Source organism: Bacillus rossius, chromosome 1 (assembly GCF_032445375.1).
Source record: "Bacillus rossius redtenbacheri isolate Brsri chromosome 1, Brsri_v3, whole genome shotgun sequence".
NCBI lineage: Eukaryota > Metazoa > Arthropoda > Insecta > Phasmatodea > Bacillidae > Bacillus > Bacillus rossius.
In genome coordinates, this window is record NC_086330.1 from 274,922,381 (window position 1) to 275,210,738 (window position 288,358).

A 288,358-nucleotide genomic window follows, 5' to 3' on the forward strand; every position below is an offset into this window, starting at 1 on the left:
CTTCAAAAAATGACATTTCCATTGAGCCAGGACCTTCAAGAAATTCTACTCCCGTTGAGCCAGGACTTTCAAGAAATGCTACTCTCATTAAGATAGGGCTTATAAGAAATGCTACTCCTGTTGAGCCAAAACTGTGCCAAGGTGTTTTCGATTTCAAACCATTCCCTAAAGAAAGACCATATGTGAGAAAAAGGATAAGTCATAAGCAATGTGCAAGTGTCATCACAAGCTCACCCATGAAAGCGATGCTGGTTCAGAGAAAAGCTCAGAGGATAGAACAAGAACGTTTGAAGCAACAAAGACAAGAGTCTCGAGATGCCAAAAAAAAAAAAAACTGTTACTAAGAAACTGAAGTTCGATTCTCGAGAAAAATCCAAGAAGCTCCAACTTTCGACAGGCATGACTTCAGCTCAAATATCCGAAGTGCAGTGTCCTGTGTGTGATGAGATTTATGTCGACCCTGCATCAGAAGACTGGATCGAGTGTTGCAAATGCCACACATGGTGGCACGAGGACTGCTCGAACTTTGAAGGAGGGAAATTTGTGTGCGATTATTGTTCATAAAAACACCAACTCTGAATTAGTTATGTAAGTTAACTATTAATTGTAGTTTTAAACAAACTAAGCCTTTAATAACATGCCATATATGTAAAAAAGCATGTAACAATGTTAAATAAGTTTGTTTACAGTAGTTTGCATTCTAACAATAAATATGTTTAAACTTGTGTCAAAAATGTCATCTTATCCCGTAGTCAAAGTCATCTTTAAAAGGGCAGAATTTTTGAGATGATATAGAAATATAGATTTTTCCATGTGGTTACACCACAACAAAAGACTATTCTAATCGTGTCTGGAAAGAAGGAAATCGTATTTCCCAAATTAAAATTATAAAAAATGGCGAACTCTTAACATGGCCAACTTGCCCCGTCCTCCCCTTTATATATTTTTTTCTTTTGTTTTAAGGTTATTGAAAACCTTTGAAGCAATTCTTCTTAGGTAAGAAATGAAAGATGGAGGCGTGGAAGGACGGTCGCATGTGAAATTCTTTGGAATTTACATTAGTGAATTTAAGTTACTGGAGTCAATGTAACGTCACACAAATTGGTTTCCATGATCTCACCCAAATGGGGTACGGTGATCCTGATTTTTTGTGTCTAGAATAATTTATTCGTTACTTTAGACAAAATAATACAACCATACAACTAAACTGAAACAATTAATTATTTTTTTAATATATTAAATTTTGCATACATCAAAGATAAAGCAGGAAAAATATACAACAAATATCGTCAAATTGTAAGAGGTTTGATGGTTCAGAATGTATTGAGCACACACGCAAGTCCCGGGAGGACACCAGTCGACGGCAGCTAAGTTGGCGTCAGACGACGACCGCCGGAGACGCCAGCAGCAGCGCCGTCAGTAGCAGCGGCGGCGGCAGCGCGCGACGCACCCCGCGGGACCCGTACGTGGTCATGACGGCGTCCATCCACTGGAGGAAGGGGTCGACGCGCGTGTAGACGGTCGGGTGCTCGTACTCGGGACGACAGTCCACGCCCCAGGACAGGAGGCCCACCTGCGTGTCGGAGCAGATCAGCGGGCTGCCCTGGAAGCCCTGCGCACGTCACGACGGGGAAAAACCTGCTGTTAGCTGGAGAGGAGGCCACGCCATTAGATCGTGAAGAAACGAGAGACCACAAAACTCATTGGTGAGGGCAACCAGCACGCTCATTCACACAGTCGAAACACAACTGAAATGAATAATAAAAGCCCCGGAATATAATACATTAAATAATTTGTTCATCGCTGATTTAGTTTATTTCTTTAAATTAGAAAAAATAATTTGTGTCTATCACCAAAATGTTCATACATAAATATACAATACACTCCTACAATAAAATTATCCCCCCCCCCCCCAAATCCACACACTATTAAAAATAATGATAAAAGTCTAACCGGTTTATTTTAAATCTGTTAGATGTGTGCTAATTTTAAATTTTTTAATATTATTTTTTACTAAAATAAATATTTCAATAATGGTTTCTGTTCTGATATTTTTTCGTATTGAAACATAAATTTTTTATACCAAATAATTGTAAACCAGATAAGTTATGATTTAAGCTATGAATACTGTTAATAAAAAAAAGTATAATATACAAATGTTTAAAAGTAAATTTGCTTATTTTTGTGCTAGTTGCATTCTCTCGCCATCACCGGTCCACATGAGATTCGCGGAACCGTTAGTTAAAATATAACCACCAGATCGATGCTTTCTAGCGGTTGAAAAATTAACAGTGATTAATTCATACAAGGCGCAGAAACGGAAATATATATAAACGATACCTAGGAGGTCAAATATACCCTTCAATTTTAGGGTTTACAAGTATAACATTTAGAGCCATAACTAGTTGCATAAAGATTTCGTGTATTTATTCGGTATTTAAATAGACTTGAAACACACTTATATCTATTAAGCTTGAGTTTTATATTGTCGTTTTGTTCTTGAGACACACATTGGAACACTTTGAGTCAGTTAGAATTGTTTAGCAGCCATTCCCTATCAAATTGAATGATAATAATTGCAATCATTTCCTGTGACAATATCTCAAAATTAACTTGTTTGCACTCTTTGTATGGTTATGAATAATACTACAGAACAAAGAGCTTACTAACAATTAAGGGACAAGTTTATATAGTATTTTGTAGCTACACAAATGTTCATGAAGCGTGTTGAGACGTTATATGGCTATTTTTAAGCATTATTTATTGCTGTTACGCGTAAACTAAAAGAGAAATTTTATGTTGTTCTATTACTCCTTTTTTTTCTGCAATATGTTGTATAATATTCAACAGATTATTTTTTTTATTTGTTAGCCATCTGCAGGAATATGCATTGCCTTACTTGGCCAGTCCATTCAGTATAACAGAACGTCTTTAATTCGTGAACCAACATTATGCATGTTATCAATAAAACTTAATAAACATCGAGAAACGATACTGCTGTGATTTAAAACACATATGTTGTCTTTAAAACTTTGGGTGCAAAGCATATACCATCAGTGGTAATGAAAGAGCACATTCCAGTAGCGTAAAAATGTGCAGGAGATCTGAACCAGCCTGGATCATCCAACAACAGCATGTGACGTCATCACGAAATTACTTGTTAGTGAAATAGCTCTAGTTCCCGGTGGAGTCCAGACTCAATACACATTGAAGGGGATACTGTTTGTCTGAACTTATATAGTAAAATAAATACACCTGCTGAGTTAAAAATATATTGATTTTACTTTTGAAATTTTGGTTTTTAAAGCTTCCGGAACACCCATTGGGAGCTAATGTTCAGGAAACCTTGTTATATGTTGATTCCTACGAAATGTCAGGCACAACCCTAGCGATATTCAAGTCTGTACGACATACACTTAAAAAACCGGAAAATTATTATTTTTATATACTTTTGTATGGAAATTTTGGAGCTAGAAACAAATATTTATTTCTCTCGTGTTAATAAATAAACTAAATCAAGTTTTATCAGTTTATTTAAAATATATTCAAGAGATTATTTTGTGTATTATTCATTTCAATTGTGGTTGGACTGTGTAGGTTTTACCTGGTTGTTGCGTACACCTAGGAATTTTATGGTCTCTCGTTTCTGGTTTATATCTGATTAATATCTAAAGTGAATACAGCATTAAAGTATAATAACCGCCAATAGGGGCTCGATTCTGAAATGTACACAGCGAGCAGGCGGTAGGCGTGAGCGTTTTCGGGTTTCCCGCCTGCGGGCCGTGCTAATGGCATTCTCAAACACCTACGACAAGCCACGGGTGCTCTCTAAAAACCAATTAGTCATTTTACCAGCTACCTATATGCGAGGCTAAGCCCATTAATGATATTGCCCGCGCATTGTTCCACTTTACTAGATCATTTATTTCGCCAGTGATGTAGCCTCATGCAAAGTAAAATGGAAACTGACGTAATGTTGTCGTGAGCGACGAGGCGCGGTCAAACTACCGCCTGTGGCTTGTCGTTAGTATTTCAGCATACCTCAATGAGGCCATCAGACGGGAGAACCCGTCATCACCTATCGCTGATCCCAAGTCGTCAAGATGGTGGATCATAAACACACACACACATATATATATATATATATACATCCCAATTCATAAACATTGGGGACGCTCCATTCGTATTAATATGCCAAATGAAAAATTTTTAGTAACAGAACTATTATATAATACAATTTGTAAACTTAGATTATCAAAGAAATGAGTAATCATAAATGTAAAATTCTTTAGAAATTAATTAACATTAATTTCTTTTTTAATGAATTTTGTGCCTTCATAACGCAGTGGCAAAACGTGCGCCACTTAAATAAAAGCTTTATTATTGAATAGGTTCAAATCACGTCACCGAAAAAAATTTTTTTTTAAGTTATACTTCTCTAGGCGCGATATGAAAATATGATGAGAGTGAAGTTTTTAGATGCACGCGCATCACTGTAATACAAAATTAACAGGTTGAGGCAGCGCGCGCACCATGTGACGACATTTTCACAGGAAGATGGCGGACCCACGTGTAAGAACATAAACCCACGTTAGGGGACATACCAAACGGTTTGGTGTGCCAAATGAAACTTTATGGTAGTGAAATTACCATGGAATTTATTTTGGTAAACTAAAATAGTCATAGTAAAGTGTAAATTCCAAGGTTTAAAAAAAACCACACTGTTTTGGTATTACATAAAAAAATAATACACAACTTCCTCGTAACATTTTGTCAGAGCAGTGGTTATACTGCGCGGTTAATATGCTGAAAGACCGTGGTTCAAAACTCGGCGGTAGGTATTTTTTTAATACTTTTTTGAAGTTATACTTCTTTAGGCGCGTTATGAAAAAATTATGAGTGTGAAAATTTAAGATGCGCGCGCATTACTGTAACACACAATTAACAGGTTTAAGCTGCCCGCTAAACCGCTCATTATGTCTCGAAAAAAAGCTACCAACAAAATAGAAATAGAACCTCTATTAGTCACGCATGATGGCACGATCGTCGCATCTGATCACTGTTTTCATATTTATAATATTTATCCACACGGTTCTAGTTTCTACATTCACAACACGTGTTTTAGTTTCATACAAGTGCGTATTATATATGTGCTAATAAATTATATTCAGTAGTGATTTAAATTGACTATTTTGATTAATATTATTTACTTTTCGTAAATATTAGTAAAAAAATTGTGCTTATATACTTTTTCAAGTGCTCCGATATAATTGAGGTTAACTATCCGTATGTATTATTTGTTAATATAAACTAAAATATTATTTAATATAATTAATACTAAATATGATTAAGTTATTAATGTTAAATATTTATTATTGGTATTTGATATTTACAAAATAAAGAAATAAATTTAATAAAACATTGAATAAATAATTTGTGATAAAAAATAAAATCGAACATCAAATTAAAATATTAATTTTTAATAATTATTATTAAATACAATAAATAATAATTATTTATAAAAATAAATGAACAAATTTAATGAAAATTTTTGATAAAAACTAAAAGTGAATATTAAATTTAAAATGTAATAAATGTTTAAAAAATGATTAAACTTAAATTAAATGTTTAGATTTAATATTTATTTTTTATTTTCTTTTAAAATATTAAATAATCAATAATAAATATAAAAAATTAAGAATGTTATCATATTTAGTTTAAATTATGTCATATATATTTATTATTCTCTAATTTTATTTATCTAATTTTTTAACATTAAAATGAATTTTATTGACTGTGTTGACTATCTTTTTCCAGCCCTTTTATTATTTTATTGTAATTATTATTTGCATACAACAATACACTATTTTTTATGATGCCAAATAAGCATAATTTCTCACGTGCGTTCTTAAGTACACGCACCCATTTTTTTTATATAAATGAATAATAACATGCAAATTGCATTTTTTTTTTAAAAATATTAATTTATATTTCCATGTTTTACTTTGTTGGTTCAGTTATGTCATACATTGTAGCCTTCATTTGTAACTTAAAGTAAATTTAAATAATAAAAGCACAACAAAGATGAACAAAAGACTTAAACTCTATAACTAAACAAATTAAAGTTTGTAAGTAAATTAGTTTCCAAATAATATTCATAAATAAACGAAATATTTATAGTAACTACACCACTGTTAAATGGAAAAGTGAGCTGGTCTTATTTCGCTAAGTGTTTAACAATGATGAGATATTACTATTTACGTTAAAATGTACGTGTTCCTTTGACTAAATTGGTAAGATAATTTTTTTAACAATGTATTTAACTGGTTTATTAAATAAGTAATTAATATTTTTTATAATTATAAGTGCGCAGAATTTTGATTTCGTAAAGTTATATGAGCACAATTAATGCTGTGAATTATCTCGTTTAAATGACTAATAGCATGTAGATATGTAATGTTACAGCTGAATTTTAAAAACCTACATTAATTCAGACCCCATTTCCATTATGTATATTTTTTACTTAATTATACTGTATTTTCACAATAGGATAACAGAAAAATTCAATTTCATAAACTAAAAAATTGCACAAAAATATAATAACATATAATAAGACACATTTGTTGCATTTTATGCAAGTGAGGTATAGAAGAAAAACTAGCAAATATCCATTCCCCGGATTACATAATTTTACATTCCACTGCTGAAATGTTCGGGCCCTTTCAGTATTTGGTCAAAATACGGCCATCTGTTTATTTCTACTTAGATATTTAGATGCCTTGGTCGGCCACTATGGAATTCTCTTTCTCTTGGCACACTATGAATCGTGTTTATGAAGAACACAATTTATTCTTCTTCACTGATATACAAGTTGCCATGACCTCTTTTATACCTATGGGTATGACAGATGATATGACCGAAAATAAACATCGTGTAAAACAGGCTTAGTTAGTAACAATATAAAGATTCTCTTCTGGTCGATAAGTCACAAAACCTATTCAAATACAAATATTATTTTGTAAACTGAGATTATTAAATATTGAAGGTAATTTAAATTAACTGACACATGTTAATTTGTGTAAATATTGTTTGCATAAGCTGCAGAGAACGGATGAATGAATTTGTGAAATAATATATCTAATAAGTTTAATTTTCAAAATATTTTCTTTGGTAAGATTTACTTTGATCTTAAGTGTTCTTAAAACCATGAAGATATCCTGCTAAAGTATGCACTGCAACATTTCATTCATTTGTGGTGTACCAAGTGTAGTGCTTCAGAAGGATAAAGCTTGACAAGTATTTTTTTTTTACTTAAACTCTAACGTTTAACATTGCAATTATTATTTAACATACACAAGCAATTTATTTTGCTACTAAATCCAAAGCAAGAAAACGTATATTTTAATGTTTATAAATATTAATTTTTTCTTGGTATTTTTATGTTGTATAGTGGATGTATATCTGGGTAGAAATTGTTGTCTTTTTAATCTAATACTAAAATACACAAAAAAATGTAAGCCATTGATTCTAAAAGATCGTTACCGCGGAATTGATTTTTTTTTTAATTTATAAGAGATGTCACTTGCATAAATAGGCAATTTTAGTTTCATCGATTGAAAAAATTATATTCAGCTCTCTACCAAATAAGATGAACTTTTTCTTCTTGATACGCAACTTAAAAATGTATTCATATAATATTATTTTGAGAAATATACCAGAAAACTTGCATCATATTTTACGTAGGAAACTTATTATATATAGCCACCTAATCGTTATGAATTTTTGAAATAACGACCTAAAATCAAGAAAATCAAAAATAAGTGAATTCCTCATCATTAATGTCCTAAGTGCAATGAAACCATATCAACATCCTTTCAATTTTTTGTTTAAACATCGATAATTTATGGACGTTCACTTTCTTGTAAATTTCTTTCAATTACAAAGATAATTTACATTATTAATATTTTAAATTACTATTGTTTCTTGTAAATTAAAGCTCTAAAACTTTTTGGGCCTTACTAGTATGAAATAACAGAACAAATGGTCAAAATATGTATTAATATTATGACAGCAATTAGAGAAATAATAATAATTATTAAATTTTCTGCATAATATATAATGCAACAATGCTACAATATAATTTCAGAATAATTAATAATGCAACAATGGAGAATTAAAAAATAAATACTGAATTAAAAAATAAGAAAAATAGAATTTAAAAAAACGAATTAAAAAATGAGAACTAAAAAATAATACATGAAATGCAATAATAGGATTTGACACAGTGTAAGACAGGCGTGCAAGTTTCGTTTCGTTGTGCTAGAGACACACATAACCTAAATAATTTAGATGTTACATCATATATGAAATAAAACTATTTTAATCACGAATTCTTAAAGAAGAAATTATTTCATTTCAAATTGATAGTTTCATTATGACAAGGTTTCATTTGACAACCCAATATTTTTGGCAGGTACGTATCCCAATGTCCACAGACGCATACATATACGGATGCATGCTGTTTCACACGCAAGTCCACCATCTTGACAACTTCGCCTCATAGGTAGAGCAAAACAGAAACCTATTTCCCGGCATTCAACAGTAATCGTTCCTCCTTAGTCGGCAGTGCTCAGAGGTTACAAGAATGTGGGAGTCTCTATGTCTGTTACCCGTGTTTTGGGCGATTGAGAATACGGATACCGCCGGAAGACGGGTTTTCGTGAGCGGGAGTCACGACAAGGCGAGGCTATTGCATTTCAGAATCGAGCCCCTGGAAAACCATAACGCAAAAAACAATGCAATAGCAGTTGCCATGGACCCGAATAAAGCACCAAGAATATTATTGAAAATAAATTGATTCTTAACGCCCCTGAAAACCCCTTTGGAAGATGATTTTCGTAAAATCCATTTTTAACGTATGCATGTGTAGCAAAAGGAATATACTTGCTCAATTACAAGACTGAAATTCTTCTTGTAGTTCCTGAGAAATCGTGAAGAGTGAGTCAGTGAATAGTATTTCGTTTATATATGTACATAGATTAACGTGTTGATTTACGTGAACAATTCGAAGGTTCATATCCTTAAAGATAACGTTCATATCCTTAAAGATAACGTTCATATCCTAGTTCAGTGGTCTGATGACTCACATTTACCACTTAGGCAATACGGGTTCGAGTGCCTGCCGGGCTAAAAACAATATTATTTTCGCTAGTAGTAAACGTGCCGTGAGCCGGTATCGGTATTCTCGGAGAACTCCAATTTCCCCTTATCTATCGTCCCCTCGATGATGTATTCACACCTCATCGCTCTTCATCGTGTGACTATGAGACGTTTATTCGTACATTTATTCGTTGTGCTCCGAACATCTCACGGATTAATTTCACTCTAGGCTACACTCAATTTGCCTTTACACAATCAAGAATTTTTAGAGAGCTCATTGTTCGATAACAAGGTCATATCTTGTTTGGGGTTACACATGATCGGTTAACTACTTCATCTCCTTGTTTACAACTGGTAAAGAGTAGTTAATTACTTGTTAAGTGCACTGTAGACCAATCATTAACTTGAAGTAATATTTTTATTTTGTATACCCAATCAGCTCAACTGATTTCAAGTTTCTAATTTTTTTTCCCTCGAAGCGCTAGTTTGGTGGTAGCTCATTGTACTTACATCGCATGTTTCGGACTGTTTTTTGGTGGTGCAGAGGTTGTACAATGGTGACACGACGGAATGCCCTTCTTCGAACATGGCGGCGCAATCAGCCACGTCCAACAGTTCAGCGGTCGGACTATTCAAGATGTGATCTTCCTCCTTTGGCACCATTATTTTAGCCTGCCGGAAAAAAGCATGAATTATTTTAAAAATTATAACATAAATTATGTGCATATTTCCCCCCAAAACGATAACATTTCATACTATGAGATTATTAGAAGGAATTTTGTATTTTTAGATGTAAAGTTATGAAACTAAAGCAACCATGATGCTTTAGATAATTTTTTAGGCCTCATTATTTATAAACCGTTTAGTTCTCAATATTTGGGTTCGATAGAACACAGTGTAAAATATTATAGTAGAGTGTTTTAATTTAAAAGGGACTGGCTGCTGCAAATATATTATCATTTAATGTGATTGGAGTTTGAAATTCAATTAATATAGGGGACGATTTCATACTGGACCTTACGTGGTCTTATTTTGTGATCTTAGCCTAAATAAAAAAAAATATTTTAATATTTAAACGTTTAAATTGTTACATCATAAAATATTTAAACCAATATTGCAGCTATCGATATCTGTCTCACATTTAAAGGCATTTAATCCTTTTTTACTTGCCATGTATATTTGTTTGTTTGATATTTTCCAATTTTCATAAGAAACACACGCAAGTATATATATGACTTTTTCAGGTGGAGAAAAATTTCAGCTTACAGTGAGACATCTTTTATCAAAAATTTAAGCCAAAATTTTAAGAATTAAATTAGATTAGACTTAAAAAATAAGCAAAAAATAGCATGTAGCATATAGCTGAACTATCAAAATGAAACTGTTGAAAATAGTAAAATTCTAAAGGTTACAAAGATATAATTTACTATACAATTAAAAATTAAATACTTGTACAGTGAAATTCCACTAAGTTGCAGAATCAAACAGTTTCATTTTTAGATGGTTTGGACATAGTTTTCCACAAAATATAAAATTTAATGTTTTAACTAGCTGTCTCAGTTCTCAATGCAAATCTCGGAAAATCAATTGTACATTACAAAGACAAAACAAAAATGGTTTTACCAATTTTTAATCGTTTCTCCGGGTATATATTTTTATATTAGTTTTTATCGATTTTTCTAATACATTACCCTATAGCAACGCGATATTAATTATATTCTTAAAATAAAGAAATATATGACAAATATTACAAACAAACAGGTTAATCAGAAAAGTATACCACGTGAGGATCATGCAATTTAAAAATATATTCAAACAAAATTTTAATTGATGTTTGTAATACCCCAAGTGTCTTAAAGAATTATTAAGTAATTAGATAAAAAGATTTGTAAACTCTAAATACTGGGGCCCTCAATTAATAGCTATCAAAGTTCAACATCAGAGGCGACACTAGGAGTAAATCAAAGAAAATTTAGAGACTCCCTACGAACACTTGGGAGAAAAAGGATCGTTATTATATATAAAATAAATAAAAACAACTGTTACGTCTATAGACTTCCTTATTTTATTAAACATTGTTATTTCTTTTTTTTAATATAGATTAAATTTTCCTTAGTAACATCTGTTTTTCATTGATAAGTGATCTTACTTAAATTCCTCAAAATTACTCTTATTATATTATATTCTTTGAACTTATTTACCATCGGGCCAGCCCTGAATGTTTATCAAAAATAACAATACTTAAGAACATTAATGAAATCAACATTGGTAACTTTAAGGGTTGTACATATAGTCCTTGCAAAACATAATATAAATTTCTTCTCCTCGACTTGCTTTTACTGTCCGCTGTCTTAACTGGGTTACAATATTTTTTTTTGAGTTCGTGAATAGAATAATAGAATTATGCGGGTATCACCCGGGGCTGTAGGTAGACGGTAATAGAGGTAGTAGGTCTAAAGATGGTGGATTCTGCTCAGGAACCGACTCCAGTGGGTCCTGGCAGAGGATTTTGGCTGCCCCAAACTTGGAACCCTGTCTGAAACAGAGGTCCAAATTCCAAAGAATTAGACCTGTTTCCAGACAGTATACTTAAATGGCGCAAAAGGCCAATAGAAGGAAAATTATAGGGGGGGATGACGTCAAGACTTACCAAAACAGGGTGTTGGTCCTGGCGCTCAGGAGAGGGCGTCTCGTCTCCGAAAACCCGAACCACGATGCGCGGTAGACAAGGAAGTCATGAGTAAAAAAATATGTATATATATAATTTAAAAAAAACAAAGGTTCTCTACTTTCAACTAAACTACTGACTGGTTAATATTAATTTTAGATAGGGAATTCATCCCTCTAGTCTGAGAAGACTACATAATATACGATGCGATGCCGATGATTCGCCGAAGATCGCAGTTATTAACGGTACCAGTCAGTCAGGAGGCGTGCACCGAAGTAAGTCCAGAGCTGGATATCACCAGAATATCATAAGCGCGGGGTCTCTAGAGAATGGGAGGGGGGGGGGGGGGGTAGGCTCTGAACCGAAAATTACCGAGTCCACCCGAAGGTGTCCGGCATAAAAAAATTAGATCTTACTGGAGTGACTGCGCGACTGAGGCACTATCTTTTGGTGGCGAGAAGAAGTACTAATAAATCGACTAGTGACCGACGAGAGTGTCAAGCTAGGGGATAATGGAGTAACCAGTGGTGCCACCTAGCGGCCTGAGACATAAGGGGGAGAGAGGTTGTCGTTACCTCCGCGCGAGCACTGGTGTCGACGCTGCCGACGCCCACAAGTGGCGTTAGTGACCACAGCCGTCGCTAGATGTCGTTAAAGTCCAGAATCGTAACTGCGGCTGTCAAGCCTGAGATGGCCTTGACTTCGGTTAACGTACCCGAGCGGTCGTCGCTCCTAGCTTCACTTCTGAGAAGAAAGGGTGGGTGAGCAGGAGGGGGGTGGCTTCAAAAAACGCATGGTCTGTGGGACGCAAGGCCCACGGGATCCTCCTGTCGTGTCTTGCTGCTAGTGAACCTTATACCGATTCGTGACAGAGTTAGCAGGGCTCAGCACTGCTTCACAAGCTGCTCTAGGCAAAATTGGTCACGCGAAGAAATAAAGTTGCCAGCCCTCGACGTGCCTGGAGGCGGGAGAAATATTAGCCAGAATGCTAGCCTAGCATGAGGCTGGGAAAGAAAATCAGCTCGCCTCTGAGAACAGAGGCTGAGGGCCTGGCCGTAAAGAAAATAAGATGAGAGAAAAAAAATATTTCCATAAATATTTAGGAATACAAAATTTTAAATAAAACGTGCCTAAATCCCTTATACACGGCACATACTCCCCCGCGTTAAAGCGGAGCTTAGGGGAAAGCAAAAAGAAAAAACCAAAAACTTCAGTAGGATGAGTTACCAGGTTCGCCTGTATCCTACTACTAACATTTGACGCACGGCTGCGGCGCGTCGGCACCTGCAGTCGCGTTGAGTTAAGAGAGGGAGTCGGGTCGAGATAGAGGCAAATGAATAAACGTTTTTGTTAATGTAGGTGGTAATACCTTACAGATATTCTCAATTACTAGTTGGGTCACTTTAAACTAAATTATTTGAAAAACACTTATTCTTAAAGAAAATAAATAATTATAGATAATTATTTTGGGTGTAATATTATTAAAGTAAGTTTAAAATATTGTTAGGTCAAGAGACTCAAAATGGACTTTTTTAATATTTAGCATATGATAAATCTAAATTTATATATAATGATCACACATAATTAGTTAATAAAGTAAATATTGAATCACGTTGATCTCAGATGATGGACATCGTGTAGCTTCACAAAGTGGGCACTGTGAGGGAAAGCCGAAATTACTGAGGCCAAAACAAGGGAAATGCGTCCTTGAGCACTCAGCGATATATGGGGATTGGAACCCCTGTATATGGGTATGGTGACCCGTAACTTACAAACTAAATGGGAATGAAAACCCCTGTACATATTCGTTTGCCCATAAGAAGTCGAAGGCATGGGTCCAAGCCCTGCACACTCTGACGATGGATCAAACTAAATTATATAATTTTATACTTGCTCAAAAAGCTAAGTACACCTCAGTCCCGAAAACTGCATTTATTAACTTACATAGGATAAATATGTTCAAGCTCTGATGGTTGATCAGACCAACAGGCTGAAGCAAAGATACCTACGAGGGAATTTAACCCTAAGTTAGATCGGGTTCGAAACCCGAAAAATCAACCAATTTAGATGAATTTAGAAAACGGATTAAAAAAACACAGACTGTGTAAAAACCATAATATTTAGATTCTGAAAAATATTTTATTTGATAAACTGTAAGTTCAGTTATCTAGTTATTAATTGTAGTTATAATAAAATATAAATTAATATTAATTCTCGCACTTAAATTTAATTAATACAAATATATATAAAATCGTAACATATAATATCATAATCCTAATAAATATAACTAAATTTAAATTAATTAAATTCGCCGTCGGATCTTCCATGGCGGGCACAAAAGTTCACACTGCCTGAGAGGGGGTTTGAACATAGGCCGTCCAAAGATGAGTGGTGGGAATGGAACCCCAAAGAACACTCGAAAACGGTCATGAGATATTTCACTCAGAGGACCAGGTCTTGGCTCATTGGCTCAGAGGACCTCTCGCGATTTAACGCCTGAATATAGTGCTGCACTGTGGCTAGCGTGACCTAGTTCGACTTTAGAAATACACAAAAACTAAACCTTAATGCTACCGTGGAAGTCACAGTTGCAAAGTAAAGTATAATAATATTATCACAATGATGTAAAATAACTACAAATTTTAGAGTGAGTGAGAAAGACAATTAATATAATTTAAAAAAAAAAAAACTTTAAATATCTAGATGCACAAAGGTATCAGCTACTGTGCTCAAATTCCATTTACGTAGCTGTAAAGTGAAAGAAAAAAATTTAATTCTTCATGAAAATAAAACAAATTAGAAATCTTATTGAAACAATAACACAAAATTAGTTAACACTCAATACAGTCTGAGAAATTATGAATATGCAGTTCAGTTACTGGTTAAAATAATCAATGTAAACCAATGGACTTGACGTCCTAGGCAATCATCATCTCCGTACTAGCTTATAAAAAAATATGGTTAGTTAACATACACCATAATAACTTAATTTAGGAACCTTTCGTCGAAGGCTAAAATGAATACACCTCTCATTGGGTAATCACGAAATAAATCTAAACAAAAGCTAGGCACATGAATGGATGCATATCATGAAAAAGTAATAAACAATAATCAATAGCATCAATGCATACATTACTTTTAGAATTAAATTTACTGTAAACCTGTATGTATAGAATACGATAAATTCTTATTTCTTTTTATAGTCATTAAAATTGTCTCTGACCTTAGATAAATTTGCAAAATAACTTCTTGTAAAATTTAAATATTAATACATGGATTACATCTAGTAAATATTAAGTACCTACTTGGGACAATAGTAAATAGAATAATTATGCTTACATTAGTTCTAATATTAAATAATCGGCTTAAAGTTATATTATGATTATTGTATTAAGAATGATTATAAAATTAATTTCTAGACCCCATTTAAATTTTATGAATTTTAACTGGATATAATTCTTATAAAGTTGAATATAATTATGTATAGATATATATAACACAGCATTTAAATATTATATGCTCAAAAAAATGAAGATACACTTAAATATAGCTTATGATTAAAACAATTGCTTTATTGCGTGGGAAGTGTGTGCCTTTATAAATTATTATTATTATTATGCGCGTCGGGATATAAACAGTGTACTCGGGTGTAACAAGCTGTCAGGTTAGCTTGCTAAACAATAAACGTCACGTCAGCCGGCAGGACTGACCTTGGCGCGCAGCGCCTTTAACTAGGGGTGTTGGGGGGGAGGGTGTATCTTGTCCAGTGGACACTTCTCTGTTGATAAGCCAAGCGCGTGGCCCGAGTTGCGTGGGCGGGCAGCAAGCTGCCTCTCCGCGCGCGCTCAAATGTAAACACAGAGACCAAAGTGCAGCAAAACTTATGATAATTTTAAAATTCAAGGGTCAATTTAGCTACTACGTGTATCAGCGGACAGTTCACAAATTACTTACTACAAAAAGATTCTAAGTCACAAAAAAAAAAAATTATTCAATTTTTTTAAATTTTAATTTTAGGTATGACCTTTCAACTTAGGTATGCCTATAGATGTAACCACGCTCTGCTACCATTTTGTAATACCCCAAGTGTCTTAAAGAATAATTAAGTAATTAGATAAAAAGATTTGGAAACTCTGAATACTGGGGCCCTCAATTAATAGCTATCAAAGTTCAACATCAGAGGCGACACTAGGAGTAAACAAAGAAAATTTAGAGACTCCCTATGAACACTTGGGAGAAAAAGGATCGTTATTATATATTAAAATAAAAACAACTGTTACGTCTATAGACTTCCTTATTTTATTAAACATTGTTATTTCTTTTTTTATATAGATTAAATTTTCCTTAGTAACATCTTTTTTCATTGATAAGTGATCTTACTTAAATTCCTCACAATTACTCTTATTATATTATATTCTTTGAACTTATTTACTATCGGGCCGGCCCTGAATGTTTATCAAAAATAACAATACTTATACATTAATGAAATCAACATTGGTAACTTTAAGGGTTGTACATATAGTCCTTGCAAAACATAATATAAATTTCTTCTCCTCGACTTGCATTTACTGTTTTTGAGTTCGTGAATAGAATAATAGAATTATGCGGGTATCACCCGGGGCTGTAGGTAGACGGTGATCGAGGTAGTAGGTCTAAAGATGGTGGATTCTGCTCAGGAACCGACTCCAGTGGGTCCTGGCAGAGGATTTTGGCTGCCCCAAACTTAGAACCCTGTCTGAAACAGAGGTCCAAATTCCAAAGAATAAGACCTGTTTCCAGACAGTATACTTAAATGGCGCAAAAGGCCAATAGAAGGAAAATTATAGGGGGGGATGATGTCAAGACTTACCAAAACAGGGTTTTGGTCCTGGCGCTCAGGAGAGGGCGTCTCGTCTCCGAAAACCCGAACCACGATGCGCGGTAGACACGGAAGTCATCATGAGTAAAAAAATATGTATATATATAATTTAAAAAAAAAACAAAGGTTCTCTACTTTCAACTAAACTACTGACTTGTTAATATTAATTTTAGATAGGGACTTCATCCCTCTAGTCTGAGAAGACTACATAATATACGATGCGATGCCGATGATTCGCCGAAGATCGCAGTTATTAACGGTACCAGTCAGTCAGGAGGCGTGCACCGAAGTAAGTCCAGAGCTGGATATCACCAGAATATCATAAGCGCGGGGTCTCTAGATAATGGGAGAGGGGGGGGGGTAGGCTCTGAGCCGAAAATTACCGAGTCCACCCGAAGGTGTCTGGCATAAAAAAATTAGATCTTACTGGAGTGACTGCGCGACTGAGGCACTATCTTTTGGTGGCGAGAAGAAGTACTAATAAATCGACTAGTGACCGACGAGAGTGTCAAGCTAGGGGATAATGGAGTAACCAGTGGTGCCACCTAGCGGCCTGAGACATAAGGGGGAGAGAGGTTGTCGTTACCTCCGTGCGAGCACTGGTGTCGGCGCTGCCGACGCCCACAAGTGGCGTTAGTGACCACAGCCGTCGCTAGATGTCGTTAAAGTCCAGAATCGTAACTGCGGCTGTCAAGCCTGAGATGGCCTTGACTTCGGTTAACGTACCCGAGCGGTCGTCGCTCCTAGCTTCACTTCTGAGAAGAAAGGGTGGGTGAGCAGGAGGGGGGTGGCTTCAAAAAACGCATGGTCTGTGGGACGCAAGGCCCACGGGATCCTCCTGTCGTGTCTTGCTGCTAGTGAACCTTATACCGATTCGTGACAGAGTTAGCAGGGCTCAGCACTGCTTCACAAGCTGCTCTAGGCAAAAGTGGTCACGCGAAGAAAAAAAATTACCAGCCCTCGACGTGCCTGGAGGCGGGAGAAATATTAGCCAGAATGCTAGCCTAGCATGAGGCTGGGAAAGAAAATCAGCTCGCCTCTGAGAACAGAGGCTGAGGGCCTGGCTGTAAAGAAAATAAGATGAGAGAAAAAAAATATTTCAAAAAATATTTAAGATTACAAAATTTTAAATAAAACGTGCCTAAATCCCTAATACACGGCACATGTTCATTGTACTTAAAAATAATTACTTATAATAAATTAAATATAAAATATATCATCAATTTCCGTAGTTATATATCTCGTATATTTACGATTATGGTAAAAAGTACAAAATTGAAAATACATAAGTATAATTCAACATGAAGATTTAAAACCCAATTAAGTATATTAGTTATTGGATTATATTATTATTACATTTATATTTAATACAATTGGTTAGGATGTTCTGCAATGGGAATGTTGTTTTTATAGTATTGCATAAAATTTTTATCCTTAGATATATATCTACTATTAGTTGACTATCATTTTTTTTATATCCAGGCAAAAAATAATAATTGGACGTTATTTACTTATATATTGCGTTATTTTTCCTCACTAGAAGTAAATGTATTGTTCGTTCACACTTAAAGTATTTTTTTTTCATAATCTTGTTTCAAAAAAATTGTAAGACAGTATATTCGCGATTAGGAAACGTGGCGGACTTTTTATTGAGTCGGAGGTTTTCTCCGAGTACTCCCATTCCCCTGTCCATTCAATCCGTCACCGCTCTGTACATACCAACATGAGCACTAATCCCCTATAAGTGATGACTTAGTTCACTCTTTTCGAAGGCCAGATATCATCATTAAAATTACTTTATATGTAATTTTTACAAAAGTTTCTCATTTTTATAAATTGACTGAAAATAAAATGTGTAGCATGTGTTGATGAGACTAAAACTAAGTATTTTAATATAAGTTTGTACAAAAAATAAAAAAAATTGAGGGTCGGGTTTAACGCGAAACTTCTTGCGTAATATATTAATAGGCAAAAGAAACATAACTCTCTTTTGCTGCGGTCGCAGATTAAAAAAATTATATATGCAAGTATGCGAGAGTAAAAGTATGCAAGTACTCAATTGGGCAAGTATGTAAGAGTGCATATATGCAAGTATGCCAGAGTGCAAGTATGATATTATTCTAGTGTGCAAATATGCCTGTATGCATATGTGTGCATGTACAAGTTTGAAAGTATGCGATAATGCATTTTGCAATTATGCCAGTATGCAAGTATGCTAATGTGAAAGTATGCGAGTGTGGAATTATCCAAACATACCTACAAGTATGCAAGTATGTCAGTACGCAAGTGTGCAAGTATGCTGCATAATTTATTTCCCCCCCCTCCTGCCCCAGCCGAATCCTCATCTACTGGTTCCCCCACCCCTACGTTACTTTTTCCTCCTCACTCGGTATTCCCGCCATGTAAGTAACTATTTACCACGTGCGATCGAAATTTTCGTAAAGCTCGAAAATTGTTGCCCTCTCAAAAAGAAGTTTCACTTCAAAAATTTTGAAATCAATTACAATCAAACTAAATGTATATTATGAGTATCAAATAAAAATATTTTTTTTGAGTATTTATGTGTGACTGCTGTGGCTTCTAAACAATTATAAACACTTTATTGAACATAACTAAATAAAAACGCTATATAATAATTACTTATCTAAAGATGCTGAATCTAAATGACTTAACAAAATGAAAACTCTAAATAATAATTATAGCTAAAATAAATAAAAACACTAAATAATAATGGATTTCTAAAAGAAGAGTCTAAATAACAATTGTTTAACGGAATGACTACTCTAAATAATCATGTCTTAACTAAAATAAAATGCAAAGTAATGGTGGATTGGCTAACTGAAGACGCTAAAAAACAGTGTCTTAAACAAATGAAAATGCTAACTATAAGCAGTTTAAATAAATGATTTAACCGGCGGATGGGACTGCGGGAAGGCGGCGCTACATGCACGAGGAGAGTGCGCGCGGCGATGAGGGCCGGCCGCGTGCTCCGGCGGCTGTCCTGGTGGGAGTAGCCCCAGCCGGGAACCTCGCAGTTGGAGTGGACCCGCAGAGCGCCGCGCTTATCATCCAGCCTCACTAACACTCATACCTGCACGAGGAGAGTGCGCGCGGCGATGAGGGCCGGCCGCGCGCCCAAGCGGCTGTCCTGGTGGGAGTAGCCCCAGCCGGGCACCTCGCAGTTGGAGTGGACCCGCAGAGCGCCGCGCTTATCATCCAGCCTCACTAACACACATACCTGCACGAGGAGAGTGCGCGCGGCGATGAGGGCCGGCCGCGCGCTCCGGCGGCTGTCCTGGTGGGAGTAGCCCCAGCCGGGCACCTCGCAGTTGGAGTGGACCCGCAGAGTGCCGCGCTTATCATCCAGCCTCACTAACACACATACCTGCACGAGGAGAGTGCGCGCGGCGATGAGGGCCGGCCGCGCGCTCAAGCGGCTGTCCTGGTGGGAGTAGCCCCAGCCGGGCACCTCGCAGTTGGAGTGGACCCGCAGAGTGCCGCGCTTATCATCCAGCCTCACTAACACACATACCTGCAGGAGGAGAGTGCGCGCGGCGATGAGGGCCGGCCGCGCGCTCCGGCGGCTGTCCTGGTGGGAGTAGCCCCAGCCGGGCACCTCGCAGTTGGAGTGGACCCGCAGAGTGCCGCGCTTATCATCCAGCCTCACTAACACACATACCTGCACGAGGAGAGTGCGCGCGGCGATGAGGGCCGGCCGCGCGCTCCGGCGGCTGTCCTGGTGGGAGTAGCCCCAGCCGGGCACCTCGCAGTTGGAGTGGACCCGCAGAGTGCCGCGCTTATCATCCAGCCTCACTAACACACATACCTGCAGGAGGAGAGTGCGCGCGGCGATGAGGGCCGGCCGCGCGCTCCGGCGGCTGTCCTGGTGGGAGTAGCCCCAGCCGGGCACCTCGCAGTTGGAGTGGACCCGCAGAGTGCCGCGCTTATCATCCAGCCTCACTAAAGGCCCTGTCACACTGTCAAATTTTAGCTTCCAACACCTTCCAATATGTTGGATCCAATATCTTTAAGGGTTGTGACGTCACGTTAAACGTCACTATCGCAGCCATGTTTATTTGAGAGATTGAATGTCTAGAGTTTCCTTCAAATATTTTACGTATAGGAGACTGGTTCTAAAATATGTTGGATGTTGGATGGGATCAGCCAATCAGAGTTATCTAAAATAAAGCGGCCGCTTTTGTTTCCGTTTCCGAAGTGTAAAAATCAGCAATGGCGAATGGGAAATATATGCAGTAATTGAATTAATACTATTTTATTTCCTGCTGAAATATGTAATTGTTATTGTATATTTTCCTCCAATTGAATCTGTATGTACGGAAGTGCAAGTTAATATATTTGACTAAAAGAAGTTACTGTAGTTTTGGAATATTATGGTCCTTAAACCAGAAAACATTTTCTATTCAGCTTACGATCATTATTTGACTGCTATACCAGTTTTGCTTATGTTCAGGTATTGTTGATACACTAAATTAAAACAGCAAGCATTGCGTACAAAATGTGCCATCAGGAATGATGTATCAAAACTAGGATATGCATTTCGGAACTTTTACCTACAAATCCAAATTAATAACACCTAAAATAAATTTTAAAATATTTCAATTCAGAGACTTAATGTAAGTAACTAAAATGATTTTGGCTTACCCAATCAATCTTTCTTATAAGTCATTGTTCTCCTAATTTCACAATAGCTGCTACTCTGTAAGTATTGTCTGGAATTTTCTGGAATATAGACTCATAATTTCCTGACAATAGATGGTACTGACTTATGTTAAAGCAGCATCTCTGAGTAAGCAAGTAGCTCTGGTGATTTGCAAGAAAGGCCTAGAAATATTAAAATTCTGCCTACGTGTTCAATTATTATTATTCAAGTTTTGAAAGTAATACCATTTTTCGTGAATGTAAATATTTGTGTAGCAGATCCTTGTCAGTAAGCCTATACTTCCCAGGCTGTACGAAACAAGCATACCTGGTCTAATATCTCGTTAAAAAATTATTTTAAAGAGATAATGTGACTGAGGTGAAGTTAGCTTAAAGGCTCAGGTTGAGGTTTGTAACAGTAAATACACTTAATTCAAAATAAAACAAAATTGCCCATTTCTAAACACAGCAAAAATTAACACATTCACTTTAAAGTATAGGAACAATTTTGATGAAATACAAGTGAAAGTGTCCATACAACAGCAGCTAGTTGGGTGAGAAAATAAGCGGGAATGAGAAGGGATATGCCTACTTGCAGATTTACATTTAATTATATGTTTTATTCTTACTAAACATACCTTTAAATATTGTTTTTGAAGAGCACTATAAATTGCACTACAAATTTCAGGTAAAAATTTTGAGATGGTGTTGTGTGGAATACTTGTAGAGAACATAAGGGACTTAAATGTTTCCCCTGTCGCCAAAAATCTTAATGTAACTGCCAGCCTCTGCTTTGCTGGTATAGACTGGCACAAATGAGTATCCTTCTTTGCAATGCGAGACTCCACAATTGAAAGAAGATCAAAACTTTCAGAATCCATTATTACATAGTTCGGAAATGAATCGGCGTCTTCGGATCGAAGTTCATGACAAAAAGGGGTAAAACACCATTTGTTTGCCGGGAAAGTATCCACTGGCTCGTTCACCATCTGCGGTTCCTTTTCTTAGATTACTGAGACTTGCTACAATTGCAATTACAGCTACAGCTTTTGAAACACTTTGATGCTCTTAATGCAGGCATTGCAAACACCTGGAAAACGTAAATTTTAAACTGTGTATGATCACAATATACCTAAATTGGAATATAACCTACTTAAAAAAGCCAGCGTTCCTTGACCCAAAATTTGTTTTTGATTCTAAATACTGTCATTTACAGTTCTCTACAGAATGTTTGGTAAAACGAGCTCACTCAAAGAAAATTGATAGTGTGAAATGACTTCAAATATATTTTACATTGCTCGTCAAATAATATTGAATACAATATATTTGAAGACGTATTTCATCCAAAATCACCCTTCAAATTTTGTTGTCCAATTTATTGGATACAATATATTTGACAGTGTGACAGGGCCTTAACACACATACCTGCACGAGGAGAGTGCGCGCGGCGATGAGGGCCGGCCGCGCGCTCCGGCGGCTGTCCTGGTGGGAGTAGCCCCAGCCGGGCACCTCGCAGTTGGAGTGGACCCGCAGAGTGCCGCGCTTATCATCCAGCCTCACTAACACACATACCTGCAGGAGGAGAGTGCGCGCGGCGATGAGGGCCGGCCGCGCGCTCCGGCGGCTGTCCTGGTGGGAGTAGCCCCAGCCGGGCACCTCGCAGTTGGAGTGGACCCGCAGAGTGCCGCGCTTATCATCCAGCCTCACTAACACACATACCTGCAGGAGGAGAGTGCGCGCGGCGATGAGGGCCGGCCGCGCGCTCCGGCGGCTGTCCTGGTGGGAGTAGCCCCAGCCGGGCACCTCGCAGTTGGAGTGGACCCGCAGAGTGCCGCGCTTATCATACAGCCTCACTAACACACATACCTGCACGAGGAGAGTGCGCGCGGCGATGAGGGCCGGCCGCGCGCTCCGGCGGCTGTCCTGGTGGGAGTAGCCCCAGCCGGGCACCTCGCAGTTGGAGTAGACTTGCAGAGCGTCGCTCGTCACGGTGAAGGGCAGAATCGGGACCGCCTCCGCGCGCTCGTCCCACGGCTCGGCGATCTGCGGCTCAGTCGGACAACATCTGTTACATCTGTTCCGAGACCACCTCACAGTTATTTAGAGTTTTGTGCCATATCACTTTTTATGATCTATCAATCTAAGTATCTTGTATCTGGCTTTTGAAAAAAAATATCTGGGCTTTTTGATTTAAAAAAAACTTTTTTTTTTGTATGGGTCGTCGATTCCCCCTCCATCACTCTTCACATCACGCTGCTATCTATCGCCGAGTGGCCTTGTGAATGTCGCGGGCCGCCGCGTGAAGTGGCGTGTGCAAGCGACGCTATCGTCGATGCTTCGGTCGTCGGGTCTCGCCGGGGTGACGCGACTCTTCACTGCAGCTCTCGTCGGTTCGAGAATGCCGCCACAGTACTTCAGCAGAGGCGCCGGCCTCCGCGGGGGACGGTGAGTTCCGAGTGAGAGTTCGGCGACGGGTGCCGCGTGAGTGCCGAGTTCCGAAATTTCCGCGAGTGAAGGTAAGTACGACATCGGTGAAGAGAGTGAGAGACCTTCTCGAGAGTGGTATGACGCAGGGCGACACGATCGAGAGGGTGCGGCGACTGAGTGGGGCGAGACTGAGTGTATGGACAGGCTTTGGTGAGGGGCGATCCACGGTTGAGCCTAGCTCCAGTGAGGAGTGCGTACTACAACACATTACAGACATTGCGTGACTTGAAAATAAACATTTTTAAGTGCCAGTGATTTTTGATAGTACGTTTTTAAGTACATATAATTATTTATTATTAATGTAAATATTAGTAATTAATAAAACTCTAATAAATCATAATTGGGCTATCCCTTACGAACCCAGTTCTCCACCCCACTATAAATCATAACAATATATATCCCGCACTATTTACACTATTTAATACGTTCTGTTTTTTTTTGTAAAACCTTAAAATAATCTACAACTTTCGTCCGCAATAATTTTTTATACGACCAACCAACATTACAAGGGATGTAATAAACAATGTTTGGAGAACAAAAAAAACATTACTTCTTTTTTAGGCACACCATCAAATTATAACAATTTTGGTTGATAATATAATTTTTTTCTCAAATTTTGTCTAAATTTTTTTTGATTAGACAAAAGAATGCTGCATCAGGTTGAAAAACTAATGGGTAGAATTTAAAAGTAAAACATAACTCCCTTAGTTTGTTGTTTGTAAATCTTATAATTGTTACAGAAATTTTTTCAGAAACAATTTTTAATAATACAAACCATTACTGCAAGAGGTTGAAAAAACCTGGGCTTTAAATAAGAAAATAAATAAAACTTCCCTACTATGTTAACTATCGAATTGATTCTTTTTGAACTTTTAAAAATTTTGATAAATTTATTTGGAGGAAATTTTATGTAACAATCATTACTGCAAGGGGTTTAAATACAAAGGGTAGAACATCACAAAAGAAGTTATTAATTTTATTATTATAAATGCTATAAAATCCATTATAATTTATTGTAAAACTGCTACACTTTATCTGAATCTTTTAGCTCAAGCAATTTTCGATGAAACTAACTATTACCGTTAAAACTGTAGTTGAAATTTAAAAAAAATTTCTTCCTTAGTATCAAATTCGTCAGAATATATTAATAATCAAATTAATATTACCTTACATCTTTGTCAAACAAGTTTAAACGATCATGCAAGGGATAAAAAATCGTGTTTGAAGATCAAAAATAATTGCATGACTGCCTTAATAGTCATATTATGAAATTCGTTAAGACATTCAATGATGTATGTATTAAGTTAAAAACATTCAAAATATTTTCGCTGCATGGAATATAAGAAAATGTTATATAGTTTTTTTTTTTTAATATTGACGAACATATACGAGTAGTTTGTTTTGTACAATAAGTTCTTAAAAAAAGGAACCGGCAGATTATAGAAGTTTCCAAAACATTCCCAGAAGAAAAATAGGTACTTTAAAATCTATCTGCACCTGTAGGCTGTGCCGAAAGGGATTTTTAAATTCCATCCCTCATTTTTTCAACCCCTTGCAAAAATGGTTCGTCTTATCACGAATTGTTTCAAATAAAAATTTTAGATTAAAAATATAATATTTACTAAAAATTTTAACGAATTTTGTGGTGTGCCTACGAAGAGAGATACCAATAGTTTTGTCATTCAAACCCTGTTTATTCCACTATTTACCTAACGTATCTAACAGTGTATATGTAATATAATATATATATATATTTTTTAATTCTACCCTTTAATTTTTTAAGCCCCTTTAACAATGGTTCGTCTTATCAAAAATGGTTTCAGTAAACGTTTTAGATAAATATTATAACCTTTACAAACAATCCGAACAGATACGATGGTAAGCCTTCCAACCCTTGTTTTTTTCCACCCCTTGAAGTTATGGTTGGTCATATCAATAACTTAATCAGACAAAACATTTTGGCATTACTCATACGAGTTTTAAAAAGTTCAATCGGATGTGATATTCACCATATTAATGGAGTTATAGCAATTTTTCTGTTTTTCAAAAAACCTTCCCCATTTCTACCTTTTTATTCGGATATTGCCTATTAACGAACATGACTGAAATTATCCCCTAATAGATTTTATGTATTACTTTGGAAGTGAAAAATTTGGACAGTTATCGTGTCCACAAAATTATATATATAGGTATACTACTTTATACAGATATACTTTTGAGTTGACGATGGTTTTGGTGTCTATAGACCAAGAAACGAAAAACTATATAAACATTTTCTGGAAGTTGCACCATAGTAACGGCTACAATATGAAGTGATTCTTCGAAATCCACCCAAAAGAACTTCGGAATGAATCATAAACACAAATACCGGACATGGCCATTCTATATTACCAGTAAGCAAATAATATTAACACACATAGTTATGCTTTTGTTTCTTTAAATGCACTTGTCATATTTATTATTTTATTAGCATTTTATTACATGTATAAAAAATCAGTATTTACATTTATTGAGGTTTAAGGATGTATAACTCCACTAATAAAATATATTCTCAAAAACTTTGGTTAAGTGGTATACAGTCCTACGGCAAAAAAATCTAAAGAACATTGCTGATAATTTATTTGAGATAGAATTAAAATTAATCTAAATGCAGTTTAGTTACTCTTATATCAGAGTTTAATAATAAACTAGATACATTTTCACACTATGATGTGTAACATCTTAAATCTCGGTATACAGCATCTGTTAAAAGTAATTTCCCGAATTGCCAAACTGTGGAAGTCTCCAAAATCTCGAAAAGTTGGTAGACCGACGTGATTCATCCGTATATGTTTATTTCGTGAACATCGAAGAATTTACAGCCTGCATATGTGTTAAAAACTGAAAATTGATAATAGTACAACATTAAATTTGTTAAAATTTGGAGGCATGAAAAAGAAATAATGACAATTCAAAAATATGTTAGAATTTTGGCATTACAACCCTCAGTAAATATTGAAATGTATAGATACCGTAGCGTTCAACATACAGTAGATACAAAACAAATTAATACCATATATACTATATTCGACGCCATGATAAAATAATATTATTTTGTAATAAAATTCTACTGTTAAATCTCAAAAGTTGAACCAGCTCAACAAGTTTAAGGTTTGTTTTATAGGGAGTGTTTACAGATTGATTTCAAACGTTTAAGCAAAAAAAATATATACAATCATTTTTTAAGTGTTTTAATACGCGTTTTAAAATGTTGAAAATAATTTTTTATAACTGCTATAAAACTTATTTTATATAATTAAAATTTATCGTCTGACTTTTGTAGTAGGCTATAAGTGTCTTTTCAACTTTAAATCACACGCATTTGCTCGTTACCGAGGTTGGGTGTTACTCATCTCTGGCGAGAACTGAAAGACAAGCTCACATATTTTCTTCGTATTATATATGTATTAAAACAGCACACAGAATTCTTTCGCAGTTTGTTAAAAATCTACAGGTCCTATGGTAACCTGGAGAGAAGGTGTTGTGGTTACGCGCTAGACTCGCATTTCATAAGACCTGCGTAAGAGTTCCTGTACATCTATCCCTAAATACTGTTCTAAATAATGTCTCTGCAGTAGCTTCAGTTAGATGTTCTATGTTTACTAACTAGGGACATGAACTTCTCGCAAACCGATTTTCCAGACTAGCTGTTTTTAAAACAGTGAAACATTTTCTTTGTCTCATGTTTGGCTGGGTTTATTTGTTCTGTCAGCATACCAATCATAACCATCCAGTGCGGAATCAAATGCGTCCTAAATGGCCCGCACAAATAGAGCAAAGGTTTCTCTTGCAGACGACCGCTAATTAAAAGCAAACAATTGCTAATGAAGGCATACCTTATTGCAGACTAATGGGCGCTTAGTGTATTTCGCAAAAATAAAAAATAAACATGTGCTCATATTTATTACTTTAGGTCATGGGAGATTCCTTTCCTTATATCCGTGGTCCATGTATCTGTGCGTTAAAAAGGGTGTGTAAAACTCATATAGAATGGGAATGGTTACATAAAATAAAAACCAATGTTAGTAATTCTTTCAGTCCTTGCTGATGATGTGTAAATATCTAACCTCAGTAACGAGCAAATTCATAAGTTCTCATATTGTTCATGTTGCAAATAAACTTTAAATACGAAACTTGGTCACGAAATTCAACGTATAATTCTTTAAAATAATGTCAAGCGTAATAAATAATCTGATACATAAAATTTTATTTCAAATAAAAAAAGTTCTGGATGCGAATCACACACATAGGCTACATTCTGCGCCCGCCGCTGGAATTCGCTGCTTAAATCGTAAAAGTGTCTTGTCACCATTAATGCAGATAGCGTAGCAGCACAAAACAACCGGAAATTTTGAACTATTAGAAACGACTCGGATAAAACCCCGGCTTTCTTTTTGATTTTTGACAAGAAATAATATTAAAATAACGTACATCTTGTTAAATTTATTAAAACGTTAATACTATATGTTTTCCGCACCCTTTTGCAAGTTATGCTTAAATTCATCACTTAGATAATAACCTGAAACATTAAAAAAAATATTACTACACAAAGTGTACATATACTTTTTTTTTACCAAACCACTGAAATCAGGCTGTAAATACTTTTTACAGATAAACCTTAATCTAATTGTGCTTATTTAAAATTATTTTACAAAATTTTCATATCATAATGGTATTAAAAAGTAAAATAAAATTCTTTATCAGAGATTGGAACCATGTCCGTGAGGTTATTATAGCGCGCGTTCTACCAATCTTTCTCGGTAATTAGAAGGGGAATATATATATTATTAACTTGTAATGAGTTTTCTTCCCTCTTTAAATTTTTTTGATTATTTATTGCTATGACTATTTAAGTTTACCAAATACATTCCAGGTTAGATTCATTATCATAAATTTTCATTCAGCACACCGTAAAGTTTGGCATGTACCGTGTTGTTTAACGAAAGTGACTAGATACGGGTTTGTGAAACTTGGGTCCGCTATCGTTTTTTGTCAAATTTCCGTTCATAAACTACCATTTCATTTGCACAAAATTACTTCTACCAAATACCGTATACAGAAAGCTAAAATGTTTACACATCAACAACAGTAATACAAATATATTATTTGTAAAAAGAAAATATTTACCATAATTTTAAGGTAAAGTTAAAATTTTTCTCTAATTACAAGGCCTTCCTTTTTAGTTTTAATTATTTTAGTCACATTGGAATTGGGGGAGGGGGGGGGGCAGCTGCCTCCTTTCTCCCGCGCCGTAGCCATCCTTGTAAAATACAATGTGTGTTAATCGTCGCTAATGACTTCGCTGTCGACCAAGAGGAAGCATACGATTCGCTAATGACGAACGTATGTTTTATAAAAAAAACTACAGTTTTATTTATAAAATGCCATTAAAAACGGTAGTAATTTATAATAATATGAAATAAGACTTTCTTTTTCAAAGAAATAACAACTGTGTAAGCCTATTCTCCCACAATTTTTGCGTTACTTTATATTCGCGAGAAATTTTTCTAGAATCAAAAATACAAAACCAAGCAAGAAATCCTTTCTGCAATTACGGTTGTTTGCTTGAGTTGTAGTCAAAATATTTGATTAATTCGGCCACTATTTGTTAGCATTGCCATGGACATCAAACATATGAAATTCCTAATTTTTGACACGCAGTCATATAACCTTTCATAATACCTTAAAACCTGAATTTTAAACAACAAAACAACTTTTTTATTTATTTATAGATTAAATGTTACAATTAGAGCATTTGACCAAAAAAGATAAATAGAAATATTTAATTCAAAACAGTGTACAACTCGTTTTTATACTCTAAGTTAGGCTTATATTAAATATTATGTGTCCTTAAACACTTATACACCAATTAGATTAAAACTTGTTAATATAAACATTATAAAACCATTAATGTATATCAAATCATTATAACTCACTCAATATAAGAAGCAATATAACTTACGATGCTACCATCAACACTATAAAATGAATTTCTTTACCAGAAAAATTTGGTTTAATAGGACAATACAATGAAAATTAGTTTGCAAAGTCATTAAAAAAGCGTTATAAAGTTTTTTCAAATGAAAATTATGTTACAAATGATGTAAGGAATTTTTTTTTTGTTTCTGATATCTCTTAGAAGTATTAATGTTCAAACAAACCAAAAATATAAAACTATATTTACTGTCTATATAAATTATGTTCTATAATATTATCCTTCATTAAATGAACTATACATCATATAAGAACGATATATTAAATGTTGTTCTTCGGGTAGCTAGGGCTTTTCTTAGACAGTTATAAAGCCGACCCTTTCTTAGGTCCTCATTAGGTAGCCCTTCTCAGACAATTATGATCCAGCCTTATCCAACCATTTAGCGTGTGACTCGTTATATAATCGAAGGGCTCAGTATTTATATGTTTCTTGTGAAGGGGTTTTTGATTAAATTTGTTGTCTGTTCAAATGATTTATTTTTAATATCATATGTATGTGTTGCGTCGAACACGTCCTGAATGCCCTGGCCTAAAAAGCCCATGGGCTTCCCTTGCAGACGGCGGCCAACTCTCTCGGGCATACATTGTTGCAGTCCACCCGGTGGGAAAAAAGTGGGGGGGGGGGGGTTTCGACACTCACCCTGAGCAGCCCTATGTCGTACAATTTTTTCTCCGTGTCGTACTTCGGGTGCGGGTACACGCCGGTGGGGAAGCGCACCGCCGCACACGGGCTGGTGAAGTAGTCCCTTTTCCAATCCAACACCCGACAGCCGAACACCAGTCGGAAGTCGTCCGACGTCAGGAACCTCCTGCCCCAACACACGCGAGTCTGCATTGCACCGGTCAATGCCAACTGCTGGCTCATCACCAGGGGAAGGGGGGGGGGGATGGTTAGTGGGAAAAATACTAACAACTGGAGAGCGAAAAAATTTGCTTTTTCATTTTGTGATAGGTTAAAATTCAAATACTTATACCAGTTGGCTCACGGTTCATCTAGAGAACTATGAGAGACCGCGGGCCAAAGAATGATCGAATCACACGCAACCCAGTCTCGAAACCTCTCAAGTCAGCACTCAACGAGCAGTATGTAGAGCTCGAGTGTGTAGATAACTGCGGAGTCTATCCTAGAGGCCAGGGAAACCGTAAAATATTTCCGGTCCCTTTTAACGACTCATAGTTATGGACTTGCAAATAACTATTTTTTTTTTGCTACCCGGTTGAAATCTACACACTCGTGCACAAACATGGCTGCGTATATTCTCTAATGGCTGCTCTCACATTTCACCTAGAGGTCAGATTGCATGGGATTGTGTAATTTAAGGACCTCTTATAGTGATACAATTGTTATTGTCTTTCGAGTGTATAGGAGTAGGCATTAAATCCTCTTACCTTTAAAGTTTAATATTTACATGTTTTTGCGGAAAATATCAAATATATTATTTTTTATTGCAGATCATCTTGCTAATATTTAGTTGGCAAAACATTCTTCATCATACAAAAAAGTGCTGTATTCTTTAGATTATATCATTGTAATAATTGGTGGAAACACAGTTAATACTAAAGCTATGAATATTTCCCTGATTCATTGGGTAGCAAAGTAGGTGTGGATAACATAAGCATCTGCTTCATACTTGATGATGATTGGCTACAATATTTTTGATAAGCCCATGGCAATCCTGAGCTAGATAGCAAATTGTACTTCTGCATCGCTAATCGCCTTTTTCTCGCATAACGTATTGTGTTTTATACAGGATTTATGATTTCGCTTAGTTTTCTTTGTTTATTTCAATATTCAAGATAATCTTTTGTACAGTTTGTAATTAAACTTTAATGACATTGATTTAGTTGAAATGAAGCACAAATAATACATATCGCAAAGCAATATTGTAAAATATTAAATTAGAATAGAACGTGGTGTTCAGGCAGTACACCATTATCTTCTGAGTAAAGTTTGTTTGTGAACTTTTAAACATGGTAAAAGTTATATTTTTTACTTAAAAACATTTGTTCGAAAACATGTAAGGAAGACAGGCGAACAGTAATATTCATCAGAATCCATGAATGTTGTTATTACAACAGTAATTTCCGATATAAAGTGTTAAAACAAATATGCAATACATTTTTATGTCGAGTTTGAAAAGGTATGTTTCAAAACCATTCAACTGATAAAGACAGTGTAATAGTTACGTCCTTGATAAAACATGAGCTTGTTTTTCCCATAACGAACGTGAATAATTAAAGCTGGTATGTTATTTAAAAGGCATAGGAAAAATCCTATTAGGTTTAACCTTGAAAGAACTCCGTATGTTTGCCTAAGAGCTATTTGTACATAATGGTTGCAGCAATAGTCTCAATGGCTTAGACGCTATTGTAAGCCTGGACCGGGTGAGAGGATTTCTGTAATGGCAACCTAAATTAAGGCAAGAATCTTCGGGACACATTCAGGAGCTAGTGATATGGAATTTAATAATATTAGTTTCAAGGAAATCCTGCAATAATATTTATATGCTATTGATAAGCTCATGATAACATCTTGCCGAAAGTTTGTAATGAGACAGGCATTACTATCAATCAAAAAGAAAAATCGAAGATTTTTGCTAATAGAGGCGAGCGGAAAGTGGAGATAATTACCTCTCAGTACATGAGGAAAAAGTAAACGCAGAAAGAGGTTTTCCTGCATGTTATATTAACATAACCCCAATGTTATTTTTCCAAGGAAAAGAAACCCAAACGAATTTCAAGCCGGCTTGCCATCTGGTTCATGGGCCCAGGTAGGTAATTCAGGCTGGAAATGTTTTGGTATGGTTCATGAAGTTTGTAAAATTATCAAATGCCAGTAAAGAGAGTCTTCTGCTCTCAATTTTTTCCAGACGGCCACTCAGCTCACACAAAAACAAATTAAGTCATAGACAGACAACGAAAACTTGTGTAGATCTACTGTGTTTACCTCCACATATGTCACATAAGCTCCAACCGTTAGCTGTTGCTTTGGTGTAATTTTTGACTATTGTTGAGGGATTAGAAGTTGGCTACGATGAAATTCAGCTTATAACTAACGCTGGTAAATTTCCTCCCTGTTCGGTGTTGCTTATGTTAATGCAGATTCAATGAATACAGTCAGCAAGGGGTTCTAAAGGACACGAATTTGGCCTCAAAATATGAGTATTTTCACAGGGGACGACTCTTTGCAACTGCAACTATGGTCGTACCGATACAAGAGATCCACAATCTTTGAGAAAACCTAAGCGGAAATAACATGCTTATAATGAAAGTTGCGATATTAAACAACTCAACTGTTGAAGACGTATCTGTTGAACAACAATATGCATGAATACCAGACACTTCCTCATAGCTGTTAGTAAATTTCTGCATTTATTTCCGTACCACCAATGATGTGGAGCAAAATACAAGGAGGAAGAATCGCAAAAGAAAAAAATATGCAATTTTAATATCTTCTAAATACAAATCAGATTTTAAAGTTATATTAATCAATCAAAGACTTAAAAAAAAAATGGACTAGAATACATTCCAAACTCGAAAGTAACTCTAACAAATTTTTTTTTAAAAGACGAGGTATGTTAAGAGTAAGAAGAAAAACAACAATAAATCGTGCAAGTAAACAAACAAGGCAAAAAAGGAAACTAAACGTTCATCATTATCAGTAGTATAGGATAGTATTTCTTGCGCCTGGCTTCTGGCTGTGGAGCCGGGAGCCCGTCCGCCATTTTGGATTGTGACGTCACGGCGGCCATTTTAGACTCAAAATTCCTCAAAATTCCTCAAAATTGACTCAAAATGACTAAAAATTTCCCGTTTTCGAGGGAAAATAAGGATTTCAAAAAACAACAAAAGTCGTTTTGCCTTAAAAACCACGAAATGTCCATATGTAGGCTTAAGCATCCATGTCTACAGCCTCCGATAAGCCTATGACGTCATCATGGATTATGACGTCACCGTCGCAATTTTCGTTACACCCGCCATCTTTAAAATCCGCAATTTTTATGTTAGAAAATCGGGATAAATTTTAAAAATCATTAAAAATTTTAAATAATTGAATTAAATAAAAATCTTAAAAACCACTGTTGCAGTTATCGTTACGGTCGCCAACTTGGATTATATAAATGTTGCATATTTCGTTACACCTGCCATCTTGGTTGAGTACCATGTCATTCTTACACTTTATTTTATGACCGTCATATTGGATCCTATTAATGTAGCAATTAGCGTTATGGTCGCCATCTAGAAATTTAGACGCCATCTTGAAATTTAGACGCCATCTTGGAAATCCGTAATTTTTAAGTTAGAAAATCGGGAAAAATTACAAAATTGATCAAAAAATTAACTTAATAGAATTCTGATTGATTATATCGATTCCCGTCCTTGGTTCGAAACCAGTCATGGCAAAAAATAAAAAAAAAAACATCAGATCCTCCCTCCATAGAAGCCACCTACCGACTAACCTACCACCACCAATAACAAGGTATTTACCATCAGCTGGTATGATGTCATGTCCGCCATATTGTCTTTGTCCGCTGGAGGCCGCCATCTTGTTTTCGTCTGCTAGAGTGTGCTAGCGACAAGTTAGTATAATGTTCTGTTCACCATAACTTTACCTCGTATATTGACATTGAACTTTGTCATTAACCTTGAACTTTGACTTTGACCTTGAACTTTGACCATTACCTTAAACTTTGACATTGACCATGAACTTTGACCTTGACTTTGAACTTTGACCTTGACCTTTAACTTTGACCTTGAACTTGACCTTGAAATTTGACCTTGACTTTGAAATTTGACCTTGGCATTGATCTTTGACTTTGACCTTGACGACCATCATGGATCCGTCATTTTATGTTCAGTACATGCTACCAGGAGCTACCACATTCTAGTGGTCATTGCTACCATCATGTTTTCGTCTGCTGGTAGACACCATCGTGTGTGTACTCATCTTACCATCATGCTAGTTTTATTCTAACCTGCTACAGTGCAGTAATCATTTATTATTCCTGAGGTGCCCACCATCTTAAAATCATGTAATTATTTAGCTAGAAATGCGGGAAAAATTCCAAAAGTCACCACAAAAATCAATTATTAATTTACAAATTGAATCGTTGGATTCCTTTCCACGGTTCGATTCTTGACCAGTGACATTTGTAACTAATTAATAAATAAATTTTAGATTCTGTTTTCCATTACCTTTCGAGGAGTTTAATTATCCGAAAAACAACTCAAGTCAATATATCTGACCAACGAATTAAATACAGTTCCGATTAGCCTATTATGAAAGTATAATTTTTCAATAATCTGAATAACCTATATTAATCGGCTCCAATATTTATCAGGTCCAATATTCATTGGCTCCAATATCAATTGACTCCAATATTCATTGTCTCCAATATCAATTGACTCCAATATCAATTGGCTCCAATTGCTCCAAATGCTCCAATATTCATTGGCTCCATTAATTCGCTCGCTCCAATATTCATTGGCTCAAATATATCATTGGCTCCAATATAAATTGGCTCCAATTGCTCCAAATGCTCCAACAGGCTTTAAAAGGCTCCATCAGTCTTTTGACTCCAACAGTCTTTTGGCTCCTATATTCATTAGCTCCAATATTAATTTACTCCAATATTCATTGGCTCCAATATTCATTGGCTCCAATATTCATTGGCTACAATATTCATTGGCTCCATCAGTCATTGACACCAACAGCTGCTAGATTGTAAACTTATCATTGTTGAGCAATGATAAAGTTCTACTTCAAGCCAGAATTGAATGTATTTTTTTAATTTTTTTTTTAAATTTTTTATCATTTTTTAATTTTAATTATATTTTTTCCCTGTAATTTTATGATATCAAAGAACACGTTAGTCGTTTTTCTCCGTGTGCTTCTGATTATTTTTGTTAATATTATGGTGGTTTTCTCCGTGTGCTCCTGATTATTCTTGCCAATATTATGATGGTTTTCTCCGTGTGCTCCTGATTATTCTTATCAATATTTTGATGGTTAATCCGTGTGCTTGCGATCATTCCTGCGGTTTTGGTCAAAGATCAAGGTCAAGGTTATCCAGGATGGCTGCCGTGATGTCACAATCCAAGATGGCGGACCGTGAGAAATCTGAGAAGCACTAGCAGGAAGGAGGAACTTTTTTCTCCTTGGAGACTATCGAAGCCATCCTTCTTATGCGTTCGATTGTGAGCATCCCGCATCCCGCATAAAAGAAATAAATATTATTTACCTGCAAGCAACACATGACGTCATCTGATGTTGAAAAGCGGAACTACTTGCAGCAAGTACCTTTGCATGAGATAAATTAACTCTCACCACTGAATAGTGCTATTGTAGTCAGTTAGAGACATGAAGTTTCGTAGCCATGCGGCCAATTAGTCATGCAATCTCGTAACCATGCGTTCTGGAAGCTTCGTAGTCCTATAGCCTCGCGATCACGTAACCTTGAAGACTTGCAATCGCATAGTCTCGTAACCTCATGGCTCGTAGTCTCGTAGTCATGAAGCATTGGAGCCTCGTAGACTTGAAGCTACGTAAGCAAGTAGTCTTGTAATCTTATAACATAATGCTAATGGTGCAGATGTAGCAAAAGAGAAAATTTGTCGAAGACAGATGTGGCAATTGGCGCCTTGTACACGAGTAGCTTCGTAGTCAAGAACTCATGCAGACTTATATTTCTGTATCCACGCAGTCACGTAAACTTGTGTTCTAGAAGCTTCGTAGCTCTGTAGCCTCGCAGTCTGGTAAACTTGAAGATTTGTAGTCACGTAATCCTGTAACCTCATAGCTCGAAGTCGCGTAGTCATGAAGTCTTGGGACCTCGTAGAATTGTAGCTACATATCCAAGTAGCCTCGTAGACCTGCAGCTACGTAAGCAAGTAGCCATGTAATCTTATAACATAATTTTGTTTGTACAGTTGGAGCAAAATAGAAAATTCCGACGAAGACAGATGCGGCACTTGGAGCCTTGTTGACGATTAGCTTCGTAGTCAAGAACTCATGCACACTTGTAGACCTCTATCCTCACAGTCACGTAAACTCGTTTTCTAGAGGCTTCGTAGCCCTGTAGCATCGTAATCTCGTAAACATGAAGATTCGCAGGCACGTAGTATCGTAACCTCATGGCTCGTAGTCGTGTAGATATGATGTCTTGGGACCTCGTTGAATTGTATCCTCGCAGTCTCAGTACCATGCGTTCTGGAAGCTTCGTAGTCCTATAGCCTCGCAATCACGTAACTTTGAAGACTCGCAATCACATAGACTCGTAACCTCATGGCTCGTAGTCTCTTAAACTCGAAGAATTCTAGCCAAATATATTTGGAGTCAAAAGACTTTTGGAACCAAAAGGCTGTTGGTGTCAATGACTGATGGAGCTAATAAATATTGTAGCCAATGAATATTGGAGCCAATGAATATTGGAGTCAATTAATATTGGAGCTAATGAATATAGGAGCCAAAAGACTGTTGGAGTCAAAAGACGGATGAAGCCTTTTGGAGCCTGTTGGAGCATTTGGAGCAATTGGAGCCAATTTATATTGGAGCCAATGATATATTTGAGCCAATGAATATTGGAGCGAGCGAATTAATGGAGCCAATGAATATTGGAGCCAATGAATATTGGAGCCAATGAAAATTGGAGCATTTGGAGCAATTGTAACCAATTGATATTGGAGTCAATTGATATTGGAGCCAATGAATACTGGAGCTGATGAATATTTGAGCCGATGAATATTGGAGCCAATGAATATTGGAGCCAATGAATATTGGAGCCAATGAATATTGTAGCCAATGGATATTGGAGCATTTGGAGCAATTGGAGCCCATGAATATTGTAGCCGATGAATATTTGAGCCGATGAATATTGGAGCCAATGAATATTGGAGCCAATGAATATTGGAGCCAATGAATATTGTAGCCAATCGATATTGGAGAATTTGGAGCAATTGGAGCCAATTGATATTGGAGCCCATGAATATTGGAGCCAATGAATATTGGAGCTGCTGAGTATTGGAGACAATGAATATTGTAGTCAATGAATATTGGAGCCCATGAATATTGAAGCCAATGAATATTCGAGCCAATTAATATTGGAGCCAATGAATAATGGAGCCAATGAATATTGGAGTCAATGAATATTGGAGACAATGAATATAGGAGCGAGCGAATTCATGGAGCCAGTGAATATTGGAGCCAATGAATATTGGAGTCAATGACAAATATGCTGCCTTTTCGATGATGGTGCTGCCTTTTCGATGTCGATGCTTCCAAATGTGTCATCTTTTCGATGGCGGTGCTTCCAAATGTGCTGCCTTTTCGTTGATGGTGCTGCCTTTACGTTGTCGGTGCTTCCAAATGATCTGTCTTTTTGTTGGCGGTGCTGCCTTTTCGTTGTTGGTGCTTCCAAATGTGCTTCCTTTTCGTTGGCGGTGCTGCCTTTTCGTTGTCGGCGCTTCCAAATGTGCTGCCATTTCGTTGGCAGTACTGCCTTTTCGTTGTCGGTGCTTCCAAATGTGCTGCCTTTTCATTGGCGGTGCTGCCTTTTCGTTGACGGTGCTTCCAAATGTGCTGCCTTTTCGTTGGCGGAGCTGCCTTTTCGTTGACGGTGCTTCCAAATGTGCTGCCTTTTCGTTGGCGGTGCTGCCTTTTCGTTACCGGTGCTTCCAAATGTGCTGCCTTTTCGTTGTCGGTGCTTCCAAATGAGCTGTCTTTTCGTTGGTGGTGCTGCCTATTCGTTGTCGGTGCTTCCAAATGTGCTGTCTTTTCGGTCGTGGTGCTGCCTTTTCGTTGTCGGTGCTTCCAAATGTGCTGCGTTTTCGTTGTCGTGCTTCCTTTTTGTTGATTGTGCGTAGTACAAAATGTGGTGATTGAATAATTACTAGTTTAAAACCTCTTGGTGTTACTAAAATATTTTTCAAGGTCACTTGGTCCTTTAGTATGTATAAAAAATGTCACGATGGATTAATTGAATATAATTAGCTAACGACGAAAGTCATGCGGTCCTGAAATGACTAGCCTATACGTCTGATATTGACATGACTCGGTCTTATGATCTGAAGACAATTGGCCTGTATGTGTGGCTTTGTACATGAACGGCTTATAGGTTATTCAGATTATTGAAAAATTATACTTTCATAATAGGCTAATCGGTACTGTATTTAATTCGTTGATCAGGTATATTGACTTGAGTTCTTTTTCGTAGAGTGAATGATTATTAAACTCCTCGAAAGGTAATGGAAAACAGAATCTAAAATTTATTTAATAATTAGTTACAAATGTCACTGGTCAAGAATCGAACCGTGGACAGGAATCAAACGATTCAATTTGTAAATTATTTATTGATTTTTGTGATGACTTGTGGAATTTTTCCCGTATTTCTAGCTAAATATTTACATGATTTCACGATGGCGGCCAAATTTCAAGATGGTGGGCACCTCAGTAATAATAAATGATTACTGCACTGTAGCAGGTTAGAATAAAACTAGCATGATGGTAAGATCAGTACACATAAGATGGTGTCCTCCAGCAGACGAAAATATGATGGTAGCAATGACCACTAGCATGTGGTAGCTCCTGGTAGCATGTACTGAACATAAAATGACGGATCCATGATGGGCGTCTAGGTCAAAGTCAAAGATCAATGTCAAGGTAAAATTTCTTGGTCAAGGTCGAAGTTCAAGGTCAAAGTTCAAGGTCATTGTCAAAGTTCAAGGTAAAGCTCAAAGTTCAAAGTCAAGGTCAAGGTCAAAGTTCAAGGTCAAGGTCAAAGTTCAAGGTCAATGACAAAGTTCAATGTCAATATACGAGGTCAAAGTTATGGTGAACAGAACATTATACTAACATGTCGCTAGCACACTCTATAGCCCGTCCCACTCTTAGATTGCAGTACACGGCTTATGGCGCGCGCTATTGCCAAATCTCTAACACATTACGAATTTCAGGAGATGCGTGTCTTTGTAATTTGGATAGAACAAGAAGCATTTTAAGAAAACATTTCGTAATTTATAATATTTTATACTATTACACATATAAATTTGTAATAATGCCACTTTTATGTAAATTTCAAATAAAAACTACCTATTGTAGACGAAATATTCTTATAGTTTTCTTTTCTGTTCTATTAATACCATATATATATATACCTATATAATTATATATATATATCACATTTTCATGGGCCCGATAAATGCCGTATTTTTGGACAAGTCATGTCCAAAATGATAAATAAAATACGGTAATGGAAATTCTCGGTCGAGTAAGTTATGGGAAAAATCCGAACAATTGGTTCGAAATGGGGAAGATTTTTTGAAAAACAGAAAAATCGCAACAACTCCCATAATATGAATAATATCGAATCCGTTTTAACGTATGATAACTCGGATTACCTAATGCCGAAATATGTTCTAAATACATTTTTGATACGACCAGCCATAACTGCATGGGTTCGAAAAAAATTTTCACCGGACAAAAAAACGTAACTGCCTTAGTAGACACATTATCAAATCTGTTTAAATTGTTTGTAATAATATCATAATTATTATCCAAAACTTTGTCTAAAACAATGTTTGATAAGATGCTTGGTGAGAAGGATAGAAAAATAATTCAAAATTTTGTACCATGATCGCTATTAAATTCCTTCGTATTTATTTCATACATTTTAAATATTATGTTCAAGAATCGATTATAATATTTTTTGTTGACTAAGGAAGCCATGTATTTGAAATTGCTTGTAGGACAGAACCCCACTTATCTAAACACACGGCCCTGTTTCCTCTTACGACGGCAGCGCGCGCTCTTGTACTGATAAGACACATCTTTAACAGCTATTTCCACGGAAACTGTAGAAGCAATTGAGATGGCGCTGCTTTTAAAAACTAATTCAATTCATTGTGAACATTTTTCTCGCTTTCGTCCCCCATCTATCTTTAATAGAAAAAAATTTTCCGCGGGTCAACTTTTTGATGTGTCAGTTTGTGAGAAAATGCATTTCAATATATTAAAAAAATTATTTCAGTGAAACCTGTACAGTTTTTGTCTTAACATTTGTTCGGTGGCGTCCTAAGGCATTAATTTACTATTAAAAAAAATCTGAATGAAATACACATGTAGGTTTTTTTTTTATGTGAAACATATCGGAATACTTCAAAACAGTTCGCAGCGAATAAGTTATGTTTTTTAATTTTTTCGGACACTTAAAATATTGTAAAATATTCAAAATAAGCATTGCCTGATGCGTATTTTGATTCTATACAATATGAAAAAAGCTTGGCCCAAAAATTAAAATTTTAAATTTCGTTTGATATTTGGCAACAACGCATGAAGAAACAAGGACACTGCTAACGGCAATCGGCGTGTGTTAGAGAGAGAATGCGCCCATTTACTTCCATACTGCAATCTAAGAGTGGGATGCTCTATAGCAGACGAAAAGAAGATGGCGGCCTTTAGCGGACAAAGACAATATGGCGGACATGACGTCATACCAGCTGATGGTAAATACCTTGTTATTGGTGGTGGTAGGTTAGTTGGTAGGTGGCTTCTGTGGAGGAAGGATCTGATGTTTATTTTTTATTTTTTGCCCTCACCGGTTTTGAACCAAGGACGGGAATTGATATAATCAATCAGAATTATATTATGTTAATTTTTTGATGAATTTTGGAATTTTTCCCGATTTTCTAACTTAAAAATTACGGATTTCCAAGATGGCATCTAAATTTTATGATGGCGTCTAAATTTCAAGATGGCGACCATAACGCTAATTGCTACATTAATAGGATCCAATATGACGGCCATAACATAAAGTGTAAGAATGACATGGTACTCAACCAAGATGGCGGGTGTAACACAATATGCAACATTTATATAATCCAAGTTGGCAACCGTAACGATAACTGCAACAGTGGTTTTTAAGATTTTTATTTAATTCAATTATTTAAAATTTTTAATGATTTTTAAAATTCATCCCGCTTTTCTAACATAAAAATTGCGGATTTTAAAGATGGCGGCCGTAACGAAAATTGCAACGGTGACGTCATAATCCATGATGACGTCAGAGGCTTATCGGAGGCTGTAGACATGGATGCGTAAGCTTACATATGGACATTTCGTGGTTTTTAAGGCAAAACGACTTTTGTGGTTTTTCGAAATCCTAATTTTCCCTCGAAACGGGAATTTTTCCCTCGAAAACGGGAACTTTTCCTTCGAAAACGGGAAATTTTGAGTAATTTTGAGTCAATTTTGAGTAATTTTGAAGAATTTTTAGTCAAAAATGGCCGCCGTGACGTCACAATCCAATATGGCGGACCGGCTCCCGGCTCCACAGCCAGAAGCCAGGCGCAGGAAATACTATCCTATACTACAATTATCCCTTGAAAACATATTAAAACATATCTGAAGAAAAGTAAGACACTATGGGTACTTATACTTAATATAAAAAAGAGGGGTTACATGTGCAAATTTCACCAATCCTAAATGTAGGCGGGAAATACATATTTATTATTAATATCTAGACATGAAAGGTATTTCGGGAATACACGTGTACGTTAAAATCTTGTCATTTTTCCCGATCATCAGTCAAGACTTCACAATCCTATTCATACGAGTAGGATGGTAGACTGTACTAAACGGACGACTAGTCCGTTTTTCGCTGATCCATTTGAATATTATTAACTTTCACGTTATACTAGGTTGAGTATTTTAAAAAAGTATTGAAATACATATTTATAACACGTAAACAATGTTTGCTATAAAAATTTTAATACTTTTTTTTATCAAACAGAGCAGAAGCCATTTAATTTCCTGTTCAGTTGAATGGGTATAATAAAATCCGTGGTGGGATACGATTTTTTATTTCCTGCCAATCATAGTAATAGCAATTGATATTTTTGTTTATAATTATATGTAACTTCGTACACAGTAGTACATTAATGATGATAGAAATAATTTTATTGTAAGGCTATAGAAGATGATATTTGTAAATTTTGTACATTTACATGAACGCACTTTTATCGCTACAAAAAATGTTCGCAGCAACACTGGGTTAGGATTCCTGTCAGGGAATTAATGTTTTGTGTTGTTCTAGTACATACTTTAGACTACCTAATCGCATACTAATAATAAGTGCACACATTCAGTTCAATTGTTGAACATTCAATTATCTTTTAGATGGGATCAAATATTTATGCCTGTACAAAATATTCCGGTCGCATGAGGGAAATAGTTATTTACGTGGTGAGGGAATCGGGATAGGAGGGGAATAGTTAGGTACAGGGTGGGGGGAACCGAGAGAGGTGGAGACGGCAGGGGAGAGGTAGAAATGATGCAGCATACTTGCACAATGGCATTCTTGCAAAATTGCATACGTTCTTGCACACTTTAAAACTTGCATATTTTCACTCTTTCATTCTTTCACACTTGTATACTTTCACAATAGCACACTTGTATTTTTGCTAATTGTATACTTGCATACTTGCACCCTTGTAAACTTGTAACCTTGCACACTTGCACAATTAACATTTACATACTTCCATAATTTACACTTGCATCTTTGCATATTTTCACATTTATATACTTGCGCAAAAAACATAATTTAGCTCTCGCATACTTGCATATATAGGCCCTATATATTTTTATAAGCTACCTTAGCCAAAGATAATTCTGTTTCCCATACCTAATAATATAAAGAACAAGAAGTTTCACTTCTGTCACGCGTTCCTCAACGCACACGTTAAATTTTTTAAGAAACGAGTTTGTACGTAAAACTGACTCCACTTAAACTTTAGCATTTGGATCAATCTTGTGCGGTAGTCACTTGAAAGTATTTAATCTTGTTGTGTTTAGACTCGGGACTTGGCATTCTAAGTAATTATTGGTCAGAACTTTTGATGTTGGGGTAGCTTTAACCAAAACACGCTGGATTATAATATGGTTAGGTCTAAGTGTAGCGGGAGCTTATGTGTGAAAATATTAATCTTACTTACTATTAAACACCTGCAGCTATATTTTGCCTTATTCACTTTCGTTTATGTAACAGTGCACAATATTTACAATTCATTGATTTTTGAGATAATTTGTTAAAACCTATGTTTATTATACACGTTGAAACATGATACTAATATTAAGTATGGTATTTACTTGATGTTTACACTGTTCCATAAGCTTAACTTAATCATAAATTGTAACTACGTGCTCAAATGTTTGTATTTGCAAGATAAGGTTGCGACGAGTGCAAGTGTTGTAATCTTGTTGCTTGAAGAACAAATAAAAAATTTACCGTTTACCTTTTCTTTAATTGCATTAACTATTCTAAGGCTTTAGGGGTGCGTGTTGCATGTGGCACCTACGCAAGGCTATAATATTTTTTGGAGCACCCGGAGACGAATCAGTGCGTGGTTTTATAATCTCATGACCATGGTTCAATATATTATCACTGTGAATCTAGTCAGAAAGATTAAGTTTGGTTTGCAGGAGGTATTTAGAGACTGATTCCAGTATTTAAAACCAAATCAAATATACAAATAAATAAATATAAATATATATATATACAGTGTTATAATATGTGTTTTAAAAAAATGTTTCATGTTAATATTTAAGTAATGCCACAGACGTATAACTTGTAAGTTTTATGTGAACGTTGTAGTTTTAACGGTTCAGTGAATTTTAAAATAATGACCAGTATTTTAATATAATTCCTTGTCGAAATTCAAGTCTGAAACATGGTTTTAGGAAATTTTTTCTGGTAAATATTAAATGTCTAATCAGCTCAATAAGGTTAAGGTTATGTTGCAGAAAATATGTTTAGACTGATTTCTGTCGTATAAGCCAAAACAAATATACATACATACTTAGTGCTATAAAATGTGTTTTTAATATGTTTCAAATTAATTATCTCTTAATGTATCGATCGTACTTACACTTGAAGTTTACAAAATACCTTGAAAATAGCGCCCGTTAATAATGCTATAGAGAACCAACAAAATGTTAAATATATTTGACGCCATATTCGACCCAACACAATTTACCTGGATAGTAAATTATAAATATTTTAATTTTATCATCATTTTGTTATGACTATTCAACTAAACAAAATATATATCGGGATAGCTTCATTACCATAAAGTAAGCTTTAATACACTTACACTTAGTTAATATCCCGATGTTCGCAAAACATGCACGGGTGCATGTTGCCACACGTGGGTCACCATATTGACGATTTTGGTTTGTGGATATAACAGTTTCTGCATGATTGCGCATTGGACATTTAACCTGTCAGTTTTTCGTTTAGTAATGGGAGCTTATTTCATTACATTCCTGGTGAATACTAAAATTTCACCCTCAATGCTCTTAAGAAGTTTTACCTATAAAACGCAGGCAATGATAATTCCGTTATAGGGGGAAATGTCATATGTTCAGCGTTGAGGCATTTACATGCAACGTGCCAATATTTTAGTGAGTTAATATAGGAAAGTCACCAAAAATCTGCGAGACAAGTGATGCTCAGTCACCCTGGCGGCATGAGCTGTACCTAGCGTTGTAAAACATGTTGTTAGTATTTAAGTTTTGAGATTTTATTTTACTTTAATTGCTTTTTAATACTGTAATGTGTTACAAACAAATGCATTAGAATTGTATGGAATTTCTCTTATAATAATTGTCGTTCTTTAAGACTTCTACTACAATTTTTTGTGAAGTGTGAACGTCTAGAATTCCAGCTGAATTCTATAGCGATGGCAATGGGTATATATATGCCATGAAGTGAAAGTACTAAAACGTACTATTTACGTTTTTAGAAAAGAGCGTTTGTTCTAGAAAATTACATAATTATTCTTAATATTGTATCCTATTATCGAAAACTGGGGTGCCTGTATCCATCAGTTACATAAGCAAAATATGTAAAATTATTAAAAATAAAGTCAATTTTGATAACCAAGATTATTAAATACTGCTCAAAATTTCGTATTATGAATCATTTCTTTTTTCAGATCTTTGAAGTAATACTAAAGTAAAAAATAATAGCTAATAGCTCTTTTTTCAGTACAAGAACAGCTTTTAATCAGAATTGAGAGAAAAACTGTGTGTAAGTCACCCATTACAGGGTACAAAAATTTTAATTTCGCGTGTATTCTTACAGTTTACGCCGCTAGGATTGCTGTAGTAAAGTTTTTCATGCCTCGCCCATATTAACGGACCTGAGATTTCTATACCGTCTTCTACAATGTTTGTAACGTGACAATGTATCAGCACTCCTGTTGTTCATCTAGCCTGAGAAATCAATAGTACCATATTGTTAAACAGAATTATAGTTAGATTTTAAAAAGGTATACATTTTTACCATTTTTCCCTTAAAATGCATACCTACTTATCGCATATTTATCACACTCGGCATTATTTTAAAGAATTTAAATTTAATTTTGGTGTCTGGTTTTTGTATCGTAAGTTTATTTGTAACAAGAGAACACATTAATAAGCTCGTTACCAAGGTTAAATGTTTACACATCACTAGCGAGTACTGAAAGACTAGCTCAATTTTTTTTTTGTAAATGAAACAAAAATAAATTCTCATATAATAATTTATAATATATATTCGAAATTTTTGTAATATTTGAGTAATATTTGATTCGTATTTCTACCGGGGCATTTATGATTTGTGTTGTCCCAGTACCTTCAATAGTTAACATTATTTGTAATTCGTTCCCCGAATAGCTTTCCAGTATTGACTGCACGCAATAATAAGCATAATTAAACCAATTAATATCCAATTATTGAAAATGCTTTAATTTTATCCATAGTTTTAAATATTATTTTTGAATGTAACACCAATTAAAATTAAATGTATGCAGATGTTTTCGTAATAATTTCTCAGTATTATCTCAAAAACCAAATTCATACATGCAAAAGCAGCCATAGGTATTATAGGTGTTGCACAACAATACAATATCTTACTTGTAGCATTCAAAAAATTTTATTCCACTGGTTTCTAAAGGAATCTTTTGTAAAAAAAAAGTTTTTCCCGTGTAAACTACTTACTTGCGTTCGTTGTCGTACAAACAGTGAGCGGCCGTCATCACCCATAACTTGGAGACAATCGTACCCCCGCAAAGATGGCGACCGCGCTTAAGGTGTACTGAAACCTGCAACACACAGAAAATACATGTACAGTATATGGTGTTTCGTCTTTTTAAGTATGTCAGGTGGTAATGCAACTGCTGAAGTGACATGTAAAACAAAAAATGAATGTGGTGTATCAGTCTCATTTAATATTGTAATGCAGTTGTGCACCAAGTGTAGTGACAACTACAACACATGGAACACAGCTAAACATGATTTCGTTTTCCTAAAGGTTGTAAGGGGAGTGTGTTCCAAGTGTAAATACACCTGCAACACAGAATACAGCAAAATATATATTCGATTTACTAAGGCTGCCAACCATATTGTGACACTTGCAACAACAGCAATTAAAGGTATTTTAGGTATTTGTCACGTTTAATGTCGTGAGGTGGTCGCACGCTAAGTGTAGTGACATATGCAAAATACAAAATACGTAAAATGGGGTCGTCGGTCCCTTCATGCTCTAAGACGATTGTTGACTTGGTGTAGGGACAATTATAAACTTAAGAACATTTTTATGTATGGTAACTTGGTTATCTTAATGTCGAAAAGTGGACGTGCACTAGTAGTAGGTATAGAAATGTATTTTCTGGGACCGGCTTAAGACTGTGGTGCGTTGTGCCAGTCAATGACCCCGACTACCATCTTGGATTATGATGTCACGGCGGCCATCTTGGATGCTGATGTCACCGTTGCACTTTTCGTTATGGTAACCACATTTAATATGGACAATCTTGGATGACATTGACCTTAACGATGACCTTGACCTCAGTCGCTATCTTGAACTTAGCCATCTTAAGAACAAATGCCCCACTATATAATGTTGCACTTTTCGTTTCGGTCGCCATATTGAATTCTGATGTCACGGCAACCATTTTTAATGAAGACATCACCGTTGCACTTTTCAATACGGTTGCCATCTTGAAAATCCTCAAATATTAAGCTAGAATATAGGGAAAATTTTAAGTCTTATAAAAATTATGTAAATATGATTTTATTGATTTTGAAACATGACATTTGACCTTTGATATTTGACCTGTGACATTGAACATGACCTTTGATATTGAACATGACCTTTGGCCTTGACTAATAGGTATCTTTAATCTTTGACCATGACCTTGTTCTTTACCTTGACCTCGACCGCCATATTGTATTGTTATGTAATTATCGACATTTTGAAACTAAACTGTTACTCTTGCAATTTTCGTAATGGCCGCCAACTTGAAATACTGTAATTTTTAGCTAGATCGTGGAAATACCTAAAATTAATAAAATTTAATAATGATTTATTCAATCGATTACAGTGTTTTGTTAGACAATTGACCGATGAAAAAAGAGGATAAAAACACTTATTTAATAAATCATCCTAAAATCGGCTTAGGTTCGTCATCTACCAGCCTCCAGAAAGCCGATGATGACATAATGAACGCCATCGGGGAAGTTCGTTTATCATCAGCCCAAAAATTAGAAAAGATTTCCAAATTAATTACTTTTAATTACAATTAATTTACTGAATATTCTATTAATTCGTGTCCGCGGTTCGAGACCAAGCAGTATAGAGTTAATTAAATATATTAATTATATATTGAACAGTCTAAGGTCCGGGATACAATAACTAAAGACATCAATACAACTTTTTCCTTGCATAAACAAATAGCTTCCAATATATTTTAAGATAAACGTATTCAGGTACGACTAGTTAATGTACCTGAATACAAGCACGTTACCCACAAATGTTTTAAAAATATTCATGAGACTGGACGAAGAGAAAGTCAAGTGAAAGTTCCGTTGGTTGGCATCTGCAAGTTAACGTTGACCAATCACGCCCAAGAGATTCAAGCAAGCAAAAGCGTCGGGTGGCTGCCCGCTCGAGCCACGCAGGCCTCGCATTTAGATATATGCTCACTTATTTCATATTATATGCCTATCATAGCAGTATACATATGCATACAAATGTAACAAATATATGCTAGGCATATTATTATGCAAAACATGATATATTTTAATCGTATGAATGTAACATTCACTGATCTGGTTTTTCAAGAATTCTGTTGGTTTTCTTGTTCCGTGTACTTCTGATTATTCCGTTCATATTTGGCTGGTTTTCTCCGTGTGCTCTTGGTCATTGCTTGCGACAATTATTTTGGTTTTCTCCGTTTTCTCCTGGTTATTTCTGGCGAGATTTCTGCTGATGTTCTCCGAGTTTTCTGGTCATTTAGGATAAAACGATCTCTGCATTAATTTTTTTTTTTACTTAATGATACATTCAATTTTATTCAGAGTTTCGTTTGATTAGTTAATTTCTGTTTCTAAAATTTTTATCAGGTGGAATTAAAAAAAAAATCATATTCACTACCCATTCAAATAATATGCCATGAGACAGCTGAGAAACACTAGCATGCAAAACGGATTTATTTCTCCTTGATGTCTAGCAAAGCCTCCTTCCCTTGCGATCGTGAAGGAGCATAGCTCATCCCACATGAACAATAATAATATTTACCTCAACATAACACACGGCGACATCTGTTGGTAAGAATAGGAAATATTTGGGATCAGTTTTTTGGATGAGATAATTTAACTTCGCTGACGAAATATTAAATAATCTCTTTAAGTAATTTTAATTTTAAAACTCTTAGTTTGCGTCTGGCATTAGTTGCAGAAGCTAATATGGATCCTGGTTCGTTGTCTTTAACTGTATCGGCAGGGCACTGCCGTAGATGCTGTAGTAGCTAAGGAATTTGTCCTGAGAAGGAAAAGTAGACGTTACTCAAAGAATGATTGAGTTATACACCTACTAAAAAAAATGTATAGTTGTGATCAGTGTAGCAGGTGGTTGTTTACACGAATTGATAGCTTAAAAAGACATGGCAGAACTTGTTAAACAAAACCCACTTACGAGATAATGGACATCGATAAAGACACTACATTAAAAAAGAGTGTACTTCATGATGTAAATAATTTTCTTTTGTCTTGAACGTGATTAAGTTCATAGCTCTCCTGATCTCGGCAAAGATATTAACTTGGAGGATGCTGGTGTTTTAAGGAAGACTGAAACCAATGGAACTATTATCACCGTGAAAAGTGTGAATACATTCAAGTCCATCTTAAGTAAATTCTCCATACTTTGGAAACAATAATGGACACTTAAAAAAGAAGATTTTAGGTAATAAAGAAGCTTCGACGCCATCGATTTAGAATTCTTAGAGTACTCCATGTGAAGACCCTGCCTTCTACGATGAAATCGACAGTGGCTCGGAAGCTGGTGACAAGACCAAACACTGTAACGAAGCACAGAAACCTGACAAAATCTTAAAAATTAATGAAGCCCTGAGACCAAAACTATGAAAATGGCATGATTAAATAAATTATTATTATCAAATTTACAATGATAACGGGAACAATAGTGGTCTCAAAAAATTTATAATAAATATGCAAGGAAAATGGCACCAGCAAAAGATATTAATAATTCGTCATGGGAAGATCCTAACATATTAGATGTTAGTAGTATATAAATGGGGCTCCGAGATCAGGCGCCAGGCGGTGGTGTCTGTGTGTTGTCCGCCATCTTGGATTGTGAAGTCACGGCGGCCATCTTGGATGGCTGTGACCTTGACCTTTGACCTTGACCTTGACCCCGGCGGCCATTATTGATCCGCCATCTTGGATCCGCCATTTTGGATGACATCATTGTGTGTTCTCGAAAATTCCGGCGATGTGTTATCCGCCATTTTGAATTATGACGTCACCTTTGCAATTTTCGTTATGGCCGCCATCTTTAACTTTTTTATTTTCATCCGATTAAAACGATTTTTTTTAAATTTATAAAAAAAATTTAATTAATAAAATTTTAATAAAATATTAATAAAAATCATACATTATCGACACGGAGTTCGGAGTCCACGGTTCGACACCGGTGAGGGCAAAAAAATTAAAATGGCGACCGATCCTTCCCTCGCAGTGGACGCATGCAGAATGACCCCCACCACTTTTACCAACGCACATATACCATCAGGTAGTATGACGTCATGTCCGCCATCTTGAAAATCCGTAATTTTAATGCTAGAGATTCGGGAAAATTTTTAAAAATCAATAAAAAAATTAAATAATAGAGTTAAATAATAAAAATCTTAAAATCCACTGTTGCATGTATCGTAAGGTCGCCATATTGGATTATATAATTGTAGCATGTTTCGTTACGCCCACCATCTTGTCTTCGTCTGCTGGAGACCGCCATCTTGTTATCGTCGGCGAGAGTGCGCTGATGCCATGTTAGTTTAATTCTTACCCGCTAGAGTGCAGTAATCATTTATTACTGTGACACACGCCATCTTGAAATTTGGACGCCATCTTGAAAATCCGTAATTTTTATGCCAGAAATTCGGGAAAAAGTTCAAAATTCATTAAATAAATTGACAATAAATATAATGATTGATTATATCGATTCCCGTCCTTGGTTCGAAACCGGTGAGGGCAAAAATAAAAAATAAAAATCCTTCCTCCACAGAAGCCACCTACAGACCGATCTACCGAAACCAATACCAAGGTTCATATATCGTCAGCTGGTATGACGTCATGTACGCCAACTTGTCTTCATCCGCTGGAGACCACCATCTTGTTTTCGTCTGCTAGAGTGTGCAGACATGTTAGTATAACTATATGATCACCACACCTTTGACCTTGACCTTGACCTTGAACTTTGACCTTGAAATTTGACCTTGACCTTTAACTTCGACCTTGACCTTGAACTTTGGATTTGACCTTGACCTTGAAAATTGCCCTTGACCTTGAAATTTACCTTGGCCTGGAAATTTGAATTTGTCCTTGAAATTTGACTTTGTCCTTGTCGCCCATCATGGATCCGACATTTTATGTTCAGTACATGCTACCAGGAGCTACCACCTGCTGGAGTACACCATCTTGTGTGTGTACTCGTATTATAGAGTACATTTCCATCTGGATAATTTTATTCTAACCCGCTACAGTGCAGTAATCATTTATTACCGAGGTGCCTCCACCATCTTGAAATTTGGGCGCCATCTTGGAAATCATGTAATAATGTAGCTATAAAAGCGGGAAAAAAAATCCAAAATTCATCAAAAAAAAGTCACCCATTAACTTACATACTGAGTCAATCCGCTCCAGTCCTTGGTTCGATACTCGATCGATGCAAAAATGTTTAATTTTATGAAAAAAAATAATAATTTCCATAAACCACGTTCAACATTCTTAAAGAGACTTTAAATCCTCTACTACCATCATCCAATCAGACATCAAGACCAACATCTTGAAATATTCGTAATAATTAACCTAGAAATTCAGGAAAAACTTAAAAATTCATTAAATAAATTTGCAAACAATAAACTGATTAGTAAGGTCGACTGAGGTCCTTCGCACGATCCTGGACGAAGATAAAAAAAATTTAATTTAAATACCAGAAAAGTGTAAGGTTCGAGAAATAAAACACCACAAAGTCTTTTACAAACATAATATTTATTACACAATTTCTATCCTACTACAGGACCACTTGCGAAAGCCAGCAATCTTATAAACATTTAGCCCTGCATAGACGTGCAACGACTACTTCTTAGCTCCAACAGTTCCAAATGCTCCAACAGCTCCAAATACTCCAACAGCTCCAACAGCTCCAAATGCTCCAACTGCCTTTTCTTTCAACAGCTCCAATGATATTGGGCTACAATGCTACGAGTCTAAGAGACTACGATGCTACAAGGCTAAGTGTCTAAAAGGATCTAGCTGGTTCCGAGTTATACATGGCTGCGAGACTGCATGACTAAAAGACAGCATGGCTACGAAACTATATGTCAATGAAGCTACTCGGCTCCAACACGCAATGTACACACAGTACACACAGGAAACGGAACGTACACACAGTACACACAGGAAACGGAACGTACACACAGTACACACAGGAAAAGGAACGTACATACAGTACACACAGGAAACGGAACGTACACACAGTACACACAGGAGACGGAACGTACACACAGGAAAACGGAATGTACACACAGGAAAACGAAATGCACACACAGGAAAACGGAATTTACACACAGGAAAACGGAAATTACACAGAGGAAAACGGAAATTACACAGGAAAACGGAAATTACACAGGAAAACGGAATTTACACACAGGAAAACGGAATTTACACACAGGAAAACCGAATGTACACACAGGAAATCGGAACGTACACATGGTACACACAGGAAAAAACGGAATGATCACACATGGAGTAGCGGAAACACATGCTTAGTTGGAAATCAGAATACAATAAATAAACCATACTTTTTTTTTAAATATAAAACTTCATTTATTTTTCAATAGTACACACATGACAGTTAAACAAATGATTATTGTATGTATCCAGCTTCCCTCAGTTCTTTGACTATGAAGGATATTTCTTTAATGTTCGAATAGTTTCCTCTACGAACAGTCTTAGCCGGTCAACCAATATGTTCGGATCTTTCAATGATGTGTAATCAATCTCTTCTGCCACCATCTTCCTTGCACGTTTATTATAAATATTATGATCCCTGCTGTCCTCCGTTTTAACACCTACCACAAGGTCACATTCGTCATCGAGCCAGTGACCATCACAAGCTTGATCAGATTTATTTAATATATCACGACGTTTCCATCTTTTTGATCTCAGGACACCGCCACAGCCTTCGGTCTTGTCCGCTTTAGCTGCCTCAGCACAGTCTTGGATCACGTCGCCAGCTTCAGAGTCACTGTAGCAATCACCGTAGAAGGCATCGTCTTCACCCAGATTACCGTAAGAACTCGTTATCGTTGATGGCGAAGTGTCTGCATCGCCTTCATGCTTCCTTTTTTAGGAGTCCATTATTTTTACAAAGTATGGACGATCTACTGAATATAGGCTTGAGTGTATTCTCACTTTTCACGGTTTTGATACTTTCATTCGTTTCAGTCTTCCCGAAACCATCAGCTTCCTTCAATATTTGTTTCTCGTCACGATCGACGTGCTACGGCTTCCATCTTTTCTATATTAATAATATTATTTGTCTTAAAATCTCCGCATCCGTGTCACTATCACAGATTCAAATCATCATCATCATAGCTGTCATCAATATTGTCATGAGCTGCATCAATATCACACATTTTATTATATAGTTTCCTCATTTCAGTTGTCAGAGATTAACCCCAATCTATGATCTTGTGAGCTCCATTCTCATCATCTGTAAAAGCCTATGTGTCCAGTTTTATTATTTAATCTGTCAACCCATCATCACAAACTCAATTAAATCATCTTAGTATATAGAAAATAAAATCATCAAAGTTCCTTTCATTTAATCTTAGGAACCGCATCATCCTTTTCACCTATGGTTTAGTTTCTTGAGCCCAAGAGTTTTTCATTATATATACCATGCAGTGTTCTTAAAGAGATGTGGTATACCACCATTTCTACATACAAATCCTTCCTATCAATGATTTGTTTACACATAAAAAAACCTTCACGTTATTTTTACATGTTTTATTAAATTATCTCTTCGACTAAAATAATTACCACACATAGTAATTTCTACAAAGGACACTTTGTACAAGACATTTTAACCATCATCTGTCTGAAAACAACCATGTCTCATCTACATCACAAAGTAAACGAGGGTTAGAGGAGATAGGTCAAACAAGTGCTAGTCACTCATAGGGTAAGGAACAGGTGTTCGATACCTATCTCAGACATTGTAGCATCTATGTATTTTTCTTAACTCATGTAGAAAAATATGTTCCAATGCATACGAATTTAAACTTATTCACGCGCGACTAGTCAAAAGTACCTAAATTTAAGCACGTTAACCTAAAAAAAATGCTCAAGGATAGTGGCAGAGACTACACGATCGAGACACGCCTACCGTCACCAGAAAATGAACATTGACCCCTCGCGCGGGAATTACAAGCTAGCAAAATGATGCGACACTCATATGTTTTGCTCGAGACATGCATACATCACGCCGCTAGCCTTCCAACTCATTTCACGTAAAACACCAGTGAAATCATAATCCAGCATACGTAAAGTACTTGCTGGATCCACTTCAAAGTATACATCACGGGTCCATAGCAGAAAATCAGCCTACGAATGTATATCTTGCTACCTACAGAAATAAATGTGTAGCACAATACGAGAGGAGTCGAACTCCACATGCCATACTCAATACTCTGATAATTATAAGCAGCAAAATATTTCAAATCAAGACCCCGGCCAGTATACATTCATTTTACCATGTTGTAAAAATTCATGTTAGTAATCAGCAACGAAGGAGTGAGTAACTTGGACGAAGAACCGCTTTCCAAGTATCCAGAATCTTACTGATACAGCCCATCCAGTGCACCAGCATACTCCGAAGTGTGGTCAATTGATAAACATTCTCTAATTTTTTAATATCACCTCCGTAGTGTACACCAATATATGACAGGTGACGATTTAAAACCATAAATTTTCCACAAGGCTGTTAGTTTTATTTCGGGAAGTAATAAATTATTTCTCAAAAATAATAAATCAAGTTCCTATCAGATTTGCTCTAATGTTACGGCATTACCTGTACCTGCACTTTACCAAAACATCTCCCATAAAAATCTTAAGAATGCAGATGGCATACTCAGACAAAAATAATTTTAGCATTATTGGAAAAAAAAAATACACACAAACAAGACAAAACGGACATTACAAATCCGACCTAAATTACGTGTCACATGTAGTTTATTACATTAAGATGAATGAAGTAGGTTATGAAAAATATATAAAAAATTCTTTAATTCTATAATTTATTTAAAATTGTACATTTATACAGAATAAAATCTAACATGGTATATATATATCGTATACATTTCTCAGTTCATGCGATATTCATTTTTTTTAAATACATTATTATATTTCTTTTTTTACATTGACAAAATACAAATAATTCATACAGATCAAGATACATCAATTCAGGAGTGTAGCACCTTAGAGGACCAGAGATGTTGATGCTAGAAACCTTCCTGTACAAAATTTATAATTATTTTTTCAAGTATAATTTTCATGTAACCTGTACACCGCACTTCTCACACAGAAATTTTACATGGTCAGGATTTCTTCTGCAGCCATGCTTTTCATGGTTGCGTGTACTTCGTAGTCGTTCAAATCGTCTACCACAGTAGCAGCACTGATACAGATATTCATCGCAATTACCATCGCTTCCCCGCTGTACAACTTGCAAATGAACTTTGCTTTTACAATGCCTAATCAAATTACTTATGTTTGTGAAATGTACACCACACGGGTCACACGGAAATGTCACACGATTAGCGTTTCTTCTACAGACATGATTTTCATGCCTTCTTGCATGTTGACGTTATTTAAAACTTTTGTCACAGGACGTACACAGATGTCTCGTTGTTAGACCTTGGGTCACCGACGGCTCAGAAAGTATCTTACTTTCAATGTACACTGCTGTTGTAGGCGACGAAGTCCCGTATGTTGCATGAGCTGGAGATTTCCCAGTCGACATTGACAGATCATCTGTACTGGTTGCCAAAGAATCAGATGTATACACGACTGATGCAGAAGCTGGGAATTGCTCACAAAATGTTGTATTTACCAAATTCGGTGTAGTTGCAGGTATCGGAGTCTCCTCTGCGTTCGATAATGCACACATTGAAGTCTCTTGGAGTGAAGAGACAGTAGATACAGCCATCATCGGGTTCTCTGGAGCTGATCCCATCGTTGTCATCGGGATCTCTGGAGCTGCCCACATCGTTGTCATCGGGATCTGCTTCGTCATCATCACCTCCGTCGTCAGGGACCCCGGTGAAGACGCGAGACCCTCCGTCAAGATCTCTACAGTCGTTGACCCCCCCACCATTGGGATTTGTACCGATGTCGACTGTGCCGTGTATTAGGGATTTAGGTACGTTTTATTTAAAATTTTGTAATCTTAAATATTTTTGAAAATATATTTTTTTTCTTTTCTTTTTCTCTCATCTTATTTTCTTTACGGCCAGGCCCTCAGCCTCTGTTCTCAGAGGCGAGCTGATTCTCTTTCCCAGCCTCATGCTAGGCTAGCATTCTGGCTAATATTTCTCCCGCCTCCAGGCACGTCGGGGCCGGTAACTTTATTTCTTCGCGTGACTACCTTTTGCCTACAGCAGCTTGTGAAGCAGTGCTGAGCCCTGCTAACTCTGTCACGAATCGGTATAAGGTTCACTAGCAGCAAGACACGACAGGAGGATCCCGTGGGCCTTGTGTCCGACAGACTATGCATTTTTTGAAGCCATCCTCCTCCTCCTGCTCACCCACCACTTTCTTCTCAGAAGTGTGGCTAGGGGCGACGACCGCACGGGTACGTTAACCGAAGTCAAGGCCATCTCAGGCTTGACAGCCGCAGTTACGATTCTGGACTTTAGCGACACCTAGCGACGGCTGTGGTAACTAATGCCACTTGTGAGGCGTCGGCAGCGACGACACTACCGCGCTCACGCGGAGGTAACGACAACCTCTCTCCCCTCCTTATGTCTCAGGCCGCTAGGTGGCTCCACTGGTTACTCCATTTACCTCCTAGCTTGACACACTCGTCGGCCACAAGTCGATTTATTAGTACTTCTGTTCGCCACCAAAAGATAGCGCCTCAGTCGCGCAGTCACTCCAGTAAGATCTAATTTTTTTATGCCGGACACCTTCGGTTGGACTCGGTAATTTTCAGCTTAGAGCCTAACCCCCCTCCCATTCTCTAGAGACCCCGCGCTTATGATATTCTGGTGATATCCCGCTCTGAACTTACTTCGGTGCGCGCCTCCTGACTGACTGGTACCGTTTGTATCTGCGATCTTCGGCGAATCATCGACATCGTATATTATGTAGTCTTTTTAGACTAGAGGGATGGAGTCCCTAGCTAAAATTATTAACCAGTCAGTAGTTTAGTTGAAAGTAGAGAAACTTAGTATTTCTAATATAAATTATTTTCTAATTAATCATGATGACTTCCGTGGCTACCGCGAAACGTGGTTCGAGTCTTCGGAGACGAGACACCCTCTCCTGAGCGCCAGGACCAACACCCTGTTTTGGTAAGTCTTGACATCATCCCCCCCTTTAATTTCCCTCTATTGGCCTTTTGCGCCATTTAAGTATACTGTCTGGAAACAGGTCTAATTCTTTGGAATTTGGACATCTGTTTCAGACAGGGTTCCAAGTTTGGGGCAACCAAAATCCTCTGCCAGAACCTCTGGAGTCGGTTCCTGCGCAGAATCCAACATCATTAGGCCTACTACCTCGATCACCGTCTACCTACAGCCCCGGGTGATACCCGCATAATTCTATCTTTTTATTCACGAACTTAGAAATAGTGTAACCCAGTTAAGACAGCGGACAGTAAAAGCAGTTTCAGGAGAAGAAATTTATATTGTGTTTTGCAAGGAATATATGTACAACCTTTAGAGTTACAGTAGTATATGATAGCCGGTCCGGAAACAGGCTTTAAGGCTGTGGATTGATGATTGTCGTCCGCCATCTTGGATTGTGACGTCACGGCGGCCATCTTGAATGGTTGTGACCTTGACCTTTGACCTTGACCTTCAATTTGATCCTCAAAAATCGCCAAAATCCGCCAAAATTGGGCAAAATTTGCCCAAAATTCCTCAAAAATCGCCAAAATTTCCATTTCTGTGGAAAAAAGTTCCGCCAAAAAATCTCAAAAAATTCCACAAATTAAAAATTTCTCATTTCGAGGGAAAAATTTCCCGTTTCGAGGGAAAAATTCCCGTTTTTAGTCCTTGAAAATCCCAGCGGCTGAAAATTCCTAAAACTGGCTTAAGCATCCTTAACTCAAGCTTCAGTTAAGCCATTTCTAGGAATAAGGATACCATGACCGCCATCTTGGATTATGTCGTCACCGTTGCAATTTTCGTTACGGTCGCCATCTTTAACTTTTTTATTATCCGATTTTAATAAAAAAATTAAAATTTTTTAAAAAATTTAATAAAAATAATTAAAAAGCATACTTTTTCGACACGGAGCTCGGAGTCCTCGGTTCAAACCCGACGAATGCAAAAAAATAAAAATGACGACCGATCCTTCCCTCGTGGGGGGTGCTGGCAGACTGACTCCCACCACTTTTTATCATCATCTAGTATGACGTCATGGCCACCATCTTGTCTTCGATGCTGGAAGCCATCATCATTGTATCGTCGGCTAGAGTGAGCCGATGACATGTTAGTTTAATTCGTATCCGATAGAGTGCAGTAATCATATTATTACTGTGACACCCGCCATCTTGAAATTTGGCCGCCATCTTGAAAATCCGTAATTATTTCGCTAGAAATTCGGGAAAAGTTCCAAATTTCATTAAATAAATCACTCATTAATTTACATATTGATTCGATCCGCTCCTTACCCTGGTTCGATACCCGATCGATGCAATAATGTTTAATTTTATGTAAAAAATAATAATTTCAATATACCATCTTCAACATTCGTAAAGAGTCTCTAAATCCTCTACGACCATCATTCTATCAGACATCAAGACCACCATATTGGAAATTCGTAATTTTTATGCTATAGATTCGGGAAAAAGTTCAAAATTCATGAAATAAATTAGTAATCCATATACTGATTGAATAGATCGACTAAGGTCCTTGGTTCGATCCCTGATCGATACAAAACAACTTTAATTTTAAAAAAAATACTAAAAAAGTGGTAGGTTTGAGAAAATAAAAACACCGCAAATTCTTTTAAAAAAATTTATTACATAAATTCAATACACTACTACAAGTACAAAAAAACACTGACAAATTACTAAAGCCTTTTTGGATTCCTCGATTCAAACAGTCTTCTTAATGGACGAAGTAAGCCTTTTACATGACTTTAAATATCTATCCGATCAGTTCATCACCACAGCCAGAGACGGACTGAAGTTCATATCACTTATCTAGTCTCATTAGACGGTACAACACATGAGTCAAATCGAAAACCATGTTCATTATACTTCTCGGAGCATTTTTTATAATGTCGATGTAAGCTATCGAGACGTGAAATTAGTTTATTGCACTTATTGCACTTCAATTGTATTCTTTGAACATTATTAGAACAACTGCTTCTTTCATGTCTGCGAGCATTTGAGGTGATAGTAAATGATGCGTCACAGTATTTGCACTGACGCAATGTACGCTCTTCATTAGTTGAAGAATCCATTGCTGACGATGAAACTTCGGATGATGGTGGTATCACGTCTGTTGAAATCTCCTCCAATGTTGACATCGTCGGTGCACACGGGATCTGCTCCTTCTCCGTCGTAGCTGTCGTCAAGGTTCCCGTAGTCGATGGTACAACCTCCAAGTTCAACGTTAAAGACGGTAAAGATGCCATCGAGGTCTCAAGAACAGCTAATTGACACGACTTATGCGCCAGAAGAACCAAACTAGGTGATCCTTACACCGCCGTCGTCAGAAACAAACTGAGCGTCCTGCTGTCTAGGACTCGCTTATATACATGCACCGTATGGAATAATACGCTAGTCAAATCAAGAACCATGTACAATAATACTAGAGTCAAATCTACAAATTAAAAAAGAGGATCATTTGTTCGAAAAAAATTTCGATCTCTCCAATATACACCAGGCTCCAAGAGCTACAATTCACGTCACCAGATCCATCTACATTTTGCTCCTATGCTTCAATTGACCATTAGCTGCAAGTGCTCCAACAGCTCCATCAGCTCCAACACGTAATGTACGCAATGTACGCGCAATACATGCAATTTACACGCAATAAATGTAATGATTACACAGTACACACAGGAAACGGAACGTACACACAGTACACACAGGAAACGGAATGTACACACAGTACACACACACACAGGAAACGGAACGTACACACAGTACACACAGGAAACTAAACGGACACACAGTACACACAGGAAACGGAATGTACACACAGTACCTACACACACAGTACACACAGGAAACGGAACGTACACACAGTACACACAGGAAACGGAACGTACACACAGTACACACAGGAAACTAAACGTACACACAGTACACACAGGAAACTAAACGTACACACAGTACACACAGGAAACTGAACCTACACACAGTACACACAGGAAACTGAACGTACACACAGTACACACACACACAGGAAACGGAACGTACACACAGGAAACTGAACATACACACAGTACACACAGGAAACGGAACGTACACACAGTACACACAGGAAACTAAACGCACACACAGTACACACACAGGAAACGGAACGTAAACACAGTACACACAGGAAACGGAATGTACACACAGTACACACACAGGAAACGGAACGTACACACATTACACACTGGTAACGGAACGTACACACAGTACACACAGGAAACGGAATGTACACACAGTACACAGGAAACGGAATGTACACACAGTACACACAGGAAACGGAACGTACACACAGTACACACACACACAGGAAACGGAATGTACACACAGTACACACACACAGGAAACGGAACGTACACACAGTACACACAGGAAACTGAACGTACACACAGTACACACAGGAAACGGAACGTACACACAGTACACACAGGAAACGGAACGTACACACAGTACACACAGGAAACGGAATGTACACACAGTACACACAGAAAACGGAACGTACACACAGTACACACAGGAAACGTAATGATCACACATACAGTACCGGAAACACACACAGGCTTAGTTGAAAATCAGAATACAAGAAATAAAAACATTAAATTTTTACTTTCAATATTTTATTACTTCTCAACATTACACAAATACAAGTAAAAGAAGCCATTATTGTATGAAGCCAGCTTTCCTCAGTTCTTTGAGTATGAAGGATATTTCTTTGATGCACGGATAGTTTCCTGCACAAAGCGAGCCATGTAGAAGTCTTAGTCGGTCAACCAATATGTTTGGATCTTTCCATGATGTATAATCAATCTCGTCTACCACCATCTTACTTGCTTGTTTGTTATAAATACTTTTAATATCAATCGTCCCAGTGATCATAATAAGCATTATCAGATTTATTTATTATAACCCGACGTTTCCATCGTTTCGGTCTCAGGACATCGCCACATTCTTCGATCTTGTCAGCTCTAGGTGCTTAATCACAGTCTATGCCTTTGTCAACAGCCTCAGAGTCACTGTAACAATCACTGTAGAAGACATCCTCTTCACCCAGATTACCGTATGAATTCGCTATCGATGATGTCGAAGTGTCTTCATCGTCTTCATGCTTCCTTTTTAGGAGTCCATCATTTTTACAAAGAATGGAGGATCTACTGAATATAGGCTTGAATGTATTCTCACTTTTCACGGTGTTGATACTTCCATTAGTTTCAGTCTTCCCGAAGCCATTAGCATCCTTCAATTTATGTTCTTCCTCACGATCGGGTGAGCTAATACCATCACGCTCAGGACAAGGAAAATTATTGTCATAATGCAGATCACTCTTCTTTAGTCTAGTGGATCCATCGGTGTCCTCTATGCCGTAAGTAGTCTTCACTTTACATGTTCTACCATGTCTTTTTAAGCTGTCAATTTGTGTTAACAACCTGCTACAACGATTACAGCTTAACATGTTGCGTAGTGGGTTTCTAGCACAATCATTCTTCTCATGACGTCTAGCATTCCTTCTCATGACAAAATCCTTGCCACAGTATCTACAGCGGCTTCCTTCCGATTCAGCTATATATAACAAACCACGATTCATGGTAGCTTCTGTGACTAATGTTAGATACAAACTGTCAGTTTTCTCCAATTGGAACCATTACTTAAATAGAGTTTTTGAAATATTTCATCAGCAGGAGTTAACTTATCTAATGTTAAGCAAATTGATGCAAGTAGTTCCGGCTGTCGTCAACAGATGGCGCCACGTGTTGCTTGCAGGTAAATAAAATATATTTCATTAATGTGGAATGCGGAACGCTCACTATCGATCGCAAAGGGAGGTTGGCTTCGATAGTCTCCAAGGAGAAAAAAGTTCATCCTTCCTGCTGGTGCTTCTCAGATTTCTCACGGTCCGCCATCTTGGATTGCGACGTCACGGCGCCCATCTTGGATGGGTGTGACCTTGACCTTTGACCGAAACCGCAGGAATGATCGCAAGCACACGGATTAACCATCAAAATATTTATAAGAATAATCAGGAGCACACGGAGAAAACCATCATAATATTGGCAAGAATAATCAGGAGCACACGGAGAAAACCACCACAAGTTTTCTTTGATATCATAAAAATACAAAAAAAATTAATAAAAAAAATAAAAACGAAAAAAATCCAAACATTCTGGCTTGTACTAAAACTCTATCTTTGCTCAACAATGAGAAGTTCACAAGCTAGCAGAATGTTTGGATTTTTTTCGTTTTTATTTTTTTTTATTAATTTTTTTTTGTATTTTTATGATATCAAAGAAAACTTGTGGTGGTTTTCTCCGTGTGCTCCTGATTATTCTTGCCAATATTATGATGGTTTTCTCCGTGTGCTCCTGATTATTCTTATCAATATTTTGATGGTTAATCCGTGTGCTTGCAATCATTCCTGCGGTTTCGGTCAAAGGTCAAGGTCACACCCATCCAAGATGGGCGCCGTGACGTCGCAATCCAAGATGGTGGACCGTGAGAAATCTGAGAAGCACCAGCAGGAAGGATGAACTTTTTTCTCCTTGGAGACTATCGAAGCCAACCTCCCTTTGCGATCGATAGTGAGCGTTCCGCATCACACATTAATGACATATATATTATTTACCTGCAAGCAACACGTGGCGCCATCTGTTGACGACAGCCGGAACTACTTGCATCAATTTGCTTAACATTAGATAAGTTAACTCCTGCTGATGAAATATTTCAAAAACTCTATTTAAGTAATGGTTCCAATTGGAGAAAACTGACAGTTTGTATCTAACATTAGTCACAGAAGCTACCATGAATCGTGGTTTGTTATATATAGCTGAATCGGAAGGAAGCCGCTGTAGATACTGTGGCAAGGATTTTGTCATGAGAAGGAATGCTAGACGTCATGAGAAGAATGATTGTGCTAGAAACCCACTACGCAACATGTTAAGCTGTAATCGTTGTAGCAGGTTGTTAACACAAATTGACAGCTTAAAAAGACATGGTAGAACATGTAAAGTGAAGACTACTTACGGCATAGAGGACACCGATGGATCCACTAGACTAAAGAAGAGTGATCTGCATTATGACAATAATTTTCCTTGTCCTGAGCGTGATGGTATTAGCTCACCCGATCGTGAGGAAGAACATAAATTGAAGGATGCTAATGGCTTCGGGAAGACTGAAACTAATGGAAGTATCAACACCGTGAAAAGTGAGAATACATTCAAGCCTATATTCAGTAGATCCTCCATTCTTTGTAAAAATGATGGACTCCTAAAAAGGAAGCATGAAGACGATGAAGACACTTCGACATCATCGATAGCGAATTCATACGGTAATCTGGGTGAAGAGGATGTCTTCTACAGTGATTGTTACAGTGACTCTGAGGCTGTTGACAAAGGCATAGACTGTGATTAAGCACCTAGAGCTGACAAGATCGAAGAATGTGGCGATGTCCTGAGACCGAAACGATGGAAACGTCGGGTTATAATAAATAAATCTGATAATGCTTATTATGATCACTGGGACGATTGATATTAAAAGTATTTATAACAAACAAGCAAGTAAGATGGTGGTAGACGAGATTGATTATACATCATGGAAAGATCCAAACATATTGGTTGACCGACTAAGACTTCTACATGGCTCGCTTTGTGCAGGAAACTATCCGTGCATCAAAGAAATATCCTTCATACTCAAAGAACTGAGGAAAGCTGGCTTCATACAATAATGGCTTCTTTTACTTGTATTTGTGTAATGTTGAGAAGTAATAAAATATTGAAAGTAAAAATTTAATGTTTTTATTTCTTGTATTCTGATTTCCAACTAAGCCTGTGTGTGTTTCCGGTACTGTATGTGTGATCATTACGTTTCCTGTGTGTACTGTGTGTACGTTCCGTTTCCTGTGTGTACTGTGTGTACGTTCCGTTTTCTGTGTGTACTGTGTGTACATTCCGTTTCCTGTGTGTACTGTGTGTACGTTCCGTTTCCTGTGTGTACTGTGTGTACGTTCAGTTTCCTGTGTGTACTGTGTGTACGTTCCGTTTCCTGTGTGTGTGTACTGTGTGTACATTCCGTTTCCTGTGTGTGTGTACTGTGTGTACGTTCCGTTTCCTGTGTGTACTGTGTGTACATTCCGTTTCCTGTGTGTACTGTGTGTACATTCCGTTTCCTGTGTGTACTGTGTTTACGTTCCGTTACCTGTGTGTACTGTGTGTACGTTCCGTTTCCTGTGTGTGTACTGTGTGTACATTCCGTTTCCTGTGTGTACTGTGTGTACGTTCCGTTTCCTGTGTGTGTACTGTGTGTGCGTTTAGTTTCCTGTGTGTACTGTGTGTACGTTCCGTTTCCTGTGTGTACTGTGTGTACGTTCAGTTTCCTGTGTGTACGTTCCGTTTCCTGTGTGTGTGTACTGTGTGTACGTTCAGTTTCCTGTGTGTACTGTGTGTACGTTCAGTTTCCTGTGTGTACTGTGTGTACGTTTAGTTTCCTGTGTGTACTGTGTGTACGTTTAGTTTCCTGTGTGTACTGTGTGTACGTTCCGTTTCCTGTGTGTACTGTGTGTACGTTCCGTTTCCTGTGTGTACTGTGTGTGTGTGTACTGTGTGTACATTCCGTTTCCTGTGTGTACTGTGTGTCCGTTTAGTTTCCTGTGTGTACTGTGTGTACGTTCCGTTTCCTGTGTGTACTGTGTGTACGTTCCGTTTCCTGTGTGTACTGTGTGTACGTTCAGTTTCCTGTGTGTACTGTGTGTACGTTCCGTTTCCTGTGTGTGTGTACTGTGTGTACATTCCGTTTCCTGTGTGTGTGTGTACTGTGTGTACGTTCCGTTTCCTGTGTGTACTGTGTGTACATTCCGTTTCCTGTGTGTACTGTGTGTACGTTCCGTTTCCTGTGTGTACTGTGTAATCATTACATTTTTGCGTGTAAATTGCATGTATTGCGCGTACATTGCGTACATTACGTGTTGGAGCTGATGGAGCTGTTGGAGCACTTGCAGCTAATGGTCAATTGAAGCATAGGAGCAAAATGTAGATGGATCTGGTGACGTGAATTGTAGCTCTTGGAGCCTGGCGTATATTGGAGAGATCGAAATTTTTTTTCGAACAAATGATCCTCTTTTTTAATTTGTAGATTTGACTCTAATATTATTGTACATGGTTCTTGATTTGACTAGCGTATTATTCCATACGGTGCATGTATATAAGCGAGTCCTAGACAGCAGGACGCTCAGTTTGTTTCTGACGACGGTGGTGTAAGGATCACCTAGTTTGTTTCTTCTGGCGCATAAGTCGTGTCAATTAGCTGTTCTTGAGACCTCGATGGCATCTTTACCGTCTTTAACGTTGAACTTGGAGGTTGTACCATCGACTACGGGAACCTTGACGACAGCTACGACGGAGAAGGAGCAGATCCCGTGTGCACCGACGATGTCAACATTGGAGGAGATTTCAACAGACGTGATACCACCATCATCCGAAGTTTCATCGTCAGCAATGGATTCTTCAACTAATGAAGAGCGTACATTGCGTCAGTGCAAATACTGTGACGCATCATTTACTATCACCTCAAATGCTCGCAGACATGAAAGAAGCAGTTGTTCTAATAATGTTCAAAGAATACAATTGAAGTGCAATAAGTGCAATAAACTAATTTCACGTCTCGATAGCTTACATCGACATTATAAAAAATGCTCCGAGAAGTATAATGAACATGGTTTTCGATTTGACTCATGTGTTGTACCGTCTAATGAGACTAGATAAGTGATATGAACTTCAGTCCGTCTCTGGCTGTGGTGATGAACTGATCGGATAGATATTTAAAGTCATGTAAAAGGCTTACTTCGTCCATTAAGAAGACTGTTTGAATCGAGGAATCCAAAAAGGCTTTAGTAATTTGTCAGTGTTTTTTTGTACTTGTAGTAGTGTATTGAATTTATGTAATAAATTTTTTTAAAAGAATTTGCGGTGTTTTTATTTTCTCAAACCTACCACTTTTTTAGTATTTTTTTAAAATTAAAGTTGTTTTGTATCGATCAGGGATCGAACCAAGGACCTTAGTCGATCTTTTCAATCAGTATATGGATTACTAATTTATTTCATGAATTTTGAACTTTTTCCCGAATCTATAGCATAAAAATTACGAATTTCCAATATGGTGGTCTTGATGTCTGATAGAATGATGGTCGCAGAGGATTTAGAGACTCTCTACGAATGTTGAAGATGGTATATTGAAATTATTATTTTTTACATAAAATTAAACATTATTGCATCGATCGGGTATCGAACCAGGGTAAGGAGCGGATCGAATCAATATGTAAATTAATGAGTGATTTATTTAATGAATTTTGGAACTTTTCCCGAATTTCTAGCGAAATAATTACGGATTTTCAAGATGGCGGCCAAATTTCAAGATGGCGGGTGTCACAGTAATAAATGATTACTGCACTCTATCGGATACGAATTAAACTAACATGTCATCGGCTCACTCTAGCCGACGATACAATGATGATGGCTTCCAGCATCGAAGACAAGATGGCGGCCATGACGTCATACTAGATGATGATAAAAAGTGGTGGGAGTCAGTCTGCCAGCACCCCCCACGAGGGAAGGATCGGTCGTCATTTTTATTTTTTTGCATTCGTCGGGTTCGAACCGAGGACTCCGAGCTCCGTGTCGAAAAAGTATGCTTTTTAATTATTTTTATTAAATTTTTATTATTTGGATTTTTTAAAAAAATTTAATTTTTTTTTTATTAAAATCGGATAATAAAAAAGTTAAAGATGGCGACCGTAACGAAAATTGCAACGGTGACGACATAATCCAAGATGGCGGTCATGGTATCCTTATTCCTAGAAATGGCTTAACTGAAGCTTGAGTTAAGGATGCTTAAGCCAGTTTTAGGAATTTTCAGCCGCTGGGATTTTTAAGGACTAAAAACGGGAATTTTTCCCTCGAAACGGGAAATTTTTCCCTCGAAATGAGAAATTTTTAATTTGTGGAATTTTTTGAGATTTTTTGGCGGAACTTTTTTCCACAGAAATTGAAATTTTGGCGATTTTTGAGGAATTTTGGGCAAATTTTGCCCAATTTTGGCAGATTTTGGCGATTTTTGAGGATCAAATTGAAGGTCAAGGTCAAAGGTCAAGGTCACAACCATTCAAGATGGCCGCCGTGACGTCACAATCCAAGATGGCGGACGACAATCATCAATCCACAGCCTTAAAGCCTGTTTCCGGACCGGCTATCATATACTACTAGTTACCAATTTTAATTTTATTCTTGTTTTTAAATATTTTAATTTTTGTTATACATTCAGGGCCAGCCCTATCGTATATAACGTTAAGGAATATCATATAATAAGTGTAATTGTGAGTTATGTAAATAAGATCACTTATCAATGAAAAACAGACTTTACTAAGGAAAATTTAATCTATAAAAAAGAAAGAACAATGATTAATAAAATAAGGAAGTCTATAGACGTAACAGTTGTTTTTATTTATTTAATATATAATAACGATCCTTTTACTCCCAAGTATTTGTAGGGAGTCCCTAAATTTTCTTTGTTTACTCCTAGTGTCGCCTCTGTTGTTGACTTTTATAGTTATTAATTGAGGGCCCCAGTAATCAAAGCTTCCAAATCTTTTAACCTTATTATTTAATAATTCTTTAAGACACTTGGGGTATTACAAAATGGTAGCAGAGCGTGGTTACGTCTATAGGCATACCTAAGTTAAAAGGTCATACCTAAAATTAAAATTTAAAAAAAAAATTGAATAAAAAATTTTTTTTTATATTTTTTTTTGTCACTTAAAATCTTTTTGTAGTAAGTAATTTGTGAACTGTCCGCTGATACACATAGTAGCTAAATTGACCTTTGAATTTTAAAGTTATCATAAGTTTTGCTGCACTTCAGTCTCTGTGTTTACATTTGAGCGCTCGCTGTGAGCCGCTGGCTGGCTGCCGCCCACGCAACTCAGCCCGCGCGCTTGGCTTATCAACAGAGACGTTGGACAAGATACTCCCTCCCCCCCACACAAATAGTTAAAGGCGCTGCGCGCCAAGGTCAGTCCTGCCGGCTGACGTGACGTTCATTGTAGGTACCGTGTTGTGCAAGCTAACCTGACAGCTTGTTACACCCGAGTACACTGTTAATTTCCCGACGCGCGTAGTAATAATAATAATAAATTATGAAGGCACACGACGTTGCTACCATTGAGTTCGGATACACATCAATATTCATATACAAGACTTATATGCAGACGAGCCAATCCATCAGATCTGCACTGTACCACTACAAGAGGTGGACTGAGGGACCTGCTGTCTAAGACTCGCTTAAATAACCATGTTCGCTTGTATAATACGCAAGTCAATACATCATCCATTGTTATTACTTAAAAAAATTAGGAATTTCAAGGAATGAGAATTTAAATTATGTATACAAACAACTAATCGCACAACCTACATACACGGTTAATTTAGACTTAATAGAGGAGCAAGAGTCTGTAATAAATGGAACTTTCACAACCCCAACAAAATTTAAAGTGGGTACCCAAATTTAAATATTATTATGTACAGCTACACATATCATCCAACTGACTCCAAATTACTACAACACATGACTAAAATAATTTATACGATACCAGGCTAGGTCCAAAGTCAATTTTTTGTACCTCTCATCTACAGTTCAGAGGACCTTCAGTGTTGATATAGCTACAGCCAAGACATGTCCAGTACCATACATCATCAAAGCTTTAAAGTCGATCCTTGTTAAGCCTTACGACAAAAGTCTACGAAACAAGAGACCTACTCTATAAGTTTACTAGACATTTTAAGCTTGTCATAGCACACATCGATAAATATTTTCGTAAATAACCCAAAATATTATCAGACCACTAGCATTCGATTTATGCGCATACAGTAGGTCACCAACATGTTCATCAACACATGTCCATTCTACATTAAGCTCCTCACTTACTTATATCAGCCTACTCGACTACACTCAGCACACATAAACTAAAAGAAGTCAAATAACATCCTATTATTTATTTACATTCGAATATTTAACAGCATGCCGACTGCTAATTAAATAAGCCTGACAGTGAACATGTTAGCAAAGTTTACTTTTATATAGGACCAGGAATCCATTGAACCTTCAGAACCTAGCTACACATACACAGTGCTGGATGCAAGGAATTCTACACTCATTAGCCATCACTGACACTCATATTACATCATAGGCACTTGAGTCAACACTCATTTTCCAACATTAACATGCACACGAATACAAATTAACCATCATCGACACTCAATTCAACACTCACATTCCATAATCTAACCACAATTCGGCACTCATTTTCCATCATCGACAATCAATTCAACACTCACTTTCCATAATCTAATCTCAATTCGGCACTCATTTTACATAATCGACACTCAATTCAACACTCACTTTCCATCATCGACACTCAATTTAACACTCACTTTCCATCATCGACACTCAGTTTCCATATTCGACACTCAATTCAACACTCATTTTCCATAGTCGACACTCAGTTTCCATCATCGTCACTCATTTTCCATAATCGACACTCAATTCTACACTCATTTTCCATAATCGACACTCAATTCGACACTCATTTTCCATAATCGACACTGAATTCGACACTCATTTTCCATCATCGACACCCAATTCGACACTCATTTTCCATCAACAACACTCAATTCAACACTCATTTTCCATCATATACATACAGTAAAATGGAAACTTTCCATCATCCACACACACACACACACAGATACATATATAAATATATTCATACTGAACTCAATTCTTTAAAGTAACAAACACATGAACTTTATTAGGGCATGAATAACGACACATTTTAATAACAATTTTAAAATTATATTTATATCAAAAATACAAACGTATAAAATTTCATCAGTCAATACACATTACTAACTTATTATATATACCCTAAAATTCTAAGTTCATCAAGAATAGTTCCCGTTTCTTTGATAACTGATACAATTTCGTCATCTTGCGAAACAAGTAAAAGTCGCAACCTGTTCGTTAACACGTTCGGGTCTTTCCACGATATATAATCAATTTCACTTGATGCCACCATCTTCTTCGAATGTTTGCTGAACATATTCCGAAAATCGTTGTAATAATGATTATGATAATTTGTATCATCATCATCATCGGTGCTGTTCACATCTTTATCAAACACACTGACATCTTCATCTTGCACATCCCAGTATTTCGAATTTTTTGACATTGGAGTACCATCATTGTTATCAAGCTTACTTGCTAATTTTCCAAAAAAAAAATTCCAAAGTCCTTAGAAGTCTACTATAAGACGACTTGTCACTTTTTCTGGAGTTGTTACTTTCATTATCTTCTACCTTACTTATATCTTCAACACCAGTTAAGCTATTTCCTTCCTCAAGACCTGGAGATTTTTTAACACAGTCGCTTTTAAGACTAGATGGATCAATTTCATTGTAAGACATACTGTCCCCGAGCATAGCGTCTCCATCTACGTACTTTTATTTCCTGCGCGAGCTTGGCTTTACAAGTTTTATCGTGTCTTTTTAAATTATCTCTTCGTGTCAACCGTCTTCCACACTTGCCACAAATTAGTATTTGACGGTATGGGCTTTTAACACATTCGTTCTTTTTATGTCTACGAGCATTATAGATGTTATCAAAGTATTTGCTACAGTATGTACAATGTCCTTCAGATCGAGATCTATATTTGTGTATCGTACCTTCACTAGTCTGTACGTACGCCATAATGGTTTGAATAGCAACTAAAAGTATTTCTTAGGTACTTCGTATTTTTTATGTATGAACATTCATCAATTATTTACGAAAAAAGATTTTTTTTTCTCATTTTGAAAAAAGATCATGTTCCACGTAGTTTTACTACCCACCTTCATATTTCCTCATATGTTATGTTGTAAAAGCAAACAAAGTTGGTTGTAGGTTATGGAATGCCCACCACGATCTCTTGAAAATGGTGTACCTCCCTAGATCTCAATAGAAAGAACATTGACCTTATTTAAAAATTAGTGAATAATATCATGGTCTAGCAAGAATCACAAGATAATCTATTCTCATATTAGCAACCATTATGTATCAGTTGTCTGTATAAGCAGTCAATGTTTTGTGTGGGATGCAGGATTCTCCCTTACGATCGCAACAGAAGGAGGGCTTCGCTAGAACTCAAGGGGAAGGGAAATTTTCGTGTGTGATAGCGTTTCTCAGTTGTTTCATGACGTAGTAATCGTCTTATTAATGAACTTTTGTTTTTGCCTGATTTCCACCTGCTAAAATTCTTTTTTAAGTGTTGATTTGATAATATGACTTCGGAAATTTATACGAAACTCTAAATAAAATTACCTGTCTTAGACACCAAGAACAATCAAGTTTGTCCTTCATGTTAATGCTTATCAGCTGTCTCAAAGAATATTATTTCTGAGTAAGGTTATTATTTTTTAAATCCATCTGATAAAAATATTGTAAGTGGTGATTTATTGACAGAATTTCACTAATTAAATGTAACTCTGAATAGAAATGACATGACTCATTAAGTAAAAAAAAATTCTTCATGCAGAGATAGATTCTTCACAAATAATCAGGAGCACTCGGAGAAAACCATCAGATGTCTAGCCAGGAATAATCAGAAACACTTGGAGAAAGCCATCAATATATTAACAAGAATAATCAGAAGCACTCGGAGAAAACCATAAGATGTCTAGTCAGGTATAATCAGGAGCACACGGAGAAAATCACCATAATATTGTCAAGAATAATCGGAAGCACACGGAGAAAACCACCATAATATTAACAATAATAATAGGAAGCACACGGAGAAAATCACCATAATATTGACAAGAATAATCGGAAGCACACGGAGAAAACCACCAAGTTTTCTTTGATATCATAAAAATACAGAAAAAAATATTTAATAAATAACAAAAAAAATAATAAAAAAAATTAAATGACAAAATAAAATACGAAAAATACATAAAATTCTGGCTTGTACTAGAACTATATCTTTGCTCAACAATGAGAAGTTAACAAGCTAGCAGAATCTGTTTATGTATTTTTAAAATAAATTAACTTTAAGACAATAAATAAATATGGTGCCCATATTTACACCTTTTCCTCTAACATGAAGGACAAACTGTATTGTTCTTGGTGTCTAAGACAGGTAATTTTATTTAGAGTTTCGTATAAATTTCCGAAGTCATATTATCAAATCAAAACTTAAAAAAGAATTTTAACAGGTGGAAATCAGGCAAAAACAAAAGTTCATTAATCAGACGATTACTACGTCATGAAACAACTGAGAAACGCTATCACACACGAAGATTTCCCTTACCCTTGAGTTCTAGCGAAGCCCTCCTTCTGTTGCGATCGTAAGGGAGCATCCTGCATCCCACACAAAACATTGACTGCCTATACAGACAACTGATACATAATGGTTGCTAATATGAGAATAGATTATCTTGTGATTCTTGCTAGACCATGATATTATTCACTAATTTTTAAATAAGGTCAAAGTTCTTTCTATTGAGATCTAGGGAGGTACACCTATCAAGAGATCGTGAGTGAGCATTCCATAACCTACAACCAACTTTGTTTGCTTTTACAACATAACATATCAGGAAATATGAAGGTGGGTAGTAAAACTACGTGGAACATAATTTTTTTTCAAAATGTGAAAAAAAAAGTTTTTTTTTTTCGTAAATAATTGATGAATGTTCATACATAAAAAATACGAAGTACCTAAGAAATACTTTTAGTTGCTATTCAACCATTATGGCGTACGTACAGACTAGTCAAGGTACGATACACAAATATCGATCTCGATCTGGAGGACATTGTACATACTGTAGCAAATACTTTGATAACATCTATAATGCTCGTAGACATGAAAAGAACGAATGTGTTAAAAGCCCATACCGTCAAATACTAATTTGTGGCAAGTGTGGAAGACGGTTGACACGAAGAGATAATTTAAAAAGACACGATAAAACTTGTAAAGCCAAGCTCGCGCAGGAAATAAAAGTACGTAGATGGATACGCTATGCTCGGGGACAGTATGTCTTACAATGAAATTGATCTACCTAGTCTTAAAAGCGATTGTGTTAAAAAATCTCCAGGTCTTGAGGAAGGAAATAGCTTAACTGGTGTTGAAGATATAAGTAAGGTAGAAGATAATGAAAGTAACACCTCCAGAAAAAGTGACAAGTCGTCTTATAGTAGAATTCTACGGACTTTGGAATTTTTTTTGGAAAATTAGCAAGTAAGCTTGATACCAATGATGGTACTCCAATGTCAAAAAATTCGAAATACTGGGATGTGCAAGATGAAGATGTCAGTGTGTTTGATAAAGATGTGAACAGCACCGATGATGATGATACAAATTATCATAATCATTATTACAACGATTTTTGGAATATGTTCAGCAAACATTCGAAGAAGATGGTGGCATCAAGTGAAATTGATTATATATCGTGGAAAGACCCGAACGTGTTAACGAACAGGTTGCGACTTTTACTTGTTTCGCAAGATGACAAAATTGTATCAGTTATCAAAGAAACGGGAACTATTCTTGATGAACTTAGAATTTCAGGGTATATATAATAAGTTAGTAATGTGTATTGACTGATGAAATTTTATACTTTTGTATTTTTGATATAAATATAATTTTAAAAATTGTTATTAAAATGTGTCGTTATTCATGCCCTAATAAAGTTCATGTGTTTGCTACTTTAAAGAATTGAGTTGAGTATGAATATATTTATATATGTATCTGTGTGTGTGTGTGTGAGGATGATGGAAAGTTTCCATTTTACTGTATGTATATGATGGAAAATGAGTGTTGAATTGAGTGTCGTTGATGGAAAATGTGTGTCGAATTGGGTGTCGATGATGGAAATTGAGTGTCGAATTGGGTGTCGATGATGGAAATTGAGTGTCGAATTGAGTGTCGATGATGGAAAATGAGTGTCGAATTGAGTGACGATTATGGAAAATGAGTGTCGAATTCAGTGTCGATTATGGAAAATGAGTGTCGAATTGAGTGTCGATTATGGAAAATGAGTGTAGAATTGAGTGTCGATTATGGAAAATGAGTGACGATGATGGAAACTGAGTGTCGACTATGGAAAATGAGTGTTGAATTGAGTGTCGAATATGGAAACTGAGTGTCGATGATGGAAAGTGAGTGTTGAATTGAGTGTCGATGATGGAAAGTGAGTGTTGAATTGAGTGTCGATGATGGAAAATGAGTGCCGAATTGAGATTATATTATGGAAAGTGAGTGTTGATATTGTGTCGATGATGGAAAATGAGTGCCGAATTGAGATTAGATTATGGAATGTGAGTGTTGAATTGAGTGTCGATGATGGTTAATTTGCATTTGTGTGCATGTTAATGTTGGAAAATGAGTGTTGACTCAAGTGCCTAAGTAGTATATAATAGGGGCTCCGGAAACAGGATGCAGGATGTGGATTGATGATTGTCGTCCGCCATTTTTGATTGTGACGTCACAGCGGCCATCTTGGATGACCTTGACCTTGGCCTTTGACCTTGACCTGGAATTTGATCCTCAAAAATCGCCAAAAATGACCAAAATTGGGCAAAAATTGCCCAAAATTCCTCAAAAATCGCCAAAATTTCAATTTTTTTGAAAATAATTTCCGCCAAAAAATCTCAAATAATTCCACAGTTCAAAAATTAGGATTTCGAAAATCCTCAAAAGTCGCTTTGCCCTAGAAAAAACGAAAACTCCTAAAAGCGGCTTAAAACTCCTAAGAGCTAGCCGCTTATAAGCCGCCGACCTTGAAAATAAGGATGTCATGGCAGCCATATTGGATGATGATGTCACCGTTGCAAATTTTGTTACGGCCGCCATCTTTAACTTTTTTATTTATTATCCGATTTTAATGAAAAAAAATTTAAAAATTATAAAAAATCCATTTAATAAAAATTTAATAAAATATTTATAATAAATGTACTTTACGACACGGAGCTCAGAGTCCTCGGTTCGAACCCGGTGAGGGCAAAAAAAACTAAAAATGACATCCGATCCTTCCCTCGTGGAGGGCGCTGGCATACTGACTCCCACCACTTTTTTCAAAGCATATATATCGACAGTGAGCATGACATCATGTCCGCCATCTTGTCTTCGTCCGCTGGAGTCCACCATCTTGTTTTCGTCTGCTAGAGTGTGCTGACGTCATGTTAATATATTGTTCTGTTCTCCATACCTTTAACCTTGTATATTAACATTAAACTTTGACCTTGACCTTGAACTTTGACCTTGACCTTGAACGTTGACCTTGACTTTGAACTTTGACCTTGACCTTTGACCTTGACCTTGAAATTTGACCTTGACCTTGGCCTTTGACCTTGAGCTTGAACTTTGACCTTGACCTTAAAATTTGACTTTGACCTTGACGTCCATCATGGATTCGACATTTTATGTTCAGTACATGCTACCAGGAACTACCACATGCTAGTGGTCATTGCCATCATCTTGTTTTCGTCTGCTGGAGGGGTATCCATATTGTGTGTACTCGTCTTACCAAAATGTTAGTTTTATTCTAACCTGTTACAGTGCAGTAATCATTTATTATTACCGAGGTGCCCGCCATCTTGAAATTTGGCCGCCATCTTGAAATCATGTAATTATTTAGCTAGAAATGCGGGAAAAATTCCAAAATTCATCAAAAAAATCACTCATTAATTTACATATTGAATCGATGGATCCCTATCCACGGTTCGATTCTTGACCAGTGACAGTTGTAACTAAATATTAAATAAATTTTAGATTCTCTTTTCCATTACCTTTCACAGAGTTTATTAATCATTCGCTCTACGAAAATCAATTCAAGTCAATATTCCTCACCAACGAATTAATACAGTACCGCTATGCATTACATGAAAGTCTAATTGTTCAATAATCGGAATAACCTATAAGCCGTTCATGTACAAAGCCACACATATAGATCAATTGTCTTCAGTCCATGAGACCGAGTCATGTAATTATCAGTCGTATAGGCTAGAAATTTCAGGACCGCATGACCTTCGTCGTTATCTAATTATATACAATTAATCCATCGTGACATTTTTTTATACATACTAAGTGACTAAGTGACCTTGAAAAATATTTTAGTAACACCAAGAGGTTTTAAACTAGTAAATATTCAATCACTACATTTTGTACTACGCGCAATCAACGAAAAGGTAGCACCGCCAACGAAAAGGCAGCTCATTTATCATTGGCTCCAATATTCATTGGCTCCAATATTCATCGGCTCCAATATTCATCGCCTCCAATATTCATTGGCTACAATATTCATCGGCTCCAATATTCATCGGCTACAATATTCATCGGATCCAATATTCATCGACTCCAATATTCATTGGCTCCAATATTCATGGGCTCCTATGCTCCAAATGCTCCAATATTCAACGACTCCAATATTCATCGGCTCCAATATTCATCGGCTCCAATATTCATCGGCTCCAATATTCATCGGCTCCAATATTCATCGGCTCCAATATTCATTGGCTCCAATATTTATCGTCTCCAATATTCATTGACTCCAATATTCATCGGCTCCAATATTCATCGACTCCAATATTCATTGGCTCCAATATTCATGGGCTCCAATTGCTCCAAATGCTCCAATATTCAACGACTCCAATATTCATCGGCTCCAATATTCATCGGCTCCAATATTCATCGACTCCAATATTCATTGGCTCCAATATTCATGGGCTCCAATTGCTCAAAATGCTCCAATATTCAACGACTCCAATATTCATCGGCTCCAATATTCATCGGCTCCAATATTCATCGACTCCAATATTCATTGGCTCCAATATTCATGGGCTCCTATGCTCCAAATGCTCCAATATTCAACGACTCCAATATTCATCGGCTCCAATATTTATCGGCTCCAATATTCATCGGCTCCAATATTCATCGGCTCCAATATTCATCGGCTCCAATATTCATTGGCTCCAATATTTATCGTCTCCAATATTCATTGACTCCAATATTCATCGGCTCCAATATTCATCGACTCCAATATTCATTGGCTCCAATATTCATGGGCTCCAATTGCTCCAAATGCTCTAATATTCATTGACTCCAATATTCATTGGCTCCAATATTCATTGGTTCCAATACTCTTCGGCTCCAATATTCATTGGCTCCAATATTCATCGGCTTCAATATTCATTGGCTCCAATTGCTCCAAATGCTACAATATTCAACGGCTCCAATATTCATCGGCTACAATATTAGTAGAATAGGAATGGGGCTTCTGGGACTGGCTTCTGGCTGTGGTGCCTGTGGTGCCGACCGCCATCTTGGATTGTGACGTCACGGCGGCCATCTTGGATGACCTTGACCTTGACCTTTGACCTTGACCTTGACCCCGGCGGCCATTTTGGATCCGCCATCTTGGATCCGCCATCTTGGATGCATCGTAACAGGACACAACGTAACGGGACACAATGTAACGGGACACAACGTAACGGGACAAGTAGATCACGGAGGCCATCTTGGATCCGACATATTTAAATCGAGCGCCCCACTCATTATGATGAAATTTTCATCTCTGTCGCCATATTGATTTTTTTATGTTCCACTGGAGGCAGCCATCTTGGATACCGACGACTCTGTTTCAGCTGTTTGTTCCTAGATAGCGCCAGCGTCGCTTTTGATTTTTTTTATGTTCCACTGGAGGCCGCCATCTTGGATACCGACGACTCTGTTTCAGCTGTTTGTTCCTAGATAGCGCCAGCGTCGCTCTTGATTTTTTTCTGTTCCACTGGAGGCCGCCATCTTGGATACCGACGACTCTGTTTCAGCTGTTTGTTCCTAGATAGCACCATCGTCGCTCTTGATTTTTTTCTGTTCCACTGGAGGCCGCCATCTTGGATACAGTCGACTTTGTTTCAGTTGTTTGTTCCTAGATAGCACCATCGTCGCTCTTGATTTTTTTTCTGTTCCACTGGAGGTCGCCATCTTGGATACCGACAACTTTGTTTCCGTCGTTTGTTCCTAGAGAGCGCCAGCGTCGCTCTGTCTCATCACATAAGGTCGATGTTCCATTACCTACCAGAGCTATTATGATCCTTATCGACATATTAAATTTATTTTTTTCTGAAAAATATATTGGAAACGCTGTGATTCGAACCATCACAGCTCTGATATCTAGGTTGGAAAACATACGCCTTTAACCGCTCGGCTATCGAGACATTTACCAGACTGAAAATTAAATAAGGTATATAAAAAAAAATAACATGCATATTTGGACTTGTAATTTTTTTAATTTAAAGTAATAATAGCACCACCTGTTCGAGACAGAACCACCATCTTGTATTAAGACGTAACTGTTGCAATTATCGTTATGGTCGCCATCTTGAAAATCCGTAATTCTTATGTTAGAAAATCGGGAAAAATTTCAAAAATCATTAAAAAAATTAATCAACCTAATTAAATAATAAAAAAATCCTTTAAACCACCGTTGCACTTTTCGTGACGACCGCCATCTTAAAATCACCCGCTGGAGATCATCATCTTGTTTTCGTCCGCTAGAGTGTGCTGATACCATGTTAGTATAAGTATCTAGTCACCACACATTTGTCCTTGACCTTGAACTTTGTCCTTGACCTTGAACTTTGACCTTGACTTTGACCTTGAAATTTGACCTTCACCTTGTAATATGACCTTGACCTTAACCTTGAAATTTGACCTTGACCTTGAAATTTGCCCTTGACCTTGAAATTTGCCCTTGACCTTGAAATTTGACCTTGACCTTGAAATTTGACATTGTCCTTGTCGTCCATCATGGATCCGACATTTAATGTTCAGTACATGCTACCAGGAGCTACCACCTGTCGGAGTACACCATCTTGTGTGTGTACTTGTATTATAGAGTACATTTCCATCTGGATGATTTTATTCTAACCCGCAACAGTGCAGTAATCATTTATTACCGAGGTGCCCCCGCCATCTTGAAATTCGGCAGCCATCTTGAAATCATGTAATAATGTAGCTAGAAAAGCGGGAAAAAATCCAAAATTCATTAATTAAATCACTCATTAACTTACATATTGATTCGATCCGCTCCAGTCCTTGGTTCGATCCCTGAATGATGCAATAATGTTTAATTTTATGAAAAAAAAATAATAATAATTTCAATAAACCATGTTCAAAATTCTTAAGAGACTTTAAATCATCTACTACCATCATCCTATCCGTCATCAAGACCAACATCTTGGAATTTTCGTAATAATTAAACTAAAAATTCAGGAAAAAGTTAAAAATTTATAAAATAAATTTGCAAACAATATACTGATTAATTAGGTCGTCTAGGGTCCTTGGCACGATTCTGGACGAAGCTAAAATAAATTTAATTTAAATACCAGAAAAGCGTTCGGTTAGAGAAATAAAACACCACAAAGTCTTTTACAAACATAATATTTATTACACAATTTCTATCCTACTACAGATTCACTTGCGAAAGCCAGCAAACTTATAAACATTTAGCTTTGCATAGACGTGCAACGACTACTTCTTAGCTCCAAATGCTCCAGCAGCTTTAAATGCTCCAACAGCCTCCAAATGCTCCAACAGCCTCCAAATGGCTCCAACAGCTCCAAATGCTCCAACTACCTTTTCTTTCAACAGCTCCAATGATATTGGGCTACAATGCTACGAGTCTAAGAGACTACGAGGCTTCAAGGCTACGAGTCTAAAAGGATCTAGCTGGTTCCGAGTTATACATGGCTGAGAGACTGCATGACTAAAAGACCGCATGACTACGAAACTACATGTCTATGAAGCTACATGGATACAAGTCTACTCGGCTCCAACACGCAATGTACACACAGTACACACAGGAAACTGAACGTACACACAGTACACACAGGAAACGGAACGTACACACAGTACACACAGGAAATCGGAACGTAAACACAGGAAACGGAACGTACACACAGTACACACAGGAGACGGAACGTACACACAGGAAACGGAACGTACACACAGTACACACAGGAAACGTAACGTACACACAGGAAAACGAAATGTACAAACAGGAAAACGAAATGTACAAACAGGAAAACGAAATGTACAAACAGGAAAACGAAATGTACAAACATGAAAACGAAATGTACAAACAGGAAAACGAAATGCACAAACAGGAAAACGAAATGTACAAACAGGAAAACGAAATGTACACACAGGAAAACGAAATGTACACACAGGAAAACGAAATGTACAAACAGGAAAACGAAATGTACAAACAGGAAAACGAAATGTACAAACAGGAAAACGAAATGTACACACAGTAAAACGAAATGTACAAACAGGAAAACGAAATGTACAAACAGGAAAACGAAATGTACAAACAGGGAAACGAAATGTACAAACAGGAAAACGAAATGTACACACAGGAAAACGGAATGTACACACAGGAAATCGGAACGTACACACAGTACACACAGGAAACGGAATGATCACACATACAGTAGAGGAAACACAGGTTTATTTGGAAATCAGGATACAAGAAATAAATCGTACTTTTTTAAAATATAAATAATTCATTTTATTTTTCATTAGTACACACATGACAGTTAATCAAATGATTATTGTATGTAGCCAGCGTTCCGAAGTTCTTTAAGTATGGTCGATACTTCCACGATATGCGAGTAGTTCCCTCTACGAACAGATGCCACCATCACTCTTAGCCGGACAACCAATATTTTTGGATCTTTCCATGATGTGGAATCAATCTCTTCTGCCACCATCTTCATTGTATGTTTATTATAAATATTATGATCTCTGGTGTCTTCCGTTTTAACACCATCCTCACGGTTACTTTCATCATCTAGCCAGCGATCATCACAAGCTTGATCAGATTTATTTATTATAACACGACGTTTCCATCGCTTCGGTCTCAGGGCACCACCACATTCTTCGATCTTGTCAGCTTTAGGTTCTGCATCACAGTCTATGCCTTGTAAACAGCCTCAGAGTCACTGTAGCAATCACCGTAGAAGACAACGTCTTCACCCAGATTACTGCAAGAACTCAATATCGTTGATGTCGAAGTGTCTTCATCGTCTGTATGCTTCCTTTTCAGGAGTCCACCATTTATACAAAGTATGGAGGATCTGCTAAATATAGGCTTGAATGTATTCTCACTTTTCACAGTGTTGATACCTTCATTAGTTTCAGTCTTCCCGATACCATCAACATCCTTCAATATTTTTTTCTCGTCACGATCGGCGTGCTAAGGCTTCCATCTTTTCTATATTAATAATATTATTTGTCTTAAAATCTCCGCGTCCATGTCACTATCACAGATGTAAATCATCATCATAGCTGTCATCAATATTATCATGAGTTGCATCAATATCACTCATTTTATGATATCGTTTCCACATTTCAGTTGTCAGAGATGTACCACAATCTATGATCTTGTGAGCTCCATTCTCATTTTCTGTAAAAGCCTATCAGTCCAGTTTTATTATTTAATCCTTCAACCCATCATCACAAACTCAATTAAATCATCATAGTATATAGAAAAAAAATCATCAAAGTTCCTTTCATTTAATCATAGGAACAGCATCATCCTTTCCACCTATAGTTTAGTTTCTTGACCCCAAGAGTCTTTCATTATATATACCATGCAGTGTTCTTCAAGAGATGTGGTATACTAACAGTTCTACATACAAAACCATCCTATCAATAATTTGTTTACACATAAAAAAAAACCTTCACGCTATTTTTTCGTGTTTTACTAAATTATCTCTTCGTCTAAAATAATTACCACACATAGTAATTTCTACAAAGGACACTTTGTCCAAGTCATTTTAACCATCATCTGTCTGAAAACAACCATGTCCCATCTATATCACAAAGTAAACGAGGGTTAGTGGAGATAGGTCAAACAAGTGCTAGTCACTCATAGGGTAAGAACCATGTGTTCGATACATATCTCAGTCAATGTAGCATCTATGTATTTTTCTTACCTCATGTAGAAAAATATCTTACAATGCATACGAATTTAAACTTATTCACGTGCGACCAGTCAAAAGTACATAAATTCAAGCACGTCAACCTCAAAAAAAAAAAAAATTCTCAAGGATAGAGACAGAGACTACACGATCGAGACACGCCTACCGTCACCCGCAAATGAACATTGACCCCTCGCGCGGGAGTTGCAAGCTAGCAGAATACTGCGGCAGTCATATTTTTGCTCAAGACATGCATACATCACGTCGCTAGCCTTCCAACCCATTTCACGTAAAACTCCAGTGAAATCGTAATCCAGCATACGTAAAGTACTTGCTGGAACCACTTCAAAGTATACATCACTGAACCAGAGCAGAAAATCAGCCTACGAATGTATATCTTGCTACCTACAAAAATAAATGTAAAGCACATATACGAGAGGAGTCGATTCCTACATACCATACTCAATACTCTGATAATTATAAGCAGCAAAATATTTTAAATCAAGACCTTAGCCAGTATACATTCATTTTCCCATGTTGTAAAAATTCATGTTAGTAATCAGCAACGGAGTGAGTTACTTGGACGAAGAACAGCTTTCCAAGTATCCAGAATCTTACTGATACAGACCATCCAGTGCACCAGCATACCCCGAAGTGTGGTCAATTGATAAACATTCTTTAATTTTTTAATATCACCTCCGTAGTGTACACCAATATATGACAGGTTACGATTTAAGACCATAAATTTCCCACAAGTCTGTTAGTTTTATTTCGGGGAGTAATAAATTATTTCTCAAACATAATAAATCAAGTTCCTATCAGATTTGCTCTAATGTTACGGCATTACCTGTACCAGCACATTACCAAAACATCTCCCATAAAAATCTTAAGAATGCAGATGACATACACAGTCAAAAATAATTTTAACAAAAAAAAACAGTCTTCAGCATTATTGATAAAAAAAGAATACACACAAACATGTCAAAACGGACATTTCAAATCCAACCTAAATTACGTGACACATGTAGTTTATTGAATTAAGATAAACGATGCAGGTTAGGGAAAAATATATAAAAAATTCTTTAATTCTATAATTTATTTAAATTTTTACATTTATACACATTAAAATCTGACACTGTATATATTTTTTACATTTCTCAGTCCATGCGACATTCAATATTATTAAAATAAATTATTATAGTTCGTATTAAGAGTGAAAAAATACAAATAATTCATACAGATCACGTTACATCAGATCAGGAGTGTAACACCTTAGAGGGCCAGAAATTATGCTAGAAACCCGTATTTACAAAATTGTTAATGTTTTTTCAAGTAAAATTTTCGTGTAACCTGTACACCGCACTTCTCACACAGAAATTTTACACGGTCAAGATTTCTTCTGCAGCCATGCCTTTCATGGATGCGTGTACTTCGTAGTCGTTCAAAACGTTTACCACAGTAGCGGCACTGATAGAGATACTCATCACAATTACCATCGCTTCCCCGATGTACAACTTGCAAATTAACTTTGCTTTTACAATGCCTAATCAAATTACTTTTGTTTGTGAAATGTACACCACATGGCTCACACGGAAATGTCAACGATTAACGTTTCTTCTACAGACATGATTTTCATGTCTTCTTGCATGTTGTCGGTATTTAAAACTTTTGCTACAGTACGTACACAGATGTCTCGTCGTTAGACCGTTAGTCACCGACGGCTCGGAAAGTATATTACTTTCAATGTGCACTGCTGTTGTAGGCGACGAAGTCCCGTATGTTGCATGAGCTGGAGATTTCCCAGTCGACATTAACAGATCATCTGTACTGGATGCCAAAGAATCTGAAGTATACACGACTGATGCAGAAGCTGGGAATTGCTCACAAAATGTTTTATTTACGAAATGCGGTGTATTTGCAGGTATCGGAGTCTCCTCTGCGTTCGATAATGAACACATTGAAGTCTCTTGTAGTGAAGAGACAGTAGATACAGCCATACATCGGGATCTCTGGAGATGGTAGCTTCGTTACTATCGGAATCTCTGGAGCTTCCCTCATCGTTGTCATAGGGATCTGCTTCGTCATCATCGCCTCCGTCGTCAGGGACCCCGGTGAAGACGTGAGACCCTCCGTCAAGATCTCTGCAGTCGTTGACCCCGCCACCATTGGGATTTGTACCGATTTCAACGTTGCTACAATTGAGTTCGGATACACATCAATATTCATATACCAGACTTATATGCAGCCAAAGACTCGCTTAAATAACAGTGTCCGCTTGTATAATACACAAGGCAATACATTAACCATTGTTATTACTTAAAAAAAAATTAGGAATTTCAAGGAATAAGAATTTAAATTATATATTCAATCAACTAATCACACATCATACATACAAGGTTCATTTAGACCTACAAGAGGAGCAAGAGTCTGTAATCAATGGAACTTTCAGAATCCAAACAAAATTTAAACTACTCAAATGTAAATTTTATTATGTACAGCTACACATAACCTCCAACTGACTACAAATTTCTACAACACATGACTAATTTATTTTATCCGATACCAGGCTAGGTCCAAAGTCAATTTTTTTTGTACCTCTCATCTACAGTTCAGGGGAGCTTCAGTGCTGATATAGCTACAGCCAAGACATGCTCAGTACCACACATCTTCAAAATCCTATCCCTTCAAAGTCGATCCTTGTTAAGCCTTACGACAAAAGTCTCCGAAACAAGAGACCTACTCTATAATTTTACTAGACATTTTTAACCTTTCATAGCACACATCGATAAATATCTTCGTAAATATCCCAAAATATTATCAGACCACTAGCATTTGATTTATGCACATACTGTGGGTCACCAGCGTATTCATCAACACATGACCATTCAACATTAAGCTCCCCACTTACTTCCATCAGTCTACTAGGCTCCACGCAGCACACATAAACTAAAAGAAGTCAATTAACAACCTATTATTTATTTACATTCGAATATTTAACAGCATACCGTCGACTAGTAAAATAATCCTGTCAGTGAACATGTCAGCAAAGTCTACATTTATATAGAACCAGGAATCCATTGAACATTCAGAACCTAGATACACATACACAGTGCTGGATGCAAGTTAATTCTACACTTATTTATCATCACTGACACTCATATTACATCATAGGCACTTGAGTCAACACTCATTTTCCATCATTAACATGCACACAAATGCAAATTAACCACCATCGACACTCAATGCAACCAACCACTTTCCATAATCTAATCTCAATTCGGCACTCATTTTCCAACATCAACACTCAATTCAACACTCACTTTTCATCATCGACACTCAATTCAACACTCACTTTCCATCATCAACACGCATTTTCCATAGTCGACACTCAATTCGACACTCTTTTTCCATAATCAACACTCAATTCGACACTCATTTTCCTTAATCGACACTCAATTCTACACTCATTTTCCAACAACTACACTCAATTCAACACTCATTTTCCATCATAGACACTCAATTCGACACTCAATTTCCATCATCGACACTCAATTTGACACTCAATTTCCATCATCGACACTCAATTCGACACTCATTTTCTATCGATGACACTCAATTCAACACTCATTTTCCGTCATCGATACTTAATTCTACATACTCTTTCCTTCTTCGACACTAATTTTCCATCATCTACATACAGTAAAATGGAAACTTTCCACACACACACACACACACAGATACATATATAAATATATTCATACTCAACTCAATTCTTTAAAGTAGCATACACATGAACTTTATTAGGACATGAATATCGACACATTTTAATAACAATTTTTAAAATTATATTTATATCAAAAATACAAAAGTATAAAAATCCGTCAGTCAATACACATTACTAACTTATTATATATACCCTGAAATTCTAAGTTCATCAAGAATAGCCCACGTTTCTTTGATAACTGATACAATTTCGTCATCTTGCGAAACAAGTAAAAGTCGCAACCTGTTCGTTAACACGTTCGGGTCTTTCCACGATATATAATCAATTTCACTTGATGACACCATCTTCTTCGAATGTTTGCTGAACATATTCTGAAAATCGTTGTAATAATGATTATGATAATTTGTATCATCATCATCATCGATGCTGTCCACATCTTTATCAAACACACTGACATCTTCATCTTGCATATCCCAGTATTTCGAATTTTTTGACATTGGAGTGCCATCATTGGCAACAAGCTTGCTTGCTAATTTTCCAAAAAAATATTCCAAAGTCCGTAGAAGTCTACTTTAGGACGCCTTGTCACTTTTTCTGGAGATGTTACTTTCATTATCTTCTACCTTACTTATATCTCCAACACCATTTAAGCTATATACTTTCTCAAGACCTGGAGAGATTTTAACACAATCGCTTTTAAGACTAGGTCGATCAATTTCATTGTAAGACATACTGTCCCCGAGCATATCGTCTCCATCTTCGTACTTTATCTCCTGAACGAGCTTGGCTTTACAAGTTTTATAGTGTCTTTTTAAATTCTCTCTTCGTGTCATCCGCCTACCACACTTGTCACAACTTAGTATTTGACGGAATGGACTTTTAAAACAATCGGTCTTTTCATGTCTACGAGCATTATAGCTTTTATCAAAGTATTTGCTACAGTATGTACAATGTCCTTCAGATCGAGATCGATATTTGAGTATCGTACCTTCACTAGACTGTATGTACTCCATAATCGTTGAATAGCCACTAAAAGTATTATTTAGGTACTTCGTATTTTTATGTATGAACATTCATTAATTATTTACGAAAAAAGATTTTTTTTTTCCTCATTTTGACTAAAAAAACTCATGTTCCACGTAGTTTTACTACCCACCTTCATATTTCCTCATATATTATGTTGTAAAAGCATCCAAAGTTGGTTGTAGGTTACGGAATGCTCACTCACGATCTCTTGAAAAAGGTGTGCCTCCCTAGATCTCAAGAGGAAGAACATTGACCTTATTTAAAAATTAGTGAATAATATCATGACCTAGCAAGAATCACAAGATAATCTATTCACATATTAGCAACCATCATGTATCAGTTGTCTGTATATGCAGTCTCTGTTGTCTGTATAAGTAGACAATGTTTTGTGTGGGATGCGCGATGCTCCCTAACGATCGCAACAGAAGGAGGACTTCGCTAGAACTCAAGGGGAAGGGAAATCTTCGTGTGTGTGATAGCTTTTTCCATTTGTTTCAAGGCATAGTAATCGTCTGATTAATGAACTTTGGTTTTTGTGTGATTTCCACCTGTTAAAATTATTTTTTAAGTGTTGATTTGATAATATGACTTCGGAAATTTACACGAAACTCTGAATAAAATTACCTGTCTTAGACACCAAGGACAGTACAGTTTGTCTTTCATGTTAATGCTTCTCAGATGTCTCAACGCATATTATTTGTCTGAGTAAAGTTATTATTTTTTTTAATCCACCTGATAACAATATTGTAAGTGCTGATTTATTGACAGAATTTCACTGATTAAATTTAACTCTGAATAGAAATAACATGAGTCAGTAAGTAAAAAATTCTTCATGCAGAGATAGATCTCTCGCAAATAATCAGGAGCACTCGGCGAAATCCATCAGATGTCTAGCCAGGAATAATCAGAAACACTTGGAGAAAGCCATCAATATAATATCAAGATTAATCAGAAGCACTCGGAGAAATCCATCTGATGTCTTGTTAGGTATAATCAGAAGCACACGGAGAAAACCACCATAATATTGTCAAGAATAATCGGAAGCTAACGGAGAAAACCATCAGGGAGGATGTCGTTTATAAACATCATAAATTACCAATTTTTTTAAAAAGTCCAAATTTAATCCTGCTTAAGCAAAGAGTTCACAAGCCCGCTTGTGAACTCTTTGCTTAAGCAACATGAGAGTTCTAGCACAAGCCAGCTTGTGAACTCTTTGCTTAAGCAACATGAGAGTTCTAGCACAAGCCCGCTTGTGAACTCTTTGCTTAAGCAACATGAGAGTTCTAGCACAAGCCAGCTTGTGAACTCTTTGCTTAAGCAACATGAGAGTTCTAGCACAAGCCCGCTTGTGAACTCTTTGCTTAAGCAACATGAGAGTTCTAGCACAAGCCAGCTTGTGAACTCTTTGCTTAAGCAACATGAGAGTTCTAGCACAAGCCCGCTTGTGAACTCTTTGCTTAAGCAACATGAGAGTTCTAGCACAAGCCGGCTTGTGAACTCTTTGCTTAAGCAACATGAGAGTTCTAGCACAAACCCGCTTGTGAACTCTTTGCTTAAGCAACATGAGAGTTCTAGCACAAGCCCGCTTGTGAACTCTTTGCTTAAGCAGGATTAAATTTGGACTTTTTAAAAAAATTGGTAATTTATGATGTTTATAAACGACATCCTCCCTGATGGTTTTCTCCGTTAGCTTCCGATTATTCTTGACAATATTATGGTGGTTTTCTCCGTGTGCTTCTGATTATACCTAACAAGACATCAGATGGATTTCTCCGAGTGCTTCTGATTAATCTTGATATTATATTGATGGCTTTCTCCAAGTGTTTCTGATTATTCCTGGCTAGACATCTGATGGATTTCGCCGAGTGCTCCTGATTATTTGCGAGAGATCTATCTCTGCATGAAGAATTTTTTACTTACTGACTCATGTTATTTCTATTCAGAGTTAAATTTAATCAGTGAAATTCTGTCAATAAATCAGCACTTACAATATTGTTATCAGGTGGATTAAAAAAAATAATAACTTTACTCAGACAAATAATATGCGTTGAGACATCTGAGAAGCATTAACATGAAAGACAAACTGTACTGTCCTTGGTGTCTAAGACAGGTAATTTTATTCAGAGTTTCGTGTAAATTTCCGAAGTCATATTATCAAATCAACACTTAAAAAATAATTTTAACAGGTGGAAATCACACAAAAACCAAAGTTCATTAATCAGACGATTACTATGCCTTGAAACAAATGGAAAAAGCTATCACACACACGAAGATTTCCCTTCCCCTTGAGTTCTAGCGAAGTCCTCCTTCTGTTGCGATCGTTAGGGAGCATCGCGCATCCCACACAAAACATTGTCTACTTATACAGACAACAGAGACTGCATATACAGACAACTGATACATGATGGTTGCTAATATGTGAATAGATTATCTTGTGATTCTTGCTAGGTCATGATATTATTCACTAATTTTTAAATAAGGTCAATGTTCTTCCTCTTGAGATCTAGGGAGGCACACCTTTTTCAAGAGATCGTGAGTGAGCATTCCGTAACCTACAACCAACTTTGGATGCTTTTACAACATAATATATGAGGAAATATGAAGGTGGGTAGTAAAACTACGTGGAAAATGAGTTTTTTAGTCAAAATGAGGAAAAAAAAAATCTTTTTTCGTAAATAATTAATGAATGTTCATACATAAAAATACGAAGTACCTAAATAATACTTTTAGTGGCTATTCAACCATTATGGAGTACATACAGTCTAGTGAAGGTACGATACTCAAATATCGATCTCGATCTGAAGGACATTGTACATACTGTAGCAAATACTTTGATAAAAGCTATAATGCTCGTAGACATGAAAAGACCGATTGTTTTAAAAGTCCATTCCGTCAAATACTAAGTTGTGACAAGTGTGGTAGGCGGATGACACGAAGAGAGAATTTAAAAAGACACTATAAAACTTGTAAAGCCAAGCTCGTTCAGGAGATAAAGTACGAAGATGGAGACGATATGCACGGGGACAGTATGTCTTAAAATGAAATTGATCGACCTAGTCTTAAAAGCGATTGTGTTAAAATCTCTCCAGGTCTTGAGAAAGTATATAGCTTAAATGGTGTTGGAGATATAAGTAAGGTAGAAGATAATGAAAGTAACATCTCCAGAAAAAGTGACAAGGCGTCCTAAAGTAGACTTCTACGGACTTTGGAATATTTTTTTGGAAAATTAGCAAGCAAGCTTGTTGCCAATGATGGCACTCCAATGTCAAAAAATTCGAAATACTGGGATATGCAAGATGAAGATGTCAGTGTGTTTGATAAAGATGTGGACAGCATCGATGATGATGATGATACAAATTATCATAATCATTATTACAACGATTTTCAGAATATGTTCAGCAAACATTCGAAGAAGATGGTGTCATCAAGTGAAATTGATTATATATCGTGGAAAGACCCGAACGTGTTAACGAACAGGTTGCGACTTTTACTTGTTTCGCAAGATGACGAAATTGTATCAGTTATCAAAGAAACGTGGGCTATTCTTGATGAACTTAGAATTTCAGGGTATATATAATAAGTTAGTAATGTGTATTGACTGACGGATTTTTATACTTTTGTATTTTTGATATAAATATAATTTTAAAAATTGTTATTAAAATGTGTCGATATTCATGTCCTATTAAAGTTCATGTGTATGCTACTTTAAAGAATTGAGTTGAGTATGAATATATTTATATATGTATCTGTGTGTGTGTGTGTGTGTGTGTGTGTGTGGAAAGTTTCCATTTTACTGTATGTAGATGATGGAAAATTAGTGTCGAAGAAGGAAAGAGTATGTAGAATTAAGTATCGATGACGGAAAATGAGTGTTGAATTGAGTGTCATCGATAGAAAATGAGTGTCGAATTGAGTGTCGATGATGGAAATTGAGTGTCAAATTGAGTGTCGATGATGGAAATTGAGTGTCGAATTGAGTGTCTATGATGGAAAATGAGTGTTGAATTGAGTGTAGTTGTTGGAAAATGAGTGTAGAATTGAGTGTCGATTAAGGAAAATGAGTGTCGAATTGAGTGTTGATTATGGAAAAAGAGTGTCGAATTGAGTGTCGACTATGGAAAATGCGTGTTGATGATGGAAAGTGAGTGTTGAATTGAGTGTCGATGATGAAAAGTGAGTGTTGAATTGAGTGTTGATGTTGGAAAATGAGTGCCGAATTGAGATTAGATTATGGAAAGTGGTTGGTTGCATTGAGTGTCGATGGTGGTTAATTTGCATTTGTGTGCATGTTAATGATGGAAAATGAGTGTTGACTCAAGTGCCTATGATGTAATATGAGTGTCAGTGATGATAAATAAGTGTAGAATTAACTTGCATCCAGCACTGTGTATGTGTATCTAGGTTCTGAATGTTCAATGGATTCCTGGTTCTATATAAATGTAGACTTTGCTGACATGTTCACTGACAGGATTATTTTACTAGTCGACGGTATGCTGTTAAATATTCGAATGTAAATAAATAATAGGTTGTTAATTGACTTCTTTTAGTTTATGTGTGCTGCGTGGAGCCTAGTAGACTGATGGAAGTAAGTGGGGAGCTTAATGTTGAATGGTCATGTGTTGATGAATACGCTGGTGACCCACAGTATGTGCATAAATCAAATGCTAGTGGTCTGATAATATTTTGGGATATTTACGAAGATATTTATCGATGTGTGCTATGAAAGGTTAAAAATGTCTAGTAAAATTATAGAGTAGGTCTCTTGTTTCGGAGACTTTTGTCGTAAGGCTTAACAAGGATCGACTTTGAAGGGATAGGATTTTGAAGATGTGTGGTACTGAGCATGTCTTGGCTGTAGCTATATCAGCACTGAAGCTCCCCTGAACTGTAGATGAGAGGTACAAAAAAAATTGACTTTGGACCTAGCCTGGTATCGGATAAAATAAATTAGTCATGTGTTGTAGAAATTTGTAGTCAGTTGGAGGTTATGTGTAGCTGTACATAATAAAATTTACATTTGAGTAGTTTAAATTTTGTTTGGATTCTGAAAGTTCCATTGATTACAGACTCTTGCTCCTCTTGTAGGTCTAAATGAACCTTGTATGTATGATGTGTGATTAGTTGATTGAATATATAATTTAAATTCTTATTCCTTGAAATTCCTAATTTTTTTTTAAGTAATAACAATGGTTAATGTATTGCCTTGTGTATTATACAAGCGGACACTGTTATTTAAGCGAGTCTTTGGCTGCATATAAGTCTGGTATATGAATATTGATGTGTATCCGAACTCAATTGTAGCAACGTTGAAATCGGTACAAATCCCAATGGTGGCGGGGTCAACGACTGCAGAGATCTTGACGGAGGGTCTCACGTCTTCACCGGGGTCCCTGACGACGGAGGCGATGATGACGAAGCAGATCCCTATGACAACGATGAGGGAAGCTCCAGAGATTCCGATAGTAACGAAGCTACCATCTCCAGAGATCCCGATGTATGGCTGTATCTACTGTCTCTTCACTACAAGAGACTTCAATGTGTTCATTATCGAACGCAGAGGAGACTCCGATACCTGCAAATACACCGCATTTCGTAAATAAAACATTTTGTGAGCAATTCCCAGCTTCTGCATCAGTCGTGTATACTTCAGATTCTTTGGCATCCAGTACAGATGATCTGTTAATGTCGACTGGGAAATCTCCAGCTCATGCAACATACGGGACTTCGTCGCCTACAACAGCAGTGCACATTGAAAGTAATATACTTTCCGAGCCGTCGGTGACTAACGGTCTAACGACGAGACATCTGTGTACGTACTGTAGCAAAAGTTTTAAATACCGACAACATGCAAGAAGACATGAAAATCATGTCTGTAGAAGAAACGTTAATCGTTGACATTTCCGTGTGAGCCATGTGGTGTACATTTCACAAACAAAAGTAATTTGATTAGGCATTGTAAAAGCAAAGTTAATTTGCAAGTTGTACATCGGGGAAGCGATGGTAATTGTGATGAGTATCTCTATCAGTGCCGCTACTGTGGTAAACGTTTTGAACGACTACGAAGTACACGCATCCATGAAAGGCATGGCTGCAGAAGAAATCTTGACCGTGTAAAATTTCTGTGTGAGAAGTGCGGTGTACAGGTTACACGAAAATTTTACTTGAAAAAACATTAACAATTTTGTAAATACGGGTTTCTAGCATAATTTCTGGCCCTCTAAGGTGTTACACTCCTGATCTGATGTAACGTGATCTGTATGAATTATTTGTATTTTTTCACTCTTAATACGAACTATAATAATTTATTTTAATAATATTGAATGTCGCATGGACTGAGAAATGTAAAAAATATATACAGTGTCAGATTTTAATGTGTATAAATGTAAAAATTTAAATAAATTATAGAATTAAAGAATTTTTTATATATTTTTCCCTAACCTGCATCGTTTATCTTAATTCAATAAACTACATGTGTCACGTAATTTAGGTTGGATTTGAAATGTCCGTTTTGACATGTTTGTGTGTATTCTTTTTTTATCAATAATGCTGAAGACTGTTTTTTTTTTGTTAAAATTATTTTTGACTGTGTATGTCATCTGCATTCTTAAGATTTTTATGGGAGATGTTTTGGTAATGTGCTGGTACAGGTAATGCCGTAACATTAGAGCAAATCTGATAGGAACTTGATTTATTATGTTTGAGAAATAATTTATTACTCCCCGAAATAAAACTAACAGACTTGTGGGAAATTTATGGTCTTAAATCGTAACCTGTCATATATTGGTGTACACTACGGAGGTGATATTAAAAAATTAAAGAATGTTTATCAATTGACCACACTTCGGGGTATGCTGGTGCACTGGATGGTCTGTATCAGTAAGATTCTGGATACTTGGAAAGCTGTTCTTCGTCCAAGTAACTCACTCCGTTGCTGATTACTAACATGAATTTTTACAACATGGGAAAATGAATGTATACTGGCTAAGGTCTTGATTTAAAATATTTTGCTGCTTATAATTATCAGAGTATTGAGTATGGTATGTAGGAATCGACTCCTCTCGTATATGTGCTTTACATTTATTTTTGTAGGTAGCAAGATATACATTCGTAGGCTGATTTTCTGCTCTGGTTCAGTGATGTATACTTTGAAGTGGTTCCAGCAAGTACTTTACGTATGCTGGATTACGATTTCACTGGAGTTTTACGTGAAATGGGTTGGAAGGCTAGCGACGTGATGTATGCATGTCTTGAGCAAAAATATGACTGCCGCAGTATTCTGCTAGCTTGCAACTCCCGCGCGAGGGGTCAATGTTCATTTGCGGGTGACGGTAGGCGTGTCTCGATCGTGTAGTCTCTGTCTCTATCCTTGAGAATTTTTTTTTTTTTTTTTGAGGTTGACGTGCTTGAATTTATGTACTTTTGACTGGTCGCACGTGAATAAGTTTAAATTCGTATGCATTGTAAGATATTTTTCTACATGAGGTAAGAAAAATACATAGATGCTACATTGACTGAGATATGTATCGAACACATGGTTCTTACCCTATGAGTGACTAGCACTTGTTTGACCTATCTCCACTAACCCTCGTTTACTTTGTGATATAGATGGGACATGGTTGTTTTCAGACAGATGATGGTTAAAATGACTTGGACAAAGTGTCCTTTGTAGAAATTACTATGTGTGGTAATTATTTTAGACGAAGAGATAATTTAGTAAAACACGAAAAAATAGCGTGAAGGTTTTTTTTTATGTGTAAACAAATTATTGATAGGATGGTTTTGTATGTAGAACTGTTAGTATACCACATCTCTTGAAGAACACTGCATGGTATATATAATGAAAGACTCTTGGGGTCAAGAAACTAAACTATAGGTGGAAAGGATGATGCTGTTCCTATGATTAAATGAAAGGAACTTTGATGATTTTTTTTCTATATACTATGATGATTTAATTGAGTTTGTGATGATGGGTTGAAGGATTAAATAATAAAACTGGACTGATAGGCTTTTACAGAAAATGAGAATGGAGCTCACAAGATCATAGATTGTGGTACATCTCTGACAACTGAAATGTGGAAACGATATCATAAAATGAGTGATATTGATGCAACTCATGATAATATTGATGACAGCTATGATGATGATTTACATCTGTGATAGTGACATGGACGCGGAGATTTTAAGACAAATAATATTATTAATATAGAAAAGATGGAAGCCTTAGCACGCCGATCGTGACGAGAAAAAAATATTGAAGGATGTTGATGGTATCGGGAAGACTGAAACTAATGAAGGTATCAACACTGTGAAAAGTGAGAATACATTCAAGCCTATATTTAGCAGATCCTCCATACTTTGTATAAATGGTGGACTCCTGAAAAGGAAGCATACAGACGATGAAGACACTTCGACATCAACGATATTGAGTTCTTGCAGTAATCTGGGTGAAGACGTTGTCTTCTACGGTGATTGCTACAGTGACTCTGAGGCTGTTTACAAGGCATAGACTGTGATGCAGAACCTAAAGCTGACAAGATCGAAGAATGTGGTGGTGCCCTGAGACCGAAGCGATGGAAACGTCGTGTTATAATAAATAAATCTGATCAAGCTTGTGATGATCGCTGGCTAGATGATGAAAGTAACCGTGAGGATGGTGTTAAAACGGAAGACACCAGAGATCATAATATTTATAATAAACATACAATGAAGATGGTGGCAGAAGAGATTGATTCCACATCATGGAAAGATCCAAAAATATTGGTTGTCCGGCTAAGAGTGATGGTGGCATCTGTTCGTAGAGGGAACTACTCGCATATCGTGGAAGTATCGGCCATACTTAAAGAACTTCGGAACGCTGGCTACATACAATAATCATTTGATTAACTGTCATGTGTGTACTAATGAAAAATAAAATGAATTATTTATATTTTAAAAAAGTACGATTTATTTCTTGTATCCTGATTTCCAAATAAACCTGTGTTTCCTCTACTGTATGTGTGATCATTCCGTTTCCTGTGTGTACTGTGTGTACGTTCCGATTTCCTGTGTGTACATTTCGTTTTCCTGTGTGTACATTTCGTTTTCCTGTTTGTACATTTCGTTTCCCTGTTTGTACATTTCGTTTTCCTGTTTGTACATTTCGTTTTCCTGTTTGTACATTTCGTTTTACTGTGTGCACATTTCGTTTTCCTGTTTGTACATTTCGTTTTCCTGTTTGTACATTTCGTTTTCCTGTTTGTACATTTCGTTTTCCTGTGTGTACATTTCGTTTTCCTGTGTGTACATTTCGTTTTCCTGTTTGTACATTTCGTTTTCCTGTTTGTGCATTTCGTTTTCCTGTTTGTACATTTCGTTTTCATGTTTGTACATTTCGTTTTCCTGTTTGTACATTTCGTTTTCCTGTTTGTACATTTCGTTTTCCTGTTTGTACATTTCGTTTTCCTGTGTGTACGTTACGTTTCCTGTGTGTACTGTGTGTACGTTCCGTTTCCTGTGTGTACGTTCCGTCTCCTGTGTGTACTGTGTGTACGTTCCGTTTCCTGTGTTTACGTTCCGATTTCCTGTGTGTACTGTGTGTACGTTCCGTTTCCTGTGTGTACTGTGTGTACGTTCAGTTTCCTGTGTGTACTGTGTGTACATTGCGTGTTGGAGCCGAGTAGACTTGTATCCATGTAGCTTCATAGACATGTAGTTTCGTAGTCATGCGGTCTTTTAGTCATGCAGTCTCTCAGCCATGTATAACTCGGAACCAGCTAGATCCTTTTAGACTCGTAGCCTTGTAGCCTCGTAGTCTCTTAGACTCGTAGCATTGTAGCCCAATATCATTGGAGCTGTTGAAAGAAAAGGTAGTTGGAGCATTTGGAGCTGTTGGAGCCATTTGGAGGCTGTTGGAGCATTTGGAGGCTGTTGGAGCATTTAAAGCTGCTGGAGCATTTGGAGCTAAGAAGTAGTCGTTGCACGTCTATGCAAAGCTAAATGTTTATAAGTTTGCTGGCTTTCGCAAGTGATTCTGTAGTAGGATAGAAATTGTGTAATAAATATTATGTTTGTAAAAGACTTTGTGGTGTTTTATTTCTCTAACCGAACGCTTTTCTGGTATTTAAATTTAATTTATTTTAGCTTCGTCCAGAATCGTGCCAAGGACCCTAGACGACCTAATTAATCAGTATATTGTTTGCAAATTTATTTTATAAATTTTTACCTTTTTCCTGAATTTTTAGTTTAATTATTACGAAAATTCCAAGATGTTGGTCTTGATGACGGATAGGATGATGGTAGTAGAGGATTTAAAGTCTCTTAAGAATTTTGAACATGGTTTATTGAAATTATTATTATTTTTTTTTCATAAAATTAAACATTATTGCATCATTCAGGGATCGAACCAAGGACTGGAGCGGATCGAATCAATATGTAAGTTAATGAGTGATTTAATTAATGAATTTTGGATTTTTTCCCGCTTTTCTAGCTACATTATTACATGATTTCAAGATGGCTGCCGAATTTCAAGATGGCGGGGGCACCTCGGTAATAAATGATTACTGCACTGTTGCGGGTTAGAATAAAATCATCCAGATGGAAATGTACTCTATAATACAAGTACACACACAAGATGGTGTACTCCGACAGGTGGTAGCTCCTGGTAGCATGTACTGAACATTAAATGTCGGATCCATGATGGACGACAAGTACAAAGTCAAATTTAAAGGACAAAGTCAAATTTCAAGGTCAAGGTCAAATTTCAAGGTCAAGGGCAAATTTCAAGGTCAAGGTCAAATTTCAAGGTCAAGGGCAAATTTCAAGGTCAAGGTCAAATTTCAAGGTTAAGGTCAAGGTCATATTACAAGGTGAAGGTCAAATTTCAAGGTCAAAGTCAAGGTCAAAGTTCAAGGTCAAGGACAAAGTTCAAGGTCAAGGACAAATGTGTGGTGACTAGATACTTATACTAACATGGTATCAGCACACTCTAGCGGACGAAAACAAGATGATGATCTCCAGCGGGTGATTTCAAGATGGCGGTCGTCACGAAAAGTGCAACGGTGGTTTAAAGGATTTTTTTATTATTTAATTAGGTTGATTAATTTTTTTAATGATTTTTGAAATTTTTCCCGATTTTCTAACATAAGAATTACGGATTTTCAAGATGGCGACCATAACGATAATTGCAACAGTTACGTCTTAATACAAGATGGTGGTTCTGTCTCGAACAGGTGGTGCTATTATTACTTTAAATTAAACAAATTACAAGTCCAAATATGCATGTTATTTTTTTTTATATACCTTATTTAATTTTCAGTCTGGTAAATGTCTCGATAGCCGAGCGGTTAAAGGCGTATGTTTTCCAACCTAGAGATCAGAGCTGTGATGGTTCGAATCACAGCGTTTCCAATATATTTTTCATAAAAAAATAAATTTAATATGTCGATAAGGATCATAATAGCTCTGGTAGGTAATGGAACATCGACCTTATGTGATGAGACAGAGCGACGCTGGCGCTCTCTAGGAACAAACGACGGAAACAAAGTTGTCGGTATCCAAGATGGCGACCTCCAGTGGAACAGAAAAAAAATCAAGAGCGACGATGGTGCTATCTAGGAACAAACAACTGAAACAAAGTCGACTGTATCCAAGATGGCGGCCTCCAGTGGAACAGAAAAAAATCAAGAGCGACGATGGTGCTATCTAGGAACAAACAGCTGAAACAGAGTCGTCGGTATCCAAGATGGCGGCCTCCAGTGGAACAGAAAAAAATCAAGAGCGACGCTGGCGCTATCTAGGAACAAACAGCTGAAACAGAGTCGTCGGTATCCAAGATGGCGGCCTCCAGTGGAACATAAAAAAAAATCAAAAGCGACGCTGGCGCTATCTAGGAACAAACAGCTGAAACAGAGTCGTCGGTATCCAAGATGGCTGCCTCCAGTGGAACATAAAAAAATCAATATGGCGACAGAGATGAAAATTTCATCATAATGAGTGGGGCGCTCGATTTAAATATGTCGGATCCAAGATGGCCTCCGTGATCTACTTGTCCCGTTACGTTGTGTCCCGTTACATTGTGTCCCGTTACGTTGTGTCCTGTTACGATGCATCCAAGATGGCGGATCCAAGATGGCGGATCCAAAATGGCCGCCGGGGTCAAGGTCAAGGTCAAAGGTCAAGGTCAAGGTCATCCAAGATGGCCGCCGTGACGTCACAATCCAAGATGGCGGTCGGCACCACAGGCACCACAGCCAGAAGCCAGTCCCAGAAGCCCCATTCCTATACTACTAATATTCATCGGCTACAATATTCATCGGCTCCAATATTCATCGGCTCCAATATTCATCGGCTTCAATATTCATCGGCTCCAATATTCATTGGCTCTAATATTCATTGGCTCCAATATTCATCGGCTCCAATATTCATCGCCTCCAATATTCATTGGCTACAATATTCATCGGCTCCAATATTCATCGACTCCAATATTCATTGGCTCCAATATTCATGGGCTCCAATTACTCCAAATGCTCCAATATTCAACGGCTCCAATATTCATCGGCTCCAATATTCATCGGCTACAATATTTATTGGCTCCAATATTCATCGGCTCCAATATTCATCGGCTCCAATATTCATCGGCTCCAATATTCATCGGCTCCAATATTCATCGGCTCCAATATTCATCGCCTCCAATATTCATCGACTCCAATATTCATCGGCTCCAATATTCATCGGCTCCAATATTCATCGGCTCCAATATTCATCGCCTCCAATATTCATCGGCTCCAATATTCATCGGCTCCAATATTCATCGGCTCCAATATTCATCGCCTCCAATATTCATCGACTCCAATATTCATCGGCTCCAATATTCATTGGCTCCAATATTCATGGGCTCCAATTGCTCCAAATGCTCTAATATTCATTGACTTTAATATTCATTGGCTCCAATATTCATTGGTTCCAATACTCATCGGCTCCAATATTCATTGGCACCAATATATATGGGCTCCAATATCAATTGGCTCCAATTGCTCCAAATGCTTCAATATTCATTGGCTCCAATATTCATTGGCTCCAATTGCTCCAAATGCTTCAATATTCATTGGCTCCATTAATTTGCTCGCTCCAATATTCATTGGCTCCAAAAGGCTCCAACAGTCTTTTTGCTCCTATATTCATTGGCTTCATTATTAATTGACTCCAATATTCGTTGGCTCCAATATTCATTGGATACATTATTCATTGTCTTCATCAGTCATTGACACCAACAGTCTTTTGGTTCCAAAAGTCTTTTGACTCCAAATATATTTGGCTAGAATTCTTCGAGTCTAAGAGACTATGAGGCCACATGGCTACGAGTCTAAAATAATCTAGCTGGTTACAAGTTATACATGGCTCGTGAGGCTACATAGCTACGAAACCTCTAGAAAACGAGTTTACGTGACTGTGTGGATACAGGAATACAAGTCTACATGACTACTTGGCTACGAAGCTACGAAGCTACTCGTCTACAAGGCTCCAATTGTCACATCTGTCTTCGACGGAATTTTCTCTTTTGCTCCAACTGCACCATCAGCATTGTTTTATAAGATTATAAGGCTACTTGCTTACGTAGCTTCAAGTCTACGAGGCTCCAATACATAATGGCTACGAGACTACGACTCATGAGGTTACGAGACTATGCGATTGCAAGTCTTCAAGGTTACGTGATCGCGAGGCTATAGGACTACGAAGCTTCCAGAACGCATGGTTACGAGACTGCATGTCTAATTGGCCGCGCGACTACGAAACTTCATGTCTCTAACTGTCTACAATAGCACTATTCAGTGGTGAGAGTTAATTTATCTCATGAAAAATATCCTGTTTAAAGTAGTGTCGATTATTGTCATCAGATGTCATCACGTGTTGCATGCAGGTAAATAATATTTATTTCTTTTATGCGGGATGCGGGATGCTCACTATCGATCGCAATAGAACGATGGCTTCGCTAGGCTCTATGGAAAAGGAATTTTGTTCTTCCAGTAAGTGTTTCACAGATTTCTCAAAGCATATTATTAATTTGACTGAGTAATGATATTTTTTTAAATTCATCCTGATAAAAATATCGCAAGTTTTGATTTAGTAGCAGAAAGTAACGAATTAAATGTAACTCCAAATAAAATGTCATGTCTCATTAGAAAAAAAAAATATCCATGCAGAGAGCGGTTTCTCAGAATAGTTAGAAGCACTTGAAGAAACCACAGGAATGATCGCAAAAACACGGGAAAAATTATCAAAATATTGACAAGAATAATCAGGAGCACACGGAGAAAACCACCATAATATTATCAATAATAATCGGAAAAACACGGAGAAAACCCCCATAATATTGACAAGAATAATCGGAAACACACGGAGAAAACCACCACAAGTTTTCTTTGATATCATAAAAATTCAGAAAAAAATATTTAATAAATAACAAAAAAAAATTAATAAAAATTTTTAAATGACAAAATAAAATACAAAAATACATAAACAGATTCTGCTAGCTTGTGAACTTCTCATTGTTGAGCATAGATATAGTTCTAGTACAAGCCAGAATTTTATGTATTTTTGTATTTTATTTTGTCATTTAAAAATTTTTATTAATTTTTTTTGTTATTTATTAAATATTTTTTTCTGAATTTTTATGATATCAAAGAAAACTTGTGGTGGTTTTCTCCGTGTGCTTCCGATTATTCTTGTCAATATTATGGTGGTTTTCTCCGTGTTTTTCCGATTATTATTGATAATATTATGGTGGTTTTCTCCGTGTGCTCCTGATTATTCTTGTCAATATTTTGATAATTTTTCCCGTGTTTTTGCGATCATTCCTGTGGTTTCTTCAAGTGCTTTTGACTATTCTGAGAAACCGCTCTCTGCATGGATATATTTTTTTTTTCTAATGAGACATGACATTTTATTTGGAGTTACATTTAATTCGTTACTTTCTGCTACTAAATCAAAACTTGCGATATTTTTATCAGGTGGAATTTAAAAAAATATCATTACTCAGTCAAATTAATAATATGCTTTGAGAAATCTGTGAAACACTTACTGGAAGAACAAAATTCCTTTTCCATAGAGCCTAGCGAAGCCATCGTTCTATTGCGATCGATAGTGAGCATCCCGCATCCCGCATAAAAGAAATAAATATTATTTACCTGCATGCAACACGTGATGACATCTGATGACAATAATCGACACTACTTTAAACAGGATATTTTTCATGAGATAAATTAACTCTCACCACTGAATAGTGCTATTGTAGACAGTTAGAGACATGAAGTTTCGTAGTCGCGCGGCCAATTAGACATGCAGTCTCGTAACCATGCGTTCTGGAAGCTTCGTAGTCCTATAGCCTCGCGATCACGTAACCTTGAAGACTTGCAATCGCATAGTCTCGTAACCTCATGAGTCGTAGTCTCGTAGCCATGATGTATTGGAGCCTCGTAGACTTGAAGCTACGTAAGCAAGTAGCCTTATAATCTTATAAAACAATGCTGATGGTGCAGTTGGAGCAAAAGAGAAAATTCCGTCGAAGACAGATGTGACAATTGGAGCCTTGTAGACGAGTAGCTTCGTAGCTTCGTAGCCAAGTAGTCATGTAGACTTGTATTCCTGTATCCACACAGTCACGTAAACTCGTTTTCTAGAGGTTTCGTAGCTATGTAGCCTCACGAGCCATGTATAACTTGTAACCAGCTAGATTATTTTAGACTCGTAGCCATGTGGCCTCATAGTCTCTTAGACTCGAAGAATTCTAGCCAAATATATTTGGAGTCAAAAGACTTTTGGAACCAAAAGACTGTTGGTGTCAATGACTGATGAAGACAATGAATAATGTATCCAATGAATATTGGAGCCAACGAATATTGGAGTCAATTAATAATGAAGCCAATGAATATAGGAGCAAAAAGACTGTTGGAGCCTTTTGGAGCCAATGAATATTGGAGCGAGCAAATTAATGGAGCCAATGAATATTGAAGCATTTGGAGCAATTGGAGCCAATGAATATTGGAGCCAATGAATATTGAAGCATTTGGAGCAATTGGAGCCAATTGATATTGGAGCCCATATATATTGGTGCCAATGAATATTGGAGCCGATGAGTATTGGAACCAATGAATATTGGAGCCAATGAATATTAAAGTCAATGAATATTAGAGCATTTGGAGCAATTGGAGCCCATGAATATTGGAGCCAATGAATATTGGAGCCAATGAATATTGGAGTCGATGAATATTGGAGGCGATGAATATTGGAGCCGATGAATATTGGAGCCGATGAATATTGGAGCCGATGAATATTGGAGGCGATGAATATTGGAGCCGATGAATATTGGAGCCGATGAATATTGGAGCCGATGAATATTGGAGTCGATGAATATTGGAGGCGATGAATATTGGAGCCGATGAATATTGGAGCCGATGAATATTGGAGCCGATGAATATTGGAGCCGATGAATATTGGAGCCGATGAATATTGGAGCCGATGAATATTGGAGCCGATGAATATTGGAGCCGATGAATATTGGAGCCAATGAATATTGTAGCCGATGAATATTGGAGCCGATGAATATTGGAGCCGTTGAATATTGGAGCATTTGGAGTAATTGGAGCCCATGAATATTGGAGCCAATGAATATTGGAGTCGATGAATATTGGAGGCGATGAATATTGTAGCCAATGAATATTGGAGGCGATGAATATTGGAGCCGATGATTATTGGAGCCAATGAATATTGGAGCCGATGAATATTGAAGCCGATGAATATTGGAGCCGATGAATATTGGAGACGATGAATATTGTAGCCGATGAATATTGTAGCCGATGAATATTGGAGCCGTTGAATATTGTAGCATTTGGAGCAATTGGAGCCAATGAATATTGGAGCCGATGAATATTGGAGCCAATGAATATTGGAGCCGATGAGTATTGGAACCAATGAATATTGGAGCCAATGAATATTGGAGTCAATGAATATTAGAGCATTTGGAGCAATTGGAGCCCATTAATATTGGAGCCAATGAATATTGGAGTCGATGAATATTGGAGCCGATGAATATTGGAGTCAATGAATATTGGGGACGATGAATATTGGAGCCAATGAATATTGGAGCCGATGAATATTGGAGCCGATGAATATTGGAGCCGATGAATATTGGAGCCGATGAATATTGGAGCCGATGAATATTGGAGCCGATGAATATTGGAGTCGTTGAATATTGGAGCATTTGGAGCAATTGGAGCCCATGAATATTGGAGCCAATGAATATTGGAGTCGATGAATATTGGAGCCGATGAATATTGGAGCCGATGAATATTGGAGTCGTTGAATATTGGAGCATTTGGAGCAATTGGAGCCCATGAATATTGGAGCCAATGAATATTGGAGCCGATGAATATTGGAGCCGATGAATATTGGAGTCGTTGAATATTGGAGCATTTGGAGCAATTGGAGCCCATGAATATTGGAGTCAATGAATATTGGAGTCGATGAATATTGGAGCCGATATATATTGTAGCCGATGAATATTGGAGCTGATGAATATTGTAGCCAATGAATATTGGAGGCGATGAATATTGGAGCCGATGAATATTGGAGCCAATGAATATTGGAGCCAATGATAAATGAGCTGCCTTTTCGTTGGCGGTGCTACCTTTTCGTTGATTGCGCGTAGTACAAAATGTAGTGATTGAATATTTACTAGTTTAAAACCTCTTGGTGTTACTAAAATATTTTTCAAGGTCACTTAGTCCCTTAGTATGTATAAAAAAATGTCACGATGGATTAATTGTATATAATTAGATAACGACGAAGGTCATGCGGTCCTGAAATTTCTAGCCTATACGACTGATAATTACATGACTCGGTCTCATGGACTGAAGACAATTGATCTATATGTGTGGCTTTGTACATGAACGGCTTATAGGTTATTCCGATTATTGAACAATTAGACTTTCATGTAATGCATAGCGGTACTGTATTAATTCGTTGGTGAGGAATATTGACTTGAGTTGATTTTCGTAGAGCGAATGATTAATAAACTCTGTGAAAGGTAATGGAAAAGAGAATCTAAAATTTATTTAATATTTAGTTACAACTGTCACTGGTCAAGAATCGAACCGTGGACAGGGATCCATCGATTTAATATGTAAATTAATGAGTGATTTTTTTGATGAATTTTGGAATTTTTCCCGCATTTCTAGCTAAATAATTACATGATTTCAAGATGGCGGCCAAATTTCAAGATGGCGGGCACCTCGGTAATAATAAATGATTACTGCACTGTAACAGGTTAGAATAAAACTAACATTTTGGTAAGACGAGTACACACAATATGGATACCCCTCCAGCAGACGAAAACAAGATGATGGCAATGACAACTAGCATGTGGTAGTTCCTGGTAGCATGTACTGAACATAAAATGTCGAATCCATGATGGACGTCAAGGTCAAAGTCAAATTTTAAGGTCAAGGTCAAAGTTCAAACTCAAGGTCAAAGGCCAAGGTCAAGGTCAAATTTCAAGGTCAAGGTCAAAGGTCAAGGTCAAAGTTCAAAGTCAAGGTCAAAGTTCAAAGTCAAGGTCAAAGTTCAAGGTCAAGGTCAAAGTTCAATGTCAAGGTCAAAGTTTAATGTTAATATACAAGGTTAAAGGTATGGAGAACAGAACAATATATTAACATGACGTCAGCACACTCTAGCAGACGAAAACCAGATGGTGGACTCCAGCGGACGAAGACAAGATGGCGGACATGATGTCATGCTCACTGTCGATATATATGCTTTGAAAAAAGTGGTGGGAGTCAGTATGCCAGCGCCCTCCACGAGGGAAGGATCGGATGTCATTTTTAGTTTTTTTTGCCCTCACCGGGTTCGAACCGAGGACTCTGAGCTCCGTGTCGTAAAGTACATTTATTATAAATATTTTATTAAATTTTTGTTAAATGGATTTTTTATAATTTTTAAATTTTTTTTCATTAAAATCGGATAATAAATAAAAAAGTTAAAGATGGCGGCCGTAACAAAATTTGCAACGGTGACATCATCATCCAATATGGCTGCCATGACATCCTTATTTTCAAGGTCGGCGGCTTATAAGCGGCTAGCTCTTAGGAGTTTTAAGCCGCTTTTAGGAGTTTTCGTTTTTTCTAGGGCAAAGCGACTTTTGAGGATTTTCGAAATCCTAATTTTTGAACTGTGGAATTATTTTAGATTTTTTGGCGGAAATTATTTTCAAAAAAAAATTGAAATTTTGGCGATTTTTGAGGAATTTTGGGCAATTTTTGCCCAATTTTGGTCATTTTTGGCGATTTTTGAGGATCAAATTCCAGGTCAAGGTCAAAGGTCAAGGTCAAGGTCATCCAAGATGGCCGCTGTGACGTCACAATCAAAGATGGCGGACGACAATCATCAATCCACATCCTGCATCCTGTTTCCGGAGCCCCTATTATATACTACTTGCCTATGATGTAATATGAGTGTCAGTGATGGCTAATGAGTGTAGAATTCCTTGCATCCAGCACTGTGTATGTGTAGCTAGGTTCTGAAGGTCCAATGGATTCCTGGTCCTATATAAAAGTAAACTTTGCTAACATGTTCACTGTCAGGCTTATTTAATTAGCAGTCGGCATGCTGTTAAATATTCGAATGTAAATAAATAATAGGATGTTATTTGACTTCTTTTAGTTTATGTGTGCTGAGTGTAGTCGAGTAGGCTGATATAAGTAAGTGAGGAGCTTAATGTAGAATGGACATGTGTTGATGAATATGATGGTGACCTACTGTATGCGCATAAATCGAATGCTAGTGGTCTGATAATATTTTGGGTTATTTACGAAAATATTTATCGATGTGTGCTATGACAAGCTTAAAATGTCTAGTAAACTTATAGAGTAGGTCTCTTGTTTCGGAGACTTTTGTCGTAAGGCTTAACAAGGATCGACTTTAAAGATTTGATGATGTATGGCACTGGACATGTCTTGGCTGTAGCTATATCAACACTGAAGGTCCTCTGAACTGTAGATGAGAGGTACAAAAAAATTGACTTTGGACCTAGCCTGGTATCGTATAAATTATTTTAGTCATGAGTTGTAGTAATTTGGAGTCAGTTGGATGATATGTGTAGCTGTACATAATAATATTTAAATTTGGGTACCCACTTTAAATTTTGTTGGGGTTGTGAAAGTTCCATTGATTACAGACTCTTGCTCCTATATTAAGTCTAAATTAACCGTGTATGTAGGTTGTGCGATTAGTTGTTTGTATATATAATTTTAATTCTCATTCCTTGAAATTCCTAATTTTTTTAAGTAATAACAATGGATGATGTATTGACTTTCGTATTATACAAGCGAACATGGTTATTTAAGCGAGTCTTAGACAGCAGGTCCCTTAGTCCACCTCTTGTAGTGGTACAGTGCTGATCTGATGGATTGGCTCGTCTGCATATAATTCTTGTATATGAATATTGATGTGTATCCGAACTCAATGGTAGCAACGTCGACATCGGTACAAATCCCAATGGTGGCGGGGTCAACGACTGTAGAGATCTTGACGGAGGGTCTCGCGTTTTCACCGAGGTCCCTGACGACTGAGGTGATGATGACGAAGCAGATCCCGATGACAACGATGTGGGCAGCTCCAGAGATCCCGATGACAACGATGAGATCAGCTCCAGAGATCTGCATGAGTCGTGTATACATCAGATTCTTTGGCAACCAGTACAGATGATCTGTCAATAGTAGTATAACATAGTATTTACTAGATCAGGCTTCAGGCTGTGGTGCTTGGTGCCGACCGCCATCTTGGATTGTGACGTCACGGCGGCCATCTTGGATTGTGACGTCACGGCGGCCATCTTGGATAAGCGTAACGTGACACTTTTTCGTGCGTGCAGCCGGCGTAACAGGAGACAGCGTAACGGGCCACAGCGTAACGGGACACAGCGTAACGGGACATAACGTAACGGGACAAGTATATCACGGCGTCCATCTTGAATCCGCCATTTTGTATGACGTCATTGTGTGTTCTCGAAAATTCCGGTGATGTGTTTTCCGCCATTTTGAATTATGACGTCACCATTGCAATTTTCGTTACGGCCGCCATCTTTAACTTTTTTATTTATTATCCGATTTTAACGATTTTTTTTTTAATTTATAATAAAATTCACTTAATATAAATTTAATAAATTATTTATAAAAAATTACATAAACGACACGGAGTTCGGAGTCCTCGGTTCAAACCCGACAGAGGTAAAAAAAATAAAAATGGCGACCGATCCAACCCTCACAGTGGACGCAAGCAGACTGACCCCCACCACTTATGACAATGCACATATACCATCAGGTAGTATGACATCATGTCCGCCATTTTGAAATTCGGACGCCATCTTGAAAATCTTTATTTATTATCCAATTTTAATGAAAAAATTCCAAAATTCATCAAAAAATTAACGTATTTGAAATCTGTTTGATTATATCGATGCACGTCCTTGGTTCGATTCCCGACGAGAGTAAACAGTCGATCCTTCCTCCATGAAAGCTACCTAGACTGATCTACCACCACCAATACCAAAGTATATACCGTCAACTGGTATGACATCATGTCCGCCATCTTGTCTTCATCTGCTGGAGACCGCCATCTTGTTTTCGTATGCTAGAGTGTGCCGATACCATGTAGTATAATTATCTGGTCACCACACCTTTGACCTTGACCTTGAAATTTGACCTTGACCTTGAAATTTGACCTTGACCTTGAAATTTGACCTTGACCTTGAAATTTGACCTTGACCTTGAAATTTGACCTTGACCTTGAAATTTGACCTTGACCTTGAAATTTGACCTTGACCTTGAAATTTGACCTTGACCTTGAAATTTGACCTTAGACTTGAAATTTGACCTTGACCTTGAAATTTGACCTTGACCTTGAAATTTGACCTTGACCTTGAAATTTGACCTTGACCTTGAAATTTGACCTTGACCTTGAAATTTGACCTTGACCTTTAAATTTGACTTTGACCTTGAAATTTTACTTTGTCCTTGTCGACCATCATGGACCCGACATTTAATGTTCAGTACATGCTACCAGGAGCGACCAACTGCTGGAGTACGTCATCTTGTGTGTGTACTCATATTATAGAGTACATTTACATCTGGTTATTTTTATTTTAACCTGCTACAGTGCAGTAATCATTTATTACCGAGGTGCCCACCGCCATCTTGAAATTCGGACGCCATCTTGAAATCATGTAATAATGTAGCTAGAAAAGCGGGAAAAAATTTAAAATTCATCACAAAAATCACTCATTAACTTACAAATCGAATCGATGGATACCTGTCCACGGTTAGATTCTTGACCAGAGACAGTTGTAACTAATTATTAAATAAATGTTAGGTTCTGTTTTCCATTACCTTTCGCGGAGTTTATTAATCATTCACTCTACGAAAATCAACTCAAGTCAATATACCGGACCAACGAATTAAATCAGTGCCGATTAGCCTATTATGAAAGTCTAATTTTTCATTAATCTGAATAACATATAAGCCGTTCATGTACAAAGCCACACATATAGATCAATTGCCTTCAGTCCATGAGACCGAGTCATGTCATTATCAGACGTATAGGCTAGTCATTTCAGGACCACATGACCTTCGTAATCCATCGTGACATTTTTATACATTCTAAAGGACCAAGTAACCTTGTAAAATATTTTAGTAACACCAAGAGGTGATAAACTAGTAAATATTCAATCACTACATTTTGTACTACGCGCAATCAACAAAAAAGGAAGCACCAACAACGAAAAGACAGCACCACCAACGAAAAGGCAGCACATTTGGAAGCACCGACAACGAAAAGGCAGCACATTTGGAAGCACCGACAACGAAAAGGCAGCACATTTGGAAGCACCGACAACGAAAAGGCAGCACATTTGGAAGCACCGACAACGAAAAGGCAGCACATTTGGAAGCACCGACAACGAAAAGGCAGCACTTTGGAAGCACCGACAACGAAAAGGCAGCACCGACAACGAAAAGGCAGCACATTTGGAAGCACCGACAAAGAAAAGGCAGCACCGCCAACGAAAAGGAAGCACATTTGGAAGCACCGACAACGAAAAGGCCGCACCGCCAACGAAAAGGCAGCACATTTGGAAGCACCGACAACGAAAAGGCAGCACATTTGGAAGCACCGACAACGAAAAGGCAGCACATTTGGAAGCACCGACAACGAAAAGGCAGCACATTTGGAAGCACCGACAACGAAAAGGCAGCACATTTGGAAGCACCGTCATCGAAAAGGCAGCACATTTGGAAGCACCGACAACGAAAAGGCAGCACATTTGGAAGCACCGACAACGAAAAGGCCGCACATTTGGAAGCACCGACAACGAAAAGGCAGCACCGACAACGAAAAGGCAGCACATTTGGAAGCACCGACAAAGAAAAGGCAGCACCGCCAACGAAAAGGAAGCACATTTGGAAGCACCGACAACGAAAAGGCCGCACCGCCAACGAAAAGGAAGCACATTTGGAAGCACCGACAACGAAAAGGAAGCACCATCAACGAAAAGGCCGCACCGCCAACGAAAAGGAAGCACATTTGGAAGCACCGACAAAGAAAAGGCAGCACCGCCAACGAAAAGGAAGCACATTTGGAAGCACCGACAAAGAAAAGGCAGCACCGCCAACGAAAAGGAAGCACATTTGGAAGCACCGACAACGAAAAGGCAGCACCATCGACGAAAAGGAAGCACATTAATTTGTCATTGACTCCAATATTCATTGGCTCCAATATTCATTAGCTCCAATATTTATTGGCTCCAATATTCATTGACTCCAATATCCATGAGCTCCAATATCAATTGGCTCGAATTGCTCCAAAAGGTTCCATCAGCTTTTTGGCTCCAACAGTCTTTTGGCTCCGATAGTCATTGCTCAAATAGTCTTTGGCTACAATATTCATTGGCTCCAATAATCATTGACTGCAATATTCATTGGTTCCAATATTCATTGGCTCCAATATTCATTGGCTCCAATATTCAATGGCTCCAATATTCATTGACTCCAATATTCATTGGCTCCATCAGTCATTGACAACTACAGTCTTTTGGTCCCAAAAGTCTTTTGGCTCCAAATATATTAGGCTAGAATTCTTCGAGTCTAAGAGACTATGAGACCACATGGTTACGAGACTACGTGACTACGAATCTTCAAGTTTACGAGACTGCGAGGCTACAGAGCTACGAAGCCTCTAGTACACAGGTTTACGTGACTGCGAGGATACAGGACTACCAGTCTGCATGAGTACTTGACTACGAAGCTACTCGTCTACAAGGCTACAATTACAGCATCTGTTTTCGTCAGAATTTTCTCTTTTGCTCCAACTGCACCACCAGCATTATGTTATAAGATTACAAGGCCGCTTGCTTACGTAGCTTCAAGTCTACGAGGATACTTGGATACGAAGCTTCAATTCTACGAGGTCCTAAGACTTCATGACTACGCGACTTCGAGCCATGAGGTTACGAGATTACGTGACTACGAATCTTCATGTTTACGAGACTGCGAGGCTACAGAGCTACGAAGCCTCTAGAAAACGAGTTTACATGACTGCGTGGATACAGGAATACAAGTCTGCATGAGTTCTTGACTACGAAGCTACTCGCCTGCAAGGCTCCAATTGACACATCTGTCTTCGATGGAATGTTCTCTTTTGCTACATCTAGACCATCAGCATTATGTTATAAGATTACAAAGCTACTTGCTTATGTAGCTTCAAGTCTACAAGGCTCCAATACATCATGACTACGAGACTACGAACCATGAGGTTACGAGACTATGCGATTGCAAGTCTTCAAGGTTACGTCATCGCGAGGCTATAGGACTACGAAGCTTCCAGAACGCATGGTTACGATAATGCATGACTAATTGACCGCATGGCTACGAAACTTTATGTCTCTAACTGACTACAATAGCACTATTCAGTGGTGAAAGTTAATTTATTTCATGCAAAGGTACTTGCTGCAAGCAGTTCCGCTTTTCAACATCAGATGACGTCACGTTTTGCTTGCAGGTAAAATAATATTTATTTATTTTATGCGGGATGCGGGTTGTTCACTATCGGTCGCATAAGAAGAATGGCATCGATAGTCTTCAAGGAGAAGGAAGTTCGTCCTTCCTGCTAGTGCTTCTCAGATTTCTCACGGTCCGCCATCTCGGATTGCGACGTCACGGCTACCATCTTGGATGGGTGTGACTTTGACCTTTGACCGAAACCGCAGGAATGATCGCAAGCACACGGATTAACCATCATAATATTGATAAGAATAATCAGGAGCACACGGAGAAAACCATCATAATATTGGCAAGAATAATCAGGAGCACACGGAGAAAAACGACACATGTTTTCTTTGATATCATAAAATTACAGGAAAAAAATATTTAAAAATAAAAAATAAATTAATAAAAAAATTTAAAATAAAAACAAAAAATACATAAAAAAATTCTGGCTTGTACTAGAACTCTTTCTTTGCTCAACAATGATAAGTTTACAAGCTAGCAGAATATTTTTATGTATTTTTTGTTTTTATTTTAAATTTTTTTATTAATTTATTTTTTATTTTTAAATATTTTTTTCCTGTAATTTTATGATATCAAAGAAAACATGTGTCGTTTTTCTCCGTGTGCTCCTGATTATTCTTGCCAATATTATGATGGTTTTCTCCGTGTGCTCCTGATTATTCTTATCAATATTATGATGGTTAATCCGTGTGCTTGCGATCATTCCTGCGGTTTCGGTCAAAGGTCAAAGTCACACCCATCCAAGATGGTAGCCGTGACGTCGCAATCCAAGATGGCGGACCGTGAGAAATCTGAGAAGCACTAGCAGGAAGGACGAACTTCCTTCTCCTTGAAGACTATCGATGCCATTCTTCTTATGCGACCGATAGTGAACAACCCGCATCCCGCATAAAATAAATAAATATTATTTTACCTGCAAGCAAAACGTGACGTCATCTGATGTTGAAAAGCGGAACTGCTTGCAGCAAGTACCTTTGCATGAAATAAATTAACTCTCACCACTGAATAGTGCTATTGTAGTCAGTTAGAGACATAAAGTTTCGTAGCCATGCGGTCAATTAGTCATGCATTCTCGTAACCATGCGTTCTGGAAGCTTCGTAGTCCTATAGCCTCGCGATGACGTAACCTTGAAGACTTGCAATCGCATAGTCTCGTAACCTCATGGTTCGTAGTCTCGTAGTCATGATGTATTGGAGCCTTGTAGACTTGAAGCTACATAAGCAAGTAGCTTTGTAATCTTATAACATAATGCTGATGGTGTAGATGTAGCAAAAGAGAAAATTCCATCGAAGACAGATGTGTCAATTGGAGCCTTGCAGGCGAGTAGCTTCGTAGTCAAGAACTCATGCAGACTTGTATTCCTGTATCCACGCAGTCATGTAAACTCGTTTTCTAGAGGCTTCGTAGCTCTGTAGCCTCGCAGTCTCGTAAACATGAAGATTCGTAGTCACGTAATCTCGTAACCTCATGGCTCGAAGTCGCGTAGTCATGAAGTCTTAGGACCTCGTAGAATTGAAGCTTCGTATCCAAGTATCCTCGTAGACTTGAAGCTACGTAAGCAAGCGGCCTTGTAATCTTATAACATAATGCTGGTGGTGCAGTTGGAGCAAAAGAGAAAATTCTGACGAAAACAGATGCTGTAATTGTAGCCTTGTAGACGAGTAGCTTCGTAGTCAAGTACTCATGCAGACTGGTAGTCCTGTATCCTCGCAGTCACGTAAACCTGTGTACTAGAGGCTTCGTAGCTCTGTAGCCTCGCAGTCTCGTAAACTTGAAGATTCGTAGTCACGTAGTCTCGTAACCATGTGGTCTCATAGTCTCTTAGACTCGAAGAATTCTAGCCTAATATATTTGGAGCCAAAAGACTTTTGGGACCAAAAGACTGTAGTTGTCAATGACTGATGGAGCCAATGAATATTGGAGTCAATGAATATTGGAGCCATTGAATATTGGAGCCAATGAATATTGGAGCCAATGAATATTGGAACCAATGAATATTGCAGTCAATGATTATTGGAGCCAATGAATATTGTAGCCAAAGACTATTTGAGCAATGACTATCGGAGCCAAAAGACTGTTGGAGCCAAAAGGCTGATGGAACCTTTTGGAGCAATTCGAGCCAATTGATATTGGAGCTCATGGATATTGGAGTCAATGAATATTGGAGCCAATAAATATTGGAGCTAATGAATATTGGAGCCAATGAATATTGGAGTCAATGACAAATTAATGTGCTTCCTTTTCGTCGATGGTGCTGCCTTTTCGTTGTCGGTGCTTCCAAATGTGCTTCCTTTTCGTTGGCGGTGCTGCCTTTTCTTTGTCGGTGCTTCCAAATGTGCTTCCTTTTCGTTGGCGGTGCTGCCTTTTCTTTGTCGGTGCTTCCAAATGTGCTTCCTTATCGTTGGCGGTGCGGCCTTTTCGTTGATGGTGCTTCCTTTTCGTTGTCGGTGCTTCCAAATGTGCTTCCTTTTCGTTGGCGGTGCGGCCTTTTCGTTGTCGGTGCTTCCAAATGTGCTTCCTTTTCGTTGGCGGTGCTGCCTTTTCTTTGTCGGTGCTTCCAAATGTGCTGCCTTTTCGTTGTCGGTGCTGCCTTTTCGTTGTCGGTGCTTCCAAATGTGCGGCCTTTTCGTTGTCGGTGCTTCCAAATGTGCTGCCTTTTCGTTGTCGGTGCTGCCTTTTCGTTGTCGGTGCTTCCAAATGTACTGCCTTTTCGTTGTCGGTGCTTCCAAATGTGCTGCCTTTTCGATGACGGTGCTTCCAAATGTGCTGCCTTTTCGTTGTCGGTGCTTCCAAATGTGCTGCCTTTTCGTTGTCGGTGCTTCCAAATGTGCTGCCTTTTCGTTGTCGGTGCTTCCAAATGTGCTGCCTTTTCGTTGTCGGTGCTTCCAAATGTGCTGCCTTTTCGATGACGGTGCTTCCAAATGTGCTGCCTTTTCGTTGTCGGTGCTTCCAAATGTGCTGCCTTTTCGTTGTCGGTGCTTCCAAATGTGCTGTCTTTTCGTTGTCGGTGCTTCCAAATGTGCTGCCTTTTCGTTGTCGGTGCTTCCAAATGTGCTGCCTTTTCGTTGTCGGTGCTTCCAAATGTGCTGCCTTTTCGTTGTCGGTGCTTCCAAATGTGCTGCCTTTTCGTTGTCGGTGCTTCCAAATGTGCTGCCTTTTCGTTGTCGGTGCTTCCAAATGTGCTGACTTTTCATTGGTGGTGCTGTCTTTTCGTTGTTGGTGCTTCCTTTTTTGTTGATTGCGCGTAGTACAAAATGTAGTGATTGAATATTTACTAGTTTATCACCTCTTGGTGTTACTAAAATATTTTACAAGGTTACTTGGTCCTTTAGAATGTATAAAAATGTCACGATGGATTACGAAGGTCATGTGGTCCTGAAATGACTAGCCTATACGTCTGATAATGACATGACTCGGTCTCATGGACTGAAGGCAATTGATCTATATGTGTGGCTTTGTACATGAACGGCTTATATGTTATTCAGATTAATGAAAAATTAGACTTTCATAATAGGCTAATCGGCACTGATTTAATTCGTTGGTCCGGTATATTGACTTGAGTTGATTTTCGTAGAGTGAATGATTAATAAACTCCGCGAAAGGTAATGGAAAACAGAACCTAACATTTATTTAATAATTAGTTACAACTGTCTCTGGTCAAGAATCGAACCGTGGACAGGGATCCATCGATTCGATTTGTAAGTTAATGAGTGATTTTTTTGATGAATTTTGGATTTTTTCCCGCTTTTCTAGCTACATTATTACATGATTTCAAGATGGCGTCCGAATTTCAAGATGGCGGTGGGCACCTCGGTAATAAATGATTACTGCACTGTAGCAGGTTAAAATAAAAATAACCAGATGTAAATGTACTCTATAATATGAGTACACACACAAGATGACGTACTCCAGCAGTTGGTCGCTCCTGGTAGCATGTACTGAACATTAAATGTCGGGTCCATGATGGTCGACAAGGACAAAGTAAAATTTCAAGGTCAAAGTCAAATTTAAAGGTCAAGGTCAAATTTCAAGGTCAAGGTCAAATTTCAAGGTCAAGGTCAAATTTCAAGGTCAAGGTCAAATTTCAAGGTCAATGTCAAATTTCAAGGGCAAGGTCAAATTTCAAGGTCAAGGTCAAATTTCAAGGTCAAGGTCAAATTTCAAGGTCAAGGTCAAGGTCAAATTTCAAGGACAAGGTCAAATTTCAAGGTCAAGGTCAAATTTCAAGGTCAAGGTCAAAGGTGTGGTGACCAGATAATTATACTACATGGTATCGGCACACTCTAGCATACGAAAACAAGATGACGGTCTCCAGCAGATGAAGACAAGATGGCGGACATGATGTCATACCAGTTGACGGTATATACTTTGGTATTGGTGGTGGTAGATCAGTCTAGGTAGCTTTCATGGAGGAAGGATCGACTGTTTACTCTCGTCGGGAATCGAAACAAGGACGTGCATCGATATAATCAAACAGAATTCAAATACGTTAATTTTTTGATGAATTTTTAAATTTTTTTCATTAAAATCGGATAATAAATAAAGATTTTCAAGATGGCGTCCGAATTTCAAAATGGCGGACATGATGTCATACTACCTGATGGTATATGTGCATTGTCATAAGTGGTGGGGGTCAGTCTGCCTGCGTCCACTGTGAGGGTTGGATCGGTCGCCATTTTTATTTTTTTTTTGCCTCTGTCGGGTTCGAACCGAGGACTTCGAACTCCGTGTCGTTTATGTAATTTTTTATAAATAATTTATTAAATTTATATTAAGTGAATTTTTTTATAAATTTAAAAAAAATCGTTAAAATCGGATAATAAATAAAAAAGTTAAAGATGGCGGCCGTAACGAAAATTGCAACGGTGACGTCATAATTCAAAATGGCGGAAAACACATCACCGGAATTTTCGAGAACACACAATGACGTCATACAAAATGGCGGATTCAAGATGGACGCCGTGATATACTTGTCCCGTTACGTTATGTCCCGTTACGCTGTGTCCCGTTACGCTGTGTCCTGTTACGCCGGCTGCACGCACGAAAAAGTGTCACGTTACGCTTATCCAAGATGGCCGCCGTGACGTAACAATCCAAGATGGCCGCCGTGACGTCACAATCCAAGATGGCGGTCGGCACCAAGCACCACAGCCTGAAGCCTGATCTAGTAAATACTATGTTATACTACTGTCAATGTCGACTGGGAAATCTCCAGCTCTTGCAACATACGGGACTTCGTCGCCTACAACAGCAGTGTACATTGAAAGTAAGATACTTTCTGAGCCGTCGGTGACCCAAGGTATAACGACGAGACATCTGTGTACGTACTGTGATAAAAGTTTTAAATACCGTAAACATGCAAGAAGACATAAAAATCATGTCTGTAGAAGAAACGCTAATCGTGTGACATTTCCATGTGACCCGTGTGGTGTACATTTCACAAACAAAAGTAATTTGATTAGGCATTGTAAAAGCAAAGTTCATTTGCAAGTTGTACAGCGGGGAAGCGATGGCAATTGCGATGAATATCTGTATCAGTGCTGCTACTGTGGTAGACGATTTGAACGACTACGAAGTACACGCAACCATGAAAAGCATAGCTGCAGAAGAAATCTTGACCGTGTTAAATTTCTGTGTGAGAAGTGCGGTGTACAGTTTACACGAAAATTATACTTGAAAAACATTATAAATTTTGTAAAGGAAGGTTTCTAGCATCAACATCTCTGGTCCTCTAAGGTGCTACACTCCTGATCTGATGTATCTTGATCTGTATGAATTATTTGTATTTTGTCACTCTAAAAAACGAAATATCATAATTTATTTAAATAAAAATGAATGTCGCATGTACTGAGAAATGTATACGATATATATACCATGTTAGATTTTATTCTGTATAAATGTACAATTTTAAATAAATTATAGAATTAAAGAATTTTTTATATATTTATCTTAACCTACTTTATTCATCTTAATGTAATAAACTACATGTGACACGTAATTTAGGTCGGATTTGTAATGTCCGTTTTGTCTTGTTTGTGTGTATTTTTTTTTTCCAATAATGCTAAAATTATTTTTGTCTGAGTATGCCATCTGCATTCTTAAGATTTTTATGGGAGATGTTTTGGTAAAGTGCAGGTACAGGTAATGCCGTAACATTAGAGCAAATCTGATAGGAACTTGATTTATTATTTTTGAGAAATAATTTATTACTTCCCGAAATAAAACTAACAGCCTTGTGGAAAATTTATGGTTTTAAATCGTCACCTGTCATATATTGGTGTACACTACGGAGGTGATATTAAAAAATTAGAGAATGTTTATCAATTGACCACACTTCGGAGTATGCTGGTGCACTGGATGGGCTGTATCAGTAAGATTCTGGATACTTGGAAAGCGGTTCTTCGTCCAAGTTACTCACTCCTTCGTTGCTGATTACTAACATGAATTTTTACAACATGGTAAAATGAATGTATACTGGCCGGGGTCTTGATTTGAAATATTTTGCTGCTTATAATTATCAGAGTATTGAGTATGGCATGTGGAGTTCGACTCCTCTCGTATTGTGCTACACATTTATTTCTGTAGGTAGCAAGATATACATTCGTAGGCTGATTTTCTGCTATGGACCCGTGATGTATACTTTGAAGTGGATCCAGCAAGTACTTTACGTATGCTGGATTATGATTTCACTGGTGTTTTACGTGAAATGAGTTGGAAGGCTAGCGGCGTGATGTATGCATGTCTCGAGCAAAACATATGAGTGTCGCATCATTTTGCTAGCTTGTAATTCCCGCGCGAGGGGTCAATGTTCATTTTCTGGTGACGGTAGGCGTGTCTCGATCGTGTAGTCTCTGCCTCTATCCTTGAGCATTTTTTTTAGGTTAACGTGCTTAAATTTAGGTACTTTTGACTAGTCGCGCGTGAATAAGTTTAAATTCGTATGCATTGGAACATATTTTTCTACATGAGTTAAGAAAAATACATAGATGCTACAATGTCTGAGATAGGTATCGAACACCTGTTCCTTACCCTATGAGTGACTAGCACTTGTTTGACCTATCTCCTCTAACCCTCGTTTACTTTGTGATGTAGATGAGACATGGTTGTTTTCAGACAGATGATGGTTAAAATGTCTTGTACAAAGTGTCCTTTGTAGAAATTACTATGTGTGGTAATTATTTTAGTCGAAGAGATAATTTAATAAAACATGTAAAAATAACGTAAAGGTTTTTTTATGTGTAAACAAATCATTGATAGGAAGGATTTGTATGTAGAAATGGTGGTATACCACATCTCTTTAAGAACACTGCATGGTATATATAATGAAAAACTCTTGGGCTCAAGAAACTAAACTATAGGTGAAAAGGATGATGCGGTTCCTAAGATTAAATGAAAGGAACTTTGATGATTTTATTTTCTATATACTAAGATGATTTAATTGAGTTTGTGATGATGGGTTGACAGATTAAATAATAAAACTGGACACATAGGCTTTTACAGATGATGAGAATGGAGCTCACAAGATCATAGATTGGGGTTAATCTCTGACAACTGAAATGAGGAAACTATATAATAAAATGTGTGATATTGATGCAGCTCATGACAATATTGATGACAGCTATGATGATGATGATTTGAATCTGTGATAGTGACACGGATGCGGAGATTTTAAGACAAATAATATTATTAATATAGAAAAGATGGAAGCCGTAGCACGTCGATCGTGACGAGAAACAAATATTGAAGGAAGCTGATGGTTTCGGGAAGACTGAAACGAATGAAAGTATCAAAACCGTGAAAAGTGAGAATACACTCAAGCCTATATTCAGTAGATCGTCCATACTTTGTAAAAATAATGGACTCCTAAAAAAGGAAGCATGAAGGCGATGCAGACACTTCGCCATCAACGATAACGAGTTCTTACGGTAATCTGGGTGAAGACGATGCCTTCTACGGTGATTGCTACAGTGACTCTGAAGCTGGCGACGTGATCCAAGACTGTGCTGAGGCAGCTAAAGCGGACAAGACCGAAGGCTGTGGCGGTGTCCTGAGATCAAAAAGATGGAAACGTCGTGATATATTAAATAAATCTGATCAAGCTTGTGATGGTCACTGGCTCGATGACGAATGTGACCTTGTGGTAGGTGTTAAAACGGAGGACAGCATGGATCATAATATTTATAATAAACGTGCAAGGAAGATGGTGGCAGAAGAGATTGATTAGACATCATGGAAAGATCCGAACATATTGGTTGACCGGCTAAGACTGTTCGTAGAGGAAACTATTCGAACATTAAAGAAATATCCTTCATAGTCAAAGAACTGAGGGAAGCTGGATACATACAATAATCATTTGTTTAACTGTCATGTGTGTACTATTGAAAAATAAATGAAGTTTTATATTTAAAAAAAAAGTATGGTTTATTTATTGTATTCTGATTTCCAACTAAGCATGTGTTTCCGCTACTCCATGTGTGATCATTCCGTTTTTTCCTGTGTGTACCATGTGTACGTTCCGATTTCCTGTGTGTACATTCGGTTTTCCTGTGTGTAAATTCCGTTTTCCTGTGTGTAAATTCCGTTTTCCTGTGTAATTTCCGTTTTCCTGTGTAATTTCCGTTTTCCTCTGTGTAATTTCCGTTTTCCTGTGTGTAAATTCCGTTTTCCTGTGTTTGCATTTCGTTTTCCTGTGTGTACATTCCGTTTTCCTGTGTGTACGTTCCGTCTCCTGTGTGTACTGTGTGTACGTTCCGTTTCCTGTGTGTACTGTATGTACGTTCCTTTTCCTGTGTGTACTGTGTGTACGTTCCGTTTCCTGTGTGTACTGTGTGTACGTTCCGTTTCCTGTGTGTACTGTGTGTACATTGCGTGTTGGAGCCGAGTAGCTTCATTGACATATAGTTTCGTAGCCATGCTGTCTTTTAGTCATGCAGTCTCGCAGCCATGTATAACTCGGAACCAGCTAGATCCTTTTAGACACTTAGCCTTGTAGCATCGTAGTCTCTTAGACTCGTAGCATTGTAGCCCAATATCATTGGAGCTGTTGAAAGAAAAGGCAGTTGGAGCATTTGGAGCTGTTGGAGCTGTTGGAGTATTTGGAGCTGTTGGAGCATTTGGACCTGTTGGAGCTAAGAAGTAGTCGTTGCACGTCTATGCAGGGCTAAATGTTTATAAGATTGCTGGCTTTCGCAAGTGGTCCTGTAGTAGGATAGAAATTGTGTAATAAATATTATGTTTGTAAAAGACTTTGTGGTGTTTTATTTCTCGAACCTTACACTTTTCTGGTATTTAAATTAAATTTTTTTTAGCTTCGTCCAGGATCGTGCGAAGGACCTCAGTCGACCTTATTAATCAGTTTATTGTTTGCAAATTTATTTAATGACTTTTTAAGTTTTTCCTGAATTTCTAGGTTAATTATTACGAATATTTCAAGATGTTGGTCTTGATGTCTGATTGGATGATGGTAGTAGAGGATTTAAAGTCTCTTTAAGAATGTTGAACGTGGTTTATGGAAATTATTATTTTTTTTCATAAAATTAAACATTTTTGCATCGATCGAGTATCGAACCAAGGACTGGAGCGGATTGACTCAATATGTAAGTTAATGGGTGACTTTTTTTTGATGAATTTTGGATTTTTTTTCCCGCTTTTATAGCTACATTATTACATGATTTCCAAGATGGCGCCCAAATTTCAAGATGGTGGAGGCACCTCGGTAATAAATGATTACTGCACTGTAGCGGGTTAGAATAAAATTATCCAGATGGAAATGTACTCTATAATACGAGTACACACACAAGATGGTGTACTCCAGCAGGTGGTAGCTCCTGGTAGCATGTACTGAACATAAAATGTCGGATCCATGATGGGCGACAAGGACAAAGTCAAATTTCAAGGACAAATTCAAATTTACAGGCCAAGGTAAATTTCAAGGTCAAGGGCAATTTTCAAGGTCAAGGTCAAATCCAAAGTTCAAGGTCAAGGTCGAAGTTAAAGGTCAAGGTCAAATTTCAAGGTCAAAGTTCAAGGTCAAGGTCAAGTTCAAAGGTGTGGTGATCATATAGTTATACTAACATGTCTGCACACTCTAGCAGACGAAAACAAGATGGTGGTATCCATCGGATGAAGACAAGTTGGCGTACATGACGTCATACCAGCTGACGATATATGAACCTTGGTATTGGTGACGGTAGATCGGTCTGTAGGTGGCTTCTGTGGAGGAAGGATCTGATTTTTTTTTTATTTTTGCCCTCACCGGTTTCGAACCAAGGACGGGAATCGATATAATCAATCATTATATTTATTGTCAATTTATTTAATGAATTTTGAACTTTTTCCCGAATTTCTGGCATAAAAATTACGGATTTTCAAGATGGCGTCCAAATTTCAAGATGGCGGGTGTCACAGTAATAAATGATTACTGCACTCTAGCGGGTAAGAATTAAACTAACATGGCATCAGCGCACTCTCGCCGACGATAACAAGATGGCGGTCTCCAGCAGACGAAGACAAGATGGCGGGCGTAACGAAACATGCTACAGTTATATATTCCAATATGGCGACCATAACGATACATGCAACAGTGGTTTTTAAGATTTTTATTATATAATTCTATTATTTAATTTTTTTAATGATTTTTAAAAATTTTCCCGAATCTCTAGCATTAAAATTACGGATTTTCAAGATGGCGGACATGACGTCATACTACCTGATGGTATATGTGCGTTTGTAAAAGTGGTGGGGGTCATTCTGCATGCGTCCACTGCGAGGGAAGGATCGGTCGCCATTTTAATTTTTTTGCCCTCACCGGGGGTCGAACCGAGGACTCCGAACTCCGTGTCGATGATGTATGATTTTTATTAATATTTTATTAAAATTTTATTAATTAAATTTTTTTTATAAATTTAAAAAAAATCGTTTTAATCGGATAAAAATAAAAAAGTTAAAGATGGCGGCCATAACGGAAATTGCAAAGGTGACGTCATAATTCAAAATGGCGGATAACACATCGCCGGAATTTTCGAGAACACACAATGATGTCATCCAAAATGGCGGATCCAATATGGCGGATCCAAAATGGCCGCCGGGGTCAAGGTCAAGGTCAAAGTTCAAGGTCAAAACCATCTAAGATGTCCGCCGTGACGTCGCAATCCAAGATGGCGGACAACACCACAGACACCACCGCCTGGCGCCTGATCTCGGAGCCCCATTTATACGCTACTGACGTTAGTCTGAGATTAGGCCTACTATTGGCATTGATTAGTGAAAAAAACTATTCGCACTTGAACGAAGTATCCATTATACTCCGTGAACTAAGAAATGCAGGCTACATACTGTAATATCTTGTTTTAGCTGCATGTGTATACAATTAAAAAATTAAATTAAATTTTTGATAACAAAAATACTGTTTTATTTCTCGACTACTGATTTCTAACTAAGACTGAGTTCTCACGACTTCGTGTCCAATGTGTATTGCCGGTTCATTGCATATCCCGTGTTTGTATTGTGTGTTAATTGCGTGTCCAGTGTGTGTTTTGCATGTCCATTTGGTGTTATTTTATTTTGTTGAATTTTTGTAATTTCATTGAATGTGCGTAATCAAGTCTGTAGTCAGCTATGAATATTTACTGGTTCGAAACCTCTGGGACTTGACCAAACATTTTTCATGGATTCTTGGTCCTTTTGTAAGCATAAAAAATGTTCCGTTGGTTTAATTGCTTGTTATCGATACTTTAGGTCCAACAGTTCGGAAACTTTGTCCTGACTGCTTGAAATTTTTATATTTGTTATCGACAAAGAAAGCCTTGTCTGATCTATACGCCTGCAATGTACATGAGCTGGCCTCGTGGTCTGAAGACACTTAGCCTATACATCTAGTATTGTACATGAACTGGTTGAAAGGTATTCCATGTATCGAAAAATTAGACTTCCATGGTAGGTACAGCTACAACATATTTATTTCGTTGGGCAGATTTCTTGTACAGAGTCGGTTTTTGTAGACATAATGATTGGTTAATTGCACGAACGGTAATGGGAAACAGAATCTAATTTTTCTAAGCTTTAGTTACTCTTAACACTGATTGAGAATCGAACCAAATACGGATATAGATAGAATCACTCATTATTTCAATAAGGGATTTATATTCTTTTTTTCTTAGATTTTCTAGAGTAATTATTACGAATTTCCAAGTTGGTGGCAATTATGTCATCGTCGATTTACTGGAGGCTAGTAGATGAAAAACTAAGCCACTTTTAGTATATTTAACCATATTTATTGAATAGATATTTTTTACCTAAAAGTAAGTTTTTCCACCCATCAAGGATAGAAATAAGAACAGCAATATATAAAATAATTAATTAATAAGTGTTTTTTTTTTAGAATTTTTGAATTTTCCCCTAATTTCTAGGTTAATAAATGAAAAATTTCAAGATGGAGTCCAAGAAAGCTGAGAAGATGGTGGATATCAGTTAGTAAATAATACTGTACTCTAGCATGTAAAAATTAAACTAAAATGATGATAGCATTCTCTATCAGATGAAAAGAAAACTCGTGCCTCCAGCAGACGAAAACAAGATGGCGGACGTGATATCATATAGGCTGACGCAATATATTTCTTGGAAATTGTGGTTAGGTGCCAGGCTGCCGGTGGTTTCCGTGGAGGAAGGAATTTTCTCCATTTATAATCGAATGACATCGCCGGGTTTGAACCGAGTAGGTACTCTAAAACGTTACTGCATTTTTTTTTAAATTTATTATTTAAACTTTTAAATTTTACTTTTTCCCGATTTTCTTGCATAAAAATTACGGTTAATCAAGATGGCGGCCGTAACAAAAAGTCTAACTTTAGAATCAAAAATGGCGACCGTAACGAATAGTGCAACTTTTATAGAATACAAGATGGCGACCATAATGAAAATTGCAACGTTTCTAGAATTAATGGAATCCAATATGGCAGATACAAAATGGCGGCTAGGGTCAAAGTCATCGAAGATGGACTCTGTGACAGAATCCGAGATGGTGGACTCCGACACCACACTCTTGCCGCTGAAGGAACATTTATAAGTATACAATTTTTAGAATTTTTTGTTCATGCTTTATTATAGCATTAATGTTAATGTCTTACAACCAATACATCACACTTAATTTAATAATTGCTAAAACTTGTAAAAAAAACAATATTATGCTGTTTCTTATAGGAATTGACCTACATACATGCCATTCGTTAAATCTAAAGCAATAATATTTTGTTTCTTTAGAATATTTTATTTTTCATAATTTATGTAGGATATTTTAAAAAAAAACATAAGTCCAGCATTTTTAAATATAGTTTTTTTTTTTGGGGGGGGGGTTGTTAATACAATGTCTTTCTTTTTTACATTAAGGAAAAGTAAATTAACGTTGTAATGTATCCATAGTATCACATATACATATTTTGCCACATGCCATTGACTATTAAAATTTAATTCATTTTCTGTAAAATCTGTTTTTGTGACTTATGTTGTTTCTCAAATACTTGATTCAATTGTTTTATTGCTCAACTGTATGATGAAATACATTTTTTTTTAGTAATGATTTGTCTCTTCTTTTTCACTGATAGTTCAGAGGATTCCAAATAATCAAATCAAAGTAAACTTTCATTAATTCCCAGCCATCGAACACTCAATGAGACATAAATAAAACTTAATTCGGTTTATTTAATTTAAGGGGATACAAAACTTAATTATTATCACCATATATTACTAGCTGATGTAACCGTGTTTCACTACGGAAGAGTACAGAGAAAACAAACTTACTGTTGTTCATTATGCATGGAAAGGGTGGAATATCCATGGTGCTGTTACAGTGACTCCATGTACCTATGTTAACTACTTAAACGTGTATTTTTACTGAGCTATACTGTAATAAGTCAGTGAGTGACTAAAGTAAACCTCTGCCCCTCCTCGTGTGTCCACCAGTGCGTCTCCTCGTGGGCACGCCACTGTCACGCCTCTTGTGTCGGTCACTGTCGCACTGCATTAGTTTGCCTCTGCCCTTTTCCGTGTGCGCGCCACTGGTTTTCCTCCTAGATTCTCCAATTCCCGTCATCTTGGGTCAGTCTCTGACGTGCTACGTAAGTCCGTCTCTGCTCTTCCTCGTGGGTACGCCCATTAAACGCAACTAATAATAAAATACTATTTTGAAGTTTTAAAAAACATATTACAAAAAAAATATTTGTTGCATTTCGAATAACGGGAATAATTTATTATAAATCAATATAAATATTATCTGTGACTAAACAAATTATAGTCTTAAGAATATTAAGTTAATTTTATTACGCATTTTTCTTTGTTAAGCGGGAATAAACTCATTAATAATTTACAGAAAAATATCATTGAGGGTGTATTTAAATGTACATTTCGGTTTGTGTTAATTTTCGTAATAAAACAATGTTAGTGGCCACACACGATAATTGGACTAAAGAAGGCGATAATGAACCAGCAAAGTGTCTGACAGTTGTTTCCCTGCTTCATTGCTATCACGGAATATTATAGAGCAACAATCAATATTTCAAGAACAAAAAACTTCAAAAAATTAAATTTTTGAAAACAAATCCCTTTAAATTGCTAAGCTGGTTAACTTCCCCCCCCCCCCCCCCCCCCCTCAAACATAAAAAAGAAAGAAGTAATGTACCGAATTTCACTTCTATAGGCCTCTCCGTCTTTGAGCCACGCAAAAGATAAACAGATTCGGTAATTAAACAGCTTTATTGTTATGTTCATGATTTTAAATATAAACATAATATAAATATTCGTTATAGTTTGATGCACTTTATTATAATTAGTATTTATTTAAATTTTTTGATAATTAATGGCCAAAATAATTTTTTTCCTATCATTAACTAAGATCATGAAATTGCATAGGGTACAGTTTTAAGTTGACTATTTTTGTGCCGAATATTTTGCAAAATTATATTTTTAGCCTTTAATTGTTAATTTACAATAGTAGTATAGGAAAGTATTTCCAAGCGCAGGATGCAGGTAGTGGTGTCTGTGGTGTTTTCCGCCATCTTGGATTGTGATGTCACGGCGGCCATCTTGGATGAGTGTAACGGGACACATAGTAACGGGACAAAACGTAACGGGACACAGCGTAACGGGACAAGTAGATCACGGCGGCCATTTTGTATCCGACATTTTGGATGACGTAAATGTGTGTTCTCGAACATTCCGGCCTTGTGTTTTCCGCCATTTTGGATGATGACGTCACCGTTGCAATTTCCGTTACGGCCGCCATCTTTAACTTTTTTATTTATTATCCGATTTTAATGAAATTTCTTTAAAAATTATAAAAAGAATTAAATAATAAAATTTTAATAATTCTTTTATAAAAAACAAACATTTACGACACGGAGTTCGGAGTCCTCGTGGTGGCTGCAGACAGACTGACTCCCGCCACTTTTTTTTTCAAAGCATATATATCATCCAGCAGTATGAGGTCATGAACGCCATCTTGAAATTTGGACGCCATCTTGAAAATCTTTATTTATAATCCGATTTTAATGAAAAAATTCCAAAATTCATCAAAAAATTAACGTATTTGAATTATGTTTGATTATATCGATGTACGTCCTTGGTTCGATTCCCGGCGAGAGTAAATGGTCGATCCTTCCTCCATGAAAGCTACCTAGACTGATCTACCACCACCAGTACCAAGGTATATATCATCAACTGGTATGACATCATGTCTGCCATCTTGTCTTCATCCGCTGGAGACCACCATCTTGTTTTCGTCTGCTAGAGTGTGCCGATACCATGAAGTATAATTATCTGGTCACCATACTTTTGTCCTCAACTGTTGACATTGAACATTGACCTTGAAATTTGACCTTGACCTTAAAATTTGACCTTGACCTTGAAATTTGACCTTGACCTTGAAATATTTCCTTGACCTTAAAACTTGACCTTGACCTTAAAATTTGACCTTGACATTGAAATTTGACCTTGACCTCAAACTTTGACATTGACCTTGAAATTTGACCTTGACCTTGAACTTTGACTTTGTCCTTGTCTACCATCACAGACCCAACATTTTATGTTCAGTAGATGCTACCAGGAGCTACCACCTGCTGGAGTACGCCATCTTGTGTGTGTACTCGTATTATAGAGTACATTTCCATCTGGATAATTTTATTCTGACCCGCTACAGCGCAGTAATCATTTATTACCGAGGTGCCTCCGCCATCTTGAAATTTGGGCGCCATCTTGGAAATCATGAAATTATTTAGCTAGAAAAGCGGGAAAAAATCCAAAATTCATCAAAAAAATCACTCATTAATTTAAACATTGATTCGATCCTCTCCAGTACTTGGTACGATCCCTGATTGACGCAAAACATTTAATTTTATATAAAAAATAATAATTTCAATAAACCATGTTCAACATTCTTAAAGACACTCTAAATCCTCTACAACCATCATCATATCAGACATAAAGACCACCATATTGGAAATTCGTAATTTCAATGCTAGAGATTCGGGAAAAAGTTCAAAATTTATTAAATAAATTTGTAATCTATAAACTGATTGATTAGATCGACTAAGGTCCTTGGTTCGATCACTGGACGATACAAAACAACTTTAATTTTAAAAAAATACCACAAAAGTGTAAGGTTCGAGAAATAACACACCTCAAATCTTTTACAAACATAATATTTATTACACAATTTCTATCCAACTACAGAATAACTTGCGAAAGCCAGCAATCTTATAAACATTTAGCCCTGCATAGGCGTGCAACGACTACTTCTTAGCTCCAAATGGCACCAAATGCTCCAAACTGCCTCCAAATGCTTAACACAGCTCCAAATGGTTCCAAATGCTCCAAACGGCCTCCATGTGCTTGACAGCTCCAAATGCTTGACAGCTCCAAATGCTTCAAAAGGCTCCAAATGCTCCAACAACCTCCAAATGCTTAACACAGCTCCAAATGGCTCCAAATGCTCCAAACGGTCTCCAAATGCTCCAACAGCCTCCAAAAAAAGGCTCCAAATGCTCCAACAGCCTCCAAATGCCTAACACAGCTCCAAATGGCTCCAAATGCTCTAAACGGCCTCTAAATGGCTCCAAATGCCTCCAAATGCTTAACACAGCTCCAAATGGCTCCAAATGCTCCAAACAGCCTCCAAATCCTTGACAGCTCCAAATGTCTCCAGCAGCTCCAAATGCTCCAACAGCTCTAAAAAAAATAGGCTCCAAATGCTCCAACAGCCTCCAAACACTTAACACAGCTCCAAATGGCTCCAAATGCTCCAAATGCTTGACAGCTCCAAATGGCTTCAAAAGCTTCCAAATGCTTAACACAGCTCCAAATGGCTCCAAATGCTCCAAATGGCTCCAAAAGCACCAAAAGGCTCCAAATGCTTCAAAAGGCTCCAATTGCTCCAAGAGCTCCATCTTCAAATGGTTCCAACTGATTCCAATTACTTTTCTTATCGAACTTGGCATGATTACTAACATGTCTTTATTAGTATACATTTTGACTGGCAGTGGTAACGTATTTTGCACCTTTAAGTTATAAGTTTTATTTATAAATCAGATTTCGATAAATGGTAGATACCATTTGGAAAGAAAATATAATAATTTATCTTCAAGTTTATGCACATACATTTAATTTAAGCCATTATTGTATGTAGCCAGCTTCCCTCAGTTCTTTGAGTATGAAGGATATTTCTTTAATGTTCGAATAGTTTCCTGCACAAAGCGATCCATGTAGTAGACGTAGCCTGTCAACCAATATGTTAGGATCTTCCCATGAGGTATAATCAATCTCTTCTGCTGCGTTCATCATCCTTGCATGTTTATAATAAATATTATCTCTGGTGTCTATCGCTTTAACACCAACCACAAGGTCACTTTCGTCATCGTGCCAGTGATTATCACAAGCTTGATCAGGATAATTTATTTTATTACGACCTTTTCATCGTTTTGGTCTCAAACCACCATCACAGTCTTCGCTCTTGCATGCTTTTGGTGCTTCAGCACAGTACTCAATCATGTCAGCCTTAGATGTGTCAGCACAGTCTTCGTTCATGCCAGCTTCTGATGTGTCACCACAGTCTTCAATCATGTCAGCACCACACACTTGATCAGAATAATTTATTTTATTACGTCGTTTCCATCGTTTTGGTCTCAGACTGCAATCACAGTCTTCGATCTTGCCTGCTTTAGGTGCTTCAGTACAGTTCTCAATCATGTCAGCCTCAGATGTATCACCACAATCTTCAATCATGCCAGCCTCAGATGATTCATCAAAGTCTTCGTCCTTGTAAGCTTCAGGTGGTTCTCCATCTATCACATTTTCATGGAGACGACTAGATATTGGAATAAATATATTTTCATTTCTAATGTGGTTACAACTTCCTTCGTTTGTTTTAAATTTTAAATTATTATCTTGATCTAGATCAGTAATTTTAGCATTAGCTTTTTCGCCTTCGTTCCTCTTTCGCGATGTTGTAGCCCAGTCTTCGTTATCTTTATTCATCTTAAATGTACAGGTCTTGTAATTTCTATCCAAGAAATATCTTCTACCAAAGGAATTATGACACTGACTGCAATGAAATGGTTTTTGACAAGGACCCAAATTACACTCGCTTCTCTCATGTCGTTTAGCATTCTTTCTCAAGGTAAACACCTTGCTACAGTATCTACAGTGATGACGTTTCGATACAGCAACTAATCCCGAATCAGGATTCATATTATTTACTGAGACTAATACCAGACGCAAACTAAGAGTTTTAAATTAGATATATTACTTAAATAGAATTTTTTAATTATTTCATCAGCGAGAATTAATTTATCTCATTCAAAGGTAATTGTTGCAAGTAGTTCTGCTTTTCAACAACAGATGTCTACACATGTTACTTGCAGGTAAATGATATTTAGTTCTTTTATGCGGGATGCAGGATGCTCACTAACGATCGCAATAGATCGATGACTTCGCTAGACTCCAAGGAAAAGGATGTTTGTTCTTCCAGTCAGTGTTTCACAGATTTCTCAAAGCATATTATTAATTTGACTGAGTAATGTTATTTTTTTAAATTCCACCTGATAAAAATATTGCAAGTTATGATTTAGTAGCAGAAATTATCGAATTAAATGTAACTTCAAATAAAATGTCATGACGCATTAGACAAAAAAATCCATGCAGAGAACGGTTTCTCAGAATAGTCAGAAGCACTTGAAGAAACCACAGGAATGATAGCAAGAACACGGGAAAAACCATCAAAATATTGACAAGAATAATCAGGAGCTCACGGAGAAAACCACAATAATATTGACCAGATTAATCAGAAGCACTCGGAGAAATCCGCCACACGTTTTCTTTGATATCATAAAATTAAAAAAAAAAATTGAAAAATAATAAAAAATTTAAAACCAAAATAAAATTACAAAAAAATACATAAAAAGATTCTGCATGATCGCAAGCACACGGATTAACCATCAAAATATTGATAAGAATAATCAGGAGCACACGGAGAAAACCATCATAATATTGGCAAGAATAATCAGGAGCACACGGAGAAAACCGTCACAAGTTTTCTTTGATATCATAAAAATACCAAAAAAAAAATTAATAAAAAATTAAAAAAATTAAAACGAAAAAAATTCAAACATTCTGGCTTGTACTAGAACTCTATCTTTGCTCAACAATGAAAAGTTCACAAGCTAGCAGAATGTTTGAATTTTTTTTGTTATTATTTTTTTAATTTTTTATTAATTTTTTTTGTATTTTTATGATATCAAAGAAAACTTGTGGCGGTTTTCTCCGCGTGCTCCTGATTATTCTTGCCAATATTATGATGGTTTTCACCGTGTGCTCCTGATTATTCTTATCAATATTTTGATGGTTAATCCGTGTGCTTGTGATCATGCAGAATATATTTATGTATTTTTTGTATTTTTTTTGGGTTTTATATTTTTTATTATTTTTTAATTATTTTTTTTTAATTTTATGATATCAAAGAAAACGTGTGGCGGATTTCTCCGAGTGCTTCTGATTAATCTGGTCAGTATTATTGTGGTTTTCTCCGTGAGCTCCTGATTATTCTTGTCAATATTTTTATGGTTTTTCCCGTGTTCTAGCTATCATTCCTGTGGTTTCTTCAAGTGCTTCTGACTATTCTGAGAAACGGTTCTCTGCATGGATTTTTGTGTCTAATGCGTCATGACATTTTATTTGAAGTTACATTTAATTCGATAATTTCTGCTACTAAATCATAACTTGCAATATTTTTATCAGGTGGAATTTAAAAAAATAACATTACTCAGTCAAATTAATAATATGCTTTGAGAAATCTGTGAAACACTGACTGGAAGAACAAACATCCTTTTCCTTGGAGTCTAGCGAAGTCATCGATCTATTGCGATCGTTAGTGAGCATCCTGCATCCCGCATAAAAGAACTAAATATTATTCACCTGCAAGTAACATGTGTAGACATCTGTTGTTGAAAAGCAGAACTACTTGCAACAAGTACCTTTGAATGAGATTAATTAATTCTCGCTGATGAAATAATTAAAACATTCTATTTAAGTAATATATCTAATTTAAAACTCTTAGTTTGCGTCTGGTATTAGTCTCAGTAAATAATATGAATCCTGATTCGGGATTAGTTGCTGTATCGAAACGTCATCACTGTAGATACTGTAGCAAGGTGTTTACCTTGAGAAAGAATGCTAAACGACATGAGAGAAGCGAGTGTAATTTGGGTCCTTGTCAAAAACCATTTCATTGCAGTCAGTGTCATAAATCCTTTGGTAGAAGAGTAGTATAGGAATGGGCATCCGAGGACAGGCTGCAGGCTGAGGATTGAAGATTGTTTACATTGTGACGTCACGGCGGCCATCTTGGACGAGCGTAACGGGACACAGCGTAACGGGACATAGTGTAACGGTACATAGCGTAACGGGACAAGTAGATCACGGCAGCCATTTTGGATCCGCCATCTTGGATCCGCCATCTTGGATGACGTCGTGTTCTCGAAAATTCCGGCTATGTGTTTTCCGCCATATTGGATGATGACGTCACCGTTGCAATTTCTGTTACGGCCGCCATCTTTAAAATCATTATTTATTATCCGATTTTAATGAAATTTTTTTTAAAATTTATAAAAAAATTTAAATAATAAATTTTTAATAAAATACTTATTAAAAACAAACATTTACGACACGGAGTTCGAAGTCCTCGGTTCGAACCCGACGAGTGCAAAAAAAATTAAAAATGGCGACCGATCCTTCCTCAATGGTGACTGCAGACAGACTGACTCCCACCACTTTTTCAAAGCATATATATCGTCACCTAGTATGATGTCATGTCCGCCATCTTGTCTTCGATGCTGGAAGCCATCATCATTGTATCGTCGGCGAGAGTGCGCTGACGTCATGTTAGTTTAGTTCTCATCCGCTAGAGTACAGTAATAATTTATTACTATGACACTCGCCATCTTGAAATTCGGCCGCCATCTTGAAAATCCGTAATTATTTAGCTAGAATTTCGGGAAAAGTTCCAATATTCATTAAATAAATCACTCATTAATTTACATATTGATTCGATGGATTCCTGTCCTCGGTTCGATACCCGATCGATGCAATAATGTTTAATTTTATGTAAAAAATAATAATTTCAATAAACCATGTTCAACATTCGTAAAGAGACTCTAAATCCTCTACGACCATCATCCTATCAGACATCAAGACCACCATCTTGGAAATCCGTAATTTTAAAGCTAGAGATTCGGGAAAAGTTCCAAAATTCATTAAATAAATCACTCATTAATTTACATATTGATTCGATCCGCTCCTGTCCTCGGTTCGATCCCTGGACGATGCAAAACATATTAATTTTAAGTGAACTATAATAATTTTAATAAATAATCATCAAAGTCCTAAATGAAGCATAGTTTCCAAATCAACCATCATCCTATAAGTCATTATGGTCACCATCTTGGAATCGTGTAATTATTTAGCTAGAGATGCGGGAAAAAGTTCAAAATTCATTAACTTAATGTGGAATCTATATATACTGATTGATTAGATCGAATAAGGTCCTTGGTTCGATCCCTGGATGATACAAAACAACTTTAATTTAAAAAAAATACTAAAAAAGTGACAGGATTGAGAAAATAATAAACACCGCAAGTACTTTTAAAAACTTTTATTACATACATTCTAATCTACTACAAGTACAAAAAATAATACACAGACAAATTAGCAAAGCCTTTTGGATTCCTCGATTCAAACAGTCTTCTTATTGTACGGACTAAGCCTTTTACATGACTTTAAATGTCTATCCGATCCGTTCATTACCGCAGCCAGAGACGGACTGAAGTCCATATCACCAGGGTCTCACTTATATAGACTCATCAGTCGGTACAACACATGAGTCAAATCAATAACCATGTTCATTATACGTCTCGGAGCATTTTTTATAATGACGATGTAAGCTATCGAGACGTGAAATAAGTTTATTGCACTTATTGCACTGAAATTGTATTCTTTTAACATTATTAGAACAACTGCTTCTTTCATGTCTGCGAGCATTTGAGGTGATAGTAAATGATGCGTCACAGTATTTGCACTGATGCAATGTACGCTCTTCATTAGTTGAAGAATCCATTGCTGACGATGAAACTTCGGATGATGGTGGTATCACATCTGTTGAAATCTCCTCCAATGTTGACGTCATCGTTGCCAACGGGATCTGCTCCTTCTCCATCGTAGCTGTCGTGAAGGTTCCCGTAGACGATGGTACAACCTCCGAGTTCAACGTTAGAGTCGGTAAAGATGCCATCGAGTTCGCAAGAACAGGTAATTACGCGATTTATGCACCAGATTAAACAAACTAGGTGATCCTTACACCGCCGACGTCAGTAACAAAACTGAGCGTCCTGCTGTCTAGGACTCGCTTATATACATGCACCGTATGGAATAATACGCTAGTCAAATCAAGAACAATTTATTATAATACTAGAGTCAAAACAACATTAAAATTAGAAGCTCCATCAACAAAAAGGAAGCACATTCTGGAAGCACCGACAACGAAAAGGCAGCCAATCAGGAAGCACCGACAACGAAAAGGCAGCACATTTGGAAGCACCGACAACGAAAAAGGCAGCACCATCATCGAAAAGGCAACACATTTGTCATTGGCTCCAATATTCATTGGCTCCAATATTCAATGGTTCCATCAGTCTATTGATTCTATCAGTCTAGTGACTCCAACAGTCATTGACACCAACAGCCTTTTTCTTCATCAGCTCCAATGATATTTGGCTAGAACGCTACGAGTCTAAGAGACTATGAGGCTACAATTCTACGAGTGTACAAGACTCCTCCAACTACCTTCAAGTGTATAAAGCTCCAAATGCTCCAACAGCTCCAACACGCAATGTACGCAATGTACACACAGTACACACAGGAAACGGAACGTACACACAGTACACACAGGAAACGGAACGTACACACAGTACACACAGGAAACGGAACGTACACACAGTACACACAGGAAACGGAACGTACACACAGTACACACAGGAAACGGAACGTACACACAGTACACACAGGAAACGGAACGTACACACAGTACACACAGGAAACGGAACGTACACACAGTACACACAGGAAACGGAACCTACACACAGTACACACAGGAAACGGAACGTACACACAGTACAGTACACACAGGAAACGAAACGTACACACAGTACACACAGGAAACGAAACGTACACACAGTACACACAGGAAACGAAACGTACACACAGTACACACAGGAAACGGAACGTACACACAGTACACACAGGAAACGGAACGTACACACAGTACACACAGGAAACGGAACGTACACACAGTACACACAGGAAACGAAACGTACACACAGTACACAGGAAACGGAACGTACACACACACAATGACTACACTTCGTTCGCGCAGTATAAGCATTTAATGAGAACGAAGCACATTTGGACGGAAATTCTATAAAACGAAAGCTCATTTAACGAAAAGGAGGCGCATTCTCTCGTTCATTCAACTTGGTAGGATGCAATCGTCAATGATAAGTTAGGATATAATCTCTCCAACAGTCTATGAATCCAACAGTTTATATTTCCATTAGCCATCGACTCCAACAGTCATTGACTCCAACAGTCATTGGCTCCAACAGACATTGCCTCCAACAGCTCCAAATGGCTCCAACAGCTCCAAATGGATCCAAATGCTCCAAACGACCTCCAAATGCTTGACAGCTCCAAAATGGCTCCAAATGCTCCAAACGGCCTCCAAATGGCTCCAACAGCCTCCAAATGCTTAACACATCTCCAAATGGCTCCAAATGCTCCAAACGGCCTCCAAATGCTTGACAGCTCCAAATGTCTCCAGCAGCTCCAAATGCTCCAAATGTCTCCAGCAGCTCCAAATGCTCCAAATGGCTCCAACAGCTCAAAATGCTCCAAACGGCCTCCAAATGGTTCCAACAGCTCCAACAGCCTCCAAATGCTTAACTCAGCTCCAAATGACTCCAAATGTTCCAAACGGCCTTCAAATACTTGACAGCTCCAAATGCTCCAAATGGCTCCAACAGCTCAAAATGCTCCAAACGGCCTCCAAATGGTTCCAACAGCTCCAACGGCCTCCAAATGCTTAACTCAGCTCCAAATGACTCCAAATGTTCCAAACGGCCTTCAAATGCTTGAAAGCTCCAAATGCTCCAAATGGCTCCAACAGCTCCAAAAGGCTCCAAATGCTTCAAAAGACTCCAAATGCTCCAACAGCTCCAAATGGCTCCATCAGCTCCAACAGCTCAAAAAAAAAAGGCTCCAAATGCTCCAACAGCCTCCAAATGCTTAACACAGCGCCAGATTCTTCAAAAGGCTCCAATTATCGCATCTGTCTTCGTCGGCATTTTCTCTTTTGCTCCCACTGCTCCAACAGCATTACGTTATATGATTTAATGGATACTTTGCTACGTAGCTACAGGTCTACGAGGTTTCAATGCATCATGTTTACGAAGCTTCCAGGACACGAGGCTACATGGCTATGAGACTACATGACTCTAACTGATTACAATAGCACCACTCAGTGGCGAGAGTTAGGTTATCTAATGCAAAGCAAATTGATGTAAGTAGTTCTGACTGTCATCAACAGATGTAGCCACGTGTTGCTTGCATGTAAATATTAATTAGTTATTTTATGTGGGATGCGGGATGCTCACTAACGATCGCAAAAGAAGGAGGGCTTCGCTAGACACCAAGGAGAAGGAAGTTCGTCTTAAATGTTAATGCTTCGCTGATGTCTCAGGGCATATTATTTGACTGAGTAATGGTTGTATATTTCTTTAATTCCACCTGGTAAAATTATTGCAAGTGTCAATTTATTAGCAGAAATTCACTAATTAAATGTAGCTCTGAATAAAATGACATGACTCATTAGGTAAATATCCTTCATGCAGAGATCGATTTCACACAAATAATCAGCAGCACTCAGAGAAAATCATTAGATGTCTAGCCAGGAATAACCAGAAGCACTTGGAGAAAACCATCAAATTATTAACAAGAATAATCAGGAGCACACGGAGAAAACGTAATGACAAGAATAATCAGGAGCACACGGAGAAAACATAATAACAAGAATAATCGGGAGCACACGGAGAAAACCACCACACGTTTATTGATATCATAAAATTAGAGGGAAAAAATAAAAATAAAAAATAAATTAATAAAAAATTTAAAATAAAAACAAAAAATACATAAACAGATTCTGCTAGCTTGTGAACTTCTCATTGATGAGCAAAGATAGAGTTCTAGTACAAGCCAGAATTTTATGTATTTTTTGTTTTTATTTTAAATTTTTTATTAATTTATTTTTTATTTTTATTTTTTCCCTCTAATTTTATGATATCAATAAACGTGTGGTGGTTTTCTCCGTGTGCTCCCGATTATTCTTGTTATTATGTTTTCTCCGTGTGCTCCTGATTATTCTTGTCATTACGTTTTCTCCGTGTGCTCCTGATTATTCTTGTTAATAATTTGATGGTTTTCTCCAAGTGCTTCTGGTTATTCCTGGCTAGACATCTAATGATTTTCTCTGAGTGCTGCTGATTATTTGTGTGAAATCGATCTCTGCATGAAGGATATTTACCTAATGAGTCATGTCATTTTATTCAGAGCTACATTTAATTAGTGAATTTCTGCTAATAAATTGACACTTGCAATAATTTTACCAGGTGGAATTAAAGAAATATACAACCATTACTCAGTCAAATAATATGCCCTGAGACATCAGCGAAGCATTAACATGTAAGACGAACTTCCTTCTCCTTGGTGTCTAGCGAAGCCCTCCTTCTTTTGCGATCGTTAGTGAGCATCCCGCATCCCACATAAAATAACTAATTAATATTTACATGCAAGCAACACGTGGCTACATCTGTTGATGACAGTCAGAACTACTTACATCAATTTGCTTTGCATTAGATAACCTAACTCTCGCCACTGAGTGGTGCTATTGTAATCAGTTAGAGTCATGTAGTCTTGTAGCCATGTAGCCTCGTGTCCTGGAAGCTTCGTAAACATGATGCATTGGAACCTCGTAGACCTGTAGCTACGTAGCAAAGTATCCATGGAATCATATAACGTAATGCTGTTGGAGCAGTGGGAGCAAAAGAGAAAATGCCGACGAAGACAGATGCGATAATTGGAGCCTTTTGAAGCATCTGGCGCTGTGTTAAGCATTTGGAGGCTGTTGGAGCATTTGGAGCCTTTTTTTTTGAGCTGTTGGAGCTGATGGAGCCATTTGGAGCTGTTGGAGCATTTGGAGTCTTTTGAAGCATTTGGAGCCTTTTGGAGCTGTTGGAGCCATTTGGAGCATTTGGAGCTGTCAAACATTTGAAGGCCGTTTGGAACATTTGGAGTCATTTGGAGCTGAGTTAAGCATTTGGAGGCTGTTGGAGCTGTTGGAACAATTTGGAGGCCGTTTGGAGCATTTTGAGCTGTTGGAGCCATTTGGAGCATTTGGAGCTGTCAAGCATTTGAAGGCCGTTTGGAACATTTTGAGTCATTTGGGGCTGGGTTTACCATTTGGAGGCTGTTGGAGCTGTTGGAACCATTTGGAGGCCGTTTGGAGCATTTTGAGCTGTTGGAGCCATTTGGAGCATTTGGAGCTGCTGGAGACATTTGGAGCATTTGGAGCTGCTGGAGACATTTGGAGCTGTCAAGCATTTGGAGGCCGTTTGGAGCATTTGGAGCGATTTGGAGATGTGTTAAGCATTTGGAGGCTGTTGGAGCCATTTGGAGGCCGTTTGGAGCATTTGGAGCCATTTTGGAGCTGTCAAGCATTTGGAGGTCGTTTGGAGCATTTGGATCCATTTGGAGCTGTTGGAGCCATTTGGAGCTGTTGGAGGCAATGTCTGTTGGAGCCAATGACTGTTGGAGTCAATGACTGTTGGAGTCGATGGCTAATGGAAATATAAACTGTTGGATTCATAGACTGTTGGAGAGATTATATCCTAACTTATCATTGACGATTGCATCCTACCAAGTTGAATGAACGAGAGAATGCGCCTCCTTTTCGTTAAATGAGCTTTCGTTTTATAGAATTTCCGTCCAAATGTGCTTCGTTCTCATTAAATGCTTATACTGCGCGAACGAAGTGTAGTCATTGTGTGTGTGTACGTTCCGTTTCCTGTGTACTGTGTGTACGTTTCGTTTCCTGTGTGTACTGTGTGTACGTTCCGTTTCCTGTGTGTACTGTGTGTACGTTCCGTTTCCTGTGTGTACTGTGTGTACGTTCCGTTTCCTGTGTGTACTGTGTGTACGTTTCGTTTCCTGTGTGTACTGTGTGTACGTTTCGTTTCCTGTGTGTACTGTGTGTACGTTTCGTTTCCTGTGTGTACTGTACTGTGTGTACGTTCCGTTTCCTGTGTGTACTGTGTGTACGTTCCGTTTCCTGTGTGTACTGTGTGTACGTTCCGTTTCCTGTGTGTACTGTGTGTACGTTCCGTTTCCTGTGTGTACTGTGTGTACGTTCCGTTTCCTGTGTGTACTGTGTGTACGTTCCGTTTCCTGTGTGTACTGTGTGTACGTTCCGTTTCCTGTGTGTACTGTGTGTACGTTCCGTTTCCTGTGTGTACTGTGTGTACGTTCCGTTTCCTGTGTGTACTGTGTGTACATTGCGTACATTGCGTGTTGGAGCTGTTGGAGCATTTGGAGCTTTATACACTTGAAGGTAGTTGGAGGAGTCTTGTACACTCGTAGAATTGTAGCCTCATAGTCTCTTAGACTCGTAGCGTTCTAGCCAAATATCATTGGAGCTGATGAAGAAAAAGGCTGTTGGTGTCAATGACTGTTGGAGTCACTAGACTGATAGAATCAATAGACTGATGGAACCATTGAATATTGGAGCCAATGAATATTGGAGCCAATGACAAATGTGTTGCCTTTTCGATGATGGTGCTGCCTTTTTCGTTGTCGGTGCTTCCAAATGTGCTGCCTTTTCGTTGTCGGTGCTTCCTGATTGGCTGCCTTTTCGTTGTCGGTGCTTCCAGAATGTGCTTCCTTTTTGTTGATGGAGCTTCTAATTTTAATGTTGTTTTGACTCTAGTATTATAATAAATTGTTCTTGATTTGACTAGCGTATTATTCCATACGGTGCATGTATATAAGCGAGTCCTAGACAGCAGGACGCTCAGTTTTGTTACTGACGTCGGCGGTGTAAGGATCACCTAGTTTGTTTAATCTGGTGCATAAATCGCGTAATTACCTGTTCTTGCGAACTCGATGGCATCTTTACCGACTCTAACGTTGAACTCGGAGGTTGTACCATCGTCTACGGGAACCTTGACGACAGCTACGATGGAGAAGGAGCAGATCCCGTTGGCAACGATGACGTTAACATTGGAGGAGATTTCAACAGATGTGATACCACCATCATCCGAAGTTTCATCGTCAGCAATGGATTCTTCAACTAATGAAGAGCGTACATTGCATCAGTGCAAATACTGTGACGCATCATTTACTATCACCTCAAATGCTTGCAGACATGAAAGAAGCAGTTGTTCTAATAATGTTAAAAGAATACAATTTCAGTGCAATAAGTGCAATAAACTTATTTCACGTCTCGATAGCTTACATCGTCATTATAAAAAATGCTCCGAGACGTATAATGAACATGGTTATTGATTTGACTCATGTGTTGTACCGACTGATGAGTCTATATAAGTGAGACCCTGGTGATATGGACTTCAGTCCGTCTCTGGCTGCGGTAATGAACGGATCGGATAGACATTTAAAGTCATGTAAAAGGCTTAGTCCGTACAATAAGAAGACTGTTTGAATCGAGGAATCCAAAAGGCTTTGCTAATTTGTCTGTGTATTATTTTTTGTACTTGTAGTAGATTAGAATGTATGTAATAAAAGTTTTTAAAAGTACTTGCGGTGTTTATTATTTTCTCAATCCTGTCACTTTTTTAGTATTTTTTTTAAATTAAAGTTGTTTTGTATCATCCAGGGATCGAACCAAGGACCTTATTCGATCTAATCAATCAGTATATATAGATTCCACATTAAGATAATGAATTTTGAACTTTTTCCCGCATCTCTAGCTAAATAATTACACGATTCCAAGATGGTGACCATAATGACTTATAGGATGATGGTTGATTTGGAAACTATGCTTCATTTAGGACTTTGATGATTATTTATTAAAATTATTATAGTTCACTTAAAATTAATATGTTTTGCATCGTCCAGGGATCGAACCGAGGACAGGAGCGGATCGAATCAATATGTAAATTAATGAGTGATTTATTTAATGAATTTTGGAACTTTTCCCGAATCTCTAGCTTTAAAATTACGGATTTCCAAGATGGTGGTCTTGATGTCTGATAGGATGATGGTCGTAGAGGATTTAGAGTCTCTTTACGAATGTTGAACATGGTTTATTGAAATTATTATTTTTTACATAAAATTAAACATTATTGCATCGATCGGGTATCGAACCGAGGACAGGAATCCATCGAATCAATATGTAAATTAATGAGTGATTTATTTAATGAATATTGGAACTTTTCCCGAAATTCTAGCTAAATAATTACGGATTTTCAAGATGGCGGCCGAATTTCAAGATGGCGAGTGTCATAGTAATAAATTATTACTGTACTCTAGCGGATGAGAACTAAACTAACATGACGTCAGCGCACTCTCGCCGACGATACAATGATGATGGCTTCCAGCATCGAAGACAAGATGGCGGACATGACATCATACTAGGTGACGATATATATGCTTTGAAAAAGTGGTGGGAGTCAGTCTGTCTGCAGTCACCATTGAGGAAGGATCGGTCGCCATTTTTAATTTTTTTTGCACTCGTCGGGTTCGAACCGAGGACTTCGAACTCCGTGTCGTAAATGTTTGTTTTTAATAAGTATTTTATTAAAAATTTATTATTTAAATTTTTTTATAAATTTTAAAAAAAATTTCATTAAAATCGGATAATAAATAATGATTTTAAAGATGGCGGCCGTAACAGAAATTGCAACGGTGACGTCATCGTCCAATATGGCGGAAAACACATAGCCGGAATTTTCGAGAACACAATGACGTCATCCAAGATGGCGGATCCAAGATGGCGGATCCAAAATGGCTGCCGTGATCTACTTGTCCCGTTACGCTATGTCCCGTTACACTATGTCCCGTTAAGCTGTGTCCCGTTACGCTCGTCCAAGATGGCCGCCGTGACGTCACAATGTAAACAATCTTCAATCCTCAGCCTGCAGCCTGTCCTCGGATGCCCATTCCTATACTACTTAGAAGATATTACTTGGATAGACATTACAAGACCTGTACATTTAAGATGAATAAAGATAACGAAGACTGGGCTACAACATCGCGAAAGAGGAACGAAGGCGAAAAAGCTAATGCTAAAATTACTGATCTAGATCAAGATAATAATTTAAAATTTAAAACAAACGAAGGAATTTGTAACCACATTAGAAATGAAAATATATTAACTCCAATATCTAGTCGTCTCCATGAAAATGTGAAAGATGGAGAACCACCTGAAGCTTACAAGGTCGAAGACTTTGATGAATCATCTGAGGCTGGCATGATTGAAGATTGTGGTGACACATTTGAGGCTGACATGATTGAGTACTGTACTCAAGCACCTAAAGCATGCAAGATCGAAGACTGTGATGGCAGTCTGAGACCAAAACGATGGAAACGACGTAATAAAATAAATTATCCTGATCAAGTTTGTGGTGCTGACATGATTGAAGACTGTGGTGACACATCAGAAGCTGGCATGAACGAAGACTGTGCTGACACATCTAAGGCTGACATGATTGAGTACTGTGCTGAAGCACCAAAAGCATGCAAGAGCGAAGACTGTGATGGTGGTTTGAGACCAAAACGATGGAAACGTCGTAACAAAATAAATTATCCTGATCAAGCTTGTGATAATCACTGGCACGATGACGAAAGTGACCTTGTGGTTGGTGTTAAAACGATAGACACCAGAGATAATATTTATTATAAACATGCAAGGATGATGAACGCAGCAGAAGAGATTGATTATACCTCATGGGAAGATCCTAACATATTGGTTGACAGGCTACGTCTACTACATGGATCGCTTTGTGCAGGAAACTATTCGAACATTAAAGAAATATCCTTCATACTCAAAGAACTGAGGGAAGCTGGCTACATACAATAATGGCTTAAATTAAATGTATGTGCATAAACTTGAAGATAAATTAATATATTTTCTTTCCAAATGGTATCTACCATTTATCGAAATCTGATTACTAAATAAAACTTATAACTTAAAGGTGCAAAATACTTTACCACTGCCAGTCAAAATGTATACTAATAAAGACATGTTAGTAATCATGCCAAGTTCGATAAGAAAAGTAATTGGAATTAGTTGGAACCAATTGAAGATGGAGATCTTGGAGCAATTGAAGCCTTTTGAAACATTTGGAGCGTTTTGGAGCTGTTGGAGCCATTTGGAGCATTTGGAGTAATTTGGAGCTGTGTTAAGCATTGCCGTTTGGAGCATTTGGAGCCATTTGGAGCTAAGAAGTAGTCGTTGAACGCCTATGCAGGGCTAAATGTTTATAAGATTGCTGGCTTTCGCAAGTGATTCTGTAGTTGGATAGAAATTGTGTAATAAATATTATGTTTGTAAAAGATTTGAGGTGTGTTATTTCTCGAACCTTACACTTTTGTGGTATTTTTTTAAAATTAAAGTTGTTTTGTATCGTCCAGTGATCGAACCAAGGACCTTAGTCGATCTAATCAATCAGTGTATAGATTACAAATTTATTTAATAAATTTTGAACTTTTTCCCGAATCTCTAGCATTGAAATTACGAATTTCCAATATGGTGGTCATTATGTCTGATAGGATGATGGTTGTAGAGGATTTAGAGTGTCTTTAAGAATGTTGAACATGGTTTATTGAAATTATTATTTTTTATATAAAATTAAATGTTTTGCGTCAATCAGGGATCGTACCAAGGACTGGAGAGGATCGAATCAATATGTAAATTAATAAGTGATTTTTTTTATGAATTTTGGATTTTTTCCCGCTTTTCTAGCTAAATAATTACATGATTTCCAAGATGGCGCCCAAATTTCAAGATGGCGGAGGCACCTCGGTAATAAATGATTACTGCACTGTAGCGGGTTAGAATAAAATTATCCAGATGGAAATGTACTCTATAATACGAGTACGCACACAAGATGGCGTACTCCAGCAGGCGGTAGCTCCTGGTAGCATCTACTGAACATAAAATGTCGGGTCCGTGATGGTCGACAAGGACAAAGTCAAAGTTCAAGGTCAAGGTCAAATTTCAAGGTCAAGGTCAAATTTCAAGGTCAAGGTCAAATTTCAAGGTCAAGGTCAAATTTCAAGGTCAATGTTCAATGTCAACAGTTGAGGACAAAAGTATGGTGACCAGATAATTATACTTAATGGTATCGGCACACTCTAGCAGACAAAAACAAGATGGTGGTCTCCAGCGGATGAAGACAAGATGGCGGACATGATGTCATACCAGTTGATGATATATACCTTGGTACTGGTGGTGGTAGATCAGTCTAGGTAGCTTTCATGGAGGAAGGATCGACCGTTTACTCTCGCCGGGAATATAACCAAGGACGTACATCGATATAATCAAACAGAATTCAAATACTTTAATTTTTTGATGAATTTTGGAATTTTTTTCATTAAAATCGGATAATAAATAAAGATTTTCAAGATGGTGTCCAAATGTCAAGATGGCGTCCAAATTTCAAGATGGCGTCCAAATGTCAAGATGGCGTCCAAATTTCAAGATGACGTCCAAATTTCAAGATGGCGTACATGACGTCATACTGCTGGATGATATATATGCTTTGAGAAAAAAGTGGTGGGAGTCAGTCTGCCTGCAGCCACCAAGAGGGAAGGATCGGTCGCCATTTTTATTTTTTGCACTCGTCGGGTTCGAACCGAGGACTCCGAACTCCGTGTCGTAAATGTTTTTTTTTTTTTTATAAAAGAATTATTATAATTTTATTATTTAATTCTTTTTATAATTTAAAAAAAAAATTTATTAAAATCGGATAATAAATAAAAAAGTTAAAGATGGCGGCCGTAACGGAAATTGCAACGGTGACGTCATCATCCAAAATGGCGGAAAACACAAGGCCGGAATGTTTGAGAAAACACATTTACATCATCCAAGATGGCGGATCCAAGATAGCGGTTCCAAAATGGCCGCCGTGATCTACTTGTCCCGTAATGCTGTGTCCCGTTGCGCTGTGTCCTGTTACGCTGTGTCCCGTTACACTCATCCAAGATGGCCGCCGTGACATCACAATCCAAAATGGCGGAAAACACCACAGACACCACTACCTGCATCCTGCGCTCGGAAATACTTTCCTATAAGTACTACTTACAATTAATTTTTTATACTCTTGGAGACCTTATTTATTCACTATTTTCAGAGAAAATTATTTTTATTCATAATTTTGGAATAATAAAATATGACACGACAAAGGCTTCACACTAATGGTTAGTTTAAAAATTTTGAACCATATTATTTTATGCTAATTTATGCTAATATTGAAAGTAAATTCATCTTTTATTTCTCTTTACAATTAAAAACATATTTATTACCACTAACGATAGTAATGTTACTAATTTTTTAGAATTTTAAGTAAATACTATATATAAGCAAAAGAGGTAAGTTTATTGTCATACAAAAAAGCAAGATTTTTTTTACACTCGTATACATACCAGAAACGGATATTTGGGATATTCATTAGGTACGTCTTTTTGTACAAATTTAAGTTGAACTTCGTCATCGGGCCCAGGACTCGTGCTGTTAGATACAGGGGCGACGGGACCTGTTAATGAATAGCCAATTAAAATTCACACCTCAGCACCAGAGTATTCTTAGGATTTGTCGTTTGTTTCCTTTAATAATTAAATTCCCTTTTGCATTTCCAAACATGACGATTATGATGATAATTGTGGTGATGATAATGATAAAGATGACGATGATGATGGAGATAGTTATGATGGTAGTGGTAATGGTTTTGATGATAATAGTGATGGTGATGAGTTTGTGGCAATGGTGGTAGTATTGATGATGTTGGAGGAGTGGTAATAATTGTGGTGGTGGTGTATCATGTTTAAGTGGTTCTGGTGTTTGTAATGGTAGCGGTTATTGTTGTGGTGGTAATGGTGATTATGGTAGTGATGGCGCAGGTTAAGGTAGTGGTGATATTGATGATAGTGGTGGATTTATTGGTGGTCGTGATGGTGGTGGTGGTGGCGATGTTGTGGTGACAGATGATGATACTGATGGTAAAGATAATGCTGATGATAATGATGGTGGTGGAGGTGATTGTGTTGGGGTGGTATTTATTAGTGGTGGTGAAGATGATGGTGGTAATGCTGGTGGGGGTGTTTGGAGTGGTGGTGTGATCAGCCAGGAGCCTGGAACGTACCCAGCTAACGGTCCCTTGTTGTTGACCTAGCGTGGCTAGGAAGAAGAAGGCGGTGTGAAACTACGTCTTTGCAGTATTTATTGCCTTCTTCAAAATGTAATAAAAGAACGCGGGCTCTCCAGCCAGGGGCTATGTTCGAAGCATCTTTTCTGACATGATTCAACAAAAATAACAAAAAAAGCCTGTTTGGCGCGACATGTGACGCTATATGTTGGGTGGGACCATAATCACATGGAAAAAAATCTTAGGAGATTCAAAACCGAAATGTTAGGTTTATAACGATAATTTCACTACCTGACTTCTAATCGCTTAGTGATTTCTCCATGTCCGTACAATTACGAATATAGCTCTAAATTTACGAAGATCCCTGGATTATTTGTAACCAGAGTTCTTTTTAAATTGAATGTGAGAATTTTCAACCGTTTCGTCTACCTAAGTGGTTGTATGTAAAGGTCTCTGATTATTTTTCTTTTGCCTATTCGTTAAGATTTATTCAAATTAAACAAATCAAATAATAATTTAATCGTTAATAGAATAAACAAAATACAAAAAAGCCTATTACAGTTTAACCAGTTGTATGAGCCATTGTCAGTAAATATACCTCAGCTGTCTAGTTTCAATATAAGAAAATTATTCTGTGTAAGAGACCCGGGTGATACACTGGTATAAAATTGTATAGACATTGTTAGTCACAAATACTTTAAAATATATTAAAATTTATAAACCAAATAAATTTTATATATATTCATAGGAAGTAATGTTATCACGCCGATGAAGCCATGTAGGAGAATTTTCATTAATGTCGCTGTTGTGTCTTCACTAAACCACTGAATAAGGCAGTGTAAAACCACTGCAGTATCACTACGCATGAAAACCATCAGGTGCCCCACGCTTTCCAACGCTACTGTGGTATCTGTGGTGACCGGGCGTGTACGCGAGTATAAATGAATTATAATTTTTTATCCCTATAGTTATCATTAAAGTAAAGCAGATTCCTTTTTTACAAAAGGTAATTGTTTTTGTAACCTAGTTGCCTAAATATATTTTTAATTTATATGCTTCAAGCAAAACTTTGTACATTTCGAACCATTTAGCTATGGGATATAATCAAATGTTGGTTTATCATATTTTTATAAACAGCAATTTTTCGTTGTTCAGATAACGAATTAAAACTCCACGGGAATAGTTACAAACAAAGCAATATTCTGTTTCAATTTAAAAATTTATATATTTTTTCCCAAGTTATATGGAAAAAAAATACAGTGTAAGACGGTTCACTGCCATGTTTGGAATTATGGAAATATAATTGTAAACATTTTGCAATGGAAAATTTATATTTAATTAAGATGAGTCAAGAAGGGATGTGATTTCTATTTTAAATACGATTGATGTAAAGCCTGAATATGTTCAGCAGTAACTGCCCTACCGCACTGTCAAAATTTAGATAACAGTACCTCCAAAAATGTTTGTCAAGTAATGTTGTAAGGTTATGACGAAACTGAAAACATCAATAGCGCAGCCATGTTTGTTAGTTAAATTTAAGGATTTAAGTTTCCATGAAATATCATCTTTATAAAATTGTTATAAATTTTTTTGAATGTTTGATGGAATTAGCCAAAATGAATCAAACCCAGAGAAAACATAATTCACCATCGTTTCCCTTTCACCAAAAATATTAAAAATTGTACAGTACTCCTGGGTTATCAAAGACGTTGTAAAGATAATTTAACTTAAACAATGTTAGATCAAATTATATTTGTGGAGTTGTTCATAGGTAAAAAGCATAAAATTAAATAAAGTATGCCTTGTGTATAAACGTCATTAATGTAGATCGGCGCAGTTTATATTTAATCGAATACGCGGTTACAATAAAGTTTCAGTTTTTCCATCAATATGCTAAGTAATTTAATTTTTTTTTAATAAGAAGATGCTCAAAATTTTAGCTTTGACACTCAGGATTTAAAATATGTTAGCGTTTACCTTTTAAACTTTCATTCATATGATAAATTAAAAGCAACATTTCTTAAAATATTGACTTTTATAGTTTTTTTTATGAAATACTTATAGCTGGAGCAAAACATTTGTGTGAAAATCTTAAGGCCATTATACCCACGCTTGTTAAATAAAGTAATTTTCTCCATTGGTTAGGCTTAAGTTTCTTATCACCACAAATAATTCTCTTAGATAATTGTACGCTATGACACAACATTATTTTGATTAATACTAAAAATGACATATATAATCAGAATTAGCAGGGCCGAAAGTATTGTGAACAATTACCTAATTAGGATAAAGATTGCAAGATTGAATCTCACGAAGAATATGCATTTTTTTTTGGCTATACACTAAAAATAAGGCATCATTTGTCTTATATACTTGCAGTTAGCCAACACTAAAAATAAAATTTTTTAGAATTTCCTGTAATTACTTAAGAGCAAGTTTGGAATTTCGCATAGGACTTACAAACATTTTGCACTGTCATGTGAACAGGACCTAAGACTTTTAGCATACACGTGCACGTTTCACATTATTTTAGGATATAATGTTTCATTTAACTTCCCATACCAGTGAAGTGTATAAATAATCTATCACCAACGAGAGTTCTTACTTACACCAATAGCAGTGGTAGGTGTTTGAATAATTAAAATAAAATATCAATTCACAAAGAAACACGTCGTTAGTTACTGTTTTGGAATAGTAAGGGTGCAGTTTTAACTGATGTTTCCTTAACAAATGGGACCTTTGGCTTAAAGGAAAGAAAAAATAATAGGAAACTATTCGTGAAAAGATATCTCAACTGTTTATAATTTAACTCGACCTGGTGTATAAAAATAAATACTTTTAAGGAGTAATATGTTAGTAGGTAGAGAATATTTGCAAATTTTTTTATTTTTTTATTTAAACCTTTAAAAAATTAACAAATTCACTGAAATTAATAAAAAAAATTATTCTGCTATTTTTATATATCTTATTTGAGAAGCCCCAAATAACACCAATTAAAAGTGATTTTATGTTCTGTTAAATAAGCAAGAGCGGTGCAAAGCTTTTGTGTAAAAACACATAGATGCGTTTTGAAAATTTGGTGTGAAAATATTACTGTTATTTATAAAATTGAGTACTGAATTTTCCTCATTTAATTTTTATTGGGTAAAATATGCATATAACTTGTGAAATATTTGTTTTGTAATAACAGTTTTGAAAGTGTTATTACAAAACAAAGAAATTATTAAAAATAATTTCTACAAATAATTAGGTTTACAACATGAAATCATCTAAACAACTTACGTTAAATTCATCCAACAAAATAAAATAATAATATACTGTTGAATCTTGCAGACACAAAACAAAAGCAGTGCACCAACTCATATCATATGACAAAATTAAAGCAGAACACATATTTTGTGTACGTTTATCAATATTCAAAAACAATAAATTAAACGTAAATCTAAGGATTATGACAATGCTTATAAAAATTACACTGCGATTTGTTTTGGCTGTTTGAACTACGGACTAAAGTCGCGTTCCTACTAAAGCGAGCGCCACTAACCACTGAAAGGCTACAAGGATGCATTTAATGACGCGAGCGACCCTTCCTTTCAGGAAATCCTGCATGAACGATCCTGTAAGTATCCTAGCATATATTCCGAAGAAGCTGGCGTCCGTTAAAATGCACTCTACAAGATTCCATTGGGCTAAAGGAGGGTAAGGAGTTATTCGTAAAAGCCCATGGTAAGCACCTGACAGCAGTACTGAATTTACTTACCTAAGAGCGCGCATAAAATCAGCGACATCAGGAAAAAATTCATTTTGATAAATATTTCTGTAAGAAACTAACTTATGCGTCTCGTTTCTACGCATTTCTTTGTATACACGTCCAACAATCAGTTGTTTTGATAAGTTGATTGCTTAGCGATTTCTTCTTCTGTGTTAAGGTTTTGCAAGAAAATTTATTTAGAAACTTATCGCTAGAGACCAGAAAAATTCACGAATTCATTTAACGATAGGCTAAAATTCAAATAATTATACCTTTGCGATGCTTGTGCTATTGGCACACGAGTAGTATAGAATAGGGCATACTGGGACATGGCGCTGGCGCGTGATGTGTGGCGGCTTCTGCTGCCTTGGAATTTACATCTCCGATGACGTCACGACGACCATCGGATGACCTTGAACTTGAACTTTGACCTTGACATTGACCTTTGACCTTCAAAATTTGCCAAAATTTGTTCAAAAGTCCTCAAAATCTCCAAAATTTCCATTTCATTTTTTTTTTGGAAACAAATTCTGCCATAAATTCTGAAAAAATTCCACAATTCAAAAATTATGATTTCGAAAACCTCATTTTTTTTGTCTTAGAAAGAACCCAAATTCCTAAAAGCGGCTTAAGCATCCATATCTAAAGCCTCCAATGAGCCTCTGACGTCATCTAGGATTATGACCGCCATATTGGATTATGACGTAACCGTTTCAATTTCTGTTACGGACGCCATCTTGAAAATCTGTAATTTGTATGTTAGAAAATCGGGAAAATTTTTAAAATTTATAAAAAAATGAATATTCGAAATTAATAATAAAAAATAAAAAAATTAAATATACACTTATGCCATGGAGCTTGGAGTCCTCGGTTCAAATCCGGCGAGGTCAAAAATAAAAAAATTCATCGACCTATCTTTCCTCCACGGTAGCCGTCGGCAGACTAACCTCCCACCACTAACACCAAGGTATATATCGTCAGCTGGTATGACGTCACATCCGCCATCTTGTCTTCGTCCGCTGGAGACCACCATATTGTTTAATGTGCTGGAAAATCTCGGTCAAGTTCGTTAATAGGCAAAATTCCACCAAATGGTTAGAAATGGAGAAAGATTTTGAAGAAAAAAAAACAGAAAAATCACTATAACAACCATGATATGAAAAACATCGAAACAGCTTGAAAATATTGTAACCATTTGGAGTTATTCCAAGAAATTTGTGAAAATATATTTTCTGATACGACCAACCATAACTGCAAGGGGTGGAAAAAACCAGGGTGGAGGCAAAAATTCCTTAACTCCCTCAGTAGACACAATATCAAATCCGTTATATTGTTTTTAAATGGTAAAGTTTGTACCTAAAACATTTATCTAAAACAATTTTTCTTTAAAAGAACCATTGCAGCAAGGGGTTAGACAATAAAGGGTAAAATTAAAAATATTTCGTAAAATTTAGAGTATTAAAACCGTTCTAATTTATCGTAAAACCTTAAAATATTATACCCTACTTCCTTTGGAAATATTTTTTATTTAACAACCATTATAGCAAAAGTGGAGAAAAACAAGATTTGAAGAGAAAATTAATTCTTAACTCCCTTAGAAGAAACACTATTGAATCTGTTTAAACTATTTGCAAATCGTCTAAATGTTATGTTGAACTTTTGTCTGAAACATATTTCGATAGAGCGAAACATTTTAAAAAAAAAACTGGTGTGGATATTAGAAAAATTCATAATTTTTGTACCTCTTACACTATAACAAAGGGATTGAAAGACATAAAAAGTCAGTTAAAATTGTTTGAAAACCATATATACTTATGTTATCCAAATCTTTTGTCTGAAACATTTTTAAATAAAACCAAGTTCTGTAAACACCAGATGCTAAAGAACAAAAAAAATCATTACTCTTTTTATTAAGTAAACAAAATGATATATTACAATTAATTATAAATCTAAAAATCATCTTATACCTAGGTATGACACACCAGTGAAAGACAAACCATTACAGCAAGGGCTTAAAAGAACAGGGCTAGTAATAAAAATAAAAATAAATCTTCTATACCATGTACACTATTAAATCCGTTCTTATTTATTATAATTTCCCAAATTTAGTATAAAAAATTTGTATAAAGAAACTTTTATGTACCATACCTTTACTGCAAGGGGTGTAATAACAAGGGTTGAAAGACAAAAAAAAAATTATAAAATTTTCATTAGGTAATTTATAAATTTCGATAAACGACATTTGATTAGTTGAACTAATAACGTAACAACATGGTAAGTATTAATTTAAAATATTTCAAACTTTTACTATCATTTATGTTCCAATTTAATTATAAATATGTTAATATTATTCACAGCCTTGGTCCGAAGCAAATTTTCATACTTCCGCGTATAAGTGCAAGGGATGAAAAATAATTTTTCAACGTCAAGAAAATGTACCGTAGTACCTTAGTAGCTTAGTACCATAGTAGGCATAATATTAAAAATGATGAATTATTTTAGTTAAAAACTTTCAAAATGCATGCATGAAAAATAAGAAAATATATTATTGATCATTCTAGAATATCAGGAGAATAGGATGTTATGTTCATTAAGTTTTTAAAATGTTCCACAAGTTTATTAAGATTCCAGATATATTTCAGAATAAGTAGGTACTTCGAAATCTACCTACGGCTGTAGGCTGTGCTTAAAAGGATTTTTTTTTAGTAATGGGATAAAACCCAATACATCCATGATATATTGTACACTAAAATATTCTTAATAATTTTATTTTTTATTTTTTAAGTAAAAATCGTTTTCCCTAAGAACTCATTGGCGTTCAATATTGTAAAAATATAATTTGATTTCAAATGTAACATTTTTCAGTCACACCAAGGTGAAAGTCATGCAAGATGGCCGTTACGACGTCATAATCCAAGATGGCTTCCAACACCACGACCCCATAATTTCAACCTGCATTAAGGCTGGGAAAATTTTTTATATCATAAATAACATATCATATATTTTTCTGTTGATATAACTGTATATAAAACTTTAAATAAATAAGTAGTAGGCAGATACAATTAAATATTTAAGTTATTTTACACATGTGTAATATAAAAATCCTCGTTAGCACAACGCTGAAACAATTTGCTCAGTTTTCAGTGATTCCTCCTGAATTTTAACAGCTTTAAAAAACGAATATGTTATTTTTGACAAGAAAGACGCATGTATTTCCACCTTTAAAGAAGCACTTGTGCCACGTACTAAGGTTACGCTTTACCTACGACGGTGCGTTAACTTGAAGTATGCCCTCTTTACTTTATCTCCTTAAGCGTGAAGCACAAGAGAGAGACACTTTTAAGGAAAGACCTTCACACATGACTAGCGATACTACGTATAGCCTTGCTAGACAGTGTAGATATATTTCAGACATTATATAAAAAATAATAACAATCGAACTCTTCTAAATCAATATGTGCACGTCTAAAATATTATTTACTGTAAATTTTTCACTTCAGATAAACATAAAATACTGGCAAAAATTTTTTCCATGGATATTATTGAACATACGGATAACTTCGTGGATTACAAAACTTAGTTTCCTTAATTTTAACAAAAAATCGCAAAATTTTCTTAAGAAATTCGAAAATAATGTCAAAACCACAACCTGTGTATTTATTAAGAATTTTTAATAAATTACGTCAAAAATTAGTCATAAATGTAATCGAGATGACAAATTACAGGTATAATATTTCAGTCACATTGCAAGTTGACGGTCATCCAAGATGGCCGCCATGACGTCACAATCAAATTTGGTTGCAAACACCACAACAACACATCCTTGAACAGGCCGCTGGACCTTTTAATACATAGTATAGACATAAAATTATACTACATAATATAATTTATATTAAATATGCGATGTAGTTTATATGGCATATATATCATTTACTGAATAGGCACTATATATAATGTATATTAAATATAGTTAATATATAATATAAAGTATATACACCAAATGTACTAGTAAATTATAGTAACAATGTGCTTACTTAGACTGTTTACAACGGAGCACAGAAGTGGGAAGTCGGAATTTAGTGTAGTTCGTACGAAGACACAGATATGAGGAACTACAAAGAACTCTTTTTTTTTGTAGCTTATTTTTCATTGGAAAGTCTGTAACTATAATGAAACGGGATTAATATTTTGCATTTCCTGTGAAGTAACACAAAATCACTAAGCAAACAAGTTACATCAAGGGAAAAATTATAACAAAATTAAGTTGAGAAAAAAGTCATTCTCCTTGGTTTCTGCAAGGTACTGTGAGTTTGAAAGCTTCACACTTCAATAAAAAGTTTTCACGCTTGTGAAAGTGACTTTAGCAGCAAGACAACCAAAGCGCATCGAACCACTAACTAGAGCTTCGTGAAAGGTTATACGTATTTTTATTCGTGAATCAATTCTTTTTGTATATGTTTTAGTTATTTTAGTTTCAACTGTGCCCATGACTTCGTTAACGTAGACAGAATAATTTACAGCTATTATTTAAATATAAAATTTGGACAGTTATTGCTTACAAATATGTACACTAAAGTTAAATTTACATTTAAGCTCTCGTGTACGACTATACTTTTGGTTTATCCTTCGGGAGTAAACACAAATCTGCACAATAAATTAAGATATTTCATGGGATTTATTAACGAGCGTAAATGTCAATTCCCATTTTTTTTTTTTTACTTTTTGATCAATAAAGATCATATCTGCAAAACTATTGGAGATATCACAATAAAACAAATAACAAATATTAATACAACATAAGAAATAAAAAAAAATTGGTTCTCTGTAAAGTCGGTTTACGGACGAAAGTTTAAAGTGACAACGTCATAACAGAACATTGATGAAATGAATGCATACTTTTATGAATAAAATTGAATCATTTTTATTGAATTATCACTATTTTGTATGGATAAAAAGAATGAGTGAAATGACATCAACAATTTAATTGTTAAATGTACTTTTATTTGCACTCATTAATTCAAATATGTTTATTACTTTAACGATGAGATTATTTTAACTATAACTTTTATACATGTTTGCTATTTAACTTCTTACCATCTATGTTATTCTGTTAAGGAGAGGACGATGATAGGAAAAGTAGGAAACGAATGGGAGTGTTTCAAGTTTAATGTGCCTCAAAAAAGTCAAATCGATGGTTGTTCCAATCGAGTTGAAGAGAGATAGATGCGGCGCAAGCGTACAATGAGCGTAAGGGGACACGGCGTAACGGGACAACGTGCGTAACGGGACACTTTTTCGTGCGTGCAGCCGGCGTTCATCGATTTATTAGACGTTGTCACGTCAAAAATGAAAACCTAAACCCAAAGAGAACCAGCCTAAATAACCTGATGTCGTACAGCCTGACCTAACCATGAAAACAAACAGGTATTATGGACCACACAACGACAACAGCCCCGTCGAACACTACGAAAAAAAAATAACATTTGGGACGTTTCGGGAACTGGGGTCTATTCCCGTCATCAAGCACAAACAGACTGTTTGTTTGTTACAAGTATACGTAAAAACTTCTCTACAGTTTAAGAATTTCTTTCTCTGTTTTAAAGCTACATTATTCCAAATGGACAAAAGCAAAGTTTTATTTAAAATTATATCAATAATCTTTACTCAAATCAAATAAACTACTACGAACTCGAATACTTTCTTGTCCTACGTTTATTAAACCGTTAACTATTTAACAAACCATTTTTAATGTCGTTACAACACTTGGTATCACGGGCCGCAAAAGCGAAAGCACTAGTGATTAGTACTGCATGTGTTTGGTAAAATAGATAAAACTTATATAATTACATTATTTCCTGCCACTACATGGGGATGATAATTCAGATATTAGTAAATTTTAAATAAATTTAGATATATACTGATATGAATGTATAGGAACGCTTTATGGCGATAAAAAAACTGTCTTCACAAAATTAAACATATATATTTTGGTTTTCAATATTTAATTATTTATTCATCGGTTTATCCATACCCAAACGAGAAATAAAAACACAGCCATGGCAAGTGAGCAGCCGAGAAAATAAGTTCAGTTTCAAACTTTTCTCGCTGGACAAAAGTGAGCGGCGAGGGAAAGTCACATTGAGTTAACTGTATGAGCTTCATTCAAGGAGTGCATACTCGCAGATGAGTATTTAATTAGTTCGTACAATTTAATATTATATAAAGTGTAACATCAAGAAAAATAAAAATGAAAATATGTTTAAATAAAAATGATACACTATTGTACAAGGTCTCTAGGGTTTTATCTGCACTCTTCATAAAAAAAATAAAAAATATATATATATTTGCTATTGTTGACTACACGAGGCCACCGAATTTTACTTCTACACAACAGACGCTTCGCGAGAGATAATAGTTTTAGTCGTGAATCACACCGTTCTCTGCTTTATCGTTTAAGTTAAAAAAAATCAATGTAACTGACATTGTGCGGACAAATTAGTTCAAACTGGTTATTTAAATAGAAAATACTGTCGCCGGGTGATCATGAAATCTGATCGACTTAAACTGCACAGAGTATATTATTTCAGAGCTTAAAATATTTATTTGAAATTTTTTAATTTTTTAATGTTGGACTGTTGGCTTCAAGATAATAAATTCATTTAAATGTGTCAAATACTTGTCATCACTATAAGTTTCTAACTAATTGTCAAGCCAATGTATATTTGTCATTAACTTATAGTACTATATAATAGGGGCTCCGGAAACAGGATGCAGGATGTGGAGCTGTGTGTCCGATCCGCCATCTTGGATTGTGAATTCACGGCGGCCATCGTGGATGATCGTAATGGGACACAACGTAACGTGACACAATGTAATGGGACACAGTGTAACGGGACACAACGTAACGGGACAAGTATATCATGGCGGCCATCTTGGATACGCCATCTTGGATGACGTAATTGTGTGTTCTCGAACTTTCCGCCATTTTGTTTTCCGCCATTTTGAATAATGACATCACCGTTGCAAAATTTTGTTATGCCCGCCATCTTTAACTTTTTTATTTATTATCCGATTTTAATGAATTTTCTTTTTAATTTATAAAATAATTCAATTAATAAAATTTTATTAACAAATATTTAAAAAACATACATAAACGACACGGAGTTCGGAGTCCTCGGTTCGAACCCGGTGAAGACAAAAAAATAAAAATGGCGACCGATCCTTCCCTCACAGTGGACGCAGGCAGACTGACCCCCCACCACTTTTTACCATGCTTATATATCATCAGGTAGTATGACGTCATGTCCGCCATCTTGAAAATCCGTAATTTTTATGTTAGAAAATCGGGAAAAAATTTAAAAATCATAAAAAAAATTAAATAATCGAATTAAATAATAAAAATTCTTTAAAACCACCGTTGCTCTTTTCGTCACGGCAGCCACCTTGAAAATCCGTAATTTTTATGTTAGAAAATCGGGTGTATATACTTTATATTATATATTAAAAATCATCAAAAAATTAACTTTTTAAGGAAATTAATGATTCCTGACCTTGGTTTGATCCCTGGCCGATACAAAACAAATTTAATTCAAAAAATAAAACAAAAGTGACAGGTTTGAGAAAATAAAAAACACCGCAAGTACTTTTAAAAACTTTTATTACATACATTCTAATCTACTACAAGTACAAAAAATAATACACAGACAAAGAACTCAAATCTTGTGGATTTCTCGATTCTAACAGTCTTCTTATTGTATGGACTAAGTCCTTTACATGTTCGTAAATGTCTATTCAATCTATCAGGTCGACATAATGGTACACCACAATTTTCACACAAAACCAAATTATCGACTTCATTAAAAGGACAGTGATATATTTCATGTCGTTTTGCAATTTGAATAGTTGCTAATGTTTTGTTACAAAATATACAGCTTGATTCCGATGAATGTACAGCCAATCTATCACAATTCCTGAGGTGCTGTTTTAATCTTCCATAGAGTATAAACTTGCTTAAACACCTGTTGCACTGATATTTAATGCGTTCAGAGTTATTACTACAATTGTGTATTACATAATCTCATAATTTCAAGTTTTTGATCTTCTCACAGTACGTGCAGTCGGGTGATGGAACACAGCTGGATGCTCCTTCCGTCATCAATGCCACTGGAACTGTTGACAACAATTGTAACACTGCCGACATGTTGACTTCTGAAGACTTTGAGGTCTGCTCTGCGGAAGATGTTGCACGCGTCGAAATCTCCTACTGTGTTGAGAGAGCAGGTGTAGCTGTAGACGTCGTTATAATCGTGCTCTGCACTGATGATGGTAGACCTTCGATCCAGGTTGGTGTAGATAGTGGTAATGATGCCATCGAGTTCTCAAGAATAGCTAGATACAGATCTATTATGTTATACAAGTCTAACTATCCGATCCATTCATCACCGCAGCCAGAGACGGACTGAAGTGCATATCACCAGGCTCTCACTTATATAGACTTATCAGCCGGTACAACACAAGAGTCAAAAAAATTACCATGTTCATTATACTCGCACTTAACTTTCTCGGAGAATTTTTTATAATGAAGATTAAAACTATCGAGACGTGAAATTAGTTTATTGCACTAATTGCACTAAAATTGTATTCTTTGAACATTATTAGAACAACTGCTTCTTTTATGTCTGCGAGCATTTGAGGTGATAGTAAATTATGCGCCACAGTATTTGCACTGATGTGATGTACGCTCTTCATTAATTGAAGTATTCAATGCTGATGAAACTTCAGCAGATGGTGGAACAGCACATATCAAAGTCTCCTCCAGTGTTGTCAGAGGCGTTGCCAACGGGATCTGCTCCAACATCTTCGGCGCCGACGTCATGGTTCCCGAAGTCGATGGTACATCATCCATCGAGTACGACGTTAAAGTCGGTAAAGATGATATCGAAGTCTCAAGAACAGCTAATTGACACGACTTATGCACCAGAAGAAACAAACTAGGCGATCCTTACACCGCCGACGTCAGTAACAAACTGAGCGACCTGCTATCTAGGACTCGCTGATATACATGCACCGTATGGAATAATACGATAGTCAAATCAAGAACCATTTACAATAATGCTAGAGTCAAATTTACAAATTAAAAAAAAAACATTTGATCGAAAAAAAAAATCGATCTCTCCAATATACGCCAGGCTCCACGAGCTACAATTCACGTCATCAAATCCATCCACATTTGGCTCCTATGCTTCAATTGACCATTAGCTTCAAGTGCTCCAACAGCTCCATCAGCTCCAACACGTAATGTACGCATTGTACGCACAATACATGAAATTTACGTGCAATAAATGTAATGATCACACAGTACACACAGGAAACGGAACGTACACACAGAAAACGGAACGTACACACAGTACACACAGGAAACGAAACGTACACACAGTACACACAGGAAACGGAACGTACACACAGTACACACAGGAAACGGAACGTACACACAGTACACACAGGAAACGGAACGTACACACACAGTACACACAGGACTCGCTTATATACAAGCACCGTATGGAATAATACGATAGTCAAATCAAGAACCATTTACAATAATACTAGAGTTAAATCTACAAATTAAAAAAAAAGAATCATTTGATCGAAAAAAAAAATTCGATCTCTCCAATATACGCCAGGCTCCAAGAGCTACAAATAACGTCATCAGATCCATCCAAATTTTGCTCTTATGCTTCAATTGACCATTAGCTTCAAGTGCTCCAACAGCTCCATCAGCTCCAACACGTAATGTACGCAATGTTCGCACAATACATGAAATTTACGTGCAATAAATGTAATGATCACACAGTACACACAGGAAACGGAACGTACACACAGTACACACAGGAAACCTAACGTACACACAGTACACACAGGAAACGGAACGTATACCCACAGTACACACAGGAAACGGAACGTACACACAGTACACACAGGAACGTATACACACAGTACACACAGGAAACGGAACGTACACACAGTACACACAGGAAACGAAACGTACACACAGTACACACAGGAAACGAAACAAATACACACAGTACACACAGGAAACGGAAAGTACACACAGTACACACAGGAAACGAAACAAATACACACAGTACACACAGGAAACGGAACGTACACACAGTACACACAGGAAACGAAAAGTACACACAGTACGCACAGGAAACGAAACGTATACACACAGTACACACAGGAAACGAAACGTACACACAGTACACACAGGAAACGAAACGTATACACACAGTACACACAGGAAACGGAATGATCACACATACAGTAGCGGAAACACATAGGCTTAGTTGGAAATCAGAATACAAGAAATAAAAACATTAAATTTTTACTTTCAATATTTAATAACTTCTCATCATTAAACAAATACAAGTAAAAGAAGCCATTATTGTATGTAGCCAGCTTTCCTCAGTTCTTTGAGTATGAAGGATATTTCTTTGATTCACGAATAGTTTCCTGCACAAAGCGAGCCATGTAGAAGACTTAGCCGGTCAACCAATATGTTTGGATCTTTCTATGATGTGTAATCAATATCTTCTACCACCATCTTACTTGCACCTTTATAATAAATATAATGATCTCTGGTGTCTTCCGTTTTACCACCAACCTCAGGGTAACTTTCATGTTTGAGACGGTGATCATCACAAGCTTGATCAGATTTATTTATTATAACACGTCGTTTCCATCGTTTCGGTCTCAGGACATCGCCACATTCTTCGATCTTGTCAGCTCTAGATGCTTCATCACAGTCTATGCCTTTGTCAACAGCCTCAGAGTCACTGTAACAATCACTGTAGAAGATATCGTCTTCACCCAGATTACCGTATGAATTCACTATCGATGATGTCGAAGTGTCTGCATCGTCTTCATGCTTCCTTTTTAGGAGTCCGTCATTTTTACGAAGAATGGAGGATCTACTGAATATAGGCTTGAATGTATTCTCACCTTTCACGGTGTTGATACTTCCATTAGTTTCAGTCTTCCCGAAGCCATTAGTGTCCTTCAATTTAAGTTCTTTGTCGAGATCGGAAGAGCCAAGAAAATTATTGTCGTAATGCAGATCACTCTTCTTTAGTCTAGTGGATCCATCGGTGTCCTCTATGCCGTAAGTAGTCTTCACTTTACATGTTCTACCATGTCTTTTTAAGCTGTCAATTCGTGTTAACAACCTGCTACAACGATTACAGCTTAACATATTGCGCAGTGGGTTTCTAGCACAATCATTCTTCTCATGACGTCTAGCATACCTTCTCATGTCAAAATCCTTGCCACAGTATCTACAGCGGCTTCCTTCCGATTCAGCGTCAGATCCCAAATCAGAATTCATATTAGTTACTGAGACTAATGCCAGATACCAATTGAGTGTTTTAAATTAGATCCAATACTTAAATATAAATTTTTTCATATTTCATCAGCGAGAATTAATATATCTCATGCAAAGGTACTTTATGCATGTAGTTCTGCTTTTCAACAACAGATGTCGCCACATGTTGCTTGCAGGTAAATAATATTTAGTTCTTTTATGCGGGATGCGGGATGCTCACTAACGATCGCAATAGAAGGATGGCTTCGCTAGACTCCAAGAAAAAGGAAGTTCGTCTTGCATGTTGGTGCTCCACAGATGTCTCATGGCGTAATATTAATTTGACTGAGTAATGATATTTGTTAATTCCACCTGATAAAAATATTGCAAGTTTTGATTTAGTAGCAGAAATTATCGAATTAAATGTAACTCCAAATAGAATGACATGTCTCATTAGACAAAAAAAAAATCCATGCAGAGAGCGGTTTCTCAGAATAGTCAGAAACACTTGAAGAAACCACAGGAATGATTGCAAGAACACGGGAAAAACCACCATAATATTAACATTAATAATCGGAAGCACACGAATAAAACCACCATAATATTGTCAAGAATAATCGGAAGCACACAGAGAAAACCACCACAAGTTTTCTTTGATATCTTAAAATACAGAAAAAAAAATTAAATGACAAAATAAAATACAAAAAATACATAAAATTCTGGCTTGTACTAGAACTATATCATTGCTCAACAATGAGAAGTTCACAAGCAAGCAGAATCTGTTTATGTATTTTTTGTATTTTATTTTGTCATTTAATTTTTTTTTCTGTATTTTAAGATATCAAAGAAAACCTGTGGTGGTTTTCTCTGTGTGCTTCAGATTATTCTTGACAATATTATGGTGGTTTTCTCCGTGTGCTTCCGATTATTAATATTATTATTATGGTGGTTTTTCCCGTGTTCTTGCAATCATTCCTGTGGTTTCTTCAAGTGTTTCTGACTATTCTGAGAAACCGCTCTCTGCATGGATTTTTTTTTTGTCTAATGAGACATGTCATTCTATTTGGAGTTACATTTAATTCGATAATTTCTGCTACTAAATCAAAACTTGCAATATTTTTATCAGGTGGAATTAACAAATATCATTACTCAGTCAAATTAATATTACGCCATGAGACATCTGTGGAGCACCAACATGCAAGACGAACTTCCTTTTCCTTGGAGTCTAGCGAAGCCATCCTTCTTTTGTGATCGTTAGTGAGCATCCCGCATCCCGCATAAAAGAACTAAATATTATTTACCTGCAAGCAACATGTGGCGACATCTGTTGTTGAAAAGGAGAACTACATGCATAAAGTACTTTTGCATGAGATATATTAATTCTCGCTGATGAAATATAAAAAAAATTTCTATTTAAGTATTGGATCTAATTTATAACACTCAATTGGTATCTGGCATAAGTCTCAGTAACTAATATGAATTCTGATTTGGGATCTGAAGCTGAATCGGAAGGAAGCCGCTGTAGATACTGTGGCGAAACCCACTGCGCAATATGTTAAGCTGTAATCGTTGTAGCAAGTCGTTTACGCGGAGAGACAGCTTAAAAAGACATGGTAGAACATGTAAAGTCAAGACTACTTACGGCATAGAGGACACCGATGAATCCACTAGACTAATGAAGAGTGATCTGCATTACGACAATAATTTTCTTGGCTCTTCCGATCTCGACAAAGAACTTAAATTCAAGGACGCTAATGGCCACGGGAAGACTGAAACTAATGGAAGTGTCAACACAGTGAAAGGTGAGAATACATTCAAGCCTATATTTAGTAGATCCTCCATTCTTTGTAAAAATGACGGACTCCTAAAAAGGAAGCATGAAGACGATGAAGACACTTCGACAGCATCGATAGTGAATTCATACGGTAATCTGGGTGAAGACGATATCTTCTACAGTGATTGTTACAGTGACTCTGAGGCTGTTGACAAAGGCATAGACTGTGATGAAGCATCTAGAGCTGACAAGATCGAAGAATGTGTCGATGTCCTGAGACCTAAACGATGGAAACGACGTGTTATAATAAATAAATCTGATCAAACTTGTGATGATCACCGTCTCAAACATGAAAGTTACCCTGAGGTTGGTGGTAAAACGGAAGACACCAGAGATCATAATATTTATTAATAAGGTGCAAGTAATATGGTGGTAGAAGATATTGATTACACATCATGGAAAGATCCAAACATATTGGTTGACCGGCTAAGAATTCTACATGGCTCGCTTTGTGCAGGAAACTATTCGTGCATCAAAGAAATATCCTTTATACTCAAAGAACTGAGGAAAGCTGGCTACATACAATAATGGCTTCTTTTACTTGTATTTGTGTAATGATGAGAAGTTTTTAAATATTGAAAGTAAAAATTTAATGTTTTTATTTCTTGTATTCTGATTTCCAACTAAGCCTGTGTGTTTCTGCTACTGTATGTGTGATCATTCCGTTTCCTGTGTGTACTGTGTGTATACGTTTCGTTTCCTGTGTGTACTGTGTGTACGTTTCGTTTCCTGTGTGTACTGTGTGTACGTTCCGTTTCCTGTGTGTACTGTGTGTATACGTTCCGTTTCCTGTGTGTACTGTGTGTACGTTCCGTTTCCTGTGTGTACTGTGTGTACGTTCCGTTTCCTGTGTGTACTGTGTGTATACGTTTCGTTTCCTGTGCATACTGTGTGTACGTTTCGTTTGCTGTGTGTACTGTGTGTACGTTCCGTTTCCTGGGTGTACTTTGTGTACGTTCTGTTTCCTGTGTGTACTGTGTGTACTTTCCGTTTCCTGTGTGTACTGTATGTATTTATTTCGTTTCCTGTGTGTACTGTGTGTACGTTGCGTTTCCTGTGTGTACTGTGTGTACGTTCCGTTTCCTGTGTGTACTGTGTGTATACGTTCCTGTGTACTGTGTGTACGTTCCGTTTCCTGTGTGTACTGTGGGTTTACGTTCCGTTTCCTGTGTGTACTGTGTGTACGTTCCGTTTCCTGTGTGTACTGTGTGTACGTTCCGTTTCCTATGTGTACTGTGTGATCATAACATTTATTGCACGTAAATTTCATGCATTGTGCGTACATTGCGTACATTACGTGTTGGAGCTGATGGAGCTGTTGGAGCACTTGAAGCTAATGGTTAATTGAAGCATAGGAGCAAAATGTGGATGGATCTGATAACGTGAATTGTAGCTCTTGGAGCCTGGCGTATATTGGAGAGATAGAATTTTTTTTTTCGATCAAATGATTCTTTTTTTTTTATTTGTAGATTTAACTCTAGTATTATTGTAAATGGTTCTTGATTTGACTATCGTATTATTCCATACGGTGCATGTATATAAGCGAGTCCTAGACAGCAGGTCGCTCAGTTTGTTACTGACGTCGGCGGTGTAAGGATCGCCTAGTTTGTTTCTTCTGGTGCATAAGTCGTGTCAATTAGCTGTTCTTGAGACTTCGATGGCATCTTTACTGACTTTAACGTCGTACTCGATGGATGATGTACCATCGACTACGGGAACCATGACGTCGGCGCCGACGATGTTGGAGCAGATCCCGTTGGCAACGTCTCTGACAACACTGGAGGAGACTTCGATATGTGCTGTTCCGCTATCAGCGAAGTTTCATTAGCATTGAATACTTCAATTAATGAAGAGCGTTTTTCGCATCAGTGCAAATACTGTGGTGCATCATTTACTATCACCTCAAATGCTCGCAGACATGAAAGAAGCGGTTGTTCTAATAATGTTCAAAGAATACAATTTCAGTGCAATAAGTGCAATAAACTATTTTCACGTCTCGATAGCTTACATCTTCATTATAAAAAATGCTCTGAGAAAGTTAAGTGCGAGTAAAATGAACATGTTTATTGATTTGACTCTTGTGTTGTACCGGCTGATGAGTCTATATAAGTGAGACCCTGGTGATATGGACTTCAGTCCGTCTCTGGCTGCGGTGATGAACGGTTCGGATAGTTAGACTTGTATAACATAATAGATCTGTATCTAGCTATTCTTGAGAACTCGATGGCATCATTACCACTATCTACACCAACCTGGATCGAAGGTCTACCATCATCAGTGCAGAGCACGATGATAACGACGTCTACAGCTACACCTGCTCTCTCAACACAGTAGGAGATTTCGACGCGTGCAACATCTTCCGCAGAGCAGACCTCAAAGGCTTTATAAGTTAACATGTCGGCAGTGTTACAATGGTTGTCAACAGTTCCAGTGGCATTGACGAAGGAAGGAGCATCCAGCGGTGTTCCATCAGCCGACTGCACGTACTGTGAGAAGATCAAAAACTTGAAATTACAGGATTATGTAATACACAATTGTAGTAATAACTCTGAACGCATTAAATATCAGTGCAACAGATTTTTAAGCAATTTTATACTCTATGGAAGATTAAAACGGAACCTTAGGAATTGTGTTAGACTGGCTGTACATTCATCGTAATCAGGCTGTATATTTTGTAACAAAACATTAGCAACTATTCAAATTGCAAAACGACATGAAATATATCACTGTCCTTTTAATGAAGTCGATAATTCGGCTTTGTGTGAAATTTGTGGTGTACCATTATGTCGACCTGTTAGACTGAATAGACATTTACGAACATGTAAAGGACTTAGTCCATACAATAAGAAGACTGTTTGAATCGAGAAATCCACAAGACTTTAGTTCTTTGTCTGTGTATTATTTTTTGTACTTGTAGTAGATTAGAATGTATGTAATAAAAGTTTTTAAAAGTACTTGCGGTGTTTTTTATTTTTTCAAACCTGTCACTTTTGTGTTATTTTTTAAATAAAATTTGTTTTGTATTTGCCAGGGATCGAACCAAGGTCAGGAATCATTAATTTCCTTCATGAGTTAATTTTTTGATGATTTTTAAATTTTTTCCCGATTTTCTAACATATAAATTACGGATTTTCAAGGTGGTTGCCGTGATGAAAAGAGCAACGGTGGCTTTAAAAATTTTTTATTATTTAATTCGATTATTTAATTTTTTTTATGATTTTTAAATTTTTTCCCGATTTTCTAACATAAAAATTACGGATTTTCAAGATGGCGGACATGACGTCATACTACCTGATGATATATAAGCATGGTAAAAAGTGGTGTGGGTCAGTCTGCCTGCGTCCACTGCGAGGGAAGGATCGGTCGCCATTTTTATTTTTTTGCCCTCAACAGGGTCGAACCGTGGACTCCGAACTCTGTGTCGTTTATGTATGATTTTAAAACATTTTTATTAAAATTTTATTAATTGAATTTTTTTATAAATTTAAAAAAAAAATTCATTAAAATCGGATTATAAATAAATAAGTTAAAGATGGCGGGCGTAACGAAATTTGCAACGGTGATGTCATAATTCAAAATGGCGGAAAACAAAATGGCGGAAAATTCGAGAACACACAATTACGTCATCCAAGATGGCGGATCCAAGATGGCTGCCGTGATATACTGGTCCTGTTACTTTGTGTCCCATTACACTGTGTCCCATTACATTGTGTCACGTTATGTTGTGTCCCATTACGCTCATCCAAGATGGCCGCCGTGATGTCACAATCCAAGATGGCGGATCGTACACACAGCTCCACATCCTGCATCCTGTTTCCGGAGCCCCTATTATATACTACTACTTATATTAAATTTTATTTCTGAAAATAAAAATGTATATTAGTTCAATATAATATTAAAATTGAAAAATTTACATTTACCAAAACCATTTATATTTATTTTTTTAGTTTTCTGAAAACAATTTGTTATTTTTTTTATTTTTACGTTTTTTAACTTGCTAAGGGACTGTGTAGCGGCATCGTGATTCAAAACATGAAATCATGTTTTATTAAATAATTCCAAACACAAAGAGTTAATGGTATCAATGCGATAATTCTCCTCTCTGCTATTTTTATCGTTCAACGACTGCCAGAGGCCAGGGTGATAGGGTGGTCAAATCACTTGCCTCTCATTTGATTGACAGTGGAATCTATCCCAGGTTCTTTGCAAGTAGGAAATGTTACGGGCATTAGCATGAGGTGGTAGAGTTTTTCTAGTGTAACCACTACAGTGAGTAGAAAAATATATAAAAATTCTAAATGGCCAAAATCTGAAATATTAAAAAAAATATTCTGCAAACACTTCTCGGGTTACGGTTGAAAAGTAACATGGTCCGAAATTATTTAAGGCTTACATAAATGAGTACCACGACTTCGATCTGTTTCTATATCAAAATTTATCCAGCAAACTATACATCACAAAGCGCAGTAAAAAATTATACTGAAATTAAATGTGCACAGCATAGGCCTACATACAAATGAATTAAACCAAAATATTTCTTTAAAGTCCTATACGGCTTCGGGGAGTACCATATAGTCTTAAATAAATAATTACTGCCTCTAGTAAACTCGTCGCAAATATAACAGAAGTTGGATGTTGCGGAGCAAATGCAGCATTACGAGAAAAAAAAAACATGTCCGGGCCTTTTATCCTCTGACGGAGTTTTTCTGAACACTTAAGAGAAAATGGTAATGTTCCCTCGCAGTCGACAAAACTGAAGTAAATGTCCATTATGCACAGGAGTAGTATGTAAATGGGGCTCCGGGGACAGGGTCCAAGGGGCGGTGCCGGTGCCGAGCCACATCTCAGACGTCACATCGGACATATCTGACGTCACGGCGGCCATCTTGGACGAGCGTAACGGGACACAGCGTAACGGGACACATCTTAACGGGACACATCTTAACGGGACAAGTAGATCACAGCGGCCATCTTGGATCCGCCATTTCGGATGACGTCATTGAGTTCTCGAACAATCCGGCGATGTGTTTTCCGCCATATTGGATCCTATTAATGTTGCAATTTTCGTTATGGTCGCCATCTTGAAATTTGGACGCCATCTTGAAAATATTTAATTATTAACCGATTTTAATAAAAAAAATTCCAAAATTCATCAAAAATTTCACTTATTCTAATTTTGATTGATTAAATCGATCACCGTCCTCGGTTCGAACCCGGTGAGTGCAAAAAAAAACTAAAAATGGCGACAGGCTCCTTCCTCAATGGTGGATGCAGGCAGACTGACTCCTACCACTTATTTTCAAAGCATATATATCGGCAGCTGGTATGACGTCATGTCCGCCATCTTGTCTTTGTCCGCTGGAGATCACCATCTTGTTTTCGTCCGCCAGAGTGTGCTGATACCATGTTAGTATAATTATCTGGTCACCACACCTTTGACCTTGAAATTTGACCTTGACCTCGAACTTTGACTTTGACCTTGAAATTTCACCTTGACCTTTAACTTTTGTCCTTGAACTTTGACGACCTTGAAATTTGACCTTGACCTTGAAATTTGAACTTGACCTTGAAATTTGACCTTGACCTTGAAATTTGATTTTGTCCTTGTCGACCATCATGGATCCGACATTTTATGTTCAGTACATGCTACCAGGAGCCACCACCTGCCGGAGTATGCCATCTTGTGTGTGTGTACTTGTATTATAGAGTACATTTCCATCTGGATAATTTTATTCTAACCCGCTACAGTGCAGTAATCATTTATTACGGAGGTGCCCCCGCCATCTTTAAATTCAGCCGCCATCTTGAAATCATGCAATAATGTAGCTAGAAAAGTGGGAAAAAATCCAAAATTCATTAAAAAAAACACTCATTAACTTACATATTGATTCGATCGATTCCTGTCCTCGGTTCGATACCCGATAGATGCAATAATGTTTAATTATATGTAAAAAATAATAATTTCAATAAACCATGTTCAACATTCGTACAGAGACTCTAAATCCTCTACTACCATCATCCTATCAGACATCAAGATCACCATATTGGAAATTCGTAATTATAATGCTAGAGATTCGGGAAAAAGTTCAAAATTCATTAAATAAATTTGTAATCTATATAATGATTTATTAGATCGATAAAGGTCCTTGGTTCGATCCCTGGCCGATACCAAACAACTTTAATTTTAAAAAAGTACCAGAAAAGGGTAAGGTTCAGGAAATAAAACACCATAAAGTCTTTTACAAACATAATATTTATTACACAATTTCTATCCTACTACATAATCACTTGCGAAAGCCAGCAATCTTATAAACATTTAGCCCTGCATAGACGTACAACGACTACTTCTTAGCTCCAACAGCTCCAAATGCTCCAAATGGCTCCAACAGCTCCAAAAGGCTCCAAATGGCTCCAACAGCTCCAAATGCTACAAAAGGCTCCAAATACTTCAAAAGGCTCCAAATGCGCCAACAGCCTCCAAATGCATAACACAACTCCAAATGCTTCAACAGCCTCCAAATGCTCCAACAGCCTCCAAATGCTTAAGACAGCTCCAAATGCTCCAAATGGCTCCAACAGCTCCAAATGCTCCAAAAGGCTCCAAATGCTACAACAGCCTCCAAATGTTCCAAAGGCTACAAATGCTCCAAATGGCTCCAACAGCTCCAAAATGCTCCAAATGCTTCAAAAGGCTCCAATTGCTCCAACAGCTCCATCTTAAATTGGTTCCAACTGATTCGAATTACTTTTCTTATCGAACTTGGCATGATTACTAACATGTCTTTATTAGTATACATTTTGACTGGCAGTGGTAACGTATTTTGAACCTTTAAGTTATAAGATTTATTTAGAAATCAGATTTCTATAAATTGTAGATACCATTTGGAAATAAAATATATTAATTTATCTTCAAGTTTATACACATACATTAAATATAAGCCATTATTGTATGTAGCCAGCTTCCTTCAGTTCTTTGAGTATGAAGGATATTTCTTTAATGTTCAAATAGTTTCCTGCACTAAGCGATCCATGTAGAAGTCGTAGCCTGTCAACCAATATGTTAGGATCTTCCCATGAGGTATAATCAATCTCTTCTGCTGCGTTTATCATCCTTGCATGTTTATAATAAATATTATTATCTCTGGTGTCTATCGTTTTAACACCAACCACAAGGTCACTTTCGTCATCGTGCCAGTGATTATCACAAGCTTGATCAGGATAATTTATTTTATTACGACGTTTCCATCGTTTTGGTCTCAAACCACCATCACAGTCTTCGCTCTTGCATGCTTTTGGTGCTTCAGCACAGTACTCAATCATGTCAGCCTTAGATGTGTCAGCACAGTCTTCGTTCATGCCAGCTTCTGATGTGTCACCACAGTCTTCAATCATGTCAGCACCACAAACTTGATCAGGATAATTTATTTTATTACGTCGTTTCCATCGTTTTGGTCTCAGACTGCCATCACAGTCTTCGATCTTGCATGCTTTAGGTGCTTGAGTACAGTACTCAATCATGTCAGCCTCAGATGTGTCACCACAATCTTCAATCATGCCAGCTTCAGATGATTCATCAAAGTCTTCGACATTGTAAGCTTCAGGTGGTTTTTCATCTTTCACATTTTCATGGAGACGACTAGATATTGGAGTAAATATATTTTCATTTCTAATGTGGTTACAACTTCCTTCGGTTGTTTTAAATTTTAAATTATTATCTTGCTCTAGATCAGTAATTTTAGCATTAGCTTTTTCGCCTTCGTTCCTCCTCCGCGATGTTGTAGCCCAGTCATCGTTATCTTTATTCATCTTAATTGTACAGGTCTTGTAATGTCTATACAAGTAATATCTTCTACCAAAGGATTTCTGACACTGACTGCAATGAAATTGTTTTTGACAAGGACCCAAATTACACTCGCTTCTCTCATTTCGTTTAGCATTCTTTCTCAAGGTAAACACCTTGTTATACAGTATCTACAGTGATGTCGTCTTGATACAGCAACAAATCCCGAATCAGGATACATATTAGTTACTGAGACTAATGCCAGACACTGTTGGAGCCATTTGGAGCATTTCCAGCCTTTGGAGCATTTGGAGCCTTTTGGAGCATTTGGAGCCATTTGGAGCATTTGGAGCCTTTTGGAGCATTTGGAGCTGTTGGAGCCATTTGGAGCATTTGGTGCTGTCTTAAGCATTTGAAGGCTGTTGGAGCATTTAGAGCTGCTGGAGACATTTGGAGCTGTCAAGCATTTTGAGGCCGTTTGGAGCATTTGGAGCCATTTGGAGCTGTTGGAGCCATTTGGAGCATTTGGAGCATTTGGAGCATTTGGAGCCTTTTGAAGCATTTGGAGCCTTTTGGAGCATTTGGAGGCTTTTGTAGCAATTGGAGCCTTTTGTAGCATTTGGAGCCATTTGGAGCATTGGGAGCCTTTTGGAGCATTTGGAGCTGTTGGAGCCATTTGGAGCATTTGGTGCTGTCTTAAGCATTTGGAAGCTGTTGGAGCATTTAGAGCTGCTGGAGACATTTGGAGCTGTCAAACATTTGGAGGCCGTTTGGAGCATTTGGAGCCATTTGGAGCTGTTGGAGTTATTTGGAGCATTTGGAGCATTTGGAGCCTTTTGAAGCATTTGGAGCCTTTTGGAGCATTTGGAGGCTGTTGTAGCAATTGGAGCCTTTTGGAGCATTTGGAGCTGTTGGAGCCATTTGGAGCCATTTGGAGCCATTTGGAGCTGTTGGAGCCATTTGGAGGCCGTTTGGAGCATTTGGAGCCTTTTGGAGCTGTTGGAGCGATTTGGAGCATTTGGAGCTGTTGGAGCTAAGAAGTAGTGGTTGCACGTCTATGCAGGGCTAAATGTTAATAAGATTGCTGGCTTTCGCAAGTGATTATGTAGTAGGATAGAAATTGTGTAATAAATATTATGTTTATAAAAGACTTTATGGTGTTTTATTTCCTGAACCTTACCCTTTTCTGGTACTTTTTTAAAATTAAAGTTGTTTTGTATCGGCCAGGGATCGAACCAAGGACCTTAGTCGATATAATCAATCAGTATATAGATTACAAATTTATTTAATGAATTTTGAACTTTTTCCCGAATCTCTAGCATTATAATTACGAATTTCCAATATGGTGATCTTGATGTCTGATATGATGATGGTAGTAGAGGATTTAGAGTCTCTTTACGAATGTTGAACATGGTTTATTGAAATTATTATTTTTTACATATAATTAAACATTATTGCATCTATCGGGTATCGAACCGAGGACAGGAATCGATCGAATCAATATGTAAGTTAATGAGTGATTTATTTAATGAATTTTGGATTTTTTCCCGCTTTTCTAGCTACATTATTACATGATTTCAAGATGGCGGCCGAATCTCAAGATGGCGAGTGTCATAGTAATAAATGATTACTGTACTCTAGCGGATGAGAACTAAACTAACATGACGTCAGCGCACTCTCGCCGACGATACAATGATGATGGCTTCCAGCATCGAAGACAAGATGGCGGACATGACGTCATACTAGGTGACGATATATATGCTTTGAAAAAAAGTGGTGGGGGTCAGTCTGCCTGCATCCACCATTGAGGAAGGATCGGTCGCCATTTTTAATTTTTTTGCCGTCACCGGGTTCGAACCGAGGACTCCAAACTCCGTGTCGTAAATGTATATTTTTTAAATATTTTTTATTAAAATTTTATTCAAAGTATTTTTTAATAAATTTTACAAGGGCCCTCCGTAATAAATGATTACTGCACTTTAGCGGGTTAGAATAAAATTATCCAGATGGAAATGTACTCTATAATACAAGTACACACACACAAGATGGCGTACACCGGCAGGTTGTGGCTCCTGGTAGCATGTACTGAACATAAAATGTCGGATCCATGATGGTCGACAAGGACAAAGTCAAATTTCAAGGTCCAGGTCAAATTTCAAGGACAAGGTCAAATTATAAGTTCAAGGTCAAATTTCAAGGTCAAGGTCAAATTTCAAGTTTAAGGTCAAGGTCAAATTTCAAGGTCAATGTCAAATTTCAAGGTTAAGGTCAAATTTCAAGGTCAAGGTCAAAGTTCAAGGTCAAGGTCAAAGGTGTGGTGACCAGATAATTATACTAACATGGTATCAGCTCACTCTTGTGGACGAAAACAAGATGGTGATCTCCAGCGGACGAAGACCAGATGGCGGACATGACGTCATACCAGCTGCCGATATATATGCTTTGAAAAGAAGTGGTAGGAGTCAGTCTGTCTGCATCCACCATTGAGGAAGGAGCCTGTCGCCATTTTTAGTTTTTTTTGCACTCACCGGGTTCTAACCGAGGATGGTGATCGATATAATTAATCAGAATTCGAATAAGTTAAATTTTTTGATAAATTTTGGAATTTTTTTCATTAAAATAAGTTAATAATTAAATATTTTCAAGATGGCGTCCAAATTTTAAGATGGCGACCATAACGAAAATTGCAACATTAATAGGATCCAATATGGCGAAAAACACATCGCCGGAATGTTCGAGAACACAATGACGTCATCCAAAATGGCGGATCCAAGATGGCCGCCGTGATCTACTTGTCCCGTTACGTTATGTCCCGTTATGGTGTGTCCCTTTACGCTATGTCCCGTTACGCTCGTGTAAGATGGCCGCCGTGACATAAGATATGGCCGCCGTGACGTAAGAGATGGCCGCCGCGATGTCTGAGATGTGGCTCGGCACCGGCACCGCCCCTTGGACCCTGTCCCCGGAGCCCCATTTACATTCTACTCACAGGAATGACGTTTCCGCAAGTCGTTCACAAACTAAACAAATACGAGCGAAACGAAATCCAGCTAAATTAAGACCCAAAGTCCATGGAAATTATTACTGAAAATACTAACAATGATTTTCTGACGTCACACACCTCGGAGTCACGTGCACAGCTCCGTGGTGCCAGCCAAGTCCAACATACACTAGGAGCACCTTAACTGGTTGCAAATGCTCGCGCGAACGGAGGCAGGAAGAGGCGCTCTTACCTTGCGCGAGTATAAGTTTATTCACTGCGAACAATTAAGCAAGGCTTCCACAGTGAAGAGACTGTTCAGTGAACCAAAAGTTATATGAGTTTTAGTTTACGTAATTTGTCTGTGGCAAACAAAAGGTCCCCTGCGGACAAACTCGCAAAAGTTCGCAGACTTGCTAAATATATAAGAGTTACGTTCAGTGGCTTCTGGTCAGGGCAAGCAAGGCAAGCAGTGCTTGCCCAGGCAGTTTTCAGACATTGTATTTTTTAAATAAATATTTTATTCAGAATAGTATTTTACTTTGGCTCGTGTAGTTAGGTGTATGTATTTTTTACACTATCTTCTTGGGACCCAATACTGTGCGCTGTGCGCTATAAGAAAAGAACTCGTTGACTCACAAAACATGCTGTTTTAGAAGCGTTGCTAGGTTTATAAGCGCTGGTAGGACCGCTTTCAGCAGGAAAGCTGCCGCAGTAGTTTCCTTTTGGAAGGAGGGTTGCATGGTACAAAGGTTCGAGGAGGGGATTGGCTGTAAAAATACGTGGTAGAAGCTATGAAGGTAACGCTTTCTTGCCGAACTGAAGCGAACATGGCCGAAGCAGACGGTGGAATTCTTCCGCCGACTGCTTCGGCTATGTCCCCTATAGTTTAGCACGGCAGGTGGCGAGGTGGCGTTCAGTCGGCGGTCGTCTCTCGGGGCGCGCGCATCTCTCTCGCGGGCTGTTGGCTGGGAGTTCCCTGCGCCCTATTGGGTAACCGAAAACTGGCACTGCGCGGGGGATTTGTGGGCGTACGGGAAGCGGCCTAGCAGTGCCAACTGCAACCGACCGCGTCCCGCGGGTGGCGGATACGGGAGCCCAGCTCGAGAGTTGCAATCTCGCTGGGGTGACTGTGAATAACCAATAGCAGTCCGCGGACCAATGGCCGGCCCGGTGGAGTCGTTATCACGGCTATCGGGGTGAAAGGTAGCCTGAATGCTGCTCGGTGCGTAGCAGGAAGCAGTTCCGTCGGTGAAGGCACCGCAGGGGAGCTCGATGTGCCCTGGATGCGAAGTGTAGACGAACTGCGGGCTCGAACTTGCGGAGCTGCTGAATGCTGCGCGCGCAACGGAACTGAAAAGCATGTTAATTCTGAAGGAAGAGATGGCGGCGCCTTTAAGTTGGGGCCCTGTTGGAGCCAGTGGTAGCCTGGGCGGCGCGACCTTTAACCGTTCCGGGATTTTGGCGGACAAGAGGGTCCGACTGGCAAGATACTTCATTCGCCTGAACGACTTACCCCCACCCTGGCTTGAAAGGTAGTTGGCTGTTGACTGGAAGAAGGGAGATGAAGATGGCGCAATGTCAGGCTGCCTTTCGCCCCGTGCGCCCGCAGTTAGAGCCGGTTTACTGGATCGTCTGCCCACATCTGTCTTAACTGTGGCTGCCTGGGCAGCTGGGCTGGGCTGACAGTGAAGTCGCCCGCCCCTGGGGGCGCATGCGCCCCTGGCTAATAATAACCCAGGAGTACCCAACATTTAAATGCGGGCCGCAAGGACCAAGCACCCAACTCCAGCATGGTTGATTTTTCAGCCCCTCCAACTCTTCTTACCTGGACCCTTCTCCCCTCTTGTCCAGTAGTTTTTGATTCCCGAATGACCTGGCCCAGGGTTTTCCCTGTGTCTATGCAGGCTTTACCTGGGTCAACTTTAGTTAGCTTTTAAGCTAGGCGACCAATGGGGCGTCAGCCATGGCGCCAATCGCAGCCATGGCTGGCCAGTAAACCCCAATAGCACACGAAGCACGTGCCCTTGTCCTGCATGGACCCTCCCCTAACACACTTAAAATTAATTAAGGCTAGGAAAAAAAAGTGGCGTTTCAGGAATGGAATGATTGACGTGCCAGTTTCTTGGTACACGTACCAGTTAATAGAGTTTCTGATCACGTATGAAGATAATTTATTTTGTGTTGGTACGAAAAATACCAAGATTTCATTTTTACTATTCTAGTACATTTTTATGAGGTTCTTCTCTTTATTTTAAGTACTTACTTTCCCATGTGTTGTCTGTTTATATATATTGTACCAGATATCGATGATATTATTCTCCCACTTAGTATATAATTAATTAAGAGTAGGTATTTTACGAACAGAATAATGTAAGTCAAACATTATTTTTCAAAAATAATTTATAATTAAAAAAAAACAATTTTTCTACCTGTGGAATAGTCAATGTTCAGTTTAAAAAACAACTTAAATAGCACCATTTTGTACCTTGAAATCCATATTTTCCCTGGGGAGGGCCCCCGGACACCCCCCCCCCCTCCCCCGCCACAAACGGCCATGTTTTGAGGTGAACGGATTGTTGCTTCCCCTCATGTAAACCTCACGCCTCGCCACTGGTTACGTTGGCGCCGGCCTCTCTGGTAGTGAGTGGTTCTGGTGGGGCGCACCGCACACGACTCGAGCTGGCCACCAGGAGGTCGCGGGCCTCGCAGTCCACGTGCAGGCGCCAGGCAGCTCGATTTACCACAGCTGCAGTCTCTAGCCTCTAGCCTCTAGCTGCTGGCGGCGGTCTGACTCGGTAGTGAGTGGCTCTGGCGGGGCGCACCGCACACGACTCGAGCTGGCCACCAGGAGGTCGCGGGCCTCGCAGTCCACGTGCAGGTGCCAAGCAGCTCGATTTACCACAGCTGCAGTCTCTAGCCTCTAGCCTCTAGCTGCTGGCGGCGGTCTGACTCGGTAGTGAGTGGCTCTGGCGGGGCGCACCGCACGCGACTCGAGTTGGCCACCAGGAGGTCGCGGGCCTCGCAGTCCACGTGCAGGCGCCAGGCAGCTCGCTCCACCACAGCTGCAGTCTCTAGCCTCTAGCCTCTAGCTGCTGGCGGCAGCCTGACTCGGTAGTGAGTGGCTCTGGCGGGGCGCACCGCACGCGACTCGAGTTGGCCATCAGGAGGTCGCGGGCCTCGCAGTCCACGTGCAGGCGCCAGGCAGCTCGCTCCACCACAGCTGCAGTCTCTAGCCTCTAGCCTCTAGCATCTGGCGGCGGCCTGACTCGGTAGTGAGTGGCTCTGGCGGGGCGCACCGCACACGACTCGAGCTGGCCACCAGGAGGTCGCGGGCCTTGCAGTCCACGTGCAGGCGCCAGGCAGCTCGCTCCACCACAGCTGCAGTCTCTAGCCTCTAGCCTCTAGCTGCTGGCGGCGGTCTGACTCGGTAGTGAGTGGCTCTGGCGGGGCGCACCGCACGCGACTCGAGTTGGCCACCAGGAGGTCGCGGGCCTTGCAGTCCACGTGCAGGCGCCAGGCAGCTCGCTCCGCCACAGCTGCAGTCTCTAGCCTCTAGCTTCTGGCGGCGGCCTGACTCGGTAGTGAGTGGTTCTGGTGGGGCGCACCGCACGCGACTCGAGCTGGCCACCAGGAGGTCGCGGGCCTCGCAGTCCACGTGCAGGCGCCAGGCAGCTCGCTCCACCACAGCTGCAGTCTCTAGCCTCTAGCCTCTAGCTGCTGGAGGCAGCCTGACTCGGTAGTGAGTGGCTCTGGCGGGGCGCACCGCACGCGACTCGAGCTGGCCACCAGGAGGTCGCGGGCCTTGCAGTCCACGTGCAGGCGCCAGGCAGCTCGCTCCGCCACAGCTGCAGTCTCTAGCCTCTAGCTTCTGGCGGCGGCCTGACTCGGTAGTGAGTGGTTCTGTTGGGGCGCACCGCACACGATTCGAGCTGGCCACCAGGAGGTCGCGGGCCTTGCAGTCCACGTGCAGGCGCCAGGCAGCTCGCTCCGCCACAGCTGCAGTCTCTAGCCTCTAGCTTCTGGCGGCGGCCTGACTCGGTAGTGAGTGGTTCTGGTGGGGCGCACCGCACGCGACTCGAGCTGGCCACCAGGAGGTCGCGGGCCTCGCAGTCCACGTGCAGGCGCCAGGCAGCTCGCTCCACCACAGCTGCAGTCTCTAGCCTCTAGCCTCTAGCTGCTGGAGGCAGCCTGACTCGGTAGTGAGTGGCTCTGGCGGGGCGCACCGCACACGACTCGAGCTTGCCACCAGGAGGTCGCGGGCCTTGCAGTCCACGTGCAGGCGCCAGGCAGCTCGCTCCACCACAGCTGCAGTCTCTAGCCTCTAGCCTCTAGCTGCTGGAGGCAGCCTGACTCGGTAGTGAGTGGCTCTGGCGGGGCGCACCGCACGCGACTCGAGCTGGCCACAAGGAGGTCGCGGGCCTTGAAGTCCACGTGCAGGCGCCAGGCAGCTCGCTCCACCACAGCTGCAGTCTCTAGCCTCTAGCCTCTAGCTGCTGGCGGCGGTCTGACTCGGTAGTGAGTGGCTCTGGCGGGGCGCACCGCACACGACTCGAGCTTGCCACCAGGAGGTCGCGGGCCTTGCAGTCCACGTGCAGGCGCCAGGCAGCTCGCTCCGCCACAGCTGCAGTCTCTAGCCTCTAGCATCTGGCGGCGGCCTGACTCGGTAGTGAGTGGCTCTGGCGGGGCGCACCGCACACGACTCGAGCTGGCCACCAGGAGGTCGCGGGCCTTGCAGTCCACGTGCAGGCGCCAGGCAGCTCGCTCCACCACAGCTGCAGTCTCTAGCCTCTAGCCTCTAGCTGCTGGCGGCGGTCTGACTCGGTAGTGAGTGGCTCTGGCGGGGCGCACCGCACGCGACTCGAGCTGGCCACCAGGAGGTCGCGGGCCTTGAAGTCCACGTGCAGGCGCCTGGCAGCTCGCTCCACCACAGCTGCAGTCTCTAGCCTCTAGCCTCTAGCTGCTGGCGGCGGTCTGACTCGGTAGTGAGTGGCTCTGGCGGGGCGCACCGCACGCGACTCGAGCTGGCCACCAGGAGGTCGCGGGCCTTGCAGTCCACGTGCAGGCGCCAGGCAGCTCGCTCCACCACAGCTGCAGTCTCTAGCCTCTAGCCTCTAGCTGCTGGAGGCAGCTGCCCCCAGGTGTCGTTCAGCCTGAGCGCGCCGATACAACACACACAAACTTTCACATTAGTTCCGTAGTAGCAGCACAACTGTCGCCATAGATAAGGTAGGCTCCCCAGCCATAAGCCTTTAATATTGTGTTACTTCTCTGGTATGTGCGTGAACGTAAAAACTATACAAATACTTAATCATTACACATTCTACACACATAAACTGGACCAGCGCTGAATAACATTAGAAAAGTTTATGCTAAATTAAAACTATAAAAATACAGAAGTTTAGAAAAAATTCAAATGATAAATGTAAACCGCTCCTTACATTAGCGCATACAGTAAGCGAACAGATATAAGCGCATCGAAAATAATTAATTAAATAAGCCAAAAGACAGACTTGAGGTGGAGTACGCCTAACTAGAAGAAAATACGATTTTCCCTAACAATTTATTACATCAATGATCGTTTCGTATCCCATTTTCTTTCATCCCCTCCTATGACATAGATGTCAACATTTTCTTACTTTTATTTGACGAGTACCACAATTCTGATACACTATTTTTTGTGAATGTAATGAAAAAAATTATGTATAACTATAGATATTTGTACGTTTGTACATCTCTATGAAAACAAAACTGTATGAACACAAAGTAGTGTTCGCAGTACTACCATATTTGGGTTTTTACCCGGGAATTTATGTCCTGTATTTTCCCAGTACCTCCAATAGTTAAAGATATTTGCAAACCGTTTGCGTTATAGTTTTCCAGTATTTATTGCGTAAATTAATACGTATATAAAAAACTAAATAATTTACAATTAATGAATATTCGATTATTTGAATGGTTTAAAAAATATTGCTTGAATGAAATATAAGCCAAAATATAAGGCTATGCACCAATTTTCATAATAAATACTCAGTATTATCTCGAAAAATATATTCCATATATGTAACAATAACTAGAGCTATATGTTGTACAAAGAAAGCTACAATATATTTCGTCTAGTATAAAAACTATTTCTTGGCAACTGGTTTCAAAATAGTCTCTAGTAAAAGTATAGACATTATTTTTCTGTGTACAATATCTTTGGAAGGATCTTCCGAGAAAAGGCCCACATTATTGTTTACAGAATCTAGTGTTTTTCATATGATTGACGGTTGACAAGCTCTTGCCTGGGAGTAATAACTTAACTAGTTGTATCGTAAAGTTCCATATTCGAGAAAGCCCATATTTCAATCGACTAATAAAAATGTCACGACCGGATATAATTTATGGCTACTAGTGGCAACAAAGTTTCTGATACAGTGACCATGTGAGAACTTTACACGTGGTAGATATTAAGGCTCTGTCTCACACGTCAGGTTATTTTTTAAATATTTAATTTAATTATTCACATTAAAAGCTGGTATAAATATTTACATGTAAGAATGAATCAATTACGATAACATTTATATCATTAATAATTTATATGTAATGCAGCCATGATTGTAAAATATACTACGAAACAAACTAAAAAAGAAAAACTTACTTTTTTTGTTTTTTCTTACAAATGTAGATGAAATTATGACTTGGTTGGTATGTACACATACATAAAATATTGTGTATTTTACACATACTTTAAATAAAAATGGAGTTTTACAAAATATTTTTATTTGTACTTAATTAATCGTGTAAAATTACTCATTAGTCAGCGCCAAATTTCTCCTCCATTAATGGAGTAAATTGACACTTGACCTAGTAAACAATTACTATGTAGTATGATTAACAAATACAAATAAAAATGCAGCACCTACCACACATAAATATTAAAATAAACATGACGTAGTGAATTTTGACACAGTTTGGAGGATTTTCGTGATAACATGATGGGTGTGTGTAAAATTGGTAAAATATTGTGGTTTTATTTTACACAGACGCTCGGTAAAAATAAGGTTGTAATCTAATTGTTACGTTATTCGTTTGATCGTGTAAAATTAATAATTAAGTAGTGCTAAAATTTTCTTATATTTTTGGAGTAAAATGTCACAGAGTCACAGAAAATAGTTAATAATTACTTTGACATAGTATCTAAATCAGGTGAATATAGCGGCTTTGAAAGCTGATTTTGGAAAGCTATTTATTATTTGCGAGTGGTACGAAGTGATTAAAATAATGAGCGTGAATTATACATTAAGAGCTTCTCTAGCTGTCGATATCACCCAGTAATCACTACGGCTTCCCAGGGACCTACATATCATTAAAAAAATATATTCGCATATTTATAAAACTTATTTAAATTTCATCTATTATTTAGCCTGATATTAAAAGTCTTTTAAGCTTAAGCCGTCACAATCAAGATTTTGTAAAGGTATTAATTAACAAGAAGCTACACTAGCGACACATAGAACAACGGAACCTTCGGTCACGGCATCCAAAGTGCAAAATCTATGTAGTATATGTATAATTTTACCTAATTACTGATATAAAACCAATGTACAACAATGTTATTCTACGCAAAGAAAAAAATTATATTTTACACTATAAATATAAAGTTACATATACATACTACATAATTACATAGATAATTTATTTGTAAATTTACATTGAAAAAAGTTTAACTGCTCGTTTCATCTGTATGAAATAACGAATACAGTATACATAGCATTTTTAATATCATATGAATAAATTAATTGTCAGTGATAGGGAAATCTTCACCTACTTTGTTGGTGTTATTTTACGCCACAACTGAGTTTTTCACACAAAACAGAAGGGATAAAACTACACTTTACAATGGCGTAATATGACACCACTTTTATTTTTAAAAAAAATTAAGTTAAATGCTATTTCTGTTAAATTAACATGATACCTCTCTTGCAATTGTTGTTCTGCCAAAAATAATTATAATATATTTATACGTATAAGTAGTATAGTTTGGCCGGAGCTGGCACTGGGTTCAGGGTGTGGAGCCTGTGGCGCCGACCGCCATATTGGATTGTGAAGTCACGGCGGCCATCTTGGATGGTTGTGACCTTGACCTTTGACCTTGACCTTGACCCCGGCGGCCATTTTGGATCCGCCATCTTGGATCCGCCATTTTGGATGACGTCATTGTGTTCTCGAAAATTCCGGAGACGTGTTTCCGCCATTTTGAAATATGACGTCACCGTTGCAATTTTCGTTACGGCCGTCATCTTTAACTTTTTTATTTATTATCCGATTTTAATGAAAAAAATTTTAAAATTTATTAAAAAATACTTTGAATAAAATTTTAATAAAAAATATTTAAAAAATATACATTTACGACACGGAGTTCGGAGTCCTCGGTTCGAACCCGGTGAGGGCAAAAAAATTAAAAATGGCGACCGATCCTTCCTCAATGGTGGATGCAGGCAGACTGACCCCCACCACTTTTTTTCAAAGCATATATATCATCATCTAGTATGACGTCATGTCCGCCATCTTGTCTTTGATGCTGGAAGCCATCATCAATGTATCGTCGGCGAGAGTGCGCTGACGCCATGTTAGTTTAGTTCTTATCCGCTAGAGTGCAGTAATCATTTATTACTGTGACACCCGCCATCTTGAAATTTGGCCACCATCTTGAAAATCCGTAATTATTTAGCTAGAAATTCGGGAAAAGTTCCAAAATTCATTAAATAAATCACTCATTAATTTACATATTGATTCGATGGATTCCCGTCTTTGGTTCGATACCCGATCGATGCAATAATGTTTAATTTTATGAAAAAATAATAATTTCAATAAACCATGTTAAACTTTCGTAAAGAGACTTTAAATCCTCTACTACCATCATCCTATCAGACGTCAAGACTACCATATTGGAAATTCGTAATTTTAATGCTAGAGATTCGGGAAAAAGTTCAAAATTCATTAAATAAATTTGTAATCTATATACTGATTGAATGGATCGACTAAGGTCCTTGGTTCGATCCCTTGTCGATACAAAACAACATTAATATATTAAAAAAGTACCACTAAAGTGTAAGGTTTGAGAAAATGAAAAACACCGCAAGTTCTTTTAAAAAAACTTTTATTACATACATACTACACTACTACAAGTACAAAAAAAATACACAGACAAATTACTAAAGTATTTTGGTTAAGATTTATTTCCGCATTTAATCCTGTGCTGTTCAAGACACTGTATAGCTGTGAGTCCTGATTTTTGAGGTCGATTAGCAGAATACTTAAAGCACATCTTACACATATAAATCTTCTGTTGATGTTTTGTAACCTGGGGTCTCACAAGTCAGGAGAAGTTTTTGATGTAGCAGTAGTGTGCAGAACCGCTTTCATTTGTCACAAGCAACAAATCGAAATGATTTTTTCTTTCTTGTTTGGTTACCCGAATCGGACACACCTTATTATCCTCATTTAGCGCATACACATTAACTGAGACTTCAGGGTTATTTTTCTCAAAAACTTTAATCTGATGTAATGGTGGCGGATAGCACAGTCCATCGAAGTTGTACTTATTCTCCAAAGCATAATACCTCTTATCAACACGGTTTTGATGACTTCCCTCGACAAATCTTGCCAATATACTCCATTTAAAACAAAACTGGTCCTTCAAGTTTTGGCAATTGACTACTGCTCTTTTGTTGACTATCGCCTCAGGTAAGGCAATAAATGATGATGTCTGATGGTATGGAAGCATACTATCACTTGATTCTTTTCCTATGCACATAATCTTGTGACTGTCCAGACTGTTACAATGCGAAGAAACCTTATCGCATTTGTCGCACTTATATGTCTCTCGAGAGATTGTCAGAGACCTACTGCAGGTTATTGATGCACCACAATATTTGCATTGACCCGATGTACGCTCTTCATTAATATTGATGTCTGGAATGCAGATGATGACATGTCAGCTGATGGTGAAACAGCACGTATCTTTGTCTCCTCTGCAGCAGGTATCGGGATCTCCACAGCTGTCGACACCTCAGCCATTGAGCTCTCCGCTGCCGTGGTCTCCTCTGCAAATGGTATCGGGATCTCCATCTCCATCATCGTTGCTGCCATCGAGGTCCCCGCTGCTGTCGGTAAACATTCTATTCCGGTCGACATAACTAAATCTCACGACAATTAATGGAGAGAGCACGTTCGTACTGCACCGCGGCCAGAGGTGAACTGCGGGTCCAGTCGTCTGAACCTCGCTTATATACCCGCGGTCTACTGGTATACTACATGAGTTGAAATATTGTCTGTATTAAAAAATTTTTTATTAGGTACCTAAAAATTGTAGAAATAAAAAACACACGAGTACAATTTTTACACATTTATTTATAAAGAGTACACAAATACATATTAGGTTAAGGAATCAAGCATTTTCACAAGCAAAGTCTTTAATGTCGCACGAACTGACTCGTCGACTCCGGTTCCAACTGGTTCGCTGACAACGGTTCCAACTGGTTCGCCGGTCATGGTATCAGGAACACAGGTTTCCTGCTGGTCATTTTCTGCAACGTCGACAACTCCGACAAGACATGGTCGGTGACGTCTGTGACCACGTCTACGCCTGGGCTTTGGCTCAGTGCTAATTGGTACAGATTCACTGCCTGAACTGCGACGACGAGACACACACCGTTTGGACGTCTGCGTAGAAGCATCACAGGTCGCAACAGGTTGCAACACGACCATGTTGGGTGTTGCACGTGAAGACGAGGCGACTACCTCAGCGATGCTAGCAGGAAGGATTGTGTGTGGTCTCATGTGATAGACGGCACAGTTTCCAGGTTCGCAACAATCTACTAGCTGCTGAGTCGGTTCGGTGGACACGGGAAAGTGCGCAAACCGCCAATGCTGAGCGCCTCCATTACAGGTTTCTGTATATGTACGTAGATACCCGGAATCCCAGTAGCTGTACTCGATACTGCTGAAGCTAGGTCTCGCGCTCACGTACACGTTAGCAGGATGAAACGTAAACATCTTCTTGCGGGTAGAACGTCAACTGAAGGCACGTACGTATGTACGCCATTTATATATGCAGGCTCCTACTAACATTGTGTGTGCCATTTCTGCATTAACTGCGAGTTTGTACAGGCACAGACACGTTCAAACTTGTCACGTGGCTGCACGTCGTATATTGCACTAAGCTTGCGCAGGGAAGGACAGCCGTAGTCGGTCTGTAGGTCTACAATTACAGCTGCTCCGTCGTCACACAACTTGCTCAGCCATTTCTTCTGTTCAGGTCCGGCAACGTAGATTATTTCGTTTTGAACTAGTAAATCTCCAATAGTGTTTTTCACTTGGTGGTACGGAATTTTTCCTTCGTCCCACTCTAGTCCGTGATAATATTTACATAGCCATTCATTCGACCGTTTACTTTTTTCGTCTAGTAGTTTCCACGGATACGGAGGTCGGAAGCTGCGGGTTCGAGTCTTGTCTCCGGAGGTGACGCTAATTTCCTTGAGCACGAATCCATTTTGACTCTGGAAACCTTGCAGGTTGCAGTACATCTTGTCGCTAGCAACGGTTGGTCGTAACTAAATTAATATCGATAACGAAACGGTATTTATGTCAGAATTTTCACAAGTTTGTCTCTACAATTGTACGATGCAAGCCGATCGTGAAGTATCAGACAAAAAGCATAGGTGTTTGGTGGAATATTTCCGCTAGTCGTTATCTCGATCCTACAGTCGATGATGTTTGAATTTATACGATCATCCTGTTTGGAAACGTCAAACACCATTAACGGTGCCTTGTTCTTGAAACTGTCGGGACTCAGTATCGGTGACTGTATCCGCCTGTAGTAAGCTTGCTGAAACTTGGCATACATTTGATATGCTAGAAGAAATCTTCCACTTTCGAAATCCATGTTCATGTCAACGTACGGATAACTTTCGCTGTTTAAAAATATTTTTACATTGCGTATTTGACAGTTATCGAACACGGAGCGACTTACTCCTGCATTGAGCTGTCTTCCGGTCTGAAGCCCGACGATGATGTATCTTGGTTTTACCGTAGCGAAGCTGGACTTTACTATCCAATTGATACGCTGACTATGAGGCAAGCCAGGATAAGTTTCCAGGCTCCAGGATCGGAATGGCACATCGAAGTTCTTGCCATTTTCTATGTTCTTCAACATCTTGACTCGTTCAACGGTGCTCACTTGGATGTGGGGCAGCATCCACTCGATAGACTGTAGTGTTAGCGAGACATCTTGAGGGTTTTCTGCAGCGGCGACAATTGCATTTATGTGCGTGTTGGCTAGAAGCAGTACGAGCTCTTGTTTCGAATTAATGATTATATGCTTGTAGTCCTCAGCGAATCCGAGAAGCATGATAGCGATAATACCGATGTTGTACCTCCAAACGAAGCAAAGCCTAATTCCGTGTTTGTTTTCGACGATGTAATGTGCGAGAAAGAAGGCATAATACAAGAGTACTTTTCCATGGGCAGACACGCCAAGGTAGACTGCGTATACCTGTGCCAGACGTACGGTAGAATACCCAAACATTTGCTGCGTGATAATGCGAATGTCATAGTTTTGTTTCGCATGGACGAACTTAATTTACGCCACGCTTACGACGATCACGTAAACACCGACATGACGTTTTAGGAATTCAAAGACATGTGCTCCTTGGGTTGGAAAGATGAACACGGATTCCTAGTCATCGTAAAGGACTGGCCTCTATATAAGGGCAGGTACAGACAGGGTTTCGGTCAGTTTATTGCCAAACATGAATCATAGCATTTCTAAATTTGTACGCAGCAGTCGAGACTTACGTACTGCTCTCAAGTCTCATGACGGCGATATCCGCAAATACATTTCGCTACTGGCTCAAAAAGTAGACAGTGTGAAAAATGAATTACTAGAGTATCTCGTTGCCATCGACCAGCGTGTGGAAGCCTCGGATTCTCGCATTCGCGACATGATCGAAGTATCGAATGCACAAAGACGGGACGATCTGAGGACTTTTCAAAGTAGTCTGAAAGCATCACTATCTCACTTGTCAACAAATTCAGATTCAGCCAAACACAAGAAAGAAGTTTCTGCGAACGAATAAAAAAGTATAAAAGGAGGTCTTGCAATAAGTTTTCAGCCAGTACAATGTCGGACCTGGCCAGTGACCTTCATCGAGCTATACAGTCTGTTCGTGAAAAATATGTACTTGCTAGACGAACCAGACTTGCACGTGAGATGGCAAATGAGGAGATATTTAAACCAATCACTAGTCGTCTCGACGAACTTAAAAACAAGGTAGAACCGGCCATCATTGTGAAGACAGAAGTTGAAGATGAAATGCCAACTGTAAAGAAGAGAAAGTATGAACCAGATCGAGAAGAAGAGGACTTAACAAGTACAGAGTCCATGCACAAGAAAAAAATACCGAAAAAGGGACATCAAATTAATGCAATGGTCCGACCATACCTGATATCGTTTACGAGCCGGAATAATGACACGACCTACGGAGTGTACAGAAAACATAATAAATGGTTCCTCGGTGCTAATGAAATAGACTTTCTACCAGGAAATATCGTGCGCGTAGCAGAGTTCAAAACGCGCGGGACTCCGGGTCTGTACGAATTGCTGTTTCGCAGGGAACCTAAAGGATATTCTCACAACGACTTACAAGAGTACAAAAAACTGCTAGAGCTAACCAATGCACATTTTCGCGATAACGATCCAGATAGTGGTGTATATAAAGACGTAGATCATGAAAAAATGGACATTCTCGCTAATCTCTTCAGTGAACTAACAATACATGGAGAAGGTTTAAAAAAGCTAGAAAGTGGTCAGATATTTGACTATGTATATTGGAACGACCCCAATGAATTAGTTGATCGCCTTAGAATTCTACATGCTTCGCTTAGCGTAGGAAACTATTCGCACATCAACGAAATAGTCTCCATACTTGAAGAGCTGAGGGAAGCCGGCTTCATACAATGAGTCGAACCGGAATCGCTCGCGAACTTCATGCTCCTGCTAGACGAAAATACCTTCGTCGCAAAGTCATAGTTCGTGGAATTGATGATTTATTCCAGGCGGACCTTGTTGAGATGATACCGTATTCCCGATTGAATACAGGTTTCAAGTACATGTTGACAGTCATCGATGTTTATAGCAAGTTCGCTTGGGCTAGACCTGTAAAATCAAAGACTGCAACTGACGTAGCCAAGGCCATGAACAATATTTTGCGTGATGGACGTGTACCGTCGCACCGGCAAACGGACCTCGGGAAAGAATTCTACAATGCAACCTTCAAGGCTTTGATGAAGAAGTATGGCATCAAACACTACTCTACATTTAGTAACGTCAAGGCCTCCGTTGTCGAAAAGTTTAACAGAACTTTGCGTTCCAAGATACGGCGGCAGTTCACGGCTAACGGAAATTACAAGTGGCTTGACATCTTGCTGAAACTAATAAGCGAGTATAATTCCACGGTGCATTCTACCACGAAAATGAAGCCAAAGGACGTAATGGACAATCGCCTGCTTCAAACAGTGTTTTCCAACACGAAGAAGAAAGATCCACGAAAGCGTAAAGCTAACGTCGGTGACATTGTGCGAATCTCTAAGCAGAAAGGTATCTTCGAGAAAGGTTTCACTGCAAACTGGAGTCCCGAACTTTTCCGTGTTACACATGTTCGTGAATCAGAGCCTAGGACCTACTACCTCGAAGATTTGGACCACAAACCCATCCATGGAGGCTTCTATGCCGAAGAAATTCAGCCTACGTTGTATCCCGATACGTACTTGGTGGAGAAGATTATAAAACGAAGAAATGGACGGTCCTACGTCAAGTGGTGGGGCTTTCCACCTCGCTTTAATTCGTGGGTGGCTGATGCGGAAATCGAGAAATCCACTAAAACTTTAGTAATTTGTCTGTGTATTTTTTTTGTACTTGTAGTAGTGTAGTATGTATGTAATAAAAGTTTTTTTAAAAGAACTTGCGGTGTTTTTCATTTTCTCAAACCTTACACTTTAGTGGTACTTTTTTAATATATTAATGTTGTTTTGTATCGACAAGGGGTCGAACCAAGGACCTTAGTCGATCCAATCAATCAGTATATAGGTTACAAATTTATTTAATGAATTTTGAACTTTTTCCCGAATCTCTAGCATTAAAATTACGAATTTCCAATATGGTAGTCTTGACGTCTGATAGGATGATGGTAGTAGAGGATTTAAAGTCTCTTTACGAAAGTTTAACATGGTTTATTGAAATTATTATTTTTTCATAAAATTAAACATTATTGCATCGATCGGGTATCGAACCAAAGACGGGAATCCATCGAATCAATATGTAAATTAATGAGTGATTTATTTAATGAATTTTGGAACTTTTCCCGAATTTCTAGATAATAATTACGGATTTTCAAGATGGTGGCCAAATTTCAAGATGGCGGGTGTCACAGTAATAAATGATTACTGCACTCTAGCGGATAAGAACTAAACTAACATGGTGTCAGCGCACTCTCGCCGACGATACATTGATGATGGCTTCCAGCATCAAAGACAAGATGGCGGACATGGCGTCATACTAGATGACGATATATATGCTTTGAAAAAAAGTGGTGGGGGTCAGTCTGCCTGCATCCACCATTGAGGAAGGATCGGTCGCCATTTTTAATTTTTTTGCCGTCACCGGGTTCGAACCGAGGACTCCGAACTCCGTGTCGTAAATGTATATTTTTAAAATATTTTTTATTAAAATTTTATTCAAAGTATTTTTTAATACATTTTAAAATTTTTTTCATTAAAATCGGATAATAAATAAAAAAGTTAAAGATGACGGCCGTAACGAAAATTGCAACGGTGACGTCATAATTCAAAATGACTGAAAACACATCGCCGGAATGTTCGAGAACACAATGACGTCATCCAAAATGGCGGATCCAAGATGGCGGATCCAAAATGGCCGCCGGGGTCAAGGTCAAGGTCAAAGGTCAAGGTCACAACCATCCAATATGGCCGCCGTGACTTCACAATACAATATTGCGGTCGGCGCCACAGGTTCCACACCCAGAACCCAGTGCCAGCTCCGGCCAAACTATACTACTCGTATATATATATATATATATATATATATATATATATATATATATATATATATATATATACTAGATAATACCCGGCATGCGTTGCAATGCCTCAATAATTTTTTTTTTGTAATTTTTTAAACGTATACTAAGCATCTCTCTATATCTCTCTAATTCTCTATCTCTCTATGTATATCTCTATAACTCTCTCTATCTTTCTATTTATATCTCTATCTCTCTATATATCTTTCTAGCGGACCCGACAGACATTGTCCTGCCCAAATGTACTTTTTGTGAGATATGGATATGGCGGTAAGTATTTCTACGCTGGACATTTTTTATCTTCTCATTATACATACCCCTCCTCTTGGGCACGCCTTTGCCGTTACCAAAAACCTTTCCCATGGTTACGCAGAAGGCAACAACAATGCAAAAGCCCGTTGCCATGGAGGCTAATTATCAACAACGCTTAGTTTTTTTGCTTTTAAAGCGTGTATTTTTAGTTTTTCTTAACTCAGAATCGAGATAAAATATCCAATTGTGAATCTAAACCATCCTCGAATCCCCGTGAACTCATACACAAAATTTCATCAAAATCGCTTTCAAACAGACAGACAGAAAAAGTACTGTTTTATTATAGTAAGATAGATAGATTATTCTTAAATGTTCGCATCCATGCAGTATATGAGAAATCAGCATGCATAGCCCCACACCTATAACTATACGTATCTGCTGCCCACGACTTTTTCCGCATGGAATTTTGTATTATCTTGTACCATTTAGAAATTTAAACATTATAACATAACAGTTGATACAGTTGTAGTAGTTTTCTTATGTTCACAAATGATAATTTTTCTCACCTCTATTTCAGTCTTTGCAATAAAAATGTTACTACCTAAATTTTGAGTAAATATGTTTCTACTTTCAAATGTAATGACGGGAAGACACTTCATAAAATGTCTTTGTAAACCACATTTACTGTTTTTTCCGTCTCGAGCTAGAATGTAAAGATTGTCTGCATTACTGACCCGCGAGCAAGCTACATACATTTCAGAGAGAGAGAGAGAGAGAGTGAGAGAAAGACACCTATTGAATGTCTATCTAACTAATATTTTTATGAGAGCATATTTTCATTAAATAAATCATGAAATCATTCAACGATAAAAGCTGTTTATTTAATTACGCGGACGGGTTCGCTCCAAGGAGAAAATTGACGCGGCGAGACCTCGTGGACATAGAGAAATGACACACACTCACTATTTGTGTGGCTATGAAACATGATTTTTTTTCTGAATTTTAAATTGTAATATACAAAAATGGTATTGAAAATTGAAACAAATATGGCGACACTATAAACTGTCAGGATCTTTATTTTTTCTTACTCTCTACTTAGTTTCTTACAATAGCAAAACTTAATGGCTTCTAATAATGCGTTGCCATTTTTGCTTTTAAAGCGTGTTTTTTTTAGTTTTTATTAACTCAGAATCGAGCTAAATTATCCAATTGTGAATCTAAACCATCCTCACTATTTGTGTGGCTATGAAACATGATTTTTTTCTGCAATTTAAATTGTAATATACAAAAAGGGTATTGAAAATTGAAACAAATATGGCGACGCTATAAACTGTCAGGATCTTTATTTTTTTCTTACTCTCTACTTAGTTCCTTACAATAGCAAAACTTAATGGCTTCTAATTATGCGTTGCAATTTTTGCTTTTATAGCGTGTATTTTTAGTTTTTCTTAACTCAGAATCGAGATAAAATATCCAATTGTGAATCTAAACCATCCTTGAATCCCCGTGAACTCACACACAAAATTTCATCAAAATCGGTCCAGCCGTCTAGGAGGAGTTCAGTGACATACACACGCAAACAAGAAATATATATATAAAGATATATATACATATATATATATTCACTAAGTGTTATATAATGGGTGTAAATCTCACGCAAGAGTTCGTATTAATGACCAATTGCGCGAATTTGTACATCCATTATATTATATATTTGTGCACATATTTGTGAGAGAACAAAAAAAACAAGAAAGGTAACGTAATAAAATAAACAAAACAGGACTTACCGTTAAGTTAAGCCATAAAAAATTAAACTTATTATATTTCCGTATTAGATTTATCCTTAATAGTACTGTGACTTCTTGAAAATTAACTTATATGTTATTACTTTTTTTTTAAAATCAGTCCGATTTAACGTTTATTTAACATGACAGTTATCAAATATAGTACCAGTGGTGATCGTATCCATTGAAAACCGTTTTTATATAAACAATGTTTGGAAAACCACTCAATTTGTTTGTCTGTGTTAGTTAACAAACATCGCGTGATCCTTTTCAAGTGAGAGGAGTTAAATGGGTATGACCGGTACTATTAATTTTTTTTTTTTTAGATTTGTGAAATTTGAGACAGGTCGTAAGACACAGACATTAACCTAGTTGTAGCATCATAATTAGAGCCCCGGATATTTCGCGGATTCATTTAGTCGCAAACTAGAATGGCAACCTCCACACTGTGTTCATGATTGGACCGCAGTTATCTGGACACGCCCCTCTACGACCGTGAGCCAACGATGTCCAGCTAGGAGAGAAGTAAGCGAATCAGGTAGTGGCAAATAACAAGGATAAAAATGTTCTCGCTAAGAAATCAACCAATGGGAGAGTAAACATGGGTCGAGCACAACTTCCAATTCTATCCTGAGGCCAGAGGAATCCGCGAAATTTCCGGGACTCTAATCATAATCTGTTTCGTTTAAATTGAGCGAGAAGTGTTAACAACATTTGGATAGTAAATATGACAATTACTGTGTTATTAACAGTACTTTCTGGACACATCGTAATTCTTACCAGGTATTAATGTAAAGGTTTTTTGCTAGCGTTCAAAAATCAGGATAAATAAATAAAAATTGTATGAATCTTAAGTTGTAAAATGATCTGGTATTTTTCTAGGCCTCCTTTCAAACTACTAGCAGCTTACTCCTGTGCCAAGAATCTCTCTTGAATAGATACAATGTTTCATTGCTGAACAGTGAACATATAAAACTGTGCCCCGGCCAGATATGTTCTTCAAGAAAAGCAAGAAATATCTTTGATATTTTTGTTGACGTGACAACGTCTAATAAATCGATGAACGCCAGCTGCACGCACGAAAAAGTGTCCCGTAACGGACATTGTCCCACTACGGATGTCCCACTATGGATTCGTCCTCTTATGCTCATTGTACGCATGCGTGGCATCTCTCTTCCACTCGATTGGAACAACCATTGATTTGACTTTTTAATCATATTTTCGTCGTTTGAATTATTAATATTATGTATTTTAACGATCGCCCACCGATTATCAGCACAATCGGGGCAATCCCGCCTACCACTATAAAAAATAAACATGGCGGACTAAATATGTTTTTAAAACTTCCACAACACAAAACAAAATTTTTATAAATATATATAAAACATACGAACCCGGTGTTTCCAATATGGTCTCGTGGCCGTGCGATTAGCATCGTTGACTACCAATCCAAAGGTTAATCGATCGAATCCCGGCCGCTGCAATACTTTCATTTTTGTAGTTGTAAAAATAAATGCAGCGCGCGCGACACTACAAAAGTAATAAATATATTTGAATTAATGAATGAAAATAAAAGTAAAATTATCAATTAAATTGTAAATTTCATTTCACTCCTTCTTTGTATCCATACAAAATAGTGATAATTCAATACAAATGATTCAATTTTATTAATAAAAGTATGCAGAGGTAGATTTTATCATACAAAAGATAGAAAAATTTAAAAAAAAAATTTCTCCCCCAAATAATATAATATTTTTAATGCCGAAATGGGTTGGTTGCAAAAACCTATTACGGCTCAGTCTCAAGCCGAATATGATATTTCATTTTCTTCTGGATCAATCATTTCATCAATGTTTTGTTATGACGTCACGTTAAACTATCGTCCGTAAACCGACTTTACAGACAAACAATTTTTTATCGAAAATTACACTGGCAAACAAAAAAAATTCTGAATATTTCTTAATCTTAAAAAGCTCATTCTTACTAATTTTGCGCAGAGAAACAAAGAATATGGCAACGAAAATTTAATTAGCATTTGTTTCCACGATACTTAATATGTATAGATAATAGGGCCTGTTCCACAATTTTCCAAGAGAAATGAACACATTCCTGCGATGCATTTCCTTGTACAAAATCATTATCAATATTGTGGAATTCCATTTAAAGAATAGTTTCTGAAGCTTGATTGAGTGGTTACTTCATGAGAGCTTTTCTTTTTGGCCTGCCTATTATACGTGAACTCCGAGACATCTCTGTAGACAGTCCAGCAGTAGTCTGCTAACATTGATCCACATCTAAAGCCCTGATCATTTTGCTCAATCGAAGATATGTCTTCGTGGAATCTCGCCCCATGCTCATCAACTACAGTTCCACAATTTTCTATGAAAAAATCCAAGTGTGAGTGGAGAAAATGTATTTTTAGAGACATATTGCAACCCATAGCATGGTATTTTCAAGAAGTTCTTTGACCAATTGAGGATAGTTACTGTCTCTTCTGTAGTGTATCCAACCCTAATACGAGCACATCCTTTGACTTCCATCAAACTTTAAAAAATATTCCATGCCTTTTTAGAAATGACTTCAACAAAGAAATATTGTTTTTATTTGTAATCCAAAAAATGATTTTATATATAGTTCGCCATTGCAATTATCTCAAAAGTTATTGCTAGAGTAAAGTTCAGTAAAGCAAACAGTTTGTACAATGTAACTTTTATTGCTTGAGAAATGGGTTATTGGTTTGCATACAATCTTGAAAAAAGAATAAAATTTCTTTAATACTTAAAATTACAAATGCTGACATCTTATATTGTTAAAATAAAGATAAAAAATTCAAATAACAATAAATTAATGCTAAAATTAATTACCTTTATTTTACTTCGCGGACATATTTAGAGATATTGTATGTTTCTTAGAACTATAGTGACGCTAATATTTGTTAATTATTTTAACTTAAACTCTTATATCAATAGTTCATTGAAATAAAGTCAAGTACACAGAAAATAAACAATAAATAAATAATTTGTAAGAATAAATTTTTTTAGGGAGCATAATTATAATAGAAAATATTGCTTACTGGAGTGAAAGAAATATATTGAATTAAAAATATGTGTTTACTTAAAGAAAAATCTAAATAAAATACCAGAGAAATACCATAAATTTCTTTACTATCCAAATGTATCCTGATATACTAGTTATTATTATTTGTTTGTTTTTTAATTGTGTAGTAAGTAGAGCTACCATTCTTTGTAGCAAAATTTTAATATACATATCTGGGAAATTGTTTTGTGAAGCATAGAAATATGTGAATATGAAATTAAACGTAAATAATCTCCACCCACTCCTGCCATTTACAACGAGACACGATCAAACTATAATTTCCCTTCGCGCCCCTGAACCCAACGCGGCGGAAAGTGGTCGATGCGTCGTTCTTCCTCCGAGGACCCGTCTCGTTATACATCGCCGAAGATTTATCAGGAGCGACGAGGGAATTTCACAGTAGGCCGGACATGGGGAATAACAGGCAGGACGAATTCGCTCGTGGGAGTGGGTTGGGTAAAGGGGGGAAGTGGAGAGATAAAAATGAACAAGAATAAGCGACGGAGACTTTTGGGGGAAATGTTTGGGTGGGGAGGGGGGGGGGGGGCTGGGAGAGAAAAGGAGAAAAGGGGTTCAGTAGCGAGCCACTCGGGCGGGTATTATGCGCGTTGCAGGGCACACTACCCGCTGGAGGTACCCGGGAAGTTTTGACAAATGGTGGTCAAATTGAGGAGGTGGCCCGTCGCATTCATCACTAGCCGACGATGAAGAATCGCTACTTCTTCTTCTTCGTCTCGCACCAGCTACTTGAGGCGCTTCAGTTCGTCGCATCAAACCACGGGCGCGTTTTTCATTTCATGTAATGGAATTATAGTGTATCCAACCCTAATACGAGCACACCCTTTCACTTGCATCAAACTTAGAAAAATATTCCATGCCTTTTTAGTCACTGTCTGGATGAATGAATTAGACCCGTTCCACAATGGCCCGTACACGTGACACACGGAAACGGACCACATAAGCGATAGATATTTACGTTTCGCTATCTCCACAATGCACGGAAACGTAACAAATGGCAACAGACGAGATGTTACCAACATAAACATAACGAAGACATTTGCGTGTGTTAAAATTTAAGAATATTTGCTGATGTCACACTGCAGTACACAATGTGCGAAAATTAATATTTTAATGTCCGAAATAATTTAACGTAAATACAGTATTATAACTTTTAAGGTAATTGAAAACTTTTGGGAAAAAATGGTCGTAGGCAAGAACATAATATCGTTGGGAGTCTCATGTACAACAAAAAAAACCACACACACAAATTAATTATATAAACCTGGTCGTGTGCAGATGTTCTTGCGTTTAAAAAAACTTATAACGTATTATATAAAATTTAAACAAACATGGTTGCCACCGTGGCCAAACACACGTCTCCTGTTCATCACACGCAGTCATGTGGACGGAAGAGATGGGCGATACATCGTTCAGTTCGTGTGATCAGAGCGCTTCCGTGTCCACGTACGAGTCATCGTAGACACTCTTGCGTGTCCGTGTACGTGGTCCGTGCACGCTTCCGTGTCGTCATGTAAGACCCGTTCTACAATGGCACGGAAACGTAGACGAATCTCCTGGAACATTTCACTATCGCGTCTGCTTATTCCACAATGCTCGGAAACGTAAAAAAAAAAAAAAATAAAAATAAAAAGTAAACCAATGAGATTGCGTTTCAAGATAACGAAATATTATTTTAGTTTAAAAAAAATATTATGCTTTGAGATAGTATAACTGGCATAATTATTGTACTTGAAACAATTTTTAACGTATTTAAACTTAACTGTGGCTACCACCGCAGCCAAGTACTCGAATTCTATTGGTTGTTCAGAGTAACGTAAATGGGAGAGCTCATGGCTCTGTGTCGGCATGTGTGATACTGTAGAAACCATGTTGCGTGGGATGCGTCTCCATTCTTGTATCATTGCAGAACGAGCCTCATTGAGAGACAATTAGTTGGACCACTGTCTTAATTATTTGATTTACTTTGATATTTATTATTATGGCGAATTTATGCTATACAAATCCACGCCCACGCCTTATCCTGGACTCGAACCCTGAAACCTAGGAGCAGCCGTTTGATTCACAGAGGTCGGCCGCTCGAGCACCGTGGGAGCACAAATTGACATTTCAAGTCCAATCTCTGTGTAGACATATTGATCTATTTTCACCAGTTCTTTTCCTGAAACCACCCCCGGAAACTTTTGGCGGGGCTTCTTAGTATTATTTATGTTTTAGTCATTTTTTTTCCTTGGATTACTTTTAAGACAAAAAAACATTTGACTACAAAATTTAATGGTCATATAAAAATATTTGTACCGTACAGAGACAGGATGTAACCAAACTGATAAAGAAATTTACAGTTATGCCTACGCTAGAAACTATTTACAAACTATTTACATATAATAGAGAAGACAGGTTAAGAATATTGGATCAGTTAAATTATTCTTGATCAATCACTATTCAAATGAATAAAAAATATTTTTTTTTCTGAGAAGAAATAAGTTATGACTCGATAACTTTTTTTTTTTTTCGTTTTAAACACAAGGAGATTTAAGTGTGTAGATGATCTCTACAATTTTGTTTCCTATAGTGTGTTTTATTTTATTCAAGAATTGTCTTAATGTTATGTTAATTTGAACATGTCTAAAAAACCTATGAGTAGATTATTGGGTTTTATTTAAAACAATTTCAGAGTATGATGCCATGATGCTCGTATTAGTTGAAGTGTACTTTTAAAGTGCAAGTCATTCAATTCGGCAGTCTATGACTTGGCACTTCCGGTCATCCAGCAAACAGTGGACCACTCTCGGGTGGATTCCAGCTGTTGACTTGGACGGCCAGGTCGCATGGCTGCACTTCTGGCGTTTGCAGTGTTTCCTGTTCTCTATCGGGGAACATTTCAAGTTTCATATTTCACAGGTACATTTCCATGTTTGTGTATATACACACATACACACACACATATATATATACATATGTATACACACTGTTAACGCTGGCCGCCGGCTAACTGGCGGAGTGCAGAAGGCCTCGACCACCCCCCCCCCCCCCACTCACGCGAGAGAGACGCCGTGTCGCCTGGCCATTAGCGGCCTGTCAATCACGGACTGCTCCCCGCACTCCCCTCTAGAGCCAGGGAGCACGGGCTGGAGCATGGCCTGGGTTTTACCATCACATCGCCGCCGAGATGTCTGGACAGTTCTGGAGTCGTCGCCTCGGGGGACGGGCGAGGCGTGAGTCATCGGGTCAGGGACACGCGGCTTCTGGGCGCTTCCACGCCTGGCCTCCGCGGGTATAAAAGTGGCCTCACCTCCGAGTGAGGAAGAATAGGGCGTGGAGTCTCCCCCTCGGGGAGCGATACTGGCTATACGGTGTGTGAGGGCGAGGAGTGTGGACCCACCTGCGCGGCGGCATCAGAGTGACTGTCGGTGCCTGGAGGCCCGGCCACCGGGGAAGAGTCTCTCTGGTAGCGACACCAGCGAGGGCGACCCGCGAGAGAGTCTCGATAGCCTCTGCGCTAGCGATTCAGGACGGCAGTAGCGACAGTCCGGGACGGTGTAGCGGCGCGGCGTGGGTGAGTGGTGAAGTAGTCGTCGAGGACTGCGGTGTGCGGACAGAGACTGGCTGAGGAGCGAGCCACTGTCGAGCCGGGCTCCAGTGTGCATTGTTAATGTGTGACTGCTCATTGTAAGGCTGATTGTTGTGGACAGAGTTTGGATTGTAGTTCCTCATGAAATTTAAGGTGTAGACTATAGTAATAAATAAAAGTATTTAATTAATTATGGCTATCCTTTATGGACACAGTTTTCTCCACAACACATTTTTCGTAAAGATATAGTATATATATAATTGATGTGTCATTTCTCAATTTTATATTATCCAAATCTCTATTTCGAATCCCAAAGTGTGCCTCTAATATACTCCTCGAATCCGAATTTCGATGCCAAGGGTGAAAATTAAAACAATGTACAATAAATATAAAAAATGTTAACCATGGTGTGTAAACATTCAATATTTAAACAGTTGATTCACAAACTTATTTTCTAGAATGAATACAATTTTTTTTATTTGTTTGCGTGTTTCAGATAAATATATTGGGGGATGGTAAGAGGAAAGTTATGAAAAAATTGAATTTACGTTTATTTTTAAAGTTAATTTCTTTCCTTTTCTATTTAACTTCGCATCTTTTTCCTCAAATTTGATAGTATTGGAGGCCTTGGGGATTTTATTGACCATATACTAGCTGCAGTACCCGGCGTTGCCCGGGTTCAACGCAGGGTGATATATTGACCGCGAGTCAAAGCGAAATGTACAGCGCTATATAACAGTGTTGTGGACATAGATAAATGACACACAATTACTGTTTGTAGGTCTATGAACTATGATTTTCTGTTTACCCATTGCGATCTGTTGAACGGTTTAGAAGTTGATGCGCTGCAGCGTTATCTAGGAAGCAGTTATAACAAAATGGATATTGCGAAAATATTCTCCGTGTCCAAATATTAATGTATACCAATTTTCATGGCGATCTTTATAACGGTTTTGAATTATTTTCGCTGCAGCGCCATCTAGTCGTGAGTTACAAAAAACGATAGCATAAAAACCTTAATGAAAAAAACATGTCAATGTGCCAACTTTCATGGCGATCGGTCAAATGGGTCGGAGTTTATCGACATCATACATAAAACATCGAATTTTATGTATATATTAAATTTTGGATGTATATGAATCATGTATGCAAATGACTTGCAGATATTTTCTTAAACATATACTTTTAATATATATTTTTTGACGTGAATACGTCTAAAATTGCTTTCATAGTGAGTGGCAAATAAAAAAAAACGAATTATTACAAAATCGGGGGATAAAGTTTAGTGTTGCAGCTACATATATATCATCCCCATCCAAAATTTAATTACACCACTGTATGGCTAAATAATCAAAGAATTTGTTACGCTAAGTGAGGACAGTGACGCATCGCACGCCATGGAAAGGGAAACGCCGCCATTTTGAGGTCATTTTTCTGCGTTTCGAGGTTTCCATTTAGTATAACTTTTGACTCGGAGAAGCTACGACGTTCGTTTGAGTTTCAATCGTCAGAATCGTCAGCTCTCGTCAAAATCTATCGATTGCATATATAAAACATTAGCGTAACATAATTACAGTGAATATATAGCATTACGTACTCGTATTAACGTACAACACACAGCCGTGTGCATGACATAGCCACACCCCATTTTTTTTCTTTCATTGAGAAGCTTATTCAGACTTGCTATATACCATTATACCATAACTAATTTTTTCTTTTATATTAACGATAAAATTATTTTAAAAGTGGTAGTGCGATAAAATAATAAACCTAACATGGTCGTGGTCCTTAAAGTGCCGGATGAGAGAAATTTCGCTGAAATAACTTCCCTACCCTGTAAATGATTTGGCATGGTTCCTAGAGGGTAGTGTAAAACAAAAATTAAGGTGTTTAATTTTACTGCTGTGTGCGGAAAATTTTCCTCTCACAATAATAAGAAAACTCATCCTGAAAGCTTAAAAATTGGTTGATATATTCTTGTTGGACTTAGTACTAAATGTTTATAGTTATTGACGAATTTAATATTTTTCGTAATTTTAAGTAATTTTTTTTCATAAATTTTATTATTTAAAAGCACTAAACGTATAGTTATCATGTAAACAGAGTACAATTTTTAAGGTGGAAAACGGTGTAAGGTAATTTCATGTAAGAAGTTTAGCATAATGAAACACAAATTTATTTTTGTAAAGCATAGTTTTTTTCTAAAAACATTGCCTGACCGGGAAGCATTAATATGTTAATGAATTCTTTAATTTTTAATCTCCTGGTCCGTTACGTCTTGTTTGTGAAGTTGACGAAAATTGTTAATATTAATAAAAAATGTTTAATTCGCTGCCCTTCTGATGGATGTCAACATTTTTAATATTTGTTTTTATTTTACTTTTTTTTATTCTATTGCAGGAAGTAACGTCTAAGCACCATATTTTTTTGGCCAATATTTAGGGCATTTCATGCATAAAACAGTTTCCACTTTTCGTTTAGGGACACATGTGCCCTTCACCCTCTCAGCGCACCGGACCTGTCATACGAGGCACAAACGCATCACTATTGCATCTTATTCACTCACAATTTTTACCCGAAACATTTTTTGCCCCCCTGATTTTGACAAATAGCCCGGAGCAACCGAAATCATTTCTTCCCCTCAACCTTCTGTTTTTTTATATATCCTTCTTCTTTTCGTCACGAAAGGGAAATTTCTTTATATCTTCTCTCCTCCCATTCTAACCTGTTCTCCAGGGGAAAAAAGTGGATGATGATAACAAAACACATTCCGGGCCGAAGGGGAAATGCGATGATATGAATAAATTGCGCCCTATTCTTCCGCTGGGCCTAAATGTATTTGGCAAGTAGTTGGAAGGCCCCGCAACAGTTCGTGCAGATTGCGAAGCGGCACTTCATGAAGGCATATCCTTTACCATGTCAGTGGCGTTTCATAAATAACGCAGACAGCGCCGAAAGCACACCACCATTACCTCTACTCAGCCCAATCTACTCAGCCGAAAATACAGCTCATACGGTTTCAAAACCCGTCCTTCCTGTTCTGAAATTGGCTACAGTTTTGTGCAACCTACCAGTGGATTTTTACATATCCATTAGTTTACAAATGAATTACTACTGAAGATGTGAAATTTTATCTTAATGTCGTTGGCGATCATTGATTTTTTTCATGTAAAACATATTAGCTCTCGGTGTTCGGCATTTGGTAGGAGTAATTTCTTGAATTAAACTGAAGTAGCATGTTACGGAAATGTAACCATGGTGCTGCAATCTGTAGCAGATACCACGAACCAAAGTTCACAAAGCCAAAAGGAAACTTTATAGTTATCGGTTTAGTAAATTTTAACAATATAAGTATTTTAATAATATTTATTCTCTTAAATCAGGTCCAAATACTTGTTTAGTTGTTTTTCAAGTCTTTTCGCTTTAATCGGAGCCGTTTCATTACATAGTTAAGTATTTCGGTCTTCATATAAAATTATTCAACAGTCGACGTATTTGCTCCGGCAGCAAATTCTAGTGGCGGTTGCAGAAACTATGTGTGATTTGCGTCCAGAAACGTAGTTGATAACAATTGCGTTTTTTTTTATCACGCCCGGCAATTTTTAGGAATTCAACGTTAAATTACGTGTTCGAGTTTTGTATTATAAGTGTATTTGCAACATAAGAACACATGAATTTGCTCGTTACCAAGGTTAGATGTTACACATCTCTGGCGAGTACTGAAAGACTCTCTCCTTTTTTAATTATTATTTTTTATTCTATAGAGTGAAATGTACGTGAGCTGTCCACTATCTTATATGTTTTAAATTCTAAAAGTTATACCCAGAATAATATAAGATACTTGACTTACAACCTAATAGAAAGGCAAAATAATTTCTGAAAAAAAATTCAGAAATTCGCATAAATTCCAATTTACTAAGAATTTTCGTCACCTTACATAGGTCAGTTTGGAAATTAACTATTCAAGTTGGACAAGTAATTGAAGAGCTGGACTAAGAAACCCAAATGAGCAAGGTGATGACTTATCACTAAGGACCGCAGAAATTTGTGAATGTATTTGACCATAAACGGTGTTAGAATAAGGCAAACCCGATGCCAAATGTTAGTATTAGATTACTGAAGCTTACCTTCTATATTTAAAAAAAAAAAAATATGTTAGTTATAAAACTCAGTACTAATTGATAAATTTTCCCTTTTATTTCTTGAACCTTAGTTTTCTATAGCCTATGCATAACATTTTTGCTTTAAAATCAAAATTAATGTTCCATCAATCTGCATGGCATAATCTCTATAACCGATAACTTCATAGAGTAGGCGTTAATCAAAACTAAAATTGCAATAAAAATGTTTTTAAGTGGTTATTGTCTTTAAAATGACTTTTATTACTTAAAATGTGATAAAACTTAACCTAAAGAATCATTTTAACCATTTTAAGTTTTTTATTGGGGCTTACCTAACCCAACCAACGCTTTACCAAATTAACAGCATTTTGAAGTTAGCCAATTTAAACTAAGATATTATTCAAACGAATTTAATTATATTATTTTAACTGTAACTTACCAACTATTGAAACTACTTAAAATTAATTTCAGTCCCTTTTTACGGAATCATTAAATATAGGAGGAACTCTAAAATAATTTTTTTTCTAAAATAAAAATATTTTGTTCACAACTTTATTAGAAAAATCCTTTTACGATAATATAGGTTTTTCAGTGATGGTAGATTTAGATTCAGTTAAACATCCTCCAAAAGTTTATTCTTCCATCTTAAATGATGCCTCTATTTTGCGATAAAAGTTGGTTTAGCCTCTAAAGCTGTACACACTGGTTAAAGTTTTAACATTAAATTTACGAAGAGGCAGGTTACAAACTATCTAGGGATTTTTACAATTTTATCGTTATCTTCATAAAATTGCGTGAACAAAGTACACTTATTTTGAACAGGAACTCAAAATAATAATATCGGTATGAAAGAAAAAACCTTAGAAATGTATTTAAGACAAACTCAATTCTCCTAATAGGCGTTTACTCTGATTATTTTTTAAAAAAAAAGTTAATTAAAAATTTTAAATACTGTGAATTTACTACGCAAATTCAGCTATCTTAAATTATGAAGAATTTTTCGTTAATTTCAGGTGAATTTTTTGTAGAAAATACCTTAAATTTTTTAACAGTTACTTCTTTGGGGAGCACGCTAGAGAATTTTTTTTAACATGCAGCCGATGTTTATTATATTTACGAAAAAAAAAACACTGGTTACAAATTATACCAACATCTTCGTAAATAAAACGTTATCTTATTAAATTAACAGATATTGAGTTAACTTTCTTTGAATATAATTCCTCTAGAATAATTTACTTTTATTAATAAAAACATTCGAATACTTGCCAAAACTATAGCAAAATCATTCCTCTTTATTATAGATGTGTGTTATCTTGTTTACGATACAGCACTAAACCAGGAACACAGAAACTATCGTAGTTTTTACAAAGGTTAATTTACGTGAAATTACTATTATCTATTCGTTTATTTTAGGCGTTTTCTTCGTTGACCAGTCCGTACATTTACCGTGGTTTATAACAGTGTATACAGGCCATGGCCACCTCCTTTACTGGTTTCCTTGGATTATGTAGTCAGGAGTTGGTCCTTGTGTAGTCAGTAGTTTGTCCGAATCCAGAGCCGTCTCTGTGCGACAAGAAGCTACGCCCAAGTGAAAAAAAAGCTATCTGCCCATTGCCCGCGCAGGGCACTCGCAATATCCTGCGGCGACCAACGCTATGTCCGGCAGAGCGACGGCGAATAGAGAGAGAGAGAGAAGAAATCGAATTCCTCTTCGCGCCTTCCTCCTTGCCTGGTGATTGGTGAACGGGCAAACAAATCTCCGTTCTCCACCTTCCCGACACACCGATGTCCAGTTATTGCCCATCTCCTGCTTCGTTCGACGGCCGTTCGGATGTGAGGCAACTTCAGTTCCATTGCGTGAACCCACTTCCCAGTTCAGTCGGAAGGTACATATATCACCAAAAGATTATAAGTCTAACTGAGTGTTAAAACAATGTAGTATAATTTTTCTGTGGTGTTAAGGTTTTCTTCCAAGTACACACCCACTTTCGGCAAAAGAATCTCGTCAATTTGATGGTGGTAGCGACGGCGTACTTAATGGCCTGGATCACGGTCATATAGACAGGTCTGATGACATACCTTCAATTTCCGTCGGCTTAGTGAAGCTCGCAGCAGCCTGCGAACTAACGGCGCTAGTAGAAGGTGTCCACTTCATTAACATTGGATTAAATGGAATTTTCATATAAAAAAGGGATACATTAAAATAAATAAAACCGGTTTCGTTTTAAACGCCGGGTTAATGTAAGGGTTAATAATTTATTTGGAAGCTTTTTAGGGTTTGAATACATTGCAATAACTTTTAGCATTGCTGAAATTGTCAGTTAAAGTTATAATCTAACAAACAGGCTATTTAACCGATATGTTATTCTTCAATATAGAAGTGAGTAGCGGGGTGTAGTGGCAGTTCCTTGCGGGTCGCCGCCGAGTGCACGTCGTGTTCCGAGTGCGGCGCGGGTCACTTACGTGACAAACGGGGTAACGTCTCTACAGTAAGACGCCAGTTTCAGTTTGTGTCACTAATAGTTAGAGACCGGAAGGATTCGCGAATTCATTTCGCGACAGGCTAAAATACAAATATTTATACCTCAGTGCTGCCTCTGCTATTGGCTCACAACTCACCTGGATGACGCTGGGCCAATGAGAAACACCCAACCAAAGCTTTATCGAATCACAGGCTGCTACGTTGGGACGTCTCAGAAGACAGCAGCCAATGAGTGGGTGACATTTTACCGAGTGTACGCATAACTATGGAGTTCATCCTGGAGGTCATTGAATCCGCGAATTTTTCCGGTCTCTACTAATAGTGTAGGTAGCAATGTCAAACGCTCAACACAATACTTTGCGTATAGTCTTTGCCAAAAGGCCACCTGTCCTTGAAATACACGAGTGGCTTGATAAGGTTTTAAATGTAATGGAAGACCAAATTGAGGCATTACGGCTTAACGGTCAACAAAACTGTGCATTCTTAAATTTTGTTTCGTCTGAACCATGTGAAGCCATTTAGCGTCGCACCAACGGACTGTCATCATTCATCACTGCCGATCAAGAACGGATCAGCGTCAACATTGAACACGATATTGACAACTTAAAAATGGTAAGAATCCTCAATCTGCCAAAAGAAACAGAAAATCACAAAATTCGTACAGAACTAGTAGGATACGGCGGTGTCGTAACTTTGCAAGACGAGGTTTGGGGCACGAAATACAAGTATCAAGTAAAAACGGGAGTTCGTCTTGCGAAAATGGAAATTAAAAAAGACATTCCGTCCTATGTAACTATAGACGGGTATCGGGGTGTAGTTATATACCCGGGACAACCGCGCACATGTAGCTACTGCCAGTCCACTGCGCACGAGCGCATAGCTTGCCCGAGCCTCCAGGAGAGAGACGCGCGTGCCACGCGCCGGTGGGGCGCTCCGAACACGGCTGCAGACAGCTCACGTAATCGGGTAAACGTAACTGTCATGTCCTCTGGAGAAGAGGAGTTTCCTCCATTTCACTTGCGTGACCGGGAACCACCGGTGCAGACGCCGACTGCGTAAACAGTTGAGGAGCGAGCCGTCAACCTAAAATCGCTTTCGACCGATGCGCGTCAGGCGAAGGCAGGAGAAACAACTGACCAACACTCCACGTGGAACGAAAAATTAGAACACACACAGGTTGGTTCAAAAATTGAAAACGTATGGCAAGCTGGTTTGTGGGAGGATGACATGGGGGTATGTGAAAACGTAAACACGGACACACACAAAGTGACAAAAAATAGCGCGCAAGATAAACGGCCTCACGAACAAGAAGAACCAGGAGTAAAATCCCAGCAAGTAAAGCAATGACCTGTCCCAATCAGAGCAACCCGAGAAAACGGACCAACGAGAATCCTTAGATCTTGCCCAATCAGTTATTGAAAAAATGCATACTCCACAAAGACAAGATCGTAGGAAAAATTGTCCCGCAAATAAACATGAATAACATACATTACAGAGACAAAAGAATAAAACTCTTTCCTCTATTTTGCCGAACTGGTTAATATTTACATCGGTTGTGAGGTTTTTTGTGTGTATTTGCGGATTTAGTGTCTTTTCAATTCATTCGTGTTTTTCATTCATTCGTGATTACAGTCCTCACAATAGTTACCTTAAATATTTGTGCGGTCTCAGTCCCTGCACGAATACCAGCTCAAGAAATTTTTCTTAGAACCCAGGCAGTCGATATTGCATTCTGACAAGAAATTGTGACACATGATTTTTGTGGCTTTCAAACTTTCAATGTGTAGGCCTATACCAATTTTGGCGATTGCGGAAAGCGATATAACTTGCGCTGCACTGGAAATTCAAGACCTCCGTTGCTATCCATCAGGCAAAGTGATGGCAGGAAGTATCAACAAGGTACTTTTTCTGAAAATTTATGACCCACCGGAACTCAAGTGAGACGGGAAAGAACAACAGTTTTCGAAGTAGATTTGGTAGATTTCTTCAACCCTGCTTGCAACTAGATAGTTTTTGGTGGCGATTTCTTTTTCATCACTCACGCAAATGACCATCAGGGAGGCGTGTATCCAAGAAACACAGCTCTCTCAACAGTGATAACACCCGGAAATGAGCGATATAACTGCCAGCAGGATAAACAGACGTTTTACGTTTTTTACGACTCATGCCCGATCACGGATTGACCGATTTTACATCAAAACATGTTATTTAAATAAGTGCATCGATACGAGGTACTATCAGTAGCAGCCAGTGACCAGTGTGCGGTGATTTTCACGTATAAAAAATTTGCCGAGATTACACGGTATGGGCGAGGCACGTGGCGTCTCAACACGGAGCTGTTACAAAATTCAGAAGTGACAGCTGACTTCACAGAACAATGGCAACGATGGCGAGGAAGGAAACAGTAGTTTCTTCGGTAGCCATTTGGTGGGAGAAGTGTGTAAAACCGAACGTCATGAGGCTTTTCAAACAGTATGCATATCGACTGGCAGAGGAACGACGGGGGACTTACATTTTTACGAAACCATGCTACACGAATTATAGCAACTTGCAAACAGAGGGAAAAATGTAATGAACAATATCCGTGCTACCAAAAAAAAACTGTCAATTTAATACACTCAAAAAATGCATAACGTCGCATAATATTACAAAATAGGAGCCTTTTTAACAAATGAAAAAAAATAGAATGCAGGACATCTATCGTGACATATTTACAGAAAAAAAACATGTAAGGGGTTGTCTGTAAAGTCGGTTTACGGACGATAATTTTACGTGATTGATACATTGTTAATGGAATTTTTATAACTTGTGATTTTTTTTTAATTGGCGTTGAGCTAGATGAAAATACATAAAATTAAATATGAATCAATACACTTAATTAAATTCATCCATGATTTGATTTTTTTTAATTTTTACAAGTTTAATGTGAATTATTTGTTTAAAAATAATTATGAGCAATTTTTTAGAAATCTACTTTAATCAAATAAATGATAATGAAGTGTTAATTAAGAACGATGAAATTGAAATCATAAATCAAATTCATGAAACTGATGCTTTTGAAAAGCCCGCCTAAACCTGTGGAACGTGACAATGTGTCATGCTTTTTCGTCCGTGCAGCCGGCGTTCATCGATTTATAAGACATTACTAAGTCAAAATCAGTTCATTTTCCATAATTAAATAGCAACAGCAAGTACGTCGTAAAGCCATTACTAGAATCCTGTATGACGATGAAATAACAATGCATGACCAGCTCGAGATAGTGACTGTACTAAGACAATATTATTCACAGCTGTACAAGAAACAAGAGACAGAACCAGATTTGATTCCAGAAGTGCTGCGGGAGTGTGAAAATAAAGTCAGTGATGATGTTAAGGAAGAAATGGAGGGGACATGTTTGGACGCAGAAATTAATAAAATAATACAGCAATTTCTAACAAAAAGGTCGCCCGGCATTGATGGGATACCCTATGAGTTCTACAAGGTCCTGTGGGAGATTATTGGCCCCGACTTCTGTGAGGTTGTACGTAACATTCTTACACGAGGAGAGCTCTGCAAGTCCCATAAAGAATGTATCATTGTTCTAATTCCGACAAAGCAACATGCAGTGAAGCCAACAGAATATAGGCAAATAGCGCTTGTTTTTGTACCGACTATAAAATAATGGCCCGGATATGCGCCCAACGTCTAAAGTTAGGACTGAGTGGTGTCATTGGTCCTGGACATACATGTTCGGTTCCAGGAAGATCCATTATACAGGCAGTACTTGCATTGCATGATATGCAATTACTTTCATCCTAAGAACAAAATAAAACTGACTTCTTAAGCATCGACATGGAAAAGGCTTTTGGCCGGGTTGACCAAAATTATTTATTTCAAATAATGGTCCTCTTTGAATCCCAGACATAACAATAACTTGGGTAAATATGGTATGCACGGGAATGTCCTCTCGGCTGATTGTAAATGTTTTTTTACGCACCCTATACCGATCGAGAGATCCGTCAGACAAGGATGTTCATTTTCAACGGTTTTATTTACAGTTGCCATCATACCTTTATGTCAAATTTTAAACACAAAATTGCAAGGTTTTTCTGTTAACAACATCGTATGCATTATTAGATCAGAATATGAAATAAAAATAGTTGCAACTTGCCTTGAACTTAGCCGCCGTGTATCAAATTTGCGAGTAAATGCTCAAAAAAAAAAAACAGAACGGAAATGCTTTTGGGTGGCACAGAAGAAAATTTTGAAGATGTTCGCCTTTTTCGATCCATGAATAAGATTTAAATACTAGGTTTGTATTTTCAGACAGATAGAGCTCCTACTGTGCAACATAACTGGAACGTTGCCACAAATAAATTGTGCATTAGTAAAATAAGCATGAGCTACCGTCTTACGAACATATTGCAAAGGGTATCGCTAATAACTTTTTACTTGCAAATATGTGGAATGCGTCACATATTTTTCCTTTACCAAAATAATATAATGCTCGTGTTCTATCGTACGTCGTTCATCGTAAATGGTATATTTTTAAGTTAGCCAGGCCACAACTCTACCTACCTACAAACCAAGCGTGGCTGGGACTTATTGATTATGGCGCAAAATACGAAGAAATTTATCACGCAACAATTATCGCCACTGTATTACGACAGACGGACATGTACGCGTATCTCCAGAAAACAGTCTGGGCGGAAGCAGGGCGACTGCCGCTCATATATCGAAGAGCCCAAGAAGCGCTTGCAAATTTTGCGAAAAATACCTATCTCTTAGTATTATATTTATTTATAATACCCTCACATCTTAGATTTTATTTGCTTGAATTCTACATTTTTATTCTGTATTCCATTGTCTTCCAAATCTAACTTGCCTTGTCATAGTTTAATACCCTGCATTATAGTCCAGTTTTTAACCAAAGGGAGGAAATTTTTATGATTACTTAACGCGGACCTATCTATACTAATATAATAAATAGTCCGGTCAATTTAGACATCCAAGGGTACAAAAATTCGCACCCAGCTGAAAATTTTTAGGATTTTTCAAAACACCATCATAATTTTAATCTAAAAAGTCATCATCGATGACACCTGGAAAAAATTTACTCGGGGTCAAATGTCACAAAAACGGGTTTTTCGCGATTTTCAGCAAAACGGTAATTTTTATCATAAAATTAGCCCTGTCAAAACTTTTAGAACAGATTATTTAATTATTATATATAAAAAATGTCTAAATACTCTTTTCCCAAGAGCCACCATTTTTTGAGATAGCCTATAACGATTCAAAAAGTTGAAAGAGTTGTAATCGTCATAATATGCACACGTTTCCACGCCACCATTGTGGTAGTGTTTTTAGCACGTTTTTTTTAAAACGTTTCCCCGGTAGGCCTATTCCACGGATATGTTGTGATTCTATTATATTTGAAACTATTGAATTATAAATATATTGGCAAAGGTTGAAAATGATAAAAGTGATAAAAGCGGTGTAAATTAAAAAATATATATAAGAAAATTTATCCATCTGATTCATAATTCTCTATTACTAGTGCTTCCTCTTCTCCTTGTTCTTCTTCTTCATCCAGGGTACAAGTACATTGCCCCAATAATGACACCTCGCATGTCTCCTCGTTAGTATCAAATGAATCTTCAATGGTTGTTTTTACAACACTGGAGCACGACCGGTCGTGACAATTTGTACATGCTACTGAACAAAACAGTCCAACTTTTTTGCAACCACATTTAGCACTACATCCATTTTTACAGTTGCAAAAAATTGTGTTTAGCAGTTTTTCCGGCGCAGGTGAGAGTAAAGTTTGAACTGGTTCTAATGTATTATCGACCAACTTCCAACCCCAGTATTTTGGGTCTAGCTGAGGATGACTGACTTTAACCCCAGTTGTCGGTGTCAAGAAGGAAATAAAGCAATCATGATGATACTTAGCTTCAGCAGCAACTAAATCGTATTCGAATTCTACTCGAGCAAGAACAGCTTTTGCCATAGCATCAGAACGAGTTCGAGCTGTTCCCAGAATCAAATCTTTAACTGTAAGTGTATACTTACTAGTTTAATTTTACGGTGAGAATCCAAGGACTTTTTTTTCATGCTCTTCATTCAATTCCTGGCCGCAAAATAAGCATTGTTTTTAAAACAAAGGGCTGATTCACTTACACGTGCTGTAGTACGAGGAGGACTTTCAGTAGAGATACTGGCTTCTTGCTCTTCATGTTGTTTTTTAATAGCTGCAGCAATAGAACACTTTCGAGTTTGATTTTTACGACACTCCACATGTATAGTCACAGATTTCTGCTCTTTAAGGTATTCTGAAAATTCATCAGCTATTTCAGTACTTGCATTGATTAATGTCTTCATACCACGTTCAGCAGTAACAATCTCACCTTTAGTTAAAAGTTTAGCACAAATAAAATAATAATCTTAAATTTTTGTTATAAAACTCAAAACAGCACGAAAAAGGTTAAAAAATATATGTTAGCATAAACACGTGTTTTCACTCTGGAGTGGACACAAGACTAATAGTATTAAATGTATTGGGCATTCTAAGATAAAGCAGATATACGACCATAGCCACGCAGACAATTAAATAGGAGACAGATGTTGCTCAAGGTTACACTGGCGTATACAATGAGGGACTGGGTTTCTTTTTACCCGACATTCTCATATTTATAATATTTTTATAAGTGTAAGTTACACTGACCGATAGAATAATATTTTTACTTGTATTACAGCTTCATTGATGTATCCTACGTGGTGTACTTATACATATTATGACGATTACAACTCTTTCAACTTTTTGAATCGTTATATCTCAAAAACGGTGGCTTTTAGGTGAAAAAAAATTTGACATCTATTATAGATAATTATCTGATCTACAAGTTTTGTCTTGGCTAATTTTATGATAAAACTTACCGTGTTTCTGAAAATCGCAAAAAAAAAACGTTTTTGTGACTTTTGACCCCGAGTAAATTTTTTTCCAGGTGTCGGATCGATGACTTTTTACATTTCATTTGTAATGGTCTTTTAAACAATCCTACCAATTTTCAGCTGGGTGCGAATTTTTGTAACTTCACTCCTATTTTTTGGTCTAATTTGACCGGACTAAAAGCTGAATAATTGGTTTGTTTGAACTGGAACTACCAGTCGGATTTGAAAAATTATTTTTGTATTTGATAGCCCAATTCTTAAAGAAAGTTATAGGCTATTTAACATCACGCTATGACCCTTAGGAACCAAAAATAAAGTTAAAAGTCAGAAAGAACGCTAAGTGAATACAACGAAATAGCGCGGGTGGGCGATGCGATGCGGTGGGAGGTGGGAAACAATTCTGGTAGTTCCATAGATATATTAGTATGAATAATTTTCCTAACAAAGAAGCATGTATTGACATCTTTAAATTTTTAAATTGTGTTGAAAAACATTAATATGCATCTGCCAAGAACACAGTTCAAGTGAAATGAATAGCTAACGTATTTTTTTCTTCCGGTTTTTTAAATTTTGTTTAAATCATTAAAGAGTTTTTAAGACGTTTGCAAGAAAATGAAACGTAATAAGAGCGTATGAATAGGTTGGACAGTCAACGTAACATTACCGACCAAAACCGGCTATGGGAATCGAGTGCTGAACGTTCTCGGCGTTTTATTGAACAGAATGTACGAACTTCCACAAACCGTGCTTGAGAATCAAGCTTTGAACTTTCACAGCGTTTAACCCAAAAACGTGTGAGGCCAAATGTTATTAGAGTACATAGCCAAACCAAATTACTAAATTTGACATTTGTTTATGACTCTAATGTAGATTATTTCGAGATAAACGACGTTGACATTGGCAGAATGAATAATATTTAAAACAATTGGCAAACATATAAATTTAAAACTGAACCCCCCAGTTTATGTTGCAGAAGCGGTAAAGTAAATATCCTTGAAATTCTGGAACCAACACCAATTTTTAAGAATTATTATTAGATGTACATTCAGGCTCAAAACATTTAAGTCATACAAGACAATATAACATTCTATTTCAAATGATTTCATTTGGTATCAAAGAAATTAGCAGGAGGAATTGTATGCCTACATTCAAGATACACGGACAAGCTTACCATTTGATAGGAAATATACTTTCTGCTAAAAATACGCAACCCAAATATTAGTAAATATATTTGGTTTCCCAATCTGATCAGCTATCATTGCGTTAAAATTTAAATCCGAGTCTACGAAGTGACCTTATTGACCATTTGCAAAAAAGATCCTCACGATCATATCAGTTGTATTCAAAGGTTCATATATAATCTTAAAAACATACCAGCGCACGATGTAAAACTTACTATCCACGCTGATCTAAAACCTCCAAACGATCACCGTGGTAGGTAGGTATAATGCGCCTACTGTAGACGAAGTAACTAATCTTTTGGTACATGAAGATTAAAGTCCTATATATATTGGTTAAATACTATAAATGCTCTTCTTCAAAGAATTTCTGAGTTACATAGATGGTATGACCCACTAAAGTATCCTCTGCTCTTCCCAAGAGGAGACGATGGGTACTGCATGAAAATTCAACAACACAAAAGTGCTGCACGACCTAAGACAGTATCATGTATGCAATTTTATGATTTCAGGCTAATGGTAAGTAAAAATGATATGAACAGTTTATATTATTTCAGAGGACTGTTCAATCAATATTGTGTCGATATGGCAGCAAAAATTATATCTGAACGGCTTGAATTTATAAGAAGTAATGAAAAAAAATTGAGAGTTGATAAATATATACATCTACGAGACACTGTTGTAAACGATAAAATGTTAATGCTTTTATGTCAGTATGTTACATTTCCTTATACGTTTACAGGATCTCCACGATATATGAATGAAAAGAGCCAAGACTCCATGGCATATGTTAGAAACTTTGGGAGACCAGATATTTTTATCACATTCATATTGTAATCCAGAATATCCAGAAATTAATATTGTGTTATCATATCAAAAATCGTAAGATAGACATGATTTTATTTCAAAAGTTTTCTATTGAAAACTCAAAAAAATAACAGACTTCCCAAATATATATATATATATACACACGAGGTTTTTTTTTTTCAACCTCCGATCGGCTGTAATAAAAAAACGGGAATTAATTGGGAAATTATTTTAATGTCAAAAGAAACGTACATCATTACTCTATTTTTCCACATAATCACCGTGCAGATTGAGGCATTTGTCGTGCCGATGCACCAGCATTCCAATACCCTCTGCATAAAATGATGCCTCCTGCCTATTCAGCCACGTTTTAACAGTGCCCTGCAGTGTGATTACAGTTTCATTTCTCCATGGCATGCCCATTAATCGATAACCTACACGAATCGACACGTCTCGTAGTGTTAACCCCCTTCCACCAACCATGTGGAGCGGCCAACTCACACCTCAGTTGAAGCTTGGTTATGGGAATGTCAACATGACTGCAACGATAACCTGTACGGCGAAATGCGAGCTGCGTGGAGTCATCCGTTTCTTACAGGCAGAAGGGCACACTGCAGCATAAATCCATCGCCGATTGAGTGTTGTGTGTTAAAACGTGGCTGAATAGGCAGGAGGCATCATTTTATGCAGAGGGTATTGGAAAGCTGGTGCATCGGTACGACAAATACCTCAATCTGCACGGTGATTATGTCGAAAAATAGAGTAAAGATGTACGTTTCTTTTGACAATAAAATAATTTCCCAATTCATTCCCGTTTTTTATTACAGCCGATCGGAGGTTGAAAAAAACCCTCGTATATATATATATATATATATATATATATATATATATATATATATATATATATACGAGGGTTTTTATATATATATATATATATATATATATATATATATATATATGGAAAAACTAAGGCTTTTGTTTAAATCGAATGGCAGAAAGGAGGTTCGCCGCATTTTCATATTTTTCTATGGCATACAAATAAAATGCAGCCCGATTACATAGATGTTTTAATATGGGCTGAATTACCCAATAAACAACGTTATCATGGAGTTTACCATATTGTAATTAAAAATATTATCCATGGCCCTTGTGGACCAAATAACTCATTAATACCGTGTATGATAGAAAACATATGTTCCAAAAAATAACCAAGGAGATTTATATCTGAGACACAAACTGGTGATGATGGTTAACCAAACTTTAGACTTAGAGCTCCAGATAGAGGAGGAAATATAGGTATATTTCATGTGAAGGAAACTGAAATGAATGTAGAAAAAAATGTGGGTTTTTCATTATAACCCTCGTATATATATATATATATATATATATATATATATATATATATATATATATATACGAGGGTTTTTATATATATATATATATATATATATATATATATATATATGGAAAAACTAAGGCTTTTGTTTAAATCGAATGGCAGAAAGGAGGTTCGCCGCATTTTCATATTTTTCTATGGCATACAAATAAAATGCAGCCCGATTACATAGATGTTTTAATATGGGCTGAATTACCCAATAAACAACGTTATCATGGAGTTTACCATATTGTAATTAAAAATATTATCCATGGCCCTTGTGGACCAAATAACTCATTAATACCGTGTATGATAGAAAACATATGTTCCAAAAAATAACCAAGGAGATTTATATCTGAGACACAAACTGGTGATGATGGTTAACCAAACTTTAGACTTAGAGCTCCAGATAGAGGAGGAAATATAGGTATATTTCATGTGAAGGAAACTGAAATGAATGTAGAAAAAAATGTGGGTTTTTCATTATAATCTAGTTATATTACAATTGTAACACACACTTTATCGAGGAATTTTTCCAGACAGTCAAAGCTATAAAATATATATTTAAATACATTCATAAAGTTTCTGATCAAGACACATTCACTTGCACAATAATAACGCTGAAGCTGAAAAATATCTTAATGTTCGCTATATTAGCACCTCTGATGCTATTAGAGGATTTTTCACATTCCTCTTCATGAACACTTCCCAGCAGTCGTACATTTAGCGGTCAATTTGCAAAATGGACAAAAAAAAATTTTTTATGATAAAAATCTTCAAGATCTTATCCTTCATCGACTCTCACTGGATTTTTTGAGCTCTGCAAAAACTTTGTAATCCATGAATAACCCCAATATTACACCTGGAAATAAATATATTTTCTAGAAGAAAACGTGGCCGAGATGTTGATGGTTACCTTGGTGTAAAAAAAGATGTAGCTTTAAGCCGTGTTTGTAATGTTCATCCAAATAAAACAGAATGTTTTTACTTAAGAATATTATTAATTAATTTGCGCGGACTAACATCTTTTGAGAATCTTAGAACTATTAACGGCAATATTTTGGCAACATATCAAAGCGCTTGCAAATGATTATGATTATTAGAAAGAGATGAACATTGGGAAAATACTCTTTCAGACGCAGCTATATCTGAGTCAGCAACAAAACTTAGAAAGTAATTTATTATCATCCTAATATATTGCTATCCATCAGAGCCAATGAAATTATGGAATAAAACTGTAAAAAAGTTTGTGTGTGGACATATTAAATAGAGTTAGAAACTAAGATCATAAACGCTAATGCCATAGCTACAATGATAAAATATACAATGAAGGGCTTACATTGATTGAGGATAAAATTCATGAAATATGCAAAACAACTTACAGATTTTGGACTCCCGGCACCTTTTCGCAATAATACTTATAATATGAACCCTCTAGAAGAAGGTTTAGGGAGACCGTCTTATTTAAATTAATTAAATACACATATTTCCAAATATAATTAGTAAGTGATCAACTTTTCACTTATAATTCTGTTTTAAAAAGCGTTTTTGCTGACGAAGGCAAAAAAATATTATATGCTCCAGGAGGTACTGGCAAGTCTTTTGTGACCAATTTAATATGAGCGAAAGTTGGGTCACAGGGGTAAAAAAAGATAGCTGTTGCGTCGTCAGGTATTGCTGCCAGACTATTGACAGAGGGAAGGACGGCTCATTCCACTTTTAATTTATCTCTTACAGTACAACTTGAAAGATAAAGTGTGTGCTCTATTCGTAAAAATGGCTCATTGGGCAAGGTCTTGCAAGATGCAAGCCTAATAATATGGGATGAGTGCACTATGGCTAATAGAGCTCACGTGGAGGCCTTAGATACAACTCTCAGAGACAAAAGAAGCTCAAATAAAGTAATGGATGGAATTACTTTGATGTTTTCTGGTGATTTGAGACAAATAACCCAGCTAAGTGGTACTTGCAGCTAGTTCAGCTACAAAACTATTTCACTAATACTCGGCTGTTGACTTCCACACGTGCACTTTAGTGTGTAGACGACTGTGAAGGATATCATAGAGGTGAACTGAAACTGCGAATTTTTCCCGTCACTAACCATAACACAACACAGCGACCCGGCCGATATTTCGCAGGCTATGCTGCGCCGTGCCGCGCTGCCAAGGTGCAGCGGAATATAGAAGAAAGAAGAAAAAGAACCCTAGAAGCTGGACCGGATCCGCAACGTCGCCCGACCAAACAAGCCTCGCTAGTCGGCCTTGACGCGACTCCGGCGGTCACCTGACTGTCGCTAAAAGGCCGGCGCGAACACTAGTTTCTTGATGCGAAGCGAATATCAAATCCAAAATTTTAAACATTAGCGAAGTCAAGGCGAATTGCGAATATCTTTTCTTACCACACTTATTTTATAAAACCACGGGATAAAGTAAAAAAATACAGTAATTTAAAAATTGTTTTGCGTGTTATTATCATAAAACCATTCAATAGACATGGTTTATAACAGCCTTGAATATTTTTTTTTGCATTGATAAAAGCAGACCTGGGCTTTGTCACAAGTGCGAACCTTCGCATCACATTCCAAGTTTCTGATAAAGCAAATAGAAAATTCCCTGACAACATAATATCAAATATGAAAAAGTTTTGATTCGCTTAGTGCTACACGATCCCAACTCCAATAAGAAATATTGACCACATAGCTTGAGTGACGTGAGAAGACATAAGAAGTATACTTTGGTAAAAAAAAATGAAACTGGAGTCGGAGTGTAAATGTGGATGGGGTCAATGATGACAGACTATAATGACTTGAATGATGACGTCACCATTGACTTTTCGTTACGGTGGCCATATAGAAATCTGACGTCACGGTGATGACCTTGATCTTGACCTTGAACCTCAGTCGCAATATTGAATTTCGCCATTTTGGAATAGAGCGCCCCAATACCCGAACGTTGAAATTTTAGTTACGGTTTTCATCTTCGTTTCACTTTTAGTTACGACCGCCATCTTAAAATGCTGTATTTATTTCTAAGTAATCAGAGAAAATCAAAAAATTATAAAAAAAAAGTAACAAAATTTTAATAAAAAACAAATCAGCTATTTTTAAATCTGTCAGCTTTCTTGTAAATCCGTATTTTTCAAGCAAGAAAATAAGGCAAAATTTTAAAATTCATAAAAATATTTACTTTATTTAATTTTTTATAATAATATTTAAAAAGCTTACTGGTTAAGAACTTGGTGAGGTCATTCGATTTAAAATTGTGACGGATTCTTCCTCCATGAAAGCTTCCGGAAGACTGACACCCCATGACTTATACCAAGAAAGATATTACGTCATCCATTATGACGTCATGGAAGCCATCTTGATTTCGTTTGCTGGAGACTGCCATTTTTGATCCAATATACAGTTTTCGTTTGCTAGAAGGTGCTGTTATCATATTTGTTTAGTTTTTACCTTTTATAGTGCAGTATTATTTATTACCTTGACATTCACCATTTTGACGTCCGTCTTAGCCATTATCTTGAAAGTCCATACAAGATCAAAAACCAGCACAAACAATTGAATTAATACTTAGATTACTTAAAAATTTATTTTCAACATTTAATTTTAAATTAAATTTTTTGCAGTTGACTGTATAGTTGTAGGCCCGATTTTCGGGGTTTATCAACGAAATACTTAAAACCCATATTACACATATAGATTTTTCGGTGATTTTTTTGTATCCTGAGGTCTCACAAGTCAGATTTTTTTTATGTAAGAGTAGTGTGCAGCATTTGATTTCATTTGTCACATGCGACAAATCGAAATGAACCTTTCTTTCTCTTTTAGTTACACGAATCAAGCACACATTATTCTCATTTTGTACATACTCATTAACTGACACTTGAGGATTATTTTTTTACAAATGTTTTATGTGGTATAATGGTGATGGATATTCCATACCACTGAGGTTGTACATATTCTCCAAAGCATAGTACCTCTTTCTTACCCGAGTTTTGTGACTTCCCTCGAAAAATCTTTCCAAAATGCTACATTTAAAACCAAACTGATCATTTACATTCCGACAGTTAAATAATACTCGTTTGTTGACGATCGACTCAGGCAAAGCAATAAATGATCATGCCGGATGGTATTGAGGCACACTAGCACTTGTTTGTTTTCCTGTGCACATCTTCTGGTGACTACCCAGACTGTTACAATGTAAAAATAACTTATCGCATTTGCCACACTTATATGACTTCCGAGACAATGTCAATTATCTACTGAAGGTTATAAGGTGCATTTGAATGTTATCATGGTGTCAAAATTGTTTATTACAATTATCGCACTAAAACAGTGTTCCTTGTTCATTATTTGGACATCTACTTCTTTCGTTCCTACGAGCATTTGAAGTAGTGGTGAAAGGAATTCCACAGTACCTGCACTGGCACGTCGAACATGCCAATGAAGTCTCCAGCTGATGGCGAAACTTCAACCATGGAAGTCTTCGATGTATCCTATACAGTTGATGGAACATACGTATCTTGCAGCGTTGGAACAGTAAGTGCAGCTATTTTCAAAAGAATCTCCACTCAATCGAGCTCTCCGCTACCATCGAGGTCGCCACTACCATCAAGGAATCCGCTGTTGTCAGCTCTGCTGCCATCAGGGTCCCTGATGTCAGTGGTACACCTACCATCAAGATCGCTGCATCTGTTGGGTCTGCTATCACCGAGATCTGAGTCCCCGATGATACAACTTCCATCAAAGGGTTGTTAAAGATGGAAAAGATGCCATAAAGTTCTCAATAATAGACGATTATGAGATATATGCTCCAGAAAATAGACTATACTTACTGCACCGCGGTTATAGGTGGAATGAGGTTCCTGTCTTCTGGAGCTCACTTATATAGCTGCGGTTTATAGTACAATATGTGAGTCAAAACCATAACTTTATTTTAACAATTTTTGTTAGGTTAAAATGCAGGTAACTTAAAATTATATAAATAAAAGTACAAAGTCCAAGATTTACAAATGTATTTAAAAAGTACACAAATACATATTAGGTTAAGGCATTAATCATTTTCGTAAACAGAGTCTTTAACGCTACACGAACTGTTTCATCGACACCGGTTTCACTGGCTCACTGGTCTCAGACACATGAACACGGGTATCCAACTGGTCATATTTTCGGCGACGTCTACTTCGGTGAGAGATGGACGACGACGTCTGTGACCACAATTGCAACTTGGCTTTGACTCGGTGTTTGTTGGGATAAGATGGCTGCCACAGTTACGACGATACATGTGTCGTTTGGACGTCCTAGATGCATAGCAGTTGTAGCACAACAAAGTTTAGTGTGACATGTGTAGACAAAGTGACTACTTCTTCGATGCTGGCTGGAAAGATAGCGAGAGGTCTCATGTGAAAGGTGGGACATTTTCCAGGTTCACAGAAAACTAGCAGCTACTGAGTCAGTTCGTAAGACACAGGAAAGTGCGAAAACCACCAGTTCTGAGCATCTCCATCTGAGGTTTCCGTATATGTGCTTAGATATTTGGCAACCTAGTAGCTTTACTCAACACTGCTGATGCTAGGTCTTACAATAACGTAGACATTAGCAGGATGTTACAAAAATATCTTTCTCTGGGTCGGACGAAAATTGAAGGCACGATTTGTTGCACACATATATGTATATATAAATATGTGTGTGTGTGTGCAGTCTGTACTCACACTGCGAGTTCCATTCCCGCATTAGCTGCGAGTTTGTACAGGCAAATACTAGTTCAAACTTGTATTGTGGCTGCTCGCGATACATTGCACTAAGCTTGCGCAGGGAAGGACAGATATAGTCGGTCTGCAGGTTTACAATTTCGGAGGCTCCGTCGCAAAACTTGCTCAGCATTTTCTTCTGCTCAGGTTCGGCGGCATAAATGATGCCACGCGGATTCTGCAGTAGCCAATCATCTAGAGTGTTTTTCAATTGGTGGTATGGAATATTACCTTCGACGACTCCAGGCCATTGTAGAATATGCATAACCATTCGGTTGAGCGTTTAATTTTTTCATCCAATAATTTCCAGGGATACGGAGGCCTGACGTTGCGGGTTAAAGTCCTGCCGTCGTTCTCGTAGGAAACGCTAATCCCCTTGAGCACAAATATATTTTGGCTCTGGAAACATTCCAGGTTTCAGTACATCTTGAAGCGAGCAATGATCGTCCATAACTAAATTAATATCTCAAATCACACCATTATTAATGAGAGAATTTTCAAAAGCTTGTCTCGACAGTTGTTTGATGCAAGTCAAAAGTGAAGTATAAGACAAATGTCATAGTGGTTTGGTGGAATATTTTTGCGTGGCGATATCTCGCTCCTTAAGTCGATGATGTTTGAATATATTCGATAGTCTTGTTTATAAACGTCCAACACCATTAACGGAGTTCGTTCTTGAAACTGTCGGGAATCAGTATCAGTGACTGTTTGTGGCTATAGTACACTTGCTGAAACTTGGCATACAATTGATACGCGGGAAGAAATCTTTCATTTTATAAGTTTATCTTCATGTCAACATACCGGTAGCTTTCGCTGTTAAAAATATTTTTACATTACATATTTGGCAGTTATAAAATGCGGAGCGGTTAAGTCCTGAAATAATATGTCTTCCAGTCAAAAGCCCAAGGATAAAAAATCTAGGTTTTTCGTTTTTCGGTAGCGAAGTTAACTTTACTATAAAGTTAATATTCTGACTTTGAGGCAAGCTAGAATACGATTTTAGGCCCCATGATCGGAATCGTACGTCAATTTTCTTGCCATTTTCTATGTTATTCAGCATCTTGATACGTTTGATCGTGTTCACTTGGACGCGAGGCAGCATTCACTCGATAGACTGTAGTATTAGCGAGACATCCTGTGAGTTTTCCACAGCACAGACAATGCATTAATGTGTATGTTGGCTAGAAGTAGTACAATCTCTTGGTTTGAGTTAATGATTATATGCTTGTAGTCCTCAGCGAATCCAAGAAGCATGGACAGCGGAATGCAAAAAGAGAATTTTCCTTTGGCATAAACATGTCGCTTGTATTCATCCTCTAGGCCCCAGCCAGCCATCTTTGTAGCAGAAAGTTCATTTGGCGTGAGTGAAAAATAATTTTTCATAGCAGCTGTAATGCCTAAATCTAAAGTCTCGTCCACCTCGACGCCATTGAGTACATATGCTATGCGCTAGATAATGTGAAGAATACCTTTGCATGATGTGTTGTCGTCGGATGCGTGTTCAGCGAACCTCTTATATGAATAAATTACTTTAAAGGTAAAGTAAACATATATTGGTGCTGTCAGCGATGCGTACTTCAGAAGGTAGCGCGTATGGCCCGAACAGGAAAGGCTGGTACTTGTGCAGTTCCATTTTCGTAAAGATGTCATCAAAAATGTCCGGATCTTCCACATATCGTCTTCCATATTTTTTTCGGCACCTGTCCACTACTGAGAATAAAGTTAATGCTGTCAGGCGTTAATGTATCACATCTGGTTGAGAACTGGTATTTGGCACGCCAATGTGAATTCTTTCATAACTGCTTGGTGTCACAAACATTTTTTCATCGCTCTAAGTGCAGACGAACTGTAATTGCTTCGTTTCGAAATTTCACCGAGTGTTCTCCTTGATCAACGATTCTGACGACAACTTCGTATGCGCACTTTACGATGACTGGACCATTAATAATACTTTGCAGTGCTTCAACCAGTTTATATCCTGGCGGGGCCATTGGCGAAAACTTGTGTAGCGTGTCATTAGTCTTCCATTGAGATATGTTCCACTTGCCAATTGAATTTTATTCGCATGACATTCACGGTTAATATGTTTACTGCTCGCGTAGATTTGTATGTGCTTCCCGCAGTGTACACCACTGGTTCGAATCCGAGCATCGTGCCTACGGTTCCAGGTTTCATAAAGACGACAATTTCAGTGCATGTTAGAATGCTTTTTCTTAATGTTTGGATTTACACGCAGTTAAAAGTTTATATCCTGTCTTTTATTAATGTAATTTGAAATTTTATCAATTTCGAAAAATTCAATATCTACCTGTTTTTTTTTAGCGGTCCCATCACTTCGTTTATATTCGGTATGGCATTATACATTTGAAAATCCGCGAGTTCGGTACAATATTCTCATTTCAAATAAAGGGGTTAAAAAACCGCCCGCAGCTACGAATTATGAACTGTCAACTAAGTGTTATCGATGTGACTGTCGTAGTTTTATAACTGTATAGTTTTTAAATTATTTAAAGAAGAAAACGAAGGCAAACTTACATGTCACAGTTTATTTGGTTAGGTAACTGTTTGATTTCGTAATTGCAGTACCTACAGTATAGAGGTTTGGCCCAGGTACTGTCGTAGTTCTTGCGGAAGTCTCTTCTTAACGTAACTGTCACATATATACGTCCTCTTTTCCAGACTTTATGTTTGTTACTCAGTGCATACCATGTCATGTCGACGCATCTAAATTAATAATGGTACACTCACGAGTCTTTGGCTTTGGAAAGTTAATTGTCTCGCATAAAAACAACTCGAAAATTAGGAATTTGAAGTTTTCGAGAATACTTAATTAAATCTAGAATGTTGAGCAAACGCTTCAGCAGGTAACTTAGGTTTTTTTCACTCGTTTATTTCTCATGTTCCAACCTGCTTTGCCAAATCATAGGTAAAGTTCTTCGCCGTTCGCTTTACCTGTGACAATGGCTTCCATCCTCACATTGTGTCTTCGGGTTATTCCAACTGCTTTCGCTCGTTCCTGGAAGTGTTGACTGCCCGCACTATACAACTCTTAGCACCGATGAGGCCACCGAAAACGTCCAATGCAGGTAAAAGTATCGGTATAAAACCGCAGTAATCTTCTTGACGAGAGTCTGTCTTTTTTGCTTGGCTTTTCGCATGCCTGAACCAGTCATGAGCTTGGTCTTGCGGGGCCTGGTTTGACAAGCAAACATTCCTAATTTGGTCTTGGCATTAAATATTTTTTATAAGCCCCATGGCGCGATTTTCTCTCCAAGTCCTGCGTCTGGTGATTTACTAAAATCTTCGGCTTCCAGTATCTCGTCATCTCGGTTCCTTGATTCCAGATCCTTGGCGAGGGAATAGGCAATATCGTGCAGCTTGCACTTCTTTACAAGAGAATTAATGTCCACGCCACCGCGAGCTAGTCTTTTTGCTAATTTCGTTCTTGGACCACAGAACCTGTAGCCTGGAATGTATAGCTCAAAAGGCAGGTTGTTTATCAGCGAGTTCACAAGTCCTGTGCCGATGTGGTTTTTGTTCTTACCTCTTCGAGGCATTACGCACAACTTAGCCAAAACTATAAATGTGTTTGCTTTTATGCAATTTCGCCAGTAGAATGCATGTTGTCAATCAAAATGTGTGTTTGCCCGTGCGCATTACGCAAGATGACGAATCCAGTAAGCGTGAATCACTCGTTATGGCTTTCTATCTTACGATGCATTATAGCAAGCACGTCCCCAACTGCGGGAAAACGTGCGTTCTACTAAGTATGCTGAAAAACCAAACGGTATTAGGTTCGAAAATGTGTACCTCTATTCCAAATCTCTGCAACAGCCAATGTACCAGTGTCTAACTAAGATTCTACAATCAGTAGGTGGCCTGGAGTATTTTTCGCTTACCGATAATGCAAATTTGGTGTCAGCTAGCGAAACAAGCGCCAATTTTCTTCTCGACGATGTAGAGTGTGTAAGGCAAGGCATAATTCAAAAGTTCTTTCTCAAGGGAAGACACACCAAAGTAGACTGTGTACACTTTTGTCAAAAATAGAGCAGAATTCATAAATATTTGATATTTTACAATGCGAATGTCATAGTACTTTTTCGAGTGAACGGACTTAATTTTTCCACGCTTACGATGATCACGTAAACACCAACATGATATTTCAGGGCTTCAAAGAAATGTGCTGCTTGTGCTGGAAAAACGAGCATTAATTCATAGTTATCGTCAAGGACTGGCCTCTAAATAAAAGCAGGTACTGACAAGGATGTAATTAGTTTATCGTGAATCATGAGTCATAGCAATTTGAAATTTAGTCGTAGCAGTCGCACTACCGAACTGCATACTTTTCTAAAGTCTAATGATGCCGATATCCGAAAATACATTTCACTACTGGCTCAAAAAGCAGTAAGTACGAAAAAAGAATTACTGGAGAACCTGATTGCAAACGACTAGCGTGTGGAGACCTCGGGTTCTCGAATTCGAGACGTAATCAAATTATTGAATACACGAAGTCATGAGGCTTTTAGGACTTTCCAAAATAGCCTGAATGTATCACTAACTCACATGGCATTGAAAAAAGATCTTGTTAATCACATAACAAATGCGATTAATTAAGAATGGAAAAATTCTGCCGACAAATAAATAGTAGATATAAAATTAATTCTTACAATATATTTTCAGCCAGTACAATCTCGGACTTGGCCAGTGACCTTCATCTTACTTTACAGTCTGTTCGTGTAAAATATCTACCTGTTAGAAGAGCCAAACTTGCACGTGAGATGGAAAATGAATAGCTATTTAAACCAATCACTAATCGTCTCGTCGATCTTAAAAAAAAGGGAAAACTAACCATCAAATATGAAGACAGAAGTTTATGACGAGATGCCTATTGAAAAAAAAATAGGAAATATGAACCAGAAAAAGAGGACTTTATCAGTACAGAGTCTATACACTAGAAAAATATCAGAAATGCGAACGTCAATATAATGCACTGGTCCGACCATACCTGACATCTTTCACGAATCATAACAATGACAGGACCTATGTTGTGTACAGAACACATGATATGTCATTCCTCAGTGCTAAATAAATAGAATTTTACCAGGAAATGTAATATGTGTAGGAGAGTACAAAACACACGGGACTCCAGGTCTGTATGAATTGATGTTTCGTAGGGAACCTAAAGGATATGCTCGCGAAGATTTGCAAGAATACCATTAAAATTTCCAACTTCTAAAAAGCAATTCAGTAATAATTCACCTGGACTATTTTTCATACTTTAGGATATTATTTACAATAACTCACGAGGTCTTCTACACAAAAAAATGGCTTATTTTTGTTATGCCTATTCAAGAAACAAAACATAAAAAAAAACATTAGAAAAGTGGTGAAGTCTACAGTAAGAACACTCTAATTTTATCCACTTTGTTAAGAACAAAACATACAACTCGGAAGTCGAAATACGACGTGGTTTCTACGAAGATTCGGTATTTAAAATCACAAAGAACTATTCGTTTATTACAGGTAAATTATTCGTTGAAAATTCATTAAATACTGTAATTTACAACAGTCTATCCTCCATTCTAATTATGTATTGCACACCAAGACGCCCCACGATAGTCTATCTGTGCGAACGTCAACTTGATTAACATGTGACATACACGTATGGATTTGAACTTATCAGTTATGCGTGTGTTAACAGTGCTACGTATAGCGGCTCGCACAGCCTTACACTGCACCCCACAGCCGAGTTCAAGTTCAGCTCACTCGCAAGTCTATAGAGCTCACCAGCATCAACCCTCCCCCTGCGCAGTCGGCCGAGCTTACTGGTGGGGGGCTTCTGCCCCGCCGAACACCGAAGCGTAACTCAGCTTAGCTTGCCACATACTATACTCCATATCGTACACCGAGCTATCCCGCTGGGCACGCACCCCGCCATTTGGTACAAATGATTCTCAACAAGAGTGTAGCGCATCCTGAAACACAGGTGTCATAGTGACACATAGAATATTCTGTTTCTGGTCTCTTACCCACTAAATTCCACTAATGGCATTATTATAGATCAGCTGTGGTGATTAAGCTTGCAGTGGTTAATGGCTTAGACTATGGTGGCAAAAAAAAGCATGGAAAAACGTCTGACACGCCACAGTTTACGCATACGTGTCGAAAACCCAGAAGCCAAGAAGTAGTACTAATATTTCCTTAGTTTTAAGCCTGAAAAAAATTCAACAAAATGACAACATGTTTACCGTCCATCCCGCACTGTGATGCATTATTATTTTGATATAAAGTGAAAATTGAAACGTTTGAACTACTTTTATATATATATATAACTAGAGACCTGTAAAATTCGTGATTTCAAATCCCTAAAGGATATACTCCATGATCCTCTACGCTCTCGTGCAAATTACATCTGCTGATTTGTTACCGACTCGTAACACCTGTTGACTGGAATGATCGTGATTCGCTAATTCTTCTGTTAAAGAATTTTCATTGGCCCAGAGTCCTTCAGATAAACCGTGGCCCAATCACTGAAGCAAAATAATGTCAAAAGTATTTGGACTCTATCCTATTGCGAAATGAAACCGCGAATTTTACAGGTCTGTATATATAACATATTAACAATCGGTGTACAGTTTTTGGTGGGAGTAATTTCGTGAATGGAACGGAAATGTGTAACCCTTGTGCTGCCATCTGTTGCAGATGGAGTGAAACAAAGTTTAAAAAGCCAAAGGAAAACTTTTAACAGTATAGGTAGTATATTAATATGCCTAGTTCCATAGCAGGGGTTTAGTAAATTTTCAAGTCTGTTTCGCCTTTAACGGATTCGTTTCATTATATTGTTAAAATTTCGCTTTGCAAATTAAATGATTCGATAGTCCACCTAGCTGCTTCGACAGTGAATTCTAGCGGTGGGTGTATAATCTATGTGTGATTTACATCCAAAAATGTATTTTAAAATACAATTTCCGTATATTTATGAACCTCGGCCTTTTTTTTAAGAATTGTACGTTTAACTTAAGTCCGAGTTTGGTATTATAAGTTTAATTGTAACATTAGAACACATGAACTTGCTCGTTACCGAGGATAGATGTTACACACATCTGTCGAGAAATGAAAATCTCGCAAACATTTTTTTAAATTTAAATTATATATATTTGATAATGTCACAGAACTTGCAACATGTTTGACACAATCCTTCCGAATTTTTTTAAATAATAGTAATTTAAAGTCATATTTTGTCAAACATTTATGAAAATTGATTGTAAAAAGCAGCCGCTGGCGAAATCTTTGCATTTTTTAAGTACATTTAGAAAGGATGTCTCGAAGTGTTGAAAGTTGTTTACACGAGTGCAGTGTCCCAACTTGCGCCGCGCGAACAATGCAGCGTGCAAGGAAAGACAAAAAAAAAAGACCTTGGGTATAAAGCGCTAATGCTTGTAACTACCTCCTCCCCTTATTTTAACAAACACAATTCTACCAACACACGTTCACAAAGGCTTACACACGGACACGCACAAATTCGACTGTACAAAAGAAATAATTAAACAGAGAAAGGCCAACACAAGACAGCAGTAACAAAACATCAGTACAACAACACTGTTAAAAAATTTCACCTTCAATATATGAAGTGTGCTGGTTACAAATTCTCCAGGAATCTTCGTAAATTTACGGCATTTACATTAATTTACGGCCATTGAGTTCACTTACTTTGAACATGCATACAACAGAATATTCTTAGTGTATTAACAAAACATTTAGAAACTGATTAACTCTACAATAAGACCACTCTTATTTAGTCAATGTATGTGTTCGACTTTGTTTAGAACGAAACATACAACTCGGGAGACTAAATATGTCGTAGTTTCTACGAATATTTGGTTATTTGAAATTGCTAAGAAATCTTCGTTTATTTGAGTTAATTTCTTCGCTGGAAAGTCAAAACATATACAGTTATTTTTAAAAGTAAAAAACTGTCGGTATACAAAACATATTAAACCAGTTACTTTATCTTTGAGGAAAGGTTACTTTATAAACGTCTGTGTTACGTGATTGGTTAAGATAATATTTCAGGTACACGCTCACTGTCGGCACACGAACCACATCAATTTTGCGCGGGACAAAACTCGTCATGAATGACCCGACTAATTAAAGCTATGACTTCTCTTGCAGAAGGCTGCTTCTTACAACAAAGAAGTCGCTGGATTGGGCATACCTTGTTGCAATCTAATGAGCTGTCTGATTTTTTTTAGCGAAAGACACGTCAATAGATCCCGTAAAAAAATATAATTATTGTGTATCTACAACAAAATTTGTTACATCACATGCACGCAGCAATCAATAAATCTTATATTTGACCTAGTATGCTGAGATCGTCTATCCTAGAGCACATTGAAACGGCGAAATTGTTCATTTTCATTATCATAAAATCGATATGTTTTCCATATCGTTTAAGGGTGATTAGGCCCCACTGTATTGGAATTTTAGCTATAAATCTGATTTCATACTTTTTATCACAATTTTGGGCATGTAAATGCATAAGTATAATTTTGCCCCGAAATTCTATACCTTGTTGCAACCACATTATTTTTAACAGGCTCTTGTCTGTAACCCCTGGGCGAAAATAACTTATTTTTTCTTACTGGCGACTACAACTATTAGGCTATGATAATCCCACTCACAGGTGTTGACTTCAAAAACTAGCCAAAACTAAGTCCAATGCCACGTCGACCGAAAAGCTTTAATATGAATGCTTTATTGCAAGCGGTATCAAAATTTGTGAGATTGCAAGATGGCGAATCATAATCCCACTTATGTTTGTCCAGGGTAAAATAAATGTATAAATATTATCTTACGGAATATGGAATATTACTTAGATGTTACATAAAATCCGAATGTTTTTCCGTCAATTATGATGAATGTACTAATAAATAGATGTCTAGCCTATTTTTTTACAAAATTGTAGGCACACTTTACATTATGCAATGGGAAAGTTTGTGTGGAATAACAGTTTAATGCCTCAATTGATTCCATCAAGAATAAAAAATCCCTAGTTGTTGAGATGATGATTGGTTGTTCATCTCGGAACCTGTTTCTGTTCCCGAGCCATCGTCGTGGAAGTAGTGCCAAGGTGTGCCTGGATCGTGTTGGGCGAGGGGAACATGTGGTATGTCCTCGATGCCAACTGCAGTGTGGAGACGAAGGAACAGCGCAACAACCAGTCACGAACCCAGAAAGGAGATCCACCACGCGGGTGGAAATCGCACCAGGATGACACATTGCACATGACAGCCAATATTATAAGCGGGAAAACTGCATATTGCATTCAGAAGGAAAACTGGTTAACATACAGTAACAGACTTGTCTTGAACACTCGAAAAAGTAATTGTGTACAGTTTTGAAATAGAAATTAAGTATAAACACTAACTTACTTTAGGAACCAAAATAAACAAAGATGGCGATATCCTTCAGATGAAAAACAAGATGGCTGTCTCCACCATGCTGATAAAAATCCAAGATGGCTGCCTTTAGCAGACTATTTTAATATAGTAATGCCACCGTAACGAAAAGTGCAACGTACATGCGTTAGACGCGGGATGTTGAAATTGCAACGGTTTTTTACAGGTCTCTTTAGTAAAATACTTTCTTGTACAGTTTACCCTTTTCTTGTGCCGGTACCATCATTCTTACTGCTGCCAATTGTTTGTAATTCGAGTGTACACAGTTATTAGCATATATTAAAAGTTTTAGTTTAATGACTAGGTATACTTTTTGTTATTAAACATGCATATAATTCAACGTGTATGTGAATCATATATTTATTTCAAGGAGCTGTATACTGTTAAAAATTTTCACCTTAAAATTACGAAAAATGCTATTTACAAATGATTTACCGTTATCTTCGTAATATCACGGGTATTAAGTTTATTGATACTGAACATTTATCTACAAAAAATCTTAGTATTCTAGCAATAATTTTAAAAACTTGTTAAGACTTCTGTATGAACAATCTTATACCTTAAAAAAAAAAGATCTTGGAATTCAAATAGGGCGTAATTTCGATGAAGATTCAGCTATAAAAAATTACGAAGATCTCTTCGTTCATTTGAGGGGAATTCTTCGTTGAAGAGACCGTAAATTTTCTGTGATTTCTAAGAGTGTACAAAATGTTTGTAAAAATTGCTGTAACGTGTTATTTTCTGTAATGTGTTGCGGTGCCTCCATTTACCGCTCGGTAGACATCACAGATCCTGCTCCCGTTCTGGGGCGACTAAAGTAATGCAGAGCAAAATAAAAAAAAATATTATATATCATGGTCATTTTACCATTTTGAACGAATACGTGTATTAAGAAATCCACTTTTTCAAATAAACCTAACAAGTAGCAGACGTTACATGGGATGAAGAAAACTCGCGCTACAGTGATAAAGGTAAGGTACCAAAAACTAATTTTCCACATTAACTTTAATTGATTATTTTTTTCAATAGCAATATGCACTAATGGGAAATACAGTCATTTAACCTCCCAATTTAAAAACAAACTAGGACAATCATACCCTAGTAGGAACCATGCAAATACGTAAACATACTTGACACAATATAACACACGAAAATAATTATTCACATAACATTTACAAAAATTTCGGGCCCTTTAAACATTTCATAATATTCAAAATAAAAAATAGCAACTCTACTTAAAATCTTTGAAATCCACGAATTGATACTATTACGGCGTAATTTACATCATACATTTTACAATTAAAGGAAAATTTTATCAAAACAATTTTTTTTCTTTGGCTCATGCCCTAAAAAAATATAAAAAAGACTCGCCTGGTGAGTCAACCATTATTAAAGTTCCTCACATTCTTAAAAAGTTCATTTACAAAACAGTATTATAAAAAAAATAGCCATATATCAATATAAAATATTCTACCCCCAAAAAAGCTGCAATAATATTTAACAGTCTAAACTACTCTCTTAACTGGACGTTTGCTCCGTATCTTAAAAGTATTTATCATAAAATTCACGGCACACAAGTTCAACTGTCTGGCGATAAAGCCATGTTTTTTTTCCCCCAAAGAAAAACACAGGTAGATTTCCAGAGTAGCAATCTTACTTGAGAATAAAAAAAACAGGGCTAAACGACTCAACAAATTATTTAATGGACGTAAACAAACTGTCACGCGTTAATAATTATGAGCGTCTTTATTTATTCTGCAGCAATATTTCGTGCAGTCGCTAGTACCCCTTACGTCCTTTAAAACAAAATGCCCTGTCATGAATGGGTTCCAAGCTGCAAAAAATAATACTTTAACTAAGTTTTATATGTAAAAATCAAGACCATTTAGATTTCCGTAACTCTTAACGACGCGGCTCAACCACAGTTCCATCGCCGAAAAAAGTTTTCTTATTAAACTGTGCCCCTATTTGACTCAGCCTCGACAAACTCACAAGAACAAATAAAGGTAAAGAGAACTCTTTGCTAGGACTGTACACAAAATGGTTCTTTAAGTTCCCAGATGAAAATTCTGTTCCATTTAAAGTGCTGTTAAAATCGTTCATTATTCTTTGATATACACTCGTACTATTTTGTTAAATTCTTGGCAAAAAAAGGCACCCGATTCTCACAAATGGAAAGTTGTCTGACACGTCTATTATTTATCTCAGGTCGGATAGCACTCTTTTTTACGCAGGCTTTGTAGCTATCAGAGAGGTCTGCATTGTCGTCATGATGACGCCATCTTGGGTTTTTCCAACTTTTTGCTAAAATTCTAATTCTGAACTATTAATTCCAATTTTGGTATGTCAAAGCCTAAATCGTATCTCCCTGACCTTATAGAATTATTTGCAAGCACATATTTACTAATAGGCTCTAGTCTGTAAGCGCCGCAAGGAAATAACGTATTATTCCACAAGGTATACTAAAAATAACCTGATAATCACATCAGTTCACAAGTTTTGACCTTCAACAAGCAGCCAAAGCTAAGTCCTGTGCCATGTCAAACCCAAAAAAATAATAATTAGCACGGCAGCTTTATTGGTAGTGATATCAAAATATTGGAAATTGCCCAATGGCGAGAGCTAATCTCCCTTAAGGTAAAACATCAGGCGTTGTCGTTGTCCACAGTACCATCACACTCGCTAACGAAACAGCTCTAAGGATGTGGAATACATACAGTCGTGGCGACTTTGTAGCGGTCGCGACTGTTAACTCTGATTCGCAGGGCCAGCCTACAACCAGCGGCAGAGAAAACTTAGCATTACGGCGCTCTATAGCTGCCGTCTGTAGAACTTCGGAACTGCGATGTCACTATAAGCAACAAAGTCGCGATGGCTTGGCACTGCTATTTTCACGTTGGTCGCGGCTTGTCATAGGGACAAAATTTGACGCTGCCTCCGCCACTACACAGCTCCAACCTCACTCGCTGCCGACCAGCAGATCCTGAGCTGCTCTTTGCGCCGAGTATACCGCGCTCCCAGCGGCTGTTCTGACAAACAAGATCAACGGTTTTTGCATAGGCAAACAGTTTGCCTAGCCTTTTTATTAAACATTTCTAGAATATATTCTACACCGTAAAAATTGTTTATAACTGCCGAATATATTACACAAGATTTTATTTTTAATAAACTACAAAAAAAGTGTTCTTTAATGATACAGAATCAAACAGCTTAAATTTTTTATACTTACTGAACAGGTTTAACTGTAAAACTAAAAAAAATAATATTAAAGCATACTATAATCATTTTTTTTAACTATGCAAATTTAAATAATAATCACAAACTAAAATTATTTAGTGATAACTATTTATATTAATAAACGAAAGTTCAAGGTAATTTCCCATTATAATTATATAAATATTATAATAATATGTTGTTTAAAATTTTTATCTCTGTTTTTAATTAATTAGGCTACCTTTATTTTTTCACATGTAATTTCTAAATATGTACTTCATTGATGTATGAAAATTTACTTTTTTCAATCAGTGTGAATTACACAAAAAAAAACCTTCACGCATTTAAAAAAATCTTTAATCACCAGCCACGAGCTATAACCACTAAGCCAACAGATGGGACAAACTAAACGGACAGATGTTATTTAAGCAGTGCTGTGGTAACATGTGCTGTGAAATGAGAACCTTTTTATTGAGTACTACAGATTGAAAAAAAAAATTCGTATTACATTTATCACTCTGATGCACAGTAATTTTTTTCGTTAGTATAACATAAATATTTATGTAAATTAAAGATATTTATAAATTTGCAAATTTACACAAAACCAACTGATCAATACCTGAGTAGATATAAGATTTTTGTCGTCCCAGTACCTCCAATAGTTAAAGTTATTTATAAATAAGTTCCTAAATGTTTTCAGTATTAACTGTGCATATTAATAAGTAAAATAAAACAAAATAACGTCCTATAATTTTATTTTTGACTATTCATTCCATGTTTTAAAAAAAATATTTGCTTAAATGAAATATGTATTAAAATAGGAAATTAGGCCCCAATTTTTTTATTAAGAAATGCTCAGTATTATCTCGAAAAACGTATTTCATATATGAAAAAATTTCCATAATCATTTTTTGTACAAAATTTACAATATCTCTCTTATAGTATTACAAAATTGGCAACTGGTTGCCAAGGAAGATTTTGTAAAAGTACAGACATTTGTTTTTCTGTGTGGAATCCACAGTCCTTTTCATACTCAGGCAAAAATACATGTATCAATGACTGAACACATGCGAAATGTCAACTGGGTCGCCCATGAATTGATTCTTCTTTGTTTGATGGATCCTGATTGGCTCAAGACCTCCAACCTATTCATGAGCCAATAGGAGATGCAGAGCAAATGTCATTTTACTCTTAAATATTTAGCGATGTGTGGAATATACATCTTTTATAAAATCCAAATATATATTTCAATTCTTAAAATAATGTCTCAAATACGTTTATAGATCTTAAAAGTCAGGAATAATATATTAGCAAAAGATATGAGCAAAAACAAAAAAAAAATTAAAATACTGTCGATTCACTAAATAATTGTCTTTCAAATAAGACAATATCTAATTAATATGTCAAATATATAAAAATATATAAAAATGTATATTTTTGTCAAAACTATTTTCAGGATGTCTGAATAAACATTTCAACATAATTAGGCAGACAAACCCATTTCAATATTAGCTTCTGTTATAAATAATAATGACAACTACGAGGTAATATAGTGTTTCAATTTTTGAATTCTCCTGCCTCAAATATTCTTCTTAGAATATTTTTCCTCAAAAAAAATCCTTTTACTCTAATGATTTGTTTGTAATTGATGATTTTAGTATTTATTAGGTCCATCTCAAGAAAAAGCTCTTTGGTTGCTGCTACAGCTGCTACAAACGTTTTTTTACCTCAATATAGAACCCAATATATATTTTCTTCAAAACGCAAAAAAAATAATAATAATTGTCCAGTGTGTGGATTATTGGTAACAGAAAAAATTAATTGCTATTATAAAATAAATACAGCAAGGCAAACATAATATTTGGCAATTACTGCAACATATACATTTTAGTGTGATTAACACCAAAGGTAATATTTTGTGGGATGAAACAAAAATTACAGAGGAATGGTTTAAGTTTAAGATTGTGCTAAAATTAAATCGCTAATATTTTTGATTTCCTCTAATCATTAGAGATAGCGAAATATTTTCAATTTTATTTTGCAATAAGATAAAAATTCAACCCATATTTAGTTTAGATGCTTACGATTGGGCCACAGTTTATCCAAAGAAACCAGAGCCAACTAACGATTAATCATTACATGTATTTAATCACATACATACAATTTAAAACGTCTCATGAGTCAGTAACCGAAGAGAAGATGGCATCGTCCCCAAACATACACAGAATTATGAAGTCTATCCTGCAATACTTTGAATCCCCCGCCACCAATCAACCATATATTTCCTGTCTCTGCTAATTACTAGAGATTCTCAATACCAAACTTTATTTCTGTCTTCTCACACAAAAATTATCTAAAATTTGACAATAAATTTTTGGAATCTAGTCGCAAAGAAATAGTTTGTAATACTATAAGAGAGATAGTGTAACTTTATACAACACATGGCAATGGTTATTTTTGTGTATATCAATTAAGTTTTTGAGATAATACTGAGTTTTTCTTACGAAAACTGGCCAATAATTTTAAACTGTACTTAAATTTGTATTTAAGAATAAATAATATAAACCATGGAAAAAATAACCAGATATTCAATAATTGGACCTTATTTTGTTTTAGCATACTTAATAATGTGCCCAGTTAATACTGGAAAGGTATAAAGGGAAAGGTTTACAAATAACTTTAACTATCAGAGGTTCTGGGACAACAAAAAGCATAAATGCCCGGTTAAGCATCTGAACCCAGTGTTACTGCGAAGACTACTTTGTAGTGATACAATTGTTTCCTTTTAATTGTGCTTATTGACAAATATCTTTTTTTTACATGAATATTTCTGTTCCATTTAATATTGAGATTCGAATTTTTTTTATATAATAAGTGCTATATTACTTTCTGATTGGCTACATGGTCTCTGAAATGTAACATGTCTCAAATTTGACAGTTCCCAAAAGAACCAGTGGGTTATGTATACTTTTGCCACTTTTATTCTCACGGCAGTTTGTGAAGAACTTCGTGTAATTGACAGTGTTCCGAAACAAACAACATGTAATGCTTTGCAAGTGATAATTGTGAAATAGGTACCACTGTCACTTCTTTTGAGAAATGTCATATATAAGACAAGTTGATTCTGAAAAATGTTTTTACATTTATCATTGGCTTCTAGAACTTCACGGATGGTCAAAATACGTGTGATATAGTTTTATATGAAAAAATTAAGAAGTTTTCAGTCTAAGCTGTTGACAAATAAAAAATGCTAAGTTTCTGGTCCCAAAGATTACAATTAGTAATTGTCATGAACATAACTGGAGCTTCAGCCGTGGATGGAGTTCGAGGTTTTCATGTTAATTACTCTTTGGTATAATACGACCAATTTCTTAATATTACACTCAACCCAAAACTGCATTGTGCACTGTGAATAGAGAAAAAAAAACTAACTCTACAAAATAAGGGGTGAAAACAATAGCGTAGTTACGTGTTTCAAAGTTTATTTAAAATATAAAGTTATTCAAAACTTTGAAACCAATACCAGAAATTTCTACTTTCATAGTTACATTCTTCTCGCTGTAAAGGCAGTGAGGTTTTTGCTTGAAAGTAATATAGTGAAAAATGCGTGAATTGCGTCAAGCTTTGAACCAATCCAGGTGCACAGCGGAGTTTCCAGTTAGTCAGGATCCGTGACAGCGTTTTATAAAGTTCAAGGTCAAGGTAGTTGCAGAGGTAAATGCTCTAACTCAGGCTTTTGCTGGGCGGATTCTCACGCTCAGGTTACCTTCAGTAGTCTTTAAAATCAACCGAATTCAGTGGTGTGATAGTAGCCATTTATGACATTGTTTCGTATAAGTTACTAAAGGTTAATCCGCTATGGTTTAACATCCATGTAGTTAGTGTACACTTCAACAGAAAATCATGCGCACATTGGGGTGTTTCAGTGAAATTAAAATAATTTATCAATGCTGCGGTAAAAATATTGTTCAATATTTTGCAAAATACTGATTATTTGGGTGTGGTGAGAAAAAAAATTCTCACTTCATCTACAATAGAATTGAATTGATATTACGAAAAAAATATAAAATACCCTAGATTTTGGAACATTTGAGATAGGACTAAAGAAGACTTTCAAGATGACCGCCCGACTGGGCCGCCAATAGGCATGCATAGCTCCTGGTGTCAACTCGCCATTTACAAACCAATCTAGAGTTAGTTAAGTGGCCTTATTGCGAATAACATGTAAGACCCGCAGTACTTTCCTTTCGTAGTTTTGTTTTTAACATTAGTTCAGACCTGGAAAAAAGATCGGTTTTCACGGTCGGGTCTAAACTGTGATAAATTTGGTACAGATTATTTTACATGGTGTAGGGATGTGCAGTCCCACAGAGGCGCGTTAACGACGCGAATAGTTCTCATCAGTTCTTTGCCCTGTGCGTAGAGGCGAAGAAACATGTGATGCGCGAGCCAGTGTCAACCTTAGCGCCTCCCGCTCTTTTAGAAGCTCGAGCGCCCAGGGGAAAAATAATGATTTTTATTCAGTATTCCCGGGTGGTCTATCATTCCCCCAATCAGAAATAAGAAGTTGCACATGCGCGAACTTTAATGAAATGCACTGTAGTTTGCATAAATTTTGCATTTTTTTTAGCAATTTAAGTGAAGTGTCTAGCATATTTTATGTACGAAATAGTACCAGCATTTAAAAGGTTTTATAGAAAAATTTTTTTTATTAATTTGTAATAGACATTTTTAGTTTAGTGTATTAAACGTGACTTTTAATTTTTATACCGTCAATATAAAATAGTTTACTGTTATTTTTAAACTAAATATTTGCTTCTATTAAAACAGTTATTTTTTTCCCCTTTGGACAAGTGTAAGACGAGGCGCTTCGCAACTGAACTTCGCCACTCGCAAGAGTAAGACGGGCGTGTGACTGCGGAGCTTCGTGCGCTGCGGCCAGGTCGTCTGCACTGCATTTTTCTTATGGTACAGAAATATTCATGTAAAGTTACAGATATTTTTTATTTTGTGAATTTATATAAAAACAACGGCATTAATAAAAAATTAAAGTTTGCAATAATATTGGGTTCGGATACTAACCCGGGAATTTATGCTTTGTGTAGTCCCAGTACCGCCAATAGTTAAAGTCATTTGTAAGCCGTTCCCTGATTAGCTATCCATTATTAACTGCACGCATTAATAAGCATAATAAAACAAAAAAAACAAAGCACAACTAATGAAATAAAGGTCAAATAAAATTTTTAAATAAGTATGCACCAATTTTCTTAAAAAATTTAGTGTTATCTAAAAAAAAAACGTATTTCAAATATGCAAAAATAACCGTAGTGATGTGTTGCACAAAGTTGCAATAACGTTCTTGTAATATGACAAACTATTTCTTGGCAGCTGGTTTCCAAAGGAATCCTCTGTAAAAGTACAGAAGATGTTCAACGCACCGCAGTAGACTGGCGCGAAGTAACGGAACGGAACCAACGCTACCGCGGGCGTAGCGGGAGGGGGAGGAGGGGGGGGGGCAGCGAGAGTGAAGGCTGGCGTCGCGGCAAGGTTACAAACCTGAGCGGCGTCGACTTTCACTTGCGGCGGCCAGCCGCGGGCGAGGGGTGTGGGCAGTGCGCAGAGGGAGAGCCGTGACGTCACGGCCTCCTCGCGCGCCAGGCCAGTCAAGCGGCGACCACGGCGGCGGCAGCCCGCCAGCACCTCGCCATGGAGACCGGCCTGCTCAGGGTCATACTGCTCGCCGTGCTGCTGTTCCTGCTGACGGCCGACCACGGCGCGTACCTGGGCGAGCTCTACCGCGCCTTCGGAGGCGGCGGCGGCGGCGAGGACGAGGACAGCCGCCCCCGGGGCCCCGCCTCCCGCGCGGACGTCAAAGACGCCGTGCAGATGATCTGTGAGTTCCCTCTCCAGCCCACATTCTTTCCCAGGTCATCGCTGGGTGCGTTTCTCTACCAAGAAGGAGTTGTAACTAACTAAACCAGGGGCGCAACAACTAAATTTCCAAAGGGGGGGCATGTACCTTTTTATAAAGAATCATCGATCCCCCCTATTGAAGTGCGTGGTCCGGGGGTCCTCCCCCGGGAAAATTTGTATTTCAAGTTGGAAAATGATGCTATTTAAGCAGTTTTACTATCTAAAAATTGATTACATAGCACTTTCTTTGCCCCCGTTTGCCCCCACTTCAAGGTTTCAGAGGGGGGGCAAAATACCCTTGCCCCCCCCCCCCTGTTGTTGCGCCCCTGTACTAAACCATGCCTTGTTGGTTTCAGTAATCTTCATACCATAATGTATTCACCTTAAATATGCAATATTTTTTTCTCTAAAGGCAGAGATAATACATTCAGAAAATTTTTAAGATCATATTATTCCACCTGTCAACAGTATTATTACAATCTTAGTCGTTTCCTAAAACGTTGTGCGCACAAATGTATTCGCAGTGGAATCTATTCGCCGCGGAGGGTTACAGTTGACTTCGGACGTTCCACACAATTGTGTACTGTGATGTAACGGCTAAATGATAGCAAATTACGATGGACAAAAAAAAATTGTTGACGCAAAAATGGCGATTTTCGATTCCTATCTCTCCCCTCAAGTTGAGACTTACACATCAACAGCGAAGTCAATGATACAATAAAACTCAAGAACTATGAATTATTCGCGGAAATATCTGAACGCTTATTAGACTGCAATAAGGTACGCCCGCGCCGGTGATTTCTTCCTTGTAACTGGGGATCGTCTTCAAGAGAAAAAATTGCCATTATTGGCCAGGCAATTCAGAACGCGTTTGCTTCCGCACAGTTTTACTGTGACTCGTCTACAAACAGTGAACATGTACCTGAAAGAAACTCGCCCATTCACCAAACACAAACGATTCTACAGTTGTTTGACCCTCATCCAGTCTCTAAATGTTTTCGCGAAAAAAACATGCTCCCATCAATAACTGAAATCAAGAACAGTGGGGAAGGACCCGCCATGATCCGTGGCGAGGAACCATACAAGCACTTACCTGGCGTTCTTTCGGGAGACTATGGAAAACAGGAACATGGTCTTCGCTGGATTAGTACGCAAATTCAAGTCCAGTCTCTTACCACTACGCCACATTAACTGTGTCACTGGGTGGTGGATGAACAGGAATTTATGATAGAATAAACATAATATAAATGCAGATCATTTTCTTATGCCCACAAGGTCAATGAAAAAAAAAATTATGGAATATAGATTGTCACGTCCATTTGTTTAAAAACATGCTTGTATAAATAATGGAATATTTATTAGTCATTTGACAAAGTACATGTTGAAATGCACCAGTAGTGAAATATACAACACCCACTGCATAGAAACTAGAGCAATCAAACTGACACGAGATCATATAACTTCAAAAGTGAGTCAAATGCGGCACTATCTTCAAAATAATGCTATCAATTCTTACCATGAGTGTTAAATATAGTCACACAAACCAACCATCTCATAACATTTAGGCTTGCAGTGTGATTGTCATTGTGCTTGCTAATCACATGCTTGCAATATCGTATCATACTTTATGAAAACTCGATATCTGTGACACAGATTTGCATTTTCCAGCATCCAGTTAGACTGAATGAGGCTTAATTCCAGCTTGATGTATGCTTAAGTCAAGCTTGTGCGCACTTTATTGAATCTTGATTCAAAATTGAAATGTTATGAATACAGGCTTGCCACAAGGTATGCTATCAGGGTTAATTATGACCAAAGTCATGCGGCAGTTAATTGCGGATGTGACCAAAATCACTTTTAACTTTTTAACGACAAAATCACGCATAAGCTAAATCAATGAGACCGATATGTATATAACATTTAGGTTTTCTTTAACTGGCTTTTTGTCTTTTCTTTGACAGCGTATCATGAAGACAAGAAATTAAACGTCATGTCAGAAAATTTCTAGAAAGAATCGACCATTTCATATATGAAAAAACATTCAAGCATTTGTTGGAATATACTTCGGGAAAATGAATTTCGACATCAGGATTGCTGAACCAGCATTGGAGCCTAAGTCCACTGGAATTCAAGTTCAATATCTTACCGCTGCACTTCACTGAGGAAGAAAATATGCACTTAAGAAAATAATTTGGGCACCCTCAACCCATTGTGACAGATAATATACTTTAGTTTTCGTAATGTGTTTCTGGTACCATAAATCGGTTCCTTCAACACACAGGAACTATTATTAACTATGGTTCAAGAATGTTATGTACATGGATTATTATGTTGCTGCCACTGAAGTTTGGTAACCCCCATAATGTTGAAAATTTTCACCGGCTAATCTTCAATGATCACTGGTTACAATCATCCAGAATTTCTCATAAATTTATGGATATCTTTGTAAGAATACATTTAATAATATTAAAAAATTTTAACATGAACTGACAAGAAGTATGTACCATGTATATTAACATAATCATTAAGACATTGTTCTATTTTAATCAAAACTATCTTCTTCCTTCCACGAGAAAGATAAATATGTATTTAGTGTAACAAAATACTAAATCCGGGGTCGTTTCTGCAAAGGTCAAGTTAGTCGCCACAAAGAAGGAAAGAACATTCGTTTATTTGAGGTGCAAGATTCGTTGGAAGTCCGTAAATTTTTTGTTGTAATTGCTGTCAGTGTAGCTTGTTTACGAATTTGGTAATTGCTCTTTCAACTTTCTCTGCTAATTTTTCTCAGTGCACTTCTCCTGGTAAACCTAGATCTAAAGAGCTTCTTCTTTTAGAGCGGAACCTTCAAGAAGCACTCATCGTTGAGCAAGAAATGAATTAGGATTTTAGGATGGAGCACTGACAGAATACAGATGCATTGAAAATGAAAGTACAACGAGAGGAATCACTGAAAGCCACTTCCATCTCATTATATCTTTGTTGCTAAAACAAAAACAATAATTTTGTTCAATAAATAGGGACCGGAAAAATATACTTTATTATTCGACCACAGTCAATGCTGAAAGTTTTCATAAATTTTAATACCATCTTTCACTAGGAAATGTGTTACTCAACACTACCTAAACGACTATAAAGCAATTACAAACTTACAGGAAACACGTCCTGATGATGTACGATGATCTGGACTCTACCTGGTAACAGAAAATAACACGAGTTTTTAAGGTCTCTGGCAATATATTTATCGTTTTCACATATTTTGTGATTGGGCCATTAGTAAGGTCACTCGTGCTAGAACACCGTGAGTCGAAAGTGATAATTCGGTCATCGGCTTACGAATCTCACTTGGATCGGTGAAAGATGGAGGTTGAATCTAACACAAGTGGCAGACAAGGAATATTTTGCTTTTCTTTGAGTAGTTATAATAAGGTATTATGGAGTATATTCTGGTCAAAAATACTGCGAAGTGATTGGTGAAATACTTATGTAGTGGACCTATTCCTTTGATACATCCTTTGATAGAAGTAGGACCAAACATAATTACACCAAAGTTATTTAAGTCCTAGTCGTAACTCGATCATACATCGTCGACCTTAGTCGGCCATTAAACCACAGATGTTGTTCATGTTTGTTTGTTGATACTTTCGATGAACAATTAGCTGTAGCTTTCTATCGTGTTGAAAATTCTTCATGTTAGATTCTAATTCAGCATTGTCAAAATACTTATCTCCAATTGATATCATCGACTTAAATTAATTTATAAATAAATTTTTCGTACTAAATGTGTTTGTATTCATTCAAATTATGCAACAAACAATCGAAGTTTGTTTTCAATGATCATTTTCTGACCCATTGTTTGTGGATTTGTAGTATAATTGCACGAGATCAATTTCTTGCTGGTTTCCGGCCCTGCATGGAAATATTCACCTTCTAGGCGCCTTCTTTCAAACGAGTTTATGCATCAATGTAAGGTCTTGAACATGGATGCAATTCTGTCAGTTTGTCTTTCCATTGAATAAGGAATCTCTAAAGAGTGAAGAATCGCGTGAATTCGTTGCTCTACTGGTGAATTTTTTTTGTACTTTTACAAAGTATTCTTTTGGTAAACTGTTGTCAAGAAATAGTTTGTAACACTACAAAAAATTATTGTAACTTTATACAACACTTAACTATGATTATTTTACGTATATGAAATACGTTTTGTGAAAGAAAATTTACAAATATCTTTATTTATACATAATCTTTTTTGTACCATTTACAAAATAATGTATAGATTATATGTACAGTGTACAGTCTTGAATACAAATAACAGTAACTAAGTTCTCTTTAATCATTGTACCTATGTACAGTAAGGAAATTATTTTTTGCGTCACATGTTTTAGCAAATTAGACTTGAAGAACATATACATACATCTGATTCACGTTGATGATTGGACTACAGTTTTTTTGGTATGGCATTGATCACCCTGAAAAGTGGTAAACAATTAGACAAAGTTATTACTTATAACATGTAACTCACCAAAGGATGCAACTGTGGTATAGATCAATTAGCACTCTAAAAAGGCCTGATTATATATATATATATATATACGTTAGCCTAGGCTGGAGTGGAAAAAAATCGCGAAATAACGGTGGCTCTACCCACAGTTCAAGCGGAGACTGCTGCGCGAATATAAAACATGCCTCTAAATGATATGCATTCATGCATATAAAGATGAGTCTTGCCTGGAGGGAAAATAATCCCGCTTAATAGCAGTTGACTTCAAGACAATATGTATGTTACAACACTGTAGCGTTGTCTGCGTTTCTCTCTTGGTTGATTTTTTTTTTATGTACACGCCCACTATCGGCACACAAAATACAGCAATTTTCTTAGGAAGAAAACACGTCTTGAATAGTTTGCCAAACAAAGCAATGATTTCTTTGACAGACACCCAGGGCATAAAAGGGGCATTGGACGAGGATGTGTGGGGGGGATATGAGTTTAGTTTCTAAATCTTTTTTAACGCATGTGTTTACTTCAAGAGGACTAAAATTATGGTTGTGCGACAATTCCGAATACAGACAATTCCGGAAATGGGAAAATTCGCGACAATCAAAGTTTTACCATTTGTATACAGTCAGTGACAATTGCGGACATGTACACCTGTTGTTAGTTTTTTGAAGCACTACAACCCTCTCCCCTCCCCCTTCCGCCATCTCCGCCACCCTCACACCAAGTGTGAAGACTGTTTATCAATCAGTCAGTCTGCGCTGCTCTTTCTTTGTTGACGCATCACACCTTTGTGATGGAAATTATTTAAACGGAGAAAGGGAAACCTGCAGTGCTTTATGGTGGACATGCCTACCGAAGGAAGCGTATCAATGCTGATGGTGCTGTGACGTGGGTTTGCTTGCAAGAAAGGATTAAAAACTGCAAGGGAAGATTAGCTAGTAGAAATATGGAAGTTTTAAATGTGTCAGATCACGAATGTACTCCAGACATTGCTAAACATGACGTGATTAAATGTGTCTTTAGAGCCAAGAAAAGAGTACGAGAAGAGTGTGTTCCCGTGGCAAAAGTGTACTCTGACGAATTGGGCGCTTAAGACGATAAAGGATACGAATTTGTGACTGAATTACCACATGCGTCGTCAGTTAAGCGGACTCTTTACCGACATAAATACCAGGCACATTGGACATTAGCAGAACCTACTGAACGTCAGGATGTTGTGTTATTAGAAGAAGGTTTAAAGATGAGGGATGGCAGTGACTTCCTTTTAACAGATAACGGGAGAGAAGACAGAATCATTGCTTTGCTGGTGCCAAGGGGAGAGAGTGCCTCAGAACTCAATGCCACTTTTTCATGGATGGTGTATTTCGGAGCTGAAGCAAGCAGTTCGCACAGATCTATACTATTCATTTAGGTATAGGAAGCAATGAAAAAGAAACAAACGTAATTACTGTTATTTTTACTTTACTTCCCAACAAGAAGAAATAAATTTACATTCATGTTTCGGTTGGTGATGGAGAGAATTCCAGAGTGTAATCCTGAGACAAAAAACGTGGATTTTGAGTCAGCGGCCATATCGGCACTCAAAGAAGTGTTTCCTTCGGTTGATATCAATGGTTGTTTCTTCCACATGAAGAAGTGCCTGTGGAGGAATGTACAAAGCTTAGGTTTAACGAATGAGTATAAGGAAAACGAAGATGTGAGACTCAGCATCCGGATGTGTTCACTCTGACTTTACTAAAACCTGAAGATGTATGCGAAGGGTGACTCATAATCCATGGAAAAACACACTCAAACTCAAAACTAGGAGAGTTCTTCGATTTATTCACTGACCAGTGGCTTGAAAATGACATCATACATGTGCAGCTATGATGAACCTGTTATAAGCGAAGGCACCGAACCAATAATGCAGAAGAGGGTTGGAATAGTAAAATAAATGCGTTCTTTGGTAAACCCACCCGAATATCCAAGACGTTATATCTTGCCTGAAAAGTGAAGTGGAAAACGCCAATATTATGTACATGAGGATGGGGCCTTATTTAGAAAGGAAAAAAGAAAAAAAGTTGTACAAGAATATCGACGAAAAAATTCGGATGAGCCAATAAAAGTACGAAAAAACTGGAGACTTGAAGAAACATCTCAGAACCATAGCCTATGTAGTACAAAATTTAGATGAAAATTTCAACACTGACAATGCGTATTCACGTTGATTTTAAATATTAGTTATAAAAAACAAAAACAAAAACAAAGACAAAAAATTGATTGAACGTTGATTTTAAATATTAGTAATAAAAACAAAAAAAAAACCAAAGTCAAAAAATTGATCTTAAACACGGCCAAAGTAGGTTGGACTTAAAATTGAGAAAAGTAAAAGTCCCCCCCCCCCCGGACACTTTTTCTTTATTTCCTGATGTTCGATGAGATGATGATTTAGCTGTCCGGAATTGTCGCTGTCCGGAATTTTCACTGTCCGGAATTGTCCCGACACCAAAATTACAGTTTTTTTGCTAATATAATATATAGGAAGCCTTACAACGGTTATAACGTTTATGACGTTACATTTACGATATTTATATTATTTTAAATTGTGGGTTTTGAAAAGTTTTGCATCAAGTATGGGAAGGTAAACCAACAACATTATTTGCCCACGCACTTGGTTCGTCTCGAAGATATGCGGACGCCCGCCCACTACACGGAAGAAATTTCAAGCATGGGCATACCTTTTTACAGTCTAATGTACGGTAAGATTTTTTTTTTCGTGGCAATACGTGTCGTATACCTATAATAAATATCAAAGTGATTATATTTTGTTTAGAAAATTTGAGTTTAGTTTTCAAAGAATAGTTCCCATTTAAATATAATTTTTGAAGTGAAACTTCTTTTCTGAGGGGAATACAATATTCGAGCGTTCAGAAAACTCCGAGCGCATGAGGGAAATAGTTAGTAACGTAGAGGGTGAACCTGTAGAGGAGGAGATGGCAAGGGAGAGGTAGAAATGATGCAGCATACTTACATGGTTGCACAATTCCACACGTTCATAATTTAACAATATTACATAATTTACACTTGCGCACTCGCATAATTTCCAACTGGCATACTTGCCCCATTGCATCATTTAGCGCTCGCATACTGGCAGTTTTTTTAACTGTGATCTCAGTCAAACAGAACTATGTTCCTATACCTAATAATATAATAAGCAAGAAGTTTCACTTGCGTCGCACATGAATTCCACTCACACATTTTTCTACAGATTTTCGAATTGAGTTCCGCCACATTGATGGGTCAGTTCGGGCCATGTCTAAGTTAGCTAGCTATATACGTGCCACAGCTTCTGTCCTGCATGCTGGGTATAATACCAACTGCTGCTTCGAAATACCAACAACGTGCAGTGTTGACGAAAGCGACAGCTGCCGTATGGCTGCGTGGGTGGGTGGCTGTTGACTCAATAACGTCATAACCGTTCCTGGAACCAGTTGTTCGGCGACAAAGCAGTAATTTAAGTCACGTCCCAGTAGGCGTTAAAACCACCGGAGTGACACGAGGCACTCGTTTCACTCTCAAAAACCTTCATACGCTTGGCGATGTGTTTGAATTCACTTTTCTCCCCTTCGTTAAGTTGGTCGCCTGGATGGACCACCAAATGACGTGCAGAATCCTGGTGATAACAAACCATTTACACACCTCTGGAGTTTTATAAGTTCTCATTTATGAGATATTATTTAAAAGCTTCTGTATTTGCCTATGATAATTGTTTCATCACTCGATTTCATTTTTAACTAATTTTTGACGGTAAAAAATGTTTTAATTATTTATTCCAAGATCGTCATAAAGTATGAAAATTGTTGAATACAGATATCAATAAAACATTTTATTTTCTGTTACAAAGCATTCCACAATAATCTAGTTGTCAAGTAATAGTTTGTATCAGCCTACTACAAAAAAAAAAAGATATTGTAACTTTGTACAATACCATACATGTATATTTTTGGTACATGAAATAGGTATTTTGAGATGACACTGAATATTTCCTACGAAAATATACGCAAATTTTATATTTTAATTGATGTTTCATTGAAGCATAATTTTCTTAAACCAATATAAAGATAATCTAGTATGTATTCAATAATTGGCTTTTATTTAGTTTTATTATGCTTATTAATATGCTCCACTAATACTAAAAACTATTCAGAGAACGATTTTAGAATTACTGCGAGCACTGTATTTTTTTTATTTTCATGTATTTGTACATATTTACAAATATCTCTAATTAAATATTAATTTTTATGTTCCATTTTCAAAAAAAAAATTACAGTGCACACTTCATGTAGGCTTTTTTTTAATTACCTAATGATTACTTAAGGGTTATTTCGCTTATTCCATCACTATAACTTTCTTTAATTATTCGTTGTTATATAACATTAAACAGATATTTACTATGTAATATATTACTGGTGTAAAATGTTGCTTAATTGTTCGTGATTATTATCACGTGCACAATATTTTATAGACATTATATTACACTTACTAAATACTATTTTAAAATATTGGTGATAGAACAATAAATGCAAGAAAGCTATATAATAAGCCGATAGAAGTATTCCGTAACTAACGTCATTAATAAGAAAATGGAAAATAATAAACATTTTGTGTGAAACACACCCTTGATGGAGAATGAAATTTACTGTATAAAAAATTATTAAAAAAACTGAAAACTGTATTTGAAAGATAGCTTATCGGTTTATTCGTTAAATTTACTTCATGTTTATACTAACCCTGTAGAGGTATAAAATAAATATGACCTAAATCACCACACATTTTTCTTAACGATATTACCGCATTGCCGTACGATTGGCTCACATATCTAGGGTAAAACCACCCAATCCAAAAACCACTGACATAAATTCTTTAGTAACATTACAGAAATTAAAAATATAGTATATATATTATAAAAACGTGATTTTACAAAAGCTTTGGTACTATTTTACACTAGCTCCTTTAATCAATTGTTAATCCAATATTAGCTAAACTCGGCCACGCTTCTCTGTGGCTCAATCTGAAATTGAATGAATAGGAAAGTAAATCAAAGTATTCTAAGCAAACATAGATTCACTGAGAAAACACGTCATTCAATCTAATACCCTGCTTTGCGTTGCTGTGGTTATGCTGTGGAACAAAAGTAAAGTGAAATTGTTTTAATAATTTTTTTATTTTATTTTAAAATTGGGGGTTGGACTAAATTTTTTGTTTGTCCGTTTTCTGATTATCTTAAAGATTGGATGGTTTACCGACTCTTGAACATGCGATGTATAATTGTCCATGAGAGATTTATTTTTCTAAATTCAAACCGCACACTTGCAAAAATTGCCATTGCGCTTTATTGACAGCCGAAAGGCGTATTGGAAATTGAAGCCATTTGAACTTAAACGGTATGTCGGTCGTAATGAATGGTATTCGTGGAAGTATTACGTCTTCACCTTTATAAGGTCCAATTAGAATTGTAGCTTCAATTAGATTGTTTATCTTTTTATCTACTAATCGTGTGCTATTGCACAACTTTGATTGAGATTTCGGAGTAATATTCTTGACACTCCAATTTTCAAATTCAAAATATGTGACGGTAATCCGGAAACATCGAGTGAATTAAGAAATTTCGTTGGAAAATTCACTACTTAACTTTAGTTTATAACGTATCAATAGATGAGTATGTCACTGTTCCACCTAGAATACTGTATAGAATGATTTTGTTCATATGGTACACTTCGACAATTTTAGGCACTAGAATGGCTATTTCGCTTAACCATGTGTGATTTCGATAATTTTTTTTTTTTTTATGCTTTGGAAATCCTTGTCTACTAATTCTTCTTTTGAATTCGCGATATTACAAAAGTTAGATGGGAAGGTAAACCGACCTCAAGTCTTTGTCTTAAAACATGTCAGATGTTGGATCGGTTTTAAGCTAACTCTCATGTTTGTTATTAAGTGTATTTTTTACTGTGCCACAAAAGGTTGAATATTTTAAACAGGCATTCAGTTCATCAACTGGTGTTGAGCGAGATATAACTAGAAGCGTTTGCATGAATTCACCGGATAATAAAATCAATGCTCTACCAAATTTATTATTTCTCAAGCCTTTCAATGTATCGTCTCATACTTCGAATGACTTCTTGTAAAAAACTCGTAAAACGCGTACTATGGCAAGCCCAAACAAACGACAACGGCAAAAATTATTTTACATTTTTTTTTTTGCGCGCGCATTCAAAGGAGAATATGTATATTCATTCCGTGAAGAATCTAATCACTTTTCTAGCTAGACCATCCAGAGATAATTAGGTTCTAAACTACATACTAGCAGAATGTGAATAAAATGTATAAAAATTACATTAAAACATAACTTTATTAAAAAAAAACAGTCAGGCCCGTATATGTTTATTTTTAACCGAACAGCATTTAACATTATATCAAAAGTCATGCTTTTTTTTATTTATTTACTTTTTTCAGAAATTTAGTTATGAAAACACTCGCGTATTGAAATGCTACGTTTTGTCAAAATTTAATGTAAATCGATGGAATACGTTTCGGGTTTTGCGAGCCCAAACATACGGAGGGTGAATTTATATATATGTGTGTGTGTGAGTAAATATACACCGATGGTAAATAGCAAATGGAATATTAATTTTTACGTTATTTAAGTTTTTCCAGCTGCGTAGTTTTTCGAATGCAATCATCCTTGATTCTTTTCACGCTCATAAAACATTTTTTTTTTAACTATAAATGGTACTCAAGAGTTCGCGTATGTATATTAATAACATAATTTTTAAAATATCGTGTTTGTTTATAAAAAAATCAAAATATGTCGAACCATATAAAACCAAACTATAATTTTTTTTTTGTTTTTCAGTAAAATTTTATTTTTAATTAAATTATTTCAATTGCCACAACCAAATATTTATTTTATCGGTCACCTAAAATCATTTAAAAATTATATGTTTTTCATACAAAATTATGTGTTTAACATGGGCATATTAATAAAAACCAACATTGTAATTATGTGAACTATCGAAATTTTTGTTGTGTAGGTTTTACTTTATATAAAAAAAATGAAAACATTACCAAACATGTACACATTATGTCAACTCAATTGGGCCCTGTTACAATAACGTCAAAATAATATAAATATTTATTTAAAGATTACTTTTTATTTAATGGCCATAACATTTATTTCATAAGTACATATGTTCCTTATAAGTACATATATTAACTATGGCCAAACTCTGCAAACAATTTTACGATTCAGAAGCAAGAAGCAAGAATATTTTCGAGCAAGTGTACTGGATATGGCCCACTTCTTGACAGATGTAACATAGTGGCCGTCCTCCAACTTTTCAGGGCCATAGGTCCCCTTTGCGATTATTTTTTATTCGCTCATATGTACTTGCTGCCGTGGCGCTTCCTTTTCCATCAGGCAACCTCCCTGGGCACGTTCCCGTTCTGGACGTCTCCATTGAACAGGCCTTTTCGGCACGCAGAACACCGTAGGCCACTTCCTGCTCCTTGAACCTGCGGATTGTCACCCTCTTTAATCCCATTGTCGCATCGATGTCCTTCCTCCTTCGGTTTCCTCACACGATTCGGTTCCCTTTTTCTCGACACGCGAAACACCGTGGATGACCTCTTCTCCGTCGGACCAGTAGATTATTCTCTTGTACGATAGCTGAATCACAACATTGTCCTTCTCTCTTGGATTTCATACCACGATTCGAACACTCGCGCTGGATATGTCCTAGTTCTTTGCAGACGAAGCATCGCTGTCATCCCCTTGTTCTCCGAAATTGCGATCCATTAACAGCTTCTTTAGAGTCCCGAGTATAATCTCTTCGTTAGTACTCGAATGGCCATTCGCTTGGTGGTAAGGTTCTATCACAGTCTGTCTCGCTCTGATATACATGTTTATTGAGACAATGCAGGCACCTTCATTTTACAGGGCGTGAACAAGTGCATCGCGGATAATTTTGTGGCGGGCCAAACGAAGAGTTTGCTTAACCACCGCATCTCTGAGTCTGTCTATAAACGCACTGGTGGTTAGCTGCTGGCGGAACTCTGTTGGTGCTTCTAGGTAGGCGAGGTGCACGAGTCGCTTGATGTTGACTTCGAATTCTTGGAGCGTTTCTGAATATCGCTGTTGACGTGTCTTCAGGGCTGTTCTATACACCTCGCCAATGTGTCGGTCACCATACTTCAGCTCAATGGCCTCTACTAATACTCCATAGTCCTTCTGGTCTGGAACTGGTATGGTCTGCAGCACCTCTGGTGGAGATCCTCGCATGGCCAAGACAATTTCTGTAGTCTTTTCTTTCATTCCCCAACCATTTACTTGTGCAGCTACCTCGAAATGTCGTCTGTACATTGTCCACGAAGATTGACCATCAAAGGTGAATTGTTTGAATTTTGTGTGGCCGCCGGATGATCCATCCTCGGAGTAACTCTTCTGGCTTAAAGCAGCTGTAGCTTCCTTAATCATCCGACGGCACTCCTCGGTCACACCTGCTACACGCTGTTCAGTGGTCTGCTCGAGCTGAGCTAGCTGTTGTGCCATCAGTTCTTCATGTTCGCTTATCTCGGTCTTCATAGCTTTCTTCATCTCCTCTGAGCAGTTCTTCATTTCATTCTTCATCTTTTATTAGCTATTATCAATTTTATTCTTCGTCTGTTCTTGGCCATTCATCATTTCCCCCTGGCCCCTCTCGTTTTTATTATTCATTTCGGCTAAGACAGCCATTATGTTTTTAAGTTCGTCAGCACCCGTCTTTCTTGTCCACATGCATTACCAGTCTGTCATTATCACTGCTGTTCTACGATCTACAGTGAAATTTGTCCTACGAGATAACCTAAATTTCTACTGAAATCTAACACTAACTTTACTAGTACTACATTTAAAACATAGCAAACTTCCTAAACTAACTCAATTCTCGAATAGCCATTTTTTTTAAATTGTTTAGTTTTTTAATTTTAGTTAAATAGCTGTACACTCAAATATATTAATTAAAGCTATACCACTTCTTACACTAAAATGTTACAATTAATGTGAGGAGAACTACTGGGTTCGTAAGGGATAGCCCAATTAAATTTTATTACTAATATTTACATTACCAAAAAATTATTGTAATTAAAAATATCCGATCGGAAATCACTGGCACATAAAAATGTTTGTTCGGAAGTCACACAATGTTTGTTCAGTTCCACAGTTCGCACTCCTCACTGGAGCTAGGCTAAACAGTGGTTCGCCCCTTACCTCACGCATGTCCACATACACAGTATCGCGCCACTCAGTCTTATACTTTCGCTCCACATCGCGTCACTCTCGAGGGGGTCTCTCACCCTCTTCACCGATGTCACACTTCCCTTCACTTGCAGAACTCTCCGAACTTTCGAACTCACTCGGAACTGTCTCGGAACTTCCGCGGAGGCCGGCGTTGCTGCTTAAGTACGTGTGGCGTTCCTCTCGAAACGACGAGAGTACCTGTGACAAGTCGCATCATCCCGGGCCGACCCGACGCTCGAAACATAGAGAATGGTGACGCTTATTCACGCCACTCCATGCGGCGGCCTCTGTAAGCCCGGAAATTCCAGACCGCTAAGGGTGCTAATAACCCAAGGCGGGATGATGCATGGAGGGGGGAGGGAGGTTGCGAGGATCCTTGTAACCCAGCCAGGCGCATGGAATGCCTTACGTCAATGGGCGGTGCGTGACGTCAGTGGGCGTACGTGGCCGCCAGCCCGCTCTGAACCTGGCTTTGCGGCCTAGTCTCTCGCGTTCGTAATACTATATTTTCTTTACTTGTGTTGTATACACTAATCCTTTTGTACTATTATTTTGTTTTTAATTCCATAGACCATAACTGTTTGTAAAAAAAAGTAAACATTATCACCAATAGACGTAGGTACTTAAAAATTACTTTACTTTTATTAATCTTAAATGTTCCATATGGAAATACAGTAAATTTTACTTTATTTTTAAAAATAATTGTTCCATTAGATAAAGCAAAATTTGTAACTAGCAAACCAGATATAAACGACCATATTGACTGCTTTCTGCAGGATACGATGAGAAAAACTTTAGCAGTATAATGCCCCATTTATATTTATACTATACATTAATGCAAAATAAAATATTTTTTGAAACTACTCAATATTCCTATCGCTACTGAGGCGTTTCCCAAGATACTGTGTATTTCCAAGTGATGTAAAGAACCTTACAGTAATACATACAGGTATGTGTTACTTTATCTACCCGTGCAAGGCCTGTTGACGGTGTTAAGTAATCGAGAAATAAACATTTTTCTCCAGTTAAAAATAATTTCGCTACAGCTGCAAATATTTAGGTGTGTTCTAAGTTCTCAGGATAAATAAAAGGGCTTGTATTTTTAAAAAAAAAAACTTCTATAAGCATTGAAAATTAAATTTACTATAAATATGGCTTATCGCAACGCTCAATCTTACATATATTAAGCAAAATTAGCGTTATTATCTTGTGCATGGCTGGACCCCACACTTCTATAAAAACATAAAATTTATTTTCTTAACAACATAGTCATTAAATTTAACTCTCTCCGTATTGCACATAATGCACGAATTCAACAATACGGTTGTTGCACAGTAATTTTTTTTTGTAAATGGAACAGTAATATTCGTGTAAAATTACAGATATTTGTAAATTTGTACATTTACATGAAAGAAAACTGTACACTACAAACAAGTGTTCGCTGTTAAATCGATTACAGTTTCTTATACTGTGTGTGGTTCTAGTACCTCCAATAACTAAAGTTATTTGTAAACCGTTCCCTGAGTAACATATAAATAAACATATTGAAACAAAAAATGTCGAATTATTTAATATTTGATTATCTTTTCCATGGTTTTGAAAATAATTATTAAATGAAAAATTAAATAAAATATAAAACAAGGCACCTATTTTCGTAAGAAATACTCAGTATTATCTCTAAAAATGTATTTCATCAAAGCAAAAATAACCATTGCTATTTGTTTTACAAAGTTCCATTATCTTTCTTGTAGTAATTATCTTTCTTCGTAACCGGTTTCAAAAGTAATTTTTTTTTAAAGTTAAGATTTCTATTTTCTTTGCGCATTGTAGTTCTTGTGAGCGTGTCAAATTATTCACGATCCAGTAGTTACGGTCACTCAACTGTGTAATGGTAAACATTATAAAAACTAGATAAAAATTCTTGCTATCCATGTCCCTAGCAATAACTTCCAGGCAGTTCAGGTTGTGTAAAATAATGATGACCATTTTATTTGTATAAATAAATTTATTTTACCAAGCATACCTGAACATTTATTTTTCTGAGAACTGGGTTCTGTTTTTTACTGTAAATGAATAATCGTGATCGTTCAAAAAAATATATTAAGAACAGCTCAAACACCAGCTGAATGATGAAAAAAGAAATTTATTATTCAAAGCTCATTTTTTTTTACCCCAAGGCTTGTTAGAAAGTTCTGATTTCGGCAACTGTATTTCAATGTTTGGGAACCTGTTCACAAAATGTCAGCTACCTTGCCCCCCTTTTGCAACTATCGGTTACAACAGACACTCCGTATATTTGGCCATCAGCCGGTTCTTAAATTGATGTGCTCGTTGATGCGTTGTCAACCATAGGTAAGAAATGAAAAAAAATTTTGATCCCTAACACATAGAGACACAAAATTCGCATTTATTTTTAGAGGTAGGCTTCAATGCAAACCAATATACAAATTAAATTATTATTTTTGAGCCACTGGTAGTTTTATCACGCTCCGAAAGACACAAATATTAACAGCCACATTATAAAATCACATGAAAACCGACCAGATAGAATCTCGTTTGGAACAGTCAGTGAAAAAAGATACCAATGTGTGGGTGCATAAGTATGTTTTGTTCCGTATAGTAATACTATAAAATAACGCGAATTTCACGCACAGGGAAAAAAACGTTTTGTGTACTTCCCGAAAGATTCCTTTGGAAAAAAGTTGCCAAGAAATAGTTTTTAATACTACAAGAAATATATTGTAACATTGTACATCACATGGCGATGGTTATTTTTGCGTATATGAAAAAACAATTTTAGGGGTAATACTGAGTTTTTATTACGAATATTTTTCATAATTTTGTATTTCAGTTTATTTTTCATTCAAGCAAATTTTTTTAACCATGGCAAAATAATCTAAAATTCAATAATTTGACTTTATTTCGTTTTAATTTGCGTTTAATGCGTACAATTAATAGTGTAAAGCTATTAAGCGAACCGTTCACAAACTGTTGTAGGTACTGGAACAACATAAATTTCCGGGCAATAATCCGAACCCAGTATTACTGCGAACTCTGTTTTGTAGTAATACATATTGTTTTTTTAATCAAACGTTTAAATTTACAAATTTCTATTATTACTTATAATAAATATTTTGGTTCCATTTATAGTAAAATATATGTACAGTGTATTTCTCTCCTAATACATATACCTATAGCTGCAAAGTTCACGTTTTTTTAATGGTGCCAATTAGCTACACAAAAAAAAAGTCAACGTCACGTGTTCATTGACTGACGCCACATAATACCTTTTCTTCGGATCGTACATAATTATATCAGATGAATTTAAAATGTCTTCTAGTCCTTAAGGGCTTCGCCTACCCGGGCACATACTCGTGTACAGAGCTTCAGGGGGGAAGAAACGCCATTTGAAAACTACTCAAGATATCTGATTGTAATCTATTTATGAAGATATATTAAGAGTTCACTGAGGGCCGATAAGTATTTTGTTTCTGGATTAAGTTCTCAAACTGTATTTTCAGAAGAATTAAAATTGCTAAAAGGCATGTTTTCAGAGCAATTTTTAAAACAACCGTTGCAAAAACTTGAAAGCACATTTAATTACACATTTATCTTCATTTCTCCTTCATGAAATGTTAAGGACACCGCTCAAATCACATAGTTGTCATATGCATGACAAGAAGACTGCGCGCAAATTCAGAGCCTTGTGCTTACAGGCGATACTGCGCTAGAAGCACCAGCGAGCGTCGCGCTTTTCATCCCGCCTCACTATCACAGATACACCCATGACTAGGCGGGCCCCTTAAGTAGTAGTCACATACACTGTGATACAAGGAATCTGTAATTGTATTAGGGACACGGTTGTATTTTGCATCGCCACCAAATATTATGCGAATATTTCTTATCCTAAGTAATATATTAAAAATTTGTTTCAAAGCAAAACTTAAGCGTTAGATATAACTCATCAACTGTTAGTATTCAAATGAGTTGTTTTTTTACCGTTAAAGATTTTTAACATTTCATAATTTACGTTTGTTCGGCAAATACTTGTTTTTTTTATGTAGATTTCGTATCGGAAACAAAATTTTTATTAACGTGTTTAGTATTCCATAAAAGTAAATATGTTAACAATTATCATTTTTTAAACTTATTTTTCCCACAAAAATGTATTTTTTTTATATGTACTTTTTTAACTAACATTATTCTTATCGTTTTATTTGTTGTTTTGAATTCTACTTGTTTTGCTACAATATAACTGTTACCCATATTTTAATAAAAACATTATGATACGAAATATGCAAAAGGCCAAAATTAAAAAAAAATTAAAAAAAATCTCGTTTTACGATTTCTTAATTATGTGGAATTTTGTAACGCCAACATTTTGGTGGAATTCCTTTTGTCAACCGCTGATAGAATAGAAGGTTCAGCCAAAGGTCAATCAATATCTTCTATAATTTTGTAGCTGACTGGTGAAACTGGAAATATTCGTATGAAAACGGACGACCTTTTTTACTTTAAGTAATGATGAATACTTTTTACTTAAAATTTACTCCCAAAAGTAACGGAAGGTCTAGTACACATTATTTACTTATGTCTAGGGGGCAGTAATATAAGTGTGAAATAAAAGTGCAGTGTTTGGATTCAGTTGCGTGAGGATCTGTGACGTGGGATTTCTTAACGCAAAGTTGCTGGATTATAATTCTTATCGTTAGAAAAAGGATCTTTGCCAGTAAGTGTTTCTAGTGCATGTATCAGTGTTAAAGTTCACCTTGCTCTCAGAAACCTGAAGCACCACTGGTAGTTAAGTTTTGAACTTTTGGTTGTTGCTGTTGTCAGCTCTTTTAAATGCACTATAAAAAATTTTAATTTTACAAAAAACATTCCTTTTAAATCATTTGCCAATTTTGTTTTGTTTGAAAAACTTTGGTTTTAATTATTATTCAATGTATTAATTTATATTACAGAGAATTAATGTGACTAAATAGAGAATTTAATTTATTAATATAGAATTGAAAATAGAGAATTAATATAACTTAATTGAAATAAGAATAGACTTATAGAAAGAAAATTTTACTTTACTATTGCAATTAAGTGTTTTAGCAACAAGTATCGAAACAATAAATTTGTATAATGTGCAAAACATTTTTATGCGTTTTCCTTTATACTACCAAAAATATAAGTTGTTCTTCTAATTTCCTAATATTACTAATACATTTGTTTAACTTACACATTAATGACATGTCTGGCTCCAAACCGGTTCTATAGTCTCTTAATAAATACCATTTGTAGAAAATTATCTTGACATGCATACTAAAATTTACTGTCTGTTGTATACAAACGGGATGATGGTGAGGTGGGTTTTATGTAGATGGATTTTTCTGAAGCCATTTTTTCCTCATATATATCCTTCGTTTCTTTGCTCTTATTGTTTTTTCCACTAACGGTAAGTGTATCGGTATATATATTTGAATTTTTAAGAGTTCACAAAATCTATAACATATTTGTAGTACTTACATAGACACGAAACATACGACAGTTTGTGATCTTAGTATGTAATTAAGTTAGATAAAGTAAATATAAATTAATAATAGGGCCATTGTAACCAAATTTTAGGGAGGTTTATTTTAAACGAAAAAAAAGACATCATCCCTAGTTGGGCAGAGAAAGGTATACCTGTGCTAGCGGTTACGTCTTTGAAATTTAATTCAAATGCAAGAGAAGCCATTTCATTATTTGGCCAGACCATTTAGGGCGCGTTTGCTTCCGCGCACAATTGCTGCGATTTTTGTCCAGACAGTGGGCTCGAGCCTGAAAGAAACATCTTTCACCAAGTACACACAAAGCAACAGTGTTTTAACATAAAACAATTTGTGAGCGAGTATTTTAACAGGATGAACATTATTTTAATTAAAATACTGTCCATCATGTTAAAACTCACCAAACAGTTAATACATTTAGGTTCCGCACCCGTTAGTCGATTACACTTCTATGGAATTACTGTAATATTAACGGGAAACATTTTAAAAAACATTTATAGCGCTAAGTATGCCTATATGTTTTGTATATTTTTGCTTGAAAGACTGAAATCAGTCTGTGAATACTTACTACAAACCAACCTTACAATTATTGAGCTGATTCAACATTAATATATGCCTAATATTATTGTATAATAATATTATTAAAAAAACTATTTATTGTGACAAGATTCGAACCATGACCCGTGAAATGCCAGTTATCTGATTATTTTAAACCTTGAGGTTACTTTTTACTGTGACTTGTTTAGTGTAACAATTATATTTCGGGGTATTTTCACCATCATAAAGTTTCATTTGGCACACCAATGCGTTTGGTATTTACCCTAATGTTTACGAAGGTGACTTCATACGGGCCTATGTTTTGCTACACGTGGATCCGCCATTTTGTGTCACATTTCTGGTCATCGACATCCCTTCCATGTTCACGAAATTATTCCTACCGAGTGACGTGTACCGAGTGCAAAGATGTTTACCCATCAAAAACACGCCCTTACCGATTTTTAATTTATCTGTGGAACATCGAGGTACGTTTCTCTGTATAGTTACTGGCTATTTACTCTATTTACATGATCATTTTCTCTCCGTTGGTCTGCTTCGTCTTGAAGAGGAATCGTAAATGTAGTAGACTAGCATGCTGTTCCAGCACGTTAGCCGTGCTGAGTGCAGTTATGATCATTTCGGCAACGGCCCTTTTTATTGCGTCGTAAATTTTGTAGTACCTAACAATGCTGGTATTTTTTTCCCTTTGTTTGGTGTGTTCAATGAATATGTGGTCAGATATATACAGGTTAAGTCAGAACTCTGCTGAAAAATTTTGGCTGCTTTGTTTATTTAGAGAAATGATTTTATTTAAATAATAAGGTACCGTGTATTTTTTCATGAAGTGATGTTGCCCCCAAATATTTTTAGAAAATAATTTTATGACAGCGACAAGTTTTGCTGTGGTTCAAAATGCTTGTTTTAATAAACAATATCTGGATGCAAATTGCTACATTTTAAATTCTTTCTCTAATATTTGCAATAAAATATTTTATAATTACATATTCATATCCGTAAATCAGCCTTAGGAAGCAAGAAATCGTAGACATGTTTTTAAACGTATTTTTTTTTACGATGAACAAGCAGCCAAAGTTTTTTGGTCGAATTCTGACTCACTCTGTAGAAGATTGAAGATGCTGTTTATTTATCCTTCTTTTTTTTAGAAGCTGCAATGTAATGTTTGCGAAGTACAGTTATACTAAAGTAGTGTCGTGACATCGCCTCAGACGTGTGTTTTCGTTTCGTACGAAAACAAGACAGTAAATATTTTTAATAGTTCTCGTGTGGACAACCAGAGATCGGAGCTTTGCCAAAGCGCATTCGTGGCTAGTCGGGCAGGACCGTTAATGTGAGTCATATTTACTGGCCAGACAAAGAGAAGAGGTCGTTGGGCTTGATAGGTTTACAATCAACTACTTTAAAGAAAACATTATAGTGTCTGGGGATGTTTACTACCCTACTTCCATGAAACTTAGTATCAATAACTTCACTGTAGTAGCAACGGTTTCTATATATTTTTATTTTTGTCTGGACACGTCTCTTAAATAGAACAGCAACTTACTGATACCAGTTAAAAATCAAGAATGTAACAAAAAACGTCTATATTGTCTCTTCTTAATAATTTTTTTAAGTATTAGCTTCGTAGAAGCATGTGTGGTGTAATTTATAAGCATGTATAATCAGTTCAATAAAATAATATTGAGTTAGCGCCCATGATGAACGTGGTGTTTAGGGGTATGGCGGGATCCAGACATGGTAGCATACACTTAATTATTATTTTTTTTGTAAATGGAACAGAAATATTAATGTAAAATAACAGATATTTGTGAATTTTTACATTTACAAGAAAACAAAAGTATTACTACAAAATAGTAATTCTGGGTTCAAATTATTACCCGGGCATTTATGTTTTATGTTATCTCAGTACCTCTTAACAGTTAAGGTCATTTGTAAAATGTTCCCTGAAGGGCTTTTCAGTATTAACTACGTTCTTTAATATGCATAATGAAAACCAAATATAATCAGTTTTTTTAAGATGTTTGAAAAACTGTTATTGAATAAAAAATCAATTTAAATACAGAAGTATGTTCTAATTTTAGTTAGAAATACTCAGTATTATCTCATATATACAAAAATAACCGTAGCCATGTGTTGTACAAAGTTACAATATCTTTCTTGTAGTATTACAAACTATTTTTTGGCAACTGGTTTTCCAAAGGAATCTTTTGTAATAGTATGGAAAAAAAAATTTTCGTTGTAGTGATTCATTGTTATTTGAGTAGAATTTGTCAAGATCAATCACCTAAAGCAATATAATGTGTGCTATGGACGGTGTTTCTTTGTGCGTGCATTTAAATAGAATGTAGGAAAAGTTTAACACATAATAATTTGGGACTCAGCCATGCAATAGCCAACGCATATACAGTACCCTTCAAATGATAAGGACAATTATGAAAACTGTACCAAACGTTTCTGTCCTTGAAATTGGGAGAAAAATTTAATCATTCAGTTTTCGCCGTTTTTGTCATCAGAACATTTTTCTTTGAATTCAAATTATAAAAATCAGGTTAAAATATAAAGTTATGAAGTTTTTTTACAGGTTTAAGAAAAGTATGAGTTTGGTACATTTAATCATGTAGAAACAACGCAAACACGATAAATATGCTGGTATCAGAATGTTACATTAAAAAAATCATAGAAGATAAAAATATTTTCAGCTTTTTTTATATTTATGATGTTAACTTTTGAAAAAAAAATAGCCTAAAATTTGTCCAAATTAAGACGCTCTCTCTCTATATATATATATATATACCTATATATATATATATATATATATATATATATATATATATAGACGTTGTTTCATACGTTATTTTTTATGCCGGAAAGACAGTAACTAACACTGGAAACTGTAGTTCCCGGGCCACTCACAGGCGCCCCGATGTCCGGCGCCGAGCGAGAGAGCCGGTGTCGGGAACCGTGCAAAGGGAACTACTGTAGGCGCGCTGTGTGAAGGCTCCTTCCTCCGCCGCACACAGCGTCTCGCTCTCGGTACAGCCCTGCTCGCTGCCGGCTACTCCGCCGAGCACGTCTCTCGCTGGACTGCCGGCCGTGCGCCACTCCGCCTCCGGGACATTCCATCGCTCGAATTCTGTCGTTCTCTTTTTGAAGCTCTACTGAAAGAATTGAATCATGTCAGTATTGTTCATTTATCACATATGTGCACATTTATTTACAGAAATTGAATAATAGTTCAAAATATCTACCACAAAAACTATATCTATATATATAGCAACATGTAAATGTCAATAAAATATATAGTATTTAAAATTCGGAAAAGTCTAAAAGGAGAAAAAAATTTAATTATTTATAACATTGATCAAATCATAGTGCTACCAAAAACAGATAGAACTTACTGTATATACAGGTAAAATGTTAGTATAAGAGTAAAGAAAAATATTTCAAACAAGCCGTAGACGCATCTACTTAAAAAATTACACAATTGTGAATGAAGCATTCGCCAATTGTTATTGAGTGGTCTATCACTCGGCTTCCACTAGTGCGGTCTGGGCTTCGGTTCCCGTGTGGTTCGTACATGCACTTGGGAAACGTGGTGGACGTTTCCTGTAATTGGATGAGTGTTCTCAGGGTGCTCCCGTCCATTCCCACCCGTGAACTACATCATTTGTCCATTATCGTCTTGTTACATACCTAAGTTACTAATGACTTAAATGTCTTCGCAAACTAAGCAGAGAGATCGGCCCAAGTTAAATAATTTAACGACCTTCAGGCAAAACTGTGTTTTTTTTCCTTTACGCTCTTGGAGAAAGTCCTTTGTTCTCAGTTTCCTGAGTGGCAAGTGGTTCAAGCGATTCGCTCATAGTTTGTAGTCGTTATTAGGAGAGAGGGTACGTACATCTTTAGTACGATATCTTTGAAACTAAGGCAGTTTTGGCACGTTTCGAAAGAAAATTAATCAGTGACAAGATTAAAAATTCCAAACGACTCTTTCAAAGAGAAATCGGGTAATCACAAAATTATTATTATTATTACCATCATCATTATTTTTTTTCCGTTGAGCGGATCTCGCTCGTGGACTTACGCGCGCAGGGAAGCCTTGAAACGCCCGGGCGTTAGCCAAGAACTCGGCAGGAAATTTCGCGCAACTCCAGAAGAGAAAGACTAAAACAACGCGATAACCAATGATTCCGCAATCTGGCGATGGGAAAAGGACTTGTGGGGGGGGGGGGGAGGCATGCGGGCAGTGTTGGCGTTTCTCAACGTCGGCGGGGACACGCGCCGCATTGTTCGCGAAACTGGCGGCGAGCGCCGAATGGGCACGCGCGTTTATCGCGGCCAGGGGTGTCCAAGAAGCCGCCGGGCCTTTGGATAGCGACGGGGGAAATTCGCAATGTCTCTTGCCTCTGCATGGACTTCTCAATCCCGTGAATCAATCAGCCAAATGCCACCTGTTCATTTGCGATAGTCTGGTTCAAGTGACTGCTCGTCACACGACTGAAGTGAAGAAAGTAATCAATATGTTTAAAATAGTGTGTTGGTATGTATGACGTCGATAAACTCCAACACCGTTTGACCGATGGCCATGAAAGTTGGCACGTTGAAGTGTTAATTCACGGAGAAGGTTTTTATGCTATCCATTTTGCTGTAACCCACAACTATATGGCGCTGCAGTGCATAAACTTCGATACCATTCAACCGATCACCACGAGTAAAAAGAAAATTATAGGTCAGGGACATACAAACAGTAGGTAATTGTGTTTCAATTATCTATGTCCACCACACCGGGTACTTTAGCTAGTAGGGTGTAAAAGAGAAATACTGTATGCTGAAAATAAAACTCCACAGTTGAAACAATAAAAGCGACGGAAAACCCGCGAAGAGTCTTCCGTTTTTTTATACTTAGTTTTCGCACGGAACAATGTGATTCAAAAATCGCTAAAAATATTAATTAAAATTTAAATTGTAAAAAATTCAAACAAATTTCTATGAAAGTCAAACGGACCCTCCGTGGGTAAACTATGTACCCAATTTCATGGCTCTAGATCTTTCAGATACTGCGCTACACGAACTAAAGGCAAACTCTCTCTCTCTCGCTCTCTTCTATAGTCGTCAGTAGTCTCCACATTGTAACAACCAGGAGGGAATGACACATCAGCTCACGTGGGTGACGGCAATTAACGTAACAACTACGTCAGTCCACTAATGCTGCACTAAACAAGTATCCAAAACTAGGTTATGCGGCTCGTCAAGCCAGAAAAAATATGTGAGCGAGACTTTTATTAGTACTCGCCAGAGACAAGTAATTTTATTAAAACACTGTCCTTCTTGTTAAAATTCGCCAAACATATAAGACTATAAAGCTTCTCTTTGTGTTGGTGAACATTAGTTTGCTCCATTCGTCACAGATGGCAGCACTGTGGTTGTTACACATTTCCGTTTCATGACTTTCGTCGTATTCACGAAATTACTGCTACCTAATGCCGTTTATCAAGAGCTAAGTTGTTACTCATAATTAATATTACGAGGTGTTGCCAAAACCATTAAAATTTGAAGTTGTGGGGCCTAATGTAAAATTGGTGAAGGTATTCGTGCTTGATATAAATTGCGAAGTCACTCTGGTTTGCAGTTAGTTTGTAAAACAAGCCATAGATGTCATAGGTGAATAAGGTTAATAATGCCAGAATATTGTTTAAAAGATTAAATGGAACTCGCTAAGAATGTTAGTAAGAGTGTTTGAAAACCAACATAAAGAAATATGGCTTTAGTTAAAAATTAACTCCTTTTTTATCACAATCATTTTTTTCTTTTCGCAGTTGGTATGTTAGTTTACATTTTTATATCATGTAATAACAAGTGCGCCATATTTAAAAAAAAATTCCTACTTTTATCAATAAGAAAGCATTTAATTGGCTTCAATTTCATTAGCACGTGCTCTATCTAAAATATACTAATATTTCAAATTTTTGGGAAGATAACTATTTGACCTCTGATTAGTCTCCGAAAATATCTTAAGTTCGCCACTCGCTCGTGGTACTATTCAGTTGGAAAAAAAATTATAATTATGTGAGATTTCATAAATTTTAAAAATTGACTAGTATTTTAATTGTCGCTGGCCTTACATAACAAAAAATTTCATTTTAGTTACGATTATGCTGTCGGACGAATAATCTACAATCCCGGAAAAAAAAAAAATGAATACGGAATTTTTGAGAATTTTTATTGAAGTGAAACATTTTCACAGACAGTAGAGCATTATCAGCATCACAGTGTAACAGAAGAGAGTAGGTAACGGAGTTAACTTGTGTAACGTATGTAACGAATATTTCTCTATTGCACGTTTTTTTTTTCCTTTCAAAAATTATGGTTTGATTCGTGTAGGCTACTTTCCAATAATTTTGTAAATGTTTGTGTACTTTCTCATACTTTTGCATACTTTTGGTTACTTTTACATATTTTTGCAACTCTTAATTCGCAATACTTAGTTCTCAAATCTGTGATTGGATTAAGTGTTATCATTATGATTGTGAATTTGTATAAACTTTTCCAAGAGGGTTATGTATCATTTGTTACCTATCTTAGATTGAATTGAAGACATGAACAGATCAAGTAAATAAAATTCTAATTTTAATGCATTGATAAGCGTGTTTCAAATATTTGTGTACCCATAAAAATTTCCCATGCCTCTTTTATATGAAGTTTCACTTATAACGCGTATGGCGGCCACGCACCCATATATATACATATATACATGTATATACATATATATAAATGAACATAACGTTACCTACATTTTACTTTTATGGCAGAAAAAAAACAAGTTTCACATACGATAATTAACTGGGCGTCTGAACCGGAGTCTGTCAACAATATATTTGAGCTTTGAGCACACACACACACGCACACACACACGCACACATACCCTAGTATCTAATCTAGATGGTAACATATTTATTAGATACTCAAATTATTTACATCAGCTTGTGGATAGTCTACTTAGTAGTACCTCCAGAACTTTATGATTACAAAAATTTATTACATTTTCCGCAACAAAACCTGACTAAACACTGTGTTTATTCTTCACTTTAATAATAATATATAAATTAGAATACTGTTCTATAATATGTAATTCAATTACTACTACGGACTCCAATAGACTAAAAAATATCCAGAAAAAAGTTTAGATGTATATATAGAAAATTTCAGTCATGCGACATCCATTTTGACTATACTACATATTTTATAATTCTAAAATAAATTATCTTTTCATTAGACGTTCTATGAATCATTAATTGATTTTATCTTTTTTTATTCCTCAGCTTTCAAATCGCAAATTGACTTAATAATCTCATATTACAATAAAAGACCCAATGACACTTTCATTATAAGTAAACAGAATAGCTTAGTAAATAGGTTTGTTAAATACTTACTGTCACAAATTACAACTTTTTACTAGAAACAAAATAACTATTATAACATAAGTTTTTATATCTTTTGATGATATAATTAAAAATATATTTTATTCTGGTCATAATTTTGAATAAGCTGTAAAGAAATAAAAATAAATTCAAACCATCATAATATACAATTTTTCTTGATTTTATTGTAAAATCTTTTTTAACTATCACATTTTTGATAGGCTGTAAAAAATTAAAAATTATTGCTGTTGTGAATTTTTTTTTCACATGTGTGTCTGCCTGTGAATTGCGTTGTCACATCTATTGTCACTTTACGTATATCTTAAAATGTATGTTAGTTTTAATTTTTTTGTGAAATTTGATTTTTTATACTTCTTAATGTATGTTTCTATGTTTGTTTGTTTGTTTTTTTTTCATTCTGTAAATGGCCTCCAGCTGTAGCGTGGCACGTAGAACCAAACCAAATAACTAAATAAGCACCGTGAGCTGGACTGTGTTGGCGTGTGTGGTTCCAGCCACGGCCGCCAGGGCGCGCCTGCTGCACACCATCAAGAACGTGTGCCTGCCCAAGCTGATATGCGAGCTGAACGCGGCCCCGCACAGGGAGAAGCTCACCGACTCCGAGAAGTCTCTGCTGTCGCTCATCAGGTATCCGTCCCTCTGCAGTTACTGCTCGTGTGGTCACATATTGTATATGAGATGCCAGGGACATCAGGTCACATAGTAACTAAAACTTCATCAGTAACGTTAAATATAAAAAAAAATGTTTTTCTAGGCCTATTTATTCACTTAAAGTAAATTTTGGCAAAAAAAGGTTTTTTTTTTTATGTTTATTATCCATTTCGACAGATCAGCGTCGGATAAATATTCTCTTACAATGAAATCAAATTAGATACCCAGCTTTTCACTTAATTTTGTTATTCACACTTTGTCAGAATTTGATATCAATTCCAAGTTTCTTGGCAATCATCAGTGAGCCCCCGAGTGAGGGAACGCAACGGTGAAACGCTAGGCTAGCGTTCGGGAGGAACGCTGTCCATACGTTCTTATTCCACAATCCCGTGATTATCCTGAAACACCCCAGAAGAATGCTTCGATGGTTCCGTGCTTTATGCCATGGGCGATTTCTTTTCTAATTTTTTATTAACGGTACGGTGTTTGCTCATCCATCTCTGGCAACCATGTTGGTGATAAAACGTAAAGTAAGAAATTGTAAGAAATTACATTAATTTTGAAATTAATTAAGCAAAAATTTCTCATTTTTGTGTGAAACAGTGCAATAATTTTACGTGTGGACCATTATTATTGAAAGGAATAGTTCATTGATTCATTTCACTGCACACAGAAAAATATTTTCTGATTTTTTATTAAAGACTCATTGGGAAACCACGTGTCAGTAAATAGTTTTTAAAAAATGAAAAAAAAATATTGTAACTATGAACAACTTTTTGCGTGTACGAAATACGTTTTTCAAGATAAAATTGAATATTTCTTACGAAAATTGTCCCATCATTATAAATTTTAATAGGTTTATCATTCAAGCAAAAAAATTCTTAACCTTGGGAATAATAATCGAGTATTCATTCATTGGACGTATTTTTGTTTTATTGTGCTTATTAATGTGCGCATTTAATACTGTAAAGCTATTCTGGGAACGCTTTATAAATAACTTTTACTATTAGAGTAACTGGGACACCACAAAGCATAAATTCCCGGGTAAGAATCCGGATCCAATATTACTGCGAATACTTTTATTAGTGATGTTTTCATGTAAAAGTAAAAAAAATATAAAAATATGTAATTTTACATAAATTTTTCTGTTCCAAATACAAAAAAAAAATTGCAGTTCGGGCAATACACATCTTGCATTGTCTATATAATTAGGTAATCAAGATATTTCTAATGGCAATTGGTCAGTTACAGTGCTACATGCTTCAGTGGGTTGTAATTTATTAGGTAAGCACTTCTTCTACTTTGTTCATACCTGGCCCAGGGTCTTCAGGGTCGTGTCAAGAGCACTGCAGTCCAATTGCCAACGTGAGTCATATGTACGTGTGCCTCGCGTCTACTCTGTGCTGTCCAGTGAATCCGCGCAATGCCCGCGGCTCTAGACATTATTACAGAGGTTTCGGCACGCTGGCCCCTGTGAGACAAGGGACGTGTTGAAACAAACACCTGAGGCCGGCCCACTCGCAGGGGCTATCTCGCGCTAACCGCTCCCCTCCCGCACCAAAACACGGCGCATTTCGTAAGGAGCGACGGTGGCGTGGCCATGGCTTGCGCAACGAACCACGTCTGGCCTTCGCGCGCCTTCCCGCGTCCCTCGCTGGCCTCTTAAGGCCCCTGCCTACCCGGGCACACGCGGTGCGCAGAGCTCCAGGGGAAACCACGTGGTCTGAAAACTACTCGACATAACCGAGCGTGATCTGCTTACGTAACGCATTTAATAATTAACTTATGGCGGGAAAGCAGTTTTGATTTCGGTTTAAGTTTTTAATCTGTATTCATAGAATAGTTAAAATGGCTAAAAGGCGAGTTTTCAGACTAATTTTAAGGCGTAAAATAACGAGTACAGATCCTTGAAAGCACTTAATGGACTTGAATTACACCTTTACCTTCATTTCTATGCTATATAATGTTACGGTCACCGCTCAGATTTTACATTTGTCCAATGGACGACGAGAAGACTGCGCGCCTGTTCACCGTCTTGCGCTTAGAAGCGACACCGCGCTAGAAGCATCAGCGAGCGTCGCGCTTATCTTCCCGCCTCACTAACATAAACACACGCCTGACTAGGCGGTCCCCTTAAGGCTTTGTCTCACTCGCCATGTTTCTTTTTTTTTTCACATTAATCTTATTGAAGGGCTAAAACTGAAATTTTAAATCGATATCTGCCTTGCATCCCCCCCCCCCCCCCCAAATATATTGTCAGCTTACATACACTAGGCGCTCCACAATGGATGTGAAAAGTCGAGCAAGTATTAATAATTACAAACACCTCCACATATTTTAAAACCATTAGGTATATTACTTTTTAGTAAACATCTGTTGAAAAAAAAAATTTTTTTTTACAGAAAACTAAAACCAAACAATGCGTGTGTGACCGAGCTTTAAATCCTTGTCACATTGTTAAATATTTGTCCCCAATAATATTTGACAAACATTTTAGAAGTAAATAATTATCTATATATGACATTCAACTTACCCATTAAATAAAGTTGTCGTGTAACCCCAAACATGTCTTTAAACCTGTCACACCATGAAAGATTATTATTAAACTAGGATAGGTACTTCTTTTTGGTGCATAACATCTTAGCTCTCGGTATATAGCATCTGATAGGAATAATTTCGTGAATGAAACGGAAGTCGAATGAAATGTAAATGTGTAACCACGTTGCTGCATCTGTGGTGGATGGCGTGGACAAAAGTTAATAAAGCCAAAGAAACTTTATAGTCTTAACCAATTGGTGAATTTTAACAAGATGGGCAGCATTTTATTAAAATTCCTTGTCGAAAATCAGGTTTAAAACCGGGGTTTAGTACTTTTTTTTATATTTTTCTTTTTTTCTTTATCGGCGCTCTTTCATTGTATAGTTTAAAATTGCGATTTGCTAATCCAATGACTCTATTGTTGACCTAGCTACTCAGGCAGTGAATTCTAGTGGCGGGAGTATAATCTGCGTGTAATTCACTTTCCGAAATATAGTTTGAAAAAATTTGCACATATTTATTACGCTCAGAATTACTTTAAAAATGCCATGTAAATTTAGTGTCCGATTGCGCACATTTATGGCATTTGCCAAATGAGAGAACATGAATTTGCTCCTTACCGAGGCAGATATTTTACATCACTTGCGAGTACCTACTGACTTCCTCAAATTTATTTTTTCAATTTTTATCTTGTTGTGCAAATTTAATAATGCATAAGTTTGTTCATGGAAAATTTAGACGTAATTAATAGATATATTTTTTTTTCACTTTATAGCTTTGGAAATATATTATAATTTCTATAAAAAATAATACTTGTGCATTGTGAAATAAAATATTCCGTGAATTGTTGAAATCGTAGCCTTAAGATAGGTACTGCATTCATTCTAAGACTATCAATGTTAATTTAAATATATAGCCTATTAAATATCGAATGAGCTCTTTGCCCTTTTTAAGATTTTTTGAGACAGAAACGCGAGGCTGTTCCGTTTTCGCTGAGAACAATTCTAAGTTATTGATTTTGTCAGGCATACTAAATATTTAATGATAAGCCTTATTTATAAAATATTTAACAGAAACTCAAATCATCCAACTTGTAAAAAAAATATGGTGGTGGTAGTGACGTTTTCGGTCTCGCTATGACACTACAAATTTATTTAAAAAAGAAAATAATGGAATATTTTGGAAGCGAAAGTTTGATGGTGTGTTTAAGCCACTTTTCTCTGGTCCTTCTGTCTGTTTCTTCGGTTGTCTGGATCACGATAGACTATTTTGTCCTCAAAGACTTGCTCAGGACCCTAGTCTATGACACTAGTAACCAAAGTTGATTCCTAAACCTCCTTAAAGAATATAATCCACATAGTCTTCATATTATTACTCCGTAATTTTGTTTTCATAATTTCTGTACCTCAGAATCAAACCAGCAACTTTCACGACTGAGTAACTTTATACAAAAGTAAGAAAACGTATATTTCAATGATGACTTGTTTTCTATCAATGTCCACATTTACGTTTGGGATTTTTTTTACAAACAGACACAAGTATTAAACATTTTAACTCCACTTGCATCTGTCTGGTTCAACATAAACTTCAGACATTGACTCTCACAAATATTACTTAATGCTTCAAAAACAATTTAATTGTTCACAATATGGTTCGAAATTAAACTAACTTTTAAGACAACATCCAAATAATAAAACAAAAATCACTTAATTAGGATTTGTGCTCCTTCGAATCTGAGGTACAAATATTACAAAAAATACTATATGAAACTAAATGACCAAAACCTTTTGTTTATTCCAAAATAGACTAATGTAATCTGTTTAAAATATTCTTGTGAAATACCGTATAAAAGAAATTTTAATGTTTACGCGCAAAATTTTGCTCCCAGGAGGTCTGTACCAACTGTAAGCATTGTGATTTGTAACCTGCATATAAAATTCAAACCAGAATTGGAAATTACGTAAGTCCAGTAACCCTTAAAGGGTGGCAGAACATCAACAAGGTGACCAAGTTTGATTTATTATATATATATATATATATATATATATATATATATATATCTTCAAACATTTTCAAAAATCCAAAAATGTATATACCGTAATCTATTCTATTAGGTACATGAGTTAACTTTATCTCTTTTTTTATCAAGGTACATCAGTTATATCATTTAATATATATTCAGTGGTTATATTTAATTCGTAACTTAATTTATTACAGCAAAAAAAAGTATTTTAATTAAACAGATAAATTTTAAACCTGTGATAATAGTCCAACTAAATAAACAGGCTAAACCGAACCAAATGGTAAGAGTAAATCACTAAGTAAATTTTGAAGGCAAAGTTCGTGTATCTGGAGAGCTGAAGTATTACTTTTCCAAAACAAATATGGCCACCAAAACTCTTAACATTAATAATCACAAAATAAGTAGAAAAGTGCAAGAAGTGCAACGAGAAAGAAATTAACGTATAGAGCACCCATTGAAACTAACTCTCACTTCAACTTTAACAAGTGTGTCACACAAAGTGCTGTCTATAATAATAGTATATACTCCAAGAAAAATTACATCTATCATTACACAAAATCATACAATCAGACTTTAAAAAAAACTTACTCTTAATTACAGAAAATAGCAAAACAATTACCATACTTATCCCTTTAAAACCTCCATCATTTCGCGCCTCTCTTTCTCTCTCTTAACAATTGTCAAAGATATGTCAGCACCGTGATTATCCTCGCTGTGTTTTGCCTCCTAAACTGCCAAAACCTAGAGCATGTATACTCGAAATATCCTCCCCCTTCCCTCGTATTGTCGACAATCCTCTGGGAATTCAGAACATCAAAGAAGCTTCAAGATCGTTCTAGCAGATTTATCGCTTATCTGGACTATAATCCAATTTATGGATACATATACGAGGCTTCCACTTTTATTCTTCTTCGTTTTGCTAAGCTCTCAACCTGTCCAGTTTGTACCACTGTGTTACTTTGGTTATTTTTACAAAAAAAATTTCACTCAACTCTCTACGTAGTCTATGGTTTTTGCAGCACACGGCAGTACCCTATCTATGACTCGTTGATGACGACACATGTTTAATTTTCCCTGCACTTAGTCTCAAGTAAAGTTAACAATGTTTTTTTATAAAATCTTTAACCTTTTTAGTATAGTTACATAAAAACTAAACGTCTCGTGACACTGTCACATATTGTAGAGTTCCAAAATATGATAAACATGGCGTTACAAGAAACATTTGGCATGTCCCCATTGTGACATTCTATAAAGGTTTACAATATTTGAATTAAATCATTGAAATAAATTATTTTAACAGCTAGATCCGAAAGAATTTTCTTTTAACAGGTACAAAATAATTTTTCACTTTGTAGAAGCGGATTCATTCTGTAGAAACGTTGACATGATGCAAACACACCACATTGACTTAGTTTACATAAATTATTGGACTATAGTTATCTTGAATCACCCCACACGACACTGAGCCAGCAATAAACAAGAAGAAGAAGAAGTGTTGACCTGGGTAACTGCCGCATACCCCAAAGAAAAAAAAAACCTGTGACATTTTAGCTAAGGGGTTGTTTTCCCAAAATTATTTTGCTTTATTTTTTTCATATTTTTTGTGATGATTTTCAAAAAATTTATAAGACAACTACTGTAAGTTAAATTTAAATAGTTTAATAATTTGATGAATATATAATAGTTTGGAGAAACTTAAATATCAGATTTTGTGTAATTTAAGCATGAACTGAAACCATGAAATCATAAGGAATACGGTTTTTAATAAATGGTTGTGTGTAGCCTTTGATGAAAAGGACTTTATTTTAAGTGATATCATTTATAAAAAATAAAAAAACTGATTTTTTTCAAAACACAAATAAACTCTTTTTTCATGAAATTAAGATTAACCATATATGTATTTATTTATCGTAATATCCCTAAAATATTTTTTTTTCCAACAAAGGCTGCATAGGAAAAAACAGTTCAAAACTATGGACAACACGATAACATACAGTTCATTCTTCGAATGAAATGTATTTTTTTCTTAAAACAATTAAAATATTAACTATATATTAATAAAAACTGTTTTCAAAACACTTACCGTAGGTATGTTATGAATGTATTTAAAATCATAAGCCAAAATTAATAACTATAAACGAACTATACTTTATAAATACACTCCTTAAGTCCAACCTAAAACGAAAAATAATCTCTAAAATAAAATAGCCTTACTTATAAGGATTTCTGTTACCATAAATTTTACTCAATAAATGTAGCGAAAAACTCCTAAACACATTAAATTTTTATTCATATTTGAAGTAGCGATATTTTATCTGGTGTATTTTCACTTTAAAGAACATACATTATAAGCCAGCCTGTATTTTTAGTGTGAAGTCATTCTTCAGCATGGCACTGAATTCCTCAAATACCTTTAAGTTTATAGTATATGAAAAATTTGTTATTTAAAAAAAATTAGAAAAAATTTCTGATATAGGTTTACAAGTAAGAAGGAACTATATGGCATTATTAGCAACAGAAAGGTTAATATATACAACACTGAACAAAAGTTTATAGCATCTACATTGTGTTGGAAAAACCCTGGTCATCATGGTCCCTATATTAATTGCCAGGAGTTGGCTACGGGTATGGAATGTTTTATCGTACAACCAAATGGTGGGGTTATTGGTAAAAGTTGGTAGGTACAATATTTTAAATTAGGAGTATTGTACTAACCAAGACGAAGATAAAGGTTACAGTTTCCACACTAAGTTCATATATGCAAATCATATTTATGATGGTTGTTTCAGACATCAAATATATATTTTTTTCGCAAACCAAAAGTTTCCTTATTGTTGACAGCAAAAATACTTGTGCCTGTTTCTGTTATTTGCCAGATCTTTGCAGCGACCTGGCTATACATGTACCTCAGTGTAGTATTTGCTGAGTGACCTTGTTCCAGCGACACGAGCATCAGCGTGACGGCGGCCGTGACCTCCAAGTACCACTTCGCCGCGCACATGGGCCAGCTGATAGCAGGCGTGGACGGCGCCGGCTGCCACAACTTCTACCCTTCGTGCCCGCTGCCCGGCCTGCAGGTGCTCAACATGATGAAGAAGATCCGCATCAGGTAGCAGTCGGCAGCGGAGACGTCTCACCGCATGGCCACCTCCCGAGCGACGTTGAAAACCATCCCAAGAGTGGACTGATGTTGATCATAGACTCACCGAATCCTACCTCTCGTGAATGTAGGTAATGACATCGTGAAGGTGATCATCGTCAGCTAGCGAACAGCGCTAGGAACATTCCACGTGCAACTAAGTCAACAGAGATGCTGATAGTCGGTCGATGGTCTGATTGTTACCACAGGTGTCACAATTTTTATTTATTATTGCCACAGCAGGTGGTCAACATGATTAAGAACATCCGCATCAGGTAGCAGTCGGTGGCGGCCACCTCTCGATCCTTGTTAAAAACCATCCCAAGAGTGGACCGATATACATTGATCATAGACATCTCGTGTCTGCGGATGAAGACATCGTGAAATTGATCGTCGTCAGCTAGCGATCAGCGTTAGGAACATTCCACATGCAACTAAGTCTAGAGAGATGCCGATAGTTTGTTCGCTGGATGAACTGATTGCTAACACATGTGTCACAAATTATTCTTATTGCCACTGCAGGTGGTCAATATGATTAAGAACATCCACATCAGGTAGCAATCAGAAGCGGAGATGTTTCACTCATTCACCTCTTAAGAAACGTTAACAAACGCCATCCAATAAGTACTGATTTGCGTTGATCCTTGACTCCACGAATCTACCTCTTATGAAAAAACCACCCGTCCGCCAGGTGATGCACATCGTGAATGTGATTATCTTGATCTATCGATCAGCGCTAGGAGCATTTAAGGTGCATCTAGAGAGATGCCGATAGTTCATTCTTTCGATGGACTAATTTCTACACCAGATGCCACAAATTATATTTCTTATTACAACTGCAGGTGTAAAACATGAGTAGTAACATCCGTTAGAAGCGGAGATGTCCCACACATCTACCTCTCGAGTGACGTCAACAAGCCATATTATAAGTGGACTGATTAACGTTGATCGCTGATTTCACCAATCCTAGCTATCGTGGCAATCTTCCGTCCAGCATGTGATTAACATAGTTAATGAGATTATCACCAGCGATCAGCACTGGAAAAGTCCATATGTCACTTTATCTATAGAAAGTATGATTTGTCTGTGTGTCTGATAAATAAATACTACAGGCATCACAAGTTCCCAGGCTGCAGTTAATTAATATCACGAAGACAATTTGGATACAGTAGTTATCAGCACCGAAGATGTTCTAAGTGTCTGCATCCATAGCAATAAAGACAAAAAAAAGGTGAATTATTCGCCAAGGACACGTCTACAACCCAGAAGTCAAGCTACCTACTTTAGACAAAAAACAGTCTAGAAAACGATAAAGATCAAGACTAGCTGATTATTTTTCTTCGAGTCCACTGCAAACTGAAGGTGCTCAGTGTGATGTAGAAAATCCACATAAAGTAGTAGTAATAAACGGAGACATCCCGCCCGTTTGCCTTTGGAGAGGAGTCAACTGACCATACCATAAGTGCTCTTGTCGATAGTGATATTAAATGTCACAAACCATATTATCCATTAAATCTATCCATCTCGAAGTTAAATGGGTTTCTCTTAAGTGAGCGATCAGCTCTGGGAATGTTTCATATGCTCCCATATCATGATTAGGTTTCTCGTTCTACTGAAAACTGACTAAACTATTTAATTTCCTAAATTCCTCTAAAAAAACACTTCAATATTATATACAGTATTTGCATTAGGTGGCGAACAGGGCAAAATATAATATAGTAGTCTGCATCATCGGGAATAAAATTGACTATCAGTTGATTGTGATTGTGAATGCAAGTTTTTGTGACCAGAGCCAAATCCCAAAGGGGCTCAAAAATTTGAAGAGAAAATGTGTTTTGATTCATAATCGATGGACATATCGATGGTGATCACAAGTAAAACAACAAACTGATAACATTCCATACTTATTTGCAGGTCGTATTATTGACAGCTAGTTTAATTCATGGGCTAGTCATTTTGATATTCCGACTGCCCCAAATATTTAGATTCACTTCTTAGCTTCCTGGATTCAACATATTAAAATTTGTAACTAATTAGGAAATAGTGATCACCAAGGACGTTTGTGTATTCTTCTGGCATAACATTGACAATTTGGGTAGATATAAATATATACATTTATTACTAGTGCCACACTTTAAAACACTCATAAGCTCTGCCCTGTATGTATTTATCCATATAATGATCAGATCTTTACGAAATAAGTATAAGTGTTAGGTGGAAGATCACTACAATTACTCTTAAACACTGCTGGCATATTTTGTAGATGCTCAAAATAACAAGAAGATCACACATTAGGTAAGGGTTAGCACGATTTTATCATTTGCATATTTTCATTTTTCGTGGCATAGATTTTCTCATTCTTCTAATTGACTAATCTACGGTGATCCTTGCTATTTTAGACCCTACTTATTATGGCGACTGATTGACATACTGCTGCTCAATACAAAATAAAAAAAGCGTTAAATGTTGCTATATATGAGGGCGCAAAATACGCCTATCGCTTGGAAGACATCAACTATTATTTCACCCGATTTACTGACTTATCGTATTCGTGGATGTAACTCATGTAACCAATATAAGACTGATTTGAATTATTTTGATCAGTGAAGATATTCTTCAGTATGGAATTGATAAAGACACTTCGATTTAACCCTAAGTTTTACCACAGCCCCATTAAATGATATCTACGTGTTTACGAGTTGTATTATTGGACAATAGTTCATCTAAATTGAGCAAGAATTCATCTAGCCAATGATAATATTTAAGTTCTTAGTCGTACGAATTCCTAATGTATCAGAGAAGGACGGCTATGACATCTAGATTAAGTGGAAGCCAATACATTTTTTACGCTGTGTAATGTAACCTGGTATTCAAATTGACCGCAAAGTGATAGCGGTATTTTATTGAGCTGAATATAACACTACTCTCTCTCTCTCACTACAATTCACAAATATTTTGTGTCTTGGAAAATGCAAATCTGAAGAGAATAATATAGTGACCTCGCTATTTTTCAAGTGTTATGCTTATCAATACATAAAATAAAGTAACAATGAAATTTTAAATGCGTATTTTTTTCGCAGATTTGTTTCAGAATCTGAATGCTCTTTTATAAAAATCGCGTTTGTCTGCAGAATGTTGGAACTAGTCAAAGGTTGGAAACATGTACATTTTTAACATATAGTTTTGTAATGGGAATATGTGAAAAATTTGTACTTTAAATAGGTATGTATTTAAAATACCTAGGTACTTTTTTTTAATGTGCAGGCTGATTCATGTGGATGACTTGTGTGATACATGTGTTTAAAGAAAGATTGTTTCAAGTTAATTGTTTCTTATTATGATTTATACGTGCAATAATAATATTACAAACTGTATCTCCGACAGATATAATATTGTCAAAGTTTATATGTTAAAATTTAAGTGAAATACTTGATTGCAAATTTTGCAACTTTATAAAATTATAATAATATTAAATTTTAAATATTATTTTTATAGTAGAATTTTTTTTCCTCTATTAAAAAATGTTACCAATTGCCAAAAAAAGGTTTTTTTCATTCATTTATTTTTCTTATGCATCAATGAAACATTTTATGTGCTTTAAGTTAGAATATTAAAAATATTCTGTATTTTTTTCTATATTTTTTAACTTTTTAGCTAGATATGTTACGGAATAAATATATTAAATGTCAACATAAAATATAATGAGTTATTTTGTTCAATAAAATTGTTGTGTGCTTGTTAATACACCTGTTTCATAAATTCTATGTAGGCCTAAGTAAAAATATATTTTGGCAAAAACAATAAGATGTTAAAAAAATTTATTTTAAAAAAAGAAATACAAGGTGGTAATATCAAAGTGAATACTTTTAACAAATGACTTTAAAGTATGGAATGTATTAACAAACCTCTTAAAATTAATTGGAATATGTAGAAGTTGGAAGCATGCAACGAATTCGATTTTGAGATAAACGAAAGCACCTTGCAACATCGAATACAATCAGTGATAACCCGATGTGATAGCCACACGACTATTAGTGATACTGTTTAACCATTTTTTTATAAAAATTTACCCTATTTTTTTAAGAAGAAATTTTAAAATTATTTATAGTATTTAAGAAGCACAAAATCATCTAAAGTATTGTTTACATAGTGTTTGTTTTATTTGGACATAAAAATTTATTTGTTGTGACAATGATTTCGCTTGCTATACGATATATTTTTATAGCAATAATAACTGACTTTGTTATTAAGGAAGCTGTTGCTATATATTTATGAAAAAGAAAACATGATTTTCCTGTAATTTTATATCCCATAAACGTAATAACCAAACAAGTCAATTGTTAGCGGTCACATTCCCCTAGTTAATGTTTATTTACACATATGTGCGTCTGCATCATGGAGTCGTGTAGACTGAAGTGTATGTGTAAAGCCTAATAAAATGGCCCTTATCCTTTTGAGGTGGCTTATGAAAAGGCAAAAAATGTTTTTATTTGTGACTAGCTGCCCGACCCGGCTTCGCACGGCTATACTAATGGAAAAAAATTAAGCCACATCTCCCATTTACAGTAATGGTAAATAAAAAAAATTCAGTGAAAATTTATTACAATGCTGTATAATGTACCGGAGAGAAAATGAATAGCACCGATGGTTTCCCGACTCGTGCACGCATCGTACAACTGATGTACCCGTACTTCGCTACGGCAGTCTACAGGCAGATCACTCTTGCGCCGCTCATTATACATGCCCCTCCTTGTGGGTACGCCACTGCCGCGCGATGCCCGTTGCCATGGAGACGCAGAAGGCATGATCAATGCAAAATCCTGTTCGCATGCAGACAAAGTACCCACTGTTGCCTGGTTTTATCCACCCATGGGATCTAATTTTCGGAAAATGTCATCCTGCGTAACATAAGGAACATTACTGTAAAGTTTCAAGTCTGTAAAATATATATACTTGAAAATAAGGGCAATAAAAAAAACAAATTAAACACAGAAAGAGGAAAAAAAACAATAGTTCAGGTTTGCGATTTAAAGTGATAAAAAGTTTTTAAATACTAATTGAACTCTTATGAGGGTACTGATTGCTTCGTTGTTAATATCACACAGGTGTTTTTTACTTGTATGGGAAAATTAAGAATGATAAGGCATCTAGTGCGTGGCAACAATGTTAATAGGCAATAGGAAATAAACTTCTAGCGCCTGCGGCATTGTCAACACACACTTCGTACGTGTACTGCATGTTGAATCTAACCCCCTCCAACGTATTTTATTCTAAATTGGACTTTTAGTAAGGATCCCTAATGTTATTAATAATATAATATAGCCTATAGCCTTCCTTGATTAATGTACTATCCAACACTGAAAGAATTTTTCAAATCGGACCAGTGGTTCCTTAGATTAGCGCGTTCAAACAAACAAACAAACAAACTCTTCAGCTTTATAATATTAGTATAGATAACCATGTCCACCTCCCCAACATGTAAACACTTCTTATTAATTTTTAAAAATAAACATACCATACAATTGTATATACAAAGAGAGCAGGTTAATATGTATATGTTTTGTATACATTGTTGTTATATCCAAGGGGAAAAAACCTACATTCTGTTTAGCAAATGATTTAGAAACTCTAATTAAATTACCTTAGGGTACCAAATTACATTAGTGTACCAAAAATATAATACAACACATTCCTTCTTTTGTTGGGTAAATCTTGCTTATACCACTGATATCTTATCCTTACGAAACATGCCCCATATTATTAGGTTCTCGATGAATACCTAAAAAATATGTGAGTGGGTTTTCTCATTCTGCTCTTGCTTGCTCCCGCAGATTTCCTTCCAACGTGACGCCTCATTCACTTCTATAGCTGGGTGAGTAACAAGAATATTTTAATTTACTTGAGAAAAAAACACTTTTTATCGAACAAATAAATGGCTTGAGGAGATGCAACGGGGAGACACTGTACTCGCATTCCTGAAGACATGGGTTCAAATTCTGTTCTGTTAATACCAGTGGCGTGTCCAGCAGGGGGCGCCAGGGGCAATTACCTACATTTGTTCAATGTTTTGCTACGAACACTACAGAGTTAAGATATTCAATGCCAATATACATTTTTAAGTTATTTTGATTGATAACAATTTTTTGTGCCTGGCTCAAGATCACTAATTAAATAAAAATATGTTATTAGAAGCAAATATCCACACTGAAATATCAGTCTTTTAGATTCGTAAGCACCAATATGTAGAAGTCACGCCAACTGCAAATAAAACTATATATTTGTCCTCGGAGGCATAACACTATAAGTCCACTTTTGGGCATATTTCTCTTTCAATCATAAACTTGATGTTCTTTCTAGTGGCTAACAACTCTAAGATATACGATATCTCAAAAATTAATATAATTTGAGTTAAAAATTTTTAGTAAATAATTGAAACTCTATTAAAAATTATTTTAGTTGCTCTCGTGAATATTTTGATTTTTGCGACATAGTCTCTGAGGTACAGAATTAACCTAAGATTTTCAGCTTCATTTTCTTTTACAATTATCTCACTGCACAAGAGTGGCTTGTGTTAATAAAACTCAAACCCAGTTACAGTCCAACAGTAGAATACAGCAACCTCATTGGTATCATAAAATCAGGTTTAGTATGAATAACGTAAAATTTAAATTATATAACTTTCCCTCGACCTGCAGTAGGTGAGAGCCCCATCCGACGTACCTCTGGATCCACCACTCAGCCACAATGATTCATATTTCCATTATTTCTTGAAGTCACTCCTTACTACAAGATTTTTTTCTATTACCGTGACTCAAAGAGTGCTTTTTTCACGAGTCTTAAACTATAAATACTGTTACGATTTACCACGGGTTCGTAAAGGATAGCCCAATTATAGATTTTTATCACACACACAGTTTAATTTATTACCACTACTTGTCACTTACAAATAATCTTCTAAATTAGCAAATAATTAATTACACTTAAAGAAAGTTCTGTTCCCAAGTCACTCGTTCCACACACCTCGCTGAGCCGCACCTCTGGCGCAACTCTCGCAGCGGCACCCATCGTGGGTCTCCGCCGCGGGACTCCGTCGCCACACTCCGCCACCGCCGAGACTTGCCTTCACCGAGGATCCCACTCGACGCCTCGCTCGCAACTTCGCTCGGGACTCCGCCGCGCCCGCGACTCTATCGCCCGGAAACTCCGCCGCGGGAAAACTCCCGACTCCACTGAACTCACTCACTCCCTGCCCTGGAACCTTTGTCCAAGGACGTCGCCACTCTGCCGCACCCGCGGCACTATCGCCCGGAAACTCCGCCACGGGAGAACTCCCGACTTCACTCCGAACTCCACTCAGACTGACTCTCTCGAGGCCGCCGTCCTCGTTTTATCTATCAGCCGCAATTTCTGGAACTCACGAGAGCGGTTGGGGCCTGTCGCGTCATCGCGAGCCGTCCCGAGGGCAGAAATCTCTCGAAAACACGTGTCGGCGGCTCGCGCAACTCCCAGCTAGAGGTGTAATAGTAACGAAAAAAAGTGTACCCGTATGTATTCGTTACTATATCAATTAGTACTCGTTACTTTCGTATCGTTACTCGTTACTTCTGATACCGCATAACATACTATGTTATGTAACAGCAACGAATCGAGTCGTATTTCGTACGCGTACAGTATGACGTCGCGTAAATAATAATAAATCGAATATAAACAATTAAAAATATTTGATAATTAACAGCTTTTGTTAACCAAGAAACAATTAAATCTCATTAGAGCGGCTTTATTATAATATCTCTTTTAAGATAAGAACAAAAAACGTGAAAATACGCGATAATAAAAAACAAAAACATACATATTTATAATTTGTAAAAAATACTTTCTTACGTTGTTTCTGTTCCAATCTAAAACTTTGTCTACACACACAATACCTTTAATAAACAGTAAAACAACTTGGACGACGAATTTCTAAATTATACTTTTCTTAATAAACAAACATCGTTCTTTGTAACGAATAAGCGCGCGCATGCGTAAAACATACGAAAGATGCGAGTAACGAAATGCATTCGTGTGTAACGTTTCGTTACTCGTTACTAGATGCCGCACCCGTTACTCAGTAACGAATACATACGGTTTGCTACAGCTCCAGTGGCGGATTTACGAATTTTCCAGGTATAGGCTGCAAAGTTTTTGCCGCCCTTGCCTCTACAATTTTCATGTCCTAGATTAAGTTCGTTACAATCCCTTTTTGCGCGATTTTTTGTTGGCAAAATCATCGATTATATCGTCGTAAGTAATATTGTTCATTAATTCCGACTCTATGCACAAAAGTGCTAAAGCGTTTAATTTTTCTTGGCTCAAGGTCGATCTCAGATAATTTTTTACCCTTTTTAGACAAGAAAAACTTCTCTCACCCGAACAATTTGTCGCTGGTGTACATAAGGCCATACGAAGGGCTATGTCCAAGTTCGGATAAACGTTCTGCAAACTTTGTTTTCGCAGAAACGAAGATAGACTCTGTAATGATGTAAAATCTGGTTTTACCAGAATGCTTTGCGAAGATATGTGGCTTTGAAAATGTATGCATTCTTGAACCAACTCAGTCTCTAAATCATTAGGATACATTTTTTCTAAGGACAGAGCCTTTTTCGTAAGGGTTGATAATGATAACTCGCTCATTTTGGTCAGAAATGAAAATTTTTCATTGAAATTGTCGTATGCCTTCTTCCTTTTTTCTAATTCGGATACGAGTCTATCAATGATGACGAGAAATGTATTAACCCTGAAAGTATCGCTAGTATCACTCGCTGTCATACTCATTTCTTCATCGGGTGTTTCATCAGCAAATTTTTTTCTTTTCAGTTGTCTTTTTCCCAAGTCTTTTGTGTACTGCTTCGACGCACTTAATTCCATTGCCATTTCTTCGAAATACTTGAAGTTTTCTCGTTGCTCTACGAAAAACTTGCGAAGAGATTCATAAAGATCGGCTACAGTAATCAAATCTACGGTAGAAGCCTGGATTTGAACATTTACTTTGTTTATTCATTCCAAAAAAACATTCCACACAACAACCATTAACGCTGTTTCCAGTTTTTTTTTAATTTTGAAAGAATTCCCATTGCTTCATTTCTTGTGACAGGCTTTTCGGTGCAGTCATTCCTGATTGTTTCCAAAGCTTTAATGACTTCGTGCCACGAATCTCTCAAACTTCTGCATGCATCCTCTCTAGCTGACCAACGTGTGAGGTTTACTCTCTTGACTGTTTTGCCTTCTCCGACTTCAGTCATCAATATCTTCCAGCGTTGTGTTGAACTTGAAAAAAAAAACGTATATTTCTTGGAGCAACATGAAGAATCGACAAGCTTCTGTGCAAGATTCAGCAGTCGCAGTTGCCACTAAATTTAAAGAATGGGCAGAGCAAGGAACGAAAAATGCAAACGGTGCTTGACTTTGAATTTTAGCCTGTAAGCCATTGTATATGCCAGACATATTTGCGGCATTGTCATACGATTGTCCACGGCAGTCTTCAATGTTCAAACCCAAGGTTTTTAGTTCCGAAGTAATGGCAGCAAACATTTCTTCAGCTTTATGTCCCACTGAGGGCAAAAACTTGAGGAATCTTTCACAGGGTTCTGCTGTTTCTAAAACATACCGAATCACGAAGGTGAGCTGGTCCACATGTGCTATATCCGGTGTTGAATCGATGATTAAGGAAAAGTATTTCTCCCTTCTTATCTCGTCTCCAATTTGCTTCAAGACTTTATGGCACATCAAAAGTATAAATTCATCACAAACGGTCTTCGATAAGTAACTGGTACTTCCGGATCCTTGATTCCCAAATCGTTCAATATGACTGGCTAAGAAAGGATCAAACTCAGCTAACAGTTCCAGAATCATAAAATAATTTCCGTTGTGTGGATCACCGAACTTTTCACTTTTTCCTCTAAAAGCGAGACCTCTTGAACACAGCCGCTTCACTACAGCAACAACCCTTTTCAGAACATTTCTCCAATAAGTAATTTCTTCATCAATTTGCAAATGCAGTAAATTGTCGATTCGACCATCAATCGCACTTCTAGCTTTCAGACTAAGGATACTGGATTTATGACGCGCAGAGTTTTCATGCTGAGCTACTCGGTGTTCTGCATTTTTCCAGTCATTAAATCCTTCGTTCTCGAACTGAGTTTTATTCTCCAATGGACCGAATGCTAAACATGGTCCGCAATATACGGAACTCTTACTTTCAGAGTAAACCAGCCAATTTCGGTCCTTCACTTCATTGTTTTTCATTTTTCTTTGAAAGATACTCACTGGCAAGAAACGACGTTGATCAGCATATAGTTTTCCACTTTTAGAGAAGTCAGAAGACTTGTTTTGATAAAAGCCGCATCTTGCAATAATTTCCCTTAAAGTATCGTTAATTTCCCATAAAGCTGGATCTTTGTTTTGATCTACAGTTGTTTGCTTTTGGTCATCATTTAACGATTCGGTCTGAGAGGCATCTTCAATTTTGGAGCACTCGTCGTCAAGAACATAATCATCAGTTTTTTCTTTAGTCGATAGTTCAACAGATGACAGTTGGGCAGCAGAATTAAAGTCCGTTTCATCCTTTCCAGATTGCATTGTTGAAGTTCCCGTTTTTTCGACCCAATTTTCATTTTTAAAAAAACTGTCAATTTTTGTGGTTTTTCGTATAATTTGCTCTTGTTCTTCTTTTTTTATTTTGGCCTTCTTTTTGTACTCCGCTCCACTAAGTCGCTTTCTCCCATCACTCATTTTCACAATTTTTTCTTCAGGAACTGAAATGGAAAGGATTAAATTAACAAGTTTATTTTTCGT

The 288,358-nt window shown here is 37.1% G+C and overlaps 2 protein-coding genes across 3 annotated transcripts; one reads left to right on the forward strand and one right to left on the reverse strand.

Moving 5' to 3' along the window:
• Positions 1-1,203: 1,203 nt before the first annotated feature.
• LOC134527613 (complement factor D-like) lies at positions 1,204-151,908 on the reverse strand. 2 transcript variants are annotated; one of them, XM_063360453.1, is made up of 7 exons: positions 151,800-151,908; positions 147,321-147,430; positions 46,897-47,000; positions 30,505-30,673; positions 23,211-23,387; positions 9,670-9,831; positions 1,204-1,612 (listed from the first exon to the last, which is right to left on the reverse strand). In XM_063360453.1, exons 1-7 carry the CDS (start codon positions 151,840-151,842, stop codon positions 1,379-1,381), a joined length of 999 nt encoding a protein of 332 aa, XP_063216523.1. In that variant the 5' UTR covers positions 151,843-151,908; the 3' UTR covers positions 1,204-1,378. The 2 variants fall into 2 exon arrangements, with proteins under 2 accessions (XP_063216523.1, XP_063216524.1); XM_063360454.1 differs by having other exon boundaries at positions 1,224-1,612; positions 30,505-30,670.
• An 89,585-nt stretch (positions 151,909-241,493) lies between these two features.
• LOC134527614 (uncharacterized) lies at positions 241,494-283,703 on the forward strand. The gene is made up of 3 exons (XM_063360455.1): positions 241,494-241,815; positions 269,669-269,801; positions 277,328-283,703. Exons 1-3 carry the CDS (start codon positions 241,629-241,631, stop codon positions 277,497-277,499), a joined length of 492 nt encoding a protein of 163 aa, XP_063216525.1. The 5' UTR covers positions 241,494-241,628; the 3' UTR covers positions 277,500-283,703.
• The last annotated feature ends 4,655 nt before the right edge of the window (positions 283,704-288,358 follow it).

Coding starts and splice junctions, on each gene's coding strand:
- LOC134527613 (XM_063360453.1), bottom strand. CDS start 151,842: ATGAATTTTTTCCTGATGTCGCTGATTTTATGCGCGCTCTTAG. Junction 47,001..147,320: donor ATCCCAAATATCCGTTTCTG/GTATGTATACGA, acceptor TGTGTGTTGCAG/GTTTCAGTACACCTTAAGCG. Junction 1,613..9,669: donor AACAGTCCGAAACATGCGAT/GTAAGTACAATG, acceptor TGACGTGCGCAG/GGCTTCCAGGGCAGCCCGCT.
- LOC134527614 (XM_063360455.1), top strand. CDS start 241,629: ATGGAGACCGGCCTGCTCAGGGTCATACTGCTCGCCGTGCTGCTGTTC. Junction 241,816..269,668: donor AGACGCCGTGCAGATGATCT/GTGAGTTCCCTC, acceptor GTGTGGTTCCAG/CCACGGCCGCCAGGGCGCGC. Junction 269,802..277,327: donor TCTCTGCTGTCGCTCATCAG/GTATCCGTCCCT, acceptor ACCTTGTTCCAG/CGACACGAGCATCAGCGTGA.